Below are 288,358 nucleotides of genomic sequence, written 5' to 3'. Positions count from 1 at the left end.
CCCCATTCCAGAAAAATACAGCACTAATTTTTTGGATCAAAAAATATTATCAAGTTCTGCCAAATGAAACATAGCTTAATCCTAATCATTCGTTTAGTCCTAATTGGAGATAAAAGAAAAAGTTCACTATTTTACTAATTTCTTGAAAAAAGAGCCAAAAAATGCATTTTGGCATGTTTTCTGACAATCGAGTCACAAAAATCAAAGACTTGGAACAAGTCTAAGCAAGTCTAAACATTCAAAATCTTAATTATGTGCTGAAATTTTGCTCAAATTTTTACTTTTTTGTGTAACTTTAATTAAATGATTGCTTTTAAGAATGAAAAATGTCTTTTCCAAATATTAGAATGCATTAATTGAAATTAGTCTAAGTACAAGTCTTAGGGCTTGATTATCACAGCATATTCCAAAAAATTTCCAAAAATTGGCCAAATTTCAATTTTATTTCCAGTTAGGACTAACTAAAGGATTAGGATTTAGATATGTTTAATTTGGCAAAACAGGATAATATTTTTTTAATCCCCAAAAATTAGTTCTGTATTTTTCTGGAATAGGGAGTAGTGGTTGTGGGCTTAATTGTGGCACCCAGATGGCAGGAATACAGAAGAATGGCACCTCCACCCATTCCTGAAACAATTGTGCAAAGGTTTGCATGCCATTTTAGCAGTAAAACGGTTTTTCAAACAAATATTGAAATGTTTGAAATGCAAATTTTGACTTTCACCGCTTGGAGGGGGCCAAGAATCAATAAAGGTGGTGCTGAATTCAGTGCCCCCCCCCCATAAACAAATTTGCACCCAGGACACATGCCCTCTAGTCACACCACTGGATTTATTTGAAACTTTAAAATATGAATTTTGTATTGTTTTTTTTGTATTGAAAAATATCATAAAACAAAATCCACTTTTTGGAACTTTTTCCTAAAGATTGAGTATACCTGAAATTCAGTTTTTGCTGTAATTGTCATATCATTCATTACCTGACAGCCATTAGGCCTAGACATGCCCAGCATGTATTGACAAACTGTGATGTTTTACCAGTAATTGTCATATTATTCATTACCTGACAGCCATAAGGCCTAGACATGCCCAGCATGTATTGACAAGCTGTGATGTTTTACCAGTAATTGTCATATCATTCATTACCTGACAGCCATAAGGCCTAGACATGCCCAGCATGTATTGACAAACTGTGATGTTTTACCAGTAACTGTCATATCATTCATTACCTGACAGCCATAAGGCCTAGACATGCCCAGCATGTATTGACAAACTGTGATGTTTTACCAGTAATTATCATATCATTCATTACCTGACAGCCATAAGGCCTAGACATGCCCAGCATGTATTGACAAGCTGTGATGTTTTACCAGTAATTGTCATATCATTCATTACCTGACAGCCATAAGGCCTAGACATGCCCAGCATGTATTGACAAACTGTGATGTTTTACCAGTAACTGTCATATCATTCATTACCTGACAGCCATAAGGCCTAGACATGCCCAGCTTGTATTGACAAACTGTGATGTTTTACCAGTAATTGTCGTATCATTCATTACCTGACAGCCATAAGGCCTAGACATGCCCAGCATGTATTGACAAGCTGTCATGTTTTACCAGTAATTGTCATATCATTCATTACCTGACAGCCATAAGGCCTAGACATGCCCAGCATGTATTGACAAACTGTGATGTTTTACCAGTAACTGTCATATCATTCATTACCTGACAGCCATAAGGCCTAGACATGCCCAGCGTGTATTGACAAACTGTGATGTTTTACCAGTAATTGTCGTATCATTCATTACCTGACAGCCATAAGGCCTAGACATGCCCAGCATTATTGACAAACTGTGATGTTTTACCAGTAATTGTCATATCATTCATTACCTGACAGCCATAAGGCCTAGACATGCCCAGCTTGTATTGACAAACTGTGATGTTTTACCAGTAATTGTCGTATCATTCATTACCTGACAGCCATAAGGCCTAGACATGCCCAGCATTATTGACAAACTGTGATGTTTTACCAGTAATTGTCATATCATTCATTACCTGACAGCCATAAGGCCTAGACATGCCCAACATGTATTGACAAGCTGTGATGTTTTACCAGTAATTGTCATATCATTCATTACCTGACAGCCATAAGGCCTAGACATGCCCAACATGTATTGACAAGCTGTGATGTTTTACCAGTAATTGTCATATCATTCATTACCTGACAGCCATAAGGCCTAGACATGCCCAGCTTGTATTGACAAACTGTGATGTTTTACCAGTAATTGTCGTATCATTCATTACCTGACAGCCATAAGGCCTAGACATGCCCAACATGTATTGACAAGCTGTGATGTTTTACCAGTAATTGTCATATCATTCATTACCTGACAGCCATAAGGCCTAGACATGCCCAGCATGTATTGACAAACTGTGATGTTTTACCAGTAATTGTCATATCATTCATTACCAGACAGCCATAAGGCCTAGACATGCCCAGCATGTATTGACAAGCTGTGATGTTTTACTAGTAATTGTCATATCATTCCTTACCTGACAGCCATAAGGCCTAGACATGCCCAGCATGTATTGACAAGCTGTGATGTTTTACTAGTAACTGTCATATCATTCATTACCTGACAGCCATAAGGCCTAGACATGCCCAGCATGTATTGACAAGCTGTGATGTTTTACTAGTAATTATCATATCATTCATTACCTGACAGCCATAAGGCCTAGACATGCCCAGCATGTATTGACAAGCTGTGATGTTTTACCAGTAATTGTCATATTATTCATTACCTGACAGCCATAAGGCCTAGACATGCCCAGCTTGTATTGACAAGCTGTGATGTTTTACTAGTAATTGTCATATCATTCATTACCTGACAGCCATAAGGCCTAGACATGCCCAGCATGTATTGACAAACTGTGATGTTTTACCAGTAATTGTCGTATCATTCATTACCTGACAGCCATAAGGCCTAGACATGCCCAGCATGTATTGACAAGCTGTGATGTTTTACTAGCCACATAGGATCTCTCTTCACATGATTCGAAGTCTTCACCCCAGCCACCATCGTCATTCTGTACTGAACACAGGAACTCACATGCTGCTTTCACTTCACTTGTAGCAGTACTGAAAATTAAATTGTATTTTCTATTAACAAGTTCATATGAAATGGGCCATATACATGATATAGTCCAGTTAAAATCCTTACACCCTCTATGGAAGACATGACCTTAATCATACACACAGGGGTGTATGTTTCAATTAAATGGGTGACTCCATTTGAAATCTACACCCTTATAGTTTTATCAGCTCTTAATAGGCGGGAATGTTAGGCTTTTACCACTATGCCAAAAAAGTAGATCCATGTTAAGAGTGCCTTTAGTTGACATGTCTGGTCTAAATTTTTGTGTGTTAAAGAAAGTACACAAAGTATAGGACTTGAATCAATAATTTGTGATGCTTCTGGCGAGATGTCACAAAACAATGCTCATAGTAAAATATTTTGATATTAATCCGCGATGTTATAAGGCCTGTCGATTACAAGCTGATCAAAGTATAGAGTGGGAGATTAAGGACAGATCTTCTATAGGGGGTGTATGGATTTCAACTGGAATATCCCAATGTTGAAGAGCTCAACCATTTATATGCAGTTCCAAGAAAAAATATTGCCAGAGGTTCTCTGGTCATAAGCAGCATGACATGTATGCATAACCCTAAGCAAGTATAACAAATGTTACATCCATGTGAGCCTAAACAAGTACGATCTTTCCAAGAGAAAAATGGTAACAAAATTCCTCATACAAATTATTTGACAAAATCACTTGTGAACCCTTTATGATGTTAATCTAGTATGGCAAGTGGGGGTGTGTGTGGGGTGTACTTTTTTGCGAATTGTTATGTTTCTGATACTCTACAAAATGTACTCCTGATACATATATTGTGCTTGATCTGTAAAAGAACCTTCCTATTGGAAAGTTCCCTTTCCCTTCACCTCTCCAAACTCAATAATACCTTTGCTGAACTCATCATACCCTCCATGACAGTTACAGGTGGGGATAAAAGGACTAAAATAAATTACAATGGATTGCTAACCTCAAGAAATCACTACTCTAAAAGTATGTTATATTCTATTGTATTCAGTGTGCTGTATTAATCGGCTGTAAAATGTAACTTCTCACAAACTGACTGTCAAAACAGGTCACCACATGCAGTATATTGTGGCCAGAATAGTGCTCCAAAATTCAAGAAATGCCATTGAACACCATTAAACACATTTATCCACAATGATACTTACTCATTGTCATATCTATGCCCCATACAAGCAAATGCTTCCAGTCCAAACCAGGTGCCATATGTGAAACATACTCCCCATGATCTGTCCAATAGAAAAGTCACATCAATTCACATATTATATTCTTAGTATCACAAAAAAAAAAATTTTAATTTTAAACCTTAATTACCATCTTTCAAGAGCTTTGCTTGTGACAATTAATAGCAAGAAAAATCATAATTATGACATGAAATGTGGCATTCCATCAATTATTCAAATAAAGGAGATTTAGGCAACCTGTATTTTATTATTAACTTTTGCAAGCTGTAGATATGAGTAAATCTTTTTTAAAATAATTATTAATGGTATGTAAAGATGGTCCCAATAGAATGCATTCAACTTCAGGTTTACTATTTTTGCCAGCTGCTTGGCCTTTTAGACATTTCATATTTTTACCTATATTATATAATTTTAAAAAGAAAAGATAAATTTGAACTGAGAATATGATGGTTAAATTGTATTCCATGGATTTCCAAAATAAGATTTACAAACCCTACAACGCAAACACACAACCTTGGATACAATAATTAAAATGCCAACCAATCATGAGTTGGCATGGTTGGATTCACTTCCATGCTACCCACACATCGTGCTGTGTACACAAAAAATCATCACGCTATGTCGGGGTGTGTTCATTCAATTGAAATTTCTTGTATAATTACACAGGTACATGAGTAAAACAAATTCATGAGAAACCCAAATATTTCAAAATTTACATAAAATCAAAAATCAATATTAGGCAACAATTTCAGGTTTTATCAATTATCTTATGCTGTGTAATAGAAATGATAAGGCAGCGTATTTATATCTGAATGATCAAATAATACAAAGGTGTAATCACAACACAAATACTCCTGTTTTAGACAAGTGTTTGTTTTGCAAGTCTAAGAATATTATCAATCTATTTGATTCAATAGTTGGGTGATAAGATTTCTGTAATCTTTCTTAGGTTAAATTTGGATCCAAGTCTTAATTATAGACCATCTATGTACACATGCTTTATTCAACCTTGTACAAAGAGTGATACTGTGCATGAGCAAGCTGTATGGTTACTGCTTTATAAAGACACACATATCTGCTCTATAGTATCTGTAATGGTAAAATGTAAAGAACTTCTTTATAAAGTATAAAAAAATCTGTTTAACAATGATAAAATACAATTTAAAACCAATGCCATATAGCAAACTTTACTGTAACTACAATGAGCGGTCTACCCAATTGGTTAACATGGTCAATGGACAAAACTGTAATTGCTTTATTGAAAACTGCATTGTTATTTCAGCATGTCATGAAAGAAAAATATTTTTACATCCTATATGTAGGACCAAACATGTTTTTCCATTTTTTACAGAAACAAAAAAATCCTAAATGTCATTTCTATTCAATTACGCCCCCATTTTAGCTTGAGAAAAAGGTTAAAATGGGGTTAGGTGATCAGAGTTTACACAATTAAAACTCTAGTTTATAGAACACACATATAAATAAAGTAATTCTTACCCTTCCCAGGATCCATCTGACCTCTGTTTGCCCTTTACGAATGTAAGTCCATTATCCAAGGTTGACCTGCAAAGCACACAATATATCAAACATAGCAAATAGTAGGCCTATTAAGCTTATTATTATCTTTTTTACACATAAATTTTGATTCTGTAACTTCAGCAATTCATAAGGCTACAGAAATTAAAATATTTTCATGTTATCACATGTTTGCAAAAGTGAGGGAAGGAGGTGTTTCTTCATCTGAAAGTGATTCATGCTGACTAATAAACTTTTTAACAGCATCAATAAACTTTTTTAACAGTATCAAATTTTCTAAAGTATTAAAAAGTATTAAATTTAATATGAAAATGGAAAAATAACAACAAAAATCTGAAGTGATCGCAGCAAGTGAGGAGAGGCGGACATGAAACAGATTCATTTTTTATGCGACCAAATGATGAAAAAAAAGTTAATTAAGCAATACAAATCACTTTGAAGGTTTGTAGTACCCCTTGGAAATAGTTGTTTCCCATGAATACATAGAAAAAGGACTACAACTGCCATAGCTAGTGATGCTAATTTGAATCTGGATAGGAAAGGAAAATAATTAAGTGAAAAGTACAAGTAGACCTACGAGGAACATGTTTTATGTAGCAACAGTGTGAAACTCAACCTTATGCATAAAACTTATTAACATTGTCACTGGTGGTGTTCAAGGGATTAGTCTAAGTTTCTGTGGATGGATGTTCCCCCTAGTTCAACTATAACAGATTCAACCCATCATTGAATGTTTTTCCAATAAATCCAGGCTGCTGGTCAATCGCCTTTATCGTGATATGCATGATCGCCCGGTATCCTGAATTTGTTTGAAAATCACCCAATGATGGGTTGAATCTGGTATAGATACATTACTATCTCACCTGATATCAGCTTTCCTGTATTCTGGGTACTGGTCATGGAAGTGTTTCAATGCTTGCATAGTAGCTGATGTACATTCTACATATGTGTAATCAATCATTATATCACCTATAGATGAGACAAACGTAGATTCATAATACAAAATATTGAAACAAAAAATAAATTTATTATTGCAACAAGATGTGCTGTTTTGAAGAAATGTTTGCAAGTTATAAAAGTTGGTTTCAAAGTTAATTACTTGTCATGACACTGGATGTATATAATAATTTCATGCATGACTTTATAAAGTTCAGGAAGGGTAGCAATAAAAGTGAACAAATGATGTTAACTCTCTTCACGCGGGTGTCGACTGCAGACGACAAGTTTCTTTTTTTTAATTCAAAAAAATTTAAGAAATGTAAATTTTCATGGCCATATTTGGAATCAGCATGAAAAATGCATTAAAATGAGTACAAACAAGCCTAGTATTGATTCAGTAGTTCTTAAGATAGCTCTTGATATTTTGAGAAAATATTTCAAAACGTGAACTTTTTCCATTAACGCACATGGCTAGCATGCAGAGCATTAAGGTAGTGAAAGTCTCCAGATGGGACAACTATATGCTGCAGCTGATGCTTATCAAAAAAAACTCTTTCCAAATGTGTGAGATTGTTATTAAATTGGATTTAAAATAAAATACAATTTCTGAATTAAATCAGACAATAAATACTACTACTCAAGATATAATCTTACCAAATACTTCAGAAGGGTTGAGTAATTCCAGGATGATGCCCCCTCTAGTTGTCTCATATGAAGCAAAACCGCCATCTTCATTCCGCATATTGAGCAGCTGGTATAGGGGGAGGAGAACAAAATAGGTTTTTACAAATTGTTTCATAGACATAATATAATTTATCAACATCTTTAGATGAAGAATTTACTAACCAACACATGCTTATACTGACCTAGAGTACCAAACTTTGGTAATTTCATTTTGGTATTAAACCGGACTGCAATAGATCCCAGAAAAATACACACTGGTAAATGAGTATAATGTCATTCTGCTTGGTAAAATGGAACATGGCTCAATCCTTGTCCCTTAGTTTGATGTAAATGGGAATAAAAGTCGATATTCTATATCCAATTGGTGTTTGGGTAAAGGGCCAAAAACATGTATTTATATGTATTTACGCAAGGATAATGAAGCTCAAACTTACCACATCTACAGCCTGACTGTGTCTTTCTTTGCTGATGTGGTCTGTTATGAATGAACACTGTTCTTCTAGCATCATGGCTGACTTGAGACCTTCTGCTGTGCAATCTGACACTATCCAGCCACAGTCCCTTGTACTGAATGGATAACCACCCTGAAGACAGACAAACAGACAAACATTAATGGACACTATTCTTCTTGGTGACTTGTGATCTTCTTCGGTAGAATCTGACACTATCTAATATTAATCATTAATAATCACAATGAGAACATGATATTTGGATAGTCTATAATACATCAAATTCAGTGGTTAGTTGATGTATATTTGCCAATTAATTTGTCAGTGCTTTGTCATTTACTCATTTTGTACTTTAATAAACAAATGTATAAATAAATTTTAAGAACTTATAAACAACTAATGGAATGCTTTAACAATGAGTATATTTTGTACATTCAACACAGAAATTACCTAAAGTTAATCAATTGTGCCTCCTGGGTTCTGCCTGCATATCCCTGCTTCAAATTTCTATTCCAATAAAAATTTACAAACAATTAATATCTTTTTGTTATTCTTAAATTTATCACAAACTAATTCACAATATGAACTTACCTTATTCATGATCCTATAATACTTGAGGTAGTTAGGGGGATTGTCAGGAATTTGTGTGAGTTTGAGGAAGCTGTGTGCTTTTTGTAGACAATCATGGAAAAGTTTGTTGCTAGGGCCGCTAGCTTCTAGAAACGCCTGAACAGCAAATCCAGCATCCCATAGTTGGGATCCATTAGTTCCCTAATGCAAATGATAGAATAAATAGGCATATATTTCAAGGGTTTTGAAAACAAATGTAACCAGTCAAATAAAAACACAACATAAATATTGAAGATAAGAATCACTTGTATTACTAGTGTTATTAATGAATGAAATGCTGATAAGCAATCATATGAAGAGAATGGTTACAAATTCCATGTATTTACTCTGATATTGTTTTCATGCTGAAACCATTTGTAACATGTTATTTTAGTAGACCGCTATCCAATCCTTTACTTTATACCAAGTGAAGTACTAACATCTGAAATCTTATATTTCAAGTTCCTTGGAATTGTCCTTTTATAGTAATATAAAAAAAATATTTTTAATTACCTGCATTTTCATTCCATCTAGCCCAATCCTGGTATAGGGAAAAACATTGCAAAAATGAAAATTAACATACATTTAAGCAATTCTGTGTTGAAAATCACTTCCAGTAGCTTCAATAGGTAACAACATTACATCATTGGCCTGAATCTTAGAGCCATCATCCCTTTCATTAAAGTCAGCACATGTGTGTACACATGTCAGTCTTCCAATCTACTCTTTCAACTAGGTTTTACTTCTTTAAAGATACATCTTCAGTTGCTAATTAGAAGTATTTACCATAGGTAATCAGGAATCCTTTCCTGGTGCATTTTGAAGGCCTCTGACTCAGGTCCATCTACATGCCATCTGACTAACATCTGAATCACTTTGGATATCTGTATCAGTAAAGCAATTACACACAATTATTATATTTTATCAAATGGGCTATTCCAGTTGAAATGCATATACCTTATATGGAGGACATGACCTTAATTGCCAACACAGGGGGCTGGAGATTTCAAATGGAGTCAATTCAGGTAACCCCACTGAATTCACACTCCCTGTGTGGAAGATTAAAGTCATATGTCTTCCATGGGGGTGTATATATGGTTTTCAATAATTTTAGTATGCAAGTTCATAGCAAACTACAGATAAGTACAGATGAGTGATGCTGAGAACTAAATCATACCACCCTACTTTGCATATTGTAAACACATCCATGGCAAAATACTGTGTATTTATCTTATACCTTCAAATAAATTCATGACAAGAAGCCAGGTCAAAGTTTCCAGCAAATTATATTCACATACCTCCTTGAAACCCAGACTTAATATCAGTGGCTGTAAATTTAAATCATATACAATCAGCCTATTTGGGCCTATTTCAGCCATGTTCTTCTAGCTCCTGAAATGAAGGTTTCTATTATGTCCCTACATAGAGTTTGCATTCATTTTTAATTGTAACCAAGTATTGATGATAAAGTACAGACATTCAAATGACTATAATATAATACTTTGTACTCACTGGTCCAATACTGATGCCTTTAGTGATGGTATCATCTGCTCTGATGTGATCATAGCATTCTTGTAATGCCCAATCCCTCACCTTTGATGAATGGTAGTATTCATACACATCAAGCATACCTACAGATGGAAAAATTCGGAATTCATATGCTGACTCTATTGAAGACAAAGATTCATAGGGATATATGCTATGGTACATCATCTCTTATAGATGTCAGTAATATCATGACACACATGTGAGATCAAATATGCAATGCCCACTGGGTGTCTATCACTAGTGTTGCTTAAATGCATCATAATATTTTTCGCATAAATCCAGGGGTTTGTGACCCTATGTTACCTAATTTGTCAAACAAGTGCAGTAGAACATTGAGCATCATAAATACTAGACTTCTCCGTAGTCCACTTGCCAATTGTGCACTACTCTGGCTATTACATTTAAGCTTAAAACTCTGATTTAATTAATGAGTGCACAATTGATAGATTTTCACAACTGATCTTTTCAGTCACCCACGCCCTCTGTTTGTTAGCTTCCCAAGTGGACTACTGACTTTGCCTTGAGAGTTAGGCCAATTTCTGGCCTAACTTAAATTGGGTCATGATGTAATGCATCTTTAAAAATGAATCTGGCTTGTGATTGGTCGCCCAGATCTCGTTATTGTTTAAATCCTCCCGACGCGTACTGGTACCATTATAACTATACATGGTACACAACTATCTAGGGAATGCGGCGCTTTTGTGCTGGTGGATGAGCGTATGCATCTAGCGCGTATTGTACCACCATGCTTAGTCTTGTGGTTAGATTTTATTGATAAACAAGTATGATTGACAGTGTGCGAGTCCCGGGGTAAAGTTCTGCTTAAAAGTGAAAGTCCATAGTCGGTTTTTTCGGATAATAAACTGGCAGATTCTATAATTAGAATTGTTCAGTATTGAAGTGTCATTATAATTATGGCATTATGATATGTTGCATTCAATAATATAAGCCTACGTAGGGCCTATACTTTACTTTTACTGTCACAAATATAATTATATAGCCGCTTTTTCATAACCATTTTATACTAGTATTTTGATGTACTAAATATCAGTATAATTTCGAGTTCAACTGAATGCGTTCATCATGATTAATAACATTTTTATTTATCAAAAATCGACTATGGCATAGTCTACATAAATACATGTATGTGAAATGAGAGATAAGTAAAGGATGATTGCAATCTCAAACTTTATGCATCTACTATACATACTGAGGCCATTTTGAAACTGACATGAAGATTTTCACATCTTACATGAGAGAGAAAATCAGATTTAGTTTTCATCTCCACTTTCATATTCCCTCAATACCTTATCAAAGGCACAATGTATCACAACGTTTATTTCATTTACTGGATTAAAACATGTACTTCAATCCATTCAGCTTGAAATATGTACCACTCACAACCAAAGCTTGAAAACCTATCCTGGCTCAATACTATATCAGATTATACATAAATTCTTACATTTTGATTCACAATTGAAATTGTGGTTTAAAGTCATCTATCATTATACTACATCATATTCTTTGAGCTAACTTAATTAGTTTATTTTGCCTTACCAAATCCCAGCGTGAATAGCCAGCTATGTGGTGTATATAAATCTCCTTTTGCTATGTTATCTCTCTGCGCTGCCCAATATATGCTGTCATAATCCTCCACATACAATTCCTGAAAATAAAATGATGACAAATACAGGGTGAGTCAAAAAAAGTGCAATAGAGAAAACAATCCATTTTTATTTAAGAACCGAGTTGAACCTTTTAGGTTCTAAAACATTTTATATATGATATATCCATTAGTGACCTTGTGTGAAAAAAATCAAGGAAGTAGCATTTACCGTTTTGTTTTTATGACACATTTTATAGCGATACCCAATTTTAATGTTTGTCCAAGAGACATCTAAAATTTGAATGTCAGCCCACTTTGTGTAAGGAACAACTGCCATTTCCTTAACCTCATTGGCATTGAAATAAAATGGAGCACCCAAAGTGTTATTGCCCTTGGTCTTGTTTTAGAGAAGAAGCATTATTTAGTTGCTATTCTCATTTTACCTTTACTTTAAAGATGTTTATTCTCTATCAAAAACATACAAATTTGTAGGCGGGGTTTTCAAATGTCAAAATGAAATGCGGGCAAATTGAAGTGGAGTGCATTACAAAATATCCAGTAAATTGGACATATTGGGATTAATAAAAACCTGGAGTTGGACTCGAGTGAGTTATGAAGGACTTAAAATAATGTTAGAAAGTTTGAACAGAAAAAAAAAGAAATTAAAATAACACAAAAATCAACCATATTTAAGTTAAAGTCAGTTTGAGAGCTGATGCCTTTACCGTGCATCGTGTGTTCTCATTCAAAATACATGGTACCTCGTGGACAAATAGCGAAATTGGGTATCGCCGCAAAAAGACTTATAAAAATTAAACGGTAGTCGCGATTAACTTCACATTTTCACAGAAGGTGACTATTGAGTGTGGCATTTATAGAATATTTCAATAATGGGAAATTTCGACTTAGTTCTTGCATAAATATCGATTCTTTGCTCTATTGCACTTTTTTTGACTCACCCTGTATTTCTATGAGTATGATGCACTTTCTGGGTAAACATTCTCTTTTATTGGGTACTTCTTACCAGAAAATGTTCAACATATTGACAACTCAGATTAAATTTAACTCCAATTTAACTCCAGTATAATGGTTGCCATATGAGTGCAAACAAGGAGTTTTGATTAAGAGAGTTCAGACTCGGCCATGTTTGCAAGTCACTCATGGATGGGATGGATTATTTTATATACTTTAGCCCAACAATTTGGCCAAAAAAATTCTATAATTCCAGAGTTAAGACCATCCTTAATAGTACTTTAGTGTGTTTTGTATATATTTTAGTGTTTTGCATACCTTTCTTAAAGCTCTAATGAGGTCATCTGGTTTAGCACTGAGTTTGGCTCCATAACAATATCCCATTGGGAGATACACTTGCCTACAATGACACCATAATGTTGAAGGGTGGGCTGGGATCCATGTAGGAAAAAGCCTAGGAAAAAAGCAAATCAAGGCAGTGAATTATAGTGTGCTTCAGGCGGGCATATACAGTGTACAAACATGTATATAATACACCTACAAGCTTCAGCACACTTTATAGGAATTCACTGACCACTGTGGCCAACGACACACCATATAAACCAATGAGCAACAATCAGAGACTTGCAGAGAAGTGCACACCCTATACAAACCACAATAAACCATCACAGCCAGGATCAGCCGCTCTCCAAGTTATCGTATGGGTAACTGCAGTTACTTCCTTGTTCAGGGGAATTTCAAGTTATCTCAATAACGTCATGTGAACAAACATGGACCAGGCCTTGAAAACACAACTAAGGCACCACATCGAGTCATCGAATTTGGTCCTATATAGTGCTATTGGTGCCCAATTTGGTACCAATAACCACGGTTTTGTCATACCCTTGTGTTGTAATAAATTCTATCAAGTATAATAATTAACATTTGCATAGTATTAAATAAAAAATGAAAGCACTGTACAAATGTTCAGGGTAAAATATAGAAAGAACCATTGGTCCCTATCGGGACACCTGTAGCCATATAGGACTGAATTAAAAACAAACAATGACATAACTAATTATCACATCAATAAGGTGTGCGAAATCAAGACCAACATTTCAGGTCATTATTTTAGCCTTACAAAATTTCATAAACTATGCTCAAATTGGAAAATGTAGGTGATCTCAACAAACACATTATTCATCCATGTGGGACTGTACATCGCTCTTCATTTACACTTGCCATATCACAATAATGGGAGCATTGGGTATGTAGATAGGTCAAACTGAACGCTATAATATTTTCTGCCCACGTGAGCAAGAGATTCATCCTTCAAGGAGTGAATCTAGTCCTTGCAAATAGAGCAACACAGAGAATTAACAATGTGAAATTTCTAAATTTGAATAATGTATCTTACCATAATTCAGGAAATAATGTGTGCATTCCATCCCAGTTATATACATTCAGTACACACAGCCAAAATTTGCCCCAAGATGGTATACCGGTAGCACCCCCTGAAAGAATATAAGAAAACTATATAAATCAAACAAGCAACAGAAGCTGAACATCACTGTAATGATGACATATTTTTGAATTATAGTCATAAGGAGGGCTCAAATTTGTTCAAATCTAAATGTTTAGCCTCAAGTACAAGATACTAGAATTAAATTTTGAGGGACTTCAGCCAGGGGGATGGTGTATGGGTGGCAAATAACACCCCCTCCCCTATACAGCCCCGAAATTTTTCAGGGGTAAAATTGGAATGGCAAAGAGTAAAAATATCATTAAAATGACTAAAAACAGGATGAAAAATTTACAAATGGGGACAAAAATTTGGCTTTGCCCCCATACACTAAAAGGCTGGCCAGGTTTCTGCTTTCAGCAAAATTATTGTTGCTTATTACATGTACAATAAAGTGGCTAAGAATATTCATCGATGGCGAAAGCCAAGGTGGTGAGTACTTGTTCGATGAGTTTGTCAAGCAAAAATGTTCGAATCATCCATCTATATTAATGCATCTGTTTAATGCAAGTTATAGAAACTTGAATATATAGGCCTAAATGAATGAATTACACATGTTTACTGATAAAAACTCAATTAAGCCAATACCCAATAGTGCTTCTGAAATGAAAGTTTGTCACTCACCCAATGAATGTAGTAGATCTCTAGCTCTGACCAAGTCTTTATCCTCTGCCTTTACACCCAGTAACCTCATGGACACATAGTTGAGTGTTGTACCAAACACAGTAGATGGACCTGCAATATGACTGATGTATAACCAGTGAGTTACAACCAGAGATGTTGCGCACAGAATATTTAAATAAACAACAAAATTAGGGTGTTCTGCTTTTAGCAATCACAGATTGTCTTTTTTTAATGACTGAATAATTTACAGTTTATAGAAATTCGAATGTCAAACTATTTTGGCACCACCCTATCAGTGCTACCTTAAGTTAATTGCACGATCATAATTTAAATAATAAATCTGGTCCAGGTAGTTTTTATTTTCTATCCCTCATTCCCTCTTAGTGCATGGTCTAACATACCTGTTGACAGAGTTTGCTTCTTATCCATGATTGTAATCCACAGTAAAGGATAAAGTGCAACATTGGTGTAAGGGACATGCTTTAATTATCTTAAAATCTCAGCTTTTTAAAGGTATTAAAAATACCTTAAAATATGTGAACTGATATCACTTTCAATGTATGAAAATAAGGTATGGGCTATTTGTTAGTTTTTAAACCAGAGCATACATTTCACTTACAGTCCCCATCCGCCATCTGAATTCTGCACAGATCGTAGATATCGCACCATCTCCAATTGATTTGCTTTTGGTAGCTCAGTTCCAGTGATGTAACATACTATTAATAGCCCTGAAATTTAAACAAATTGGAATATTTTATCTGATCCATAACACAAAGCAAACAAAATGCAGTAACAATAATATCCTCTTCAAAGGGAACACTTAATATGGCATGCCACATTTAAAATATGTATGTTATGCCACATCTACGGCACAGTTTGTGGGTACCATAAAGTCTTATTCAGATTTCATTTGACAGCTTAACCATCGCGTGTGCATTGGACCTTGTGCAAATAATACGCGCTGGACGGCTAGCAGTATGCTTAATTTGTAAAAGGGAATCTGAATAAGACTTTACCTAAACATACACTATAAACTGCCTCTATTCACTCAAATTTCATCCTTATATGTTTGAGTCGGGGAGGAAATTAAAGTCTACTTTACTGTACCGTACTTAAAAGGGATATTGCTTTATCAAATTTTGCGTCCCACAAGGGGTCACCTGTACTCCCTGTGGATGGCTGTTCAACTGAGATGGAATGACATAAATCTTATTCTGTAAATGAACTTTATATTTACCTGGCATCAGAAATAATGGTCCTCCATAATCCCCTGCCCAGTGCCCATCTTCTGTTTGCAACTTAGAATAAAATGCCATGCCATTTGTAGCTGCTTCATTTGCTGTGGTTGGTCTGGGTAATGTTGGGGCTTCAGTGCTCTAGCATAATGCAAAAAAAATTGATTGATCATTTTTTCAATCAGTACATTGCTTGATCAGTGAATTTCCCACTGAATCAATAAATAAATCAAACAGTAAAACACAAAACAAATATAAACAAGCAAATAGTCTGTAAAATGTGAACACCCTGGGGTGAACATAAATTTATTCTTGAAGCAAAAACTTATAAGGAGCAGTTTTTTAATTTAGTGCTCATACACTATAATATAATGCGTCTGTTGCAGTTACATTATGAGTAACACTGAAAACAATGTGTAATAATATGCAAACAACTTACAATATCCAGTCCTAAACAAAACTTTTCTACAAAGTTCTGTTCCCGTTCAGGCTCCTCTCCTTCCTTGATGTAGCGCCATCTTTGCCTGCCATCTTCATTTGATAATCGCCATCGCCTTAAATCTGTTACAGGTTCAGTCTTGTAAGGACCTCCTCGATTTCTGTAAGATAATTGTAAGCAGAAAAGTTAGCTCATCTGCAAGCCCAGTTCTGCCACTCTTATCGGCTACACATACTCATGAAAGGAATTGAAAACATTCCCTTTCAATCTTTCTATGTGTACTAAAAACCTTTTTCTTGCAACATCACAAAACTTTTGGGGGATAAAACTCCCCCTCATTTTCAAGATCACAAAAGTTTTAAAATGATAGTGATGTTGATATCAGACTGCGGAACTCAATCTTCAATGATAGTACGCTGTCTTGTAACTGTTGGCCATTTGACTATAAATCGACTGAGTTTCAATCACATTTTCCACATAGCAATTTTATACATTGCTAAGACAGAGGCTATTTTTTGAGTTGAGTTGATTTTTTCATGACCACTGAAGCACAATTAGGGACAATCGCGCAAATTGAAAGACTTAATGTAGATTGTGACAATTGAATGTCAAATTTTATGTTACTTTGGCTACCCTATGTTTAATACTCAAGAAGTGTTCAAATTTGCTCACCGATAGCTTCGAAATCAAGGCATGGAGTCCCAAGTTATGGAGTCCCAACATTTTTGATGTGATCACCTGTGATCGGCTGTGTTTACTTCTGAACTTCCATTGCTTTACACGGTGTCATGCTTCAGCAAATCCGACAAGATTTGAAATGCAATGGTCTCTAGCCTCGAATGTGAAGCTATCGGTGAGCAAATTCTTGGCTAGACTTCTCCAGCAAGACACCATGTAAAACAATGATGGAAGTCCAGAAGTACATTATAAACGCATTGCAAACGACAGGCCATTGCATCAAAAATGTTGCTAAAATTGCAGTCAACTCAATTTTAGACTGTTCAAAATAGGCAACCTAAAAGAAACATTGACTATAAATAAAAATAAACTAAAAATGACCTACAAACTACATGTATCATCCAAAGTTGAACATCTCTGGTTCAGTGGTTCTGCTTACATACTCTAACTTTAGGGGATTCACATCACATGAGAGGAATCTTTAACAGACGGTACTTAACATACGTTATTGATCAAGAAGGCTATCCTCAATCCAGGCCACTGATAACTGACGATGGATATGAGGACAGAGCTTGGAGCTATCTCAAAACATGTCAGAAACAGTGAAACATGACACCACCATGTAAAGCAATGGAAATTCAGAAGTACACAACGCCAATCACGACGTGTAAAGCGCCCGTAAAAGATGTTCAAATGATACATCAGTGAATTGTTAACATGCTCTGAATAATTCATCAGATTTAAGTCATCAAAATAAATTTTGGTAACATGAAACTTCAAATTGTTTTAATATGTTTGAAAATTGGCGACAATTGAGTGACTGAAGTAGTTTTCATACACTCTTAGATAGCAATAACCAGTCAGAACAAATTAAGAAATATGTGAAACATACATTGATTGTGTAAATGCACGAAATAATGCCCAGTTTAACATCTCTGAAAAAATTGCTTGCCCTCTTTCAACCTGCCTAAAATTGCTTGTCCCCCCTTTCGACCTGCCAAAAAAATGCTTGCCCCCTTTTCGCATGCCAAAATCTTTGCTCCTCAAGAAAAAGATTATTTCCCCTGAGATACAACTGGCCCCAACAGACAACCAACTTGCTTGACAACAGGCACCAACAGACAACTTTCCCCAGCCTACATGTAGGTTTTACTACACTGCTATAAAGCTGAATTTATACTTGATCGCTTTTGCAGAAATATGATTCTCACGCATGCTCAGTGTTTAATAAATTTCGAGAGCGCCGAGCCGATCAATCAATTCAAATCGCTGAGTTTTGCAAGAAGAAATCTCAACTTCCCTGCGATATCGCTTGACACGTGAATGCGTCAACCAATCATATACAACCAACTGGATCTATTATTTTGCTAATTAATTTACCTTTCTCGATTATTAACTTTTGGTGATAAATTAATTCAAAGCAATAATTAGACAATAATAACTGCGCACCATCTATTTTGAGGTCATTGTGTGAAATCGGAGGGTTTTGTTTTGGGTTGAGGTATTTTTAGTGCGCGGTCAGGCAATCAATTTCTTTTGATTGGATCACAGCCATCACAGGTTTCGCGAATATTAATGAGGTTATGAATTATTGACAGCAACTGATGTTTTAAAAATGTATTTTGTGGCATTTAGAATATTTTAATTGTCGCCTGCAATCGCTATCGCCGTGATAAATATAAATGCAAAAGCGACGAGCGATGCATCGCAAAATTCGGCGATTGCCCATCGCTTTCCAAAAGCGTTTCATCGCAATCGCACAGCGATCGAGTAGGGCCTATAAATTCAGCTTATTATATAAAATGATTTGGCAGGTGGGCTGTATCGTAAATAATATACAACATCTCTGAATGCCCCTTTAATAGTATACTAGTACTATAGCCCGGGACTAGTAAGTAGTAACTATCATGACTATTATTATAAACATGATGTTGCTCGAGAACTCTAGCTTCGAATTTGCACACGATAGTTACGCATTCGATGCTAGAGTAGGGCCTACTTTACTATGGTTTTTCAGTCGGACAGCGGTTCAATTTTTTACACCGGAGGTTATTTATTCTGTTAATGTTGAAATTTGAATGAAAGTTATTTCGATGAGTCAACTGTATCTTTTGAACAAGATTTGCGTATTTTGGACAGTCTAAAATTTTGCTGAAGTGTAATTTTAGCAACATTTTTGATGCAATCGCCTGTCGTGATCGGCTGTGTTTACTTCTGACCTTCCATTGCTTTACACGGTGTCATGCTTCAGCGAATCCGACTACATTTTGAATGCAAAGGTCTCTAGCCTAGAATGTGAAGCTATCGGTGAGCAAATTCTTGGCTAGAGTTCTCGAGCAAACATGATGTCGAGGCAGGATTTTATAAATTCTAAAATAAAATAACATTCACTTACCTTGCTACATTCATCTTTTTAATGTTGAACCTCACTTGGAATCTCACTTATACCGTGTACCATATATGACTTTAATCAGTACATTGAGTCTACCGCAGCTCTGTAAACAGTAAGCTTAAAAATAATAAGACTTTATCACATTTGAAGTTGTTAATAATTGCCTACGTGCTCTGTCTAAACAGCTGATGATGAGCTGATCATCTTTTCCTCCAATCAAAACTCTGGATTTGAGGCAGTTTCTTGGAGACGGTCTTTCTTTAATCTGTACTGATGCATTCAAGAGATAGCCACACTCAAACGACGTGAATTTCTTCCTTTATATGCCGTTTGATAACTTATCAGACAAACTTTGTTTGAGCAGACTGATAAAGTAAACGTGCACCTTCTATTTTGAGAATCCACATGTCCTGTATTTAATTTATGAGGTGACAACCATTTGACCTATTTTAATTTTAAGCTTATCTCATTCTGCATTGAATTGTGGAATACACATTTCATGCAATGTGTTGCTCGGCACTTGTTGCATAGAACGGAGTGCTATCCATCCTTTTCACTGCAATTGCTCGTTTTTCACTAATATTGATCATTTTAGCCATGGGTGCTGGAAGCATATCATTGGAGTCTCTGACTGCTTGGGAGGAACTGAGCCGTACAAGCATAGTGCTGCTCATTTTGGCTGCATCGCTGCTGGTTGTTTTATTCAGAAAGCTGCAAGACATTGCAAGCAAACAAACAGTGAGTTTATTAATTTAGCTGAATTAATACTTTAATGATTTTGATGCATCATTCTTGAAAGAAACTTGTGAAAAGTGTTATCGTACCAGAGAACTGTAGTAAGTAGCTTCATATTTACACCAATAGTTACGTACTAGTTTCACCATGTGTCAAGCTGTGTACTTCCGAACTTCCAATTGAAAATGTATCATGCTTTGTGATTTCCACTAGATTAATTATGATGATAGCTCAAGACTCTAGCTCGAATGTGAAGCTATCAGTTAGCAAACTTGAAGCTAGATTTCTCTGCTCTCTCATGCATGTGTGTGTGTGTAGAACTGTACATTGTAGATGAAATTAGGGGCTGTGCAATAATTATGAGCCGGGGAGGGTAAAATTGGGGGGCAAGAAATTTTGGCGAGCGAGCGAAGGGGGGCAAGCAATTTTTGGCAAGCCGAGAGGGGGGGGGGCCAGCGATTTTTGGCACACATTCACGGGACGTCCTTTTTAATAAAACGCTCTAAAAAGGCTTAGGAAAACGGTACGGAAACGCTTAAATATGCAAATTTTCCTGCTCGCTGCACTTAGGCTCTGGATGACAACAAACTTTCTCAAGTTCAATTGGGACAAGACGGAATTCTTCATTGCCGAGTATAAATGGTTCACAACCTTAGTGTTATTTTTGATTCAGCTATATGTATGAAAGTTATGAAACCTCATATTACTTCTTTTAGATGTTCTGGTCTCAATCTGCAACTGCGCAACATTACTTGCATCCGTAACCTCGATCACAACACATGCCATCTTGTTGTGTAAGAGACAGACTGTGGAACTTAAAGAGGTGATAAACAAAACGTTCTGTAAAATGTTGTCCATCTTATTGTGAAAAACCAAGTAGCTGAGGTGTTGGCTCAATATGTTAGGAAAATATTTCTCGCGATGACCCCATGTTCACATTGGCTTAATGAGCTGTATTTTCGCGCAAAAGGGTGTCGTAGTTCATGACATTTCTTGTCTGCTAGTTTGGGTACAATTTGACCCCCTGGCTTACTGAATAAATAGCGCGGTTTTCTGAACTTTTCCGATCTTGATATAAAAAGGTCTATTCACCACCCAGGGCCGGAGCTACATGTATGTAGTACACATAATTATTGCAAAGCCCCTTAATTTCTTGAAATAAATGTCTAATATTTTACTATACTACAATGTATGTGATGTTTCTTTTACAGGATTTGAATTTACCACCAAGACTGCCATCCAAGATTCCTTTCCTGGGATTGGCTATTGATTTCAACCAGAATCCCATCACATTTCTAAAGAATGCTTATGATAAGGTAAGCCAAATCCACATACAGGACAGTTGATGCCCCTGAGAAGAAAGAATTGTTGGTCCTATAATATTTTGGAGAACCAGTAGTCACTTTTTTACCTGCCCATGCACTCATCATTAGCTAATTCTTAGTCAGGATACATCTCGGCGCAAACTGCATGTACATGTAGTATATAGAAATGCGATTTAACAATGTATAGTGCAAAGATTGAGCTTTGAAGAGAACTTCTAAAAGTTAAGGGGTGGGGTATGAACGTTTAGACAGTATTTATTGTGGGACATTAGAGCACATCAGACATATCGAATTGCATTCTGGATACGAAGAATGTCTTTCTGATATCAAATAATTTTCATTTTTTGAAAATCACAATATAATACACATTTTATGGCAAATGATTAAAAATTGATATTTTTGATATTTAACAGTACTCAAAGTAAACTTTATAAATCTGATGATTTATACTTAAGTGTATGTAGATGGGATGAAAAGCCGAAGATCAATTGGAAATTTTGACCTTTCGTATTGAAAATATGGATTTTGTTTCCCAAAACACAAAAAAAAATTAGGTTTTTTTTGGGGAAAAAAATCCATATCTTTAATATGAAAGGTTAAAATTTTCAATTGATCGTCAGTTTTTCCTCCCAGCTACATACACTTTAAAATATGTCATTAGATTTATAAAATTTACTTCGAGGACTGTTATATATCAAAATGTGAAAATATCAAATTTTTATAATTTGTCATAAAATTTGTATTATATCGTGAATTTCAAAAATTATAATTATTTGATATCAGAAAGACATTCTTCGTATTCAGAATGCAATTCGATATGTCTGAATGTGCTCTCATGTCCCACAAAAAATACTGTTGAAACGCTCAAAACGCTCATTCCAGATCCCTTAAGGGACTGAATTTAAAAATTACAATTTCTAAATGTCATAAAAATTTTACTTTTTAAATCAAGAAGTTAATTGTAATAGCATAAAATAGCACATGACTTATACTCATGCATATTAATGTAAGCTGGCAAATAGTTTTATTTATTTTCAATTTGTATAGTATTGCTTTGACAGAAGACATAAATTTGTTGTTTAATCTTGCAACAGAAACATTGGAACTGTAATTTGGGCTAATTTGACATCAACCATGACTTACAAGGCTTGGCTTTGTTTGCCCATTTATAAATATCTTTATGATCAAGTTCATTCATCAACTGCATGCCTTTCATTGCATTGTGGTAAAATAAAACTGGAGATAATAGTATTTTCTAAGTCAAATTTATGCAACAATACTATCGTGACTTAGGCAAACACTTCTCTCCAGATAAGATACAATATTAGACACTATTTGTTCTGCACCAGTATTTCAATCTTGTCTATTTAAGTACCGTAATAGGTTATTAGGCATGTTCAAAATAGAATGTTTGTCTTGATCAGCAAATATAGCAAAGTTATTTTAAAATGGAAGTTTTTATCCTTCCTGGCCTTCCATACATTCGCAGTACAGATAATAATGTACATGTGGCATTAAAAGTATCACATGTTGCAATTAATTACAAATTTACTCAATTGTTGACCAATTGATTTTGCTATTCATACTATAGCCTAGGGTGTTACAGATTTTGTGTGCCAGCGGGTGTTTTAGGGAACTTGTTGCCAAGTACAGTGTGATGATGCCTGTTTTGATATGATGCATCGCAAAAGAGGAGAGGTTATGCCCACAAACAGACATGATCATTCAGATATAGACTGGCCATAACTAGTACATCCCTATTTGAGAGTTGAAATAAATACTAATATCTACAAAACGTTACCAAGGTATATTGTGTGTATTATAAATTCCTTGTTATGTGGAATACACTGAGATCCATAAATGTATATTTGCAACTTGCCGGGGGGCACTCCTCCTATTTTTATATTTTGACCCAAAATTTTTCCCAGTTTCATGGAAAGACCCCCTTTTTGGGGCCTTCTCACTGAAAGACCCCCCTTTTTCGGTGTCTAGGCTCTCACCGAAAGACCCCTAGTTTCAAACTGCTGTCCGCACATCCCTGTCACTTCCAAAGTCAAGTGCCCTCACCCCCATGTTACCCTCGCGGTAATTATGTACCAGGTTTAAAATGTTGGGGTGGCATGAGAAAGATGAACCTGTAATGCAAGGACGAAATGTAATCAGTGATGCCATTCAGTAGAGTTTATTAACTTATCTAAAACTAACAAGTATCTGTTTACTAAGTATATTAGTAATAATAATATACATGTATACAGCATCAGCAACAAATCTTGATACTTTAACAAGACGTGGGCATCTGACTTCAGCTTAAGAATACTAATCATGATTTGTTGCCAATTAAGTCAATGTTTTAATTAATAGATAACTTTCTTTTGTTAATATTTTGATCATCCTAATTATTCACTTGGCCTACTTCCCTGTTAAACAAATCTCATAACTATAAATATAATGTTTAAGAATAATTAGGCCTTTTGTATACATTAATTAAGCATCTTTAAATTAGGAAAGACAGGTTTACATTTTGTTTCTTCATGTTCATTAACTTCTAAATAATATTTCTTTAGTTATAAATTTATCTTCACTTCCTTAAAATAGCCTAATATTATAGAGCACAAAATGTATCTGTGTATTAAGCGCTCCACAGACTCCGAGTATTGTACGTACAATATTGTATGCAACATAGCTACGTTATTTAATCTATTGCCATTCTATTTCCAGTAATGTTTAAGTTCTAACGAATGTTTGATGACGAAAAATCGATAATATGTTTCATACAATATCTAGTAGAAATATATTATCGATTTTACGTCATCAAACATTCGTTAGAATTTAAACATTACTGGAAATAGAATGGCAATAGATTAAATAACGTACATATTGTACATACAATATTTCACGTACAATAAAAAGTCTGAATAGGCCCTTAGAATGCATATAGAGTCATGGTAGGATAAAATGCAAATCTCTTATTTGACTAGAAAAACCTCTTTTCAAAATAGCCAGCCAATGTTTTGATACAATTATCTTGCCACAAAAGGAGATTTCTAACTTCTGAATCACTTACAATAGAAAGACCTTGGGCTACTCTTAATACTTTCTGGGTGGAACAATGCACCTTGGGTGTATTAAGTGGCAACACTATTCTGTTTTCCTGGTGCTTCATTATGCATGACTGCTTAAACTTAAGGACAATTCCTTAGATAATACACCTTAAGTTGGGTGCTTAATACTCCCAATTTACTCCTACTTACCTATGTGGCAGTAACCACACCTATCTATAAATAGCATCTTTTTCTGTTTCAAATTACTTTACTAAGTTTTGCTTTCACGATAATGGAAACTCACAAATTTGATATTGGCCCAAAATATCTATATCAACTGGTTGTTAAAATCCAATCTTATTAAGTAACTTTGCATAGTTATTAGTTTTCTTAATAGGCCTGTGTAATAATACTCTTATCGAGAGTCTAGTATGTTATAAGGCCTACATGTTCATGTTCATATTATTACCATGACTACTAGTCTTCTGACTAACATGAAATGACTTCCAGAAGTTAATAATATTAACATCATTTGAAGCATGTCCTAAATTTGTTAAGTACATCATGTACTGATATATTATTTCTTTTATACTTTTGGTCCTGAGACATAATCATGAGTGATCAACTTCCAACTTAAGTTATAATGTAGCAAACATAAACTTCTAAATACTTTGAAATAGATATATCAGTACTGATACACTTTGTTTCCAAATTTACCATATCAATAGTTCAAAATCATCTTTCAGAATATCCTTATCCATTTTGATGATAAGGATCACATTTAAACCACTTTAATTAAAATAATCAAATAATTTGCACATACCTGTAATGCAAGGACGAAATGTAATCAGTGATGCCATTCAGTAGAGTGATGACATCACACTTTCAGCATCTTCACAACTCACTGGACTGTACCAAAATTTGTGAGGGGTGGCTGATTTTCCACAAAACATTTGACAAACAGATTTTAGCCTGCATAAATTTCATGGGCCTTACACCCAGGTGTGCACTACTCATATCTTCAGACAACCTATCTGGGACCGCCGTTCCTATTTTTTATTTGTCATGCTTAGTATGGAGATGTGTTCAGCTTCACCATGGTGGGACAAACCTTCACCTATCTCATTGGTCCTGATTCAAGTGCTCTCATGTTTAACAGTAAGAATGACCAACTCAATGCAGAGGAAGTGTATGCCAACTTGACAGTGCCTGTTTTTGGTAAAGGAGTGGCTTATGATGTACCCAATCCTGTAAGTCTAAATAATCAGTACATATTTCCTCAGGTGTAAAGGGGAGTAAGGAGGGATTTTAATCAACCATTTGAAGCAAGTATAATTGTCAAAGAATCCAAAATATTGTTTAGAAAGATTTCATATTTTTGTATTCATGGATTTTGAAACATGCATCAATGGTACATACATACATATATACATAAAGGTATTTATAAAGCGCCTTTAAAATTTATCAAAGCGCTGAACAAGGAGAGAAAGGAAAAAAAAAAAAAAGAAACACAGCGGAACAAGAAAGAAGCTAACTGAAAAGGTGAGTTTTCAGTTTCTTCCTGAAAACTGGAATTGATGGAGACTCCCTGATGGCTTTAGGGAGTTTGTTCCATTCCCTCGGGCCAGAGACAGAGAAGGTATTTAAACCAGATCCTCTATGTGCCCTGGCTGACTAAGCAGAGTCTTATCGGAAGAAGATCTCAATTATCTTCCGGGAGCATAGGCTGAAAGAAGCTCACAAAGATAGTTGGGTAAGTATCAATATGCAGAAATTTGTTGAATTTAATGGAATACTGGAACTAAGCGTGATTTTGCAACTTGCTATGTTACATATATGTCTGTTGCAATTTTTTTTTAGAAAATTCCACTATTACATTAAATTTTGCAATGTAAAGCAAGGATGAAATGTAATCAGTGATGCCATTCAGTGGAATGATGACATCACAATTTCAGCATCTTCATAACTTACTGGACTGTACCAAATTTTGTGAGGGGTGGCTAATTTTCAACAAAACATTTGATAAACAGATTTTAGCCTGCATCAATTTCAAGAGCCTTACACCTTGCCTAGAGATCTGATTCTAGAAGTTCACATTCTATAAACTAAATGTATAATGAATGTAATACGTTTGTTCTCAATTATATTTGCTGGCAAGCCTTGGTTGAGGGCCTGTCAAAGATCTGTGTGTTAGGGCCAAATAGACCTTGTTTTGCTATGTTACTGAATCTTTCAGAGCTGCCCAAGGGCCAACCACAATTTGTCAGAGGGCTGGGTCTGGCCTGTGGGCTGCCTATTGAGAATCCCTGTTGTAATGCATTCATTCCACTTTGCTTCTTTCATTGACTGATTAAATTTGAATTTGTTTTGTTGATATCTAGGTGTTTTTAGAACAGAAGAAGATTTTGAAGATGGGACTAAACATCTCTCAATTTAGGAAGCATGTTCCAATTATCATAGAAGAAACCCAGGAGTATTTCAAGAGATGGGGGATAAGGGGGAGAGAGGTGAGAACTATACATGATCTGAATAAAGAGTTTGTCCTTAGTAAAATTTAAGTGGGAAGATCAGTGTCTGCTGATAACTGGTTTGTTGGAGTTTCAAAATAATTTTAAATTCTTTTCTGTAGTGTTAAACTGTATTCCTTTATGGGACATAAACATGTTTGCATAATAAATTGAACTTCCATTATCAAAGTTGGCGAGAATCAGTAAATTCATTTTTGCAAAAAGCATGAAATAGTTTTGGATAAATCTAGGTTGATTCTCCTAAAATCTCACACAACATCTAGATGAGAATCATGTGATTGTCATCGATTTACACAAATAACAGTGAATTTGAAAATCCCTATTTGCATCGCTAATAGATCGATAACTTAAAAATATGTGGTTGCTGCGGCTTCCCCCACCCCTTCACCATTTGTGTAGCTTTCAGCTTCAAGCGTTGCAGCCATTCTATACTGGGGATACTCAAGCTTGGTTTGGGTAGGGGTATACTGCAGAGAATTTGAAAGTGGACCCATCAATATACCAAGTTTTCAAGAAATTTGGACCCATCGATATGTTACCCCAGTTTAGTATTAACGGATGTGTATAGGGTATTATTGTAGTTGATGACCTGTGTGACAGTAAAACATTGACAGCAAGATTTAGTTGGTTGTACTCTTCATCAGTAGCTAGTATTTTTATGTTAACCTAATCATATAATAACATGTTCAAATGCTTACTTAAATACAATTATCAAAATATTTATGTTCTTTTAAGGTTTCCAAATATATCTCTAAATAATCGTGATCATGAAACTAAATTAATTAAGTCTAATTAATTCCAAATGATATCATTAAATATGACAATAGTATTAATTATCAACTAATTGTTCAAAACATAACATATGCAAGTCAAGTAATTTAGGATGTTATAGTTAATTATGCATTCCAATTTCTGAATCAAAACAATCACTTGAATATGAAATTTGTATTAATTACTCATATTAATGCTAAATCCAAACATATATAAGTCAAAAGAAATCTTAATCATGATTGATAATTTATCAAAGGAATTTGTAAATTTAAGTATCTTAATCTTTGAAATATAACTACTAAATATTTATGCTTCTTGTTTACTTAATAATACTTAGTTTCTTATTTCTAATTTTATATAAAGTTATATTCACTATCTAGATATAATAATTAATATAATAGCATGAACTACTACTTGTATCTAATTATGGTCTTTCTACATGTATCCTGTTACTATGACATCATCACTGAATTTCTTATTTACAACAACATCACTTCCTTATGAGTTATTACCCTGCCACACTTTACACTAATATGTAGAGAAGTTCCAAGCTAAAATCCAAATCTCTTATCATAAGATGACAATTTAACAAAGGACTAAATTCCACTTTTTAACCATCTTCAAATAAACTACCTAGCCTTTTATTTGCAAATCTTATTGAATTAAGCATGGCCAAATGAGTTTCAATAGAAAGTGAAGGTCTAATCACTATGCATAGTTGGGTGTTTTCCTATTGCTTAGATAACACTTATTAAGCCCAAATTGTGACTTTCTTACATAATCTGAACAAAAGTCCTAGATGGATCTCTGACTAGGAAGGACTTTTGGGTGCTAATTATTGCAATACTATGAACCTAATATTTCCTAACATGGCCTATATGCAATATAGGTAAGCTGTATATACAAAATACATTACACTTATATATTTTGTAAGTGTCTAACATCTAAACTAAACAATACTCTTATCTTATCAAATTAATGATAAATCTACATCTAAACGCAAAACTGATAATATCTTTAAACTGATAACATACCTCTTAGGTGAGCGCAAGATCATCTCAGAACATAATTATATTCCATGTAGGCGGTAACAGAAGATCTTTGTCTTTAAATTTCATCTTTCTTCATAATGCCAAAATACCTTATCTTAAATCTTACCAAGATATGTCATCTAAAAATATAAAATTACTGTTAACAAATATTAATAAAAGTTTAACAAATTAACATACCTGTGTGACAGTAAAACATTGACAGCAAGATTTAGTTGGTTGTACTCTTCATCAGTAGCTAGTATTTAATGATGTTAACCACTGATGCAGAGAACAACAAAAGAACTCTTGTGTCGAAGGTCACACAGGCTATACCAAAAAGTTTTATGGGGGTGGCTCTTTTCATGAGCAAATCAGGCTGTTACAGATATACCAAAATTGAAATCTTTTGGCCAAATTTAACACAAATTGTCTAAATGTGTACAACTTTCCCAAAAAATTTGTTGAAATTTCACAAATTTGGTTGCAGTAAGGCAAAATTGGGCTTTTTTCAAAAAAAAAATAGAAATTTTTGTGAAAAGGATGCATCCATATACCAAAATTGGCCTAGAAAAAGGGTCATTGATACACCAAAAGGCAGAAATGCTACCCATGTTTGCAGCACATCCTGGTATGATCATTTATACTGAGTACCAATCGCCCTCCCCACCCCTGGTCTATACTCTCTCTTACATATGTTTGCCTTTCCATCTATGATCTGGCTATGTTGCTGAGAGCGGCTGAATTAAATGGGTTTTCCCTCATTTTTCTACAGATCTGTTTGTTGCCCTGTCTGAGCTGATTATTTTGACTGCTAGCAGATGTTTGCATGGTAAGTAATAAATATATTGCCCTCATTCTTATTGCAATGCTCCTTAAGATATTTTAACTTGCTAGCAGTTTTATTGTACATTATAGAAAAAATATGTGTATTGTTTAATTGTGTTTTCTACATTAAATGATGAATGTCAGATTAGTACAAACCATTAGTATTATACAGACTGTTGAGGGCGAAGTTAAACATTTTGCAGGGTAAAGCCATTTTTACCGCTTCTGCCTGTGCTTGGCACCTCATATAATTGGGTCAAGATTATACATTAGAAACCCAGAAAAAACTTCCTGGCACCGCCACTGGAACCAGCAAATATTTGTTTATATTCCTGTTCATTTACCAGTACTTAAGCTATTTTTATGTGTGTTTTTTATTATTTTTAATTTTGTTGTTATATGTTTTTTTCAATGTGATGGAGACGTTGTCATGATTCACAAGTTGAAATTAAACTTGTATGTTAGCCATCTAAGAAATGTAGATACAATATTTAGCTTTGATTCACAAGATAGACTCCTGTTTTTTATGTGACATATAGGTAAAGAGATTCGTTCAATGTTGGATGAAAGAGTGGCGCAGCTGTATGCTGATCTAGATGGTGGATTCACCCCTCTGGCATGGCTCTTCCCATCTTGGATCCCTTTCCCCAGTTTCCTTAAGCGAGACAGAGCTCATCTTGAAGTAAAGAAAATATTTTATAAGGTGAGAGTTTTAAAGAATATTTAATCGCAGTATCAGCTTGATTTTAGATCATGATCTTGTGTGCTGTGGATGAACCTTTAAGCAAAAGCTTACATTGTGCCTTGCATCTAAAAACAATGATGATATGTTTTGCTTTTGTTTATAACATCTATCAAGGCTGGCTTAACCCATAAATGTGACATATCCCATTCACAGTTTGTATCCACTGGGGCACTAGGTAGGGACAGACACCTCTGCCCAAGTCACAAAGTAAGGTTGAAAAGATGTAATGTAATTAAGCCATTGGAATCCATTGATCTCTGTTATTTCGATCATCAATCGTATGCTGAGAGGGACTAATTGCCCTCCTATCAGCTAGAAATACTGGGACAAAATTCACCAATATCTGTCATAAGATAGTGTGGCCTAATACTTAGGGTACTCACCATGAGGCCCCGGGTTCAATGTTATTTTCTGGGGTAGTGACTTGGGGAAAAATCTAGAATCTAATTGGCAACATACATGTATGTAGATTAAATTCAGTCTTCTGCTCTCCTCCATAATCCAATTTGCATTGGGTAAATGAGAGTAATCTGTCCTTCAGAGGGGGACATTAAGCCAACAATCTCATGTACAGAGGGTCTTATACCTATACATGCATATCACAGTCAGTTTTGAAAAGAGTAGAGTGCTCATCCCTGGTTGTCCCAATCCATCCTGGCATGTTAATGGTGAGCACTTTTGCATTGCTATATCTGCACCCTTCTGTTGTTGCAGTAAAATATAAATAAAAGATGTGCATCTTCCCTTTGTTCTGTTTTAGACTAAAATTAACATTCATTAAAAGTGCAAATTAATGTTAACACGCTTCACATGCATTTGTTCTGACCTGGAAAAAGCATTCCGGGAGTGGGTCAGTGGGATGACTTTGTAATTTCCCCCTGGAAATTTTATCCAGTACAACACTAGTAGTCATTCTTTTTTCTTTTCTGTAGGTCATAAAACAAAGAAGAGAGTCTCAAGAAGAAGAGGATGATATGCTGCAAATTCTGATTGATTCTAAGTATAAGTAAGCATGTTGCTCATACTTAACCTATTGGATAAAATGTCATGCTACCAAAGCTAAATAAAACACAAATAGATCCATTCCAGAATCATGAAATGTGGTCAACCAAGGCAAAAAAACATTGTTTATTTTGTCCATCTAGAGCTTCTACAGGAATTATTGCTCGTGCCGGGAGGCGCGAGTATTAGTGTTTACTTCTGAGCAGAACGTGGAGAATTGAAGAAAAGCCTGTTTTACTTAAATTATATTTACCTTCATTTAAATATTTATGACACTTTCATCAAAACAAATATTCAAACGATGATAATGTGTAATATAATAAACGTGAAATTTTAGTATTTTAAGAGTTTTTGTATATTTTTTTCGTTCTATGACTTTTTGTTTGCTGTGTAGAGGCTGAATTGCACATGCGTACTCTGACCATTGAGGCCAGTGACCCGTTAGTGATAGTCATGGGCAAATTGATATCGACATTTTTCTTACTGCTGATTGGTTATACACATTTTGGACTCTTCGATTAATTTAGGTAAAAGGGGTGTTTGAGGTTAATACGGTGTACCATTAGGGACATGCACACTTAAGCATTAACCAATGATCCTAGAGAGCCGTGTGTAGTTGTGCGATATGTCAAACTTTTCCTCTGATCATCAGGAACAAACGGACAGTTGTCGCATTTCTGTAGGATCATTGGTTAAAGAGATATAGACACTTTTTGTACTTTTGTGAACTTTGCTCTCTTTTTAACCAATCATCATAGAGAGTCGTGTGATATGTCAAACTTTTCTCTGGTTTTAGGAACAAAAAAGTCAGCGGGCGATATCTGTAGGATCATTGGTTAATGAGATGTAGTCACTTTTTTGCACTTTACAACCTCTATCTTTTTAATCAAATACCCTAGAGAGTTGTGCGATGTCGAACTTTTCCTCTGGTCATAAAGAACAAAAAAGTCAGCGGCCACGTACGATCATTGGTTAATGAGATATAGTCACTTATTGTACTTTGTGCACTTAACCCTCTATCTTTTTAGCCAAATATACCACAGAGTCATGTGATATGTCAAACTTTTCCTCTGGTCATAAGGAACAAAAAAGTCAGTGGTCGCATATCTGTAGGATCATTGGTTAATGAGATATAGTCATTTTTTTCTACTTTGTGCATTTAACCCTCTATCTTGTTAACCAAATATACCACAGAGTCGTGCGATATGTCAAACTGTTCCTCTGGTCATAAGGAGCAAAAAGTCAGTGGTCGCATATCTGTAGGATCATTGGTTAATGAGATATAGTCACTTTTTTCTGCTTCGTGCATTTAACCCTCTATTTTGTTAACCAAATATACCACAGAGTCGTGCGATATGTCAAACTTTTCCTCTGGTCATAAGGAACAAAAAAAAGTCAGTGGTCGCGCATCTGTACGACCATTGGTTAATGAGATATAGTCACTTTTTTCTACTTTGTGCATTTAACCCTCTATCTTTTTAACCAAATATACCACAGAGTCGTGCGATATGTCAAACTTTTCCTCTGGTCAGAAGGAACAAAAAAGTCAGTGGTCGCGCATCTGTACGATCATTGGTTAATGAGATATAGTCACTTTTTTTCTACTTTGTGCATTTAACCCTCTATCTTGTTAACCAAATATATCACAGAGTTGTGCGATATGTCAAACTTTTCCTCTGGTGATAAGGAACAAAAAAGTCAGTGGTCGCCCATCTGTACGATCATTGGTTAATGAGATATAGTTACTTTTTTGTACTTTGTGCACTTAACCCTCTATCTTTTAACCAAATATCCCAGAGTCGTGCGATATGTCAAACTTTACCTCCGGTACGTGAATACGGCCCGATTGGCGCGAGGTTCATATTGGTGCGTATGCACCAAGTATGTATCTTGTGCTTGTTACAATCCTTGCGCCCTTTATCCCATGCATTCAGGTATTCAAAGGCTGTTGTTTTCAGCGATGTTGATGGTAATTGTTCATTGATTGGTTCAAAGTGGAAAATACAAATTGGATCTTTGTCAAGCGACCGAATCAGCAAGAAAGGTTATGCACATTACCATTATGTAGTCCTACAATACTGGCCATAAGTGTTGGGACGGTTTGATAGGGTAATGTAAATAAGCCCCCACTCCCCGATCAATGTTGAATCCTACTTTTTGGTCACACGCACCTAGTGGCACCCAACATTGATTGGTGGGGAAGGGGGAGGGTTGGAGTGTTAGGAAAGGGTTTAAGCTTGACACCAAAGAAACCTCCACTTTATCATAAGTGTCCCAACACATTTTGGCCATGGGTGTAGGTTTCTGATGGTATACAAATGTTAACTTGTTTGGAGTAAGTGGAGGGATGAGGCTGTTGATCACAAAGCACTCCTATAACTGGGCATTATGTTATTCCAACATGAAAAGATAAAATAAAAAAAACGGAATGTTTGCTTAAATTTTATGATAATTTTGCATAAATTTCTCCTAGAAATGGGAAGCACCTTACTGATGAGGAGATAGCTGGTATGTGTATAGGACTACTACTAGCAGGACAACATACATCATCTACTACTAGTGCCTGGTTAGGATTCTTTCTAGCACAAAATAAACAATTACAGGTGAGAGTCGGTTATAAGTATTAAGAGGTCTGAATGAATTCTGATTTGTATTATTATTCTTCATTATAACTTAGTTATTCTTTCTTTTCTTTTGGGGGGGGGGTGGGTGTGGATTGATATATGTTGAGGTAAATTTAATCTGTTTTATAGTTTTGTAAGGTTCACATTTCACCAGAGACAGATTTACTACAAGGCACAGGCCCAAGGTGCCCCCCCCCAAAAAAAAACATTTTTAAAGGAAAGTGGGAAAATTTAGTGAAGCATTATTTTGAACTGAGAAATAAATTACAATTAAGTGTGTGCAGGTGGGGTGTAACACATGGGTACGGATAACAAGAGGGTCCTAAATATTAACCTGACGTAGGGCTCTGAAACAATAAACCCATCCCTGCTTTTCATCTCAAATTGAATGAAAGTCAAAATAATTGGAGGTTAGTGAGTGCATATCAGTTATTTGCAGGGTATAGGCCTATGAAGCAAAGTTATGAATCAATTAATAGCCATCACCTTTAACTCTAACATTGTATTTGCTTCAACTTGTAACATAAAAATTCCGAAATTGGAATTACTGCTTCTACATCAACACAAAATAACATTATATTCGCATATATGGTGGGTGTGCTTTCATAAATTACTCTATTCTCCACTATGTCACATACGGAGGTCATTGATGAATATTGACATCCTGCGCCTCTGTTTTAATCATCAATGAGCATTTTGATTTGGACACACATATACAGGGTTACGTTCAGATTTTTGACACATTCTTATTTCCTTTGGCAATTCTTCAAGTTTAGATGAAAATGTTGTGATTTCTGGTGTGTTTTATATTTTAACCACTTTGCTGTGTTTTATATTTCAGGAAAGCTGTTATGAAGAGCAACAGCGCATCTGTGGGGAAGACCCAGAGCACATTCTAGATTATGATGAGGTAACAATCTAATAATTATTGTGTGTACTTTCTTGTGATCTGTTATTTACCTATAATACGCCGTACTTAGGTAATATAATAGATCCCATAACAATGTTAACATGCATATATTGGAAATGCCCATTGAAAAGATGCTGCCCTGAAGCCCGCCCTGAAGTCCCCTGTCTATATCTTCAGGAGAGTTGGGTGCCTGAGCTAGCGGTGTTTGTGCTCAAAATTAATAATATTGAGAAAAATGAAGCCCACATTCATATACGTGAGATCCCAAGGCTCAATGTAATGGGTTTTATATTCCCCGTGCTTTTCACTGGGAGGGAGGAAATAGTGAAAACCTTTGTTTTGACCTATTATTTGTCATTACTCAATAACTGCAATACGTATGGAAATATAAATCTGACCAGTGGCTTCCTTGGTTCATTTCCTATAAGATCAGTGTATTGCTCTGCAGAAATAAATTGTATTATTTAATCAAAATAAGATAAACTGGACAAGTATGACCTGAAGGCTCCAACTTGTTTTTAAAAGAGGTCACATAATTAATATGTCGAAAGTATAGTGTTGTCATAGGCGTAGACCCCGGGGGATGGGGATTTTACTAGGAGGATGGTCCATACAATCATCCCTTCCAATGTTGATGCCTGTATGTGGGTTTCTGACCAAATTAACCTCATATTTTTCTATTTTAGCCCCAAAAGTGCCAATTTTTGTGCGCTTCACATGAATTTATTCCACTTTTGCACCATATTTAATCAGCTTAGCTTCAATATGGCAAAATTTTTCACACGCTTTGCGCGTATTTGTATCATAGACTTATTTTGTCGCCAAAAGGTATTGGATTCACTATACTTCAAGAAATTTTTTCCAACCCTATCTCCCCAATGTCATTTACAGAATCCTACATAATTGACCTGAAGCACAAACATTTAATGTTCATTACAGACTAAAGAGATGACTGTGTTAGACCGTTGTCTGAAGGAAACCCTACGCCTCCGTCCACCTATCATGACTATGATGAGAATGGCTAAAGTACCACTGGTAAGTATGCATTCAAACCAAACAATTTAGGGCTGCGGCATTCTTGTTAGTGCAGGCCATGCCGTTTGAGGCGAGCGATCGCTCTCGCTCGCCACCGCTCGCCCAAACTCAATTTCTAGCAAGCGATTTAAAACTCGCCAAAGACACTAAATATCGCTCGCTGCGAATCGCCCAAAATTGAATCAAATATCAATTTACATGCAAGTTTCAGCACTTCAGTGTATCCTGTATCCGATCTACCGTAATAAGCCTTAAACCCTGGATACGAAAGAAAGGTTGTGAAGCTTTGTGAACAGTGTGTAATATTGTTTCATATTAGTTTATGAATAATTGTTCAGACCTAGCGAGTGATTCGATTAAAATGTAGAGAGTGATTCAACCACTCGCCTAGCATCATGCTAGCGAGTGATTGACCACTCGCCTTTAAAATCTAGATGGCAAGGCCTGTAGTGGATGTAGAATATTTGATGTAACATGTCTTCATTATTTAATCTGCTACCCTAATAAAAGTTCCAATGAATGTTTGATGATGTAAAATGTTATCGATTTTAAGGGGTGGGGTATGAACGTTTGGACAGTATTTATTGTGGGACATTAGAGCAAATCAGACATATCGAATTGCATTCTGAATATGAAGAATGTCCTTCTGATATCAAATAGTTTTGATTTTTTGAAATTCGCAATGTAATACACATTTTATGGCAAATGATTAAAAATTGATATTTTTGATATTTAACAGTACTCGAAGTAAACTTTATAAATTTGATGATTTATACTTAAAGTGTATGTAGGTGGGATGAAAAGCTGACGATCAATTGAAAATTTTGACCTTTCGTATTGAAGATATGGATTTTTTCCCAAAAAAACAAAAAAAATTAGGTCTTTGGGGGAAAAATCCATATCTTCAATATGAAAGGTCACAATTTTCAATTGATCATCGACTTTTCATCCCACCTACATACACTTTAAGAATATATCATTAGATTTATAAAATTTACTCAGAGTTATATATCAAAAATGTGAAAAATATCAAATTTTAGTAATTTGTCATAAAATTTGTATTATATCGTGAATTTCAAAAATGAAAATTATTTGATATCAGAAAGACATTCTTCAGTATTCAGAATGCAATTTGATATGTCTGATGTGCTCTCATGTCCCACAAAAAATACTGTCAAAACGCTCATTCCAGATCCCTTAAGCATCAAATATTTGTTAGAAGTTAAACAAGAAGTTTTTACTACTGGAAATAGAATGGGAATAGATTAAATAACAAAGACATGATTGTTACATCAACCATTCTATGTCGAATACTCATAGTCTATAGCAGCCCTAATATAATATAGATTCACTAATAGTGACTCACTATATTATGTTGCCACTCATGGGGACCAAATGGTTCACCTCTGACATTTTTCAGAGCAGTATGATAGCACATATCTTGTTATCAGTAAAGTCCCATTTCACACAAACAGATGACCATGCAAGTATCCACTAAAAAACAAATGGAAACACTGTTGGTAACCCACGCTTTAGAAAGGGTGGGTTTGAGAGGTTCACAAAATGCTTAAAAGGGTGGGATTGAAAAGTTTCTTGTTAAATGTGTGTCTAAATATAAAGGGTGGTCACTGATAAAAAAAAAAAGGGGTGGGTTTAGAAGTCAACAATTGTAATTTCAAAGCTTACTTTAATTTCCGATTGAATGACACTAAATGAAACTCAAAAAAACATTGAAATCCCATTCTGTATAGTGTTTGGTCATCTAAAACTTCAATACATGTATGTAATTCTCTTTGGATGCAAATCTGCACCTCCTGGACCACCATAACCACTTATCTATGATTAGTAACCACGCTTAGAAAGGGTGGGTTTTGGAGTTTTGGTATAAAGGGTATAAAATAAAAAGGGTGGGTTTGAAATAAAAAAGGGTGGGTTTGTATCACCACTGCCAACTATGGGAAAGACTCAGGAGAATCAGGAGAGATAAATGATGCCCCAACACAATTCTGACTATCAATATTGCAGTACAATGTACATGAACAATCTCAATTTGGACCAATATATGACCAGCTACAACAAAACCTGAAACAAGTTGCCAGACATGTTTTTGAGTAAATAGGCCTTTAAAGATTACATTCCCATAAAACAATCAAATTTTGGAATTCTTAATTTCATAGTATTTGACTGTGGGACTAAGTGGACTTTCAAATCCTTGAAAGTACTTATTAAAAAGAGGTTTATTTAATCAATAAATAACACTTGAAGTATTATAATCTCTATTCAATCCTGTGTAAGGCAAGAAACTAACTGGCCCATTATTCAGAATAGCAATTTGGCAAAATATCTAGGTATCATTTACAAAATTATCCATATCTTGAAAAGTATTGATGCTATTTATACAATTTTGGTATCATTTCAAAGCTTATTGTCTAGTGCTCACATGTTTATTCAAATCACGAAATGTCAAAAGTACAACTTGTTCCCAGTTTCGTCGGAGCGGGTCACATATGCATGTTTGACCAGGAAGCACCACCCAACTTAGTATCTGTGTAAGGCTGAGGGGACAGTAGCTTGATTGACAGCATGGCCTGATCCAGTCGATACAAGTTTGACAATACACTCATCTTTGTCTTTTCCAGTTATTATAGGCATCTGATAGAGCTTGCTATAATCTTGATACCTCGACATGTAGCTGTCAGAAAAATTGTTAATCTTATGTATCGCAACACAGTGATTATTGTTATTAAGCATGCTAAGAATTTTGAGGTGTACATGTTCAATTACCTTTCTTTCATCTTTGTTTCAGAGCTACAAAGGCTATACCATTCCACCAGGACATCAAGTATGTGTGTCACCAACTGTTAACCAGTGTCTTGATGAGAAATGGTCCCCAGACCCAAAGGCCTTCAATCCAGATAGGTAAGTATGTGTGTCACCAACTGCTAACCAGTGTCTTGATGAGAAATGGTCCCCAGACCCAAAGGCCTTCAATCCAGATAGGTAATTGTCTTGGTGTGTTTGTGTGGGAAAGGCGGGTGCATGCACACATGTCTTCACTTCTAAATGAGGGCAACCCTTTGTTCTCTCCCCACCAATCAAAACAAGTTATGGCATGCAGTGTGGGCATTTCTTTTTGTGGGCACCTTAAATTCCTATATGAACTATAAGGCGCCCTACAAAAAGAAATACAATGCACTGCATGCTATGTCTTATCTGGTGACTACCATATCATAACTGCATAAGGTTCAATCAAGATGAATAAATGTGTGTAAAGAGTAGGGCAAGTAAAATATCAAGTTAGGCAAATGGATTTCTAAGTAGACTTGTCCTACAGGCAAGTGGAAATGTTGAAATTCTGCAAGGCCTGGGGGCATGAATGCAAGTAATAGTTCAGGGTACATCAATTTAAAATGATAAGCATTGATAAAATATAATAGAGTAATCTCAACAGGGTTGCAGCTTAATTCTAATTTATGTTTGTCTTCGTCATTTGCAGGTTTCTAGATGAAAATGCTCACAACAGTGAAAAGTTCTCCTACATTCCATTTGGTGCAGGGCGCCACCGCTGTATTGGTGAAAATTTTGCTTACGTTCAAATCAAGACCATCTGGTCAGTATTACTGAGGACATTTGAATTTGACCTTGTGGATGGTCATTTTCCACCGGTCAACTATGCAACCATGATCCACACACCAACCAATCCCATCATTAGGTATCGACTGCGCCAAAAATCACAGTAACTTTGGGACTCCATTCTCAGGGAATAGATCACCTGCAATATTGTGTGTGTTGTGCAAACTGAATGTGATATAAATTATACTACACAATCATCTGTTTGTGTAGGAAATTACCAAAGAAATGTTATAATAAGTGCTCTTTGAAATGCAGTATTATTATATGCTGGAAAGACAGTAATGCAAATTATATCTTGTGTTCATTACATTTGGTTGTCATGTATGACTTCAGTCCTCATCTATTGTGGAGTTTTGATGTGCTGTGCCTGAATTAAATGAGCCGTAAATTTGAAACACTAGTAAAGATTAAAGATATCTTGATTATTTGTTTGTGTTTCTTTGTATGTTTGTTGTAAATGTACAATGTTTTGTTTATAATTGCAGAATATAGTCCACCCCTAACCTGAAACACTCTGATCTAATCCTAACATGATTTTGGGTTGACTACATTCTGCCATATGTAGATACCCAAATTAGTCTTGTAAATATAAGGAAGAAAGTAAGAATTGTTATCACCAGTATTAATGTAATGTTCATTTGAAATGATTCTGTTATAAATTGTACTGATAATTGTAACAAATTAGTGAAAGAGAATTTATATGTGAATTGTAATGCATATAAATTAAAGTAGGAAGTCAACCTACATGTATATAGTGCTTTTAGCCAGGAGTAATCAGTGATGTCCATAAATGGGTCTGCTTCAAACTGAACATTCACTCAAAGTGCACATGTACACATATAAGGATTTAAGGATGTACATAACAGGGATACAGGCAAGAAACAGCTGCCTTGTAATGTCAAAAGCACTATTGTGTGCAGATACTTTAACGGGGTTATCATTTTCTTCGGGAGGGGGTCCCAAATATACTGGGGGTCATAAATTTTTGAAAAGAAAAATAGGGGGGGTGTCATAAAATGTTTGATGACCAAAATATAGGGAGTCACAAGATGACCACAGATAGTATGTTTATTTTATTCAAACAGACTGATTTCAATACAATTTCAGCCTGTTTAGAGGGTAAGATGAAATAGGGGGGGTCGCAATTTTATTGAAGCCAACTTTTTGTAAATTTGGGCCCCCCCCCCCTTCTGAAGAAAATGATCTTGATGTAGGCAATACTCACAGCACTGGTACACCTAAGACTAAGAGGCACACAAAGCAATTACGGGGTAAGTTACAGCGTGCATACTTTGCTTGTATTCATACTTCATGTAAAATGTTTTTGCCACAAATGAGAGTACATTCCAACTTATAATCAAACTTTCAAATATTTTGCCGAAAATATGCAAATTAATCAAATATTTTGCCTCAAATGATATTTCCGCTCTATATTGTACATAACATAGCCCCTTCTTTGCAATGTACAGAGTGTAGTATTAGCACCTCATAAGGTAATTTAAGCTACAGCCATCTATTTGCTAAATATTGAACTGCTAAATATTGAACTGTATTACAAATTTCAGGGATGCCACAATAATTATTATTTGTTTTCAGCCAAACGAGCAAATTACACATTTTCAAGGCTTTCATTCTTATGTAATGGCAACCAGTTGCAATAAAGTTAGCAAGTTGTAACCCGACTCTCTGTATCCTTATTCCTACCCTAATACTCTAAGCTGTAAAAACATACTATGAAAACTAGGACATCTTCCATTCATGCATGACACACACAGGCTGCTCAACAAAGTGTACCGAAGTAACCAAACACATGGCATGAAACATTCAGCATTAAAGGCGCTTTATAAATGTAACACGACCTGGTCCATGGGGGCCAAAGGAGGCATTTTTGAAAATTGAGTTACTGTAATTATAACATACATACAATAGGCTATCATTTACTGAAAACACCAAAGGTCTAGCATACTTGGTTCTAAAGTTATGAAGTTTTTTGATGCCTATTTTCTTATGTATTTTATTGTTTTTTTACTCCATATTTTTAACTTTATCTCGGTTTCAAATTTGCCGCATTTGGCCCCCACGGACCAGATCGTGTCACAAATGCGGTTAATAATAATAATACTATGCTTTGTTGATTGGGTAATCTTATTGCCTAGTTGAATAGGGGTTCCGTATTTACCGGTCACATGCCTGACTGAATTTGTCTAGCTGTCTGTTTATAAGGTGTTTTTAAACAAGATAATATTAATTAGCAAAAATTATAACAAAATTGCTTGGTGATAAGATTGTGTTTTTTTAGAGGCAAATTTGAGTCAGATCTATGGATTCTATCAAGCAGGTGCAAACTTCATTTTTGGAAAGTATCTTTAAATAAAAAAAGCTTCTGACTGGACAACAAAATAAAACACTGTACACATGTATTTGGGTACTATAATAATAATTTATAATACCAGGGACAAAAGATACAAAATTTATACAGTAAAACAATGGAATATGTCTATAAACCATTAAAGTTGAAAGATGTTTTACACAAAATATTTTGAATCATGATTTTACATAGCAGACTGGGAAGAAAAGCTTTGTTCTTTTTATCAAACAGTTCTTCAAATCAAACCTTAACAAAATGGCATAATCATCACTTGAATGGAAGGTTGTAAGTGTGTAGTAATAATCATTCAAGCTGTAACATTGTTTTGAACCGACCAATGTTTTGCAGAGATATCCTACATCTCCACATCTTGCAAAATATTAAGATATCAAAAGAGAGACTGATTATTGATTGTGATACTTGAAAATAAATTATCAGTGAAGAAAAAAAGTACCGTAATCGTCCGAGTATAGTCCCAACCCCCATTTTTCGAGAAATTCCAGAAATTGTTACAAAAATTTGGAAATATTTTGCCTAAAAAGGGATGGGACTATACTCAGACGTCACTGCCAGCAGTAGACAAATGAAAACTGTATGGTTAGCACAAAGACGTATTCTTTTTTGAATAATTCTTATAGAATTTTTCTTTGTAATGGCAGTTGAATTCAGTCTCCTCGGAGTGCAATCATCCACAACACTTGGACAAATTTAATTTCCAAACATACATTTCTACAAATAAAATCAAGATTTAAGTAACAACTAGAATTAAACAAAAGAACCTTAATACAATCCCATCAACATATTAATATACATGTGGATGGAATACCAATTGTGGTACTTTGTCCACACTATTGAAACCACACATCACCATTGTTGAAAACAGAATATATTATGACTAAGCTTAACATATTTTGTAACTCCTTTTCTGAAATTTAAGAATTGAAGTGACAGCTCACTATAATTAAAGACAGAGATAAAAACAATTTATCGCGTCTGATGTCACTTTCAATTACGATCCTTGATTGGTTTACACAGGTTAATCAACGCACAGAAAGGAAGACCGATCTATCTGGTGCTGATCGGAGAAAAGGAATAGCAGCAAATGGCTAAAAAGTTCGTACTTTTACAAGGCAAAAAGCAGCTTTTCTAGGCATTGTGGACATGGTGCCTTCACCAAAGAAAGTTTCCTACGATAAAGACCTAACTTTTGAGATGGTTTGCATGTCGAAAGGTGCAAAATTAACAATAAGACGCCCGGTTATAAATCGCGCTCAGCAAAGTCATCATCACGACACTTGTAAACAAACCGTGCTCGAGTTTGATTGACAGGTGACGTCAGACGCGATAAATTGTCTTTATCTTTGTCTTTCATTATAGTGTGGATTTGGAATTTACTTGATAGCCATTGCAAACCAACTAAAATGATGTAAAGCTTTGTATTTAATGTTGCAGCCCACCTGGATTTATAATGTGAAAATGGGGGGACTGTACTTCTTGGCCCCATAGTGTAACACAATGAGGGCCAAGTACACAATGAGGGCTGCTTTTTGTAGACCTTGTTGTAAATAGTTTTTGTAATCAAAGTATTTTGAGCCCATTAAACCTAGTTATACATTTTTGTATATTCTGTTTCCAACAATAGTGATGTTTCCCGCATCCAAGCACTTAAATAGGGGGTATCTCGCAAGTCTGGAACTAAGTCAGAGTTACAAAATTTGTTACATAAACCTCTGTTATGCAATACTAAAGATTTAAACCAAGCCCCCTGTATCCAGTAGAACTAGTCTATTTTAGTTATAAACATACATAAGAACTAGGAGATGAGTCATTTAGGCTGTATAAAATTAATGTTTTGGTCCTCGTCCAGAGAATTTTCATGAATTGATGAGGTGTTTTTTAATTTTGTTTTATCAATGTAAAATTAGCATTGTTAATAGTGTTCGGTCCTTTCCAATGTGCTTGAGGAAAAGGAGGCCTTGTTTCTTTTTTTGTGAGATTCTTAGGAATAAACCCCCTAAAGTACTAAAAAATGACTTAGAAGTGATCCTTGTTCTATAACATTAATCTTATTTATCTGTAATAAGTTTTTCTAAAAGCATTCAAAAGTCTTGAATTGAGGCAGGAGAGGATGAGAACTAAAACATTAATTTTATACGGCCTTATATCAAAAGTTCATATATTTCTAGTCATTCTATCTGAATCTGTACAAAGCATTGCATCCCATTTACCAGCCTCAATCCAATTAACACTACCATCTACTTTGGCACACATTGAAAGTTGTACAGTTGAAGTAAGAACTTGGCAGGAAACTACAAAATTACTACAGTATACAAAGAATGGGACGGTTAGTCTTTCCCCAAGTCTCATATCCTCTTTAATTACTCCAATTGTGACACAATCAAGGGAAATGAGTTGGATGTCGCTAATATTCATTTTGAGATATTGGCAAAGAAAGTATTAAAATTCTTTTGTTTTATATTGTTTTCAGCGATTGATAAATGTACCTAACTTCGCAAGGAAAAGTCGTATCAACATGGGGTTTTCAGTTCTGAAAGCTCCAAATGTCCTCTTGGACACATTTTCAAAACTCATATTCGACCAGGGTCGACATGTGACTCGTTCCCCTTGATCATGTCACAATTTAGAACACGGTCACAAAAATTGGAGCAAATTTGCACGTTCTACTGAATTGTTTAAAAAGTGTAAACTCCAAAACAAGTTTTGTATGAATTACATGCAAGGAGAAATATAAATAGGCGAGACCTTCAATATGATTCATTATTGTGGACATTGTGCACCAGTCTAATTACTACTTCTACTATATGCAAAATATCTAATTCTCTTTCATGAGAGCAAACTTGGGTATGCACAGATATTTGCGTCGAGCGTACTACTCAAAGACCACACGCTTACAGCGCAAGCACATCTTTTGAGAATTGACCAATCAGTCTTTGGTAGTGCAATCGCGTTGTTCCACAAAAAATACGCTGACTCAACAGTACGCAGAAGGTACATCTTCTCATGATCGAGAATTGGATATTTTGCATCTGAAATATCTACTAGAAAATCACTATTTGAAAAACTGCTGATGCTAGAATGCATTACCTAGTTGCAGCAGGAGGAAATAAAAATGCAGATTCAGCTTCTTATGAATATGGTAAAATGAATCCTTTTGGGATGCGAACAAAGACTTAACCAGTGACCTGTCCATCCATATTTTTGAATGCGCAATCACAAACTTGGATGGCCTAAAACATGCCTTCGGCACCAGAACCAAACTTGTTAAATTTTTGGCTCGACTGTCGATGCTGCTTCAATGCTTGTAATTAATGAAATATCAGCTGCTGGTAAATTTGTATCGGGCAATATTATTACATGCACAGATTCATATGTAATCACAATTAACGATAGTCAATTAATTGATTTTATAAATTATAAGGATCAAACAAGCCTCGATAGTCAATCAAAAGACCAAACTAATTTGGTTCTGCCTAAAGCCATTCATAACCCTGATGAGATCAATTCATAGAATTTCCTTTAAAAAGTTTATATTTTGGTAAAATATATACTTTTTTTTTATAAGTCTCTAAATGTCTTTAAGAAGGCAATTTATGATGCACAGTCACAACGTAATGAACAGTCACAATTTTCATTATTGCAAAATTTGCTACATAATTGTGCTTACTTAAATTTCAGATCGGAATGGTGATTGGGTCTGTGGACTGGCAGTTTTTGGATCCTGGCTTATACACTCTTGCATCACAATACTGATATATGTTGATGTCTTAGTATCAAAACTAAACTTTCACTGAAGCCCCTCTCAAGGGATATCAAACAGGATCTTAAAATCACAGTGAAAGTCACAGAAAGGGATAAAAACAAAAATTCTTCTTGTCATCCTAGGACACAATTTTGAAGTCCCACTGGTCATTTTGGGCACCCCTGTCACAAGCATGGGAACCCAACCATGACCCAAATGTACTTCCCCTGAGGTTGGGAGTACTTTATGCCACATTATTAACATCCCAGTTTTATTATTATTGTTTTCATGGTAGGCCTCAATCTTAGATACAAAACAGAACATGAAAAATCGGACCACACCTCTCTAATGTAAGTGTCAATTTGAAGCTTAAAAGTACCCACCTCAAACCTTGACATATTATCGACATCAATTTGATGTCGATGATTGAGGTCATGCTTTTGTTGACCTCAATCATTGGAATCGAATCGACCTCGGTAATATTCCGAGGCTTGAAGTGGTTAGTTTCAAACTTCAAATTGACGCTTGCATAAGAATTACATATTGTCAGATACTACCAATGTAAAACAATATACAACTCAATATGAAAGTAACAAATAAAACAGTGTGACTACATAAAGTTTGGCCCCAATAACAACTAGTGGATTAGTCTACATGTTCAAGAGGCACATATTTATTGAAAAGACTGTTGAGGGATTTACTCTGTGCTCCTTTGCCATGTCTGTCCATTCCTATAAGCTTCCTTGCTCATGTCTGTAAAACTGCAGAAATCGCAACTTTCTAAACTGGTATAATGACTGCCATGATTAAAATAAGACAACCCTGGTGATTTCAGCTGTGTACAATAAAAACTCACTAGTGCAGTCTTCATCAATACTGTCCTGTAATGCCAAATCTATTGGCTACACATGAGTTTACAACTATAAACCAAACCTCTCGGCTCTCTTCTGCTTCTTTGCCTGCAATGGAAAGGACAAAGAGAATCATTGTAAACCTTTGTAAAATAACACATAATGGTAATGCAAAGGAAGAAAAAGAAATGTCACAAAAGGAACACTATTGTGAACTGAGGTGAAAGACAGTATAATCATGTGTTTAATGCGTTTGAACAATAAAGGGAACTTATGCAAAAAAATAGCCAAGTGTTGATACAGATTTTACCGAGGGCGATTCCAGTTGGAAATTTTTTTCAAGTGTTATTTTAAAAGATCAAATCACAGTACAGAATAATAGAAATCAATTTTAACAAGTGTGATTAAGAGAAAGTCACTAAAGCTGTATGGTGAGTAAGAGAGAACCTCAGAGAAGGGGCCCCTATGGGGTAGTGATGCCTTTGAAAATTTCATCAAGTGAGGAGGTATATATGCTTCGTTCCATCAGGTATCACTAGCAAACACCTAGAGAAATTGTGTTCACAAGTTTGATTTATGCAAATGGGTTACCTAAATAAGCACCTCCACTAAGTCACATCACTACTATGCTTTTGTGAAATTCTGAGAAATCATGCGAATTAATAATTTTAAACCTGTTGGGAGTGAAATTGTACTAAATAATGCACACATACTGATGCATCTAATGTACAAGCCCCGCAGGGTAGAGTGCATTACATACACTAACATCTCATTACAAGTGCATTATTTTATGTAATATGCAGTTATTAACCTATTTCATACACACGAAAATGAACAAGTCCAAAAACACTACAGCTAGGATGTGGAGTGTGTGCCCGTGCATTATATATACAATCAATACACTCCTGGCATTTTTCTAACATTTGTTTAGATTCCCTATCTCACTCAGGTTTAATGCATTATTTTACTTACATCAGTATCCCCACCAGCTGTAACTGAGGTGGTTGTGGCAACTCCAAATCTTTCCTTTCTCTTTAGTAACCTGGCTTGTTGTTCACTCTGAAACATAATAAACAAGTAGATTAGCAAAATGTACCCAAAACAGACTGAAATTAAATAAAGTTGCAGAAAGAACTAAATTCAGTTTTAAAACTGAAAATTTTCAAATTTTCATGCCTACGGCATACACACACGGCAAACAGAGCCCATTTCATAGTCCCTGTTCTGACTTAAAATTTGTTGGCGGTGACAATAATCATCTGAGCGACTGCACAACAAATATTATTTCACAGATACAGGACTTACATGTAGTAACATGGGCTTGTTGTTCTTCCTGTAACAAATAATCATCTGAGTGATCGTACATCAAATATTGTAACAGATCCTTGTAAGGCACACACCAAAAAGATTTCTAACTGCTTTCAGATATAATAAAAGTATGTTTTGAGCAAATACAACACACTGGACCGGCACAACATGAAGTTTTACCTGATCATTGCACCGGTCCAATGTGTTGTATTTGCTTACAATTTTGATTGTTGTATCCAAGGGCCACATGGCAGATGTCAAATGTTTTGGAAAGCCACATAACATTTTAATCCCTTGTGTATCTTTTCCTTTCTTATTTGAGGTGGATTCTTGCTATTGCTAGTTTTACAATTATCATTTATTCACAAGCTCTACTCAAATAAATACCTTTTCAACTACTGGTGATACAGTAGCTCCAAATCTTTCAGCTCTCTTCTTTAGTTTATCTACATCACCTGCCTATAATTAATAACAAATACAATATGACCATCACATTTCACAACAAAATATTGACGACTCCCAGATGTAAAATCAATAAATTGTCAAACTTGGTTCCTATTCATAGGTGAAATTATCAAAACAACATTTCAAGTAAAACTTTAAGCTTTGTGCAGTGAACCATCAAGCTCTACCAGGTTTGTACTGAAACATTGGTCAGCATAATCATAATACTCCAGTTACAGTGACTTGAGTAAGGAACCTTAGGAATGGTCAGACATGACAAAGGAGCACAGAGTAAATCCCTCATCAGGGTAGAGTCGCATGTGACCTTCCGATCCATTGCAAAATTGAAAAAATCCAACAAAATTGCTGAAAAACGGCTTGTGCCCCCAAACACACCTGGTGGCCCACATCATGGTCGGTGCCCCCCACCCAATATGATGACCTACGCTATAGCCACTGTCCAGTTATGTTTATTCGAAGCCATTTGTCTGCGGGGTTTTTAGGTGCTGTTTATTTTTATGTGTGTAACTATTTGGCTCAGATTGTTACCAATTGTGTTTGTTTCTTTGCATACTTACTGAGGCTCCTTGTGGTATACTTGATACAATACCACCTGATTTGACTGCTGGTTTTGATGTCACTGTTGTGCCAAACCTAATTTATTAAAATAAATAAATAAAACAATAAAAAGTGAGAAAATAAGAGCATAAAAATGGCAACACAAACAATTCATTACTATCACAACATACATGCAGTCAAATTACTGACTTGTGTATTAAAGTATGTCTTGTCTCAAGTTGAGAGTAATGGCATGTTAGATTTTGCAGTGGCAGATTTGAATAATTGCATTTATGCAGTTGCATCACCACCGTATGGACAAATCGCCCTTCTACACATGGGTATACATCACACAGGATTAGGTTACTATGCATGATTCAAATCTGCCACTGCAAAATCCACCATGAGACGAGACACACAACACCCATCATTATTATTATAAAGTGTGTGAAAATATTGGATCCAACACATAATAATGATAAAATTGGACTTGACTACATCTCGTCCAATATTTCAAATCTCATAGCTCGACCAACAAACATGGGCTCAATCCATCCAATTTTATATCCAACTTGCACTCACTCACCTCTGTGCCCTGGCCGCTTTCTTTGCATCTTCTGTTAATGATGTTCCACTACTTGAAAACCTTTCTGCTCTTTGTTTCTTTCTCTGTCAAATATAATATCAATAAAACTTATGATCATCACAAGGTTGAAAACAACACAATTAGTAGAAATATACTCAAGACTCAAGTAGTACTAAATGATCTGCTCCATAGTATGGTTGATTTAAACTCCCCTCCCCCTCCCAAGTTGTGATCATTCGAATTTGATCAACTGTTTCTTGCCCAGCTCACCTCCTGTTCTGTAAGTGGTTGTGTTACTGGTACGATAGCAGGTTTCTCTGTCTCCTGAGATTGTATTACTGGGGTAAGTTCGGGTGGACCTAAATCTGTAGATGACATCTCTTCAACAGGTTCTTCCTCCTGTACATTGAGACAATACAATATATGTGAATGTAATACATTTAAAATGCAATGAAATTTAGTTCAATATTTACACAAGACATTGGAGTAACAACCACCACATAAAGAGATTATTATATAGTTAGGCCTGTTAGAGTTAGGATGAAGACATCAGATATTGAATTCAGGGTTAAGGTTACTGTTAGGAGGGTTAGGGAGCTTGAGAGAAGAGATTAGATCTAAAGAGTACCGACTAAAATTGTCCCATATATAATATGCTACTGTTAATCCGTATTGATTTGTCGCTCATGGAGGAAAATAGATTACCTGTAACGTTTATCAGCTAAAGCCCAAAGGAATGATAATTGGCATCTGTTAGCCTAAGCATTACAAAGGTTTATGTACATGTATGTAGCATTTAGTGTGTGTGTGTATTTTTTGGCACATGTCTGACTTTGAACATCAACAGCCAAACACTTTGAACCTGAACAGCAGCATACCAAGATAAACCGGAGGTACAATGTTTTGCCCTCCATAAGCAACACACAAACATGGAGGAATCTGTGCTGTTTGGACTTGTTGGATTCACCAAAAATGGTATCAGTCGTTTACCGATGTTGACTGATGAATTGGTGACACACACTCCTAACACACTACGGTTTTAATATTTCTCTGACCAGAGTAAATGTGACCAGGTTACTAACACTCCCATGCCTGGACATGTGCTGTACAAAAGTGTGTACACAGCACATGTACACAAAACTTTGTAATGTGTGCCTTGTGTGTTTTAGTGATGGCTTACATTATTGATATACTTTCTCTTCTTCTGGGTCCTTTGCACAGTCATCATAAAGTTAAGTTCTACCCACAGAGTGTGTACTGTTAGTGCATGGGTACACCTTTCAAACACATGCTTTAATCACCACACACACTTTGCAAAATTAAGCCTTCTGGTGCATTGATATAAATTAGGCACCGGAGTTTCGCGCGATTTAAAACGGCAAAATGCGCTGGCCACTTTTCAAAATGCGTGAAAATGCGCCAAAAAATGCGCTAAAATGCGTGATCCCATGTTATCAATGCAAAACACGAGAAAAACATCGGTAAAACCATGGCCTGTCAATCAATTACGAACGACTTCCGGTTCATTTCCAGTTTCTGGAAAAAATAAAAATAAAGATGGCGACCATCACAAATCGTCGATCGAAATGTCGAAAGCAAGGGCAAATTTCCCCACATTATGCTTGGTTTAATGATCGTTATTTGTATTTTGATGTACATAAGTGAAGTTAGAACCAATATTGCGTGAATTTTCTTGTAAATGCTGCTGATTTGGGGCATAAAATCGTAAGTTTTAACTTTAAGCTTATCGATGGGTCAAAATCGTGAACATTCTCGATGGAACCCAAAATGCGCTTTGGACACCCAAATGCGCGAAAATGTGCGCTTTTGCGCGAACCGCGCAAAACTCCGGTGCCTAATATAAATGCATGAAAAAATATTTGCAGGCAGAAACTAGCCTGATGGTGGATCCACACAAAGTGTCCAAAATGGAGCACTATTACATTTTCTCTGGGCTATATACAATCAGCCATCAGATAATGTCTGCATTATAAACAGAACACAAGTCCCCGTAAATCAATTTGAATCAAATCTACTGTCTCCGTGCAGCAAACGATACATTGGCATGCACTGGCATGAGTGTGTCTCACAAAATTATGAAATTTTCCTTCCAGAAAACTAGTACAGCCACCAACTACCACTGTCCTATGGACTATTGATACTGGTATTATGCGATATGATCTGATCCAATCAAACCAAAGTTGGCAATATTAAATTGATATGTGTAGGCAAAATAAGAAGCACAGAATAATAACAAAAAGTTCACAACTATGCAAGCAAGTACACCAGGGACCACAACATTAGTAAGCTTGGGTTACGGGTACTGTGCACGCAAATGATATTAATAGCTAGATTGTCAAAATTTCTGACTTTGGTCTGAGTAGACCAGATCTTGTAACATATACACTAAATTATTAATGTTTATAAGCTTTTCTCCCATGGATGCAAGATTGACCAAATTATGATGCAGGAATTCATGCAAGTTAGTCAAGTATGTCAAGCAATGGCATTCAATAAGTGTGACACATTTAATTATACATCATGTCAAAATGTACAGGTAAATGTATAATGATTTGACAGCAGATTAAGAGGCAATCATTTTTATCATAATTCCTGATTTAGGCACTTTTGGAACACTCATGTGTAATCCAAGATAGTAATAATAGAACGAAAAGTCAGGTTAGAATAAAAGTACATTTTTTTTTTATTTCCCCATTCGCTTGCTGTTATCAAGAACCAATTCAACATGTGAATGGAAGGAGTCTTTTTCAGTTTGGTTAAGCATGAGCTATTACTAACTGATCCGCTAATACATTTATATAACAGGTGGACAAAAATATTTTGTACATAAATACTGAATGCCACTTCAACTCATGCCATCTTCATTGAGCTGGTTGGCCCTATACTTTACCTTTAACTCTGGGCCTAGCAAGTCTGTGTCATCCTCAGCAGTAGTAACAATTGCCTCAAAGAATAAAATAACAACATCATCACCTATGGTATCTTCAATTTAATTAACAGAGGATTGGAATCAAGCCTTATATGGAAGCATAACATGGAGCAAATTAGCTGAGAAATCTAATCCATACATTCATTGTTTGCAATACCACCACTGACAAATTGATCAATTGTATTGGCACTGTGACACACCTAGTTCAATACGGTTGTGAGCATAGCAGTGGTGTAGATTTCTTTTTGACATTGGGGGGATGACGTTGGAAAAAATTCTTGAAGTATAGTGAATCAAGCACCTTTTGGCGACAGAATAAGTTAATGGTACAAATCGAAATTTTACCATATTGAAGCTAAATTGATGAAACAAGGTCAAAAATTTGCACTTTGGGGGCTAAAATGGCCAAATATGAGATTAATTTGGTCAGAAACCCACATACAAACCTGTGTCAACATGGGGGGATGATTATATGGACCATCCCCCATGGCAAAATATTGGGGGGAGGGATTTATTCCCCCGTGATCTACGCCTATGGAGCATAGTAACTGATTGCTTCTTATCTCATATACTTATCTCACTCTCTGGATAAGATCTTATTAGTTATTCCCTGTTCATTCATGCAATATGAAAAATATCACTGGTTTGAAGTTGTATCACACTCGGCCGTGACGGTGATACAACCTCAAAGGAAAGCAGTGATATTTTTCATATTGCATTAACAAACAGAGGGTACCAATGTATTATTCAGTAGACATGAATAATATCAATATACAATCTAAGCTACATGTAAATTGTAATCAAGTTGTACTCCAAATTCTGCTTCTTTTTTTCTTTCAATTTCTGCAATTGCAAATGAATACCGCCTAGGCCTCGTAATAAGGTGCGTCATTCCCAGTGCATGAAACACAGGACATAACTGTCAACTCTTCAGTACACAAGATCAGCACAGTTAACAATTATGCACAGCGAGTAATCAAGTATACAGACCCATTGATTGCTGGTGCTGATTAAGAGGCAATTATATAAAAGCTGAACAATATGAAATTATATTATTTGTCATTCATTCATTCATTCATTTATTATTTTTCACTCATCAAATTACAAAAAGCTAGAATACATACAAAATCATAATATAAGTGAGAGTGAAGGAATCACAGGAAAGGCCAAGGAGAGGCCTGAAAATCTGTGATCCCTTGATTGGTTAATTCATCATTTGACATGGCAGCAGACTGTCACTTCAATTAACTAATGAAATGTTGTTATTCATGTCTACTGAATAATTATACATCACACTACAATTTAAACAAAGGACTACGTACAATGTTAACTTTACATCAGTCTGTCACACGACTTTCAACTTTAACAATTGTTAATGGTTTATGATTTATGTACTGACAGCTTGTAGTGATGTTGAATGGGTTAGTAATGAGGGGAACATAATTCAAATTAAAAACTTTAACAATGATGAAATCAAACTATAGGTGGTTATCAAACCACAAATCTCACTTGCTTTTGTGATTTTAAAATGTGATTGGGTAACAATAAAAAGTAAAACAAGGGTGCTTCTCAAACCACAAAGCTGGACCCTGGAACTTTTTCAGTTTGTACTTTTTTTACTGACTGGAATCAGCTATGAAAGAGCCAGCTATATGAGAATTAGAGAGAGTTGTGCGTATATTAATGCAAATTACTAACATAATTAGCATATTTTGCCCTGAAATATAATCAGGTGTGCAACCAGTAGATAACCTTCCTTCCATCTGGTTTCACTACCATGTTATACTTCAATAAGATCTGGAGATTTGTCAACAAGGTTAAAATTATGAGAACTTAAGGGATCTAAAATGAGCGTTTATTGCGTTTCGACAGTATTTTTTGTGGGACATGAGAGCACCTCAGACCTATCGAATTGGATTCTGAATACGAAGCATGTCTTTCTGATGTCAAATAATTTTCATTTTTTGAAAATCACAATATTATACAAATTTTATGACAAATTATAAAAATTTGATATTTTTCAAATTTTTGATATATAACAGTCCTCGAAGTAAATTATATAAATCTAATGACATATTCTTAAAATGTATGTAGCAGGGAGGAAAAGCCGACGGTCAATTGAAAATTTTGACCTTTCATATTGAAGATATGGATTTTTTCCCCAAAAAGACCTAATTTTTTTGGTGTTTTGGGAAAAAAATCCATATCTTCAATACTGTAAAGGTCAAATTTTCAATTGATCGTCGGCTTTTCATCCCACCTACATACACTTTAAGTATAAATCATCAGATTTATAAAGTTTACTTCAAGTACTGTTAAATATCAAAAATATCAATTTTAATGATTTGCCATAAAATGTGTATTAAAAGGCTTAATTTCAAAAATCTAAATTATTTGATATCAGAATGACATTCTTCGTATTCAGAATGCAATTGATATGTCTGATGTGCTCTAATGTCCCACAATAAATACTGTCCAAACGCTCATACCCCAGCCCTTAAACTAGTGACAAATTTCTTTTTGATGAATTTACATTTACGTGGGCAAGCTATAGTCCGTCTTGTCTCAAGTTGAGAATAACGCCGTTGAATTTTGCAATGGCATATTCAAATCCTGTGTGCTACATATGTAGCCTAATCGCACAGGCATACACATTAAGTAGGATTATTTGTCCATACGTTGGCGACTCAACTGCGCACGAAAATACAATGATTTGAATCTGCCAGAGCAAAATCCAACATGGCGTTACTCTCAACTTGAGATGAGACACACATAGCATATTTACCTCTTCTTCTTGTTCTAGCAGACTATCCTCATCTTCTTTTGTTATTGGTACATTGGGTGCTCTGTTTTCTGATTCTGCTCCATCATCTCCTATTGATTACAAAATTAGAAAATACACTCATCCTTGTATCCTTGTCATGTAATACATTTATATATAAAAGTACCACCCAATAGACATCGCTCAGGAGTTGAATTTGTTAAAAGCTAGAGACATAGCTTATCAATCCATCGACTCTACACTCTGAAAATGGAAATAAAGAGCATGCTTGCTATTCGCTTTACTGCAATGTAAGCGCTTTACCGCTTTTAGTCTTTATTAACTAATTCATACAAAGGTTTTTCTTACCACTTTGCTCTATGTGCTCAGTGAGTCTATCTATCAACTCTTGTTTGTTGCCTTTGCTATTTAGTCCTCTTGTAGTCAACTCTTCTCTCAATTCAGTAACCTTCAAAAACAAATTGTTTATTTATATTAGATATTATATAATACCTCATTATAGATTCCTGTCATCTGATTGGTTAAATCACCGGTCATGGGGGGGTTGTGTGAATGGGCATTGTACATGATTCCTTGTGCCCCACCACTTCAGTATCTAAGGCCGACAATATCGTCCTCTCATCAGAAAGGGGGTAGTTTCGGGGGGTTTTGTGCCCAACTTATCAATAAATGGTTTTTGTTCTTTTTGCTCCATAGTTTTCGACATATGATGCACCAGCTGAAAGACAGTAACCAATCATCAGGGTTGTACTTACAGTGGGTGGCAGAGCCCACCACTCAGTTTTGGGAGCCCACGGCCACCACTCAGTGCCATTTTAGCACTGGGGCCCACTACTCAAAATCCAAAATTGCACAATTTTATTGAATTAGTCAAGAATTTAGCCAATTTGGCCAAATATGCCAGATTTTCATCAAATCAAATGCCACCCAGTACTAAAAATATCCTAGCTACATTAACTGCTACAACCTTGCCCGACACATCATGGCCCTAGTTGTTCCTTCCTCACAATAGGGCCATGACCTCCATACTATTGCACAAACCGGGGCACACGGAGGAAGCTGCACTGAACTCAAGTCGCAGTTTCAAAGTTCACCCTGCATTCATAAAAGTACTCACATGTTCAGTTTTGTGATATAATCCTTAAAAAATAACACTATGAAGACTTCCTGCATCTCTTTTCTTCATTAAATCTGCATTTCACATGGCCACTGTGTTATCAAGACATTAATTTTTGTTTCGGTGATGATCGCTATGGTCACAAATTTGGTCATTTTACAGTCTCAAAATTTACACACACGCACAAATATGTTTTGTTCAAGTCTTATCTTCACATAAGGAATGGTAGGAAGTGATATTTTGTTAATAAAATTCGATAGGCCCAGGTCCAGGAGCCTCATCTTCGTACCAAGAAAACCAGTGGAAATCGTATAGTGACAGAGGTGTGAGTACCTCGGGTTAGCTACAACCCTGCCCATCAGATACCTGGTAAAATAAGATGCTTATCTGATATTTTTATTTTTCTTATGGTCACATGTCATGAATTGGTCATCTTTTGTGTAACATAATGTTAAATGATAAAAATATCACCAATTTTGATTCACTTCAACACAACTTTTAATGAATACATTTTAGACCATTATAAGTATATATTTCTTGAAAGCTTATATTACAAGGATGCCAAATCAACAAAGTATAACATCATAATACAGGGTGGGTAAGAAATATACAGGGTGGAAGATCAACAAAATTAGCATCTTTCTTGTCATGGTAAACCCCATATTTTCTTTTTCTGAAAGTTATGTAGCTCAAAATAAATATGGATTCAGAAAGACATTGCATGGGCCCTTCAAACAAATTAGGAAGAAAAACTTTGGTATCTCTTGCGTTAAACATACAGGGTGGTCAAAAATTGTAAAATAATTTTAGAATTTGTATGACATTATCAATTAAAACTTTTTTCCCCCATGTCTGGCACTAAAACTAATAGCATAATTGAATTCCTCATCAAATTTCCTTAAAAATATGTGTACTTTTGAATAAGCAGGGTGTCTCAGGCAAGAGATAGGCCATTTAGAAATGTCGGAGGATTACGTGTACACTTTGTACAGTAACATATAGGGAAAACTGTCTTAATTAGCATTTAATTAAGCAATTAATTAGTTACATCTTTTGTTACAGTTGATCTACTATGAGGTAGATCTACAGTCCAGGATTATATATGTGCAATTTGTAGTCCATGCTAGTTGTACTTTTCAAGATACAAAGGTTTGAAGTTTGCCATATTTTCACAATTTTGTGTACAATCCTATGGGGCTCACCCGCCCCGGCCCCTCCATTGACACATGTTACAATATTGAAGTATAACTCTCAAAGTAGTTGTCCAATTGACTTGGGGTTTTTTGTATTTGATGAAGAACATAATTATCTACAAAATGACACCAAACTTTCTAAAATAGGTATTATACTTTTAGAATAAACCAAGCTTGAAGTGCGAAGAAAGCGTTTTCATGTTACGGCCCCTCCATTTTTGGGTGACCTATTTGTGACATGCGACCTTATCTGATATCAAGCCAGCCTAGGCTTGGGACATGGGCCAACATGTTATTTTTTGCTGTGCTCAAAAATTTCAATCATCACAACAAATTGTATACAATCTGAATTTAACAAACCGTTTCCGAGTTTGATTGACAGGCATGACAGGTAACGCAATCCACAAACTGTATTTTAATTCTGACTTTTAGGTCTGCGCTCCATCCTGAGATGTTGATCAGGCGCGTATCCAGGAATTCTTAGACCGGGGGAGCAAATCTAGATGTTTGTAAACGCAGGGGGGATTCTGAGGGGGGATGTGCCCAGTGTTCGATTTACCTGGATTCGCATCGCAAAATGCGAGTCATTTTTTACAAACTGCTACTCAACTTAAGCCAGTCCTTAATATACATAGTCATAGGTACGGCGTATATAGGACTGGCAAGCAAGTCTAGTCTCAGCTTCCATCATCCAAATCAAACTGAAGATACAATCAACATAATGCAACACAAGGCTGACATTAGTTATCAACACTGCACAGGTTTCCAGGCCATCATGCGCATGGACAGTGACAAAGCTTGCCTCAAAACGAATCAATTAAGTCCATATACATGCATGGGCCGATGGCTGACGCACCAGTAAAAAGGAAAAGAAGATTAAGTTGCCTGTTTACTGCTCTCTGTATTTGTGGCACAAATCTTCCAACATAAAAATTGCACGGAGCCCAATCAATCGGAATGTCAGCCTTGCGTTTAACCGTGTAATTCAATGGGAATCGCTCTTCGGTAAACTTAGTAGCTAATTTAATGCACAATTTCTTGCAAACGTTCAGCGTTGAAGTCGTCGATCTTTCTTGTGGTGTTAGAAAATATTCTCATATACCTAGACGTGCACCGGTAATGTCACCAACGTAGAGTACAAAATAAAATTTCATGCTTATTTCTACTTGCCTTCAATTTCTTCACTGCCGCTACATCCGCCATGTTTGCTTCACTTTTCTTGTAATGAGCATGCGCCGTGCAATCATTATAACATCATCCACCATAGCCTCATCTCTAGAGAGCGGAGAATATATTTTGTAGGCTGTAGGCCCTATACAATTTTGGGGGGAATGCCAAGTTAAACATAACCCCCTGAATTTAGTTGGAACTATGCTAGCAATAAAAGTCAACTTTTAATATTTTAATATCAATCAATCAATCAAGCAGTCAACATGGTCGATCAACAAATGGGAACCTGGGTGGGTGTTTTTGTTAAAGCAATATAATCCCTCCTTTATGAGGAGCACCATCCGAGTTAAGGATGTATAAAGTCTCTATATAATTGTGAGTTACAAGTTAGTCTCATAGTCATAGATAGGCGTTTTATTAGTCACAGATAAACACCAGGGAGGTAAATAAAGATAATTTACTGGGTGGGCAATTTAATTTATTTTTGCCCTCAAATAATTAGGGGTTCATTCCGATAGGATTGAGGGCAGGATCGCTGTTTATGCCCGAGGCGTGAGCCGAGGGCATAAATCAACGATCATGCCCGAAATCCTATGAATGAACCCCGTTCATACATACCCAACATTCTGAACATTGTTAGCAATTCAATACAAATGAAAATAATAAGGGTTTACACATTTAAATAACATTTCCATACCGTTTTCCTTCAAAAATTGGGAGAAAATGAGTAGTCCTACTTGCAGAAAGCAGCTCGGCTCATAAGGTCAACGGCCGGGAGTCAACGCGTTCATCTTTTGCGCTCCGCGTGAGATGAGCGCGGTGACATGCGCGTGTACGGAACACTAGCAAATCGTTGATCACGTTAATTGGGTTTCAAAATCAGTCAATGTAGTAACTATAGAATCTTTAAAACAAGTCTTCAATTTGAAAATTATATCAAGACTCTCGACCAGAATGATCGTATCAAACTTTGCAAATTTAGATGTGGTAACCACAAACTACCCATCACCACTGGAAGGTACCAAGGTATCCCCAAAGAAGATCGTTTGTGCCCTCTATGCACAAAACATCAAGTGGGTGACGAATTTCACTATCTTTTTGAGTGCCCATCGATGTCTAACGAAAGAGATAAATATTTGACAGAACAATTCAGGCATAGACCAAACGTGTTGACAATTGCATCAATTTTGAACTCTCAAAAAGACAGTGAAATGGTCAATCTGGCCAAATTCTGCAAATACATTATGAAAAAATTTGAGTAACCTATTATTATGCATTGTTATTATTTTGAAGTCGTAAAATTGAAATGGTATTATCTTATATGTATTTTATTTTATCTATTTGGATTTGGATTTGGATTATATATTTGGATTTGGTTGTATGTGTATGTATGTATATATAATGACTGTATGGTTGATTATATTCTCTCATACCTTTTTGAAGGTAGTTATAGAGTTTAATAAAACTTGTAAACTTGTAAACTTGTAAACGCTGCGTGACGCAGCTTGTTTATGCCCTGCGTACTGGTCATAAACGAAATTTATGACCAGCAAAAAAGGGCCCAAATCCAATCAGAAACGTCGTTATATCGTGAGTATGTATGAATGGAAAATAATTTACTGGGTGGGCAGCGATAATAGCTGATAATTAATGGCATCCAGGTATTTGGATTTTCGGAAATGTAGACCTGTTTTCCGTACAAATTGGCTTTGATGTAAAAAGTGGACATTACACTCCCCCTAAATGCATCTTCTGCCAATTTTTAGCATATTCATGTATCAACTTTCAAGAAAACAAGAAAAATTGTATACCATATTATATTTCACTTTGGGTATTTAGAAATCTTATACTAATTATCACTCACCATTACTCCTACGCAGGAAAAAAGCAGTAAAATTAGATGGTAATTATGGTATTGTGCCCAATGTTTTGTGGGCAAAATAATTTACTGGGTGGGCAATTTTGGGCAATGGAAGTTGAATTTACTGGGAGGGCAAATTAATTTACTGGGTGGGCAAATGCCCACCCAGTTAACATGTTATTTACCTCCCTGATAAACACAGATAGGTGATAAAGCCAAATTCACACACTGAAGAGTGCAGTCAGCCAGTCAGCAATAATAATTGCAATCTCACTGCAATTTGTGGCACCAGTTCCGAATTCCTGTTCCTGGTGATTGGTTCGATTGCGACAATGTTAAATGCAGAAACGCTTGTTATCTGCATTGAAGAATCGATTGTACAATTTGGGCGAGATGCGAAGAATTATCCTTCAGTTTTGCCCAATTCTCTATGATCTTCTGTGATGACTCTTTATGGTGCCCTTTGGCATCTAGTGCATGCACTGAGTACCGGTACACGTTGTGAGAAAGTGCTCCCTGATTTCGACACCATTCACACAGTCTGCCAGGCCTGCCCCCCCCCTCTAAAAAAAGAGGAAAGGAGAGAAGAAAGAGAAAGGGAAAAAAGAAGAAAAAGGGAAGAGAAAACGTAATTGACTAGACCCATGCCTAAATATAGGCCTGTGATTATTTTAGGCATTGTTGAATGCAGGTCCTCCTTTTTTCATGTTTGCAATTGGATTGAGCCATCACATGATTATAATAGGCTTTAATGATTGGTGAGTAAGGTCAATACAATACAATTGTAGTGATGAGGCTGACCATAATAGCAAAAAATACAATGGGTATTTTCAAAGAGCCAATTCACTGCCAACTGAAACTTGGATGTTCTTCTTGAGCATGATAAAGAAATCAGTAACCTCCATGCTTCATAGAATTTGAATTTGAATACATGATATAGTAATGCTTGCGTATCTTTTCTGTCAATAAGGGAAACCCTAATAATGGCATCTTATCCTGAGACGAATTCGTCTCAGATCTTATCAAGGCCTTATCTGCATCATCAGGAATAATTGATATGATAGTGATATTGATTTGAAACCTTGTTGGTGAGTTACATTTTAAGTTTCATTAAATACACCATGGGTGTGATAGGCCTAGACTTCTGCACACCTTTAATAAAGGTCCAGTATATAGATATCATTATTTTGTGCCTGAAATCACTTATTTATTGCAAGATCAGTTTAGACATGGCATAGTAGGTTAGATCAGGGTCTATGATATGGTTAGATATGAAAATTGAAAGTTAGAACAAATTCCTTGTTGGATAATATTTTTGCCTAAAGATCAACAGACAATAAGTCTGTTTGATGTTAAACACTAATGTTTATTATTATTTGATATAATACATAGTAAATAAGTTAAAGTTGATCCATTTGATTTGTCACCCAAAGACCCTTACAAGTTCAATTTGAACAGCAATTTTCATTTATCACTGATTTTGTTACTTACTTTGAAAAAAAAAACAAAGAAATTTGAAGCCATTTAGAACTAAAAATTCGATTTTCGAGGTTTATGTGGAGCTGTTTCGGCTCTCACCCAAAGATTCCATTTAAAAAAAAGGTCACGTTCTCACCCAATGACCCCATATTTGTTAAATTTTGCTCTCACCGAATGCCAAAAATCATGCTCTCACCCAATGATCCCATATTTTTTACATTTTGCTCTCACCGAATGCCCCTTAGTGCGGAGGGGCATACTATAGCTGTCACCCATTGGGTCATAACTTAAATATGAATATTGACCAGCTGCAGCGGCGTAGCGTGGCCGCTCCTACCCGCGGGGAGGGCCTACTGAAAGGGTAAATTTTGCCGCCCTTGCAGAAACAGCCCGAAAAGGTTGACGGTCCATATTTTTCCCAGCCAGGATGGCGCTCGAGAATCTAAAAAGTGGGTGGGTGGGGGATGGTCTCACACCACCCCCATATAACACCACCTCCTCAAGCGATGGCCCTGCATGCTGGCGACCAAAAGGTATAGTTTCACTCGTTGCACAACTTTTTAAACCTTGACAATAATTTTCCGCCCTTTTATAATTAATAATTCTTCTTGCCGCCCCTTCTGACAAGCCCTTTTTTCTTTAATAATTCTTCTTGCAAATCGGGGACAAAGCACCCCCCATACGTGCATGTTGACCTAGGTTGCCCCTGGTGGGGAATTTTTTTTATATATTCTTTACTTTGTTCATTGTTCTCTTTCATTTTCCAGCACTTGTGGGGGGGATACCTTCTTGGCTTTCCAAAATATTTCCAGCATGCCCAGGTCTTATGCGGATTGATTGTCACCCGGTAGAGAAATTATTTTTTTATTACATTCTTTGTATTACTTTTATCTTTTTCATTTGACACCTGCCTGGCATTTTGAGAGGACCCATATGAATTGACCTGGGTCTTTTGGTGAGCCTCCCTGGGTGGGGAAACATTTTTGTTATATTCTTTACTTTTTCCTCTTTCATTTGTAACCACTTGAGGGGTCATGGGTCATTCGTGGCATTGAGAAATATGGCCATTTCAGACTAAAAGGTTAGTAAGTAAGTAACTACTGTCTGTTCAATTAGCTTAGATTATCGTATTTTTAAGATATTTGAGAAAATAAAGAATTTTGGTCAAAGTCATCAAAGAAAAGTGTTAGCACAGCCTTAGACCCAATGTGATTTTAACTTTTCAAATCCCCATTTCTTTTCAATTTTGCCTCATTTTAGGCAGTTACTTGGGTCCACCAAAAGGGTTCGCGACCTTTTCACAAATCGAGTGGGACGGTCCATTCTCAACTTAGGGCATAGACCCTATCCAATTTAGTAAAACAATCTGTCTACCAATCTGTCCTGTCATTTCAATTGTAATACCGTTCCGGTTATTGGGTAGGATCTATAGGTGACAATGGTTCACCGGTTTTTGTTGCACGAAATTTTGTCGCGCGATTACGTTTTATGCATAACATTATGCTGATTATTTTTTTCCTAAATAATGACATTAAAATTATGGATTTCGTTCTTATTTCAACTGGTTTACAATGTAAATTGAGTTTTGTTTAACATGTTTAATACCATCATTCCTTTCCAAGAATATCAGCATTCGCTTGACATTTTCATATACAGTGACTTTACAAGAATTGTTTTCTGTAACCTCATTGTTTTAAATAATATTTTCTTGTACAACAGTTCTTTTGTTTCCAATGTCCTTCACATAGTTTGTATTCAACAAACAAAACGAAATAAAAAAATAAATTGTAGTTTTATAATAGGCCTAGGCCTACACCTTCACTGACCCATTCACACAATAAATAAATAAATAAATAAATAAATAAATAAATAAATAAATAAATAAATAAATAAATAAATAAATAAATAAATAAATAAATAAATAAATAAATAAATAAATAAATAAATAAATAAATAAATAAATAAATAAACAGTAAGGAATGTATTTATATAAGCTGGGCCTATTCCGGAAACCATTAGTTCATCTTCACATTTTTATAATAACGTAATGTTTCAACAGTGGGGATTCAACACAAATTAGGCCTACTGACAAATATAGCTATTTAGCTGGACAATACTTCCTGATGCGGATGTACTATCTCAGCGCATCTAATTATTATGACTTTCGCCCCCATTGCACTAAATGGATTGATTCAAAAAAGTTTATGGTACCCGATGTTCTACGGCTTTTTATAAAAATATCGCGGGAAAAGACCAAAATTGAAAAGAAATGGGGTTTCAAATTGAACTTTAGAATTTGAAAAGTATAAATCACGCTGGGTCTAAGGCTGTGCTAACACTTTTCTTTGATGACTTTGACCACAATGTTTTATTTTTTCAAATATCTTAAAAATACAAGAATCTAAGCTAATTGAACAGACAGTAGTACCATTTCATGGTTGATCAAACATTTGGTAAAGGCGGTTAATTTCAAGTTGATTTGACGTGTCGGATATCAAAGAGTAAATTATCATTACATAATGGTTAGACTCGACTACAAAATTGATTTTCTATCAGGCCTACTCTTTTACAAGTAGGCTACATGTCACTGATTTATTAATCGACACAAAAATTATCGAATTTTGACTTTGTCATACAGTAGCAATCAACCCCGCCCCAGAAAAACCCCAGAAAATTGGATAAAATAATGTTTTACCTGACCTTTGGCCTCAAAATAATTATGAAGGGGTCACTTGATATTGTTCCCCCTCCCTTTTGAAAAAGTGTCACTGGGTCATGAGCACGATGAATGCGTTTGTAACGGTTATGGAGGGGTCACTTGATATTGTTCCCCCTCCCCTCCCTTTGGAAAAGTGTCACTGGGTCATGAGCACGATGAATGCGTTTGTAACATGTGTGTAGAACTGGGATGCACGCGGACCATGGGGGGGTGAATTTCGGGGGGGGTCAACAAATTTGCTCAAAAGTGCTGCAAAAAATGGAAATTTTCATAATTTGGAGTTTTTACCAGGTGGGGGGGGGGGGACTCAGGGGGGCAAGAGTTCTGAGTTTTGAATAAAGCGCAGGAACCGTCATTTTGTTATTATGATGATGGAAATATTAGTCAAACGTCCGTGTACCTTATATTCACAATACGTACATGGCGTGCGGGACGGTCATACACATCGTTCCGTAGAAAAACTGAAGGAGGGACACACATAGGCCTACTAGGCAACATCAGCGCTGGCAGTATTAATTCAAATTTTTCTTTGTTTTACAGATTCAGATTCAACTTTATTTAGCCACGGTGGGCCCACTTCAACCCTAGGTTGTTCTTCCTTGGGGCCAAAAAAAACTACAGTACTAACAAATATTTAACAAAACATGTTTACAAGATAGATGTTATACAAAATATCAAAAGAATTGTTAAGAGATACAAAATATCATATAAACTTATATTAGGTTACCTTGTAAAACTGTTTACAAGCGATACTTCATAAAAATATCAAATGAATTGTTAAGAGATACAAAACATCATAAATAAAGTAATAAACTTATAATATACAAGGGGAAAAATGAAAGAATTTATAAACTTATAAACAAAACTGAAAAGAATTAAAATGAAACATCTTTCAGCATATTTTTGAAAGTAAATAAATTAGGTGAATTTGCACCTCTATATGATAAGCTACGTTTTTTGAAATCAGTTTTAGGCTGTGGGATGAAAACATTATTTTTACTTTGCCGAAAATTGTATTTATTATTAGAAAACGAGGAAACAGTTGAAAGGTAAGGAGGTGCTAAGTTATTCAAAATTGTATAAATCCAAATTGAGGTATTATACTGATGTCTGTGAGAAAGTGGCTTCCAATTGAGCTGATCTAGGACAATAGCACTGTCGGTATCCCATGGAGCTCCACAAATAATGCGAGCAGCTCTGTTTTGGATAATTTGTAATCTCTTTGCTATAGACATACCACAATTTCCCCAAACAACATTACAATATTCAAGGTGAGGAAGTACAATTGCATTATAAACCATATTCAAAATATCTGTCAGCAATAAAATTAGATTTACATTTCTTCAACATAAACATACCTTTAAGAGATTTCTTACGAACTTGATCAATTTGCTGATTCCATGTCAATGTGTAATCAATGATGACACCTAAATGTTTACATTCATTAACTTGTTTAATATTAGCACCATTTATAGTTACAGAAACATCGTGAATATCATCTTTAACAGATTGCAAACGTTGCCTAGATCCTATGAGCATGAATTCAGATTTATCAGTGTTAAGACTAAGTTTGTTGCTTTTCAGCCAATTACTTATTTATGTTAAGATCCTCATTTATACAATTCATGATTTCCTTAGTTGAGTTAGAGGCATAATATATTACAGTATCATCAGCATACATATTATTAACCTTACAGTGTGTGACATAATTTGGCAAATCATTAATATAAATAAGAAAAGCAAGTGAGCCATCGATTGACCCTTGTGGCATTCCACATGTTATTTCACACGTATCAGATAGAGTACCATTAACAGTAGTACATTGAGAACGTCCTGTAAGATAACTTTTAAACCACTGAATACAATGTTTACCAATTCCATATAATTTAAGTTTATCTAAGAAAATTTCATGGTTTACTGTATCAAAAGCCTTCTTTAGATCAAGTGAACAAAGGCCAATTAGATTTCCCTTATCTATTTCATTATACCAATCTTCAGTAATGTTAATTAGGGCAGAACTGGTGGAGTGAGATGGGCGGAAACCTGATTGATTAATGTTACCTCAGCTGTTAGCTGTTGTTCGGCTCAAAATTAAAAGCTAACATTTTATGGAAATACTACCGGTAATCTATTTTTCATGGAATTACAATAAGGCCAGTGGCGTACCGTGGCCGCCCCAACCCCGGGGGGCTGAAGTAAATTCAATTTTGCCGCCCCTTCCTCAACAGCCCGAAAAGGTTGACCCAATTTTTTTCTCGGTCGTTTGAAAAAGTTAAGAGCAAAAAAAACCCAAAAACAAAACAAAAAGGGTTTCAGGCGCTAGCGCCCTAAAAGCAGCACATTTTGATGTATATTACCATTTTTTTATGCTTTATCAAACCTTTTTTATTTACTAACTCTTTTTGCCGCCCCATTATTTTTTGCCGCCCCTGTTTTTGCCGCCCCTTCTTCTTCAGCCGCCCCTTCATTTTTGCCGCCCCCTGCTTTTACCCGGGGGGCTGGCGCCCCCAAAGCCCCCCCCAAATACGCGCATGAAGGCTTTAAGCCTTATGTTTCATTTCTAAAATACACAACTTCTTCTTCTTCTTCCTTATTAGTGCCCGGGGCCGGGGGCACTCAACTCTAGAAGTGATGGGTACTGTGCCCCGGGGTATGTGCCTACCGGGTGTCGCGAAGTAGGGGCCTATCGAGTACAAAACGTTATTTTAAAAAAAGGGGTCATTGTACAGGCAAAATAAAAAAGGGGGTAATTGGGTATAATATTTTGACAAAAAGGGGGTCATTGGGTATAAGATTTCAAAAAAGAGGTTATCGGATAGAATTTGAAAAAATGGAGCAAAATGCTTGTTCTTGTTCCGAATTTTCCAACTTGAAATAAGAGAATTATTCTGAAAGTTTCTGCATTATTTTGTGTCATTTTGATGATTCCAGAAAATAAAGGGGGTCACTGGGTAGCCGCAACTAGAGTCCCTATATATATATAGGGACCCTAGCCGCAACAAAAAAAGGGGTCATTGGGTAGCCGCAACCAAAAAATGAGGGTCATTGGGTAGCTGCACCTAAACAAAGTGGGGTCATCGGGTATGAATTTAAAAAAAAAGGGGGTCGGGTATCAGTGGCGTACCGTGGCCGCCCCAACCCCAGGGGGCTGAAGAAAATTCAATTTTGCTGCCCCTTCCCCAACAGCCCGAAAAGGTTGACCCAATTTTTTTTTCGGTGGTTTGAAAAAGTGAAGAGCAAAAAGTACAAATTTTTCACATTTTTTCCGCCCTTTTTTCTCTACTAATTCTTTTTGCAGCCCCTTCGTTTTTGCGCCCCTGTCCAAAGTATTTTTTACTCTGGAACTTACAATTTTAATATCTTTTTGACCAATTATTTAAAAATCAAATGAATTATTTCATGGAAGTAGTGTTTGTAGCCAAAAATTATGCAATGGATGGGGGATTTTAACAAACCTGTTTTTATGGAAATGATGAGCCAATTGGTAAATAAACTGGCAACCTAACTTAGGCAGACGACGTCCGATGATTCAAGGAGGACACCACGGTGCAGAGAAATCGAGGAAATTATTACCAATTTTGGACCTTTTTAATCGTAAGGAAAGTGCAGTGAAGAAAGCAGAAGAGACTCAAGATGTAAGTATTTTCATTAAAAGTGAATGACATATGTGTAAACCCCATAGATTGGTGACATGCTATGTAGAACTGATGGACCCATTCAGGATAATTCGGCTGCCGGATGGATGGTACGGTTGTTCTGCAGCTTCCTGTTTACATTTCAATAACATTTGCATTGCTCATACTCCACACATACATTGTACAATTTTATGAATTTACACACTCTTTCTATAGTGATGCACGTTTTCATAATACAATTGTTAGCCTATGTTTACGGTGTGCCTATGTTCAAAACCGGATAATCAGGTTTAAACTTTGCCTTTTTTTTTTGCATGTTCATTTCTGATTTCAGCGTGAGTTTTAAGCTTACCTAAATCATGATTTTAACATGCATTATCGTTCTAAAAATGACAAACGCCCCCCCCCCTTTGGAAAATGCAACGGCCCCGTGCCAGGAGGAGTGTCTATTCGGGGAAATACCATAGTGTGCAGTGCCATGTGGGGTCAGACCCCACCCTTTTTATTTTACCCCACCACTTTTTTAGGCACTCTTTTTATAGAAAATTCCTGACCCCACTACTTTTTGCTTTTTCCGCCATTTGTATACAGTCGCATGCAATTTGGTTCGAAGTAAACTGGACTAGTAGTACGCCAAAATCTGCACGTGTACAGTACCGGTATGTAAATAATTAGCCCGAGGTACTCACACCTCCGTCACTACGATTTCCACTGGCCTTCTCCGTACGAAGGTCTGAGACTCCTGAGCATCTGGTCCAGGGTACACATAAAATACCACTTTTTCTCATAAATACCACTTCCTACTATTCCTCACGTGAAGATGAGACTTAAACAAAACATATTTGGTGCATGTTCGTAAATTTTGAGCACATTTGAGGATGTAAAAGACCAGACTGTCCTGTTATCGTCATGCCGTGTTTTGAATTCTTCCTATAAATAGATGCCGTCAGTGTGACGTCATCACAGCGACGTAAATTCACAGTGCCCCGTATTAACGTACGTATGGCACTCATGGCCCTAGTGAGGAAGGAACAGGGCCATGATGTTTCGGGCTAGTAAATAATGTATATCCTGCAGAAGTCCGATGTTTTTCGCTCCATTGATTAAGATGATACATTACATTTGTATGTGAACAATGCAAATTATATGTGAAAAACTACTGTTGTTGTAGTGTGTAAAATTAATAAACAATTTAATTCCTAACAGTACTATTTTGGTGTACAAATGTTGTTTTTGTCATGAAACTGATTCTCATTTTGCTTGCTGTGTTCAGCAAAACACTAAGGGGCTGTGCAATAATTATGAGCCCCCAGGGGGTACAATTTCCAAATGGCTTGCCAAAAATTGCTTGACCCCCCCCCTCTCGGCTCACCAAAAATCACTTGCCCCCCTCTCAGTCTACCAAAAAATCTTTGCCCCCCCTTGAACATGCCAAATTTTTTGGATCCCAATTTGCAAACCTTAAATGGTCTAGATTAGGCCTGGCATTTTTTAAAATAATTTTTTCGGGTTTGTAGTGTCCCTGGACTCTAGACCTAAATGATAGGATCATTCATGGTTAAAAAAAAAAAAAAAATTAAAAAAATTCAAGATGTTTTGTATTTTTAATATGAAAATTGATACTTTGCATTCATGTCATACTCTATTAATGATTTCAAAATGCATTCAAATTCAATGCATTTTGAAATCATTAATAGACTATGACATGAATACAAATTATCAATTTTCATATTAAAAATACAAAACATCTTGAAATTTTTTAAAATTTTTTAGGTCAACCATGAATGATCCTAGCATTTAGGTCTAGGTCCAGGACACTACTAAACCGATTTTTTTTTTTTTTCCCCAATTTGGTACCCGGGCAGGGTATTTCCTGCCCGGTAATGTAATCTTATGGTACCCGCTAGCCCGCCCGAAAATGCCAGCCTTAGTCTAGATATGTGTGTTGTGAGTGCAGCGAGCAGGAAAATTTGCACAGCGTTTCCGTACTGTTTTCCTTGCCTTTTTAGAATGTTTTATTAAAAAGGTGTCCCATGAATGTGTGCCAAATATTGCTTGCCTCCCCTTTCGGCTCGCCAAAAATGTCTTGCCCCCCCAATTTTACCCTCCCCCAAGTCTCATAAATATTGCACAGCCCCTAAAGCCTACTCTTCTTTGCTCAATTATTATGCATGATTAATGACGTCACTCATTAATATGTGATCGATGTAAAGAATAAACTACCACACATCACAACATGTCATCAGCAGTGTTCGAAATATGCCTCAAAAAGTTACAGGCCAGCCGGGCTTGAAATTAAAAAGTTACCGGCCAGCCGTGCCGGCAACTAGATGCCAGTCAGAAAAGTTACCGGCCAGGCCAAAAAGTTACAGGCCAGTGGCCGGCTGACCGGCCCTATTTCGAACGCTGGTCATCAGACATTTGCATTATATCTATGAGTTTTGGCAGGGGTTTGGCGGGGATATTGTGTACATTGCGCTGGATCACGTAACATGCATCAAATGGAATTTTATCTTGCGATATGGTTTGCGGGTTTGGCGATTTTTCTTTGAAACTACAATTATTATTTCATCCAATAAAAATATAATGCAAGTTGAAATAAGCTTTTTATTTTTAAAATCCCACGCTTTATATCATTCCACGCTTTTTACCAACAAAGTTTAAACCCCCACGCTTTTATAGATTTTCCCAATTTCAAAGCAGCACGCTTTAAAAAGTGTGGACTGCACACTATGAATACGGTTTGCTATGTATCAGATGTATGTACTGTACTTCTTTTATTGTGGTACGAAATTAGATGAAAAAAGTTCCACACCTGGATCATAAAATTACAGATAAAACACATTTCTCTGTTTTGATTTTTGAGACAAGAACTAATTCTTTTGCTCATTTTAGGCTGAAAACTGTTTTCTTTTGAGTACCCGGTATTGATAATTCCTTGTAAATCATCAGTTTTATTGAGGTTTGTTGTAATTTTTTGTTTCCATGAAAGTGGTACCGGTAGTCGGTATCAGATATAAGGTAAAAAAAGTCACATTTTGGGCCAGTTATTAAAAGTTATTAAGGTCATCATTGCCAGTAAAAAAACGACCAATCAAAAATCCATCATGGAGGTCCAGGATTTCTCCCCCCCCCCCATAATTAAATTGGCTAAGCCAGTGCTGCTTAGATACATGTGCATGCATCACGCAGTAATATGCAAACCCGAATTTGTGTCCGTGCACTGAATCAATGCATGAAACTCAGATCAAAGTTGAAAATACGTTCTGTATTCCAGAACATGTCATTATTGATAAAGGGTGTACAATGTAACTCCAAAGAAAACGTCTTTAGATACCTGGTACTGCAGTTAGTGTAAGTTGTGTACACATTTTGGTATGTTTTGGCCCATCCGGCCGTGACAAAACAAAAGTGTAAATAAAGTTTTGTATTACAATTTGCTAACATAGAGTAGAAAAATAAAAACATACGTAATGAACTACTTTAATTTATACCTATTCCATGCAAAGTACCATTTTAGTAAGTTAAAATCTTTAAAGTGCATCACCATTCATTGGAAGGACACACATTTTGTCACAGACGGACTCTTTCATTTCGGGGGGGGAGGGGGTCTATTTTATGACAATCTCTTAATGCTCAATCTTTGCAAAGCAACAAACATTGAACTTATATACATAAAATAAAAGATGCCTTCAATTCTTTTTCATTGTTTGATCTTTATTCACTTCTGATAATGGTACTTTTTTGCAATATTGGTCCTCAGCCATTTTGGGACAATTTCAGGGGGGGGGTCTATTTTAAATGCTCAATCTTTGCAAAGCTACTACCTGCTACCGTGTCTCTAGCACTAGCAGTTCACTTTCATTGTTGCTTGATTCACATACGGTACTGAAAATGATAGGCTACTATTGTTGGGCATGTCTACCCCCCCTTTATCATGGGGGCAATGTTATCTACCATATTAATTCCATTTTAAACCACTTGCCCATAAGCACCCGCCCACCCAGCGACTTTATAAGCAAATGTGATAATTAAATGCTCATCTAATTCTGTCAAAAATACTTCTATTAAGCTTACATATCAAGTGACTATATCGATGTGCATGCATGTAGGAAATTGAGCCTTAAAAATATCGAAAGTATGCACACTAAAAGTTATATGAAGCTATAACCACCAGCAAATACCTTTGAAAGACCAAGTTTGATGTGATTCTGACTTAAAAATTGTATTTTATTTGCTGAGTGGTGGCTGCCATTGGTAAACAAACCTGTTAACCTGGACATATTTTGACACCATTTTTTGTGAGGGCACTAATTTTTAGTACCTACTATCAGATGGTGATGGATGAATTTAATAATGTAAAAAATAAGCACCCACCCAAAATGACTTCGTAGTGTCCATGGCAGTTTAATGCAACAAATACGGTCCATGCAATACAGGTACAGTGTAATTATGCAAAAGCATTTTTTTTTTACAAAAGGCTGCTAATATACATTTTGTGATCAGTAAAATGTTCATTAAATTTGTGACATGTTCACTTCAAATTTAACTTTAAATTTTTAAATACCTGAAGGGTGTCTGGTAATCAAAATTTATGAAGGGGCCCTTAAGTTGGTTCAGGTTCCACCTGTAAGATTCTCCACTTGCTCCCGCTTCACTGACGGTGACCTCCATCCCACCATTGTCATGATTGTCAGTAAGTGCCACTGGATATTAGTTTATTACATGTATGTATGATGTGCTGTGTACATTGCATTTTATAAGAGAATTGAAAAAAAAGTGCAACAATTTGCATAGTTGGGCAGGCAATTGAAATTGATGTATAGATTTAGCCTTTTCATCATCAGCTGGAAATCTGTTGTTTTCATTCTGAAATTGATTATCATTTTGACAGAGTAACTGAGGCATGCTTCAAAATGAAGGTTCTATTATAAGAGCATACTGTTTGAAATGGGGAAAAGGGTTGTCATTATTTACTTACATTCCACTTTTACATAACATTACTACATTGTAGAAGACATCAAGTAATTCAAGATAAATCATATTGACTGACATGACAACAAAATGGCTGGAACCACTGATGACTCCTTTTAAAAGCCACGTCAAGCCAAAGGCGTTTATTTATCTAACCATCTCTTTGACCCAAAGATCACTTGAACTGATGTGTCAAAAAAGGAAACAAATCAACAACAACAGACCCTGCTGCGCATTGGCTACTTGGGAAATGCAATTTAAGTCAGATACATGTATCCCTAAAAAAACCAAAATATAGCAGTCAGTTAGTCAGGCAGGCAGGCAGACACTTGAGCTGTTTGTAATAATTCAAGCCAAGATGAGCGATATCTGGCGAGAGAGATCTCATCTTACTCATTTAGCACTGTCAGGTAGGCTAAATAATTAGGGAGGTAGAGAATGGTGAGTTTCAGTGACAATATTATGAGTTTATTTTATATGTCATGTGTGGAACTGCATTTGGAAAAATCACTTACATTTGTTCACAATTTAGCAAAATCACTTACATATTTGTACACAATCACCAAATCGATCAATTTACATTTTAAATGATGTATGGGGGTGAGTGTGAAAGATGTGTGGTGTATGTGTGCTGTGTGGGGTTGGTATGAGGCATTGCAACCTATGGGCAAATTTAGCACATTGTTTCAAACTGCAGATCAAACCCATTTAGTATGAACAAGTCATTCATTTCTTCAAATACAAGTGTAGCCTACATGTACATGTATCACATTATCCCAGCATGAATAAATTTAATCATCTGTGTTGAACACCTTATATATATCCATCACCCGTTGCCAGAGACCCGTTGCTTTCCAAGCCCCAATTCTAATTACACTGGGTATGAATCACAACTCATTTCTTAACACAACCCATTTTTCCTTAAACCATTCCAATTCTTTACTCTATGCATCTTCCCCATCCATCCTGTGTGCTCCTCCTCAGCCCTATCTGGCCTGAAGAAGTAAGAGGACATGCTTGGCATATTGATCATGAACCAGCCATCCTTCACAACTATCTGCCCAAGGGAAACCAGCTCACAGTAACTCCAGATATGGTGACCTTTGCCTCCCCCTACAGCTAGGTGAATATACACACAGCATTTATTGTATTGAAGCTATGCATGGGGTAGCATCTGCTGATATTAATGCCAAAATATTCAGAAATATTTGATTTGCAAATATTGTCATCAAAATACGGCTCAGTAGAGCGGGACCTTTTGTGCATACATTTCTGATAGCTACTTGCATTGAGACATTATGTTGGCCAAATAGTTTTAATCCATAGATAAATGTAGGTAGATGGCAGATCATGCCCTTGAATTTCCATACAAATCCATTTGTTTGGCATTTTTAAATACAGAATTCCCGGACAGAATTGCACCTCTTTGCAAAAAATTAATGAAGAATTGAATGCATATTTCATAAAGCTACTTGGAATTGGAAAATGTCACCAATTGATGAAATAAATTTAGAAATAATTACAATTTTTGAATTTGATTAGCTATCAGAAATTCATCTGCTAAATCAAAACAAACAGGTCATATATTTCAGAAATCCAAATGTTGATATTTTTCATCAATATTTTATCCAATTACGCATCCTGACACCATACGCTTGTGAGCACAGTAATTAACTTCATCCAAGTTTTGTCTCTTCAATGATCACATTAGTCTTATTCAATTTTTGAATTAACCTGTGCATTGTTGTATGCTACAAGTACCTGATCAATTATTCAAGGTTCAAGGTACTGGTAAATTATTTAGCATGCCATGTTTTCATCTAAATTTAATGATATTTACTTGGAAAATAGCAAGTTTTTGCATATATTGTATTGTGAAAAGGGTTTGTCATTAAATTTGTGTAGAAGATTTTCATCCTTGTCTCTCCCTCTCTGTTTTGTTTGTTTTTTAAATGTGTTTGCTCTCCCTTTTCTTTCTCTCATCTTTCTCTTTTTCATATTATCATTGTAGCTTATATGTTTGTTATTGTGCAAGCTTTCCGAGTTACAATAAAGATGTGGGTTTAATAATAAATTGAAGATTAATTAAATTGAGTATTATTTCAAACATATTGAAGCCACTTGACAGTTGGTGCTGTATATAGCATCATGCCCAAGATTGCAGAGAGATGAGAGGATGATTTCAATGCATGAATAAGCATTCCAATAGTTCAATGTGATTCCATGCTTCACCACTGATGACAACATTGACTGATCAGTGCATGCCAGGATAAACCGGCAAAGCAAGACATAGCTTCCGGACATTGCGCCCTTTTGATAATTGCTATGCTTATGTCAAAGATATTGGAAGGGTTTACTGCATGATGGTAGGGCAAGACATCCATTGGTTCAACAATCATTGGTGATCAATTCTCATATGGTTGTAGGGAATTGGTGCGACCCAGACAATGTACATGCTATCGATTCTTAAAGCAGGCATCAAATTTTAAACAAAATTTCCAACATGATGTAGGATTCAAGCGATGTTATAAAAATATTGTTAGTTTTATAATGAAATGTGCAACCTGTATTTGTGAAACGGAAAACATCTTATATGAATTCGCCACAGTGGCCTAGCCAGGTTTTTGGAGCGGGTGGGGGGGCAGGGTTTTCTTTATGCTTAAAAGTGGGGTTTTTTTTTTATCCCTTTAGCTACCCACTTTACCCCTCAAATGCTCTTTACATGTACATGTACATGTATGATAAACATCATGAAAGATCATTTTGATAAAAAAATTTTAGAAATGGTGTTTTTTTACCCCTTCAGGAAAAAGCTTTAAAAAGAAAACTGTGGTGGGGGCACAAACTTGTTAATGTGTTGACAGAAATATTTTTGCCGACGTAAGTTGTGAAATTGCTAACCCAATTTTTTTTGGCTTGTACGCCTAAAGAATCTAAAAAGTGGGGGTGCAGACCAAAAATTTCAAAAAAATTTCAATGTACATTTTATACAATTTTATACATTTTATACAATTACTATACTTCTAACATATTCAGGTAGATTCAGGGGGGCAACATAATATATACTTTGTTTCTTCACATGCACATATGCAGTCCACATGCAATTATTGTATTGTCAATGTTAACCCAAATTTGTTTTCGCTTTGCCAACGCCGATCGTGTACCGATGGCCTATGTACTGATGGCTATGATGAGGGGGACACCGCCCCCTGGCTTTGCCACTGATTCACCATGGATATTATGAATCCTTGTTGTAAGGATTTATCATTTGTAATAAATACATGCCATTATATAAAAGTTATGCATCAGGATAATGGGACTGGGGTGGTGGTGTTTGTGTACGTGTTTGCCATCAGTCGCAGTATGAAAACACACCTCCCAAATAGACAGTCCTTGGTTCCAAACTCATGCAATATAATGTTCATTTGTCACCTTTTACAAGTGGGTCCATGGTTGCCACCATTGCATGTAATGAACGTTTGCTATAAAAGTGCAAAAAATGACCTAAAATATCCTTGATTCCTGGGTACAGCGATTGAAAACCGAGGCACTCAGTCGGGTCAGTCCTTATTTTATGCAATTCGAAGATATGAATTTATTATGACTGGCCTTGTTGTTTATTTTGTATCAGGTTCATTATCCTGAGTGATCCTGAGGAAGATAGCATTTCCATACATTGTACATGTAATATAGCTTGTTAGCTGACTTGAATACTTAATAGCTGTCATATTGTTTACATATGTGAGGATGACACCATGTATAAAGTACTATCACAAATAAAATGGTGGGGGGAACATGCATTTGTCTTTAAAATGGCATGTTTATACTGAACACTAGTGTTTACTCTGAGGTGTTGAGGCACTATGTTGCTAATCATGCTAATAGTGCAAGAGAATTTGCCATGCAATTGGGGGAAAATGACCTACAATGTATTTTTGGCAGACTTGTAGTATTGGGACCCGTCATGAGTACGGGTACGGGTACGGGTCCGAGCCATGAGTACGGGTACGGGTACGGGTCCCAGACCATGGGTGCGGGTACGGGTGCGGGTCCCAGGCCATGGGTGCACGGGGCACGGGTCCGAAGCCATGAGTACGGGTGCGGTACGGGTCCGAACCCAAAAGAGGGTACGGGTACGGGTCCGGAGCCATGAGTACGGTACGGGTAATGGAATGCGGTACGGAAATTGGGACTCGAAATGCGGTGCAGTGCAGGCCATGGGTGCGGGTACAGATATTGGGACTAGAATACTGATTATTGACATTAATTTATTGGCTATTATACCTTGCTATAAATACACACTTTGATGTCATTTATACCACAAAATATGAATTAAACTACATTTCGCACCAACAGAATTAGAGATATTAATTTTGTCATAACCATAATACAACATTTTAATTTGTTGTGTGTGCCATGAGTTGCTGAGACATTTCTATTTGCTAAGAAGTACTTCCATTTACAGAAAATTGTAGAACTGGTTTTGTGGAAGTACAAAAAGAGATTGGTGATGGTCTTGGTGAATCTAGCTGAAATATTTTGGGATGCAAAAATCATGTAAACTATGTCTGTGTATGGACACACAGACTGTACAATACTAATTTCAACATACATTTAGCAGTGGTATTATGCATTCACCTCAAAACATCAACTGGATTTCAAATTTAGTGAAGCCTTTCATGCACATCCACACATCCCAGCACACATCCACCAGATTATCCATTGGCTTAATATAATTATTGTCATTAATTATGCACATCTGGATAATTATTAATATTTTGCCTATAAGCTCCAATAAATCATAAATATCTGTAAACATGGTATGGCAAAGGAACTCTGTATCATTTGACTCAAATGCACACACTGCCCAAGTACATGTGGTGGGAAAATGTAGTTTTTATGTGTGCACTTGTGCTAGGGGAGTGTATTTGGATGGGGAATATTAAAATTATGAATAAAATAATGCTATAATAAATGATATCAAAACATGATAACTTGAAATTCACCACAAACAACAATTTCTTGAAATGTTTTAGTTCCAGTTTGCTATTTTTTCTGTATCAGTCAGAGTGTGAATGCTACATGTATATAGTATATAATATATATGTATGAGTGGCATGAGTGTGCATAGGCTGGAGGCTGTCACAATCATGACAATGTAGGTATCTACCCTGTGTGTAGCATACATGTACATTTTGTGTAGCCAGGACTAGATTTACCTCTTTCAGGGCCCTGGGCCAGGCTGCAATTTTAAATTAGGGCACTTGCTATCTGGATCCATGCATGTGTTACTCCCCACCCAACCCCATCCACGTAACCTATTATTTTGATTAGGCCCTATGTCTATGATCAGAGGACTCAGTGCATCAGTGGAGTTAACAGGCTTGTGAGAAGTGAGAGTAGATCTACTCTCACTTTCTTACATGCATGTAGGCAGGCACTGTACGGTATGGTACCCGTACCCATGGTACCCGTGTCCATGGGTAGTGGTGCGGGTCCCGGGCCATGAGTACGGGTACGGGTCCCAGGCCATGAGTACGGGTACGGGGTCCCGGGCCATGAGTACGGGTACGGGTACGGGTCCCAGGCCATGAGTGCGGGTGCGGGTGCGGGTCCCAGTCCATGAGTGCGGGTGCAGGTGCGGGTCCGAAGCCAAAATAAGGCATGAGTACGGGTGCGGGTATGGAGCCATGGGTACGGGTACGGAAATTGGGACTCGAGTACGGGTACGGGTACGAGTACGGGTACGGGTACTACAAGTCTGATTTTTGGGACATTTATAATTATTACACAGCCCCTGAGTGAATATGTCTATAAAGCTTATGTGAATTCTTTGCAACCTTTTTTTTGAATTGACAAAATATGCTTAGAAAAACAGGGAAAATCTGTTCCAACTGACCAGCGGGGAACCAAGAGGATGGATCCAAAAGGATACAGTGTCACACTAACAAGGGATAAAATTAAAAACAGGGAAATATGACACAATATCCAATGGGGGAGTAACACAAAACAAAGTTCAAAAACCTGACGATTCGAAATGACAATACGTTTCTTTTTCAAGGGATAAAATAAGAGACCTGCTCTCAATATAGTGGAGGCCAGTGAGAGCAGGTCTTTTTTCACCCCTTTGCAACAGTGGAGAGCTGGTCTCCACTATATTGAGAGCAGGTCTCTTATTTTATCTCTAAAAGTTTTGTCTTTTCGAAACATCAGGTTTTTAACTTTGTTTATGTTTTGTGTTACTCCCCCATTGGATGTTGTTTCATATTTTCCCTGTTTTTAAAAATATGGGAATAGTCATCACAATTGAAAATGAAGTAATAACAAAAATATGTGCACATCTTGTGTTTTTGGAAATATAAAAAGTAAACCTGCTAGTTGAGATATATGTGGAGTGAAGTTTATGAAAGTACCAGGTTTGATATTGTTCTGTACCAACCACATGCAGATTTTAGGAAAAGGAAAGAGGAAGGAAGTACAGGTTCCCATTGCTCTCTGTTTAATCTCTGCACTCGTATATCAATATTGGTCATCAGGTATCAAGAAGCTGACAAAATCTGTTCATTGGGCTACCAATATCACCTCCAAAATATTTGGCACTAACTTGGGAGTACATAATGTGTGAAAAAATGAATAAAATATCCATCCAAAATTAACATTAAGGCCTATATTTTGAATGAATGGCTCTGAAAGTCTAAAGCAAAACTTTGAGCGAAAAGTAACAAGTACTTGGCAGTTGGAATGTGGTACATGTCTTTTCAAAAAAGCATTCTTTGATTAGGATTTTTTTGCAGGTCTTCTATTTCAAATAGCACATGTGACATGATCAAGAGAAATGAGTCACATGTCGGCAATTTTCAATTAGAAGTTTTTTACATCATTTTCTTGTAGTTTTCGAATGTTATATATTTGGATGCAATTGCAAACCCCACCAAAACCAGACAACTGGTTACCGAGTATGAGCAATTTATCAATGGCTGAAAACAGCATAAAACAAAAGAATTTGAACACTGTTTTTGCCAATATCTCAAAAACAAAAAGCAACATCTAACTCATTCCCCTTGATCATGTCACACATCTTTTTGTATCTGAACAGAATTATGAAAATAGTGGATGGTACATTATTAGGGTAGAAGGCAAAGGTTTATAGAATTTATAGACAGTGCAAGTTTTTAGAGGCCTGTTCTGTAACACCATGTATACACGATGCTACATAGTTTCATACATGTATGTAATAATGTTGAACTACATTTGTACATATATGCTTCAGCACCCTCTAAACACAGACCCTAGAAACTAGGGTCTGTGCTCTAAATGTATGCAGGCAACAAATGAAAAAGTGATTCAGTTCAAAAATATACACTCTTGTTTGTATCTAGATACAATTTTGTAAATATTTCTGGATTTAACTTTAAGGTGGTACAACACCCCTGGCCAATTTTGTGCTTATTTTTTGCATTTTTCTCAAAAATCATAGAGTGTTGGTGACAAGTAAGATATGTATATTATAGGGGCAAGGACTACAACTACTGCACTGAAAATTCAGCAAGTCAAGGCAAATAGTTATTGATTTATTGATCAATTATTGGTTTTCCCTCATTTTTGACTGTAACTCCACAACTGTTGTCTGTGCTGAAATAAAATTTCCAGTGCAGTAGTTGTAGTCCTTGCCCCTCTTACTTGTCACCAATACGCTATAATTTTTGAGAAAATTGCAAAAATAAGCATAAAATTTGCCAGGGGTGTAGTACCACCTTGAGAATAACAATTTTAGACCCTTTTTATTCTATTACCACAAAATAGTGCAAGAGAAAAGATCACTTTTTTGCCCAAATAATTTAGTTTGTTTACTTCAAGGTGGAGCGTGTATCATGTGTAAGTGTATCGCGGAAATATTGTTTGCGTAACCAAGCGTATGCTATGCGTAGAATGTGTTACGACGCTTGACCCATTATTGCGACCCATCATTTTGAACAATGGGTCATGTGGGTAATAGAATAAAACATGAGACTCCTCGACTCTAAAACAACAAGAAACTGTAATAACTACACTTGCCCTTTTGGGAAACCCTGATGGAGGGAATTGAATGTAACAGGAATGTATTTGTTTTATGGTAAAACTGTCCATTATCGTGCTCAATTTCAGGCTTTGAATGTGTGCACGTATTCTGGGCTGATAATAGCTGTGAATGCAGTATAAATAGTACACCCGCAGGAGAGGCTTAGAAATGAGATGATTTGTGTGGGATTAAAGTACATGTGAGATGAATGGTTTAGTTTTATCTGTAGATGGTAGTGAATAGGGATTCCCACTGTTTTTCTTTCACAATTGTGGATAATAGGTACAATTGATTATGTTTCATGTTTACTCGAGAGGGGGAAAGGAAGAAAAAAAAAGTGTACCATTGTGGTGATGTATGTTGAGACGAAGATGAAATGTTGTAAAGCTGCCCATAAAAGGAACACATCTTCTACAATGCAGGTAATCCTGTTATATTTCATGTTATTTATCTGAGTGCACAAATGCTCTTTGTAAAACCTTCAAAATTTTCCATTTATTCTGTACATAATTTCCAAATACTGGATTTCTATCTGTAGATCTATAGATCCATGCCGAACAGGTCCCAAAAGGCATTAAATTGGAGATAGCACGTCACAGTGGTCAATGATTTGTGAAGAATTGCTTTCATTTCACACTTTACTGTTAGTCGGAAATATGGATGGTAAATTGTGGTATAACTATAAGTGGCTGTTTACACACATTTTGATGGATTTGAAGAAAGAAAACCTTGAAAAATCTAGCATTTCCTTCAGTTGCTGTAATGCATTGGATGAAATATATAGCAATGCTGTTTTCATGTATAAATTTGTCTGTATTTGAATGAAATAAAAATATGATCCATATGTTTACTTTTGTCTGTGTTAGAAGGTCAAAATGATGAGTTTTTTTTGGCCAACACTACATGTGATGCATCATGTTGCATAAATATTTTAGTATATAATTATAAATTTGTAAAAGAAATAATTTGTAGAGTAGATATTCCAGAGGTGTATGCACTTCCATGCATGTGTACATACATGTAGCTATCTTCAGTAGATAACAACTCTGACTTATTAAACTCCATCTTTCTGATTTCATGGTGCAGCTCTTCTTGTCATCTCATAATCCAATTTCATCTTCATCTTGTGATTCATTTTGAGGAGAGTTGAATCAATAGCAGGTTTAAGAACATGTTGATGTTATTATATTGTGCATGCACAATTTGTAAACTCCGAGATGTAAAGTTTGACTGTTACTCATTTGGCAAAACAGGGCATATTATTAAATCAGTCAATTTATTCTCATAGAAATATAAATAATGATACATGAATTAAATATGATGCAACAATAAAATACATACATACATATATATAAAGTAGATTTAGTAGAACAAACTGGCAGTATAAAATCTAGGACACAGAGCTACTCGAGATATCCGTCAAGATATAATAAAATATAATAAAAAAAAGGTTAAGTAATTATAGCAATTGTAATCATCTTATATTGACAGGGTCAGTCAGTATCACTCATCTCATTAAGGAAAAAAGAGATGATGTTGAATGACAAGTTATTGAATTGGTATTGGCATCTACCATGTTGTTTACATCAGCGCTTAGCTGAACTAAACTTGCCACCTTGTGATACACAAAATTCTAATATATAATTGTGGTAATTCATTGATAATTATGACATCTATTCTACTTTACATACATTCATAAGACCCAAAGTGACACTAAATAATATGGTTAATGTTGACTTCATTTTTTTATTCTGCAGTTTACTTGCGTAATTACCACACATTATAGAAAGAGAGCATTCATGTGCATGAGATGTAACCAATGGCTCCTCATCACCAGTCTGTAGTGCATGCTTGATTGGCTTTCTCTTGATCGTATTTCCATCTGTGATCTTTGAAAACCAAGCAAGCAAACCGTGAATTTATGTTGCAAGTCTTGTCTGGCTGGTGGTAATCTCAATTTAGCTATTGATAGTCATTGGATCTTTCTTAGCTTTTCTGATGAAAATTTAATTTATTTATCGCAAAGTTGAATTAGGATTTGGCTCAAGCTTATGAGTAATTGAGTATGCCACAAATTGTCAGGTTTGGCACATAGAGCATTAAATACAGACAATGCTGTAAGCCCATACATGCAATTAACTAGACTATGCCATAGTCTAATTTTATTAAAAATATGTTATTATTAGTCATGATGAACCCATTTCGTTGAACTCAAAATTATACTGATGTTTATTAAAATTAAAGTATTCAATAATAAAATGGTCATAAAGAATTAAGAATATCAGATGATTAGTGACAATAAAAGTAATTGAATGCAACATTATCTTGCATAATTATAATGGCTCACTTTAATACTGAACAATTCTGATTTTGGAATCTACCAGTTTATTGATAGCGAACCACGAAAATCTGACTATGGACTTTGAATTTTAAGCAGAACTTTGCCCCGGGACTTTGCTCTCTAAAAACACACTGTCAAGCATACTTGTTTATCAGTCCATTAACCACAAGTACTAAGCATGGTATAGTACAAGACGCAGCTAGATGTTTGATGAGAGATTAACTTTGGCGTCAACACAAAAGCGCCATAAATACCACAGATAGTTGTGTACGGTGTAGTTGATGGTAATGGCGCGGGCCCGGAAGATTTAAACCATAGCGAGATATGGGCGACCAATCACAAGGCAGATCCATTTAAAGATGCATTACATCATGTCCAATTTTAGTTAGGCCAGAAATTGGCCTAACTCTCCATAGAGTCCCGTGTTAAAAATCTTTATATAACCGCAAGGCGAAGTCAGTAGTCCACTTGGGAAGCTAACAAACAGAGGGAGTGCGGTAACTGAAAAGATCAGATACAGATGTGAAAATCTATCAGTTGCACACAAATCAATATAAATCAGAGTTTTATGCTTAAATGTAATAGCCAGAGTATGCAAAATGGGCAAGTGGACTACGGAGCAGTCTTCTAGCAATTAACCTGCTCAGTGACATTTTGACACACGTCACATGGAGCAAGAAAGTGGACGGCTACTAATTTTAAAAGAATAATTAAGTTTGGACTATGGGTGTAGTAACATGTTAACCCCAGCACATTAACAATTAACAACATTTGATCAAGTAACCCTAATGCCCTCGCTGCTTTTTGGCGAGGGGGAAGGAAAGAAGGAAGGAAGAAAAAAAGAAGAAGAAGAGAAAACTTTTTTCTCAGGTGCAGTTTTGAAACACCGACCCCTCGGGTGTGAGACACGTGCACAGGCCTACCATGCCACTGGGGTGTAGCTTGCCCGGCCAAGCTTTCCGCGACCATATGACTGTTCGGCGAGGGTTCGCATCATTACATAATCACATCACATGGGATACCTGTGGTTTTGTGTTGCTTAGTACGGTTAGGGTGGGATGAAAGGAAGGTTGTGAGGGGAGTATTAGAATAAGAATATATTTGTATGTAGCCTATGAGCTCTACTATTTGTCACAAAAATATCTGTTGCAGATTTGGAAGAAAGAAATGTTGAACAAACTTCCTTTCTATTTCACTGTTGTGTACTGTGATACATGTATGGTAATATCTCGGGGAATGTATTGAGTTTACTCGACTGCTTGACCATTCACCTCATGGAATTAATCTGACTTCACAAACATTTTCAAGGTAAAATCTTTCCATCAGTGTTTTCCCTGCACATTCAAATTAATTCCATCGATATAAAATCATTATAAAACCAGACAAAATTACTTTTGTATTCGGAACTGAATTGAATTGATAATATTTTTTATTGTCAATGTAACCTGCATTGCATAGTGATTACTGCTTGCATGAATTTAACAATGTTTTGTTCTTTCCATAATAACTAAAATAAGGCAATATTTTTGCAGTCTGTTTTCTTCTCTTATATTAAATGAAAGATGCTCATTTGTAATGTCTTTTTGCTGCAGGTCTTGTGACTGTATGCCCCGTAGTAATCTGCCAAATGTTTGATTTGAGTAGAAAATTAATTCCAGACAAATATTTTGCAGAAGAACTTTGTAGAAATTTTGAACAAATGTGAAAATATGCAACTAATGTGATAGCAAAATCACAGCAGTGTAAGCAGGTGCAATGTATTATTTAGTGCCAGGAAATTAACTAGAGTGCTTTGGCTAAACTTAGGTTTTAGATGCCTGGAGAATTCAAGACATTGCTAACATTTAAATAGAGCCATCATCAATAATTGATTCATCACAAATAGTGACACTTATGGTGTTCTCAACAGAGATGTGTGGCATATATATGGGTCTATCTATGATCAGAGTTGTTGAATTTTGGTAAACAGGTAAATGTGACTCGTCTATCCTTCAATCAGTGTGTTTCTACTAGTAGCAAATGGTTGCCGGTGAATTCTAATTAATTTGGGGGTAATGTGAGGAATATGTGGTAACAGCCTCAGTAGAAACAGACCGGGTGAAGGTGAATGCAGAGTGATGCGAGTGAATCTCACCATCAAACCATCAAGCAGTTTTTGAGGTGGTTAATAGTGGTGAATACGCGGTAACATTCTCAGCAAAAACAGTTCTGATGAAAATTTAGTGGGTGACACAGGCAGTTAGCTCACAATCACTAAAATACTGCTAAAATCCTGCTAAAATCCGACTTTGAAAGTCATGAAAAATATTTTCTGGCCTTCCGCATTCCCCACTAAATACACGAGTAGTGAATCTTTACCCTGCATTTACAGCCCAGTATAAACTACCTGATGAAGGTGAGAGGATTAAAATGCGGGTGAAGGTGAAAGCGTGGTAATGCGAGGTGCTCAGTATAAACACGCTCAATGTTTATGTTGTACACCTCGCATTGCCACACTTTTATTCCCCCATATTCTGGATGTGTGTCACTATCAACTGGTTGTTTCTACTGCTCTGCAAATGGCAGGTAACAATTTACTCCCTTCGCATTTAGTGGGGCCTAAAAGATGCGTTAGGTCAGGTTTGAGACACATCATGATTATACATGCACTGTATCGTAATAAGTGACTTTCAGTGTACCAATACCATACCCAGTTGTCGCCTTGTACTGTTGTACTACAAATGTTGCCCTGTATCTCCCAGTCACCCACTATTGGTGGTTGGTGGAAAGATTACCCCAGAGATTACCCAGCTCACCATCTTCATCTGTTTCTTTTGGGACCCTTTGGTGTATTTGTTTCTTTGTTTAAACACGGTTTGGACCTTAAGGACACGCCAGCTAAATAACTTGCTACACCTCAGCAATAGCATCACTAGTTAATCCCTTGATCAATAAGCATGGGCATCGCCAGTGTTTTCCATATCGCGCATCGTGGCCAAAAACATAACGATATCGGCTGTATCGCGATATTGTTTAAGCTTCCTTGGGTTTCAAACAACTTGAGCACGCAAAATTTGACCACAGATATTGGAATTGCTCAATATTGACACTACTGCAATGAAATTACTTACAGTAGGGCATGAAAGTATGCTTTTACACATACTATTTCAGATTCTAACAAATTTACTTAGATACAGTCAAATTAATTTATTTTTTGCTTCAAAACTTGCGATCACCAGGGATGTATAATATTGGTGTAAATTTTAACCGATTCATACAAGCAAATTGATTTTACACTTACGTGTAATTTTCGTGACTTATCCAAGCTCACTTCTTCAGCACTCTGATGGATTGCTGGTACTAGACGTGGTAGCGCAAATCGGATCATGTGACCTGGGTATTGATCCCAAGTCACTAGACCCGATCAGCTTCTTGTAGGCGGGGGGAGGGGGTGCAGACCCAAGTCTTTGTTGAGGTCTGGATTAGTGGCGGCGATATACACCAGGATGTAAGTTTTCAGACTTTTGCCTGAATTCAGGGTTTTTTGTTGTCCAGATTTAAAACGCAATTTTTTAAAATTTTCAGACCATTGTACATTTTCACAATGTTTTTCAGGCTTATTCATTCAGGCTTTTTGCCCAAAGTGGACTTGCATCCCTGAATCACACCGTATGTAAGTCGCCGTGTTGAATTTGTCGCGCAATTAAAATGCATTACTGGGATATATTTTCAGTCACCATGTCGAATGCTATACGTCGTAGTCATGTAGGCGATATTGAAAATTATATCCGATATCAAGTGCGATAATGACCCATTCTTAATTGGTCAATACAAACTACAAATACACAATCATATTTGCTTCTGCCTTCTGTCAGTGTCAAGGAAAAATTTAAGACATGTGGATAGGTTTCCAACTTTAATAGTGAATGCCAGCACAGACCCTGGGCACAGACCCTAGATGTGGATACAAGTTACAATTGATGTAAAGTCAAGGGACACCAGGCACAATTTCCTGAATTAAGTGGCAATGGCTTTACCAGCCCCCCAATATATTTGACCAGGACAAGAAATGTGCAAAATGTACAATGTCTGAGTCCTAAAAAAAGGTATTATGCAACTTAGGGATGAAAATATCCGAAATAATCCTGTACAAACAAGTATGTACAGCAAAATTACACAATAAATAAAAATATTGTGCACTACTAAAACTGACTTTATTATAAATCATAGACTCTGAATTCAGAGTCTATGCTTTAATACTGGTCATCTATTTTCGTAAAGATCTGCACTTCATCGTGTTTATTCTCAGGCCATGATAAATGACATATAATACTTGATTATAATGGAAGGCCCTGGCCAGCAGCTTTCCTTTCACATTATTAAATCTATAAGCAGAAGTGAACTTCACATTATCATCAAACTGTAACCGATAGATACCACACCAGAGTATGGAGTCATGTTTGAGAATGATAACATGAATTAGGAATATGCTCATAAAAGTAAAAACTGACAATCCAAAAGAACAGATAATAAAAAATAAAAAACCGAAAACAGAAATTCAATGTTTAATTTAAGTGCATTCCTAACTGTTTGTATCATCTTTAAATTATAACATCGCTTTTAAAATTTAAAACTTATTAAATTTGTTATTGCGGGTCTACTAATATCCAGAGTAGAGCAAAAGGATTTATAAATGATTGTACTGTGAAAATTTGACAATTATTAAAATTCATTTTGCATGGCACTCCCACAACATGTTTGACAATTTAGCATTAATTTGGTCTATTTCATAATCTTTTAATCAATCTAGTATAGTTTAATTGTGACTGATAAAAAAAAAAAAAATGGTAGGGCTTCCATAATATTACACTAAATTAACATTCCAAAATGATAGGCCCCTTTCATCAATTATTAGGAAACATATGTGCCAGAACAAATCTTTGACTTTCATCATTATATCCTGCTTGCTTCAGCTAAAAAAATTTGCCCCCTTCTTCGTTATAAATCATATTAAAATACAGGTGTTTTTTCCTGAATTGATTGAATATTGCAATTTAAAATTAATTTTGAATTAGGTATAAAACGTTGTCCTCAAACAAAGGCCTTTTTGAAATATTTTTTAGAATCAATTTGTGCCATAAGGTCTTAAAATCTTATAATCAAGAAAAATAGTTTGAATTATTATTGATAAATTCATCAAAAGATGGATCTTGCCAGCTTAAAATTTGAAGATAGGTCCCCGGGATAGGTCAGAAGTGTTGTCTTATATTGATGACCATAGAAAGAGGTTACTAGTTTGCTGATTGCTGATACATATCTCACTCTGTGTGTCATACAGACACGCTGTATGTGGGTTATATATTGAAAGATCTACAGAAGTAGAGCTAATCTTGCCATCACAGAAATTGAAAATCCTCAATTTGTGTGTATTTTTAGGGATTTATTATGTCATCACGGAGCACGATAAAACCTACTTGAGGTCCTTAAATTGATTGCAAGAGTGATATGCCGTGTAGAGTAGTTGTGTGACAGCAATAAAAGTGCTGAATTATGCATAATGTTTCCTCACTTGTTACGGTGTGACTTTACAAGGCGCTTATCCTGTTCAATGATACCTTGCGCACATTCATTATAAAAATTACGGAAGCTAAAGAAAGATACATAAAATTGTGTTACGAGTAGACTATTGAATTATTAGTGTTGGGTGGGTTTTTGATCAATGGGCATTTGTACAAGAGTGATAAAGGAGACTATAGCTGCAAGTTCAATGCTGGTCAAGTTTCCAAATCTACATAATACTAGTACCTTTCTACGTACATGTACATAGTCATTCAAAAGATAGGATGTGTAATAGAGTACCATATGATATTGAATTACTGTAGGTAATTTCACTAAGTGTAATTTTTTGCACCGTGCCACTGCCCCAGTGTTGAACTACTTCGCTTGTTTTTAAATTTTAAATTGAGTTTTCTTACATAGACCTAATCTTAAACAACAGAAATTTTCTTCATTTATTTTTATTTTCCCGGTACTTGCATTCAGTCCAAAAATCATTACAATAAAATGTTCTGTAAAAATTTACACTTTGACAACTCAGTGTTAGGTCAATTTCTGATCAATGAACAAAATATTTCAGAAGACTAAAAGGGGACAACATATTTATACAGTTTCAAGTTCATATCTGGTCAAGATCTATGCTAAATAGTAGGGGCTTGGGGGGAGTTGATCCATTCATGCTTATTGTGTTATTGGTATGTAGCACAGCATCTGCTAATGAAATGAAATTGTGTCAAATAAAATGGCATAAATTGACTGATTGTCCTCTAGCATGGATTCATCTACCAGATCTATTATTATTATATCATTTATATCAGCTCCAAAGGGGATTTCTCTATATACTAGCTCAGCATAATAAAATTACACAAGGTGCTATCTATTGTGATGATGTATGTAGATCTCAGTGTCAGTGTTTTATTTGGCAAGTGAAGTTGGCACAAGGTGAAAATTTGACCCTTATTTAAGAATGAATTCCCAACTATGCAGAAGGTCTAACATCATCTACATGGAGGAATGTCTTCTGTTTTCTCACAACTCAATTTCTCAAATATTTTGTGTCATTGAATATTCCTTGTATTTAATTTATAAAGATAGATCTTAATTTCATAGTTTAGAAGTGAAATAAAAAACAAAACTTTAAGCTTGACAGCCTTTTGATATGAACAGCTTACTAAAAGAAAGAACAATATTAATCCATGATCAGTATACATAATTTATTTGTTATCGATGAATATTTTTGTTTCAAATTCTTTTGAATCCAATCTATATATGACACACATTGCTACATTCATTTAAGATCAAATTTAAACTCCCTTTCTTTAATATTAAGTTCAGTCACCCTGTTCAATTCAATGCAAAGTAAATTTGCTTTGCTGATTAGTTTTAGAAATGTTTTAATATTTGAAAGTATTGAATTTATTTTAGATATTAGGTATGAGTAGTGAGTATTATAATGTCAAGGAAGTGTTTACACAAGAGTTGATAAATGAATCTCTCTCTTGAGTCTCTTTCACTTTTGATGTGATATAACGCAGTGATTTTTGACCCTCATATACATTATGTGTATGGTACATGGGGTGCCTATGGCAGCAAATGCAAAATGGTGATCCAACAAGTAAATATCAGTGCAATGAATTGAGTTTTTGAAATATTCTTGTGAATCAATACTGTACATTTAGACTGTAGGGCATGGATGGAAAATGTCTCTACTTTTTAAGTTCCGTGGTCCACATTTAGGGAGGAAGTTATACTTTGCCAGTATATAGCTTGAGGTGTGTACTTAACATATCAAGTTGTTGCCACGCGCAAAAGTTGCTCCTAACGAAGAAATAAGGCGAAAACAAAAAATTGCTTAAAAGTAACGTATACTTGGTGCACCCCCCTTGAAATGGTACTATTTAAAATTGGAATGGAATGAAACTGCTGATATATGTTATTCACCTTAATTTCTTTGTTAAACAAAAGTTTAACGGTCAAAATAACGGTTACTTCATGTAGTTGAGAAAGTACCGCGCAGTTGATGTTTTTCTTTCAAAATGCCCATTTTTCAAGAAATAATTGCATATTTTGCAATATTTTGCAAGTCTACATGTTTTCTGTGTTCTATTTACATCTCCTTAAAGTGTTTTCTGCATATATTTGATATGAATCAGGACTGTCAGCATCATTTTACCACTTGAATGTTTACAAACCATTCACATTAATCGCATCTCATGTTGAGTTATAAACCGTTTTCCTTAATAATACCAGATTTTTAATGTACATTGTGTTGTTCATGTTCTCATCTAATACTACTGCTTAGTCTGTAATATTAAAATCAATAATTGCATCTTTTAATTATGAATTCAAACATGAAAAACACAGTGTAAGAAAGTGTATACAAGAAGCATTCAAAACAGATGGACGAAGTCAATCAGATTTTTTTATTTACAAATTATTAAGTTTTATTTTCCCGTTTTTCTTTTCTATATACAGATATCAAGCTCAAGTTAAAAGTGCAAGCAAGAACAAGTCCCAAGTTCAATTTACAATTGTAAAAGTTAAATAGTTAATACTATAGATGTATTAAATATCATGATTATATTGAATCTAGATATAAATTTGTAAATAAATCAAAACTGGAAAAAAAATTCAACTCACTATGCTACATGTATGTTGTATCTGGAAACATCATACTTCAGTCAGATGCTGAAAGAAGTCTGTTGTTTCCAGATGCAACGTAACACACAAGTTGCAATTTTATTTCCAGTTTTTGATTTATTTACACATTAATCTACTGGATAAATATTGAATCTAGATGTTTCCATAGTATGTTTCAAATCTCATAACAGGTATTAGTTATCTTCCTAAATTCAGACATTATTTATTTCAGATTATGGGTTTAAAGCCAGAACCATCCATGTTCACAATAACAATTCTGTTACTCCTTTCAGCAACAAATGGAAGAGTAATTCTGTCCTCCATAATAAATGCAAGTGACTTGGGGGTATATGCATGGACCATGTATAACTCCAAAGTCACTTGCATTTATAATGGAGGACAAAATTAACCATCCATTTGTTGCCAAAATGATATGTAATTGTGGACATACACGTACATGCAGATGGTTCTGGCTCTAAGCCCTCGATAATATATAGTAGATGATGTACAATGCTCTTTCTTTTCCAGAAATAAATACAGCTTTTTGTACATAAAAACTGGAATCTTAGAATACCAATAGAAACATGTTCAATGCCATAAATACTTTATGAAATCTGATTGTTTGTTCAAAGTTGGTTAAGCTGCTTGCCATTTAGGCTTTCATTGATTATTACCAGTGAGCAAAATTACTATTTTGATACAAAAAAAAACATGCAATTTTCTTTTTCATATTTTGAAGAAACTGCACATTTCAAAGATCACTTGCTTGATAATTTGATTTCTTAGTTCAATTATTCAGTGAGCCAAACTGACATACAATTATTGTGAATAATAAAACACTTCTGGCTCAGATCTTAGTCTTACATATTTTTATATATATATATACATGTACATTATCAGCTGAAAACACATTATAAAATACTATCAATTATGTGCACTTGTTTGCTGTTGCAAATTAAAACACTTATTTCAGATCTTATAGATGTATCAACTTACAAAATAAAATCTTAAAATGTTCAAAGGAATGCAAGATGTGCAACAGAAGAACTCACTGTATTCTGAAATGTAATTTTAATTATTTTGTTGTGTACAAGATATGTATGTACATGCTGCAGTTTTAATATATAAAATATATGAGTAAATAAAGGCAAATTGGTGTCACAAACAAGCACATAATGTCAAAGATTAGTTTTGTATTGTCTGCAAAAAATGACCAGAGCAATGTCAAGAGTGTATGAGAGGAAAAAAACCCTTTTCATATTTACTACAACACAAATTAAAAAAATGCTGTCATATACAAAGCCAAGTCTGGAAGTCAAAACCGGTCCCAAAAATTAAATGTTGTGTTGAGGTTTGAACATTCCAAATTACACCAAGAAAAAATGGACTAGGTCATTGTGTACCAACTTCATCTGGCTTCAGACAGCAGACACTTCACTTGATAACTGAAAAGAAAGAGCAAGGTATACCAACTTGATGTGAGGAAACAATTAAAACAGATGCTATACGCAGAGGGGACAAGAAAAAACCAAGTGTAGGCACAGAAGTTGGCAAAGTTCGATAGCCAAAAGTTACCAGTTCCAATGCCTACACTAATGATTTACTTGTTTCCCCACATCAAGTTGGTGTACCTTGCACTTTCTTTTTAGTCATTTGCAAATTTGTGGTATCTTAGTGGACTAGGTCATTGTGTACCAACTTCATCTGGCTTCAGACAGCAGACACTTCACTTGGTCTAAACTTGATAACTGACCCAATTTGATTCATCATAGAAATCTATCATCCAAAGTCTTGAAAGTAAAAACAAATTTAAAAACATTAAACACAAAATGCCCTGTCTGTATAAAAAGGTGACCTAAATGTAATTTCAAATACAAAATAATACAGTGTACAGTAACATGACTTACAAGATTACATTTAATAACTGAAAAGAATGAGTGAGGTATACCAACTTGATGTGGGGAAACAATTCAAACAGAGATGCTATATGCAGAGGGGACAAGAAAAAACCAAGTGTAGGCACAGAAGTTGGTAAAGTTTGATAGCCAAAAGTTACCAGTTCCAATGCCTATACTAATGATTTACTTGTTTCCCCACATCAAGTTGGTGTACCTTGCCCTTTCTTTTTAGTCATTTGCAAATTCGTGGTATCTGCTTGGATCATTAATCCTTGAGGGGTTTGTGCCCTCTTCTGCTGGATTAACCATGGCCTACTTTTGTTTACATTAAGCAAAACATTTATACTACATGCATAAACCAAGGTGAATAGGAACAAAAGTTTGAAAGTGTTGTTGATTAGACACTTTATTTTTCCTTTATGTGAGTTTGAAAGCAAACCAATATTTGGAAGATAGTTCTGTAGATATCAAATGATCTCTAAAACTTTTGTCCCGATTCAACTTAAATTCTTGGTGCCATTGTTCTTCAATATTTTAACTGTCACAGATACCAAAACACTGATCATTAAGGAAATACATTTTCAACACAACTCTTCTCTGTAGATTATGTAAAGAACAATGACATTTGTACATTCAAGAAGCATATCATCACTTTGTACATGCACAAACATGTTAGTGCCTCTAATTTAAAGTAAGTGACACAATTTCCTAAACTATACACAAATTAATTTGTGTAAAAATTGTTGGGATCAAACAGAATTTTACTTCGCTGTGTGTGAGAATAACTATGCATGTAAGTTGCATAGTTTAATCTAAAGTGTCCCCATCACCATCAATGTCACCGTATCCATCATCCTCATCCTCATCTTCGTCATCAGAATCGCATGTCCCATGTGTTCCTCCTACATTGGTGCAGCTCCCTCTGTTGCATTTGCACAGATCTGTGCATGCCACTTTATTTTCAAGACAAGTACATTTTGACTCATCTGAGCAATTGGTACGATTGCACCTACCAGAGCAGTGAACAAACTCGAGCACACTCTCGGGAGCTGGGGGTAAGCTTGTCCAGTCAATTGCTAGCTCATCGTTTTCCAACTTCCAGCCATTGCCGACGGGGGATGGATTACTTGGCATCGGCTCCAAACTTCTTCTCCAAACTGCTGCTTGGTAATTTGCTCGTTGGGCATGTTTCTGTAGAGAATCTCTATTTGGAGGCATGGCTGATTCTGACTTAGAGTAGTAACAGAACATGTCATGTCTGGCTTTGTTTACTTCTTTAGTCTTTTTCTGGCCATAGAGTTGGCACACAAACTCCTCTACTCGATCCATTATTCCATCATCCAGCTCGAATGTCTCTCCAAATTCCTTGAAAAGGGAACAGAATTCAGCACTCTTCATCATTAACTTCAAAGCTTTCTTCTTCCCCTTTCCGTAAAACGCACTCACACTGTCACAACCTGTAAAGCAGTGTAACCCAATCAATGCCTCAGCTCCATCATGCTCAAAACATCCACATATCGCCTGTAAATTGAGAAAGCGCTGGTTAGCTCCTGTCCCTGTGTTGAAGAAGAGGCTTGCTGGTATAAGGTGTGCCAAGGCTACTCCAATTACAAACACATCAGTGTCGGGACTCTTCACAACAACTGAAGGACTATGCTGCGCAGCATATTGGGCATGCAGAAACAGACGTGTATCCACTTCTTCGTGGTTACTCTGAAGATCATACACCTCTTGTACGTCTACATAACCGTCTTCATCAGTGCTGCTTGGTTGGTACTCAAAGACATGGCACTGATCTCCATGAGCCAGATATACTCTTACCCCTTTCAGCACACTTCCTTTCATCTTCTTCCATGACTCATACAAGTACTCTGTTAACTCCTCCTTGTTGGCTCCATTACCAAGGAATTTCTTCCATTGCATGGGCAGTGTCTGTCCATATACACGGACACGCTGTGATCCTCCAGCTGCCCTCTTCTTTCTTTCTGCATTCTTTATTGAGACATCTGGATATCTGTCTGTGACAAAATGGATGCTTGTTGCAGATACTGCCCTTGCCATATTGATTAACTTCTGCAATATGTGAGTTGCCAAGTCTCCAAATGTCCGGACCCCTTGAAGTCTCTTTGGATCCAGCTGTTGTATCATCGCCATTCCATCAATAATATATATACTCCCTTTTGGAATCTCTTGGACACCAGGCTCTTCTGGCAGTTTTTCAACTGCGTGCATAAGATTTGCTTTATTTGTCTTCACAAGGCAACCTTCTCTGTTGGAAAATGGCACTGGTACAGGTCCCAAACAATACTTCATCATCTCTCTTAGGTCAATCTTCCTCACCTTGCCTATAACAACTAACCTGGCCAGTAGGTTTCTGTCAGACTTCAGCTCAATCTCTTTCCCTTTCACCTTTGTTTTCACTGACTTGCCCATGCTGCTGAAAGTCTTCAATTTCATCTTCTTCATGGTCTCAAATATGTCTTTGGTGTTCTCTTGAATTCGCTCTTTCACAAAGCATCGGAATGCTTCGTCTCCTGTGGCTTTGGCATTCAGTAAGTCAAAAGTCACTGCATCTGATGCGATGACCCCCGATGAAATCTGCACCAATTCTGGCGACTCGTATGCAAATGGATTAACCATGCTCTTGACCATACTCTTGATGTTGCTTATGTCTGTGTGGTCTCGTTGAACCCTTGATGGCTGGAGATCTGAATGCGAACCGCTTGTCTGGGTTTTCCCGGCCATTTCCTCACATTGGCGTGTGATTGCAGCCCTCTCATGATGGGTGACAATCCACCGGTTAACTGCTCCTTTCTTATTTGTGAACCCAATCATCCCTCCCTTAGTCTTTGAGTCTCTGTTGGCAGTTTGTTCTATAGTCAAATCACAAGCAACCTGGGCAAAGCGATTCTCACTACGTTGCACTGTGAAATTCCCTTCCTCATGTGCCTTGTGCACTTCTGGATGACTGCTTGAAAGGTCTAACATTTCCATCCAGTAGACGGGAAGATACCTTGCGTAGTTGATGTGGTCATACGCGAAGAGCCACGGGAGCATTGATCTCACAGTAGAGAGGTGGAGGTTCCAATTACCTTCTCGGATGCTTCGTTGGAATAGCAGAAGAGTCTCCACCATCTCAATGTATGAGCTCCAAAAGCTGAAAGTATTGCTGCTTGTGCTCTTCTCTGCAATAAATTCCATGTAAGAATCTGCCATCTTCTGAAAGTTGTCAGATGTTGCGACTTCTCGCCATGTCGATGTCTGGTATGCTGCTTTTAAGATGTCAGTCAGCTCTCTTGTATCCTTCTCTTCTTCCTCTGTGAGTGAAGCCAGGTATGACTCAAATCGAAGCTGCTCTAAGCTTTCACACATGAGTTTGTGGGCACGGATGCTTCTGTTGTAGTGGTGTCCATTCAGAACGCCGTTGATGGATGCTCCTGCGACCACTTCCGCTTCAATGAGAATGTCCTGGAGGCCTGCATCCTTGAATCGTTTGCCAATGGCATGCATAAACGTCATGGTTGTATGGAAGGCACCAAGACGCAGGACAATCCTTTTCTGGAAAACAGCATTCCTCCATCTTATTATCTGGGCTTTTGAATATATAGCCTGGTCCATGACTACAACAATCGATTCTAGTTGAAGCTTGTCTGCAATTTCAACGCTGCGGCTTAAAATGGTAAGCACAGTGCTCATATCAGTAGGACTTGCATCAATTATAGGCAAATACCCGATGGTTGACTTTGGTGGGACTTCCACTTGTGTCAGAAGTTGATTGAAGCCTGTCCATCCCGGCACTGTAGGCTGTGTGCATGCAAACTTTGTTACATTGTAGGCTAAGTCTAATCTTCTTGGCACCCGTTGCACTAAAATGTAGTCATTTTCTATCAAAGAAATGTTGCTGCCAAATGACTCTGGGCCTTTCTTCTGCCCACCATAATACACTGCAAGGTCTTGTGGAGGAGGCTTGATGGCACGTTCGCGTGATTTTTTAGTTGTCACACATACTTCTTGAGAATCTGGCACTGATTCTGCTGCATTTGGCTGCTGCTGTTGGACGATGATACCATTGGTATTATGTGTAGTCCCCTTTCCACTGAGCGTCTCCTCGCCAAAATCATTATTGTCCCAGACTAGTATGGTGTGACTGCGATCTTTAACACCACCCGGTAAGCGACCTTCTCCTTGTTGCATCTCCTGTTTGGCAATTGCCGTTTCATGTTCCAAAGTTGAAGTATGTGAAACACAATGCCCTAAACCATTGAGCAAGCCTATAAGTTGCGAAGAGCCAGATAGATGGCGGAGAGTCATAGCTAGTGAGAGATGCTTAGGAGTTTGAGTTCTTCCACCAGATCCAAGGTACACAATATCCTGTGCAATTGAAATAATTTTCTTGTAATGCGCTGGGCTAACTTGAACGAACTCATCTCCTTCTGGATCATCTGAGATACCAGTTGTCCACGCGATGAAGTTAAACAAAGATGGCGGGACAAATGCATCTGCTGCCTTTGCTGTTAGGTCTTCTGCTTTTGGTGGCCATGGAAGGCATGCATCACATTCTTCAATCTTCTCCTTCAATGCCAATGACGACATGTATAAGTCCCGAAGTGGAGCTGGATTTTGAAACCCCATTGATGCACGACTTGTGTTGGGAGCATCAGTATCTGAGGATGAGGTCGCAGAGTCTGTTGATGTGCTACATGTATCTTCCTGCAGAACTTGGCGTTGTTGTACAATCGACTCTACAGCGATGTCATCATTAACATATACGATGTCACTCTGGTTTCGCATATGGGGCCTAATAAAACAAAGTTGCGGAAAAGTCTGTTGCAGTCTTTTCTTAAGCAATGCTGTTTTATATGAAGAGATGTCAGTACCGTCTGTTTCCTTCACCTGTTGAATAAAACTTTTGTTAAGTTTTGTTAGTCTTTGAGGCTCTTTGTTCTTAATTATTACTTCTTCAACATACAAGCAAAATATACTATATGCTTCAAAATAAATATTGTCAGATTTGTCATACATATTGTTTGTTTGGTATCTTGTGAAGTCCCTGTAACATGTGAAGTGATACTTGACTTCAATAGCTACACAGTCAGCCCCGTCTAATTCCATAATTAGCCTGGTGTGTTGGTTGTCGTTTGCAGCCCGTTTCAACTTTTCTGCTTCTATTGAAGTACAGGACGTCAGCTTTTCTTTCCGGCGTGTGCGTCGTTGTGTTCTTACAAACTTCTCCTTACAACATATGATGCACTTATCTGGAAGAACGTGCTTGGATCGCTTCTGGGTAGATGTATCACCACTGGTACTGTTGCCAAAGCTTGAACGCAGCGTAGGTTTCTTTGCTGGTGGCTGGTCATCATCATCATCATCATCTGTACTAGTCCCCTTCTCAACACCTAGTCCACTTGCTGATGATGAAGCTGTATAAGGAAAAAATAAGGAAAAATACAGTAAACATAAATAATCTTTGTCAGAATTCATATTATTACAAACAAAAGCTGTTGACAAGTACTGTGTATTTTGTTTTGTTAGTTCTGAATAAGGCTCTCACCTAACAGGCAATTATTTTCTAGGGTACTTGATTGAATTTTTCTTTTAAAATTACAAAAAATGAAGGAGAAAATAAGAAGTTATAGACCCTAAATTACTTGTTAATGTTGGAAATTGGAAAAATAATGAAAAAAAAAAATTAATCATGGGGGGGAGTGGGTACATGTACCCCAGGGCAACCGTATTTGAAACATACCACTTTATCCAGCCTTTTTTTTTTGTAGTGCAGTATTTCTCCGGTTTCCTTGATTCTAACAACAATTAATTTAGGGTCTATACATACTTCTTTTTGTCTTCAATTTTTATGTAAAAAAATTAACAACAAAATTTTAGAAAGCAAGTTTGTTTGGGCATAAAATCGGGTACCGGTAACCCGTAACTATCCAAATTAAAAAAAATCAATTGATTTTGGAAATTTCATCAACATCTTAAATAGTTCACATATTATAATTTTTTTTATCCACAAATATTATGGAATATTGACAATTTATCATGTTAACTTATAACTTCACTAAGCACATGTACTAAACTGAAATAAAAAATTTGGACCAAATCACAGTTTTTGGCTACACAAATTTCACACTTTTTTGTAAGTGACAAAAGTTGCCGAAAATAAGTTTTGCCACCCTCACTTCATCAGTTTCTATGTTAAAAAAGTATGTGTGACCTAAATGCCATGTTGAAATCTATGCCCTTACCATGCTTACTAGAACAATGTGTATAAAGTCTTGCAATTTATTTGTGGCCACCGTGCCACATGCCATAGAACACTTGCATAGCTCTGCAACAAGCAAGCGACAACAATATGCTGGCAAATGGCTGCCCCATACATGTAATCATGTACAGTCAGTGTGCCGTGGGCATGTGGTGTACACAAGAAATTTGCTACATAGGCCGACATGTAAGATATCAAAATTACGAAAGTAAACAAAACGTATGCCGTAACCATGTTCAATTTAAAATTTATCTATTTCAAAAAATTGGGCATAGATTCCCCGCTCGGCGCTGGCCAGCAAGATTCGAATGCATGACAAGTACATCAGTGAATGTAATGTCATGATTTGAATAAATCTTTCGATGAATTTTTAAAACTATTTTAACATATTTTGATACTGAAATTTGCTACATAGGATGACATGTAAGATATCAAAATTATGAAAAAAACAACAACGTCACGGTAATTAAGCCGTAACCATGTTCAATAAAAAATTTATCTATTTAAAAAATGGAATAAATGTTTCGATGAATTTTTAAATATTTACATTTATACTGAAAAATTGGGCATAGGTTCCCCGCTTGGCGCTGGCCAGCAAGATTCGAATGCATGAATAATAAAAATAAATTAAAAAAATTATTTTTAAACAAAACTAATTACATGTTTAAAAAGTTTGGCATAGGTTCCCCGCTCGGCGCTAGCCAGAAGATTTGAATGCATGACAAGTAAATCAGTGAATGCAATGTCATGATTTGAAAACTTTCGACGATTTTTACAATTATTTTATTTTGATACTGAAAAATTGGGCATAGGTTCCCCGCTCGGCGCTGGCCAGCAAGATTCGAATGCATGACAAGTACATCAATCAATGAATGTAATGTCATGATTTGAATTGAAGTGTGTATATATTTTTTTTAAATATTTTTTTTAATCAAATTAATTTTTATGAAATAAAATACACATGAATTGGTAAATCCATGCATGCATTTATAAATAAATAAATAAAAATAAATAAATAAAAATAAAATAAAGAAATCATCCCATCAGCTGATCGATGTTTAATGAGCTAAAATATACAAAATCAGACCGTACCTTTACTCCGTGCAAGTCTGTGCTTTCTTTCTTCAGCTTTACAAGCCCTCTCAAGTTTGGATTTGTTGGCAAATTTAGCATAACAGGATCGATGGTAGCCTGCATTGCAAGGTTGAACGACTGCCAAATTCGGTAGACTGTCTTCATTCAGCTGTTCATTTTCGGCGAATGATCTTGCTATTTCACCTTGAATTGAGTCGATTTCTCTCCATTTCTCGGCAAACTCTAAAAATCTTCCCCAACTGTGTTCGGAAAATGGCGTGATTTTGCCTTTTGCGCTCAAATCACAGTGTATAAAGCAATAATTATCTTGCCTTTCTATTGACTCGGCGTCACTGCCATGACTGCTGTCCGCCATGATTTGGTTTCCATGGTTTGAACCGTCTCATACCCACTGGTTCTGTACGCTATAGTACGGTCCGATAAAAGCACGTGGGACGACCGTGTGATATTTGTAATGTTCATACAGTTCGTACACGCGACGCATCACTCCATTATCGTTTCTTTATGCCTCCACCGGAGGTATTATGTTTCCTGGTTGTCCGTCTGTCTGTCTCTCTGTCTCTCTGTCCGTCCGAGCTTGCGAGTGCAATTTCTCAGAACTGGTAAGACATACAGTGATGCAAGTTTGTGGAGGGATGGTCATTTGGGGTCTTCAAATTATAGAAGGTTTTCGTCGCAAAATATGGTAATTAAGTACCTAATTTGCATAATTTATGCATAATATGCGTACTAAGCAAAATACCTTGTGAACAGATTATCTGGAGATCCGTATGGGGTACAGTGACGTCACTTGGTGGGGAGTAGCGTGGCCAGATGTTCTCGACCTGATTAGATTTTCAGCGCAAAATATGCTAATTAAGTACCTAATTTGCATAATTTATGCGTATTTGATGCGTATCAAGCAAAAAACCTTGTGAACAGATTATCTGGAGATCCGTATGGGTTACAGTGGCGTAACTTGGTGGGGAGTAAGCGGGGCCAGATGTTCTTGACCTGATTAGATTTTCAGCACAAAATATGGTAATTAAGTACCTAATTTGCATAATTTATGCGTAACAAGCAAAATACCATTTTCTCGGAGACTAGGGGTCGCACGTGCCTCAAACTTGGTGGGTGGGTGCATCTTGACCCTAGACAGAACAAGTTTGTATTGGTCAGTGGGTCAAGGTCACCAGAGGTCATCCAGGGGTCATCTGAGGAAAAAATAGCAAAAACTGCCGTATGAGCATGAAACTGGGCGAGTACAGTCAACATTTAGAGCCAATTTTTTGAAGGTCATTTTGGGGTCAGCCAAGGTCACCCAGGGGTCATCTGAGGTCAAATTACTAAAAATTGTCATATGGGCATAAAACTTGGTGGGTACAGTCAACATTTAGAGCCAAAATTTTGGAAGGTCATTTTGGGGTCATCTGGGGTCATCTGAGGTCAAGTTACTAAAAACTGTTGTATGGGCTTGAAACTTGGTGGGTACAGTCAACATTTAGAGTCAAATTTTTGGAAGGTCATTCCAGGGTCAACCAAGGTCACCCAGGGGTCATCTAAGGTCAAGTTACTAAACTGTTATGGGCATGAAACTTGGTGGGTACAGTAAACCTACACTGTCATCTAGAGATAGCCAGTTCCTAGTGAAATTGCACGGTTAAAATGATCGCCTGAAGGTGGAGGCATTGACCCGGCGCTTTGCGTCGAGAACAGCGCAAGTCGAGAACCGCTCTAGTTTTATATCGAATATTCCACAAATTTGGAAGAAAATTGTTATTTTTCTTCAAAAGGAGCAACTTTAAGCAAGGGGCAACAACCTGTTTTATTCATTTCATAATATTTTATGATTTTTACGCTTATATTCATTTCCTCCCGCGATGGGGATCACGAAATAAGAAAAAAATTAGCATCGCCCTACAGTCTAATTTTAATACCAAATCCAAATGTCAATTAAAGTTTTGACATATTTAAATTCAAGGTACCCACTGATCATTGCTGGCCTACATTATTGAGGTTTGTTGCTATTGCCTGATTTACAGTAGGCCTAATTACTAAAAGTATCTGAAGCCTTTACTATGATTTCAACTAAGATAGCTGGGCAGCAATTTGCAGTGACCAATTTTGGTGTAACATTTCATTCTCAATCAGTTTTCACTTTCTTATTTTATTCCCTTGCTCTCTTTTACAACTTAAATTTATGTCCGGACGTACAATTGTTGACACCAAACACACAAGTGTGTGTGGTGTCAAATGCATGTGGGGGTGTGTGCAGGTGGGGGGTGTGTGTGCAGGTGTGGGGAGGGGGTGCAGTGTATGGGGTTGCATTTGTAAACACCGGCAAACAAGGACAGGACACACAAATGTGAAATCTCTTTAATTGTGGATGTAGGAAATGTGGACATGTGTAGTCTGAGGTTCTTTTCTGAGGTATAAAGTCAATATATGAGTTGTATGTTTGCCAATGTATAGAACTGTGTCTTGTGTGTACCGGGGGAGGGGGGACAAAGTATACTTACAGTAGTACATCACAGTTTGATTTATAATGCCAACAAGATTAAGCCCAAGTATTCTAAAAACGAATCAATGCAAATGCAGCTGCATTTATCTAAATTTGAATATGTTGGAGAAAATTATAATTCTGATTTTTGAAAGAATATAATAAATTATCTAGTATGAACTATTTGCATAAATATTCATGAGATTTTCAGCACAGTTGTATCCCTAGTGCTTCATAATATAATCATGATTATTTGATTGCTTTCAATAAAAAGTTTTATTTTCATAATTTCATAAAACACTTGATCAATATTTTATAAACATTAATGTGCATATTTAACAAAATAAATTAACCCCCTTCCTCCAAAAGTGGCATTTGAATGTATGAAATAGCTTGACAAACTTGATTAGATTTGTACAAATTATGCAAGCTTCCTGTGATTTATGCACATGTATGTTTTTATAAAATATAAAATCCTACTCATGTAAATATAAAACCAGGCTTAATGGCTTACAATATTGCATTAAGTGTTTCACTGAAATCATTGAGTTTCATGCCAGATATCTTTACCTTTCCTGTCTGTAATAAATTATCCAATGATCTCAGCATTGCTTGTTAACTGGGACATTTCAGTACAAATTAAGGAAATATAGTAATTGAATTTGCCAAGGAGCTATAAGCTTAATACCGGGATATATTTCAAGTGTCCCATTGCGCTAAAATTTCAGCTTCAAGTTCCCAATATTAAAGTATAGATGTACGTGCTATAACGTGCATCTGTGTTCACATTTTGTTCTGCTGAAGGAGATGAAAAATATTGAGTTGAGGAAAAGATTCCTGCAGGTATTCTTACTTGAATTTATGGCAAATTTCTCCAAAATCTTGTTTAAAGCATTTTAATTATTGTTCATAGGTAACAGATTTTTATGTTTGACTGTCTTAATTATTGTCAAACTATTAACTATTAAGTATTTTTGCCATATATTTATCTTTTTGTATAATTTGCTTTCAATATTTGTGCATGCATATCATTAATCATGTTGTGGTGCCACTTAGTTTGACCAAATGATGTGAATGAAAACATTGATCAACGTTTGGAGGCAATAATTGAAGAGCTTTGTTGCAAAACTCCTTACATCCACTTCAGCAATTTTGAGAACACATCAAAAAATCATCAAAAAAGCCACTGATAAAAGGGGGTTTTCAACAAAAGCAGTTTTGGTGGTATGCTCTTCCTACCCATTGAAAAGATGCTTGAAGCATCCCCAAAAAACTGCTTTTGTTGCAAACCCCCATATCAGTACTTTTTTGATGTGTTCTCAAAGTTGTTCAATTGGATGTATACACAGAGTATGTATGCTTATGAATTTCTCCATTTAAAAAAAAATGTTGGCCCCTCACATAATTATGTGGGGCTTATGTTATCAACCAAATAGATGCCTCTTTTTTGTTTGCCTGCCTGTTAGCCAGGTTGTTTGGCTGTCTGGGCACTAGCAAAACCATTAATACACTCTGCAGCTTAAACACATGGCTGAAGTAGAGAAATTACATATATTTATGTAAAATGTCTTATTTTGTCTTTAACCCTAACACCCATAAATACCACAAGGATAACCACTGCGCATGCATGCATGCATCGCACATGATGCCATGACGCTATCACCGCAAGTCCTATATGCCCACGGAATCGCTGGACAAGGGAAACCCCATGGCTATCGGTCGGTGATTGTGTGCAAGGCACACGTGGAGTCTAAGGTTCAAATCTCGGGGCACCAAGTGACTTTATAAATTATATTCTGTCCTTCTCTGTTACTTTAACTTCTGATAGCAAAGAACAGTGTTCAGTGTTACGGTCAGCTAACATGTATTTTCTTAGATTGAGGCCTATGTTAACCCTAACACCCATAAATACCACAAAATACTAGGAAACCACTGCACATGCATGCATCGCACTAGATGCCATGAAGCAACAATCACCATAAGTCCTATATGCCCATAGAATAGCTGGCCGGGTCAGCGAAACTCCCGTGGGCACCAAATGACTACTTTTAATCTTCTGTCCTTTTTTGTTGGCTCTGAGCGGAGCTATCAGTGCCTTTATCATGCAACTAACTAGCATTCATTTTCAGGCCACAATACGCTGTTGGTTTTTATGCTAAGGATCATTTAATGACTGATATGAAGACTTAAGTTTCGTTTCTAAGTTTGGCTAAGTTATTTTTGAATCGATTGCACTCCAGATTTTATTGAAATTCGAGGCGATAAAAGTATTATTTTTGGGTAAAAAGACCAAAATAGTCACGATAATCGAGTTATATCTTGGTTCCCTGTGTGTGCTAGAGATTATTCTGGTCTGTATAATTTAAGATGCGTGATACAGACGGAAACCAATGGAGGTACATTTCTTAAGGGGGCGCAGCACTAATTCAGCGTCCCATAGGATAACGTGTGAATTCGGCCTACTTCAAGCGCCATTTCTGGCGTCCTTGCAATACTTGGCAAAAAAAAATTGGTATCAAATTAAAGCTCTGTTTCTCTAGATTCCAAAACTTTTGTCGGCATATATCGATGACCATTGACTTTTTTCGCTATTTTGCGGTGCAAAAAAATAGCTAAAATATACTAAACTCACCACTCACATTTCAAAATCGGGTTTTCTCTTAATCCGCCACAGAGAATTGCTTTTGAGATCAATTGTCCAGTTTTTTTCGCATGTTATCATTAAAGACACTTGTCAAATTCATATGAGCCGATTTTGAGTGATTTAAAGTGAACATGTCGGTAGATATGGTCGCTACAATCTCATATTCACTATGGACTATATTAGCGAATTTCGTTGTTACATAAAATGCGGAGTGATTTAGTGTTGCGCCTCTTATAAGAGGCGCAGCACTAATTCAGCGTCCCATAGGATAACGTGTGAATTGCCTACTTCAAGCGCCATTTCTGGCGTCCTTGCAATACTTGGCAAAAAAATTTGGTATCAAATTAAAGCTCTGTTTCTCTAGATTCCAAAACTTTTGTCGGCATATATCGATGACCATTGACTTTTTTCGCTATTTTTGCGGTGCAAAAAAATAGCTAAAAATATACTAAACTCACCACTCACATTTCAAAATCGGGTTTTCTCTTAATCCGCCACAGAGAATTGCTTTTGAGATCAATTGTCCAGTTTTTTTCGCATGTTATCATTAAAGACACTTGTCAAATTCATATGAGCCGATTTTGAGTGATTTAAAGTGAACATGTCGGTAGATATGGTCGCTACAATCTCATATTCACTATGGACTATATTAGCGAATTTCGTTGTTACATAAAATGCGGAGTGATTTAGTGTTGCGCCCTCTTATAAGGTGTTAAAAGTTCAAAATCCACATTTATTACTCATTAAGTAAACTAGAGAAAATTTGAAGCTCAACACCGAAGATTTCATGTCTTTACGACATTCCGTTCAAGAGAAATGATATTTTAAAGATCAGTGCCGTAACGCCGAAAATCGAATATTTCGACTTTTCCTCCAATACTGTAAAGTTTGTACAAAACTCACTTAATTAGTGACAGGCGACAATTTGAGCACGTCTTTGAACCAAGTTTAATGTCTTTTCTAGATTATCAGTGTTGCCATTTTGTTTTGGAAATCATTTATTACTGAGTCTGAAGTATAACCACCCCCCTCGTTCCAGTGGTAACAATTGCGTTGATTTTGCGTAGGCCTACTGAATATTCAGCAAAACGGCTTGATGCAGATTAACAATGTCCATTAACCTTAAAATCCATTTTTGAGCCTTTTTGAGGATTTCTGGACGCATTTCTAGACTTTGCAGGCGCCTACTCGGCCAATAAAGTGTTTTTTTCAATAATATTTCATGAGGATGACTTTTGTAATCTTTGTTTATCATCATGATTGAAATAGAACACATTTTGTGAAGCGCATCTCTTATTTTTGTGAAGAATGTAAAAGGAAGCGCGTTCATAGCGACGGCCGTTACAAGGGGCGCAGCACTAATTCAGCGTCCCATAGGATAACGTGTGAATTGACCTACTTCAAGCGCCATTTCTGGCGTCCTTGCAATACTGGCAAAAAAAAAAATTGGTATCAAATTAAAGCTCTGTTTCTCTAGATTCCAAAACTTTTGTCGGCATATATCGATGACCATTGACTTTTTTCGCTATTTTGCGGTGCAAAAAAAATAGCTAAAAATATACTAAACTCACCACTCACATTTCAAAATCGGGTTTTCTCTTAATCCGCCACAGAGAATTGCTTTTGAGATCAATTGTCCAGTTTTTTTCGCATGTTATCATTAAAGACACTTGTCAAATTCATATGAGCCGATTTTGAGTGATTTAAAGTGAACATGTCGGTAGATATGGTCGCTACAATCTCATATTCACTATGGACTATATTAGCGAATTTCGTTGTTACATAAAATGCGGAGTGATTTAGTGTTGCGCCCTCTTATAAGGCGCAGCACTAATTCAGCGTCCCATAGGATAACGTGTGAATTGCCTACTTCAAGCGCCATTTCTGGCGTCCTTGCAATACTTGGCAAAAAAATTTGGTATCAAATTAAAGCTCTGTTTCTCTAGATTCCAAAACTTTTGTCGGCATATATCGATGACCATTGACTTTTTCGCTATTTTGCGGTGCAAAAAAATAGCTAAAAATATACTAAACTCACCACTCACATTTCAAAATCGGGTTTCTCTTAATCCATACAGAGAATTGCTTTTGAGATCAATTGTCCAGTTTTTTCGCATGTTATCATTAAAGACACTTGTCAAATTCATATGAGCCGATTTTGAGTGATTTAAAGTGAACATGTCGGTAGATATGGTCGCTACAATCTCATATTCACTATGGACTATATTAGCGAATTTCGTTGTTACATAAAATGCGGAGTGATTTAGTGTTGCGCCCTCTTATAAGGTGTTAAAAGTTTTCAAAATCCACATTTATTACTCATTAAGTAAACTAGAGAAAATTTGAAGCTCAACACCGAAGATTTCATGTCTTTACGACATTCCGTTCAAGAGAAATGATATTTTAAAGATCAGTGTCAGCTTGAAAATCGAATATTTCGACTTTTCCTCCAATACGAAAGTTTGTACAAAACTCACTTAATTAGTGACAGGCGACAATTTGAGCACGTCTTTGAACCAAGTTTAATGTCTTTTCTAGATTATCAGTGTTGCCATTTTGTTTTGGAAATCATTTATTACTGAGTCTGAAGTATAACCACCCCCTCGTTCCAGTGGTAACAATTGCGATCATTTTGTGTAGGCCTACTGAATATTCAGCAAAAGCGGCTTGATGCAGATTAACAATGTCCATTAACCTTAAAATCCATTTTGAGCCTTTTTGAGGATTTCTGGACGCATTTCTAGACTTTGCAGGCGCCTACTCGGCCAATAAAGTGTTGTTTTCAATAAAATTTCATGAGGATGACTTTTTGTAATCTTTGTTTATCATCATGATTGAAATAGAACACATTTTGTGAAGCGCATCTCTTATTTTTGTGAAGAATGTAAAAGGCAGCGTTCATAGCGACGGCCGTTACAAGGGGCGCAGCACTAATTCAGCGTCCCATAGGATAACGTGTGAACCGGCCTACTTCAAGCGCCATTTCTGGCGTCCTTGCAATACTTGGCTTAAAAAAAAAAAAAATTGGTATCAAATTAAAGCTCTGTTTCTCTAGATTCCAAAACTTTTGTCGGCATATATCGATGACCATTGACTTTTTTCGCTATTTTGCGGTGCAAAAAAAATAGCTAAAAATATACTAAACTCACCACTCACATTTCAAAATCGGGTTTTCTCTTAATCCGCCACAGAGAATTGCTTTTGAGATCAATTGTCCAGTTTTTTTCGCATTTTATCATTAAAGACACTTGTCAAATTCATATGAGCCGATTTTGAGTGATTTAAAGTGAACATGTCGGTAGATATGGTCGCTACAATCTCATATTCACTATGGACTATATTAGCCGAATTTCGTTGTTACATAAAATGCGGAGTGATTTAGTGTTGCGCCCTCTTATAAGGGGGCGCAGCACTAATTCAGCGTCCCATAGGATAACGTGTGAATTCGGCCTACTTCAAGCGCCATTTCTGGCGTCCTTGCAATACTTGGCAAAAAAAATTTGGTATCAAATTAAAGCTCTGTTTCTCTAGATTCCAAAACTTTTGTCGGCATATATCGATGACCATTGACTTTTTTCGCTATTTTGCGGTGCAAAAAAAATAGCTAAAAATATACTAAACTCACCACTCACATTTCAAAATCGGGTTTTCTCTTAATCCGCCACAGAGAATTGCTTTTGAGATCAATTGTCCAGTTTTTTTCGCATGTTATCATTAAAGACACTTGTCAAATTCATATGAGCCGATTTTGAGTGATTTAAAGTGAACATGTCGGTAGATATGGTCGCTACAATCTCATATTCACTATGGACTATAGGAGCCGAATTTCGTTGTTACATAAAATGCGGAGTGATTTAGTGTTGCGCCCTCTTATAAGGTGTTAAAAGTTTTCAAAATCCACATTTATTACTCATTAAGTAAACTAGAGAAAATTTGAAGCTCAACACCGAAGATTTCATGTCTTTCGACATTCCGTTCAAGAGAAATGATATTTTAAAGATCAGTGCCGTACGCTTGAAAATCGAATATTTCGACTTTTCCTCCAATACGAAAGTTTGTACAAAACTCACTTAATTAGTGACAGACGACAATTTGAGCACGTCTTTGAACCAAGTTTAATGTCTTTTCTAGATTATCAGTGTTGCCATTTTGTTTTGGAAATCATTTATTACTGAGTCTGAAGTATAACCACCCCCTCGTTCCAGTGGTAACAATTGCGATCATTTTGTGTAGGCCTACTGAATATTCAGCAAAACGGCTTGATGCAGATTAACAATGTCCATTAACCTTAAAATCCATTTTTGAGCCTTTTTGAGGATTTCTGGACGCATTTCTAGACTTTGCAGGCGCCTACTCGGCCAATAAAGTGTTTTTTTCAATAATATTTCATGAGGATGACTTTTTGTAATCTTTGTTTATCATCATGATTGAAATAGAACACATTTTGTGAAGCGCATCTCTTATTTTCTTGCGAAGAATGTAAAAGGAAGCGTTCATAGCGACGGCCGTTACAAGGGGGCGCAACACTAATTAAGCGTCCCATAGGATAACGTGTGATTTTGGCCTACTTCAAGCGCCATTTCTGGCGTCCTTGCAATACTTGGCAAAAAAATTTGGTATCAAATTAAAGCTCTGTTTCTCTAGATTCCAAAACTTTTGTCGGCATATATCGATGACCATTGACTTTTTCGCTATTTTGCGGTGCAAAAAAATAGCTAAAAATATACTAAACTCACCACTCACATTTCAAAATCGGGTTTTCTCTTAATCCGCCACAGAGAATTGCTTTTGAGATCAATTGTCCAGTTTTTTCGCATGTTATCATTAAAGACACTTGTCAAATTCATATGAGCCGATTTTGAGTGATTTAAAGTGAACATGTCGGTAGATATGGTCGCTACAATCTCATATTCACTATGGACTATATTAGCCGAATTTCGTTGTTACATAAAATGCGGAGTGATTTAGTGTTGCGCCCTCTTATAAGGTGTTAAAAGTTTTCAAAATCCACATTTATTACTCATTAAGTAAACTAGAGAAAATTTGAAGCTCAACACGAAGATTTCATGTCTTTCGACATTCCGTTCAAGAGAAATGATATTTTAAAGATCAGTGCCGTACTTGCGAAAATCGAATATTTCGACTTTTCCTCCAATACTGAAAAGTTTGTACAAAACTCACTTAATTAGTGACAGCGACAATTTGAGCAACGTCTTTGAACCAAGTTTAATGTCTTTTCTAGATTATCAGTGTTGCCATTTTGATTTGGAAATCATTTATTACTGAGTCTGAAGTATAACCACCCCCCCTCGTTCCAGTGGTAACAATTGCGATCATTTTGTGTAGGCCTACTGAATATTCAGCAAAACGCCTTGATGCAGATTAACAATGTCCATTAACCTTAATATCCATTTTTGAGCCTTTTGGAGGATTTCTGGACGCATTTCTAGGCTTTGCAGGCGCCTACTCGGCCAATAAAGTGTTTTTTCAATAATATTTCATGAGGATGACTTTTTGTAATCTTTGTTTATCATCATGATTGAAATAGAACACATTTTGTGAAGCGCATCTCTTATTTTCTTGCGAAGAATGTAAAAGGAACAGCGTTCATAGCGACGGCCGTTACAAAGGCGCAGCACTAATTCAGCGTCCCATAGGATAACGTGTGAATTGGCCTACTTCAAGCGCCATTTCTGGCGTCCTTGCAATACTTGGCAAAAAAAAATTGGTATCAAATTAAAGCTCTGTTTCTCTAGATTCCAAAACTTTTGTCGGCATATATCGATGACCATTGACGTTTTTCGCTATTTTTAGGTGAAAAAAAAATAGCTAAAAATATACTAAACTCACCACTCACATTTCAAAATCGGGTTTCTCTTAATCCGCCACAGAGAATTGCTTTTGAGATCAATTGTCCAGTTTTTTCGCATGTTATCATTAAAGACACTTGTCAAATTCATATGAGCCGATTTTGAGTGATTTAAAGTGAACATGTCGGTAGATATGGTCGCTACAATCTCATATTCACTATGGACTATATTAGCGAATTTCGTTGTTACATAAAATGCGGAGTGATTTAGTGTTGCGCCCTCTTATAAAGGGGCGCAGCACTAATTCAGCGTCCCATAGGATAACGTGTGAATTCGGCCTACTTCAAGCGCCATTTCTGGCGTCCTTGCAATACTTGGCAAAAAAAATTTGGTATCAAATTAAAGCTCTGTTTCTCTAGATTCCAAAACTTTTGTCGGCATATATCGATGACCATTGACTTTTTTCGCTATTTTGCGGTGCAAAAAAAATAGCTAAAAATATACTAAACTCACCACTCACATTTCAAAATCGGGTTTTCTCTTAATCCGCCACAGAGAATTGCTTTTGAGATCAATTGTCCAGTTTTTTTCGCATGTTATCATTAAAGACACTTGTCAAATTCATATGAGCCGATTTTGAGTGATTTAAAGTGAACATGTCGGTAGATATGGTCGCTACAATCTCATATTCACTATGGACTATATTAGCCGAATTTCGTTGTTACATAAAATGCGGAGTGATTTAGTGTTGCGCCCTCTTATAAGGTGTTAAAAGTTTTCAAAATCCACATTTATTACTCATTAAGTAAACTAGAGAAAATTTGAAGCTCAACACCGAAGATTTCATGTCTTTACGACATTCCGTTCAAGAGAAATGATATTTTAAAGATCAGTGCGAACGCTTGAAAATCGAATATTTCGACTTTTCCTCCAATACTGTGAAAGTTTGTACAAAACTCACTTAATTAGTGACAGGCGACAATTTGAGCACGTCTTTGAACCAAGTTTAATGTCTTTTCTAGATTATCAGTGTTGCCATTTTGTTTTGGAAATCATTTATTACTGAGTCTGAAGTATAACCACCCCCTCGTTCCAGTGGTAACAATTGCGATCATTTTGTGTAGGCCTACTGAATATTCAGCACAACGGCTTGATGCAGATTAACAATTTCCATTAACCTTAAAATCCATTTTTGAGCCTTTTGAGGATTTCTGGGACGCATTTCTAGACTTTGCAGGCGCCTACTCGGCCAATAAAGTGTTTTTTTCAATAATATTTCATGAGGATGACTTTTTGTAATCTTTGTTTATCATCATGATTGAAATAGAACACATTTTGTGAAGCGCATCTCTTATTTTCTTGTGAAGAATGTAAAAGGCAGCGTTCATAGCGACGGCCGTTACAAGGGGCGCAGCACTAATTCAGCGTCCCATAGGATAACGTGTGAATTGCCTACTTCAAGCGCCATTTCTGGCGTCCTTGCAATACTTGGCAAAAAAAAATTGGTATCAAATTAAAGCTCTGTTTCTCTAGATTCCAAAACTTTTGTCGGCATATATCGATGACCATTGACTTTTTTCGCTATTTTGCGGTGCAAAAAAATAGCTAAAAATATACTAAACTCACCACTCACATTTCAAAATCGGGTTTTCTCTTAATCCGCCACATAGAATTGCTTTTGAGATCAATTGTCCAGTTTTTTTCTGCATGTTATCATTAAAGACACTTGTCAAATTCATATGAGCCGATTTTGAGTGATTTAAAGTGAACATGTCGGTAGATATGGTCGCTACAATCTCATATTCACTATGGACTATATTAGCCGAATTTCGTTGTTACATAAAATGCGGAGTGATTTAGTGTTGCGCCCTCTTATAAGGGGGCGCAGCACTAATTCAGCGTCCCATAGGATAACGTGTGAATCCGGCCTACTTCAAGCGCCATTTCTGGCGTCCTTGCAATACTTGGCAAAAAAAATTTGGTATCAAATTAAAGCTCTGTTTCTCTAGATTCCAAAACTTTTGTCGGCATATATCGATGACCATTGACTTTTTTTGTTTTTTTGTGGTGGAAAAAAAATAGCTAAAAATATACTAAACTCACCACTCACATTTCAAAATCGGGTTTTCTCTTAATCCGCCACAGAGAATTGCTTTTGAGATCAATTGTCCAGTTTTTTTTCGCATGTTATCATTAAAGACACTTGTCAAATTCATATGAGCCGATTTTGAGTGATTTAAAGTGAACATGTCGGTAGATATGGTCGCTACAATCTCATATTCACTATGGACTATATTAGCCGAATTTCGTTGTTACATAAAATGCGGAGTGATTTAGTGTTGCGCCCTCTTATAAGGTGTTAAAAGTTTTCAAAATCCACATTTATTACTCATTAAGTAAACTAGAGAAAATTTGAAGCTCAACACCGAAGATTTCATGTCTTTACGACATTCCGTTCAAGAGAAATGATATTTTAAAGATCAGTGCCGAAATGGCAAAAATCGAATATTTCGACTTTTCCTCCAATACTGTGAAAAGTTTGTACAAAACTCACTTAATTAGTGACAGACGACAATTTGAGCACGTCTTTGAACCAAGTTTAATGTCTTTTCTAGATTATCAGTGTTGCCATTTTGTTTTGGAAATCATTTATTACTGAGTCTGAAGTATAACCACCCCCTCGTTCCAGTGGTAACAATTGCGATCATTTGTGTAGGCCTACTGAATATTCAGCAAAACGGCTTGATGCAGATTAACAATGTCCATTAACCTTAAAATCCATTTTGAGCCTTTTGAGGATTTCTGGACGCATTTCTAGACTTTGCAGGCGCCTACTCGGCCAATAAAGTGTTTTTTTCAATAATATTTCATGAGGATGACTTTTTGTAATCTTTGTTTATCATCATGATTGAAATAGAACACATTTTGTGAAGCGCATCTCTTATTTTACGCGAAGAATGTAAAAGGAACGCGTTCATAGCGACGGCCGTTACAAGGGGCGCAGCACTAATTCAGCGTCCCATAGGATAACGTGTGAATTCGGCCTACTTCAAGCGCCATTTCTGGCGTCCTTGCAATACTTGGCAAAAAAAATTTGGTATCAAATTAAAGCTCTGTTTCTCTAGATTCCAAAACTTTTTTCGGCATATATCGATGACCATTGACTTTTTCGCTATTTTGCGGTGCAAAAAAAATAGCTAAAAATATACTAAACTCACCACTCACATTTCAAAATCGGGTTTTCTCTTAATCCGCCACAGAGAATTGCTTTTGAGATCAATTGTCCAGTTTTTTTCGCATGTTATCATTAAAGACACTTGTCAAATTCATATGAGCCGATTTTGAGTGATTTAAAGTGAACATGTCGGTAGATATGGTCGCTACAATCTCATATTCACTATGGACTATATTAGCGAATTTCGTTGTTACATAAAATGCGGAGTGATTTAGTGTTGCGCCCTCTTATAAGGGGCGCAGCACTAATTCAGCGTCCCATAGGATAACGTGTGAATTGCCTACTTCAAGCGCCATTTCTGGCGTCCTTGCAATACTTGGCAAAAAAAAATTTGGTATCAAATTAAAGCACTGTTTCTCTAGATTCCAAAACTTTTGTCGGCATATATCGATGACCATTGACTTTTTTCGCTATTTTGCGGTGCAAAAAAAAATAGCTAAAAATATACTAAACTCACCACTCACATTTCAAAATCGGGTTTTCTCTTAATCCGCCACAGAGAATTGCTTTTGAGATCAATTGTCCAGTTTTTTTCGCATGTTTTCATTAAAGACACTTGTCAAATTCATATGAGCCGATTTTGAGTGATTTAAAGTGAACATGTCGGTAGATATGGTCGCTACAATCTCATATTCACTATGGACTATATTAGCAATTTCGTTGTTACATAAAATGCGGAGTGATTTAGTGTTGCGCCCTCTTATAAGGCGCAGCACTAATTCAGCGTCCCATAGGATAACGTGTGAATTCGGCCTACTTCAAGCGCCATTTCTGGCGTCCTTGCAATACTTGGCAAAAAAAATTTGGTATCAAATTAAAGCTCTGTTTCTCTAGATTCCAAAACTTTTGTCGGCATATATCGATGACCATTGACTTTTTTTTCGCTATTTTAAAAAAAAAAAAAAAAATAGCTAAAAATATACTAAACTCACCACTCACATTTCAAAATCGGGTTTTCTCTTAATCCGCCACAGAGAATTGCTTTTGAGATCAATTGTCCAGTTTTTTTCGCATGTTATCATTAAAGACACTTGTCAAATTCATATGAGCCGATTTTGAGTGATTTAAAGTGAACATGTCGGTAGATATGGTCGCTACAATCTCATATTCACTATGGACTATATTAGCCGAATTTCGTTGTTACATAAAATGCGGAGTGATTTAGTGTTGCGCCCTCTTATAAGGTGTTAAAAGTTTTCAAAATCCACATTTATTACTCATTAAGTAAACTAGAGAAAATTTGAAGCTCAACACCGAAGATTTCATGTCTTTCGACATTCCGTTCAAGAGAAATGATATTTTAAAGATCAGTGCCGTAACGCTTGAAAATCGAATATTTCGACTTTTCCTCCAATACGCTGAAAGTTTGTACAAAACTCACTTAATTAGTGACAGCGACAATTTGAGCAACGTCTTTGAACCAAGTTTAATGTCTTTTCTAGATTATCAGTGTTGCCATTTTGTTTTGGAAATCATTTATTACTGAGTCTGAAGTATAACCACCCCCCTCGTTCCAGTGGTAACAATTGCGATCATTTTGTGTAGGCCTACTGAATATTCAGCAAAACGGCTTGATGCAGATTAACAATGTCCATTAACCTTAAAATCCATTTTGAGCCTTTTTGAGGATTTCTGGACGCATTTCTAGACTTTGCAGGCGCCTACTCGCCAATAAAGTGTTTTTTTCAATAATATTTCATGAGGATGACTTTTTGTAATCTTTGTTTATCATCATGATTGAAATAGAACACATTTGTGAAGCGCATCTCTTATTTTTGCGAAGAATGTAAAAGGAACGCGTTCATAGCGACGGCCGTTACAAGGGGGCGCATCACTAATTCAGCGTCCCATAGGATCGCGCGTGAATTGGCCTACTTCAAGCGCCATTTCTAGCGTAATAAAAATAATTAAAAAAAAAAATTTGGTATCAAATTAAAGCTCTGTTTCTCTAGATTCCAAAACTTTTGTCGGCATATATCGATGACCATTGACTTTTTTCGCTATTTTATGTGCAAAAAAATAGCTAAAAATATACTAAACTCACCACTCACATTTCAAAATCGGGTTTTCTCTTAATCCGCCACAGAGAATTGCTTTTGAGATCAATTGTCCAGTTTTTTTCGCATGTTATCATTAAAGACACTTGTCAAATTCATATGAGCCGATTTTGAGTGATTTAAAGTGAACATGTCGGTAGATATGGTCGCTACAATCTCATATTCACTATGGACTATATTAGCCGAATTTCGTTGTTACATAAAATGCGGAGTGATTTAGTGTTGCGCCCTCTTATAAGGTGTTAAAAGTTTTCAAAATCCACATTTATTACTCATTAAGTAAACTAGAGAAAATTTGAAGCTCAACACCGAAGATTTCATGTCTTTACGACATTCCGTTCAAGAGAAATGATATTTTAAAGATCAGTGCCGTAACGCCGAAATCGAATATTTCGACTTTTCCTCCAATACTGCCGAAAGTTTGTACAAAACTCACTTAATTAGTGACAGGCGACAATTTGAGTAACGTCTTTGAACCAAGTTTAATGTCTTTTCTAGATTATCAGTGTTGCCATTTTGTTTTGGAAATCATTTATTACTGGGTGTGAGGGAGAACCACCCCCGTCGTTCCAGTGGTAACAATTGCGATCATTTTGTGTAGGCCTACTGAATATTCAGCAAAACGGCTTGATGCAGATTAACAATGTCCATTAACCTTAAAATCCATTTTTGACCCTTTTTGAGGATTTCTGGACGCATTTCTAGACTTTGCAGGCGCCTACTCGGCCAATAAAGTGTTTTTTCAATAATATTTCATGAGGATGACTTTTTGTAATCTTTGTTTATCATCATGATTGAAATAGAACACATTTTGTGAAGCGCATCTCTTATTTTTGCGAAGAATGTAAAAGGAACGCGTTCATAGCGACGGCCGTTACAGGGGGCGCAGCACTAATTCAGCGTCCCATAGGATAACGTGTGAATCGGCCTACTTCAAGCGCCATTTCTGGCGTCCTTGCAATACTTGGCAAAAAAAAAATTGGTATCAAATTAAAGCTCTGTTTCTCTAGATTCCAAAACTTTTGTCGGCATATATCGATGACCATTGACTTTTTTTTTTTTTTTTTGTTGCAAAAAAAAAGAGGAAAAAATATATTAAACTCACGACTCACATTTCAAAATCGGGTTTTCTCTTAATCCGCCACAGAGAATTGCTTTTGAGATCAATTGTCCAGTTTTTTTCTCATGTTATCATTAAAGACACTTGTCAAATTCATATGAGCCGATTTTGAGTGATTTAAAGTGAACATGTCGGTAGATATGGTCGCTACAATCTCATATTCACTATGGACTATATTGGCAATTTCGTTGTTACATAAAATGCGGAGTGATTTAGTGTTGCGCCCTCTTATAAGGGAGCGCAGCACTAATTCAGCGTCCCATAGGATAACGTGTGAATTCGGCCTACTTCAAGCGCCATTTCTGGCGTCCTTGCAATACTTGGCAAAAAAATTTGGTATCAAATTAAAGCTCTGTTTCTCTAGATTCCAAAACTTTTGTCGGCATATATCGATGACCATTGACTTTTTTCGCTATTTTTGTGCAAAAAAATAGCTAAAAATATACTAATCTCCACACTCACATTTCAAAATCGGGTTTTCTCTTAATCCGCCACAGAGAATTGCTTTTGAGATCAATTGTCCAGTTTTTTTCGCATGTTATCATTAAAGACACTTGTCAAATTCATATGAGCCGATTTTGAGTGATTTAAAGTGAACATGTCGGTAGATATGGTCGCTACAATCTCATATTCACTATGGACTATATTAGCGAATTTCGTTGTTACATAAAATGCGGAGTGATTTAGTGTTGCGCCCTCTTATAAGGTGTTAAAAGTTTTCAAAATCCACATTTATTACTCATTAAGTAAACTAGAGAAAATTTGAAGCTCAACACCGAAGATTTCATGTCTTTACGACATTCCGTTCAAGAGAAATGATATTTTAAAGATCAGTGCCGTAACGCTTGAAAATCGAATATTTCGACTTTTCCTCCAATACGCTGAAAGTTTGTACAAAACTCACTTAATTAGTGACAGACGACAATTTGAGCACGTCTTTGAACCAAGTTTAATGTCTTTTCTAGATTATCAGTGTTGCCATTTTGTTTTGGAAATCATTTATTACTGAGTCTGAAGTATAACCACCCACCTCGTTCCAGTGGTAACAATTGCGATCATTTTGTGTAGGCCTACTGAATATTCAGCAAAACGGCTTGATGCAGATTAACAATGTACATTAACCTTAAAATCCATTTTGAGCCTTTTTGAGGATTTTTGGACGCATTTCTAGACTTTGCAGGCGCCTACTCGGCCAATAAAGTGTTTTTTTCAATAATATTTCATGAGGATGACTTTTTGTAATCTTTGTTTATCATCATGATTGAAATAGAACACATTTTGTGAAGCGCATCTCTTATTTTTTGTGAAGAATGTAAAAGGAACGCGTTCATAGCGACGGCCGTTACAGGGGGCGCAGCACTAATTCAGCGTCCCATAGGATAACGTGTGAATTGCCTACTTCAAGCGCCATTTCTGGGCGTCCTTGCAATACTTGGCAAAAAAAAATTGGTATCAAATTAAAGCTCTGTTTCTCTAGATTCCAAAACTTTTGTCGGCATATATCGATGACCATTGACTTTTTTCGCTATTTTGATGTGCAAAAAAATAGCTAAAATATACTAAACTCACCACTCACATTTCAAAATCGGGTTTCTCTTAATCCGCCACAGAGAATTGCTTTTGAGATCAATTGTCCTGTTTTTTTCGCATGTTATCATTAAAGACACTGTCAAATTCATATGAGCCGATTTTGAGTGATTTAAAGTGAACATGTCGGTAGATATGGTCGCTACAATCTCATATTCACTATGGACTATATTAGCCGAATTTCGTTGTTACATAAAATGCGGAGTGATTTAGTGTTGCGCCCTCTTATAAGGGGGCGCAGCACTAATTCAGCGTCCCATAGGATAACGTGTGAATTGCCTACTTCAAGCGCCATTTCTGGCGTCCTTGCAATACTTGGCAAAAAAAATTTGGTATCAAATTAAAGCTCTGTTTCTCTAGATTCCAAAACTTTTGTCGGCATATATCGATGACCATTGACTTTTTTTCGCTATTTTTGCGGTGCAAAAAAAATAGCTAAAATATACTAAACTCACCACTCACATTTCAAAATCGGGTTTCTCTTAATCCGCCACAGAGAATTGCTTTTGAGATCAATTGTCCAGTTTTTTTCTCATGTTATCATTAAAGACACTTGTCAAATTCATATGAGCCGATTTTGAGTGATTTAAAGTGAACATGTCGGTAGATATGGTCGCTACAATCTCATATTCACTATGGACTATATTAGCCGAATTTCGTTGTTACATAAAATGCGGAGTGATTTAGTGTTGCGCCCTCTTATAAGGTGTTAAAAGTTTTCAAAATCCACATTTATTACTCATTAAGTAAACTAGAGAAAATTTGAAGCTCAACACCGAAGATTTCATGTCTTTACGACATTCCGTTCAAGAGAAATGATATTTTAAAGATCAGTGCCGTCTTTGAAAATCGAATATTTCGACTTTTTCCTCCAATACTGAAAGTTTGTACAAAACTCACTTAATTAGTGACATACGACAATTTGAGCACGTCTTTGAACCAAGTTTAATGTCTTTTCTAGATTATCAGTGTTGCCATTTTGTTTTTGAAATCATTTATTACTGAGTCTGAAGTATAACCACCCCCTCGCTCCAGTGGTAACAATTGCGATCATTTTGTGTAGGCCTACTGAATATTCAGCAAAACGGCTTGATGCAGATTAACAATGTCCATTAACCTTAAAATCCATTTTTGAGCCTTTTTGAGGATTTCTGGACGCATTTCTAGACTTTGCAGGCGCCTACTCGGCCAATAAAGTGTTTTTTTCAATAATATTTCATGAGGATGACTTTTTGTAATCTTTGTTTATCATCATGATTGAAATAGAACACATTTTGTGAAGCGCATCTCTTATTTTTGCGAAGAATGTAAAAGGAGCGTTCATAGCGACGGCCGTTACAAGGGGGCGCAGCACTAATTCAGCGTCCCATAGGATAACGTGTGAATTCGGCCTACTTCAAGCGCCATTTCTGGCGTCCTTGCAATACTTGGCAAAAAAAAAATTGGTATCAAATTAAAGCTCTGTTTCTCTAGATTCCAAAACTTTTGTCGGCATATATCGATGACCATTGACTTTTTTCGCTATAAAACAAAAAAAAAAAAAATAGCTAAAAATATACTAAACTCACCACTCACATTTCAAAATCGGGTTTTCTCTTAATCCGCCACAGAGAATTGCTTTTGAGATCAATTGTCCAGTTTTTTTCGCATGTTATCATTAAAGACACTTGTCAAATTCATATGAGCCGATTTTGAGTGATTTAAAGTGAACATGTCGGTAGATATGGTCGCTACAATCTCATATTCACTATGGACTATATTAGCGAATTTCGTTGTTACATAAAATGCGGAGTGATTTAGTGTTGCGCCCTCTTATAAGGGCGCAGCACTAATTCAGCGTCCCATAGGATAACGTGTGAATTCGGCCTACTTCAAGCGCCATTTCTGGCGTCCTTGCAATACTTGGCAAAAAAAAATTTGGTATCAAATTAAAGCTCTGTTTCTCTAGATTCCAAAACTTTTGTCGGCATATATCGATGACCATTGACTTTTTTCGCTATTTTTGTGCAAAAAAATAGCTAAAAATATACTAAACTCACCACTCACATTTCAAAATCGGGTTTCTCTTAATCCGCCACAGAGAATTGCTTTTGAGATCAATTGTCCAGTTTTTTTTTCATTTTATCATTAAAGACACTTGTCAAATTCATATGAGCCGATTTTGAGTGATTTAAAGTGAACATGTCGGTAGATATGGTCGCTACAATCTCATATTCACTATGGACTATATTAGCAATTTCGTTGTTACATAAAATGCGGAGTGATTTAGTGTTGCGCCCTCTTATAAGGTGTTAAAAGTTTTCAAAATCCACATTTATTACTCATTAAGTAAACTAGAGAAAATTTGAAGCTCAACACCGAAGATTTCATGTCTTTACGACATTCCGTTCAAGAGAAATGATATTTTAAAGATCAGTGCCGAAACGCCGAAATCGAATATTTCGACTTTTCCTCCAATTCGCGAAAGTTTGTACAAAACTCACTTAATTAGTGACAGACGACAATTTGAGCACGTCTTTGAACCAAGTTTAATGTCTTTTCTAGATTATCAGTGTTGCCATTTTGTTTTGGAAATCATTTATTACTGAGTCTGAAGTATAACCACCCCCCTCGTTCCAGTGGTAACAATTGCGATCATTTTGTGTAGGCCTACTGAATATTCAGCAAAACGGCTTGATGCAGATTAACAATGTCCATTAACCTTAAAATCCATTTTTGAGCCTTTTTGAGGATTTCTGGACGCATTTCTAGACTTTGCAGGCGCCTACTCGGCCAATAAAGTGTTTTTTTCAATAATATTTCATGAGGATGACTTTTTGTAATCTTTGTTTATCATCATGATTGAAATAGAACACATTTTGTGAAGCGCATCTCTTATTTTTGCGAAGAATGTAAAAGGAACGCGTTCATAGCGACGGCCGTTAAAGGGGCGCAGCACTAATTCAGCGTCCCATAGGATAACGTGTGAATTGCCTACTTCAAGCGCCATTTCTGGCGTCCTTGCAATACTTGGCAAAAAAATTTGGTATCAAATTAAAGCTCTGTTTCTCTAGATTCCAAAACTTTTGTCGGCATATATCGATGACCATTGACTTTTTTCGCTATTTTATGTGCAAAAAAAATAGCTAAAAATATACTAAACTCACCACTCACATTTCAAAATCGGGTTTTCTCTTAATCCGCCACAGAGAATTGCTTTTGAGATCAATTGTCCAGTTTTTTTCGCATGTTATCATTAAAGACACTTGTCAAATTCATATGAGCCGATTTTGAGTGATTTAAAGTGAACATGTCGGTAGATATGGTCGCTACAATCTCATATTCACTATGGACTATATTAGCGAATTTCGTTGTTACATAAAATGCGGAGTGATTTAGTGTTGCGCCCTCTTATAAGGGGCGCAGCACTAATTCAGCCCCATAGGATAACGTGTGAATTGCCTACTTCAAGCGCCATTTCTGGCGTCCTTGCAATACTTGGCAAAAAAATTTGGTATCAAATTAAAGCTCTGTTTCTCTAGATTCCAAAACTTTTGTCGGCATATATCGATGACCATTGACTTTTTTCGCTATTTTGCGGTGCAAAAAAATAGCTAAAATATACTAAACTCACCACTCACATTTCAAAATCGGGTTTTCTCTTAATCCGCCACAGAGAATTGCTTTTGAGATCAATTGTCCAGTTTTTTTTCGCATGTTATCATTAAAGACACTTGTCAAATTCATATGAGCCGATTTTGAGTGATTTAAAGTGAACATGTCGGTAGATATGGTCGCTACAATCTCATATTCACTATGGACTATATTAGCGAATTTCGTTGTTACATAAAATGCGGAGTGATTTAGTGTTGCGCCTCTTATAAGGTGTTAAAAGTTTTCAAAATCCACATTTATTACTCATTAAGTAAACTAGAGAAAATTTGAAGCTCAACATCGAAGATTTCATGTCTTTACGACATTCCGTTCAAGAGAAATGATATTTTAAAGATCAGTGCAGAACGCCGAAAATCGAATATTTCGACTTTTCCTCCAATACGTAAAGTTTGTACAAAACTCACTTAATTAGTGACAGACGACAATTTGAGCACGCCTTTAAACCAAGTTTAATTTCATTTCTAGATTATCAGTGTTGCCATTTTGTTTTGGAAATCATTTATTACTGAGTCTGAAGTATAACCACCCCCCCTCGTTCCAGTGGTAACAATTGCGATCATTTTGTGTAGGCCTACTGAATATTCAGCAAAACGGCTTGATGCAGATTAACAATGTCCATTAACCTTAAAATCCATTTTGAGCCTTTTGAGGATTTCTGGACGCATTTCTAGACTTTGCAGCGCCTACTCGCCAATAAAGTGTTTTTTTTCAATAATATTTCATGAGGATGACTTTTTGTAATCTTTGTTTATCATCATGATTGAAATAGAACACATTTTGTGAAGCGCATCTCTTATGTTGCGCGAAGAATGTAAAAGGAACGCGTTCATAGCGACGGCCGTTACAAGGGGGCGCAACACTAAATAAGCGTCCCATAGGATAACGTGTGAATTGCCTACTTCAAGCGCCATTTCTGGCGTCCTTGCAATACTTGGCAAAAAAATTTGGTATCAAATTAAAGCTCTGTTTCTCTAGATTCCAAAACTTTTGTCGGCATATATCGATGACCATTGACTTTTTTCGCTATTTTTATGTGCAAAAAAATAGCTAAAAATATACTAAACTCACCACTCACATTTCAAAATCGGGTTTTCTCTTAATCCGCCACAGAGAATTGCTTTTGAGATCAATTGTCCAGTTTTTTCGCATGTTATCATTAAAGACACTTGTCAAATTCATATGAGCCGATTTTGAGTGATTTAAAGTGAACATGTCGGTAGATATGGTCGCTACAATCTCATATTCACTATGGACTATATTAGCAATTTCGTTCTTACATAAAATGCGGAGTGATTTAGTGTTGCGCCCTCTTATAAGGGGCGCAGCACTAATTCAGCGTCCCATAGGATAACGTGTGAATTGCCTACTTCAAGCGCCATTTCTGGCGTCCTTGCAATACTTGGCAAAAAAATTTGGTATCAAATTAAAGCTCTGTTTCTCTAGATTCCAAAACTTTTGTCGGCATATATCGATGACCATTGACTTTTTTTCGCTATTTTGCGGTGCAAAAAAATAGCTAAAAATATACTAAACTCACCACTCACATTTCAAAATCGGGTTTTTTCTTAATCCGCCACAGAGAATTGCTTTTGAGATCAATTGTCCAGTTTTTTTCGCATGTTATCATTAAAGACACTTGTCAAATTCATATGAGCCGATTTTGAGTGATTTAAAGTGAACATGTCGGTAGATATGGTCGCTACAATCTCATATTCACTATGGACTATATTAGCCGAATTTCGTTGTTACATAAAATGCGGAGTGATTTAGTGTTGCGCCCTCTTATAAGGTGTTAAAAGTTTTCAAAATCCACATTTATTACTCATTAAGTAAACTAGAGAAAATTTGAAGCTCAACACCGAAGATTTCATGTCTTTACGACATTCCGTTCAAGAGAAATGATATTTTAAAGATCAGTGCCGAAATGCCGGAAATCGAATATTTCGACTTTTCCTCCAATACTGCCGAAAAGTTTGTACAAAACTCACTTAATTAGTGACAGACGACAATTTGAGCACGTCTTTGAACCAAGTTTAATGTCTTTTCTAGATTATCAGTGTTGCCATTTTGTTTTGGAAATCATTTATTACTGAGTCTGAAGTATAACCACCCCCTCGCTCCAGTGGTAACAATTGCGATCATTTTGTGTAGGCCTACTGAATATTCAGCAAAACGGCTTGATGCAGATTAACAATGTCCATTAACCTTAAAATCCATTTTTGAGCCTTTTTGAGGATTTCTGGACGCATTTCTAGACTTTGCAGGCGCCTACTCGGCCAATAAAGTGTTTTTTTCAATAATATTTCATGAGGATGACTTTTGTAATCTTTGTTTATCATCATGATTGAAATAGAACACATTTTGTGAAGCGCATCTCTTATTTTCTTGCGAAGAATGTAAAAGGAACGCGTTCATAGCGACGGCCGTTACAAGGGGCGCAGCACTAATTCAGCGTCCCATAGGATAACGTGTGAATTGCCTACTTCAAGCGCCATTTCTGGCGTCCTTGCAATACTTGGCAAAAAAATTTGGTATCAAATTAAAGCTCTGTTTCTCTAGATTCCAAAACTTTTGTCGGCATATATCGATGACCATTGACTTTTTTCGCTATTTTGCGGTGCAAAAAAAATAGCTAAAAATATACTAAACTCACCACTCACATTTCAAAATCGGGTTTTCTCTTAATCCGCCACAGAGAATTGCTTTTGAGATCAATTGTCCAGTTTTTTTCGCATGTTATCATTAAAGACACTTGTCAAATTCATATGAGCCGATTTTGAGTGATTTAAAGTGAACATGTCGGTAGATATGGTCGCTACAATCTCATATTCACTATGGACTATATTAGCAATTTCGTTGTTACATAAAATGCGGAGTGATTTAGTGTTGCGCCCTCTTATAAGGGGGCGCAGCACTAATTCAGCGTCCCATAGGATAACGTGTGAATTCGGCCTACTTCAAGCGCCATTTCTGGCGTCCTTGCAATACTTGGCAAAAAAAATTTGGTATCAAATTAAAGCTCTGTTTCTCTAGATTCCAAAACTTTTGTCGGCATATATCGATGACCATTGACTTTTTTCGCTATTTTGCGGTGCAAAAAAATAGCTAAAATATACTAAACTCACCACTCACATTTCAAAATCGGGTTTTCTCTTAATCCGCCACAGAGAATTGCTTTTGAGATCAATTGTCCAGTTTTTTTCGCATGTTATCATTAAAGACACTTGTCAAATTCATATGAGCCGATTTTGAGTGATTTAAAGTGAACATGTCGGTAGATATGGTCGCTACAATCTCATATTCACTATGGACTATATTAGCCGAATTTCGTTGTTACATAAAATGCGGAGTGATTTAGTGTTGCGCCCTCTTATAAGGTGTTAAAAGTTTTCAAAATCCACATTTATTACTCATTAAGTAAACTAGAGAAAATTTGAAGCTCAACACGAAGATTTCATGTCTTTACGACATTCCGTTCAAGAGAAATGATATTTTAAAGATCAGTGCCGAACTTGAAAATCGAATATTTCGACTTTTTTTCTTATATTCGAAAGTTTATACAAAACTCACTTAATTAGTGACAGACGACAATTTGAGCACGTCTTTGAACCAAGTTTAATGTCTTTTCTAGATTATCAGTGTTGCCATTTTGTTTTGGAAATCATTTATTACTGAGTCTGAAGTATAACCACCCCCCTCGTTCCAGTGGTAACAATTGCGATCATTTTGTGTAGGCCTACTGAATATTCAGCAAAACGGCTTGATGCAGATTAACAATGTCCATTAACCTTAAAATCCATTTTTGAGCCTTTTGAGGATTTCTGGGACGCATTTCTAGACTTTGCAGGCGCCTACTCGGCCAATAAAGTGTTTTTTTCAATAATATTTCATGAGGATGACTTTTTGTAATCTTTGTTTATCATCATGATTGAAATAGAACACATTTTGTGAAGCGCATCTCTTATTTTTGCGAAGAATGTAAAAGGAACGCGTTCATAGCGACGGCCGTTACAAGGGGCGCAGCACTAATTCAGCGTCCCATAGGATAACGTGTGAATTCGGCCTACTTCAAGCGCCATTTCTGGCGTCCTTGCAAAAAATAAAAAAAAAAATTTGGTATCAAATTAAAGCTCTGTTTCTCTAGATTCCAAAACTTTTGTCGGCATATATCGATGACCATTGACTTTTTTCGCTATTTTATGTGCAAAAAAATAGCTAAAAATATACTAAACTCACCACTCACATTTCAAAATCGGGTTTCTCTTAATCCGCCACAGAGAATTGCTTTTGAGATCAATTGTCCAGTTTTTTTCGCATGTTATCATTAAAGACACTTGTCAAATTCATATGAGCCGATTTTGAGTGATTTAAAGTGAACATGTCGGTAGATATGGTCGCTACAATCTCATATTCACTATGGACTATATTAGCCGAATTTCGTTCTTACATAAAATGCGGAGTGATTTAGTGTTGCGCCCTCTTATAAGGGGGCGCAGCACTAATTCAGCGTCCCATAGGATAACGTGTGAATTCGGCCTACTTCAAGCGCCATTTCTGGCGTCCTTGCAATACTTGGCAAAAAAATTTGGTATCAAATTAAAGCTCTGTTTCTCTAGATTCCAAAACTTTTGTCGGCATATATCGATGACCATTGACTTTTTTTCGCTATTTTATGTGCAAAAAAAGCTAAAAATATACTAAACTCACCACTCACATTTCAAAATCGGGTTTTCTCTTAATCCGCCACAGAGAATTGCTTTTGAGATCAATTGTCCAGTTTTTTTCGCATGTTATCATTAAAGACACTTGTCAAATTCATATGAGCCGATTTTGAGTGATTTAAAGTGAACATGTCGGTAGATATGGTCGCTACAATCTCATATTCACTATGGACTATATTAGCCGAATTTCGTTGTTACATAAAATGCGGAGTGATTTAGTGTTGCGCCCTCTTATAAGGTGTTAAAAGTTTTCAAAATCCACATTTATTACTCATTAAGTAAACTAGAGAAAATTTGAAGCTCAACACCGAAGATTTCATGTCTTTACGACATTCCGTTCAAGAGAAATGATATTTTAAAGATCAGTGCCGAAACCCCGAAAATCGAATATTTCGACTTTTCCCCCAATACGCCAAAGTTTGTACAAAACTCACTTAATTAGTGACAGACGACAATTTGAGCACGTCTTTGAACCAAGTTTAATGTCTTTTCTAGATTATCAGTGTTGCCATTTTGTTTTGGAAATCATTTATTACTGAGTCTGAAGTATAACCACCCCCCTCGTTCCAGTGGTAACAATTGCGATCATTTTGTGTAGGCCTACTGAATATTCAGCAAAACGGCTTGATGCAGATTAACAATGTCCATTAACCTTAAAATCCATTTTTGAGCCTTTTTGAGGATTTCTGGACGCATTTCTAGACTTTGCAGGCGCCTACTCGGCCAATAAAGTGTTTTTTTCAATAATATTTCATGAGGATGACTTTTTGTAATCTTTTTTTATCATCATAATTGAAATAGAACACATTTTGTGAATCGCATCTCTTATTTTGCGCGAACAATGTAAAAGGAACGCGTTCATAGCGACGGCCGTTACAAGGGGCGCAGCACTAATTCAGCGTCCCATAGGATAACGTGTGAATTGCCTACTTCAAGCGCCATTTCTGGCGTCCTTGCAATACTTGGCAAAAAAAATTTGGTATCAAATTAAAGCTCTGTTTCTCTAGATTCCAAAACTTTTGTCGGCATATATCGATGACCATTGACTTTTTTTCGCTATTTTGAAAAAAAAAAAAAAATAGCTAAAAATATACTAAACTCACCACTCACATTTCAAAATCGGGTTTCTCTTAATCCGCCACAGAGAATTGCTTTTGAGATCAATTGTCCAGTTTTTTTTCGCATGTTATCATTAAAGACACTTGTCAAATTCATATGAGCCGATTTTGAGTGATTTAAAGTGAACATGTCGGTAGATATGGTCGCTACAATCTCATATTCACTATGGACTATATTAGCCGAATTTCGTTGTTACATAAAATGCGGAGTGATTTAGTGTTGCGCCCTCTTAAGAGCTCTTAAGATTTAGTTCAGATCAGAAATTATTTGACTACTTCTTATCTTTTCTTCACTATTTCTTTAATAATTTAAATAAAGAGATAGTTAAGGAATGTCAAAAAATAGTCAAGAACATGTCTGAATCTTGAATAAATCCCCGAATAAATCTGAACAAATGACTTTTCTGGGGGACTATTTTGCTTGCGCAAGTGCAGTACGAAAGCACTGTGACGATTTTTTGGTTAAACAACAACCAGGGTTGCCAACAAATTTCAGCTTGAATGGCAGGTCCAATAACCGAAATGTCGCCCAATTTTTCTCTTTACCATCAATTGGGTTTATATGGGCAGGGAAAAGTCGCGGTGCCAAAAGTCGCCCAATGGGCTACAAAATCGCGGGTTTAGCAACCCTGAATCCATGGTTATTTTCTATACATCGGGTCAAGGTCGTGGTTTTCTACATTCGGACTTTGAATACGCCAGCTGGGCTGGTGCAGCATGGCTACTTTTGATAAAATAATTATCATGAAAATAGTTAACCAAGATGATTAGGAAGAAAATAATGTTCGAATGATACCATTGACATTTTCAATTTCACAAGGGGAGGTGGAAGGAGATCTAGCTATGTCACTAGTTGCTTGTAAATCTTGATGATGATCACTGGAATATAATAAAATGCATACCTGCCACACGGCAATCATACCAGGATCATGCTTGTACCTGCCAGGGACATGTCCGGCGGGCAGTCATCGCTGCAGTAGCGCACATCGCAACCTAGCAAATATTCATTCCATAGGCCTACCGGTATCCCATAGCTGCCGGTATCCCGACCGGTACCCAGATACCAACCCCAAGGCAGCAGTCTATCTATGACTGAGAGCCAAAGCATCGGGGGAAAAATACTGAATTTTCACCAAATAAAAAAGGAGAAAGAGAAGAAGATAAGTGGAGAAATCTTCAAATATATTATTGAAAACAAATTACAATTTAATAGGGCCGGCTACATCAAAGAAAATGAAACCATGTCGAAGCTATCGTTATTCTTAGCTTGGTTTACATCAATATTCACAAATATGCTAGATTTTACAGCAGATTAAGAATCAATAATGATGACTTTATGGCTGAATTTGCGGAAATCACCAAGTTTCGTGGAGTAAATTGACGAAGAATCACATAGCAATTTACATAGACGAAAGCAAAATTGTCGCCAGGAAATGATGAATGTTCTCCGATCTTTCAAAAATAATGGTCGCCGGGAATCCATCAATTTCATAACTTTCACCAAAGCAACCTTTTTCATGTTTCGTATGAACATAGGATATAGTATATTTTACATAAAACTGTTAAAATAAGGACATTTTGTTGTTTCAAATAGTCGAATCCGAGCATAGGAACGCCAAAAAAGAATATATTTCACCAGATGGAAAATGTTACGATACTTGCTATATCAAGCCCGTATGACAAAAGCTCAACCGGCAGTGATTGGTTCATTATGCTATTAATGAATATTCATAATGCTATTGGGAGCGCTGAAGTAAATAAATAGAATAAAATAATATTTAAATAGTGATATTTACTTATGAAAATAAAAACACAATAAATAAAATAAGAAAAAGCAAAATTAATATGATAAAATAATAAACAAAAAATAAAAGTGAAAGAAATACATTTTATTGAAATGAATTTTATTGAAATAGATGAAATAAAAAAATTATGAAAAATCTAAATGAAATACCTTGAGGGGGTCCAGGGGTTGGGTTGGGGGCATAAGCATATAGTAATGACGTAAGAATTGTTCACCTGACCTTTAAAAAAAATTTGACCCCAAGGTGTTTTTTTTAAATATTTTTTAAAAGTAAGTTAAGTTTTAACCTGTCATTCGAGGTAAAATTACTAAAAACTGTTGTATGGGCATGAAACTTGGTGGGTACAGTCAACATATAGAGTCAAATTTTTGGAAGGTCATTTCAGGGTCTTCCGAGGTCACCCGGGGTCATGTGAGGTCAAATTACTAAAAACTCATATGGGCATGAAACTTTGTGAGTACAGTCAATATTTGGAGTCAAATTTTTGGAAGCGCATTTCAGGGTCATCCAAGGTCACCCAGGGGTCATCTGAGATCAAATTACTAAAAACTGTCGCATTGGCATGAAACTTGGTGGGTACAGTCAACATTTATAGTCAAATTTTTGGAAGGTCCTTTAGGGGCCATCTGAGGTCAAATTTTTGGAAGGTCATTTTGGGGTCATTCGAGGTCACCTAGGGGTCATCTGAGGTCAAATTACTAAAAACTGTTGCATGGGCATAAAACTTGGTGGGTACAGTCAACATTTAGAGTCAGGTTTTGAAAGGTCATTTCTGGGGTCATTTAAGGTCACCCAGCAGGGGTCATCTGAGGTCAAATTACTAAAAACTGTCGTATGGGCATGGAACTTGGTGGGTACAGTCAACATTTAGAGTCAATTTTTTGGAAGGTCCTTTCGGGGCCATCCGAGGTCACTCAGGGATCATCTGAGGTCATATTTTTGGAAGGTCATTTTGGGGTCATCCGAGGTCACCTAGGGGTCATCTTAGGTCAAATTACTAAAAACTGTCGCATGGGCATAAAACTTTTGGTGGGTACAGTCAACTTTTAGAGCCAGGTTTTTGGAAGGTCATTTCGGGGTCATTTAAGGTCACCCAGGGGTCATCTGAGGTCAAATTACTAAAAACTGTCATATGGGCATGGAACTTGGTGGGTACAGTCAACATTTAGAGTCAAGTTTTTGGAAGGTCATTTCAGTGTTACCCGAGGTCACCCAGGGGTCATCTGAGGTCAAATTACTAAAAACTATCATATGGGCATGGAACTTGGTGGGTACAGTCAACATTTAGAGTCAAGTTTTTGGAAGGTCATTTCAGGGGCATCCAAGGTCACCCAGGGTCATTTGAGGTCAACTTACTAAAAACTGTTGCATTGGCATGAAACTTGGTGGGTACAGTCAACATTTATAGTCAAATTTTTGAAAGGTCCTTTCGGGGCCATCCAAGGTCACTCAGGGATCATCTGAGGTCAAATTTTTGGAAGGTCATTTTGGGGTCATCCGAGGTCACCTAGGGGTCATCTGAGGTCAAATTACTAAAAACTGTTGCATGGGCATAAAACTTGGTGGGTACAGTCAACATATAGAGTCAGGGTTTTTGGAAGGTCATTACGGGGTCATTTGAGGTCACCCAGGGGTCATCTGAGGTCAAATGACTAAAAACTGTCGTATGGGCATGGAACTTGGTGGGTACAGTCAACATTTAGAGTCAAGTTTTTGGAAGGTCATTACGGGGTCATTTGAGGTCACCCAGGGGTCATCTGAGGTCAAATGACTAAAAACTGTCGCATGGGCATAAAACTTGGTGGGTACAGTCAACATTTAGAGTCAGGTTTTTGGAAGGTCATTATGGGGTCATTTGAGGTCACCCAAGGGTCATCTGAGGTCAAATTACTAAAAACTATCATATGGGGATGGAACTTGGTGGGTACAGTCAACATTTAGAGTCAAGTATTTGGAAGGTCATTTCAGGGTTATCTGAGGTCACCCAGGGGTCATCTGAGGTCAAATTACTAAAAACTTGTATGGGCATGAAACTTGGTCAACATTTAGAGTCAGGTTTTTGGAAGGTCATTACGGGGTCATTTGAGGTCACCCAAGGGTCATCTGAGGTCAAATTACTAAAAACTATCATATGGGGATGGAACTTGGTGGGTACAGTCAACATTTAGAGTCAAGTATTTGGAAGGTCATTTCAGGGTTATCTGAGGTCACCCAGGGGTCATCTGAGGTCAAATTACTAAAAACTTGTATGGGCATGAAACTTGGTCAACATTTAGAGTCAGGTTTTTGGAAGGTCATTACGGGGTCATTTGAGGTCACCCAAGGGTCATCTGAGGTCAAATTACTAAAACTATCATATGGGGATGGAACTTGGTGGGTACAGTCAACATTTAGAGTCAAGTATTTGGAAGGTCATTTCAGGGTTATCTGAGGTCACCCAGGGGTCATCTGAGGTCAAATTACTAAAAACTTGTATGGGCATGAAACTTGGTAAGTACAGTCAACTTTTGGAGTCAAATTTTTGGAAGGGCATTTCGGAGTCATCCAAGGTCACCCAGGGGTCATCTGAGTTCAAATGTGTCCTAAATTGGTTAATGTATGCTCTGCAAATGAGATAGCTACATGTACCAACCAACATGTGACCTCTCACATAATCAAATGATGTCACCTGTTGCGCATTTGACTCCCAAGAAAAATTACTTTCACTGTCCCCAAAAAGCAAAGAGCCACAGCGCCATTGGTGCTCTTGTTTTTTTTAGCGTCTGATAGCATAAAATGGTGTACAGTGTTAGGGTTAATACACGTCTTTCGGCTTAACCACTAGCAGGCTTTATGACACCAACGAAGGGACCAACAATGAATTTTAATGGTTTTTACCTTTACCCTCAGCTGAATGAGTAAATCCAGATACATAGACAAGAAGAAATTTAATAATGAGCAAAACAATAACCTCTACAAGATTTTGATTTGAATTTTATTTAAAAAACACAAAATCTTCATCCCTATAATTGCAAGTTAGGTTTTGAAGGGGTTGAGTCATCTAACATGAAGTGCATGGGCAGCATGTTTAAGTACAAATTCAGATTGTCCATACAGTTGTGGAATGCGTGAGGTGCAAGAAATTACACCAATTGTTCACTTCAGTTGCAACATTCATTAAATCGCTAACTGTAATTTTTTCTGGATGATCCACTTGAACTTTTCAAGGTCTCTTCAACACTTCCTCCAAGGCATATTGTAGGTAAGTCATCAAGAGCATGGAATCCTTACTCAAGAGTATGTTTTGCCACTCACTACATTTAATTTTCTCTCATCGTTGGTTTTCACCCCAAAGGATTCTCACTATATATAGGGCCCCATGTGTACCATGTATTCAGGTTAAGACAATATTAGTGTATGGTTAGTTTTGAAATTGTGTTTGACATATTTTATTGTGATGTTATTTTCATGATAAATGGCAATTGTAAATGGTGTTTCATGTGCACTGTGCAGGACATGGTTTGTTTGTTTTTGTCAATTTAGAAGGAAATGAGGATAATGTATCCTGATCAAGATGATCTGCCTCATTACGATATAAAACAGTAATGTAAGGAGTAAACATGCCAATTAGAGTTGAAATTTTATGAAATTAACCAGATCAGTGCTGGGAAATAACAAGTAATGTCAAATAAACAAACAAACATGCCAAAAACACCTTACAGTGAACATTATGCATTTGTGAAATGTATGTTTAATGTTTTGGGAAAGATGGATCATTTTCCATTTTTGTGTGGAATTCTTTAAATGGCTCAAATTGTGATCCTTATTCCAGGTCAGTATCAATCATGGATTATTTATAGTATGACACATTTGATGCATTCTTGCAAATAATATACAATATAAAGGTATGAAGTCACACTTTTGTGACAATTCTCTGTTTTGACATACAATGTGGTAGAATTTTGTTTCCCTTAACAAAAATGTCCCTTTCCAGCATTGTTTAAGAATCTATAGATTCTCTCCCATTAACTTCAAAATTAAAAAAACAATATTATAAAGGAAAACATAATTAATTAAAGGTCCAATGATTGGCTGGAACAAACAGGTGCACCTCTAAGACTTCCCAACCAGCAAAAGGGAATGGGAAATTAATTTGGAAAAAAAAATATATCTAGAGAGTAGAATGTTGTATGATTTCCTCAAATTTATTGAGCAAATTTCTTCATTTTTTGACAAACCACCTGTTCTGGCAATTCTTTACATTGCAAAAATATCTCCCACATTGGATTTGTGACTTCCCCACACTACACAAAACGTGTAGCACAATATTCAGTATTGATCAGTTTTAGTAAATTGTTTTCTCATGAGTACCGACTGTTGCATAGTGGCAGCAGCGGCAAACAACAAAATGTTTTTTTATGAAGTTTGACATTTGAGATGCAATCAAGCAAAATGGGCCATTTTTTCAAGCAAAATTAATTTTCATTTTTCTTGCCCATTAATAACAGGCTACAATACAATATGTTCAAAATAAGAGATGTGACTTATCGCTGGTTTACAAGATGAGATACAGGTTTAATTAATTTCAATGAAATAGGAAAACAATAAAATCTTACAGCCATATCTCAAAGTCAATTTTAGCAGCAAACTACTCGCATCCCATTTTGTCTCAGCCTAAATCCATCTCATTAGTTATTCATAGATTCTGCAATGCATGGAGGGATCTTATGCAAGTCTGCATTTATTCAAGATTTAGTGCAGCAATAGCCAAGAAGCTAGCAAGGCTGTCTGCAAGTGATGATACAGTGGCGGGCGGGAGGCAAGTGTGAGAGATAGATTCATCTAATTACCATCAGCGCTTGCTGCTCAAGCTACTGCATAGACGGTTCTGCGCTGTGATGAGTCAATGAGTGAGCCCTCAAGCTAACATTCAGCTTGCAGATACACATAGAGATGAATGAGGGTGGTAGTGGTAAGGGAGGAACTTCTGCCTTAATTAATTGATATTTTTCCTGATAAAAATTACCCATAATTCTTTTCATTTTGCTATCATTTGTATGGTACATTGTCAATTATGGTACACAATTGTTACAATTTGGGAATCTGATGGGCAAGTAACTATCTGTGTTTCCCAATCACATAGGCTATTTATTTTGTTTTTTGAATACAATAATTTGGAAATAAATTGTCAAAATGATTTTTTTTTAATGGTTCTTATAAGGTGCAAAATCTTCAGAGGAACTCAGAGCGGGCAAAACATGAAAACGATGAACAAGCAAAAAAGCAATTAATTCTGTGAATCTGGAAAAGCTTGGCAAAAGAGATAGGCTTTAACCTGGTGTTTAAGTTGAGAAAGTGTTGGGATATTATGAAGGTTGTTTGGAAGTGAGTTCCAAACAGTGGAGCAGCAAAATGAAATGAGCGTTCACCGGCAGATTTGAGGTTAACCCAAGGATTTTATAGAGTAATTTTTCAGAGGATGATCGAAGGGAAGGGATCAGGATGGTTGATACGTTAGAACAAAGCATAGATGACAGGTATGGGGATAATTTACATTTTTTTGCCAGATTCAGTCCACACCAAATTTCACTTCTGAAAAAGTTCTTTTGATGTGTATGGTATAACATTTGAAGGAGATGGATTACCACTGAGCTGTATACGTATAGCCTACATGTACTCCTACTTCAGTAATTGGCAGAGTCCATAAGTCTGGATGTGATGCCAATGGATGCGGATGCCCATCTGCAGTGCCAGACATGTTGGTGCATATTTACAGAGTGCAAGTAAAAACAAGGACCACCAATTTCGGGCCAGATGTAACAGCTCCCTTGAAAGCCTCAAAGGTAGATGAGGCTATCACATTCACATCCACTGGTAGGGCGTTCCACCAGATGACTGTCCGGGGAAAGTATGAGTTCTTGTAGAGAAGGATGCGAGCTGGAATAATCTGGTATCTTCCTGGGTGCTAGGTGGCATCTAGGTCAGGTAGTGCTATGCATTGATGGCAATTTGCTGGTTTTGAATCTTGTACATCAGAAGCAGGCTGGAGATTTGTCTTCTTCTCTCAAGGGAGTCCCATTTCAGGTCACAAGTCATTGATGTTACACTGTCCCTTTGCTGGTAGTTGCTCAATACAAATCTCTCTGCACGGCGCTGGATGTTTTCAATTGAGGTGGTTTCTTTCTTGATGTAAGGATTCCAAACGTTGCAGCAATACTCCAAGTGAGGGCGTAGGGTGTAAGCTTGTTGTTTTAGCTTCTGGAAGCTGCCTCTTAGGTTCCGCTGGATATTGCATAACAAAGGAGATTAATTACCCCCTCCAAACTATATCTATTGTTATGCAATAGTGCCAATACGCCTATTACCTCATGGAAAGGAATTGCGGTCAAACTGACTTACGGTAGAGAAACCCAGGATGCACATATTATCATGTGACTGGTATTAAATGATCTTTACCCAGAGCAGCCAGCGCACATAAACGTTGAAAAAAGTGCATCTGGCCAGATCGAACCGGCGACCTTCGTATTACAAGCACAATGCTCTACCAATTGAACCACAGAGGCACCTTTGAGAAGAGCGGAAGATTGTTAAATCTATTAGGTCCAAATGGTGTTCATCGCATTCCTAGCGGACTGCGGAAGCCATCAGAACTGCATATTTTAAAGAAATATACAAAGGTATATGCGACTGGTATTGTAAATAAAACAATTTATTTTGTATGATACCCACCTTACAGATGTATTTTTCTGCATTTTGTTTTGGAGTGAGCCATCTATTGACAAGCATGAAACTAACATTGTGATATGCTGTGAGCCATCTTGTGGCCAACATTCACACATCAGTGGTAGTTAAGTGAGAGACAGGAGAGGGTGTTTCCCATTTGCATCAATGTGTTTGTCATTTAGGTGTGTCCCACCTGGTTATTGTTTTAGAATGATTTTGTTAAATACCATTTTGAGAATGCTTCTAACATTCTTTAGGATATGAGAAACATCATACTCAATAATGCAAAAAGTGTAATTTTGAATTGGATATAATATCACATTATCAGTAGACTACTAGACTTCTAGTATGTTTTAATGATATTTAGTCACAATTTGTGAATAAACTTCTGCAATCTATACAGGCCGTCAGCGTGACGTCATATGCCGCCATCTTGTGGGTTCACACTGTGATGGTCGTTCGATCTCTATGCGTGAACAGCAAAATCACTGCGTTGATGCGCGATAACAGCTGCGTGGCAAGCTGCGCCCTGCGCGTAGTGTCCGACGCATGAACACACAGATCATCTGTACCCACAAGATGGCGAAAGGCTGACGGCCTCTATTGGGTGAAGTCATAAAAACAGCTCCCCTGATTGCATTTGCATTTAAGAGGAGTGATGGCCCTAAATGAGCAAATGGCCCGAAAAAAAAAAACAAATCTGTAAAAATGTTTTTAAAAAATAGTTTCCCAAAATGCTAAATCTGTAAAAAAATGTGCAAAAGAAAATCTGTATCACTGTATGATGAATTTATCTCACAAAACTCGCTGCTCACTCCACTCGCTATTCGGAGGGGCATCATGGTTTATGAAAGGTGCTAAGTTCTATCATGGATAAACTTTTGATCTTTTCATTTTGCCAGTGCTGAGACAGAAATTTTTATTGAACACACTGTATTCAGATGTCTCATTAGTTGTGATTTCCACCAAAACCATCTAGTTCAAAATATGCAACTTCCTTGGAACCAGCCAGTTGGATGCACAATAACAAGTATACAAATGTGACTTTGCATTGACGAGATACTAAAACAAAATGATGACCCACTTTTTCAACACCTTAGCTCTATGGACACCAAAAGTCTTCCGGGTGAAAGCTTCTGGAATACCAACATAGTGATATTTCTATGAAATGAAGGATTTAATCAGGTAGTTGGGTATTCATGTGGTTAATCTAATGGTTGAGATTGTCAGTTAATTGCAGGACTATCATCACTAACAAGTATTTACCTAAAGGTGCTCTTGCTATAAATAGGGTTGTTTGGCTGTAATTTGTCTGGGTCATTGGGCCATATGTTGGGTCTCATGTCAAAATCAATACATGATGAGGACCCACATTTAAAGGTAGGTGATCAGATTTGTTCATATTGTGTTTTGTACCTCACATTGAGACCTATACCAAAATAATCAAATTCCCAGGTTGTGCGCGTATATGTGAGGAACTTTGCAACAGATTATAGTTTGACATATTTTTACTTTCTATGAATTCAAAAATAAAATAATAACTGAAGGGTCAGCGTCAGTGTTTGAAATAGGGCCGGTCAGCCAGCCATTGGCCTGTAACTTTTTGGCCTGGCCGGTAACTTTTCTGACTGGCATCTAGTCTGGCTTCTGACATCTGGCCTGTAACTTTTTGAGGCATATTTCGAACACTGGTCAGCGTGTCTTTCTTGTTAAACCTGTGGACAATTGTCACATTGCAGATTTCCGAGGGAGGAACATTGAACAGTATTATACTTCACATTTGAGGTGTAGAGAAGTGATCAAATAAAATGCACCCCATTGAAACATCTTGACCACATCATGCAAACATGTTTGAAATGCACAATGTAAAATGTGCTCCATGAACATTGAGTTGTCAGTTCCTGTACAATATTAAATGTCAATAGGTAAAAGATCATAATGATAGTACAAGTTCATAATAATTAATGTACATCAGTTACCTGTGACATGTATGTTATGAGGAGGATGTATTGTGCTCATGGACAGGTATAAGCGTATATGTGCACTGTCTGTCAATTAGCATTTTACTTAATAGTTCAATTAATCAGACTCAACACAGAGATGGATTTATGAAATTGTACTATCTGATTTCTGTGCATTTAAACTGCTTTGTTGGTGTGGGTGTTGATGTGTGAAGTGAAGTGATAGGAAACACTTATTTGTCATTAGACAGTCTAATTATTTTGTTAATGTTTTAAATATCACTGTATGGGTACTATGATATATGACTCTTCGAAGATATTGTTTAAAATAACAATCAATTATTTTTTCATAATATAATAAGCTTGAGGAAATTAATTTGAAATGATATAAATCCTGCAAATTATCATTTCCTAATATATATCATATCCAACATCTGTAGCAACAGATTTCATATTATTTACCAGACAAGAAACTCATTCTGTACACACACATAATTATTCTGTAAATATTGCATTATGTAAGGGTCTTGCTTGATGTAGAACCGGTAATTGACCAGACAGAGAGTACACATTTCAAATCCGATGTGATATTCATGATATTCGTTTGTAAATTATTCTGTCACATTTAATTCATGTACTCTCACATCTGCTCATCCAAATGCAATAGTTATAAAGTATTGTAAGTCATATTGATAATGAAATCAATCATAGGGGATCCATAGGGAAGGGTGGGTGTTGTAGTGCTCAGTGTTACAGTGAAGGGGCCTACAGAGATAGATGTGGGTAATGGCACGTGAGTTGAAGGGGCCTACAGAGATAGATGTGGGTAATGGCACGTGAGTGGATTAAAAGAGAAATATTTTGTTCTTTGAAATAAAGAAGGGGAGTAAAGAAATTTGGCTGAAGCAGGGCTTGAACCGGCGACCTGGATTCCGAGTCCAGTGCTCAACCGTCAGCTCTCCAGCCCTACAACGTATGATTATGGTGATCTCATTTACCAAAATCTTTGCTTGGCAGCTTTAGAATCAATTTAACCAGGGATATGAGACATATCCCTAGTTCAACTTCATGTTTATTATATTTTTTTATGTAATGGTTTCTATTTTAAAATAGGGAAATGTTCACCAGTATTAAATGTTAACAACATTGGTTTTGAGTATTTTTAGATACAAGTTCATGTTTAGAACAGGAAGTGAGAGTTGTTTGAAAGAGTTGTGATACATGAAGTATGAAATAGTATTTGTCAAATCGAGGGGTGAGCGAGGAAATCGCGGGTGGAGCATCGAAGGCACAACATTAAGTTTCGAAGTGGTGTAAAAAAGCAGAAAGAATGCCTTGTTGCATAATGTACTTGTAAGACTCCTGAAGAGTATCAAACAAAGAAGAAGAAAGTTAACTATTTAATGCATAATTATTTTCCTTGGTTGCAACATCCTTCCTTGTTTGACTTTCCATTGCAATTTTGAGTTGTTACTAACATCAGAATCAGCTTTTATATGGAATGTTTGTAATTAAAAATAGTTAAGATTTTTAAGTTGGAATTCACATAGCAATGCGTGCAGGTGTCTGAGACAGACTTTCTTTTTTGGCCATACGAAAAAATATTTTACTGGTTTGCAGTCGTATCATATGAGGCTGTATGCTTTTTCAGTTTTCACAGTCATGCGACTACTACGAAGGCCATGTAATAGCATGCCATTGCCAATGCCCTACGTACAGTTAGCGCATGACACAATTAGTAATTACTGTCTCTTTCGCGATCAACACAATTTACAACAATGCGAGTATGCAGACCAGCTGATTGCTGATGCTGATAATGAGCTGAATAAAATTAATGATATCATAAAATTATATTATATATAAAACCAATGAAATGTTGATATTCATATCTACTGAAAGATAAGGATCCATGTTTTGGGTTTGAATCACATGATATTGAAATGATATCAAATTGACAAGTTTAGGCGTTTCCGTAAAGTGTGTCCTATTTGTGCAGCAAGCATAGGTAATGCAATATCATTTTGGTAACCAAAACTATGGAATAAATTGTGTCATATAATAAATATCATTGTATAGGAATTTGGACTCTACTCTGACTAGCTCCGTAATCATATCATTGGTATGCATTGCATGAAATAAGTTGAATAGAGGTGAGGTACTAATATTAAATAGTAAGTTGAAACTGGTGTGAAATAATCACTAGTTTGTAATCCATAACTTCAAACATATTTCCATATTTACTCACAGGCACAGGCATAAAACAGGAAGGTCTTGCTGAAAATATATGTATATATTTTAAAGAATAGGACATTCATAATTGTTTTCATTTCAAACATTGATTTAAATTGATTAGGTATGTTATTATTATTATCATTAAATGCTTAATAGGAGCACTTTGCATAAAATTGATTTCGAAGTAGAACATACAATTATGAATAAGTGCACTTGTCGCAAATTATTCAGTCAACAATTATTGTGGTCAGTGGCTCAGTTACACATGAGTACTGATGACCTTATTTTCCTGTGGTTTAGCCACTTTACAAGAGGACAATACATGTCTGATTCAAGTCAGTGATTCCCTTTACATTATTTGTACTAGAAATGAATACAACTGAAATATGGAATGCCTGGAATTTATGTGATTTTTGTATTGATAAGTATGCACCCATGCATATAGACACAACTGCCATGATTTTAGATGGATCTGTAATGTTCAGGAATATCTTTCCTGAATTTTATTTAAGCCCCACTTTCATTCATATTGATGGAGGATTGGACCATGGAAATTTATTTCTACAGTCCATGATTGGACATGTCTAATTTTATTTTAATTTTCATATTTTTAGCCAATATAACAGGATCCAACTGGGGGTTTCCTTGCTACAGTGATTTATGATTCCATTTTAATTTTCACTCTACCAAACATTTCACAAGGATAACATATCTTTTTATATGGCTTGAGGCAGGATGTTATATAGTACAATGGTTCATTTAAAACAATTGCTTTTGTTTTAAATTGGTGAATTGGCTTTTCAAATAACAATGTTTTTATGTACAAATGTGATTATGTACATTAATATTTCACATGATACTGGGCATGACACCAATTGTTCTTAAGTTCATTTTAAAGACATTTTATTAGTCTAACCTATATTTATTAAAGGTCATTAGCATGGTTTCCTATGTTTAAATAGGTGATCCGTGCGAGTAGGTGAATACATTATTACATAAATAAATTGTATTCAAGAGGAAAAAAGTTTAGATCAATATAAACAAAAAGATCCATTTAAAAATAAGTGACATGATAGCAATTTTTGTGGCACAGTGAAGGATGCATACCAGTACATAATTTGTTTTTTAAATTTTATTACAATTTTATCTATGCCTCCTCCTATTACAAAATTGATTAATGATACTAACCATGTTCAATGATTAGGGATTCAGTTTATCATGTGTATTTGTGATGATTTCTTGTGCAGGTATTTGTGTACCCACACAAAAAATAAACACAGTAAAATATGTTTCCCCAAGCCAGCATTAGTCACCAATACAGATCCTGTAATCACCCCCAACTAGCATACAGCAGGACACAGATGACCAAGCATGCGAAAAGACTAGTCTTAGCCATAGTATCACATGTAATAACAAACCATTCAGCCTTTATTGTAGCCAAGTATGCATGGAGACTAAGCAGAAAGCATTTGCCAGCTGAGAGTGAAAGCCTGTCATGATGATTGGCGAACCAAAACTGTGGGTCATTTGCTGTTATTACTAGTGAGCTACCGCCACCATTCAGGAGTAGTAGCACACTCAACGAACACACAAACACAAGCAGCGTGCATGGAATATTACTAAGGCATGATGCTAGCTGATGCTGCTATGATCCTACACAGATATTCATCTTCTTACTAATCTGAAGCAACCATCAGTACATGGATTTGTAACTATACACTAGTCAGGAAGATAATATTAATCTTGGAATTATCATATTGTGGACATTATCATTGCATTAATTCATCTGTATAATCAGCATTGTTTGTACACCACCTGGGGTTGTGTCTTGCCGCATCCATCTACCCATCTATTGGCTGATGCTGGTACTCATATGACAAGCTACTGAAGCGGGAATTATATTTATGAAGCAGATTATTATGTAATTATAGACCATTTTACTGAGCTGACAATACTGGATTTATAATATTACTGTTATACTTGCAAGCTGGAGCATTTGTGATATTCATTATAAACGTGACATTGGTGAGTGATTACTATACCTTTCTCCTGTTTTATTATTTATATGAACAAATTATATTCATTATAGAGTGGTAAATTAATAACGTTATAATTATGTTCTCTGTATAGGCTGATACTGTGGTCTGGTAGACTGTTGTTGACTTAACATGAAAGACAGTCATTCATCGCATCTCACTATGGAACCTTATTACAATAGCATTGTGTATTTAAGCAGCCTTTTACACTACAGATGTTAGATTGAGGTGGTAAACCACAAAAAACACCCTGGCATTTTGCTTTTGAACAAAACATGCATTCAGTCAGTCTACCATCTACAAGAGCTGCTGCTATTGCTAATTTGTGAAATCATCAAAACAGAAAATCACTTCATGTTATCCAAATAAGCATGATATTTAATTGGCAAGATTCTAATGATTGAAGAGTCATAATTAATCAGCACTTTCTGTCGCAGCCCCTTTTTTAGGGTCAGGATATCTGAAACTGAAGAGCTGTAAGTTTCTGTAAATTTTAAATATGTATCGGGGGGAGGGGAGGGAGGTACCTCTGAACAGTGGAGGATGTATCAAAATTTACAAACTGCTTGATGAATTTTAAATCTTTTAAAAGGCTATTCCCATTCATTCATGATGAAATGCTGTATATTCTGTGGAAGATTGTGATTTTGCATACAAGACTACCTTTATATGAATTGTTCCAAAAGAGTCATAATTAATCAGCACTTTCTGTCGCAGCCCCTTTTTTAGGGTCAGGATATCTGAAACTGAAGAGCTGTAAGTTTCTGTAAATTTTAAATATGTATCGGGGGGAGGGGAGGGAGGTACCTCTGAACAGTGGAGGATGTATCAAAATTTACAAACTGCTTGATGAATTTTAAATCTTTTAAAAGGCTATTCCCATTCATTCATGATGAAATGCTGTATATTCTGTGGAAGATTGTGATTTTGCATACAAGACTACCTTTATATGAATTGTTCCAAAACATTAAATAGAATTATAATTTATACCAATTTACAAAGCATATCAGGGACTTTTAAATCAGCCTGTTCTGTTGACATATCATTATTTGAGGGGCAAAGCTTAGTTAAGGAAATTTTGTCTGTAAAACTCGCATCCCAATAAATATTTTGCATGATACAATGGTAATAATATATGCCCCTTTTCTGCTTTTCTGACTTAGTGTGAATCCATAATTTGATCTCAGCAGAAACTTAATTTGAGCATCCACTCAGGCTAGTTGTCTACCTTAGATAGCCACCATGCATTCAAGGCAAAGCAATGTCCATTAGTTGTCCTGGACAGAGGAAGCACTATAGGTTTATTAAATATAGGCTAGGTGAATGCTTGTCAATATCATGGCACATGAGCTCACATGTTAGACATTTGTGTTCATTTATTTCAGTTATAGGCAACTTGGTTAGGTTATCAGGGTTAAATAGATTGAGGAAACTGTAACACTTTCAGGCAGTCTAATGATATAGAAAACAATAAGGTGATTAAAAACCTTAACACATTGCTAAACGCAAATTATTGATATTGAACATTGATACAAATATTATGAGTAGACCCAGGTACATACATGCGCTGATTGCTCACAATAAGTGGATACAATAAAAAAAGTAGTTTGCCATTCAATGACAATCAGGTCGTATATTGTTCCTTTATTTGCAGTCTTGTAAATGAATAAATTTGGTTTATTTTTATGTTAATGTTTTACGTAGGAGGTTTGCAGCTAGAAGAAAAAATAGCCTAGTGCACTCAGTAATTACACAAAGGCCTTACAATTACATGCAGTAATTTTAGAAAGGTTTTTTTAATATTTTAATTAAAGCTCAGTTCATAACTTTGCCATGATAGAATGTATCACAAGCAACTCTGGTTTTACCCTTTGTGTGTATGAAAGTGTTCAGCAAGGTACATAGGATCAAAAGAACAAGTTAGTAATGCAAAGTGGCAAGTCTTACTATTTTGCAATTTGCAAAGTTGATATTTTGAATCAAAACTTGGACAGACAGATTGTTGCAGACATGCACGCTGACTTTAGAAACTAGTTGGAAGAAAAGTTAAATTTGTTGTACAAATTGTTCTTGCTTACAACATCCATCACTGTATGGATAAATTATGCACTCCTGACTCTAGACAAGAAGCAAATAATTGACAGTTTTGTTGTTGATGGATCTTAGTGTTGTAAGCAACTAAGAATCATTGGTAAAAGTTCTAAATTTGACTGTGACTGAATGTAATGAAATGAAAACTTTTAAATCACATTGGAGTGAATATACTTTTAATAGCATGAACCATTTTGTCACAGTTGATTGACAGATTGCAAAAAAGTTGTGAACATTTCATTCAAAAACTGTTATTAAAGTGCCCTTGTTTAATTTCAAGATCGGCATCTCCGGACAATGGTATCAAAACCTCTGGACTTTGTAATATTTTGATAACCTAAGCAGGAAAACCTTCCACCCCTTTAAATAATGACATACAGTAAGACATAGTTTTGTTTCTTTTACAACCTTTCAGACCAGGATTTACTGCAACCCAAACACTTCAAACAACAGCATAATTTGGTTGAATGCCTTTTCTCCCTGGATATATTCATAAGCTTACAGGCATTTAGCTGACTTTCTTTTATTGGTTTGAGTATCAAAAGCAGGAATGTAAAACAGGAGAAAAGGTAGCCAAAGTGGTAAAATCCTATGAAATAATAAAATTGCATTATGTATCAGAGTGTGTATGGATGAAAGCACACAAACAGCAATTATAATGATATGAAAGCAGTGCAGAATCAAGAGTGATAAAGTAAAGAAATTTATATGCATAATGCCAGTTGTGTCACAAAATGGAACTGTATGAATTGGCATTTGTTACAATACAATTGAAGAAAATGATTATTTGCATATTGATATTCAGAGCTAGTCCGATGGCCAATGTTTCATAATGTGAGATATTTTAATGATTTTGAACAGAACGGAGGACGGAGGTGCACTTCAATATGAATTAATATATGTAAAGCTGAAATTTAAAAGGGCTTTTATTAATATTAATATTAAAGTGAGATAAATATGAAGGCTTTGGGTGAGAGTGAGACATGGACCTTTGGACCTGATTTATGGGAATATCAGGCACACAAGTCAATAACAGCACCACAGAAGCCCAGAGTGTATGCTTTGTGTTATCTGCATTGAAGTACCACCCTTGAAAATGATAATACTTTTGCAGTTAACATTTAAATTTACAACTTTATCCTATTTTAAATAACCAGCATTTTGATGTTTTTGTACTTTTAAAGTTAAAAACATACAGTACAAAACACAAGTATCATATACCAGAAAGCAATGGAATAGATGGGGAGTTATTTTTATATCATAGTAGTAGTAGTATTTTGACATAGCCCAGGTGTGGAGTTGTCTGCAAACATTGCAGCTGTGAAATTGCTGCAGGAACACAGACATACTATAGCAGGCAGGAAAATGCCTAGTCTCAGCTAGTCATGATTGTAAGATATGTCAGGATGCGGCCTGCTAGCGGAGTAGCTTCATGCTAGGGCCTGCTGCATGGTTTACTATGGTTTCACTTCTGCAATAAATCTGATCTGAACTAGTATTATAATTCAAACCTATTTAAAATTGATCATTATAAAGTCAACATTTGCCGATTTAAAAAAAAAAAAAATTATGTTGAGGGGAGCACTCTGTTGACCAAACGTGATGATAGGGTTTACCATTTGGTTTAAATGTATATCATTTGATTCAGATTGTCAAAATCAAATCCACTATGATCTGAATTGGCAGCATTCTGTGGATAGGCTGTAGTTATCATATTATTCCATGTCCATGTTTGTTTGCCTTGTATGTATGTATGTATTGTAGCAGATACAGTATAGAGTAGTACAAAAAACAACAAATCTTTTCCTAATATAGCCTTATCATTCAAGACCAGACTAAATATTGTCAAGCATAGTACTTATTTTAATGCCATTTAATGAGACTTCATACCAATGAAATGTTAAATTTTACATAATTTATTAAACATTGGACATATCGTAACGTGTAACAGCATGGATGAGGTTAAGTAAGTTCCATCAACTGACAGCTTTTACTTTTAAAAATTGAATGGCATGTTCTGCCTCTGGTTGATGGAAATTAATGGCTCAGTCAATGTTCAGAAGAAAACAAATTAAGCATACGCATATCAAATCATGGATGAAAGGGAGGAGTGGTGGAAACAAGCCCGTCCAAGCTCTCGAGTGTCAACATTGTGAATTTTGATACTTACAATGTTGTGTGAATGAATATTCAGTATAAAATTATCTGAATTATGTAAATGTACACAAAAATTGAAAATTAAATCATATGCAATAAAAATTGCATCTTCTTGAATGTCACAATATCTACTAATATCAAAAATGGTAAATAAGCAGTACTTAAAGTAAGTTGAATGTAGCTAAATTTAATTTCAAGACCAAAATAATGTGATCTTGGAGCTCCATTTTGAACAATACCGTACTAATTTACAAGATACTTTTACATTTCAAATATAAGGGCATTGTGTTCTTCTTAATTAATTTAAGCTTAATAATGACTTTCAAAAGATGGATATATATTATCTAATGTTGGTTAGAGGGCTTGTCATAATTAACAAAAATTCAATTAACCCCAAAACATTCACTAGAATAATGAGATTGCTAAACAATCTTTTTGTTATATAGATCAGAGGGCAATATATGTAAGGTCATGCTTAAGCTTACATTGATTGAGATTCAGTTTTGAATGAAGACACATAATACTGTTGAGGCAGTACTTCATCTTCAGGATGAATCTGATCTTATATAGCTTGTCAAAACATGTCAAATTTGTTTTAGCTCCAGGAAGAATAGATACACAGAACAAAATAGCATCATAATGACTTGCTTTGACTGAAGTCAATGCCGTGATCGCATTTGATTAAAAATCCCAAATTTATTGATTGATGTATTGTGGCGTTCAATACGACAGCCAGTAATGTTAGCGCACAAAGTCGGGTACTGTAACACATGTAGGTAGGTACCACAGAGAGCGTGATCGCTGAATGTTAACTTTCTTAGGGATAATGTGCCCGTGATAATGTGTAACATGATTAATGACATTACATGTACTTGTTAACCTATTTACATATGACAAAAACATGAACAATTTATTAATTTTCTATTTTCAGTTATATATACCTTGCAGCATCGCACTTTAATTCATTAATCAGCATGTTGTTAATATTCTACATTTAAATGCGAAAAGTGCCAGTACTTTGCTGTTTGAACCTTTCTCAGATTTGAGGCTGTAGAGCGCAGATTTAAAGTCAAAAGTTAATCTGATTAGTAGCAAAATAACTCAAAATTATATAAAAATCATGTTTGTGGTTAGCCCTAAGGCGCAGGTAGATGAAAGTTTGTGATAACCTGTGTTATGAATAGATATTTGTACCTCAGTCACCGTGAAAGAATGCGCATAGTTGTGATTATAGCAACCAGTTTATGCAGAATTAAAAGGCAGATTTTTATGTTTTTTGTTTATTTGGGATATTTATGCTTGAATGCATATGATATGTATTGCGGCAACATGCACAGCAAAACATTTTCATGACACCTCATAACGAGGATCACCCTACCAGCAAAAATATGGAAATACCAAGCAAACAAGAACATTTTTACATGAAAAAATACCAGAAAAAAGCATGATCTGTGTTTTGAAACCCTTTTTCATCTTTCGATCTACTGTCAGACATTGATGAATTTTCATGTGAATTATCTTTCAGTGCATTATTGATATTTAAATTGATGCATTACTTATGTTAGTGCATAGTATTTACATGTATTTTCCATTATTAATTTTTTATTTGATCATCTTTATCAAAAATGAGAAGATTTGTCAAGAATAAAAGTAGATTTGTTTTTGTTCTAGAGTGAAGAAACATGTTGAAACTTTTGCAATTGAAATGCAAAATTTCTCTTCAGCATCAGTGAAAGTTTTATGTTGATATTTCTCCGGAATAAGATATTTGCAAATCTGCAGTGACCCAGTTTTTATCCACTGCTTGTAAATTTGTGAATTCTATCCAAATTGATTATCAAATTTAAATATAGAGGTCAAAATCCCCATGTTTGAAAAGAATTGATATCAGCCCATGCAGCCCAGGTAGGAATTGCATCAATATCAAATTCTTTTCCATTACCCTAAAATATCTATTACAAGGATGTGTTTGATTGGTATACATAGCACCGCCTGTGTAGTATCAGGTATTCCACAACAAATAAAACCTAGAGTAGAATAAATTCATTTTTACATAACCAGGGAAATAACTGGTATTGTAATTTGTAGGCGGCAATATTTCTGAGTAGCTCAGGAGGCTTATAGTATGGTCGTTGGACATTTTGACCCGGAAAAAATTGGTAAAAAGCTGATTTTTGCACCAGACAAGCAGAATATATCATAGAACATCATATCCAAAATCCCCAGAAATCCCCCTTGGGGAATTTGTTTTATCCAAGATGGCCGCCAAAATGGCCGCCACAACATATAATTAGCTGTATCTTAGCTTCTAAAGCAGATATGATGATGATTTTAGTGTCTTTGAATAGGTTTAAGAGGTCAGAGAATTCAAATTTGTACAAATCTAACACACTGGTGTCTTCAATTACACTGAAATCCAAGATGGCCACCAAAATGGCCACCACCACAATATGATTAGATATATCTCCGCTTCTGAAGCAGATATGATGATGATTTTAGTGTCCTTGAATATATTTCAGAGGTCAAAGAATTCCAATTTTGTAATGTATCTAAAACACTGAATTCTTCATTCACACTGGAATCCAAGATGGCCGCCAAAATGGCCGCCACCACTACGTGTTATGTTTAGGTATATTTTGGCTTATGAAGCAGATATGATAATGATTTTAGTGTCTTTGAATGTGTTTTAGGTGACGAGAAGTCAATTTTGTATTTATCTAAAGTACTAAGTCAATTCTTCACTCACACTGTAATCCAAGATGATCCTCAATATGGCTAAAATCAAACATGCTTAACTGTATATCTCAGCTTCTGAAACCAATATAATGATGATTTTAATCTTTGAATTGGCTTTTAAGAGAATGTAGGTTTTAGATTTCAATGTTGCAATTACTTAAAACACGGACGTAAGTGCTCAGTAACAATAGAATTCAAAACAGCTACATGTACCACCACATGATTTTCTATATATATCTCAGTTTCTGAAGCAAAAGTAGCTATCTTCGACTTCATCTGCTAGTATAATCGCCTCAGCGTTTTGGCAATTTTCTCCTCTGCAATCTCCACAAGCTGTGACACATTTAAATTCCTTTTTGTGACAGGAACATCCGTTATTTCCACAAGGACTCCTGGAGGATAGTTTACATTTGTATCGTACAAACTTAAGCAAGCCTTTTGGTGCTGTATCTACATCCGTAAGGACCGGTGCTAATACGGTGTCAGAGAGTTTCCAACCCCATTGATTTGGATCCAAGTTATTGTTTGTGAGCTTTCTCCAAAGTATGACCTGCAAAAGAACACTCAGACTGTGAAAATATGCTGCTCTTTTTAAGTAGGTGGAAGCTTCTGTGGATCAAGTGATGCTTTATTTGATGATACCATCGCCATGAATTAAGCGAACCACAGACCGTTTAAAGAATCTTCTCTGCCACCACATAAGACAACAAATACTCTGATGCCATTTGTACCAATCCGTTCTAATGTCACCTCAGGATCGCTCATCTAGGATGATATCTGCTGCAATTCTTCTTATCTTCTGCAACAAACTTGTTGTCGAAATGTTGCAGAAGTGGAGTCACAACCACTCCATGCATGGTATGGATAAACAGGACCTGAGATGGAATGTCAATACTTCACCAACGTTGTTAATAAGGTCTTGAACTTTCCAACCCACCAATATCAGCTATATTCTGTTCCCCATTGGCGCTTCTCTTCCTTGTCTTGAACATTGAAGGAGTCTTGAAGGGTACATTCCACTATCAATGTGTCAGCATCTCCTGAACTATTGTGCACCATCCATCGACTCAGCAGCGAGATAAACTGGCATTTGTTCTTATCATATTCGGCTCACAGAATCTATGAAGGTTCTCACCATGACCAGCAGACCTTCCTCTCGAATGAGAAGAACAACAGTCAGTTTATCTCGCTGCTGAGTCGACATTGAAACCAATGGTCAGATCGTGCACAATAGTACTGGAGATGCTGACACTTTGATAGTGGAATGGAATGTACCCTTCAATTTGCAAGACAAGGAAGAGAAGTACCTGTAGTAGCAGATGACACAGATATACTTGTCCTTTTGATGTACCACTGAGACCAGACTATGGCTGATATCTACTTCCATTTAGAGAAGAAAGGGTTGGTGGTTTCGAAAGTTCAAGACCTTGTTAACAAAGCTGGTGAAATAATGACATCCCATCTCTTGTTTATCCATGCATGGAGTGGTTGCAACTCAACTCTGCAACATTTGGACATGGAAAGACAAGTTTGTTGAAGAAGATAAAAGAATTGCAGCAGATATCATCCTAGATGAGCGATCGTGAGGCTACATTAGAACAGATTGGCACAGCTGGCATCAGATTATTTGTTGTCTTATATGGTGGCAGAGAAGAAGATTCTTTAAACGATCTACGGTTCGCTTAATCCATGGCGATGGTATCATCAAATAAAGCATCATTTGATCCACAGCTATCGACAAAAGCTTTCACCTACTGAAAGAGCAGCATATTTTCATAGTCTGCGGGTTGTTTAACAGGTCATACTTTGGAGAAAGCTAACAAACCGTGACTTGAATCCAATTTAAAGCAATGGGACTGGAAACACTCTGACATCGTACTAGCACCGGTCCTTACGAATTTAGATGCAGCACCACATAGCATGTTAAGCTTGTACAATACAATTGTAAACTTTCCTCCAGGAATTCTTGTGTAAATAACGGATGATCCTGTCGCAAAAATTGACTTAAATGTGTCACAGCTTGTGAAGATTACACAGGAGAACATTGCCAAAATGCTGAGGCGATACCTGTAGATGAGAACGAAGACAGCTACTTTTGCTTCAGAAGCTGAGATATATATTCACATGTGGTGGCAGCTATTTGGGATTCTATTGCGACTTGCACTTCAGTGTTATAAGCCGGGTTTTAAGTAATTGCAACAGTTCTCTGACCCTTAAAACCTACATTCTCTTAAAACCTATTCAAAGATTAAAATCACCATTATTGGCTTCAGAAGTTGAGATATTTAGCTAATCATGTTTGATTTTAGCAATATTGAGGGCCATGTTGGATTGCAGTGTCAGTAAAGACATATACTTATGAAGATAAATACAAAATTGACTTCAAGGCCACCTAAAACCTATTCAAAGACACTAAAATCATTATCATTATCTGCTTCATAAGCCAAAATATACCTAAACATAACATGTGGTGGTGGCGGCCATTTTGGCGGCCATCTTGGATTCCAGTGTGAATGAAGACTTCTGTGTTTTAGATACGTACAAATTTGAATTCTTTGACCTCTGAAATATATTCAAGGACACTAAAATCATCATCATATCTGCTTCAGAAGCGGAGATATATCTAATCATATGTGGTGGTGGGATTTTGGCGGCCATCTTGAATTTCAGCGATTGAAGACATCAGTGTGTTAGATTTGTACAAATTTGAATTATCTGACCTCTTAAACCTATTCAAAGACACTAAAATCATCATCATATCTGCTTTAGAAGCTAAGATACACCTAATTATATGTTGTGGCAGCCATTTTGGCGGCTATCTTGATAAAACGAATTCCCCAAGGAGGATTTCTGGGGATTTTGGATATGATGTTCTATGATATAATCTGCTTGTCTGGTGCAAAAATCAGCTTTTTACCAATTTTTTCCGGGTAGCCACTGTTTTTCCTCTTCAACGACCACACTATTAGGGGCATAACATAACCAAAAATGGGCTAATTTTGCAGAAATTTATGCAGATTTTGTTTTACCTGAGTAGGAAACAGACCTGTCTGATGATGATCATCATTTCTTGCACCAAAGTCATGGTTGCTATTTCCCGCTTTCAAGGATGGATTAAATATCCATGTAGGGATATCGAAATTCATTTTAATCTTTTGATCATAAGATAATGGTTGTTTAAAATAGATGTAAAGTAAGAGGTTTCCATAGACTTTGTTGATGGTCTGTGACCTAAGTGCATCATCCGATATCATCATTGTATACCTTGGAGTGGTCATTTTGTGGTCTCTGATGATATATATTGCTCACATGCAGAATATTATAAAATTATATCATGAGGAGACGCACTGGATGTTCTGTATTTATTTTGCGTTCTCAATGAGATTATAACATGAGTACAATTCATCTTCGCCAAAACTTGGAAATTTAAAGTAATCAGAGCAGATATTGTTTTTGTGGAATAATCTTGATAATTCTTGCTGTAGTTGATCTTAAACATAACTTAGAGCTAAGCTTGGTCCTTCACAAAAACAACCCACAACATGATTGTCTTCCACATGGAGGACATAACCGTGGAGGAAACACATATGAAACAGAGAAACAGAATTTGAAATTGTACAACATAAGTATAATTGATGTCATGTTTTGTATATCAAGTTGATGTTTGATTTTGAATCTGACAGCTCATATACTTGTTTGTATATTTCTCACTAGTATACTGTGCATAGATCTACATATACCTTGGAAAACAAAACGTTAATAGCAAATAATGTTGGCTCCATTTGATGATCAATGATTCCCAGTCAGTGTTTGCATTTTCAATAACGCATGCATAAAACACAGTGATATGAAGCCCTGGATATTTAAATTTCCCATTTATCTGTCCTGTCACGCTCAGGTACGTGTACAACTGACCATAAGGAAAATGGCCAAAGCTGTTTGATGCTGGTCTCGTGTGGGACCAAGCATAATTAAGCCATCTAATGTCCATTTTGTATTCAACGCTATTGTATAATCTTTTCAGGTTAATATTAGAAGTCAAGTGTAAGCTTAATTAATCATACAGTGACCATGTGGAAGGTGACTGTGGGGTTGACTCGTACTTTTCAGTATTAGCTCTGTGATGATTGTATTCTAAGTAAGTGATTTGTCAAAAGCTTTGCAATTTCCTCAGGATATGGATTTGTACTTGGCAAAATATTGTAACCCCCAATTGACTTCTTAATGGCAGAATACAAGTAGCTTGTGCCTAAAGTTAAATAGATGTTATTGAATGCAAATCATGGTCGTTTTTTACTTCCAAGTGATTGGCAGTGTAGTTTGTTATTCAGTAATTTTTGGAAATTATGTTTTCAAAGCATGGTAGTTAAGAAATTTATTGTGACTGATATTGAAAATATACAATATAAAATAAGTAAGTAAATAAACATATAAATAAAATCAATAAACGTATATGTTCAAAATTTAAAGAATTATATGGAACCTTTTTATCAGTAGTTGGTGAGTCCAGATTTAATTTGAAGATAAAAATTTCAATTATTGCAGAGGGGCTAAGGAGTCATTACTTGGTAATTAAATTCAAGTTTGCAGTCAAGATCGAATGATGTTCAGGTCTGGCTCATGTCTGAGAGGAGTGTCATTACCAGAGAATTTATTTACAAGCCATGGCATATAAACCACAGGGGAAACCCACAATATTGGTGAGTCACTCACAGGTGAATTAACCAATGATGCCTAGAGAAATGGTCTGATACACACCATTTAACTCAGACCACTCAATACAATCATGTGTTCCCTGATCAATCACTTACAAAAGAACTCAATCATAGACTGATAAAAGTTAAAAACTGATTTTTACAGTCTCTAATAATTATCAGAGACAAAAAGCTTAATAAATTTATACCCTACTAGTCAAGTAAGTAAATGTCTATATAATAACGATTCTGAATGTACCCATCATGAAGAATCCGATTTATCCTGCAGAGAAATGCTAGAAGGCCCAATGTTGACCTCGTGTTAAAGGTCGTAGCTCGTAGAGGTCATCACATTTGTTTTGATGGCTGGCATGTAGCAACCTTTGTTTGGATCACGTTTTTTCGGCCAATCAGAGCGGGCCATTTTGTTTGTTTCGTTGCTCAGGTCGCAAAAGAGGAATCACATCACTATCAGCCTTCATTGGCTTCGGTCAGAAGATTTTAAATACGTTCACGATTTAATTTTCGCGGGGTTTTTTCCCCGAGAAAGAACAGCTATCTTTGATTGATATACATGCAGATTTCATCGTTTGATTTCATCATTTGATTTCATCGTTATTTTCCAAGTCGTCGTGATAAATAGACAAGTTATTCTAGACCTGAAAAATTGTGGTCGTGAATTTTATTATCAACATTGGAAATTGGTATTTCGCGGGGTTTTTCTCTGCGATTCATGTGAGTAGAAAGTAACTTTTCTTTCATCCGAACTACAACAGGATTAAAATCTTTGACTGATATATATATGCAGATTTCTTCAATTGATTTCATCGTGACATTTCGGGGTCTTTCTGCGATTCTTGTGTGAGTAGGAAGTAACTTTCTTTCATCCGATCTACAACGGGACTAAAATATTCAAATATTTATTGTCAGCGGCCTGCGGAAAATTGGACTTTACAATTATAATATTTCGTCGTGATTTTGCTAGAACAGAGCAAGATGGGGAAACGTAGTAATAATAAGAAGAACCAGAAACAAACTCCAAAGTCAGTGCAAGTTGGTCGAGCGTCAGACAATTTATCTACGGACCGGCAGACTAGAGCTCAATCAAGAGCGATTAATCAGTTGCTGAATGTAAATAATAACAGTGCGCTGAATGTCAATAATGGAGCTAGTACCAGTAGTGGCAGTGCAGAGGTCACACATGCACAGAACAGTGTACGGCAAGTAAACCAACTTGACCAAGGACAGGTACATGTACCACAACAAAGTGATCAGCGTGATCGTGTGATTCATGAGAGACAGGATAATGTTCAACAGTTACAGCCGCCAGTGGCGCAAGCGGATGCACAAGAACAGTTACCAGTATTGCATCAACAACAACAACATGATGACGGAGTGCTTTGGGTACAACAAGACCAGGTACAACCACAACGGGTACAAGCTTACGAGCAGCAAGGCCAAGGTCAACATCAACAGATACCGTGATACAGCCCGCTAGACAACAACAGGGTGTAGCAGATCAATTGCTTACAGGTAATTTTCGGGTACCCGTGTTGTGAATCAATTAAATGGGTCAATGATTGAGATTAGTCGTGCAAATCCTATTGATTCGATCAATATTTCTCATGCTCATCAAGGCCCTCGTGGAAGTGTTGGTAGTGCTAATCAGGCAATGGCAGTAGCCTCTAATCCTAGCAATACGTTCGCTAATAATTTGGTTACTGCTAGTGCTAGTAATGGAAATGCAAATAATGTTGTTTATGATGCAAATGTCAATAGACCTATTGTAGCAAATAGTACTTTGGCTAGTAATTTTTCAACTGGAGCTAGCATTGCTAATGGTATTTCAAATAGTAATAGTAGTAATAATAGCATTCAAAATTTAAGTTCTAGCAATGTACATGTAGATATGAACATGACTTTAAATGATCAGATGCAATCTGGGTTCAACCCATTGGTGTCGGCTTGCAGTCCCTTAGGCACCGGCATTCCCCAATCAATGCGGTCAAAAATAATTAATGGGGAATATGTGAATTTGGCACTGCTTTTGGAAAAAAGCGACCCCAACAGACAAGTTGAAGAAGATCACGCACTATCCTTGTCTATTAAGGATGGGGGGAAAATAGTTTGGAAGAATGATAAACCAAAGAAATTTATCACGTCAATTCATGGATGGACAAACGCCTTCCTCATTTTTAGTGCTATTTATTTGGAGGCCCATCCGAACCGTGTGCAAGAAATTCTGAAATATACACACTTAATTAGGACAGCTGCTTCTCGGTTTGGGGGGTGGGGGAGGCGAAGCTATGACCAGCAATTCAGAATGAGACAACAAGGTCAGCCTCAAAGGTCATGGGCGGCCATAGACGCAGAGTTATGGGCAATCTATGTCGCTGTACCTGCAGGTAATACCTATGATAGCTTTCATTCTGGCTCTTATTCTGGGTCATACACCAGCCCCAGAGGCTTCAATAATCGTCCTTTTCGTGGGAGGGGACATTTCGGTATTACCCGACAACAATTTCAAGGCAGAAATTTATCCGGTACAAGTTCAAAACAAAGTTCAGGTCAAAGGGGCGGGAGAGGAACAAATCGGTCAGTGTGTTTTGACTTCAATGGGCGAGGATGTTTTCGACCGTTCTGCTCCTATCCCCACAAATGCTCGCAATGTGGAAACCAAGGCCATACTGGCACTCAGTTGTAGAAATGGGGGAAAACAAAGTGTTGAACACAAATAAAGTCAGTAACAGAGTTTCAAAATGTGTAGCAGGTGCTGCTAGTTGCATTTGTTGTAAATACCCATCCCCAATTAAAGTGGAAAATCTTATTCCGTTGCTAAGCGAATATCCAGATTCAGGGTCAGCAAAAATTCTTAAAGAAGGGTTTTTAGTTGGGTTTAAATTGCATTATGTAGGCAACCGGGTAGCAAGGAAGCATAAAACTTACCGTCAGTTAGACAGTTTCAAGTAGGGCGGTTGAAAAATTAAATAAAGAAATTAGCGCTAGCCGAATTGCAGGCCCATTTGCTGTTAAACCCATTAAAGATTTGATAGTTTCTCCGATTGGGCTAGTGCCCAAGTCAGAGCCCGGAAGTTTTAGACTTATCCAGCATTTATCATTTCCAGAAGGTGGGTCTATTAACGATGGAATTGAACCTGAATTCTGTAAAGTGAAATACGCATCTTTCGATGATGCAGTCCGGTTAGTTGTTAGTGTAGGGAAAGGCGCCCTCATGGCAAAAGCAGATATCAAGTCAGCCTTCAGGCTTTTGCCAATACACCCAGATGATTTCCAATTATTAGGCATGAAGGTTTTAGGCAAATATTATGTAGATAAAGCTTTGCCAATGGGGGCGTCATGTTCACCGTCCCTCTTTGAAAGATTTTCAACCTTCATCGAATGGGTTGTAAAAAGGGCGGCCGGGACAGACAGAGTAACGCACTACATGGACGATTTCTTTTTTACGGGGGTCAAGGTCAAAGGTCATATGTCATGTAGTCGCCTCGTTAAGTGTTTTGAGGATATTTGTGAAAATCTGGGTGTGCCTTTGGCCCCAGAAAAATCTGTAGGCCGGAAACAAGAATGACTTATTTGGGTCTAGAAATTAATTCAGTGAAGCAAGTCATTTCAATTCCTCAGGACAAATTAGAGAGTATCTTAGTTAAAGTGCGCAAGACATTGAATTCATCAACAGTTTCCTTGAAAGAATTGCAATCCGTAAGCGGATCACTTTCATTTGTGTGTAAAGCGGTAGCCCCGGAAGGGCCTTTTTTGCATGAGATTAATAGACCTTACTTGTGGGAAGAAAAAGTCTCAAAAAATTCTGTTATCTGAAGGAGCGAAAAAAGACCTACAAATGTGGATTCTATTTTTAGAACACTTCAATGGAACCACTATAATCCCTGATCAGATGTGGTCAAGTGAAGAAGCATTGCAGCTTTTCACAGATGCAAGCGCACAATTAGGATTTGGAGGATTTTTTAAAGGCCAGTGGTTTCAAGGCAAGTGGCCTGTGCAAGTTCAGAATCATTCTATTGCTTGGTTTGAGTTCTTCCCGATTGTGGTAGCGATAGTTTTATGGGGTGACCAGTTAATAGGGAAGAGAATTTTGCTCAGGTGTGATAATCAATCAGTTGTTGCAATTATCAACAAACAAACTTCGAAATGCTCGAAAATAATGAATCTAATGCGTTTTTTCATTCTGCAGTGTCTTAAGTTGAATATTGCATTTTAGCTAATCATATACCAGGTAGTGAAAATGAAATTGCTGATGCCCTTTCCCGATTCCAGGTCGATCGGTTTCGGAAATTGGCACCGGAAGCAGAAACAGAAGGCAGAGTAGTGCCCCAATTTCTCTGGAAGATCTAGCTAACGAAAGTCAGAGATTGTTGAAAGCGTCAATGGCAGCAACAACGTGGTCATCATATAGCGCAAGTGTAGAGATGTTTTTAAAATTTAGGGATCAGTATGGGTTGTGTCAAAATTGGCCAGCTCCCCAAAATCACATAGTCAAATTCATTGCATTTTTATCTTTAGAAGGAAAAGCTCCGTCATCAATTAATGCACAAATTTCAGCCTTGGCTTTTGTCCACAAAATTAATGGTTGGCCAGACCCAACAAATAGCTTCATTATAAAAAAGTTGAAAGAGGGGTGTAGGAGATTGGACCCTCGGTGCGATTCAAGGCTTCCAATTACTCCAGTTTTACTGGAAGATTTGATCAGAAAGTTACCGTGCATTTGCAAATCGCAATATGAAGTTCTTTTGTTCAGGTCGGCATTTCTTGTAGCCTTCTTTGGGCTCTTAAGAATTGGGGAATTTACAGCCATAAAGAAAACTGGCGACACATCAAGAATTTTAGCTGCAGAGGATGTTTCTATTTCAAAGTCACAGGAAATTCTAGAATTAAGAATTAGAGTGTCAAAGACAGACCAAAGGGAGCGTCATCAAGAGTGAAAATTGAAAGTTCATCCTTAAGTCAAATGTGCCCAGTAAAAGCGGTGAAAGAATTTTTAAGGATAAGGCCTAACCGCCAAGGCCCCCTTTTTATGCATTGGGCAGGTGATCCCTTGACGTCATATCAGTTTGTGAGTATACTAAAAAAGGCCATTAAACTCGTAGGACTGTCACCTAGTCATTTTACTGCCCATAGCTTTAGAATTGGGGCAGCTACGGCAGCATCATTGGGCGGGGCTTCAGATGAACAGATAAAAGAAATGGGTAGATGGAAATCAGGAGCTTTTCAATCATATATTAGACCACAAGCCTTAGTGAATGCAACTAGGATCTTCCTTTGAAAATCAATAACAATTGCAAATTAAGTACTTCACCTGATCGTGATGAGAAAAATTCTCAAGCTTTTGTTTTAATTTTATCAATTTCATTTCAGGTATATCACTTGTTTGAACGAGAAAATCTCTCAATAGAAAGGAGCAGCATATGTCGTCAATCATCTAAGATTCGATTGAAATTATACATGTAGAGTAAATGTATTTAAGGACCTAACGTTGAAACAAAATTGTTTATTTCAGGTAATTCACTTGCGGATAATGGAAGAGAAGCTCTCTCAACGATTGGAAGCAGTATTAATGTATTTTAACTTTAAGGAGTAGGGGCGCTAGCCTCATTGCCAGTTCAATTTACTAAAATTTTGTTCTCTCCCATTACAGACCGGCGTGCATGTACTTGGATAGTCGGGGATAGCATTGTGAACAGGGCGGGGAGAACAAAAGCTCAGTTGCATGGTGGAGGCTTGTGTATTTGGCGTGGTAAACCTGGTGGAAAGTTTTTTTGATCTCAAAGAGAGAATTTGTGTTCTTATTAACAAGCTAGCCTTCCCATCAACGATCATTATACACATAGGGACCAATGATATTTTTTCGCTTCCATCGGGAAATCAGGGCCATGATTGAAGAAAATTTGTTGGCCATTAGGGAGCTCCTTCCTTACACTAGGATTATATGGTCCGATATTTTGTTTCGTTTGGGTTACTCAATGGAAAGATCAAAAGGGGCAGGGGGTCGTTGCACGAAAAACTTGAATAAATGGGCACACAAGATGTGCAGGGAAGTTGGTGCAATGCACACATCATTCGTTACAACAACGTTCTCCACCCAAGTTTGAACATGGCCTACGAGCACGGGCCCATTTTCGAGGTTGACTGCACCCATCCCAACCCAAGGGGACTGTTGATCATGCGGCAGCAGATGGCTAATGCCTTAGGCTATTTCAACAGTCACCCACAAAATTTTGCATAGCCACCGGGTTCAGAATGGGAATAATTAAAGAATAATATGAAAAGAAAAAGGGGGGGGGGGTTTAGCATGTTCCCGGCATGTTCATACCAAGAACATGATGGGAGTGATAAATTTGACTTATATATTGAATTATGTCAAAATAATTATATATGTACATGTAATATTATGTTATTTACAGTACGAAAATGAAAGAATAATATAATAATTAAAAATATCCTTTCAATTTTAAAAATTTTTTCTAGGAACTTCTCCTGCAAGCTCGAGAATCTCTCACGGGCTCCAGCCAATTGCATCAAATATTAAATCTTCTAATTAATAATGCTGAAGGCTTCAGCTAATAAATTTTGCTTTTGCTTTTGCTTCCAAAGTATCTCACTTTTAGCTATTTGAGGTAATTTCACAATCCGCTTTTGCTTATGCTTATATAATTTCCGCTTTCAGCGATTGGCGTAATTCACACCAGCTTGTTTACATTGGCTACAAAGTACTTCACTTCCAGCTTTTTGGGTAATTCACAATCCAGCTTTTCTGTTTTTGCATAAATATTATGATTGCTTTGCTGAAGCCTTTAGTTTGCTATAATTGATAATACATTACATTTTATTAAAATCAATGTGTATTTCATCATAGATGATCAAAATTATGATTATCTATGATTTCATTAATGCTTGCAAATAAATCTCGACCGTATCCAATGGCTGAGAGTGTGGCAAAAAATTGTTTGGTTGATGTGCTTCCTTGTGTTTCTCTGTCTTGGGGTAATAACGATTCTGAATGTACCCATCATGAAGAATCCGATTTATCCCTGCAGAGAAATGCTAGCGTCCAATGTTGACCTCGTGTTAAAGGTCGTAGCTCGTAGAGGTCATCACATTTGTTTTGATGGCTGGCATGTAGCAACCTTTGTTTGGATCACGTTTTTTCGGCCAATCAGAGCGGGCCATTTTGTTTGTTTCGTTGCTCAGGTCGCAAAAGAGGAATCACATCACTATCAGCCTTCATTGGCTTCGGTCAGAAGATTTTAACCCACCCACCATCCCCAATAAAGGGGTGCATGTTTGCGTGTTTGCTCAATACTCATCGTGGCACGGGCATTGAAAATCTGCGGTTCAGATGGTGGAGTGATAAATTTGACTTATATATTGAATTATGTCAAAATAATTATATATGTACATGTAATATTATGTTATTTACAGTACGAAAATGAAAGAATAATATAATAATTAAAAATATCCTTTCAATTTTAAAAATTTTTCTAGGAACTTCTCCTGCAAGCTCGAGAATCTCTCACGGGCTCCAGCCAATTGCATCAAATATTAAATCTTCTAATTAATAATGCTGAAGGCTTCAGCTAATAAATTTTGCTTTTGCTTTTGCTTCCAAAGTATCTCACTTTTAGCTATTTGAGGTAATTTCACAATCCGCTTTTTGCTTATGCTTATATAATTTCCGCTTTCAGCGATTGGCGTAATTCACACCAGCTTGTTTACATTGGCTACAAAGTACTTCACTTCCAGCTTTTTGGGGTAATTCACAATCCAGCTTTTCTGTTTTTGCATAAATATTATGATTGCTTTGCTGAAGCCTTTAGTTTGCTATAATTGATAATACATTACATTTTATTAAAATCAATGTGTATTTCATCATAGATGATCAAAATTATGATTATCTATGATTTCATTAATGCTTGCAAATAAATCTCGACCGTATCCAATGGCTGAGAGTGTGGCAAAAAATTGTTTGGTTGATGTGCTTCCTTGTGTTTCTCTGTCTTGGGGTAATTGATCATAGTGGTTGATGACATGATTTTCACAATTTGCATAATGTTTGGTGTGACTTCATTATTTGACACACAGCTGATGCAAATGTGCATCATGTGTGTGAGTAATATTTTGTCTGAATTGAATGTATCTCAATAAAATGCTAACTAAATTTGCATGAATGCTACTTATGCTAGCTAATGTATTAGCATAGCTGGGCAAAACAGACTTGGAAAAAAGCTTTGAAAGCTCAAAAATCATTTTTAAAAAACATGAACTATTTTTGTGCAATTTATATTTTAGTTCAATTAAATTTATTTTTAGAATAACAGTTTTATGCCTGTAGTTAAAAAAATATGCGTACAAAGGAAGAAAACATAGCACACTCTCAGAGCGTACCAGGCCCGTGACGCAGGATTTTTTTTGGGGGGTGCTGAATTTGAAAAAGTGGACCTTTTTTTCCAGGGGGGGGTGATTTTGTAAAAAGTGGACTTTTCCTCAAAATTTTGGACCTTTTTTGGCCAAAAAAGCGTAAAAAACCCTATTTTTTTGCTCGCTACGATCATAAATTGTCATATTTTGGGACTTTTGTATACTTTTACACATTTGGGGGTGCGGTTCCAAGACTTCCCCCCGCTTATCTGAGCCTGACAGTGTACGCTTCATTCTATATGTTCTATACACCCACAAAATCCGTGGTTTTATGATAATAGTCAGTTAAAAATACTAATAAGGTAAAAAATGGTTAAAAGTGTGGCTTGTGAACTTGTATCATAGAAACTAAAGGTTCTGGGTGTCAATAGTTATACATACCAAAGTATTGTTGCACCAGTTATTGAAAGGTAAACAACTATGACAGCATATCGTTTGCTGAACACTGTGGTTTAGTTTTTCACTTTCTCAAGTTCAATCATCATGATTTGATAGATCCCGAAATGCTAAAATAAACTTACTCTGAGTCTTTCTTGTGTTAATTAATATTAAATTAGTAGTGAAGTGAGGTACATGGCGGCAAAGTCACCATTGGTTGATAAATGACATAATGCAAGTATAAAATTTTGTCAATTAATTCATGTGTAGTATGCTACCAAACAATATTTTCTCATTCTAAATCCATTAGAGTGTGAGAATAAACTCTCCAGTGCAAGAACTGTTTTTATACCCGCATGCAATAGCATGCAGGGTATCTTCCCATCCTGTGGTTTCTTCTCCATCTCCTTCTCCTTCTCCATCTCCTTCTCCATCTCCTTCTCCTCCTATCAAACACATATCATTCTGTCAAGGCTAGCGCTAAAACTACAAGGGCCCCAGGACCCATATGTGGTACACTTATGGGCCCTACCCCGTAGAAGTGCCTTTTGCCCATCTTGGCCCTAGAGGTCAAAGGTCACGGGCCCCAGGGGCCCAAATGTGAAAATACAAAGCACGCCATTTCTCATCGAATGAAGCAGCCTCAGAGCCCTGAGTTGGTACACTGATAGCCCTAGGGGTGCTCTATATTTACAAATATACAAGCGCCCCATATGTTATATATTATGGGCCCCAGGGGCCCAAATGTTAAAATATGGTGCAACAGATTGACAAGCCTAGCTCTAAGAGTACAAGATCACTAGGGCTCATATGTGGCATATGTATGGGCCCTAAGTTGTAGATGTGCCTTTTGCCCATTTTGGCCCCAGATGTACAATGCTGGGGGCCCCAGGGGCCAAATGTTAAAACAAAGGGCCGGCCGTTTCTCAGCAAATAAAGTAGCTACAGGGTTCAGATTTGGTACACAGATATGTCTTTAGTATTATATTGTCATATGTATATATGACCTCCATATGTCACATAATATGGGCCCCAGGGCCCCAAACGCTAAAACATAGGGCGGCAGTTACTCAGTAAATAAAGCAGCTACAATGTCCAGCTTGAGTCTACTGATAGCACTTGAGAATCATACTTTAACATATGTACATGAGCCACATAAGTCATATATATTGGGCCCCAGGGCCCCAAATGTTAAAACAAAAGGCCCGGCCGTTTCTCATCATATAAACCAGCTTTATGGCTCAGAGTTTATACACAGATTGCACCTGAGAATTACATTGTTATGTGTACATATGAGCCCCATATATCACAAAATATTGACCCCAGGGCCCCAAACGCTAAAACATAGGGCCGGTCGTTACTCAGTAAATAAAGTAGCTACAATGGCCAGCTTGGGTCTACTGATAGCACTAAAGAATTATACTTCAACATAATTATGTACATGGGCCTCATAAGTCAAATATTATGGGCCCCAGGGCCCGAAATGTTAAAACAAAGGGCGGGCCGTTCTCATCAAAGAAAGCGGCTTCCGGGCTCAGAATTTGTACACAGATAGCACATGAGAATTATATTGTTACTAACACCCACACCCATCCACCCACACCCGTAGGACTAAACAGACAGATCGTATTATATTATCATAATTGGAAATACCAGCGTGAAGCGTTAAGGCTGTTCAGTTAAATTACATACCCATTGGCTGTTCCATTTAATTTACATACTCCCTCTGAAATGGCCCAAAAAAGGCTGTTCCGTTTAATTTACATACTCCCTCTGAAATGGCTGTTCCATTTAATTTACATACTCCCTCTGGAATAGTTTCCCCGTAATCATATTGCATAGCCTCACTGTGAGTAAGAGAGACTCCCCTGGGAGGGGACTTTTTACAATGTCTTTATTTCAAGTGCTACGACAGTGCAACCTACATTCAATTAAAGCTTGTGACTTGGACTTTCACCTTTTTTTTAAGTCCTCAGCAAAGAAGGACTGTAAGTTTGGGTACACCGATAACATGCGGGTATAGCCGTATTTGTGTACAAATATATAGCCTTCTAGTTGATTTTATGATTAACATTTAAAATACATCATACAGTGTAGTGTGCACGATCTGGGCTGTAGCCACATTGACTAATATTGCAATGATGGCCTATGTTGTCTGTGAAATATTACAATTTAAGTGTTTTTTGGGCCAACTGATCAGCCATTGGATTGCGTTATTTTCAGCATGTATCACCAATACTTGATGTTATCATTTCTTACCCTGATATCACTGCCAGACTTACACGTTCTTGTGTACTCAAACTCTGACATTGCACTTTTCAAATGCTCTAAAAACAACATCCCTCCTATGCCATATTGCTATATTTGCTCCAACATGCTCTTCACCAGTTTAAAATAACATGACATTTATAAGCTCAATTATTAGGTGGTTAAATATGGGCTGGTGTGGGAGGATGCTAATCTTACAATTGGTGAAATTGACACCAATTATAGCAAAAATCACTGCAATCTATCATTCATTGTGGTTCGTTACACCTGCCCCCTATGGGTGACTCATATTTTTAGAGTAATTATTTCGGTAAATTTAACCCATTTTTTGAAGTGTTTACAGACAGATATAGAACAGGAAAGTGTCTGGGTGAATATTGGATGAATATTTTAACCAATGGGAAAAAATGTGGTGTTTACGTAAAAAGAATGGCGTGTATGTGACAGGCGACTTGTGATTTTCATCTTAATCTGATTGAAGAAATGCCCTATGTGAATATAAAACTAGTGACTTCAGTGAGATAATGTTAGAATTCAATTCAAATATCCATAAATCATAGCTATATCTTTTTAACTCTAGGTGTGGTTTAACCTTTTGATAAAAGAAAGCTTCACCCATGCAGGATAAAAGCTTTCTATATCAGGAAGCAAAGTTTGCACACAATCTGCATGGCAAAGATTGAGTCAATTTCAGGAAATGTAGTTTTTGTCCTCATTGTTTAGTGAATAACACAAATTGAATTAAATTTTAAAATGTTTTTCCCATATGGGTTTATAACCATGTGGTATTAAATATAAAAGCAAGGAAAGTTTTGCTTGGGGCTGTAACTGCCAGATTGCTATGTTACTCATACAAAAAGCTGGGAGAGTAGAAAATTGTCTGAATATCAAAATGTGATATTTATGTTGAAATTATTTTTCTTACGATCAATGTAAAAACTGCAGTTTTTGTTCATGCATAATGTACTGGATATTTTCTATTTATCCTGTGCATGTAGGAAGCAAAGATAATTTTATTTGAATTTTTGCTATGCTGTGTATGTGCTTTATGTGTAGGCAAGATCACATTATGACTGTGGCAGCATTGAATGAGCTGAAAATGGCATTTATTTATGGTTTTATTTGGTTTATTTGTATTTTTATATGATAATACAATAAAAGTAAGCATAAAACCGTTACTCTAATCTGCAATATGATCTACATGCAAGCAAGAGCAAATGCACACAAACCTAATCGGGTGTAATGTAGCAGAAATAATGCCCATAAATGTGCCATAAATTGCAAATGGGATGCAGCACCATATCAGATGCTCATGTATGGTATATTCCAATTATCAAAAGCAGCAATTTTTAATTTTTGGTCATTCATGTATGAAAAGGAGGGCAAATCTTGATCATGACCTGGGAACTTTAGCTAGCATACAGGCCTCGGGAGACTTTGAGGGGATGGGAGTCATCCAAATATCCTATGACTTAGTATTGATTTTTGGAGCTTCATATTATATGAATTTTCATCAATGTTAGCATTCAAGAAGTAATTTAGTTCTATCATTCTGGTGTAAACTACCGTATTGTTTGTAATAAACGCCGGGGGCGTTGCATTTTTCCAAAAGGGGGGCGTTTTTTGGAAGTGAATTGTCAGTGAAAAAAGCTTAAAAATCATGTTAAATTTCCCGGTGGTGCTCCTATTAAAAGGAGGGATTCACACTATACATGATGGCGGCGCCCACGGAAAATGATATTTTCGTGGGGAATACAACAAAATTACACCTGTAAGTGCATGGAATTAGTGAAATTCTACCATAATTAGGCAGTGAAATGGATGGGAATTGAGTCATAATAGGTTTTGTCCATTCAATTTAGCGATCGTGACTGACATGACTGATGCAAGTTTTAAGCTTACCTACACGATATGTCATGGAAATGTTCACATTTTTGTCAATTTTTCACAGAAAAATTGGAGGGGGGCGTTTATTAGAGGGGGAGCGTTTATTACAAACAATACGGTATTTATAATAAAAAAAACACCCAAATGCAGATATCGGTAATCATCAAATATTGGTTGTCAGCTCAGTCAGAATTGTCATAAAAATGGTTAAACCTTGATGTGTATTTGATGTGCACCTGTACGTGTGCTGAGGCTTGTGGATCAACGTCTAGGTGTTGTGCCTGTGCGTAGCACACTTATACATCACTGTGCTTTTTTTTTTTACATTTCTGATACAAATATTTCCTCAACAGTAGGTTTTTTGAATATTTGTGAACCACAAAATTTGGTTTCATGTAACATTATGTTCATACAAACAGTGTTGTACAATAGACAAGATGTTAAATAGTGTTCTACTACTCCAGTTCTATGGATGACATTTATCTAAAGATTGTAAATGAAATGGCATTTACGTACACTGGCTTGCCAAGGATACTTCAATCAGAGAATTGTGGCAAATTGATCTCAAATCACATGCAACATGTTTTCTTTCAGTGTCATAGAATACTTTTGTATACATATTCAAAACATGTAGACACAATTGAAATTGTGCTACAGGCAGCTGCCAATAATATACACTGCACATATAAATTAATATCATACACATCATATAATCTGGATGGCATATTTATGTTTAAATTTGTGAAGAGAACGTATGTTTACTTTGCAAGTGTATGGGCCTGATAATACTAGTGTTTTAAATGTCAAATTGGAGTGTTTGACAATGAGTGACAATGGGACTAGTTCTCCATGCAGACAATCACTCATAAAGCTAGTAAATCTTGTTTTCATACGACACTCTTCTTTTTTTCTAAAAATGTGAGAAAGCTAACAGAGAAAAGCGAGCAAAGCACACATTTCATTAAGATTCCTATGTGGACGTTATTTTCATTTGAAATCTACTTTAGTTATTCTATTTGAAGGAAATTATTAGTGCCTGCAACCCAAAAGAGAGCTTTAAATAATAGTTCATATTCTTCAATTCTTCCCTGTGCCTCAAGGAAGAATTTAACTGATTGAGTGTCCCAGATTAAAGGCGAAATAAACAAACAAACAAAATGAAAATGTTGCATATTGTCATCATGTAAGTAGGATTCTATTTGGTATTTCATCTCATTGCTGATGAAATTTTGTTATTTGAGGTCAATATCACTTCAAAATGAAACAGTTAACCCTTGTATGATTTGCAAAACCACATTTGGTCAAATTGCAATAATGATACTTTATTTGAAATAATCATCTGTTGAGTTTTGCATTAATGCTATCTTCAGTAGACAGCAATATATCAAAAAGGTTATATATTTAATCATATGTAGTTGATCAGGCTATGAATTAAGAAAGAAATCCCAAATGTGTGCTATTAGTTGAACCTAATACCTGCTTACTTGTAAATGAATCTAAATGGATAATATTCAAGGTGTACTGTCTTGATGATTGATATCCCAGATAGAGAAGATTGCAATAAAACATGTTAGAGGGTATTATTTCAAGCGGTGGTCAATTCTCTTTATGTCAGTCCGCTTTTTCAAATGTAGACAATCGGACAGCAAGCATGTATAATAGGGCTTAAATTTCAAACATAAACATATTTAAAGGTATATAAGAGTTATTTTTAAATTTATCTTATCATTGGCCTATATATAATTTTATGTTAACTACCGACTTATCGGTCTATAGCAGAAAGAATAAACAAGATTACTTGAAATCTTTTATTTTTACAACTTTTCCTTCAAGTTAACACCTTATTTTTGCTTTCTAGGTTATCATGATGAGTAGTTGAATGAGGCAAATACTTTATTCTCACATGCCTGTATCTACTTCCAAGTCATGTTGGAAGTGAGAGGAGTGTTTAAACATTGGTGACATTTACAAAGCCACATCAGAATTGGAAATAATTTATTCTTGAGGAAAAGACATGATGGCTTTTATCGAGTTACCTTTCAAATATTTGAAAGCACCTGCTAGATATGTGAGCAATAAGGAATAATTCCTCCCCAAATTTCAAACAAAAGAGCCCCTCCCCCAGTGAAAAATATTTTGCTAATGGCAAACTACACAAGAGGGCTGCAAACTACACAAGAGGGCTACTTTGGTAGAATCTGTTCATAGTCTTCTAAATCAAAAAGTATTTTTAGCCCTGTTTGACAGTACATACCAAGGAGGAGCCACATCTTCCTTTTTTTTTTACTGTGGGTGGATAGCATTGTAATTTGGTATCCTCAGACCTGCCTATCAAAGGTATAGTTAGCAACAGGCCTCGAAATAAGGCGGGCCCTCGGGCCCTCGGCCCCCGAAAATCAGCGAGGGCCCGCAAAAGATACATCCGGCGGGCCCAAAGGGCCCGCAAAATTTGTGGCAATTTTTATCACTTACGGACTCGAGCTTACTGCAGAATTCAACAGTCATGCAACACCAACAAATCGCCGACTATATTGCATTCTAAATTCACATTTCGGGAGAATTGAAGTAAATTCAAGGCCAAAAACATTGTTATTTACTTAGATCTTTAATAATATTAGATAGTTATGATGTTAAAGTAGGTGTAATAACTCTGTTTTTTCACATAAAATCGTGTTTTTTGGTACTTCCGGGATAACACAATACACCACTATAATACAGCAGGTCATGAATATTAATGAGGTTCTGTCACTGTGGCGGGTTTATAATAGCACTGCATGACTTTTGCATATTAAATCACTTTTGATTTTGATAAAATTGGAGATATAAAGGAAATGAAAAAAGACTGATTAACCGGGACTGATACTAATGACAAAAAACAAATCAATTCAAAATAAAATAAAAACTTTTTTTGAAAACAAAACAAAAAACCAGCATCATCTAAAAAGGTTGCTTGCCCTATTTCTTTTTTTCTTTGGGCTTCTCTCTTTCTATTCTTTCTAGTACTTCTTTATGTATATTAATTAATTCCTAATTACTTAATTACTCCTACTTATTAAATAATCTATTCATTTGAATGTTAACATATGGGTTATTTGTTTCTTTATTTTCCTTAGGCTCCTGCACAGTTACTCACTTTTTTGTGGGGTCACATAGGTTAAAATCAATGGCCCAAATTTGGGCCCCCAAAAATTTGTGAGGGCCCTCAAACATTTAAGATCAAGGGCCCAAATGGCCCTCAGAAATTCTGGCTTATTTCGAGGCCTGGTTAGCAAAGATGGTCAAAGTGATGGTACTACACTGATGGATGGTCAAGTGTCACTGACCGCTCTGCTGCTTGACCTCATCAGACCTTGCCAGAGGTTTGATGTCCAATTTGTCTCAGGACAAATTGGATTTGAAATCTGCCTTGTAACTACAATGAAATATTGCTGAAGTTATCTACAAACCTGTCATGATGGTAGTTTGTTTAGCTAAATAAAACTTGGCTTTGAAAAGGGCAGGTCATTTGGTTCTTCAAGTGAATTCCTCTGTTGTTTACATTAACAAAATATTTCATGAATTTTGTGGAATTTATTCAGATTTTTAGCAGTAGGTCACAAAATGTCTTATATAAGTGCTTTTGGAAGCAATTACATTGATGCCTTTTGTATTTTATATTTATATTTCTTTTCATTCCATCAGTACAAGCTGGTGGAAAGGGCATCCAGGCTGCTGACTGACTCTTCATGTTCAATATGATGGGGAGATGATACCCTAGGATTATAAATCTTACCAACTTTGTGTCACTTATATTTGTCTATAAATTACTTTGTCATATCTGGGAAGGCATCTCCAGAATGCCATACTTGTACCAAAAATTTGTTGGCTCACAATTCCCTTTTTCCAATGGTGCCAACAAGCCAAATACCATGACATGATTCAATTATAAAATTTTAGGAAAACTTAACTTTCCAAGACTTTGTAGTAAAATGTTTTCAGCAATTTTTATGGTATTTGATGTACAGTATATGTGTGATGCTTCCAAGAAGCTTACTTAATAGCTAACCTTTGCAACTTTTGTTTATTTTTGTGTACCTTTATAGGAGTGACCAAGGAGATAACAGCAGCGAGCACTCAGGAGATATGGATGCTGAATTAGACAGTGATCAAGAGCAAGATTTGGACAAGATACTGGGATCATGGCTGGGAGAATTAGAAAATATGACACAGGTAAATATATGCAATTCAAAAAGAGGGAAAATTAGATTAAAAAATGATTCAAACCCAGGACCAGGAGATCTCTAGACCTGCACTCTAACAAACCGAGCTTTCAAGTAATCTAGAGAAGCCTCATACTAAGGCCCATGGTTCGAAATTCAGGCACATGAGTGTTCCTCCTTTTGGCAGATTGTTTCTTTTTCACCTTAATTTGCTCCTGTTTTTTGCACTTTATCGCTACAAACGATTTATGAGCTTTTGAAATTTAAGCCTTGTTTAGCTTTTTGTGGGCAGAAATCTTGGATTTTTTTATTATGCGTGGGCATTCATCCCTGGAAATTATATTTTTTCTACTTCTTTATTGACAAGGAGAAATGAGTGGTTCAAGTTTCAAGTCTCACAAGAAAGCTTCCTATTGTCAATAACTCCTGTGTGATTGACTGACCATAGATGTTTTATTGCATGCAAATTTTTCCTATCTCATCTTGCTGTTTTAAAAGCAGTCAGTCAAAGTGTTCTGTATAAAGCATGAAAAGTTCCCAGTCACATTTGGAATGACGTAGTCCAATGTTGTTGTTGGTTATTATGAAAGAGAACATAAGGACCGTAAATTGGAAGTTGTTGAATGACTTGGATTGGTAATTCTTTGACACCAAGATCGAAAGATGCAATGATGATAAACGTAGCAGGAAACTTGGTTTCACCTGATGAGTGAAATAAAGAAAATGCACTGATATATATACATGTTTTGGTTTGACAGCAAGATATACTACTGCACTCACATCATTTGAAGTTAAATGTGTCAATACTGAACAAGTAAAGTGCCTAAAACGACAGATGCAGGTGAATTTTTCGAGTCATTTAATCCGGAAAGGGGAAACCAAGATTGATCTGGGTGCTTATTGTTTGACACCTTTTCAATAGAGTTTGTCAAATTTTGATTTTGATGAAGTGTGTGAGTATGACTTCCACCTCCGTGCCTCCATGTTGCTATGTCAGTGACTATACCTGAGAATATGCTTCCTTTTAGATGAAAAACGATTTTGATAACCGTTAAAGACAACTCTTAGCTCTTAGTTAGTTCATGTTAATTGTTGACTATGTTTCTGTTTATAAGCAATATAAAGCACTCTTTAATAGGCTCTGCTTAAGTTGCTATCTATAAAGTGTTAAACGATCGAGCAATATAATGCGCACTTACAGAGAAGTGTACAAGAGTCGTGGGCGTGTGTTGAATTAATAATATTGTCAAATAACGTAGCTTTTCTAGTGGGTTGTCATGGGATAGTCAGAGTGCTTCATGGTCATCACAAATCAGCAAATCCACTTGACCCCTTATTACAAGTGATGCGAGCAAAGTATGTTACTTGCTGTCATCTAAAGTTGGTCAACCAGTTACCTTGTTGATAGGACTTCCTTCCTTTACTCTAGTTTACATATTTGTAACATGGATATTTATGTTGCGCTAATGTATCAAACAAAGCAACAGGGGCTAGTACAGCTTTCATTAGCGATGTAACCTTTGCTTTCTGGCGAAAGTTCTCTGTGACAGTTGCACTGTATTTTTAATTGAAAGAGTGGTATCTAGTGTCACTTCGTAATCAGGAGCCAACATTTTTTACCTGGTACGTGTAGGAATGACATCTGCACAACTTGATTAGCTTACAATTGGTCTAACATTCATTCTGATACTCATTAAGCATGTTATTATTGTAATTCATCCATCACATATTCAGAGTGGTAGCATACAGAATGTTTTCATGCAGATTATTTGAGGTTTTAGTTTGAGACAGAAGATGATGTGCTGTGTGCCAGTCATAACATTACCAATAGTGAGTGACAAATTATTGGTAAGTTCATTATCCAGAATGGTTTCAAAGTTAAAAACATATTTCAAGTTGTGATGTATTATTATTAACTTCAATTTATCCATTGTTTTTGTTTTTATATAGAATTTAGACAGTGGAAGTGGCATGGAGGGTTTGTCGGTAACATCACCCCCACCGATGCCATCATATAACAACCTTGACAACTTCAGGTTTACACTCAATACTTTAGAAGGTAAGATAGCATGCCAATGAGTGCTAAATGTCCTGTAATTCCCAAGTCAAGTGCATGTCACATTATACATTGTAAAGTTCTATGAACACCAATGGCAGTGACTGAGAGGCATCAGTGAGACATCAAGGGAATAGAAGTAGCCGGTGAGATTCTTTCTGGAAGATGGTTTTGTGATCAGGTTTGTAGAAAGTTTTGGATTGTGCACACAACACCTCTGAATCTATGTATATATACTGCACTTTCAAGGCCAAGAACAACCAAAACATGATGTCTTTTGCCACAGGAAAAGGCCAAGGAAAGATATTGGACTTTATACTGGACTTATCTTCTTATAGAAGTCTGCTGCTGTGATTGCAATATACAATGTGCAAGAGAAGGTGATGAGCATTCTGTAATCAAAAAATTTAAAAAAAATCCTAAGTAAATGGTTCACAAAATTTGAAGAGCGAAATTTGTGGATGCTTAAATAGAAACATGCTGAATTTGAGTAGTTTAGGATGCTCACAGCATCCAGATCTGACTGAGCCTACTAGGTTGATCTTGATGCAGAGGTGTTGTGTGGAATAGTCTACGTCATCTAAATATTTTAAGTGAAAGATTTCAGGACACATCCAAGAGTGAACCAGTAACTAAGGAATATATGGTATTTACTTGGGCAGCGAAGATATCCAGAGATCATTTACTTCCAGGTATAAGTCATGCTACTTTGTATAAGCTGAATCAGCTCATCCATATGTCAGCTATACTTTTGTTTCTTCTTGAGTTTGGTAATGACATAGGTGCATATTTGGCTGGTTGCTAACCTTGTTTCGCAGAATGTACATACACGTGCATACAAGGTTTCTTGTTGACACTTGCAGCGCAACCGTCTAAAAGCACTGATGTCACTACCACACTCAAGGTGAAGCACAAAGTGTAGGTTTGTGGCTTCAGCAAAGCTTAAAAGAATTAAGAAAGGTGCCAGCTTTTCATCAAAGAAACTTCCTCAACTGTGGTTTATTTCTTCAAATTGCCTGTAAGCACCTCTTGGCATTAGGTGCATGCAGAATCTTGCCCATCATAAGAAGGAACTTTTCAGGTTATGTGTGCATTTTACCATGTATATGGAATGGGAAATGCTGATAGCAGGTGAGCTTGGTGTTCAAGTATATATAGGTGCCTTAATCAAATTGATCCGTTTCTTCTGAAATAGGAAGTTGGTTTCCATCATCCTGCCAAAACCACCACTCCAAATACCCCAAGTATTATGCAAATTTCATATGAAAACAAAATGAAAATCATTTGTTTCACAGCAATATGTAATACAATATGATCCAACCAGGCCAAAGTCGGCAAGTTTGAAATTATAGATATTGTCATCATCAAATTAAAATCCTCCTGTCTGTAGTACACTTGGTTGAAAAGTTATGGGTAAATGCCAAGTTTCAAATGGCAAATGCTTTATGGCACATTATATTTGTCTGTATAGCAATTTCACATTTGCCACTTTTGTATTGATTGGATCAGTTTGCATCCATTTTAAAAGTTAGATGCAATTGTTGAGATGGCAAATATTATTGCACCCCTAATCCGCATTTACATTACACATACCATGTGGAGCACACTCTACATTTCATGACAAAAGTTGCTCATACTACTTACCTGAGTTAATTTCTTGTCAGTTTGTTGAAATGAAAACTGACTAGTAGCTTTTACCATCACAAGTATGTATACTCAGAGGAAACAACTCCCAAACTACCTGCTACTAAAACATCTTATCTCTTTAACAAAATCTGTAGATTTCTTGTCCCTCAAGAAATGAACACTTGTAAACTATTGTATTCATGACAAGGACACAGGAATAGAGCTATAGATGCTGGTGGGTTTCCAGGTTTTGTGATATTGTGAAAATCAATTTTCAAATGAAAAAAAACATTTGTAACAGGGGATTTGTGTCCCGTTTGCTTGCAGCATTGTAACAATATTGGTGGATATTGAAATGTAACAATATTGTTTGATATTGAGAGGTAAAAATGTGTATCAATCTTCCATCACATTCCCAAACACATATCGTCAGCCTGCTACGCTAAATGCCTAAGTCATTCTTACATGTTTCTCATTTGCAATTTTGATTTTCGGAGTAATAAACCCATAATTCATCAAATTTCCCGCCGCATTTTTCATTAACTTGTGGAATTTATCTCTTTTGATGTGATACAACCATTTGATACAAACATTTGTGAAACATGATTTATTTGCTGGGAATTCCGTGTGAAATTTTCAAGAATATTGACTACTTATAAGCTGTTTGAAGCTGCCATTTAAGTCAACAAAATTGAAGCCATTACAAAAATAAATTGATATAGACAAGATAATAGCAGATAGATGAATGAAGTATCAGTGAGGATTTGTGCATTAACAGGAGATTCCTTCGTGCAAGGACAGAATGTCATGTAATGTAGCTCCTTAGATGAATCAGTAAAAATGGGTACAATTTGCATTTTTAGATTATTCCTTTAGCACTGTAAAGATGTCAAGATTGGAGATAGTGGTCATTGAGATGGGCTATTCCAATTGAAATCCATACACCCCATATGGAAGATATGATGTTAATCTCCTACACAGGGAGTGTAAATTTCAAATGAAGTTATTAAAGGGGTGACTCCATTTGAAACCTGCACCCCTGTGTGGGAAATTAAGGTCATGTCTTCCATAAGGGGTTATGGATTTAAATTGGAATAGCCCAATGATATAGATCACCTAACAAATTATTTCAGAAGTCTAAGCATGATGATTTGAGATTCTATATCTCAAAAATCGTTCAGTGCAGTCATAGCACATACAGCTTTGTTGAACTAGCATGTCAATATGTTATGTAGGTGACCCAAAGTGTGACTCCCCAGCAATCTTCAGCTAAGATTACCCTCTTGAGAATCGGTTCCGCCGCATCTTTTGTCACTAAAGGAAGGATTTGCGTCGGGTTTTCGATTACAAAATCTGATTCGCGAGAAGCACAAGCCATAATCAAGTGTTTGCTGCAATGTTCAGGAGGCCTGTGTGTTTGTATAAAAGGAAATACAAAGTCAGTGAAAGCTGTATGTTTCTATATATTTTCATTGAAAAAGTATTATTATTTGATTGAAGAGATTTTGTAAATGGTATCGAAAGAAATTTAGCTTCATATGCATTTTTTTAAAAGCTTGAGTCCCTGAAAAATATTGCTAAAGAATTTATGTGAAAGTAATGTTTAATGTACAATGTAAGAGATTTGTTGTAAATTATTACTTGGAATCAAATAAATCCATATCTAGTTTTACGACAAATTATGTCAGTTTCATCAGCCATATTTGATACAAGTAGGAATAGCAGCATACATATTGCAAGTAGGGCTGCAAGGATACCAATTACAGCATATGAAATAGTTTATCAAGTACCCTATAGATGACAGGCATTAGCCAGCATTAGCCATACATAACTACAGGCTATGCATTGCCATACATTTATTAGTAATCTAGACATATTCAAGTATTACTATATAGGCTGTACTAAATATAGTATGAGATTTTTAAGTTTCCCACTCAGTCAGCTAACTATAAACATAAAACCACTTCTTGACAGAGAAGACAGTGTTCCTCATTACTTAAAAATCAATGAGACTTTGAAATCAGATGTGTAGGGTGTACTTTAAAATCATAGTGTATTTCCTTAACTTCCTTTTCAATTAAGAACTTCTATATGTGGATTGCATAAATCCTTCAAATGTAAATAACTAGGCTTTGCTATTGGGGCATGTTTGCCAAGTTAGGTATTCAACCAATTTATTCTTTAAAAATATGTCGATAAAAATAGCCAAATGATCAAATCTATCTATTGAACTAGTCTGCAGTCATTTTAATTATGATATTGTGTGTTATTTGTGTCTATATTTATCACTTTGGATTCAGATGTGTGTGTGTCCATATTTGTAGGTCAACGGTATGTTTCATACACTTTTCTCTCAGTTTGGGAAAATTGTATACTGTGATATAGAACTCAAATTTATGAATAAAGTGTCGGTCCCCAACCAAGTAGCCAGGCTGTACTAGAGTTTTAGAATACTCACAAAATCACAACAAAAGTGTCCTCGTTTCAGGGTATTTTTTAATGTCTGAATTAATGAGCAGCAAATATCACAAAGTTTAGACGTTTTTATGGAAAAACGCTTCAGTAACAATATCTGAAAGGACTCACCAAAGTCTAGATTTAAGAGGTACCAATCCACTTCTTACTTGAAAGCTGTGTTTTCCTACACGGAGACCCAAGACTTATTTACATAGATGAATCCAAAACTAGGACATCCATTGACCATACTGCATGAATACTGATGCTCAATGTTGTTGATGCATTGTCTAGGATGTCATAGGATTGACCAAAGGCCACATTACTATATGATTAAATCAATGCTGTGGGCAGGTAGGCCGGCAGGCCAGGCTGATTCAATCTAAACTAGGTCACTCCATCCCTCATACTATTTACAAGTGTTTCACATTAATGTCGTCTTTTAAGGGATGCTTACATTGCAACTGAGCCATGTAAGCTTTCCTTGCAAGTTTTGCATCAGGAATGTAGATTGTGTATTTATTTAGCAAAGCAAGATGTCTTTTTTCTTTCAATGATAGAAACTAGAACGTATTCTTGTTTTATTGCCCATTGACAAGTGTACATGTCTATTTCTGTGTATCAAGGAGATTCTGTTTTGCATTATTCAGCAATACAGATTACAAAGTTCACATTGAATGTCACATGGCATCACTCAGAGAAAGAATAAATGCCAGCCAGTAATGCATTATGGGAAATCTGGTGACATCATCAACATATCAATTCCTTCAATCTGGACCAAGGCAGTGGATACTTTTAATAATTCAACCAATCATCTTGATTGTCAATTTTGGTTGTCTATAATATACTGAACATAAAGCCAGTAATCTCTTGTACATGGACACGTGGTATTGTAATATTAGCAGTAGAAGGCATTAACGGTTGCTATGTGAATGCTATATTACTTAAGCTGCCTGGTTTCTTTGCTAATTAAAGTGAATTAAATTGGATTTGATTGGAAACAGTTGAGGTGTTCTATAAATTGCAAATTAGGTCAGGACTAAATATAATGACTTGAAGCTTATATGAAGTGGTTTCATGATATAAGTAAGAGTACTAGACAGTACCTTGTGTTGCTTTGATTTTGGTAGTAACATCAAAATGTGTCTAGTGTGAGAGAGCATTCCAATTATGGCACCTCTACACACGTTCAAGCGTATTATGCGGTAATTCTGAGAACGGTGTGTCCATTTTGAGGCTACTCTAACCTAAAACACACAGTGACATAACTTCCAAACTCGAAGCTACTTGAGGTGTTCATATATCTAGAGTTGCAGTACTTGATACAGAAATCTGCTTAAGATTACTTATAGTTAACATTTATTTGAAATGGAGGTTAGTTCATTAATCATTCTTGTTATTTGAAAATGGATTATCTTCTGAATATGGGTTAATCCGAAAGATGTATGGGTAAACGGCATGTGCATGCATTTTTTAAAGCAATCAGAGCCTTTGTTGAAGCATTCCGATCAGTGTTTGCACAAATTGTTTTGAAAATTAAGGCTACAGTAAGACCTGCATTTATAGTTGTTCCTGATAAACTCCGGTTCATACTACTTTCTAACAAATGAAAACAACTTTCCATAACATATGAAGTGGGTAATGGTGAATCCAATGGATGAGGACACAAAACATGTCATATATCAATAAATGATACAAGAGGATACCTTGAATATACGAACATCTGGAAAGAAAAAGAGCAAGGTATACCAACCTGATGTGGGGAAACAAGTTAAATACAATTTCCAAAAGTTTAAACTGACTTTCAGCACAAAAATTCACTAACCTTGAATTTTCGATGTGTGACACACATCTTCATCAGAAGAAGTCCTAAGATGTTGTGATGGACTTGCCCTTTTGTTGATCATTGGCAACTTTTGGTCGAATGAGGGCGTTGTATAAGGTTGGCAATTCCAGTCCTTGATCGTTAAATACAGTATTTAACAGTATGCAGAGGGAACAAAAAACAACAAATGAAGGCACAGAAGTAGGTAAAGTTTGATAGCCAAAAATTATCAATTTCAAGGCCAACCATAAAATATAAAATCAAACAGCGAAAACTACATACTGTAGTTAAAAAACTGAAAGCAAGTTTTTTTGATATCAAACCTTTTATCAGAAAGCAATTACTGAATTATATTACATTCTCCTTCAACATACTCATTGTTTATCAAGTGACTTGTGAAAGAAAATTCCATATTCTTTCCAAAGTTGGTTTGGTTTATGTTTTTCTGCATGCATGCCATCAACAGTGTTAGTGCCACTCAACTTGCGCTTTGTAATCAGCCATAGCTCAAACATTCATGTGGAAGAAGATATAAATGGAAAGAAGAAAAACAAGAAATGGGCTTATGTTGGGATAGCAGCAAAAATCTCATCTTGGGAAATTAGACCAGGAATGGATCAATGGCAGACAGGTGATGGATAAGACTGGAGACTTGACTTTCTTATGGGTTCACAGGCAATTTGTTGTCGGTTAAATGAGGTATGGATGGTGCACATCTTTAGGGAAATTATTGGTCTGTATTGGAATGATGAGGCTAACAAGATGCATGTGTTGCAGCTAGGGAATCATGTAGAATGTAACAGGTTCTTCCCAAGTGCCTTGTAAGAAATGTTACATCGTCACCCATTTATGCAGTGCAGTATAAGGAGTAGCTGTGAAAAATGTAAAGCTTATGAAAAGTAGGAGTCTATGTAAAAAATGTTAAAAGGTCAGACAAGCAGAAGTACATGTATGTTACTTCAATGTGGTGTAGATTTCCCTTTTATTAAACCAAATAGGATTGAATAGGAGAGCATGTACTCATCATCTTAGCGTGTCTTTTATGGAGGTGAAAAAATGATACCTCTAGATTATTTGGTTTATGCATCCATAAAACTTCCATTTTAAGTTAATGCTGTATAACCTCTTTGCTCAATGTTTTCATGAAAAAGTCATGTTAATACCATAGCCATATGCTCAACTGTTTTGCTGTTAATAGGCGTATTCAGCTGGTCACAGAATTCTTGAGGATCGGCGTACTCGAGAATCCAGATTCCTAAGTCAATCCCCAATCCCTGCGTGTCCACAGAACTCTATTGAAGAATATGATTAAACCAAGTGAAAGGTTAAGCTCAGCATTCAAGAATGCAAAATGGCTTGTTCACATGGCAGTTGCACTCGAGGACCACTTGAGGATCATTCAGGAAAATTGTGAAATCCCCTAAATTTCTTGGGAATAAATGTGGGGACAAATTTAGGGATTGGAATCCTCGTGACAGGTCACACAGTTGATTTTCAATTTTTACTTGAGAAGTGCATTGCTTTAATAAGCAAAAAGGCCTTTGTGTAGATGTGTTTTATATGCTAAAAATCAAGGGGAAAATCTGTCTGCAAACATTAGGTTTGCTTAGAATCACAACAATCTGAACATTTTTAAATGTTGGATCCATTAAATCGCTTTCTCAGGATTTACTATATGAACAGCATCTACCAACATGTCATACATAGCGATAAATGATGCCCAGGTAGCGTGTTAAAACCATACTCTCCTACATATTCCTATATGGGTCACTGACATGAGTGTTGAGATATGAGAGTGTGTATTATATGCGTCTGGTGCATCTCATATGGTTCACTTACTCCCAACATCTGTCTGATGTAGTCTGATGTAGCTAACATGACAATGTTACATGCAGTGGTTGATGTGTGGGATGAAAAGTAGATTGAGGTTCTTTGAGGTTTTTTGGGTTAAGCACATCAAGATGGACTTGTTCCATATGATTTCTAGAACAGTGTTATATTTTACATTTGAAACAAACTCGCATCCTACATGCATGGAAAAATGTTCAACATATTATAAAATAATAAGCGATTCATTATTTAAACAGAAATCAGAAATGCATATGCTTTAATGTGGCTAATGTTTTGACATTTGTATTATGATGCACATGGCATTAAGTTGCCAAATAACCTTTTTGCAGAACCTCTATGCAAGGATTTAAAATGTAAAAGTGAGCTACATTGTAATGACACTCCTCGTATTTATGAAAGAAAGAAATGGAACAATTTGAAGAGCTACCAAAAGTCAAGACTTCTGGATTTGGGTGCTACACTATGTGAAAAAAGAGATGAATTTTCTGGATATTTCTGAAGTAATTTTATTTTATTTAGAGTATGGTAGCATTGGCCACATAAAAAGGTTTGCCATGAATTCAATTTTCAAATGGAAGTCGCCTCTTACACAAACAATAACTTGAATTTTGAAAGGTTTTCAGTTATCTCACTGGTTATATAGACTTGTTTCGCAGGAAAAATGTGTTTGTCAGTTAAATTGATACATTAGCTATTACAGGAAAGAAACAATGCGTCCTTGAACAAGAACTCATTACGCCTTGTACGTGAGTGAAGTTATTTTTGGTAAAACAGGTAGATTTGATCAAATGTCTGCATTGATGCATGGACAAATTACGAAAGGGTGGTTGAACATGTCCACAGATTTGATTGCGATTGCACTTATTGCAGTTAATTTGTAAGTCTGTGAAATGCAGATATGTAAGGAAATTTTGTGTGATATTGTGTTTCAGTCGTGAAATTATTATATTCATTAGAGTCACTTATGTCAGAGCAAAATATGTTTAAATTTAAATTCAAGATCTTATGATTTATCTTTGTATTAACTCTGGCAGAAAGACAACTTGACTAAATTGATCATGCCGAATGAGTAGTGTGTTGCTAAAATTAATTTTTGAGATCATTAATTGCCCCAAAAAGTGTTCCAATTTCTTTGTGTATATATGTAATTCATATTGTGTAATTCATATGATTGTTTCTACACCACACTTATTCTTTCAGAACCAGAAATTATTTTCAATGGAATTTTTAGCATCATGTCACTATAGGGCAATAATATTAAAAACATGAAAAATTATTTTGTTTGACAAATGGTTCGCTTTGCTTACCCATGTCACTTTTTACTGTTCATGAGTATAGTGTAATTACAATTATCACAACCCATGCAAGTAATTTGTAAACTAGGTCCTTGTTCATCTATGCAGCTAATGAAAACTTGAAAGGGCTAAAAGAAGAGGCTCAATCTTTGATTTTTTTTTGCGATTTGAAAATTCACATTCACCCAGAATTATATTTAAATGCTGAATATATAGTAAAATGCTAAATTTGATATCATTTAAATCTTACAAACTATTGAAGCAAAGCAGTGATCAAAATTAATGCCCACATAAGATAGATGGTGTGAATATTATATAAATATAAATTATTGCAGTGTTCATATCTTCTAATTACAGAGCGTAATAATTTTGCTTGTGTTGGATAAGGGGCCCTTGAGGAATAACTTCAAATGGACCATCTAGTCAAGTTGTGCCTGATTATAATTTTGTATTGACAAAACAAACAAGGTGTGCAGTTTTCGTTTTATATTATATCGCAAAACTTGTTTATGATTTTATAACTATTATTATTGCAGGCTAAAACTGACACTCTCTGGTGGAGGTGTGAATTGGAAGAAATTGTTAAATTTGGTTCTTATGTAAAAAAAGGTTTTTAAAAATGGCCACATTGCGATTAAGAAATGTAAACATTTTTTAGTTTAGTTTTTGAGAACTCTTACAAGAGGCATATAAAGCATGAAATTGTCATGTGAATGAAGAAAATAAGAAGGCATATAGATTTTGCGAAAATTTCATGCTGCAAAACGGGACCCACTCCAACAAAACCTGGAACAAGTCACCAGATTTACTGGGAACTAGGATAATCCATATTCAATCTTGTAGGTATCATTTACAAAATTATCCATATCTTGAAACAATCATGAAACACTCATGAAATATCAAAAATCCAACTTGTTCAGTTGTTCATGGTTTTTTCAGAGTGGATCACAAATGTGCTTCCCATTGAAATTGCAAACATAATACTGAGACAATAATTATTGTGTTTTATAGTGTGCCATATGATGCGACAATTTACAACAATCATTTTCAAATTGATGTATTTGATGCAAACTGACATTTACATTTACATGCATTTATCTTTTTCATCTATGACTGAGAAGCATCAATTCTTTTCTGTGATTGCAGTTTTATCATTTAATTTCTGTGATCTGTCATCCAGTGAATTCTGAATTACATTTAATCTTTTCTTGACAGATTCCATCTTTTAAAAAATAAGTGCTCTTTCATTTTATTTTGATGACAATTTTTGCACAAAATGAGTAAAATGCTGGTGATCAATCAATTTCAATTTCTCAAAAAAGCAATTTGAAGTCTTATTTTGATATCCAAATTAATGTACGATATTACACTGAAGAGAATTAAATCTGTGCTTAAATATCGCATCATGGGGATGTTATCTGATAGTAATGCAATCCTAAATTAAATAGATGAATGTGATGTGTAAAAATACATCACGATATTGTGAAACGTATTGCTCAATACTATCTTTTTGATTTGAAATCACAAGGGTTTTGATTATGATGGAGTGTAAACAATTCATATAAGCTAGATTGAGAAGAGAACCTAGGGAAAGACATCAAGCTATACTCCTGCTCCTCCTCATCAAGTTTATGTACTATTGTCTTCAGGGACAGCATCCCCAACGTAGGGATTTCAAGAACCTGTCTTTGCATGAACAGAGGAGTTGAATTAAGAAGAAAGCTTAAATGTCCCTAGGTATATGGATGGGAGCTATACAACATATGGTGAAGTCTTTGGCGGAGTGTTTCTTTGTTGTTGACAAGGTAGACGTAATGAGATTGTGTGTGCATCAAGAAATAGTTTCTTGGTCAGAGATGTTACAATATTAGCTTAGTCAAAACAACATCATAATTTGGGGTCGATCTTGAAGTAAGGTAGAATAAACAGTGTCTATACTACTCAAAACAGGTTTTCTTTAACTTTAATGCCCAAATTGTTTTTAACAAATTGTCCTGACAGCATGGATTACATCATTTCATTTAACCAGTGTGTTTTCTTTGAATTCTTGCAAGGGCATAATTGTAAATTGAGCCAAAATATATTTCCATATGGAGACAGCTTTTGACAAATTCAGGGACTTTGGTGTGGAAGGATTTATTCTGGTGGTACCTTCATTGTAAATGTATCAAAAATTCATTTGTCTATTAAACACCAGAGAAAATGATTAATTATCAACTACTACAAAGATATATACCACATCAATTTCTGAACAGACATGTTTGCATTCTAAACACCAGGAGAGAACTAAGTCCAGAAGACCGATGAGAGTTATTTTGGGGAACACATCGAGGAGAACATATGGAATATTGTGGTAGACAGAGGCTAATAATCTCCTCCCTCAGATAAAACATACAGTGACTTTGATTTGTTCATGTCTTCTTCTTTCATGTTTTCTTGTTTCTTTGGGACATAACTGTAGGTATTCAGTGGAAACTTTATCCACCTGCCAGTTTGCTTTTGGCTGTGACTTCTTGTATGTTTGAAGGGATTTCCTATATCAACTGCACTGTATAATGTTGTCAATTTTGTTGTCATTGCCTATGGTGGTATCAGTGCATGAACACTGTGAAAACAGTGCAGGTGATTCTAAACAAACCGAATCTGTTGTGAACCATCAAGCACCTCACAGCCAAGTTTGGAAGCATTGCCTTATAGCATAGGAAGCTATCTTTCAGATATCAATTACTGAGTAGTGTTGCTAGGTATACAACCTCATTATGCTGACTAACATCACATTACCTATAGAAACAACATTGTACAAATTATTATAAAAATGAAAGATATTTATTGTATCTGTTCTAAATGCCTGATTGAACAGAATCATCTGATCATAATTTATCCTGATCATAATTTTCTCATAAAAGCAAAATTTCTGCATGTTCCTATAAAAATTAATATGGTTTCTGGCACTGACTGCAACTTACGTATAACATGCTACTTTAATGTTAGATGCAGTTTATTCCTTAATGTAGTTCACACCTTTTAACATTCGAGACATGGCAATTCATTTATTCATTAGAATATATCATTAGAATCATCTTATCATGTTTATCCTGATAATAAATTTTCTCATAAAAGCAAAATTTCTGCATGTTCCTATAAAAAATTAATATGGTTTCTGGCACTGACTGCAACTTAGTAAAACATGCTACTTTAATGTTAGATGCAGTTTATTCCTTAATGTAGTTCACACCTTTTAACATTCGAGACATGGCAATTCATTTATTCATTTTAGAATATAGAGTACTATCTGGCACTGCAATCTTATAACACTGTTAACAGATCTGAGGTACATTCAGCAGCATATTGCAGCTACTTTTTCAATGCATGTGTTCAATTAATACACAGCCAATTACATTGAATTTGAACATGACAATCAAACCTGTAACAGCTGGATCATATCAGTTAATGCAGGCATTCTGTATCATTAATATTAGATAACTTGTAATGGATTTAACTAATCAAAATTTCTTTCCATTGCTCATCCAGACAGTGATTTTATGCCCGGATTCATGTAGCTTTTGTTCATTGTTTTATAGTTGATAGTGTATCCATTTGTAATTTCTGACACAATGCATGAATACCAACTATGTAGTATTACTTAATTAAATTGATATCTAACATTAATTACTGTACAATATTCAGGCAAAAGGGATATTATATAAGTATGAGCTTCTTTTATGCCAGGGCTATATGAGCAACTCATGGTTTTCAAGATATCAGTGCAAATAGTGGTATATTTTAAATAGCGTTATTTCATATTTTAGTTTCATTTTGGAATGGAAGTTGCTTTTTTCTTGACGTTACTCATCCTAATTAGTATTACACCCTGATGAGCAATTATGAAGATAATGCCCAAAAAATAAAATAAAAAGTACAACATAAGGCCAGCCAGCCAGCCTTTGGATATTGCATTTTGTATCTGAAGTCTTCATTGTTAAAAGCTCAATTGAGCAAAATGAAATGGGGTCAAGAGGAATACCTGAGGGCTCTTGAGTGGATTCCAGTACATCTATGGGTATGAGAATGATCCCAACACAATGCAGAGATGCTAACCCTCAACCCTCCCTGATTCTCAGGGAGGCTCCCTGAAATAAATGATTTTTTGTGCATTCCTACAAACAAATTCAATAACTTCTCTGATTCCCTGATTGCTGAATGTAAATGTTGGCATCTCTGACAAGATAGATTTCAATTACACATAATAATTTTAGGATATCAGGGCCAGGATAATGGTTCTGGTTTATACAATCCTGAAAGTGAAAGTAGAAAATTAATGAAATGGCAATTTTAATTTCATCCATTTTATTATCTTAAAATTTACCTATAGGTAGAGATTTTGAATGCTAACACTTGATATTTATTAAAGACAAAATGACTCAAGACTAAGACGTGCTCATCAGCCCATAGAAGATGTCCATGCCAGCACAACACTGACCGTTCGTGATTGTTCATTTTGTTTTATAATCGCTGAATGGCTCAAGTTCCTTGATGTTCCTTGCCAGTTCTTGCTTATTATTCATGGGTTTTAGGCTGGCTACTGGTTTTACACTTCAAAGACCACAGAGGCAATTGCCCTCTAGCTTTAAAGATATGACTTAATTCTAAGAATATAATGCTTCCAAAGTCTACTTGTTATTGATGCTATGAAAAACTATTAAAAATTAAATGTTCATTACCTGACAGTGTGAAAATGTGTGCTATTTTTGGTACAAAATTACAATATTGGTTATCGGGGATATAGTAAGCTATGCTCCAGTATTAAAATCTGCATGAAAAAAGTGTTAGGTAAACACAAAATTTGATTAAAATGCAATCATGTGAATCAAATATGTGGCGTCACTTTTGAAAGGGTATGTTTAAAAATGTGAGTAATCAATTAGTCCGACAATAATGTCTGTTTCTGAAAAAAAACTTGCTCTAAATTTTTAAGTGGATTTCAAAGTCACAAGCCTGCAGTTACGTGTATTCACAGTGGAAATATATATTGAATGTATTGAAGATGGTGTTTTTACAGGCATTCATTAAAAATGTTAGAGAGGGGTTGGCCATGCCTGTGGTCAAGGTAAAGTACAGCTGGTTTGCAGGAATCTAATTTGAAGCTTAGCCAGAGTGAACAAATTGCATAATTTTGTGCCTCAATTTTGACTCAGATCGAGCGAGTCTTCAAGCAAAATTACTTTATTTTTTGAATTTTTCTCATGAATTTTAGCACACCTAGCAGGTTTTAGTATGCTGAAATTGACTCATTTAGAACATATACTAGCGACCCTCATGAATCCTCCATTTCTTATGACTCACCTCTTGTACCAATTGACCCACCTTGCTATACCTCTTCGGGGTGGATGCCATTGAGTGGTATCTTCTCTCGAAGGAGATACCACCAGAGCCAGGTCACATGTTGAGATTGAGAATCAATAGCCATATAGGATATAGGTATGGTCTACAACATAGAGGTGGAAATCAAAAAGTCTCATATGACAAGATATATAAGACACAAATCAATATGTGGAAGGAATCAGTGTGGTTGTGTAAATGAAGATGATGAGATGGTAGCACAGGTAAATATCAGAGATCAGGGGTTTCAATTACGAGTGATGTTATGTAATAATCAAAGGTAGACAGGTGTAGCATGCATCTTTCTTTCAAATACCTTTGGGGCTAGTCTCCTTATATTTGGTATGGTTTGTGCTTTTTGTATAGCAAATCTGTTATCATCGCAGTGTAAACTGCTACACCAGGTAGAGAGAGAGAGAGACAAATCAGAGCATCCATCCCACATTTTTTTGGAGAAACATCCATTCTAGTGATATTTAGTATACCCTGTGTAACCCACTACATCCCTACACAGTAAGCCTGTTATCATCCCACTGATCCAAGTAGTACCTATTCAGGGATGTAAATCTTCAGGAAATTTTGTCTCAATCTTCCCTGTACAAAGTATAGGGAAATACACATTTTCAGAAAATGTTAAAGCAGTTTCAGGAAATTACATCAGTGCTTATGTTCATCCCTGCCTATTGAAAGAGACAAATTTTATTGATACCATCAAAATATGCACGACAAAGTGGTATACATTTACAGTAATAAAAATAGGAACGTCATCAGGAACGTCACACTATCCTTTTAATAGCGAAATGGCAGAAACCAGGTGCAGCGTAGGATCTTAATGATCTTACTTAACTCTATATTTAGCTAATAGATGGTCACTTATTCATTATTGATAATATGTTATAGCTGTCTCTCCTACACATACAATACATCAGTGTGTGGGAGTATGGGGATCAGGTGTAGTGTATCTCTCTGCTAGTTTACTTATACATTATATTAATGCAAGAAACATGAGCCATAATCATTGATATTTCATTAACTGGAAACTGATATGTTTTCATCATACATTGAAGAAGTTTCAATTTGATAAACAAAAATAGTTTACTCTTCCTTTTTAATAATCTAACCTCGATACCATATTTTCCATCCCAATTCCCATATAATAAATGCTCCACCATTTTTCCAACCAAAATGTTTCATAAATGCTGTCCTAACACCACAGAGTACCATGCAGTATTTTCAAGCATGCGACCGCTGATTTTACGATATGCAACTGGGCATTAATTAGAGAGAATACAGTATACATAGATATGTCTAAATGTGGTAAAATAGTCTTATAATGTGATCTGTGTGAGTAAAAACTAGACCAATGTCAGACATTGGAAAATGTTTGGGCATTAACAGCAATATCCATAGCAAAAGGAGTAAAATTACTTGTTAGTTAGATAGATATTGTTAACATTTACAACATGTTAACATGTTACATAGGCTACATACATGTAGTATGGAAAAACATGCAAGTTAAATAATGTGGGAGCACACATTACCAGAACTCAATTCAAAACACCATATTAAATGTAGGCCTACACTGTATATGTATCTACATGTGATGTACTCTTCCAGACACTGTACCGCTCTTATCAAAATAAGTAAACTATTGCATATTGGTATAAACTAGAATAGTTATATTTGTCACAAAATTGAAAATTCACCAAAACATTCTGTTGTCAGGCAAATTTATAGCACATGAAAGAAGATACCAAGAATGTGTTCTCAAAAAAATCTGTATTTCACACCCATATTGTGGCCTCTACAATTTCCCGGAATAATGACAAGTGGAGTGCTGTATATTTATTTATATCAAGTAATTAGTTTTTCTATCGGCAGGTTTTGCAATTATTAAACTTATCAAGTAATTTGTAAATTGAAAACAGATATCATGCATACGGTCGTAGATAGCCACTGATGCATACATATCCCTAACGACAACCATCTATACAGGAAGTATATCTGCTTGCATGCCCAGAGTAGGTTTTGCCATCTCTATCGTACAAGGGATGGTCTTTTCTATGTACATGTTGATGATGGTCTATCATACATGTTTTAGAGGGGGTTCAAATACATGGCATTGCTATACATATTTTTCACATCAATTTTGTCCATGCCAAGAAGTAATTTTTAAGTCCAGCGTAAATCCTCATCATCAATCCAAACAAACCCAATCTTCTGAGTCAATATATTATTTATCCCTCTTGAATACAGTGTATTTGTATTAAAGGTCATCTCATATGATGCATCACTATGGTAGCATACCTTCACACTCTAGGTGGTATTAAACCAGTAAATAAAATGACTTGGTTATTATCAATCAACATTAAATCACGCCACTTTTCATCTGTTTTTAGAAATGTTTGTAATATTTTGCTTATGAATAATATATTTTGTTTGCTTGTTTTTGATGGCAATAAAGGCAGTTTGTACAGATCTTGATTTCTGGATGCAGCAAACAATTAACGCCCACAAAAATTGTGGCATTGGTTGTTACCGTCTAGAAGGCATTGGTTGTTACCAGCGTGGAAGCGACAGTTTCCGCAGCTGGACGAGAAATTATGATGGTTAGATTAAGTTGATTGATGTCATTTATATCGATGTGTTTTGTGTCGGGTCAATGCGCGTCCTATACCGTCAACTCATTTGCAACAGTGTTACATACTGCATACCAGTCTAACAACTTTGTCACTTTTCATTTTACAGAAATACACACACACCCACTCTACATACCCGCATGAACACCCCCACATGCAACCCCACATTTGCACTTGAACATACACGTTTGTATAGCTTTTAAGTGATGACTATTAGCAAACAGTAATGCCTTACATTGTCTTTGGCTATAACACAATACGTTCTTGATATTGAATTTCTGTAAACACTTCGCCATCTGCAGGGAATATCACTGGGAGCAAATTAAGCCCAAATTCTCTGAAGCAAGTTCTCTGAAGAGTTTATTGTTATTATTTTGATTGGAAAGCCAACCCATTCCCTTTCTTAGCTTTGCAAATTATGTGGACAAATTCAATTTACACAGACTTTGATTGGCCTGTTGAGAAATGGTAGTGGAGGTAGCCTTGTGCCATGTTGTAACAATTCAACTAATATTATCCTAAAGAAATTAGAGCAGATGAATACTGATGCCATGTGGGTTTAGTTATCCATACAGTGCTGAACTTTGACATTTTATAAGTATTGAAAGTCAAGACTATAGGTTCAAAGTTTAGATGTCATGTAAATGTTCATAATACTCATCTTATATAAGAGTTGTATCTTGTGCAAATGTGTAGAGTATTGTGTGTTTCCTTAAGAAAATGAAATACCTAATTACATAACAAAAAACAGACACTAATTACTGGAAATATTCATTTGATATGAATGGCCTGGAATGTGATGCAAAAATGTTTATCGAGAGCAATAGGCCTATATTCTAAGCTAAGCCATACGTATTTTGTTTTTATCATACAGACGTAGTAAAATCATAGATTTTTTGATAATCTATGGTAAAATTTAGTAAAATGAATTAAACTAAACCGATTATGTGAGTATGAAGCTGATGAGCACAAAATACGCACTGGCACATCATGCCAATCTGTTATTTTTTACCACTCAGCAGGCTTATAAATTAATTATGAATAATAATAAAGGAGATATAGATCAAGTAAATAAAACAAACAAAAAGCAAACCAGAAGTTTTTGAAGCACAATCTAAGAAGAAAGAAGTTTTATGCTCCATTATAATGAAGTATAATAAGTAAGCAGCTATCATTTGTATTATGCAAGAACAACACCACTTTTGTCTGTCGGCTTTGTCGCACCAATTGAAGTCAAAGGCAACAAAGATGCTATGGTAATATGATACACTGTAGCATTAGAATCAATACCAAGCATTGATAACTGCAAGCCGATATTGCATGCCATGTAGCGATTATCTATAAACTCATTGCCTATATGGCTAAAATGTTGAACAGAATAATTTAGTTTGGGTTATGTCATTCCTTCATCCTGATTTCATGACATATTATTTCATCATAAAGACAAATGCTATCAAAAAAGTAGCAGTGTTTTTATTTTTTTTAAAAAGAACAAATTAAATTTCAAGAAATGTAGCTTGGTTCACAACATTTGCACTTTGGGTGAGCTATTATAATAAGTCCACAGGAGACTGTTTCAAAGGGAATGCATTTGTTCCCCCTTCTTGCCCCCCATCATTGACACTGTTCAAATTTGTGTGTCTCAGCACACATTCCTGGAAAATGAATCTGTGATGAACACTTGTGGACAGCTAGATGCTACAACTTATTACTCCACATGTAGATAGCTAGATTGTATACCTGCATTAAAGGTCTGTAGATTGTTAGTATGTAACATGGGGGAAGTGTATCAATTTGGCTTACAGATTTACTTACTTGTCAGATTATTCTAGTTTCGTTGAATAGATTTATTAAGGTTTGCTGCTTACAGTATACATATTTCCATTTTGCTTGACAAAACCAAGTGAATTTTTACTCACTACAATATTTTGTCATTTACATCGGAGGACTTCATCAGGTATGACTGATAGTCATCTGATAAACTTTCCTGGGAAACTGGTTTCCGTTACTGTTTAGTCTCTTTTCCAGTCTTTAAAAGAGGATTGTAAATGTGGCTTAGAAAATATTTTCCCTCTTCTCTTTTCATGGACTTGATCCCTCTTCATATTTCCTAAAAAAGGGACTAAAAGTACTGGAAACTAGTTTCCTAGGAAAGTGGATCAGATGACCATATCAGTCATACATGTACCTGATGAAGTCCTCCGATGTGAAGGACGAAATATTGCACCAAATAAAATTCACTTGTCAAGCAAAATGGAAATATATTATTATTCTAGTTTGTTTGTACATGCAGTTTGAGTTGCTTTAAAAAACATAAAAGATGAAGAGTGACAGACTATAAACGTGATTTTCTTTCAAATTTGTCTTCTTCCTGAGTTGATTCAAGTGTTGATCAGCCTTGTTAGTGTATTCACTCTAACATAATATAAACCTTAACTACAAACTGTTCCAACTTAATCATAGAACGTCAAATTTTGTTGTACGGTAATTGTGCCGCAGTTATCACATGGATACTTTACGCAAAAGGATGAGAAGCATGCTTGTCTGTACTGTTTAGTAAGATATTCTGAGACTACACCCACTTACTTTATGTGAGCATAAACAAGACTAGTGATGTCGTCGTCGTCGGTAAAGTGAAGCATTAACTAAAGTAGGTTTATGTGTTTGACAACTTTAAGCTTTTATGGATCAGAGACACATTTTGAAGATACTATGTTCTAATTCTGGGGATTTATCTATCATGAACACTGCATTTCATAAAATATTTAACATGGAGCAATAAGTTTTATTTTGAGATGTATATTCATGGCAGACATAGTGTGAAGTGTAGTCTAAAATGTGAAAGTTGCATCAATTTTTTATACAATGTTCACTTCTTCAGATACAACTCATTATATAAAAATGAACAAGATATGGAAAGTATCATTGAGATAGGTTTGACATTTGTGTAGAGTGTTCAAGTCCTAAGTTTAAAAGAAAATTTAGATTTTTCCAACTTGTAGCCTAATCATGTGTGATGCTTACAAGGAAGTAGCTAGCAGTGAGCATTTGCCGCTGGGCACAGATGGCACATTTAATAGTCTACTTGTGTTTAGACTATATTGACTGAGGGAGCGACTGCGATGGGATATTTCAAATTGGAATGATTTTAGATGCCTACCTGTCTTCCTCTGTATAGTATGATACCTCTCACATGTACAAGGGAACAAGAACATATTATGCCAAACTGCTCAATGAGGACACACATGTATACAAAGGTGTGTGCATTCCATGAAGCATGAAGGTGTGTGGGTGAACACATCCACCCAACACACCCACCCCACACACAAAATACACACAAACTGATGACAGTGAGGGAAGTCATACAAGAAGAAAGGAATGTCAGAAATAAGTGATCTACAAACTAAATCATTTGATATTTCACATATTTAATTGTCAAAATCACTGCAAAATATCAACAATTTTTATAAAAAAAATTCAAGAAGTAAACTGCTTGTTCCTGTGAATTACCTATGGCTGCAATTTTTGTGGTAATTTAATTTTGGCGAATCTAAAAATGTATCTTAAATTCTAAATTTACTAGCAATGTACAATGCAAACCAAGATCCAATATTTTTAGGTTTTCCAGTAATTCAAGCCTAATTTTTCCAGTTACTCAAAAACCTTATGTTATTTTGCTATGTATTTTTCATTTGAGTTGAAATGTGTAAAATGATGATCTTATTATTACACTACAGCCGATTGCCTTACATTGCTGCAGGTCTAAGTGCAGGACCAATATCATCTTTCTGTCTTCCAGTCACTGAACGAACATCAATTACAGCCCCAAGAAAATTTCCAACAGAAAATTGCAATTTATTTTTAAACCAAGCAAGCCACACATTGTACACGGTAAACAAAATTGTCCAATGCAATTGCAGAGTAATTGTCAGTCACTTCATTTGCAAATGTATTAGGAAGATAAATTAATTTGTTTGTTGTATTTCAAGATTTCTGAGGAACAGTGTTGCCACAAGGCATTTTCCCCACCCAATTGGGCCCCTTTCTTAAAATTAGGCCATTTTGCAGGTTTGTTGGATGTTGCACTTCTTTTGTGTCTTGTGGCAACCAGACTAAGGAAATGTTACTGAATGTTGTCATAGCTCACCTTAATTGACCGTATGAGGGATTTCTGGCAAGTTTGATTAGTTAGAAAACACAAATTTGCAAAACCAAGTTCATTAATGTGAATAATTTGTTGTTGCTGGCAGAGTTTTGTCCTATCTGCTGGTGTATTGAGCATTGCTTGTGGTTTACTTGCCTCAGCTCCAGTGCATGAAGTCCTGTGTTCAATCCCTGGTGGTGGTGTATTGCTTGATTTTTATGTATTTACCCCACAAAGCAAAGAATTTATCACAGGATTTTGTTCAAACCAAAGTATTCCATGAAGAAATCATTCTCTCCATCAAAAACTTACCTTGCCAGTGAATGATTGCTGTGGTGAATGTATGGAATGATGGATATATGTGTGTGTTTTATCTTGATCACAGAGGTCTTGCAGCAAGAGTGGATTGAGCATTATGATGCAGTTTGCACAGCAAATTTCCCAATTGAAAATACACAAAACTGTCAAAAATTGTGGATATCAATAATTAAAAGATGGTTGCACTGTATTCCAAAACCGGAGATGCACTAAATATAGAATGCAAATTTGCGGCATGTCTTTAATAATAAAATTTAGTCACGACATCCTTAGCCTTGACATCAATTTGTTGTTGAAAATTACCTGTTGTCCTTATTGATCTAAATAAGATTGCTCTCAATGCATTTTGTGTCCCTTTAATTTTGTAGGACAGTGTTGTTATAAAACTGAGGAGTATTAGCAACTTATTTTGGTTGTATTATGGGATGCATGTAGCAAATGAAAAGAGAAAATGTCAGGGTTCTCAAGTTCCATCAAATATCAGTTTTATTCTATATCTTTTGGCAACTGCTGTAGGGTCTGTTATACAAGAAAATAAAACAATATGAAATTGCTCGGCTAGGTGGAAAATGTGATATTGGCAGTGGATGGAGCTGCTGATGAGATTGATACACAATTTAAAACCTCTGAACATGAATTTTGTATTTCTTATGAAATGTGAAACTGTTTGCAGGGAAAAAACCTTGCATCTGAGGGAATATTGTATTCAGCTATAGATAATAGAATTGATTGAATGTCTGATAGGATTACGTCTGTATAATGCCAGATAAAGTTTTGTATGCGACATATTTTGCTTAGCAACCAGTCCTGTGCAGAAACGGTCTTGGGTCCTGTTGGCACTTGAAATATAAATATATTGTCCTAAATAGGCTTACAATCCATGGAAGCCTTTCAAAGAAAAGAAAGAAATGAAGATAATTAAGGGAAAATATCCACTTGCAAGAAAACAATCAAGAGAATAATTTAGTCTCATTCTTTTGGAGAGAGGACATTTGTATATTTATTGTTATCATCATTAACAAAAATTGCAAATTTCTTTCACAAATTTACCAATTCCAATTTTATTTAGCAAAGAACTAAAAGGTTCACAAACTGGGGCCCTTCTTTCACACATCAATTTAAAAATAAATGCATTTATAATTATAAATACATAACATTTGAAAGACAATTTAACAGTCCCAACAGAGAATATTTGCTAAAATTGACATAGCTTGTACATTTCCTTATGTATTATTTGAATCAATTTCCCAGAACCAAGCCTATCTTTTCACTGTCATTGTTTTTGTAAACTTATAAATTGTGTGGATGAACTGTGCACAAAGCAGGAGAATTTACTGTGATATAATAGCTGGTACTGAATTCATTAGTGGAAGCTTTTGTTTTGTAATTCATTTATAGTAAGACAGGTGAATTAATAGGTGCATTAAGTCAATTCCTTCTAGTCAAATTGGTTACATGAATGAATTTGTGGAGACAAATTATACCAACTGTAGCATTAAAATTGAAATGGAATTTGTTTTGAAGCCGTTACTTGCCAAAATTTATTTTGTTCTATCCTATTAGAGTGCATATTGATTATCAAACAGCTTATAATACTATAGTTTAGGCGTACTTTTTAAAAACAAAAAAAGATAAAGACAAAATGATCTATACAGAAAGTATAACCTCTAAGAGGAAACATAGCAACATTTGTAGGAAAAAGAGGAACATTAATGCTTCCATTTAGATTTAAATGTTGACATTCAAATCTAGATCCACAAATATTATTAACAAATTTGGTCTAAATTTGCCATATTAATAAAAAAACAAATTAAAGTTTTTGTCAAAGTCCGAGTATCTGATTTAAAAGCAGTAAAATATTATTAAATACTAGCGATTACCCGTCTTGCGCGGTCAGAGTCTTTCGCGGTTTGTAAATTTTGTTTTAATTATTTTTTAATTAATGTGATTAAGGGATCCAAAATGAGCGTTTATTGAGTTTCGACAGTATTTTTTTGTGGGACATGAGAGCACATCAGACATATCGAATTGCATTCTGAATACGAAGAATGTCTTTCTGATATCAATAATTTTCATTTTTAAAAATCACAATATAATACAAATTTTATGACAAATTATAAAAATTTGATATTTTTCAAATTTTTGATATATAACAGTCCTCAAGTAAATTATATAAATCTAATGATATATTCTTAAAGTGTATGTATCAGGAGGAGGAAAAGCCGACGGTCAATTGAAAATTTTGACCTTTCATATTGAAGATATGGATTTTTTCCCAAAAGACCTAATTTTTTTGGTGTTTTGGGAAAAAATCCATATCTTCAATATGAAAGGTCAAAATTTTCAATTGATCGTCGGCTTTTCATCCCACCTACATACACTTTAAGTATAAATCATCGGATTTATAAAGTTTACTTCAAGTACTGTTAAATATCAAAAATATCAATTTTTAATGATTTGCCATAAAATGTGTATTAAATTGTGAATTTCAAAAATCAAAATTATTTGATATCAGAATGACATTCTTCGTATTCAGAATGCAATTCGATATGTCTGATGTGCTCTAATGTCCCAAAATAAATACTGTCCAAACGCTCATACCCCAGCCCTTAATGGTATGAGAGGAGATTATCATTTAGAAATATAATATTTAGTATCCTTTCCATATAAATCAATGGCTTGAAATTGCAATTAGATCGTGATCGAAATAAGTCTTCTTGCCACCATATCATATCCACTGTGAGAAGTCTTGCCCCTGATGGCCGCTTCTGATATTTAAGATATTTAATGCATTTACAGTACTTTTTAGCCCATTTTGGACAAATTTGTTGTACCTTTCGCCATTTTTACCATTTTCGCCCAAGTTTGTCCCCACCTTGAAATGTACCTTCATGCACCCCCTGCAAGAGTCCTGGCTACATCACCGAGCAGATGAACACAATTTTATTCAATTCCCTCTTGGCCCCCTGTGGTATGCTAGTTGACCTGATATTTGAGATTTATATGCACATACCATTTTGGATAAATTTGTTGTACTTTTTTACGCTTTTAGCCCATTTGTGACAATGTCCCCCCCATGAAATTTGCCTTGTACCCCCCCCCCTCTCTCTCTCTCTGTCTGAAAAAGTCCTGGCTACACCACTGTGCAGATGAAACAATTTTATTCACATTTCCTTACACTCTGTTTCATATAAAGTTATGATCATGCAATGCTGATAACATAGCATGACCACAAAGAGCAGAGTAGGCCTATTCATGGTAAATACAATTCAGTGGTTTGAGAGGCAAATAGGCAATTGCACCATATCATAATTAGCACAATTAAACTATATACCCTCCTCACTTTGCTACACCAACAGCCCCTTACAGGTATGAGATGTTCATAATGGCAATCTTGACCTACAAAAAGGACATTATGAGATGCTGACAATCTTCCAAAAAAGACATTTCATCCTTTTGAGTTCATCCTTTTGAGTAAATGTTTACTTTATTGATGTGTGACTAATTAGGTGTTCATACAGTCCTATATACTATGTGATTGTATAATAGGTAATTCAATGACCATCCAGACTACAGGCATAGTATCTTCACAAAATGCCAGGACAGAAGGCCAATTTCGGGCTATTCCGGCTATGTCAACATTAGTCTATTGTGTTGGCGTGAAATTTTTAGCATGCAAGTGCCCTGCTAGTGCCTTTGAAACTAATTAACATAATTTGACACCCTTAACGTAAACAAAAACAAAATTGGACGCTTTTATTGGGGTGCGGACAACTTTACTTCACATAGAACGCAAAAATCCGTTTTCGAAATAATGTAAAACGAGAAGTTTTTAGCCTTACCAACTCGAAAAACTCAGTAATTTATTATAGATATGATAGATAATTTGGCAGCTGTACTATGGCTCGCTATTCCCCTCCAGAAATAAGCACATTATGTGATGAAGTTAGCAGGCATCACAGAGCAATGCTTCCTATAGAAGAAGAAAATTTGCACACTTAGTGTGAGCAAAGTGACCCCTAGTCAGGCTGCAACACAAAAGTGCTTTTTAGATGCAGATACATGGCATCCTTGAAGGTATCAGAACCATTAGGAGAATTTTCATTGCAACTTTAAATGCCAGTGAAATAAAGCTACCTTTGAAAGCATTGTAGGTTTGTGTCATTGGTAACAATAGATCCATAATAGAAATCTGTCCATGAAGATGAATTGTACCAATTTGACATTAAATTTGGATGATGATGAAGATGACAATGTCAGTGCTCCTCAGTAGCGTAGCCAGGATTTTAGTTTGAAGGGGAAAAGCCAAATTTTCGTCCCCGTTTGTCAACTTTTTGTCTCCTCTTTAGTCATTTTAAGGCCATTTTACTCTTCACCATCCCCATTTTATCCCTGAAAATTTTCTGTGGAGGGGGAGTTTGCCCCCTGGCTACGCCACTGGTGCTCTTCCTCCTCCTCCTCCTCCTCCTCCTCCTCCTCCTCTCCAATTTTAAAAATAATATTATGATACAGACAATTATGATGTCTTGTAGACAATTCTCCTCAGTATCCTGGACACATTTCTCCTTTTCCCGCCTCCTGAGATAAGATGTAAAGGCAAGATGTACACAGATACATAAAAACAAATCAGATAGGATCTAGTCATTCAGAAACAGGTAAGTACCACAAGTCAATTCTATTTAAGCTGAAATATACAACTTTATCCAGGTAAGTGAATTGAGCCAATACATCAGAGGGGGTAAGCAACATTCTTGCATGTTTGAAGAGAAACACTGTAAATCATCATGTTTGTAATGTTAACCTTTCTCTTTCAGCTTTTTGACATAATTGAATTGTTTTTGGTGAAAACCAATAAGATCAACATTTGCTTAATAAATGTTAATATTGACATGCAGCTGCCATTGACCTTCACACAGGATTTTGTTTTCACTGAGCAGTGCTTTTCATCTTTTTTGTTTAAATATTTAATTAACATTTCATTCTTTAAATTTAGTTTTAATTTAATTTAATTATTTGCCACATTTGTTTTACAGCAATATTGCTTGTACAGTTTATTTTGTTATACCTATTTTCATCTTTTACAAACCTTTTAATTGAAATTAATTATCACATTGAAAATGTTTTAGTTGAAATTAAGTTACAAACTATGTAAAATATCTTGCCTATCATGCATTACTAATTTGAAATCAACATTTTAACATTTATTGATTTCTGTATTTTTGTTTTTGTTTTAAATGCATTCATTCTAACACATCATATTTTTGTTTTCATCCTTTTGTTTTTTAGATCCATCCAATTCAAGCCTTGTTGACGGTACGGTAAACTATGTGTTGACATGTTGTGTTTATGTATCTTGTCTTGTTTTTGTCTTGTGCATAGTGCAGGGGGTGGATCCTGGATAGTCAGTTCGGGGCAACGAGACTATAATTGGCTAAAATGGGCTGATATTACATGATTTTAGGGGTGTCCTGTGTGCCCATTCTGGATCTGCTCCTGTAGTGTGTATTCTATCAAGGACACAAGCGGAGGGGTGGTGGGGGACCAGCTCTTTGATATAGAGGAAAGCATCCTAAATCAGCTCTTATTGGATCATGTCCCCCTTCAACAAGGGCTATTTTGTCCTGATGGGAAAAGGCCAATTCAAAGGACCACATGCCCCTTTCTACTTCATCTTTCAGGGACAAATACTCCTAGAGCATTTTGATCTTGACTTTTAAAGAGAGAAAAGAGAAACGAGGGCTTACTATTTACCATTTCCAAATGTTACCTGATCTATATGTCATATTTCTTTCAAAGATACATAATACTTTCTGTATCAGTGGAGGGGCCTTACTTTCTAAAAGATGTCTACAATTAAAGCTACTTCAAATGAAATTTAAAAAAAGCAAATCAGCTAACATCATTTCCCCAAAAGGATGAAGATGAGATATTAGAAGCATTTAATATATTAAATTTGGTTTACAAAATGTAAATGGATTTGCTTTTTGGCTGATTAAAAAGAGCAGAAAATGTCTTTATTCTGGCAAAAGACTTGAAAAGGTTATTGTATCTTTTTATATTGCCTTTGGTCAAGATGAGAGAAAGAGTTTGTGAAGAGGATATTCATAATGCCAGACAGGGTCAGATACTTAGCTAGGTATCCAGTTACTGTCTCATTGCAAAATTAAAGGTAACCAGTCTAGAGTCGGACACACTTTAAACATAAGGCAGGCAATTATTGTTGTGTGAAGGTAATCATATTAATTTAGGTACTCATTAGCACTTCACACTTCAGAATGATACAATGAATGAACTTTGCCTATTTAGTGAATAATGAAAAGCGACTGCCTCATGTGAGGTTTCACACTAATCAAAAGTCATTACAGATGAGGCCTTTGTATTCAATGTGTCCTCATTGTGCCGTTCATAATTATTGCTTTTCATGCTATCTTTGTGTAGATTATTATACAATTTTTTATGTCACTTTTCCTCTTACAATTTTAGGTTTCAATAATGTACTTTGTAATATCTATTTAAACATTGCACGGATAAATCCTCCATTTGCGTGGAAAGCCTCAATCTGGCAGCACATGAATGGAAATGAAACCAGTCATAAAACATTGTGTAAAGTTATAAAATTCTCCCTTTCATGATGTCTATTGCCAGTTGAGGCTCTTTTAGCATATGGCGGAAACATGCAATGGAACGATAGAGGAATTATTGCTTTGATACCAAAAATGGTCCGAAGTAGTTTCCGTCAAAGAATGTTACATAAACTGGATGTTGATGCAATTCCTATTTTAACACCTGGGAAAGAGTTACTGGGGACATATTTACAGAATCTCATTATTACTAATTAGTCATGAATCTCACTGCTGCATGTAGCTGTTGAATATCATGATGTGTTACTTATATACTTGCTGTACTTGTTGTGCTGTGTTTCAACTTAACCCAGAGAAAGTGCTCATAAATGTATTAATTGCAATGAAATGGGATGATTAATAACATCATATATGCAGAGAGCTGGCATCTGTACACTTTCTTCTTCAACATAACCGTGAAAATAGATTATATAACAGACATGTTGTTACTAATTTAAATGCAAATCCACACAAAACACATATTGTACAGCTTTCTTTCTTATTTCAAGTATATAGGGATATTGATATAGTAAGAATGCGAACAAAATTTGTTCCAAACCTAATATTTTAACCTTGATCTATTTTTTCCTTGAAAATATAATCAAGTGATCTTATTGATTTTCATTGCACTTTAATTTTACCCCAGCATTTTTTAATCATACAATGTAGACTACACTGTATACCAGAGAAGTTTCGCACTTACCAATGTGTGTGCCTTTTATCGCATAAAAAAAACCCAATTTCAAACCAGGGTTAAACAATCATAGTGGCTTCTTTATGAGTTGCCAATAGTTTATGACATGATTTGATCAGTCAATCAGAACCTTCGGTGTTAACTTGTATGCACTACAATAGGAAACAAAGTGTCGAAATTCTGTGATGTCCAAAGAGTCTCTGTAAAGGGCTTGAAACTGACTGAAAGCTTATAAAGCAAAAACTGAAGAAAAGAAGCTGTTTTAAAATACACACAAAACAAATTAGTACCCAAAAATAGAAAACATTATTATTCATTTGAATGCAAGCAAGTGAGAATGTTGTTGTGTTTACATTATTATAAAAGGAAGATCATTATATACCATTTGCTTGTTATAAAGGTAAAGCTTACCTTTATCATTGTTATGTCTTTATGTCTAATCATACCGCAGCATCATTTGATCCGTATGGTGGATCAGCCAGTGGCAGTGATCTTTGGTGTGATCCATTCATATTTGGTGGTGATCTGGTTTTACAAGGTATTTGATGATTGCCAAATGTATATGGGGTTGCCACATGGGACCGTTTTTCCTCAGAATTTGGGCTGCTTTAAAGTTATCCTTCCCATACTATGCTAAAATGGGCTACATATGATAATGCAAGTGCTCAGGTGAAACAGTTGAAGAGTTTCCCTCTTTCTTTTCCCTATTAAAGTCTGATCTACTTAAATAGAAAATGTTTTAGTGAGCTCACAATAATTAATTTGCTACTCTGTCCAACAGCATGAAGTGGAAATGTTTTCAATTCCATGCTCTTTCACCATTAGGTGATTTTGTTACTAGAATGAATTAAAGTGCCCAAGTTTTAGGACTTTAGCTATTCTATTTTTCCCTTCCTTTTTCTGGAAGATAGATACCCTTGATTTGGGGCTCCCTTTCAACTTTGGCATGAAAAATCTGTGGCAACCCTTAACGTACATAGCCAGGTCTGTGGAATGCTGATGTACTGTACTAGACATTTATAGTACTGATTATATAGATGCATTTAGTGCATTATGTTCTATCTTTTATGTTCTTTGTGCATGTAGCTTATAATTATTATAATAATGGGACTGCATGATAAGGAAATTTAAATAATGTCTTTTGTATGATAATGAATCGGTTATTGAATATCGGTATGTAGAATTCATGTTTAGGTGGTGGTATTGTGAAGGGTACTGTACAAATGCAAATTTTGTTCTTTGTTTAATTTTATGTCTTTCTACACTTTGTTTAGCTAATGCAGATATGAAAATATGCAAAGTTTAATTCCGTTCATGAAGCTTGAAATGAAATTCAAAATGAAGCCAGAAAATGAAATTCAGACACCATTTCAGCATCTCCTACTAATAGGCAATTATTTATCAACTTGTAGTTTTAGAATTACGAGAAACAGTGTAAATTGGGTTTTCTTCATGGAATTTAACTCATGAGACTCTTATAAGGTAAAACTGTTGGAATGATTGCCAAGTCAGTATGATAAATATATAGTGTCACATCAGATAGCAAGGATGATTCAGTGTGAGTAGTATGTGCTTTGTAAATCCTCCATGAGCTATTTGGATCCCTCTTGTTTTCTACTACAAGTTGCTAAGTAAATCAACCTCATATATATCCTACAATTTCTCATTTTTTTGACACATCTAAGTTAGTTCACAAAATGGAAACTATGAATCTATTGTTGATATGCAAGTCAGCATTGAACCATTGCTTCACTGAATTACATGCTGTAAACTTTTGATGTATTAATTGTCAGCCAATCATGCTGAATGCTTGAAAAAGTCAATATCCTTGCTTCAATGTCACCACAAAGAAAGCACATAATATTGGGAGGAAAGAAACCAACTAGAAAACATAACTACAAAACAAATTCAGTCGCCATTCGTCACTCAGAAACATTGTCATGTATGTTGTTGTGATTGCCAATGAAATACTTGTACCCCCTTCATTGCTCCCTTGATATCACATCATAGGTGAGGGGTAAGAGAGGGAGGTACCCTTATACAGGTGCAGGTGTGTAATGGATCACTTGGAAGGCCCAAATGTATTATACATTACCTCATCATGTACTTGTACATGATTATATATGATGCATGTCACTTTGCTGTGGGTCTGAAATACTGATGTAGTGAGTTAATCAGTGAGTTGATGTGAATTTGGGGATTGTTGTCAGATGTAGGCTGAAATGCTTGTCTTTCTCTGCAAAATGTCTGGTAAAGCTTCCCACTACGTAATAAATATACCACTAGAAAGATCTTTTTTTAAAGAAAGCCTTTTGTTTCCATTTCAACATCAAGCAATGACAATGACCGAATAACAAGCTATAACACACCATTTCTAAAGAAAGAACAATTCTGTTTTCACAATAAAACCCATTTAATTTCATGATACAGTATACTGAATAAGTGGACATTTTCACACACATAATTTATCGAGATTTGTTGATTTTTGAACCATTGTGTTTGTTTTAAATCATTATTATGAACTTCCACAAAATAAACATTTTTGCTAGCATAGAAGTGCACAAAAATTATTATAGCGCAGACATTTCCACTTCAACAGTATGTAAAGCTCAAATCAAAAAGTAATATCAAAGCAATGTATCTTTAACAACTTATCTCAAAAGCCTCTTAAATACAACTGACTTTAAATCAGGAACACATGGATTATTTAATTTATAATGCTGCTAGAATTTGGCAGCCTCAAATCTAGAAGTATGAAGGCTAAAATGAAATGAAATCATCTAATATGAAACCTAATTCCGATGCCAATCCAACTTGAAAACAATGCACATTCCTAGCTATGATTCACATCTCTCATGTTTACATGCTGCAACTTTTTACCTCCAGCAAGTACATTTCCTCAAATTGCAATAAATTGTGAAAGAGGACGGTTTTGGCTCGTCTCCAAGCCGGCCGCGAACATCTCGGATTAGACAGCAGGAAATTAACCATATGTATGGCTCTTGAATGCGTAATCCACGAGTAGAATCGTTGTCCCGGTTTTTATTTACAAGATTAATATGCACTCACCCCAGAGACAATGACCCCAATTAAGACATTTTTGATGTGTGATAGTAATGAGCAATTTGATTCGTGTTGGTAATCACAGGGTCTAGTGATGTGATAACATATGTGATATTTACTCTCTGAACCGCACCAATGTAATAAACCAAAAAACAAGTCTTGTCTCATGCTCCTATAAAATAACAAGTGATGCAAGCTTTTCTTGTTTACAACAATTTTGATCATGCTTGATTGTACTTTCCTTGCCCTGAAGGTAACTTGAATTATTTTTCTAGCTAATTTTTCATAAAACCAATTATACGAAAGATGTTTGCCCTGCATGAGTCTTTTCATAAACGTATAAGGCTATCCATGGAAGATGTTACGATGAAGCTGTGATCGATATCCTCATGTATAGAGGTCCAAGTTATAGCACATATGAACATGATGAACTTCCATTACCAAAAAATTGACTATAGAATACTTTGCCAATATTTTTTACACAATGTCCATATCGGGTATCAGTCAAATCAAAATCGTGAAAGTAAAGTTCAACATAATAGTTACAATCAAGTTGTTTTGATATTGAGTTCAGAGGGATATCGCTTGCCAATGCCATATTATAATCAATATCTTGCAATATTATATATTGATTGGTGCGTAGATGCAGATATGAAAACTTGTTTGGAAATTTCATTTTATAAGCATCACAAAGTCATATTATATTGATGGATTGGTAGTATAGGATGTGTGGATAGTTGATTTTATGAAGTGGCATTAGGGAAGGAGAGGAAATGAGTTAGGATTGGGGAGAGATATTCTGCCATATTGTGAGTCCTATTTGTGTGTTTATGTGAGCCTTTCTAGATTTAGTTGAGTTATTTGGTGTACTCGGAAGATTTGAAAGTTGCTGTTGGAAGAGAAATCACTTTGTGGCACATTTTCTTCTATTGTTCCTACAGCTCGACACACTCAGTTTTTATCAAGTTTACTCAATATAGGTATCTTTTGGTCATGGGTTCAAACCCTCGATTTGTGAATCATTACTTTTTTTTGTATATATGCACTACTTCTCAAACAAAATAAATTATTAATTATGTAATATGTAGCAAGCCTTTAAAAAAGGGGGATGCCCCCACTCAGAATTCTTGCCACCTAAGATGTTCCCAGTCAAGACCCCAAATCACGACTTTTAGCAGCAATTTTGTGCACAAATTTGTGTATTTTGCTCCCTCCCTTGAAATTTGATTTGCTCACCTGCTGCCCCTCTCCCCAAATTATTTCTGGTGCAGCTACTGTTTTCATGTAATTTTGATGATTTTGACCCTTGTATGTCTCATGTAGTCAAATGTTATATTTAGAATGTAAAATGAGGCGATGTGGATTTTTGTTAATTCTTGGTGGGACATAGTCGAGTGCAGCTGTGACTCAGCTGTTATATGGAAACAGGTTCCATGTAAGCTTTACACATTATAATACAATCATAACATTAATCTGCATACTTGATAGCTAGATATGCAGCCATGCATACATACAGACTCAGGCATTTATTCATATATGAATTACCCACTGGTTATCTAATTAATGATAGGCCATTATCTTACCCCTCCCCATAATTAAAGATGGTTGGAATGCTGCAATATCATTCGACTTTCTGCTATGTGTGTGCTGTGTATAAATACAGTATGTTGTCGTAAATGTTGAGCAGATGGAACTGTTGTAGCAGCCCAGTGTAGCAATATTTATACATGGGTTTAATTCAGGTTTAATTTGCATTTATAATGTAGAAATGGGGTTGATTTCAGGGGTTATCTCTGTCTACTTTAAATGATGAACATACATGCAATATAGGGCCTATGCATTATGTTCAAACTGTATTTATTTAGGGTTGTTCATGTAGAAGTGAATCAAAAGACCAAAATACAACATCCAAACCTTACAAATCATGATCATTTGGACTGGCTATAACCCTGAACACAAAGAAGTTGTTTGTTTTGGTCGGGATTCGAACCCGAAACTCCTCGCATGCCAAGCACTAGGTCGGTGACCGGTAGCCATGGGTGTTTCGCATGCCTGGCCAATAAAATTGCGCAGTGCATATATTTTGTAGTATTTTGTAGTACCTGGGAGTGTTAGGGTTAATGAGTAACAATCTCTGATTAATATGTACATTTGTGTAGATCGTTACATAAGAGAAAGTACATTAGACCTTTCAAAGATTAGTTACTAAGTGTATTTGTTTACTCCTTTTGTTTAAGACTAGAAAATGTTTCCTTTGAGAAATAACCCATTATTAACACAGAAAATGTTGAAATTGGGTATGATTCTCAAGAGGTACTTAATTGGGCAAATAGTCATATTGATTAAAATAGCATGCGAAAGCAGAAGACAATCAGAGAAATTAGAAAAAGGCAATTGAAACAAAGGAAGTTGGCTTGTGTTTCTGGTTTGGAGACCATGCTGTTAAGGGTGATTTCATTTTCAATTCCATGTTCTTGTGGGTGTAATTTCATGTGAATAGTTGTAAATAGTGTGGTGTTTTTTCCTGGCTTGTCAGTTTTTATTAGTGTTCAGGATATATGTAGTTTTCTACACTTCCCCTTTCATAATATATACACCATTCTCTCATTAGTCTTTGGAACACTTGTATAATAATTGTTGTCAAGCTCAAGTCTGCGGTGACACAAGCCTTTTGTATGTTTCATCTATCATTTGTGGTTTCAGAATGACAAATGAAAAAGGATGAAAGTAATTTGGGGATTTTTTTAATTTCTTGAATCACTCCTTGAGCCATACTGTCTTCTTTTACAACATACCAGAAATTTTTGATTTATTTTTTGTGAAGTTTATGAAGCTAAATATAGTTAAGAATAATAGATAAACAAAGCAGTATAGAGAGATATATGGAAATGAAGCATTACCTTTCTTAATTTTACAACGCCCCATATGGCTTTACTTATCAGTCTTCATTGCATGCTTACACTTCACAAGATGGGTGTGGTTGTCTTATAAAGAAAGAGTACGCCTCGCAGATGTTTTTTGTAACTGTTCGTGGTTATATAAATAGAATTGGTATGTTTGTTGTATTTAATGACTTTTATATTTTGCCGACATCAAGAATATCCTTTTCGGAAATATTCTTGTTTGGGCTAGAATATAAACCATCTTGATAGACTTGATAATGTGGTACAGATTGTGATGTGGCTAATAATATATGACAACTTACAGGCGCTTGCTAAATGAATTCCATCTTGCCTTCTCAAGATTTCTCAAGATGCAAGAGTAAGAAGGGGGGACAATTCAACAGGAAATCAGTAAGGGCAGTAAACTTTTAAAGGTATGAGGTTATTAGTCATACTGGGGAAGAAGTTTTTACAGAGGGAGGGAGGGTATAGCATAAGATGTCAAACACTGACACACAATGTTTAGGTGTGCTGTTAGGAGTGTTAGCATTACTTTCGGGCTCTGTTACTTTTACTATACTAAGAATACTAAGAAAACACCTGAATTTCCCATCCATTTTCACTTTGTTTGTGAGCCTAAATTTTTAATAGCATTTTAGTAACTTGCTTACATTTACAATTATTAGTCCTTAGTGTGAAAATCTGTCCCAATTATATATTTCTTGGGACTTTCTTGTCTCAAATGATACTATTGAACAATAAATAAGCAACATCAGTATATGGCACAATGAAGAATTTGAAGTTTCTAAATTAAAAAATGCTTGAGCAATTTGCAAGCTATCAACAATATATTTTGCATTACGTATTGCTCAAATCAAGTGTGACTGTATAGTGTATACAGGAACTGCAGAGGAGTAGGTGAAGAATTCAATTTAATAAATGACAACAACATAGATATATTGCATTCATTTGTCACACTGCTTGGCTGCATGAAGCAAATGGAATCCATTCCATAAGCAGATACAGGCTTATGTTGACCCAATTTTGATGTGCCTGACAACTTGGTAATAACTTAATGGACATACAATTTTCATGGTCACTCAGTCCAATTGCGACATCCCATATGAAGAAAGGCATTAAATAGACGAGAGCTGATGAGGTTGTTTGTGAAGATAAATGACAACACAAGTCAATAACAATTATTCATTTTGTGATGTTTTTGCTGCCGCCGTCATAGTCGTTCATCTTTTATGTGAGGCACTCAGAGAATTGTTTTATTGTCTATCAGTTTTGATTTTCAGAGCTGTTTCATTCTTCTTTGTCTTCATTAATACTTAAAATTAATATTTTGCATCACATTTTAAATTCTCTTTCTGGTTTGATTCAAAACTTATCAAAGATTTAAATACAGAAAACAAGTAGGGCCAAAGGGCTCATTTGTAGTACCCAGGATGCTACGAGTTTACCTTTGAATTTACCATTTTGATACATCCCAAAATTATTTTCAGACGAAACAGAAACATCCTTATTAATACCAGCGCTTTCAAAACATTAGAATGCATGTTTAAAACAATTCATAGTGGCATTGTGCATGCATTAATTATGTGACATAGTTTAGAGAATATGCAAACTTGAACATGAGCACCAGTGTTGATGACATAGCTTCATTTCATTTGCAAAGAATTAGGAGAATAAACCAAAATGTTGTATTGAAAAGATGGCAATGTCAGCTAGCCAATTTCTACCCAGCCAGCCAGGAGGCAATGTAGAATGACATGATAGACTGGATCCATGTATAATCACACCCTGGCACCTTCCTACCTCCATTTAGCAAATGAGTTGATCTACTCAAACATTTGGGCATGGGGAAAATTCTTGAGGTGTTGACATAGTTGAGATTTTATAACCAAAATTTCAATGAATATGTTACATATTATGTCCTGTTAAGTTAAAAGATACGATTTTGAAATTGAGCTACTTATAGATGGACTGAAAGGAACGGGGTTTTTAGAAAGCAGGATTTGAACTGGTGTCCTTGAACATTGAACATGAGTCTTATTTGTAACAATGATCTGTTTGACAAGCTTTTTAATGAAGTCAAAATTAAGACCAAAAAAGTCCATTCAAAAACGCACAAATATTTGTCAATCCTGTAGTATCTAACTAAATCACTAATACAAAAGTTGGATATTGATATGTAGACATTATGTTTGTCGTTCTAAATCATGATTATAGCAAAATATTGACTACAAGGTACAATAATCACATCGAGTCTCCTCCAGACATTCATACAAAATGCTTAATTGAAGTTTTGCCGAAGCGGGCACGCTATATCAATTTTGTGTCTTTATATTGAGGCACAATTTCCTCCAAGTTTTCCCTTTTCAACCCCTTGACTAATCAATGAATAAGAATAAGTAGTGAGAAATAGCATGGCCTTATGGTTAGCATTGATTGTGTGGAGGCAAAAATGGGGTTCACAGAGATGCAGTTTATAATTGTAAGAGGACTGAAACCAGGGGAAAATGTGTCTCATTAGTTTTTGATGAAAAAAATTACCACATGTATTTCACAAGATTGCAAATGCTAAAAACTATTTTAATCCAGGCAGGAAAGATTAAATTTCAATAATGAACAACAATATATTTTATTCTCTGTTAATACAATAAAGTTCATTTAACTGGATGATGTGATGCAGTAGGCAGTGTTTTATTCATCTTGGCGAGCATGGTAAAGACAATATTTATGTTTGCGCATGGCTCCAAACATGAATTTTGATTTTGATGATTAACCTAAGCGGTAAACTGTGTCAAATATGTAAAAGAATGTTTCAAAATTGATCAATCTCTGCCAAACTGCATTTAGTTCTTGATTAATATGTGTAAAAATAACTTTGTACTTCTGGGAAAAGATATGAATCCATGCTAATAATATGCGAAACCTGTATCACCCCACCCCCTTATTGGCTCCTGAAGCAATGCCGGGGCAGTACCCGTATACAGGGTTAATATATAGAGAAAAAGGAGATCAAGATTTTCAAGACAAATTGTTTCTACTAGCTATGTTGCAATTTGTTATGGTTCTTCCCTATTACAGCAAATGTAGTTTTAAACATTACCAGGGGATCAATAGGAGCAGGGATATTAGGCACTTTATTTGCTTGCTGCAATCCTATAATCGTAATGTTCTTGTGGTGAAGCTACTGGTTACTAGCTTGATACGAATATTTTTGGGGCCATGGGTTGGTGGTAATTGGATGGCACATTGTAGGTACAGTGGTTGATATTTGCTTGGGAATTGGATGAGATGAAAGGATGGCATGCGGCATGATGAAGTCAAATGAGTTGCTTGTTGAGCCAGATCTAATTTCAGTTTTTTACTTGACAATATTGAAAATCCAATCCAAATTGAAGTGATGGTTCACAAGATATGTATGACTATGGTCATATTGCTGCACACACAATAGAATATAACCGATTTGAACACTTCCATTAGCTTCAACTCTGAATTAATTTGAGCAACAAATGACTATTTGATTAATTTGATTAATAAAGGCTCATATTTCAAAGTTTCAACAGTGTGTGCTGGTCTTCTAAGTACTTGTTTTATAATTTACTTTATGAAATATGTGGAATTGTGAGGAAGAACATTTTCACATTAATCTACTTCCAAGTTTAATTGTGTCTTTAATTGTATGTTTAACAAAATGAGTAATTATACTGATAGAAGTAAGTTAGATATTTCACAAAGCAGAACATTTATTACATAAATTTTGTCTGGATGTCTGTGCCTCACTAATCTGAATGTTACAGAGTTACACTGTGAGGAAATGCTTTTATCTTGTCAATAAAGCATTGTATTGTACCTATGCTGTATGTTAAAAGATACTATGATTTGTTTTAGGGAGAGCTTTTGAGTTGACTTCTTGATGTCCTCATGTCTGACTTAAGCTTACAGGGTATACTTATCATTTTAAAGTGACAATATCTTTACCTGGTACTCTGTGCATGTTGCAGAATTGCTGCATGTACCCTTGAATTGTTAATAATACATGCAAGCAGAAAGCATGTTACAAGTACTTATACAAATTACCTTTGAAATTCAAAGCTTCTACGCTGGGCATCCAACCATCCTTAATTAGTATCTTTAGTTAGTACTGCAGCATTGCTGATGTCTTATAGCGTGTTTCTACTGAGCAAACGGTTGCAGGTGAATTTGGGGTACTGCGTGGAATACACAGTAACGGCCCCAGCAGAAACAGATTGGGTGAAGGTGAATACGCAGTGATGCAAGTGAATCTGTCAACCACCTTTTGAAGTGGTTAATACTGTTGAATACGCGGTAATGTTCACAGTAGAAACAGTTCGGGTGATGATTTTGCGGGTGACACCGGAAGGCAGCCTACTACAATACAGTGCGAGCATTCAAAATCTGACCTTAAAGATCACAAAAACTATTTTCTGGACATCCGCTTTCCCCACAAAATGCGTGGGTAGTGAATTGTTACCTTGTATTTACAGGGCAGTAGAAACGACCCGATGAAGGCGAGAGGATTAAAATGCGGGTGAAGGTGAAAGCGAGGTAATGCAAGGTGCTCAGTATAAACACGCTGTTAGTCTCATGAGGACTTGGGATGAGCTAGCTCTATTTGGAGAGTATATTAAAGGCATGGGATAATTGTATTACGGGTTTCATAGAACGATTCAATTAACAGAAGCGTCAATAGATCATAAAATATTAAATATGATATAAAATTAGGTCTCCAGGATTTGATAGATCTTTTCAATGTCATGTAACTTATATTAGGACTTAATTCTTGACTCAAAAAAACTTTGAGATTAATTGAATTTCTTGATATCGTTTTTTACCCCCAGAAATCTGTCATCATATCAATATGGATCAGATTACTGTGTGGAAATAAGAATTAAAGTTGATCAAGAAATCTTAATATGGTGTTCAGTGATGACCGCAACAAGGATATTGATCGCTAAGGCTTCCTGATGGTCAGCCATGGGATTGCCGCCAACACTTTCCTTTAGCCTAAAATGTCATTCAGGGTAATTGTCATGACAACTTATTACATATTCATAGTTGTCCCAAGTAATTGAAATACTGGAACTATATGGAAAGGAAATTTTACTTTTTAACTATGCAAGAAGTGAAACATAACTTTTCAAGGTGTGTGATGCATTGTGTTTTCTACCTTACACCGAGACCCATACCCAAACATTTTTAAGTTTTGAATTAAAGGGAGACTCCGGCAATCATAACACTATGCCTTATATGTTAGAAAAATAATTATCAAGCACGAATCACATGGTTTTATTTAAAACAAACTCATATTGACCATAAAAACGAATAAAAACAGCCGGCTCTCAACACGCGATATTCAAAATTCCCGCGCCGAAATAGTCTAAGTGCAATGACGTAATGGTTATTTGTGCTCAATTGTCATCAGCCTTCATTGTATTACTGGGACGTCATTGCACTTAGACAATTTCGGCGCGGGAATTTTGAATATCGCGTGTTGAGAGATGGATGTTGTTATTCGTTTTATGGTCACTATGACTTTGTTTTAAATAAAACCACGTGATTCGTGCTTGATAATTATTTTTCTTACATATAAGGCATAATGTTGTGATTGCCGGAGACTCCCTTTAAATTGTTTTTAGTGGTTTGGATTCTAGAATCAACAAAGTGTATCGAACTGGCCCATAGAACAGTGTACAACTTCTAATTATCAAAACTATCATGTGTTTATTTATTATGCCTTCAAGCCTAAAATTTCACTGGGGTTATGAGAAAATCTTGAGCTTTCACATGATACCAAAATATGCTATTTCAGCTCAGTGACAATTAGATTTGCTGCTCAAGAAGTTGCAGTTATTTATTTACAATTATTCAATTTGAGGAATAGTTTAGCCAAAATTGGGCCAATTTGGCATACCCAGTTTCCAGAGAGGGTAAGCACTTTTCAGAGGGGGGAGGAGGGAGGCTGCCAGTTTGGTCACATACCTGTAAGTGTTTGCAATCTTGATACGTGAAAGCTTTTATGTGGCCAATATGCCATCATATCATCTTCCCAAGGGCTATCCAGACAGAGTGAGCAAGCGAGCAAGTGAATTTTTGAATAATGGGAATCAAAAGGTGTTTTTATATTTACATTCACTTCTACTTTTTACTTCTTATACATTGATACTCGGCATATTCCTCCAATGGATGTAGAGCCAAGGGGTGATGGTGCAACATATTATTGGCACCTTAAGAAAATGATTACATCATCAGTGAAAATGAAATAATTATCAAAGTCTACAGATAGTCAACTGTCTGCCTATTTTGTAAAATATTTGCGATGATATTTCAATTTATTTTAAATATTATTGACTTATCACTGTGTCATTGTAGGTTTTTTTCAGGAGCTCAACAGAACAATTAAATAAACTGAAAATGTGGATGAACAGGTGATGAGTTAGGTTACAAAGAAATTGGAATAAGTCACAAAGTTAAAAAAGAAACTGCAGTAGTTTACCAAAATGTCCTCAAAATAGGCCATAAAGTCATGATAGTGCAAAAGTTTGCCAAATGACCTAATTGAAGGCAAATGAATTATGTGATAGGAAATGTACAAATTTGTGATGGTCATCTTGACTTGGCCGCAATTAGCATTGGGCAGCCTACCTGCTTCCTAGTAGTAGTATCAGCATTCTATCTGACCTCAATCTTGGCTATGATTGTAGTTTGCTGAATTGATTCATTTTGACAAATGATTGTTGTGCACTTATCAAGTCAACTAATTTGGACAATTAGTTTTCAAGGCAAAGGTTAGATAATTTGGTTAGCTAATTAAGATTCTTTAATGTTTGAGATGTAAATCTTGAAGGTTGCCTTACTAGGACTCTAGATGCTGAAAACTAGAGATTCTCAGTAAGCAGGCATAACCTTCCACGTTAAAAGAGAGGAATAGAGAGATTCTGAGATTCTCAACCAATATAAAGTGGTTAATTCTCTTTTATTTTGAAAAAAAAAATTGTTCAAATTTGGCCTTTTACATGCATGCTTGGAACTGAAACTATATATTATATCAACATTGCACATTCATGTACATCAGGTATGAGGATGTCTGAATGTGCGAATGTATACCACCACCCCCCCCCCCCCCTCCCCGCACACACACAAACTACAATGTCATCAAACTAATAAGAATTTGAAATTTCTTGGAGAAGAGTTCAAATTAAATACAATTACTGTATATCACTCATCAAGATTGCATCGCTGAAACACAGGAAGCATTCAATTAACAGCATAGCCATGGTTAGCTCAATTTTTTCCGGTTAGCTTTCAAAGGGACTGCTTTAAGGCATACTGATTACTCTTTCCGCATACTCAATTCTTTCTACGGATATCTTGCGTTTGTTTGTTTTTAAAAGCACCAAAGCATGTCTGTGCATCCCGCTTGTTTGTTATCATTGGGCAATTTTCTCTAAATTGTGAAATGCACAATGAAAGTACAAATTCAAAAATGTTGAGGCTATTTTTGAGGAATAAAATAATGAGTATTACAGTTTGTAGAATTTTTTAGCTAAAATAAGTGATATGTCGACACAGACATAATTTATAGCTGATGCAATCCCGGGATGCAATGAAAATAGAGTTAGTACTGCAACTTGCATGTATCCGTGTTTAATTACCATCCCGATACCAGTTTGACATTTTATCATATTCTCTCTGATTTCCTGTCTCTTCCTTACTCATCCATCACACATTCTAAATGCTCATAAAATTTTAATGTTGTTCTTTATGTGGTTTATATAACAAATATACAGTGTATCACATAAAATTACCTAATCTGAATCCATTCCATTTATGTTTGTGCACAGGTTATCAGTTAATGAATATGAGAATAGGTACAAGTTTTCAACTGTGGGCAAAATTTTACTGATTTACTAATATTTTGAGTGACAACATTTTTAATCAATCTTGTCAGGTAATTCAACCCCTCACCAAAACCTACTAAAATATGAAAACTAAATCTATTTAATATTGTGAAACTCAGCAATTAAGTATTGTTTTTAACTTCTCAATCATGGCCAGACTAATGTGAAAAGGTGTTTCTTGTCTGTTTCACTTCATTTTTGTTTTCACTAATATGCTTTGACTCACGCTATTGAAATCTTAATAGCAAAGAGAAGCCACGTCTCGCCAGAGTCATTGCTCAGTTTTGCTATTCATTAAGAGAACACGATACATGCAGATGAAACAGTAGCGGCCATCATCTGTAATCGTTGGTGCACCGATCACATTTCATAGAAGATAATTAATCTGGAGGTAGCTAGGTGTTGTGAGAGTCAAACCAAATCTAAATAGAGAGGAGAGTCTATGCCTGTAGCTAATGTGTATACGTACCTGCAGTGTTGTAATGCTCTGTCATTGTATACATACTTATGTTACGAAGTGTCTCATAGTAAATTGCAGCAAGTCGAAATTGATGCAGGAATTGAAAGCTTGGACTGCTATTGAAATCTTACATATTTTCTGTGTATAGACAGTTGTTGTTTTGGGAATCGCAACATCTCTTTTGAAGTTGAACAAACAAGAGGGGCCAAAAACAGCGATACATAGTAGTACTGGAAGTTTACTGAATAGGCTATGTTGGTCAAACCATCTATAAAAAGAAGATAAGACTGAACCCCTTTAAATGTGGATGCCTATTTATACTATAGATGTTAGTGTATATATTTGGTTACTTTCACATAGACTTCAAAAATTCATCTAAAAAAAATCACAGACTTTTGTTTAAAGTGCCCACAAGTATTGGACTGATAACAGATGTATATCCATCTCAACAGATGCTTAAAGTACTAATGTGGAGTCCATTTAAAGCAGCTACAATCCAAAGGAGTATGCAAAGAGTCAGAATCCCATATAGGTCTGTGAGAAATCTGCCATATGGGATTGTTGTGTTGGGGACAAAAATAGTGTATACCTGACAAGTGACATTTTCTGGGCTTGAGTGTCACTGTTTGTGCAGGTAGCATCTCACACAGTACATTGCACCAGAGACTGTGTAATATGGTTCCTGATTGCACACAGATCGCAAACAAGTACTCTTGAAATTAAAGTTTGCCAGGCACATAAGCAAATTAAACAGAAGTGCTATATTCCCCTCCATAAGCAACACTCAATATGGGGAAGTTCTGTTTTAACATCTGTGGTAATACCAGAACTTTGAGGACAGGGATACAGGGAAGTTAACATTTCAGTTATGAGGAGAAAACACTGTTTAGAATAGGGTGTGGACTGAGAGTGTGGGAAATCAAACCAGGCCACAGCAAGTATCAACCATACCATGTTCCATATATTGAGCAGTGATAACATTGAGATCTTGTCAGTACATCTCTGTCATTACAAAGCAATTCCTTTTCATGAGACAGCATAGTAAAATGGCTGGGAGTGTTTTCTTTCCTACATTGATTTGCACTCTCCTGTATGCTCCATTCATGACAGTTTCCTCGTGTAACTCTTGAGTAGGGAGGCAAGTACCATAGAGAAGGGTTTTTCATGGTAGTTTATTTACTATATGAAATAGGGATAGGCATTTCTGTGAGGTCCACTTTATATTTATGCTGTACAAAACACAATTCACAGCAACTTTCTTTCAAAAAAATTTAGTGACAAGAAAAATGCTTTTATATTATAGATCATAACACAATCTTTTTGCCATAGTTTAATTTTGCCAATCGTTATTTAAAATAAACAAAATATAAGCGCCAGAAAATAAATAGCTTACCTGTACATCTTGTTCATGTAAATGTCATTCTCGTGGTATACACTGTCCCATAGCTAAAAGGTAAAGCTTACTGAAAGGCAGTAAGTAGTACATGCACAAAGATATTATCCTATTCTTTTGAAATATGAAAAGGTTGACCTTTTGTTGGATTTTCTAGATAAAGAATGGCATAATGGGCCACATTTTGTGACATTTTACAAATGACTGAAACAGACTTATCAGTTGAGTTTGGTGACTGTTGACTCAAGTAAACAACTGCTAGTGGTGCTGTGTTATTTTCACTGTTAACATTGAGTTGTTCTCCAAACCATGCTCAGACATGAAAATTATGTCAAGAATTCACCCCGAGAACTAGAAATGTTTTCTACTGTGCATGATATCCTTATGGTTTAAAATAATTATTGGAAGTCTGGGACTTTTTTTGAAAGTCAATAATTAAGATGAAGAAAACACTGAACAGTCCTGTAAAACAGGAATCATGATGATGATGACCATATTATATCATCAATTTGTGGAATCAAAATCTGCAGTATTTTGAAGGATTTCTTTGAAACAGGCAATGCTCTGCATGGAAAAGACATCATTTGTTCTCTGTATTCTGGGAGATTTAGTCCTTCCCCATTAGCAGTTAGCCTATTCTTACCATAAATTTGCTAGATAAGTTTAGTCAGCAGAAAAGAGATCTGTGCCAGATGCCACATTCATTTCCTACAGAATTATTTTTTCTTAGGTTTTTTCTATCTAAATGCCAATTAATAAAATAAAAAACAAGATAGTATTAATATATATGTAGCTTGAATGACCCCAGTCGAAAGTAGTGCATAACATTTTGTTGTTGCAAACCAACCTAGTTCATCTCCATAGTTCATCTTCTGCCATCAGCAAACTAAAAATCCATATGATAAAAGTATGTAATGTAAATTGCCGCTAGGTTCACTAGCGACCTGCTTATTGCCACAAGGATTTCAATTTTGTCATGAAATGTTGCCCATATCCTATATCATGTATATTTAGATTCCTTAACTTGTAGTCCATCTAGCTTAGTATGATGTATCATATCCTGGATCAGTGGTTTAGGCATTAGGCTATCTAGGTTTCTTAAGAGAAGGATGATACAAGGAAACTGTTTTCACATAGAGTCAACATAACATGAACTGATCTACATAGATGCTGAAGAGTACTTCAAGTCATCAGTAGACAAGTAGGTCTAACCACTGGGATGTGATTTAGCAATACAATTTGTTTGCCTCCCAAATTAATGTATATTCTCTATTTCTTTATTTGAAAACCGTATGAAAATGAGGCTAATGGTCCTTGTGATATAGAGACTGACATAGTTAAAACATATTGTATTTGATTAAATATTTGAACATTTTTGCAGATGGATGAGAGTATACACAGTGTTACTTACATATTTATACATTGAATAGAATGAAATATAAATACTTCAAAAAAGAGTGGCCCACTTGTTTGATTGATAATAATTAAGCAATAAAATCATAAATGATATATAATATGAACGCGTGTATAATTTGTTAACCTGCGGTACAAATTTGTCCCAAATTAAAAAGACTGCTGACCGCCACTAATTTCAGGTGAATGGAATAGTTCGATTATCGCCATTTCAAATTACACCAAATATCATTCTGCAGCAACAAATATATCCACGGTCACACTTTCATACAAGTTGTGCTTAAAGTTGAAAGTTACGATCACTTAACAAGTGGGAACTTCTTTTTGAGGGATTTATGTAAATAACACATTTCGTATGCATGTATATCTTAAAATCAAATTTACCTGTAAGTGTCTCATTTGCTTTATTTCAAATACAAAATGGGCCACTAATAAATGTATGGCATGCTAGATAACATGAATTATGTGATATATATACCTGGAGAAGATCTTGAAAATCAATAGGTAAAGTAGAATTTGAAAAAAATATATGATAAAAGTTAGGCCCACTCATATTTGTGGATTATTTAGATTTAATTCATTTCTTACATGTCACAGGATATGGAATATTTTCAAAATTCAACAAGATATTCTTAATTATTGCTGCTTGCAAAAGTGTTGCCATGGTAATATTGACAATTTTGTGTGTGTTCAAATGTCAGATGGAAATGAAATATTACCTTCAAATGTGTTTCTTTATGTGGCAGATACAAGCTTATTGAACCTGTTTTATTCATTTTTAATTTCATTTTACTGTTTACGAAAAATATTATGATGATTTATTGACTGGGGATATTAAAGTGGGGAGTGAGTGGGCAAGGGAGAGAAATAAATTGTATGTACATAAGTGCTGCCCAGATTTCACAAATGTGGGCTTGGAACTGTGTTTTGAGGACATAAGATGGGATCTCCAGAGCTGTTGGGACTTTCTGTTTTCTTTCCTTTCCCTTTTTTTTTTTTTTTTTTTTTTTTTGCCTCTTTTTTACAAACAGTTCCAAACATGTCTTGAAAATGTTGTGCTTGGGGCTCAAATTTGAAGCTAATGTGGGGATAAATGTAGCCTAAAGTCTCTGTACGTCAAATGGTGGGTGTCCGGAACAGCGAAAAAGCTTAATGAAGGCCTCCAGAATGGAACAAGCGCTTGAAAAATGAGTCTTGAGGGCGGCTCTTACCTGTAGTACAAGTTATACAGAGTACACCTCCCCCCACCTGCGGGATAGGACAGAAGAAACGCAAGAGGTGGCATGATATTACATTTCAGTTCACTAGACTATCCACAAGAAAAGATGTCCTAGAAATGAATCTAACACGGTTATCAAATAATTCATGGGATTGTGCTGCAGAGTTATGTAAACCTTGTGGCTTACTCTTATATTCAGCTTTACTTTAACTATTGAAAAATTGTCATACAATGGTATCGTTCTAATTAAACTCTGCCTGGATTTGGATTGTCTGGTTTCAGTGTAATAAATGGTAAATGATGAATAGCAAGAGAGGAGATATAGAAATGATCCAGAAGGGTGTTTGCAGCACACCCGATTGTTACGATTGCCTATCTATGAGTAATGCAGTTTCTATGACAAATTTCATAGAAATAAGGATTCAGTTACACTTTCTTTGTATGTTAGTATTTTAATACGAAATGTGTAAAAATTTACCTGCAGTGAGCAACCCAACTTGAGAAAACAATTGGTACAAATAGGTTTGAAATTGTAGAATCAAATTTGTTTTTGTAACTTTTTGGTGTAAGTAAAGGAAGTGATAAAAATACATTTCAAGATATTCTATAGGGATAACATTTAAAAGCACTTTAAGCAAATAAAATTGTGGTCTGTTGAATTCATTTTTACTTTTCAACCATGACAACTGCTCTTAGTTTTCAAATTTAACCATACCATTACTATTTATACATTTATATGAATCGAACAAAGTCATAAATGCATAGTCACAATTCAATTTGGTGATCTTCAGAGAGAAAGTCACAGCCCACAGCACTATTTCATGAAACAAAAAGAGAATTGTCAAAAATGCCATATTATCTGTTAGCTAGTAATATCCTATATCTAAGACTTTTGAATGACACTAAGCAAGTAAAATGCTTTATTAAAGCTTAGCAATGCCAAGTGGGACATGTGTAATGTCAATGATAGGGCACTTTTCCATCCTAAATTAAATAGAGCGGATCAGAGATAGTGAATGGCACACAGCAGTCACAGAGGTGCATACATCACTTTCTCTCCTTTGATTTGTAATATTAATAGTTCATACACAAAATGTCACTGTAATATATGCTACTGATGAATGTCATATTCTCACTCCCTATCTGTCTGTCAAAAAGGTTCTGACAAGATGTTGCATAAGGGTTGCTATGTATTTCGGCTTCATTTGCTTGAATTTGTCCTGTTAACTTGGAGGAAATAATTATCAGGATTAGATGGAAGCAGCTTTAATTTCAAGGATGTGGGGTGGTAGAGTTATAGACTCAGAATGAGTGGAGTGGGGAGCAAGGAACAAACTTTTTGTAGAAAACAAATTTCCTTAAGGCCATAATTAAACAAATTGTGCTTCAAGACGTTTTGGAGTAATGTAGAAAGGCTTTTTCATGATGAGAATCCATGCAAAGTATTAAGCAACTGGCTGGGTTATAATACTTTCAGACATATAAAGTTGTCAGGATTTTGTTAGAAATGACTCTGACTTCATCAGCTTTACAACTACTTCCTTAATGATAAAAGTTTAACAACTTTATGGTGGTAAACAAGAAATAAGGATGGAATCATTTCATGTGGCATCCACTCACAAAAAAACTCTTGTTAAAGGTTAACCCTCTTGGCCTGATGTTGTTTACGGGTGGATGCCATCCATGCTATTAGATTTAATGTGCATAAAGCATTTTAGCTGTATGGCATTTTGATGTTCACTCATTTATGATGTATTTGTCAACCAAGGAAGTGTCCATTAGATACTCAGGTAATCTGTTATAATGGAACACCATAGATGCATTACAGAAAATGAAGAGTCAACAAACAGATGATGGTTCCTGCTTCATATGTTCAGTGTATTTATCAAATAACAGTGTCCCTGTTTGTATGATACGTATGTACATGTATGGTTAATTTGGACTGAATTTTTTAAGCTGAATCATTTCATTATAGTAAGAATATAATCATACATGTAGATATATTATACATTTTGAAAGAATATGTTAAAGTTTCTGTTTGAAATAAACAAATGTGTCTTTTTCAAAAATGCTAAACACTGACTATCGGCAAAACACAATGACAATGGCAGGCACAACAACAACCACTACTGCAGAGGATATCTGGAGCTTCTTAGAAGGCCATTTATTAGTGTTTCTTTATGTGAAATTGAAGCTAAATGCACTTCCAAGCCAGTGGCGTTTTGTATTCAATTCTATCCGTCTTTGCCTATTGAGCTTGGTTGTATAGAAAGGCTACTATTCAGGTAATATCAATGCATTCATGAATCTTGCCAACAAGATACATTATGTACGTACATGAATGAATGATATGTGCAATCACACACACCCATACATGAAGCCTTGGTTTTGTATTAGCCAGCCATAGCCAGTCAACTTGTCAGTATTCCTGACTACATCGCTTACTTATCAGTTAAAGGCACAAGAAACGTCGAAGTAAAATTGATAAAATCTATGGTCAAGGCTGTCCATTTGCAATAGGATAAAGTCAGGAACATCCGGAAAACAGCTTCCTTGATGATTATATGTCAAAGTGCTGTGAGTGGTATTCATTAGTCTGAAAGGCATTATTAAAATGGCAATGGCATGATATTTCATACATATATGCCTTACCTACCTACATATTTGCAAAGTGTATATATTCTCAGTACCAAGAGAAATAATTACATTTTCTTACCAAACATGAGGATAAAATGTCATGAAACTCTCTGCCTATAGGATATTTGCTACATATCAAATCTGTGTCTAATATTTCTTTCCACATGATAATAATATAATACACAAAATAATAAAATTTTAAAGATACACAATGTCCAGCAACTGACAACATCCAACAACTGCAACAAAAATAGAGATGTTTGACTTTGTAGAAATGTATGATTTACAACTGTTTAAAAGTTGCCTGGATGTTTCTATGACAAAACTGTTAACTTGTCTCAGACAGTATGATTTAATGGATTGATAGCATTCATGCCATGATTTCACCATCAATAATGTGCACTAGGTTTGTCGGCACTTTCACATTTTATCTTGCTTGAGTGAAATACTGTGACAGTTGGTTCATTCTAGATTCAATTTACTCATAAGTTCAATATGTGAGACGAATGTATGATGAATTTATTCTGTATCATATGAGTTATAAGTTGTGTTAGTGGTTGTGTTGTCCAAATGTGACAATTTGAACATTTTTACTGTCTACTGTAGATAGCACATAACTTGTTTAGTATGGTAGATTTAACAACCCATGCAAACTTTGTCATGAAATAAAGACAATATTGTTCAAATTCAAGCAAAGATGATTGATAGTGCTTTGAATCTCATAAAGGAGAAGTCAGCAAAATTTGAATATATTGCTATCTACTGTAGATAGTATATTTATAGTACATTCTTAAACACTTGAGAACATTCCTGCAATCTTATTGGTTCTTACCCGTGTGATATGACACGATATCACACGGGTCAGCGTGTGTGCATCAACGCGATACGCGTGCTCGCTATTTGAACCAATCGGAGACGCATAGCAACAACGGGACTGATCAATTTTAAGCCCTAGGTAAAATGTAGGATTTAATTTGATTAAAATTTGTAATACTTATGATATTTCTATTTGAATTGAAGTGTTTAAGAATGAGAAAAAAGGGTGACATCATTATTTTTGACGTAAAACAACTCGGCTTCGCCTCGTTGTTTTACTTAAAATAATGATGTCGCCCTTGTGATATGAGACGATAGATGCACTCCAGTGGCTAAAACCAATACCTTTATTCTCTAAGTATAGTGGTGTCTAAATTTTGTTAACAACTGATGCAAACCGATGTCATGAAATAAAGTCAAATTATTGTTCAACTTCAAGCAAAGATGATTGACAGTGATTTAAATCTCCTAGAGGAGAATTAAGCACAATCTTGTATATCAGTTGTATGCTATCTACTGTAGATAGCACATAATTTGTCTTGTAGCACGGTAGATTTAAAGTGATGTCTAATTTTGTTAACAACTGATGCAAACCTTGTCATGAAATAAGACAAATTATTGTTCAAATTCAAGTTAAGATGATTGACAGTGCTTTGAATCTTCTTGAGGAGAAGTCATCTACTGTAGACATGGTAGATAGCACATTACTTGTCTAGTATGGTTTATAGATTTCAAGTACTGTTTAATTTTGATAACAACGGATGCAACCTTTGTCATGAAATAAAATACAATTGTTCAAATTCAAGCAATCTCCAAGATCAGAAGTCAACACAATTTGAACAGATTGCTATCTACTGTAGATAGCACATAACTTGTCTAGTAATTTTGATAACAACCGATGCAACCGTTGTCATGAAATAAAGAATCTCCTAAGGAAACATAGGCACAATCTTGTATTTTAATTGTATGCTATCTACTGTAGATAGCAATTGTCAATTTCTGAAAGTACTTCTTTTTCTGCAATTATACATTTGACACTCACTGTCTACAGTAGATAGCAAATAGTATTTAACTTGCTGAGAAGGCATTGGTTCATATGTGACACTGTTTTGCCCGCATACAAACACATCTGATAGTAATAATGTGCTATTTATATCAACTGTAAATGGCATTTTATTTCATAACTTACCTGGCAGGAAGTTGTATGTCATAAAATGTCAGCAGTATAGAGGTGACAGTTCCATGGTCAACTTAATACACCTGTTGAAGTAATTACATGCTATCTTCTGTAGATAGCAATTTAGTGCCATAGCTAATGTGCATACAGGTAGAACAATGGTTCATCAATCTCAATGTACAGGTGGCATTGTTGATCACCTGCATCACTCCAGGGGGTTGCATCCTGGATGTTTAGGCTTTTATATACTTTTGTGTGAGGAATGGATATATTAATTGCTTCACAATACAAACCAAATTCATAAAACGAGAGAGATGTGGTGAATGCATATTATTGAAGGAAAGATGTGGTGATGCATTTCAGACAGTCTTTTTACTTGACAGATGGAGCAAGGCCTATAATAGCGACATGTTGATAAACACAAACACACCCCTACACACCATCACCCCATATGCTGACCCACACCATCTCAATTTTGTTTCTTATTGCATTATTGTATTTTTCATATTGTTGTATGCTGCGCTGTGGTCTAAATGAAATGGTGCATTATAAATGCCTAATGTATGTAATGCACATACACACCCAGTGAATCAAACATTAATAATGAGGCCGGTCGAGTGCAGATCCGTCGGAACACGCTTTTCAATATGGAATAAATGCTAAAAATTGCTAACCTCATCGTGACATCATCCAAGCAGCAAAGTTCATTTCCCATTGAAAAGGCATTATCCAACGGATCTGCAGTCGACTATTCTGTAATAATATATATTCTGATTTTGTTCTGCTAGGAATTAGATTTTGAAGAGTTATAAACATATATATATGACACCAAATATTTATGCTCTTGGACTCTTTTACTTATAAACATATATGTATACATCAGCATTAATATGTTCCTTGATCTACATCTAGGAGGCTTTCACTTTTTTCAAATAATTCCTTCAATTTGATTCCTATTTTAATTGTCCCACATGTTCAGAAGAATTGTTAATCATAGCAACTTGCCAAATATGAGACAAGACATAAAACCTCAGGATAAAACTACAGGGAATAAGCACCTTCAAATTTGGCCAGTGAGAATATGGGTTATTCCTTCAATATGGCCATTATGTATCATTTATTAACAGCCAAGGATCAACACAGTCCACTCAAATGTCTAAGGGTTATACTGAATTGTCTTAGCTGGTGACAAGTAATGTCTTGTTTCATCTAAACATGTCCTACTTGTGAAATTCAATACATATTTGACACATGTAATCCATATCAAATCACAGACTGGTACAATAATTACATTTCTACTTGCATGCTTGCCGGGACATGTGGCGTGTCAGCTCACTCACATTCTGCATGTTTTTGAGGTGTTTTTCTTATTTATTTATTTATTTTTAAGAAGCTGTTATCCAGGTTAGTTAGTTCTCTAAGCTAAATTCCTCAGGCTCTCCACAGCTGTCAAAATCTCACGTTTAGCCTGTGATTTGGCACAATAACCTAAATATCATAGAAAATGTAGCAACATGATGGGAAACAAGAGGTGAATGGAGTCTCAAAAGTAGACTATTTAATGATTGCAAAGCCTTAACCAGGCATTTAGGCTCGTTGTTTGAAAACCCCTCTTAGCTAAACTATTTGCTTGTAAACGACAAAACTGAAGAAAATAATCATTACTTGTAAAGGGAAAGCAGTATTTTATGGAGATTTTATTCTAACTTTGATAACATGAGCTGTAGCAAGATGGAAAAGAAGCATAAACAAATACATACTAGATATAGCATTTTGAGTTGCTCAATACATACTTGATTTGTGAGAAGCATGCATTGCCTGTACTTATACCATTTTCATATATCGATCACATATTTCAAACTAGTTTGAAGGCATGGCATATCTAGCATGGGATCACTGAGTACTAATGATCATGTGATGTTTGCATACTCATGAGACTTAAGATTTGACATAAGAGCATGAACTGGATTGATTTGAAAATCCAAATGTTTGCATAAAAGAAAACCATATTTTCGTAGCATAATTTGTTGATACTGAGCACGCATGCTGTGATGCAGTGCTGTACTATATCCAATCCATCCATATCCATACTGCTTGTTTTCATTTTGTCTCCTCAGATGACAGCTTTGCAACTCAGAATACTTGTGCTATTCCTAGTAGTAGTAAAGAAGAAGGTAAATAAAAAGCCATATGCATGCTACGGTTACTAGCAGCTTGCAGGGGATCAACCATAGCAGATTAGAAAGTCAACCAACGCTTGGCAAAAATAGATTTCATTGATTTTTGCAAATTTCTAGATGTTCAATGTCAATATAATATTAACTACTTACCTACCAGAGAAAAATACTTAACAAGTTACAAGTTTACCCAACCAGTTGTTAACGTAAGAACACAGAATGACTAAGAAAAGACACTTCAGCTTTAGGCATCAAAAATCTAGTGAATTGTTGACTTAGTATTGAAGGGATTTTGTCTGATTAATGATTGACAAAACTTGACATAGAATGAATCGCCCCCAGAAAACTGTACCGAACAAGCTTTGGATGTTCAGTTTAATTAAAGTCATTCAACAACTATGCGAAAGCTAGTTTGAAATAAGGGTAAACTTGTAGACTTACAATGATAGATCCCTACCAAGGCTCCTTAATCATTCATCAAATACCTCAAGATCATGTTCAATTTTGTTCCCATCCTACTCGTGTTCATTTAATACCTCCCCAATTTCTTTCCCCAATATATTTGATATCTTTTAACCTTTTACCATCTTTTTAAACCTCAACAGATGCATTTGTATTTCATATTTTTATGCTCATGCTCCATGCTGTGCATTCGTATTTATTTTCCTTTTTGATTAATTACTAATATTTCTTTACTTCACAGGTCTACATGTTAAATTTCATCCTGCAGAAAATATCCGAACCCATTGTTTCTAGAAATGTTAGGAAATCCCTGTCACCTTATGTGTGAAATATGATGTAAAAAAAACCCATAGATCCACATGTATTGTAGTGTGTGCAAATGTACAGTCATAATGATTATTGCACACATATCAAAGAATCATAGATAGAGCTCAACAACTGCAGGCCGCAACAAATGAATGACATCCTATTTCATGCTGGACTTTGGGCTGGTTTGGTGCCAATTAGACCATACTTGTTGTGTACACACTGCCAACTTTGTGGGCACCTGCACTTTGCTTTTTGGAACAACTAGGGAACTGTGCCAGTTCTAGAAAGATTCATTAAGCTCAGATCATGATTCATTTTTTGATGCAAACTGTCTGTATCACCCTTTTCACTATAATTATCCATACCATTGCAAGGGAACACATTTGAGATCAAGACATTCCATTTTGGACATGAAAAGCAAAGATTAAAGAATCTAGATTGGATTATCCTGTGCATGCCTAGCGTGCGTTGATGCCAGTACAGTGTTCGAACATTGCAATCTGGCTCACCTAGACCGTACAACTTGTTAGCATGTACATGCTTGCTTACTTTCAGTTTGCTAACGTATTACCACACTTACATTTGTATGCTTGAAACATATGGGCCAGGTATATGGGAAATGGAGCAAACCTATTCTATGCGACCTCAATAGACAGTAGGTGTAAAAGTGGTTAGATCTTTAAGACATTAACATCCAAGCCGTATGATCCAACAAACCAACATGGAACCCTGTACTTAAATTTTACAGATACATGAGAATATGTATACATGATATTCTAGTACGCACCTGTTGTCCAAAAGAGCTACGCATCATCAATGAACTTACTATTCTTGGAAATAAGGATACACAAATTGTGATAAATTGTTGTGGATAATATTGTTTTAAAGAAAACAGCATGAAGAAAGGATGTATACGAATTGAAAGACCCATAAAAACAATTTACTGTAGGCAATTTAGTCTTGAACATGGCTTATTGTCAGGAAGTATATCTTGCATACAATGGTCCAACATAATTTCATCACGCATGCCCAATTATATATTCCCAATTGTGTACACAGATAAGATGTGAAGATGGTAATATTACTGCTGCCACATAATGCATGACCTCACCTCTTTCCATGTTTAACATTAACTTACCACCACAAACCCAGGGTTTCAATGATCATTAACATAATGCATTTTAAATATTCTAATTAACCGTTACTTACACATTTTAAGTTTGATTTGTTTTATGTTAATTTGATGTTTATTGTTTTAATCAACCATTGGTTTACTCATGCAGTTATCAGGTTCGTAATTGTCAAAAGTTAACCAACGTATGCTTTCATCCAAGTTTTCAGAACTTGATTTTTAACGCAAAACACAATAGTTATTTTCCAAGAACAGATTCATACCTGTAAGCGCATGTCAATGTCCCATTTAAATATCTTATGAGTAATTTAGGATTAATTCGAGACATTCTAATTTTATATTCACATTCTCATCATATACTATATTCTAGTCAATATGGCTTTCTGTGGTTCAGTATAATCAAAACAATGCAATCTGTCTTAAGAAACATGGTCTTCTTTTGGTACACCCTACATTGTACCATGTCCATTTCTCAGTGAATTACATTCACTCATGTTGTATAAATCAAATGTTAGGGTAGGGCGCAAATGTATATGATGTTAAGTTTTATATTAGTTCTCAGTGGTAGTGTCAGGGATGGGTTTTGGGGAGGGAGAACTTTCTTTGTTGGGCTTATTTTGTTTAGGTAAAAAAATGCAAAATTTGACACAAATTTCTACATTTTTTTGCACATACAACAATTTTGTTCTGCCACTGCAATTTTGAAATAACAAAGTGTAATACATGTTTTTGTTTTCTACTGATTTCTATCACTCCCTTCAACATGTAGGATTAGGTTTTTTCTGCAAGTTTTGAAGCAACATGGTAATTATATCTTGGAGTGGAGCTTAGAGTTGCCCTACAAAAATCTAGGCCATGGCATGTGTGACGTTAGTTTAAGCAGTGTTAGCGCCTGGAACATTTCCACAATTCAAAGAACCATTTACCACTGGTAAACACAAGAGCTTATTACTTGATTAATTTGTTCATGTAATTAAGCTAATTACCAAGAAATTGGGGTGAATAAACAACGACTCAGAAATCTCAGTATAATCAATACGGGAAAAGCAATCACAGAAGTTTTAATCGGGGTCTTTCTTTTTGCACCTGCAATTTCATATTTGTCATCTTGACAACTGTCCTGTTCAGGTGGTGCAGCTATACATCCAGAAGAAATTATAACTTGTTTGGCGTATTGGCAAAAAAAAATGAGACTCAACATCGTGTGTACTGATATCGAATGGCATGTACGCAGTTGAGTGTAAGACTTCGGTAGTTCCTCGTTGAGTAATTCATGACATGAATTTACGCTCGGTTGGGACTTTATTGACGCATGCAGTAACAAAAAACAAATTATTATAAGCTGAACTAACTATAACATGAGCTCAACAAACATGGCATTTTGTATTTTTTTTTTAAGTTTCTTGTACTAGTACTCCTTAATTTCTACTGGTGTTTTTTTTTTCCTTTTTTTCAAAGCAGAAGGAGGCAATGCTAATAGGAACGTATTCAAAAAAAAAAAAAAAAGAAACAGACAATTTAAGTTTACTTGGCTTTATGACAGTTTGGTTTAAAAAATAAACTAGATATTGTTTACTGAGCAGACTTTTAGTTGAGAATGAAACTACAATATATACATATCACATAGAATTGTTCACAAAGAGATGGGTGACCTATCAAACATATTATGATACAAATACTCCATTGAGAAGTGCTGCAAGCCTTTGTGAATATTTAGTTATATTGTAGATATCTAGGCTCTGTGTATCACGACAAGTCTGTTTCCTCTAATTTGGAGATGTTCAAAATTTTGATCACGGTAGATTGCTCGTAGCATGCTGGGTAGAGCAATGCTGAAACTGTTCAAATGAAGAGTAAGTTTGCATTTATATGGTTGCTTTAGACAGTTTTGCAATTCTTACGTTTTGAAGTGTTGGTGATGTGTTAGTTTTAAAACAAGCTGGGAGCTCTATCAACTAAAAGAAAAACCTGTTTTCTCTCTTTCTCGCTATAGCAGGATTTAACATTCATTCTGTGATATAGCTTGTTTGTATACTGTAGTTTGAACATTTAAAAATAGCAGCATTGAACATACATTGAAAAAGACTTTTTAGGGAAAGTGTGAGAGCAACTGCACTCACTACAGAAGGAAAGTATTGCAAAGGACAAAATGGAAGGTAGTGGTAAAAGAGTCCAGTAGGATCAGATCCAGCCGTTTTATCTCAAAGATATGTATGATGTGTGGTTATTTACCTATGTATTATGTTAATTACATCAATAATAATAATATTTGCTTCAGCTTGCATCAACAACCTATATTCTTATAATATCAACCTTCGGAGTGGGACAAATAGATCTGCATATCCATGTGACTACAATATTTAAAATGCGCAGTGATTGACTATGCACTCACACTGAGTTGGGTCACACCAGTTAAATGTTATTTATTTTTACCAAGTCAGTGTGATTATATTAATATTGAATGGCTCATTTGCTTGTGATAGAGGAATATATTGCCCTCAATTTTGATTTTGAATTTGATTTTATCAATCCATTCAATATGGTTATTTTATCACATACTGGCTAGCTCTGGTTATTTATCATATAAACAAATTCTTTATTCTCATCAATTCTAAACATAGCTGACAACTCTACAAATGTTAGCGTGAATTATATTCTGTCTATGTGTGAAGTCCATGGAGCAAAATTCATTTAGAAGTTCACATGGTAAGTTGAATAGGAAAAACAGAATAGAACATTGGCAAAACAAATCTAACTAGAGGTAGAATCAAATTGGGGCAGGCAGTACGTGATTTGATAGATATCCGCTTCTCCTCATGAGCTCTCTCAAACTTAACTTCCAATAAATTCTAAGCTGGAATATGAAGACCAGGAAGCAGTTATGACCGTAATAATTCCTATAATATACATCTAAAAGCAAACTACACCGTAACCAAAATTGGTCGTATTGTACCATACATTGTTTTAGGAATATTAATGTTTTGCGGATAAAGTTAAACATTTTGCACCACAAAATTTTGTATGTTGTTAGCATTCCCATTTACACGAAATTACGACACTGCAGACATAATTTGTTTATATCGGCTCCCTATGGTCGCACCATGTTACACCATTGGAGGAAATTCCAATCATTAAAATTTTGACATATGACAGCATGCCAAGAAATTCAAGTAATATGTGCAGCATGCATATCTGATGTTTGGTATGCTGACCTAAATCCTAGAAAGCATTTTCTTTCTTTAAAAAAAATTTTCATTGAAAAAGAAAAAGTTCAGTCAAACCTCAAAATACAGGGGTCCTATCTGGTAGAAAATTGCTGGGCATGGCATCATGTGCAATCAAAAATGCCTGTCTATAATGTTTTTAATGTCCTATTTAAGCATTAGTCCTTGTGTTTACGTATCAAGCGTGTGCATAGGACCTTGTGCAAAATAATTCACGCTGGATGGTTAGTAGTATGCTTAATTTGTGAACGGAACTCTGCAAATTTGTTTAAATGTATGGGGTTATCCTGATCTGTCATTCTTAAGTTTGGGTTAGATTTATATGCAAGTCTGCGGATTTGGCGCTGTTTATTATAGCATAACAAGGAAGTGGGGTCTTGATTGACACATTCGCTCGATCGAGCTGCGTAGCATCGCATGACCCAGGCGTGATCTAGTTGAATACTACAGTGCTCCTTGGTAGTGGTACTCATTTCTAGGGGTGCTTATTAATTACTTGTATCATGTACATTTTGTGATTTCCATACAGAAACAATGTTGTTATTCAGGATATAGGAAGTGTGTGGAGCAAATGTCTCAGGCATTGTATTTCAGATAATTTCCCTGTAATTTAAGTCATTTTGTTTGCCCAATTTCATGCTAAAAGTGTAAGACAGAGCCCTTAGAAGTTGGAAAAATTCACAGTGGGTGCTATAACTAGGTTGAAATCGAATATGGTAATTATTTTCGATGTACACAAATTTCCACCAATGATATTGGATTAACAGTTCCTGAGATATGAGTATACCTTTGTTGCGGAAAACAATGAAATGCAAAAGATACCACAAATGCAATATAAATTTGAACAGTTTTATTTTGCCTTTTCTTCAAAAACTTACTTGTCCCCATTTTCCTGCATCAAAACTGAGATTTTGGTATCAGAAGAAAGCTCGCATTGTGTTATTTCTCCAGTAAAATTTAATGCCTGCGATATGTTTTGTTTAGATGATATGAACAAAAATGTGGTGAATTGTGGTAACCACACTGGAAGTGTATGTACTATCCTATGGGGTATTACTATACACATCTTTGCTTGTCATATCAAAATGGCAAACTAAATATTTGGAAACATTGTTTTATCGGTAGGGCTACAGAACATAAAAAGATTGGACCATGCCCCTTTAACAAGAATGTGAAGATTTTGAACATATGTTACATTTTTATTGTAAAACAACTGATCATACAGTAAACATGTGTTACTATGTTTAATTCCCTATACCCGACAAGATGATTTATTATTATTTTTGTATTATTTTGATTATTTTTCAACATTAGATTACATTCTTTAAACAAACAACATGCCACTCCAATGTAAAGCTTGTGTTATCATGACAGATTTGAATTGAATTGGAAGCAGCTAGGATATGATTGAGATATATGGCTGAGGTTTTAATTCATCACCCATGTGATTTGCTATGACAGTCTCAAAATATGGCAGGATTTCACTGGATTGTTAAAGATTTCTTATGAGGTGAATGGCCTGATGGACTTCCGTGGAGGGAGATGTGGTAATTCACACAGAGGAAGTAGATCTGCATTGGTGCACATCAATGTACTACATGTCTATTTGGAGTGGTTCGTTTGTGCATGGTGCATTTAGTAACAGCATAATTTAGTAGACAGTCTCAATGTGTATTCGCCAGTGAAGTGTTACATGAAATCCGATTATCACTATGTCAACTGGATCACGCTTTTGATTTCTGCACCACGATCGAAATGATCTCAACACAAAGTCTATGGCATGTACTATCAATTCCAAAAGGTGCGAGGTCCAGTAACCAAGGAGTTAAATACAACCACTTCACTGGCGAATTGCATTGATCTAGAATTAATATGTGAAGTACCATACTGATTCGGATTCAGTATCCTGTATAGCTTGCCTCATCCATGCAGTAGATGCTGAGCGTTTTCTAATGTATTTCATACTTTTCTCAACTTGCAAGTTGACATTTCAAATGTTTAATTTCAAGCATTTCATCCTCAAAGGGATAGTATCACAAACTCATGGGATATCTTGCAAATTATACAAATATTTCATTAAGCCAAAACAAACTAGTGAAGTAATATCAAATTAAATCATCTGATAATGTGCAAAGTTAGGATGGAGATTGTGGAAATTGAATTATTTCCCAAGGAAATTTAGAGACAATATTGAAAATGTTGTGAGACTAGATACTGAGACTGATGGTGTGTCGTGTGAATTTGTGGGGAAATTACATTTTGGAAGAAATAATTAAAATACATTGCTTTGCTGATGAGTGCACAGGGAAAGAAGTCTTTGGTGATAAATATTGGCAGGTAAGGTATGGTGACCAATATTAAGTTTCAGAAACATTTACACAAATTGAATAATGGCTGTGATATTTGGATTCAGGAGTTCAGTAATGAATTATTTTGTCATGATTAACTATTATGGGCATGTATAATTCCTACCCCTGATCAATGAAAATAACATAAAGATGTACACATTTTGGCCTTTTGTTAATATTAGTCTTGTAAGGAATGTGCGGCCACTTTAAATCCACTTTAAATATAGGGGTGTATCAGGTCTGAAAAATAGGTGTCTTACAGGTGAAAAATTGGGGGCCTGTTAGTGAAGAAAGTGGATATTTATATCATGATATCAAGTCACAAGTGAGAAATTTGGAAAAATGGATCTTTCTTTTGGAAATTTATATTAAAAAATAGTGTACAATTTTCGGGATGGGGTCTTTCGATGTGGATTTTGTTTTAAAAAGGTAGTCTTGGCTTTGAGGGGCAACTAGGACAAATTATGGAGTCTTTATGGCAACAGATAAAAAATAGGGGTCTTAATGACCTCACAGGATGCCAATCTCAATATTGACCCCACCCTGGTCTGAGAGTGTAACAAAAATGGGGAGTCATATGCAGTTTTGAAATTAATGGTAACAAATAGGTCTCTTTATACTGATTTGCCTATACAAAGCCAAAAATAAATATAGACAACATAAAAGTCCAAGATTTGATGCTACAAGTGTGGCATCATAACCAAAACAGTGCCCAATGATTATTTTCATAGGACGATCCTTACGGCTTATGAAAACAACAATGTTGTCAAGTGTTGAATCTGTTCAGTGGTTGAAATATTACAGCGCCATCGTGGTCAACACCAAGTCTTGTACATCTGTAACACAGATGTTGTAACAATTAATATCACTCTTTGTAAGTAAAACCCAAACAAAGCTTCCATCATTAGATATACTGAAGAAGTACTACATTAGTGATTAGACTTCTTCTGTCTACCAGGTTTTGGCATGAGATAAACATGGACGATGACGGCTGTCTTGTGAGTCTGACAGTAAGGGCTAATAGGTGGTGCTATAGGTAGAGTGTGGCGGGTGCCTGTTTGCAACTTGTGTTTGCAACCGCAACCATGAGCTTTTGTATGAATTTCAGCTCATAAAAGGGGGACACATAAACACTGTGCGGATGTCCACGGTTACAACACCTATTCCAGAGGATCCCCTAATCGAGGTATAATGTCAGGTCCACGGTTTAGGGATAAATCATCAGATTTGTGAATGAAAATCCACAGTTTCAGGGAGTAAATGCATGTCTGATTGGTCTACGGTTGCTGGTGAATATGTGTATTAGTTTGTTTATTTATTTATTTATTTTATTTATTTTATTTATTTTATTTATTACACTTTATCACTGGCACAGAATTACAAGAAATATATAATATTGCACATAAGTTACATCAAAAATTACACAATATTATGAAAGGAACATTTGTTTTAAAAAGTCCAGTGAATGGCTGGAGCGAACAGGTGCCAAGCACCTCTAAGACCGCCCCACCAAAACCAAAAAAGAAGGGAAGGGAAAAATAAATTAGAGGGGGAAAATGCAGGTAGGTTACATTTGCCTGCAATTTGGACAATTACAAAAAGAGGTCCAAGTGCAAACAGAAGTTGCATCAAAGGTGCGAGCAAATTTGGACTGGTAAAACTCCAAAACTTGGTGCTTAAATGAAGCAACAGAATTTGTAGATCTGATAATACTAGGAGCTGGTTCCAAATGGGCACCATACGCTGAAAAAAAGCCCATCTTGTGGCACTCAGTTTTAGAAAGCTGATTTACCAGCAACAAAGGATCAGAGGAAAATCTGGTGGTGGGACGGTCTTTGTTAATACCATTAAAAACTACATAATCATCTAGATTGATGTCATATAATCCCAGATTGCACTTGAAAAATATATTGAGATCAACATATTCTCTTCTAAAACTTAATGGGAGAAGAGTTAGCTCTGTTAACCTTTCTTTGTACTCAGCCTCGGGATAATCTAAAATGAATTTAGTTGCCCTTCTCTGGACCCCCTCAACTTTCTGGATGTTGCGCTTTGAGGTGCCACTCCAGAGGGTACTGCAATATTCCAAATCTCTACGAACCAAGGCTGAGTACAAAGTCCTGGATACATTACGAGGGGCATTGAAGCCAATGGTGCGTTTAATCATACCAAGTTTTTTGTTACACTTTGTAACAACCCTGTTAATGTGATCATCCCAAGTGAAAGACGAGGAAATATCTTGATCAAAAATAGCTCTCTCCATCACTTTTCCACATATACACAATAGTGACACAGGTCTATAATTTTCAGCACGTTGCCTGTCAGACTTTTTAAAAACAGGAACAACGTTGGCTTTTAACCAGGTCTCAGGCATAATACCAGAACTCAAAGATAAGTTAAAAATGTGGCACAAAGGAAAAACAATTTCATGAGCGCATTCTTTCAAGACCCTGGGAGATATCCCATCAGGACCAATAGCTTTGGAAACATTTAAATTGCACAAGATCTTGAGGACATCACATTCGTTGATCTGAATATTACCCAGTGAAGGATGTTGAAACCCATGTATCTTTGGCAACTGTGTGTTGGAAGTTGGCTGAGTAAAAACAGAATAAAAATAGTTGTTAAAAAGAGAAGCTTTTTTCTCTAGCTGTTGTAGCTGTGATGTTATCCCAGCTGATAACTTTTGGAAGAGATTTGGATTTTGTTTTTGATCTAAAAAATGACCAGAATCTCTTGGTGTTATCAACAACACTTTCACCAAGACTATCAATATACTCATTAAACTTGGCAGAGAGCAAATTTTTCAAACGATTACGTAACTTCCGAAAATTGTCCCAGTGGCTAGAGAGATTTGATTTTTTAGCACGCCTCCACGCAGTTTCCTTTTTGTTTTGGAGATGCCTAACTTCAAGCGTCAATCCACGCTGGGGCGAAGAGTCTTTGATCTTAATTTTTGGTATGTAATCGTCTAAAACCTTGGTGAATATTTCTGAAAATAAATTCCATGATGAATTAACATCTATTGCACAATATACTTGACTAAAATCAGTGTTTTGCAGCTCACAACGTATATCATTAAAATTAGCTGCTTTAAAATTGTATACAAATCGAGGTCTTTGTTTGAGACGCTCAACCCTTGTACTCACAGTAAATTGAAGCAGCTTGTGATCTGTTAAGAATGTTTCATGTGATATGGTAACACCATTGAGCCTGTCAGGGACAGTTGTGAAAATAAGATCTAAAATATTATCACAATTTTTTCTAGATGGGATATCATTCATTTGCTTCAGGAAAAAAGAATCCACAGAATCACAAAAAGCTTGTTCAGAATCTGTAACATTGTGATATATAGTATGTGGGTAGGGGATGTCTCTTTTTCTCCCTCCCTGTTCGGACATATATGTAACTTTGGATTTTTAACATTTTAATCCGTAGTGTTCTAATAAAGCCACAGAATTCAATGATTTTTGGCCACATAAGTCATCTAGTTAGCAGCTACCTTGGGTAGCATAATCAGCTTTGGGAGTTACTGCGTTCAGTTTTAGCAGGCTTAAATGTACTTAATATTGCCATTTTGAAAAACTATAAAAAACAGTAACATTTTATAAAAACCCTGTGTTTTCTTCAGCTAGTTCATGGATAATTTTTCTTATCCTGAAAGTACAGTCATATGTTCAGTAAACACTGCCACATTAGATTTAATTGTGAACGGCCCTGTATTTTTGAGAACCGGACTTCGATATGTGTCGTTTCGGAGGCTTCATTTTCCGTTAACAATTGTTAACAAACTTTGTGGGTGTAGCTTTGGTTCATAATTCTTGGTTATTTCTTCACTTCTTCTTGATTCATAACAGTTGTTATCTTAACTTGAAATGGGTAACAAAAATTAGCCGATTTGCAAGCTTTTAAAATTTTTATAAAATCTTGACTTCAAAGAGCCGTTTTTCCGTTAACTTTTTTGAAGCCTCCGAAACAAACTGTTCAGCAAGCTTGTGCAAATATAAATAAAAGAGCTCATCCAATCTATTTATCAAAATGTAGCAAAGTAGATCCTCAAGTCACATGTTTTTAAATCGTGGAGATATATATCACCGTTTGAAAATGGGACCCAATACAAACTTTCCGTTAACAATTGAAGCCTCCGAAACAAATGAAGCCTCCGAAACAACAATAAGATTAATTATCATCTATGCATATCCAAATTGGTGTGTTTCATACTGATATCTGCATTGTAATTATTACTTGATATGTGCAGAATGTCATAAATTAAAAAAAATTTGGACATTATGGTTAATGTTTGAAAAATATACCGATACCCAAAAAAGCCTGTTTCGGAGGCTTCACATGCAAAAAACACCATACTTAACAAATGGGTGAAAAAATTAACATGTGATAAATCTACAATATCTGCCGCATAGAATCATTGATTCAATACACACAAGAAAATAACAGCTTAGATGATCCCAACACTGTTGTTTTCAAAAAACTACTCCTGCAATGTTTAACAATTGTTAACATGAAGCCTCGAAACAAAAAAAAAATGACTTGCTGTGATAATTTAATTTTTGTCACAACTGAAATTCAATACTTAGAAGCAAAGCATGAAAATTAGTAATTGTGATATTTTTACCTATTTTTTTATGTCAACTTGTAGTAGTTAGCCAAATATTTTACTTTTATGATCACCTGTGTTGTTAACTGAAGCCTCCGAAACACAAATCGCTTGAATTGCCAATTCTAAAAATAACTCCAATTTCTGTGAAACTTGGCTGGGAGGTTCCTTTCATCAAGTAGTATTTGTACATGAAGTTAGACATTCACATTATTTTAGGAACCCAATTAAAACTTAAAAAATATGTTTAAGGTTTGGAAATTTCCATTGTAAATGACACTTGATGTTAAAAATTTTCAAAACTGCAATTACAAACATAGCAAAACATGGTATAAAATTTAGCTTATATCTGTTGACTTACTTTGGAATGGGATTTCACATGTATTCCAGCTTTCATGTCATAATTTTCTGAGGTTATGTAAAATACATTTTTTCTTAGATTTTAACCAAAATGTTATGCAAATGTCACATTTTTTATTAGAAATCAAAAGGTTTAAGCCTTGAAACATTATTTTACTGGAATTTAAGTTGCTTCTATGCATGATTTCAGTAAACAGAAACATATTTAAGTGGTTTGAAATTTTGACCCTAAAAATCAAAAGTTACACCCTTTACTGTGAAAATGACCGTATACAAGCATTTTCATTCACATGCACCTATGATACAGAAAACTTGTTTCACATTTAATAAAAAAATTAAATTGAGTGTAAATTAAACACCTTTCACTTATATTTGATTTAGAACACAAATGCACTTTATAAAGCAAACACTCTTGTATGCTAAAGGTTTGTACCAGATTTCTTCGCTCACGTTGTCATGTTTGTCTGTTTAATGTCATATAGAAAGCAGACACTCCCAGTTATTGTGAATTTGTCTGCCGCTGTGGATCACAAGGATTACTGCAAAATATCACTATTCCATAGATTCCTCATTGGTTTATAGATTGTATCCTGAGGAAATAGGTACAAGATATCCCACTAGATAAACTGTGTATAGAAACCAAAGGTTAACTACGTCCAAATCTCAACAGACTGGATAGCTGCTAGCTCATATTATGTCCAGGGTTGTCAACAATTTTTAGCCTGTAACACCGGTCAAGTCATCAAAAAGTCACCCCATTTTTTTCTTAAATGTTGGTTTCAATGAGATAGGAAACTACAGGAAGTCGCAGGAGCCAATATTTAAAAGACCCAATTTTTCTTTTAACAATTGGTTTTTATGAGACAGAAAATGTTCAAAAGTCTCAGGGAAAAACTTCAAAAGTCACCCAATTGGGCTACCAAATTGCAGCTTTGGCAACCTAAAGTATATCATGTCCTAAAATCAAAGTTAAGCTTTGATATCTGTAGGAACCATCTAAGATGAGACACACTGTTTATATCATGGATATGACTGGGACGGGACTGGGAACCATCCAAGACCAGACACGCTAGATCCAATCAATTACTCTTCATTTCACTTGAATCAATTGGATTAGAACACAACCTACACTTGTCTTAGGCTGTATTAGGTATCTAAACCTATTATTCAATTTAAGAGTTTGTTGCATGGCCACATGGTGCACAAGAGAAAACTTTGTTTTCACCTGACTCGGATTAAGTAAGGGTTATATTTAGCTGCGGGTAGAGTGGTATATTTCTAGTTATTTTTAGAAGTGATGCAAGGGTGTCATATGTTGTCAAGTACTGTGTTCTGTATGGTAATCCTCTGGTTTGTCAAGAAATGAGACAATATTTTGAAATATTACAGATTCTTTCAATTTAGTTTTGTCTGTACTACTAACTTCATAGTTTAAAGTTGTGTTTTGTTTTTACTCATTTATGTTATAGAGTTTACTTATTGCACCAATATAATTGTTATTGTACGATACAGTCATTAACATGTTTAACAAACTAGATACTAACATTAATCTTATCCCATCAAAGATATGGCTTAGAATACTCTGATTTCCAAGAGCGTTGCTGTTCAATACCCAAGCATGTTGAAATCAATTTATATTGAAGATTCCAACTTTTTACAAACAGTATGTGCTAAAAGTTGTGATGTTTAACGGCCGTTCAATGTATTGGATTGCTGATACTGACTCCTGTCTTATTTTTGATCTCTTTTTATCTTTCTGCTACAGAAACACAAGATGTCGACCTTGATGCATTATTGGGTGACCTATGCAAGATGGAGCAGAGTCTTAATGTCAAAACAGATTCAACAGACTATGATGCACAGAACTCAAACTCTGTCCCCATGTTTCCTAGCTATTCAGACTTGGGCAAACCAGCACCTCCAGCAGTTAAACCCAAACCAAAAGCAGCTTCACCCACATCACAGCAAATGTCACCTCCTCCTCCTCCTTATCCTCCACCAGCACGGTAGAGGGGAGGAGGATCAGGACTTGCCACACCACCACCTCCCCCAACTGATGCTGTAGATAGTAGCAGTGAACCTCTACCACCTCCACCTCCACCATCACAAGATGCTAGTATGGCTGATGATGGGCCATGGGTTCCAAATGTAGGACCACCTCCAAATTTTGAGCCACGGCCACCGCCACAAGAATCAAAGCAAGCACCACCCCCACCAGTGAAACCCAAACCAGCTGTATCTCCTCCGCCACCAGTGGCACCAAAGCCATCATCAGATGAGAAAGGTACACCGACAAGATCAGGACCACCTTTGGCGTTGACGATAAACCCTCCGTCAAGTCCTCCTCCAGCAGAAGCACCTGGCAAATTGGTATCATCACCGACTGGTACACATTTAGGGCAAGAAAGTGGTGGCGCCACATCACCTGTAAGTTAAAACATCAGGAAATTATTGAACAATGTGTTTATTTGAAAGTCTTTTCATAAATCATACCCAGTATACTGAACATGTCAATCCAGGGGTGTGATTCTTTAGGATTTTTCCCGATTTCAAAATGTACGTAACTGTAACGATTTTCAGCCCATTTTAGGGTATTTTGGCCCAATTTCACACAGTTTTTCAAGATTTTCTACTACTTTCAGGATATTTCACAAGCTTTGAATCACACCCAGCCAATCTTTATCTTCTGGACCTATACTAGATTGTGGGCTGCTATATGTGTAGAATATCATGAACTGTATTTTATTTATTTTAATTTTGGTACAGGTATCATTTTAAAAGCGAGTTTTTTTATTATTAAAGAATGGGTTCATATCAGAATCAGATCACTTGACCTAGCCTGTCTGGCACAGGTCATGTCTGCACTTATATTATGAACACTCAACCAGAACTGGCCTATTGATTGAATCAGTCACGGCCATCCACCTTACTCTTTTTTAGAAACTGACTTTAAGTTTCATATTGATGTGCTTTATACCTGCCAAGTATAAGGGTAGTAAATAATATCATTGTATGCCAAACCTTTTACATTAGCAGATAGGCGAGGTCTGCTTGTTCTCTGTTGACAAGGGGCAGTCTTCAGTCAGTAGTCTTGTCTCATTCTTAGGTACTTTTTCCTGAAGAAGTCAGAGCTACTCCTGACGAAAGATTGACAGTTCTAAACTTGTCTGACTGTGTACCCGCTAAAAACTTACCAATTGTTATGAACTGTTGTAAAAGCCTATACCACAACTTATTCAATTTGCTTTCTTTTACAGTTATCACAAAGTGTGAGGGTGAAACTAAAGGATTTTGAAACTCAATTGATGAACGACACAACATTAACAGAGGATGAGAAACAGGCCAAACTTAAAGCAGAGAAGATCAAGATTGCGTTAGAAAAACTTAAAAAAGCACGGGTACAAAAGGTAAGCAGAATGTGATCCTCTTTTAATGTGGATCATTTTCTATTAATGATCATGATCATATCAGCCACAGTGATTGAGAAGTAAATAGTTTTGATCAAATACTGGTCGATATTTTGCAAATGTTACCAGCAATTATGCATTCTTAAGTCATTGGCTATGGTTTACCTTGTTAGTGCTGAATGTCATTGGTTTCTGCATGACGTCTATCACACGGTAGATGGCAGCAACCATGCTGTTGCAGAAGACACTTGTTGAGGCGAAAGTATGCAGCGCGTTCTAAAGCATAATATGCTAACACAATCGAAGTATGCGCAACTAAAATGGTAAACAAGTTTCGTTCATTTCAGAAAAGGGAAGTTTTCATGATGGTAACTTAATTTTTGTTAAATAAAACTGTTTAGTTATAAATTAAAATAATATTTAACTGACTAAGAATGAGAATGAAGGATAGGCATTTTTGTTTTTACTATCCTCTACCTTGTGATAGACAACAGGCAGGTCCAATATATTTTACTTGACCTGCCTGTCGTCAAAAATTCCTATTGTGTATTCTCCAAGTCATTACTAGGGACTTCAACTGTTAGCAGTGCTGAGACTGGTGCATTTGTGACTGCTAATAAGTTATAAAAATGTTCCTTTGATAAAAATATTTTCAAATTATTAATAAAGTTAGCCTAACCTTTAATATGATATTTGATTCCATTCAGTTAATAGTGAAAGTGTTCACAGAAGACAACAGCGCCAAGACAATCTTTGTGGATGAGACGATGTCAACAAGGGCTGTAGTACACACATTGGTTGAGAAGAACCATTTTGATGAGAAGCCAGATTATTCTGTTGTAGAGCAAATACCAGATCTCTATATGGGTAGGATATATGGCACATAATAATATCATATCTATGTGATATCCACATACTGACAAATACTTGAGTACTATAAACCATCTCTATTTGCTGATTGTACGGTCATCTCAAAACGAGTTTCTACCTGTAAAGTGCGTATTGCGAGTGCGTACTCCTGTCAAACATATGATTCACTTGCTGTGTACGCTTTGCAAAAGCCTTCTGGCGCGTTGCTAGAAGAAACAAAAATACACTTTTTGCGCATGCATTTGCAGGGAGAACCTCGTTTTGGTAACAAGATGGCGGATCCGTACAAAGAGCGAATATAACCCAATGAAGTGCCCTATGAAATTCATCGAGTATGTGTAGTGACCATAGCAAAATGGTCTTTGCACTGCATATCATTTGATGACATCATCCTCTATAGTCATTGTATACAAAGGGATGGTCTGTAGTTATCTAAGGTTTGTCAATATGCAGGAATTGCAATGATATTAGTAGTTACAGCATTGGAGGGACAAATTACTAGACTGTGGTTCACCTCAACGTTTGGTAGTGATGTCAACGCTTTACGTTTTCACTGTAGTCAAGTGATTACTTTATGTGCGCAGCTAGATGCTGTAACCAACAAAATACTCATCTACATCACCACCAAACTTGAGGTAAACAAGAGTTTAGGCAATCAAATGTACTCTTATAGCAGCAGTGTTTAATTACTGCCAACAAATCTTTTAATCATGTAAATAAAAGTGAATGAATTCAGGCATGACCAAAATCAAGATGCTTATGCTGGTTTCATACTTTCTTGCCTTTTGCTGCTTTGCCGCTCTGAAGATGATTTTACTTCACTGCGCAGTCGCACCAGAAACGCTAGCGTAGCGGTGACCAGCGGAAAGCCAATATATCAATCACTCCACAGCTTTGCCGAGGTGGCAGCATGGCTGGAAGTTGAATTCAAATCAACTCGGAGCGGTGCCGCTCTGACGAACAAAATATGAATTTGGAGCGGTGCTTAGTGGCAAGAGTGGCTTTCAGACTCATGCCGCTGTCGCTCAGCGATGTGCCGCTCCGCTTGCCGACAAGGAGGCAATTTTTAAAATCAACTTACAAATCAAAACAAGACTCTGAAAAAGATTTTAATTATCATCAACAGACTCGGTAAAATCCTTACAATAAGCATACCGTAAACGTTCGCCTAATGGCGCTATGGGCTCCCTTGTCAGAAATGGAATTTTAGACACAAACTAAAGTGCCCTCCCATAAAAATCCCAGCAGCAAATAAGGGCACACGCCCTTAATTCTTGTTGCAATTTTTAGAGGAGGGAGCTCTCTATTTGTACATGAAATTTACCCCAAGGCCAAAGAGTCCAGGTGTGCCATTAAGCGAACGTTTACTGTATTTGATTGCAAAGTTATTTTGAACCTTTGTAATGCCCATTTTCTGATGCTTCCTATTTTTGCCTGTATCTCAATTTTATAATTGCTGCCTTTAGGGTGGTTAGATCTGATTGCATCACAAATAGTTTCAGGGAATTATAATATTTTGCAGATTACCTTTCACAAATTAAGCATAGTGTTAACTGTCCAGCACATATTATTTTCCACAAGGTCCTATGTACACGCTTGACTTTGCGCATATATGCGATGGTTAATGCATAATAGAAACCTTGCAACAGATTATAATAGTGTATGTTTAATTGTTGTATTTGTACTTACAGAGAGAGTAGTAGAAGACCATGAGCATCTTGTGACAGATGTGATGGCAAATTGGACCAGGGATACCAACAACAGGCTGCTATTTGCAGAAAGGAGGGAGAAATATGCACTATTTAAAAATCCACAGGTTAGTGAGATGTAGGGAATGTGCCTAATAGGTGGTAGGCCTTTCAAGGAATTAATCTGTTCCAACCTCCAAAGTATAATGCTAATACCTATTATTGACAAGGGACGGTCTTCAGTGAACGGCTCTTTTTAGTAGGCAAGGAGCGGTCATGTCTCATTCTTAGGTACTTTGTCCTGAAGAAGTCAGAGCTACTCCTGATGAAAGCTTGACAGCGAACCCGCTAAAACTTACTAATTGGAACCATTGCACTCAAGATTTATGGTGTCTGTCTTTGATATGATTAGTTAGATGTTAGCCTCATCACCTTACATCTCTTCCTACAATCAGGCTCAAGTGTTCTCAGACATCAGCAGGTTGTTCTTATACTGTGTACCTCAAGTTTGGTAGTGACAACAATTTTTTGTGGTTGCACCGCAAGCGTGTCAACCAACCGCTATTGTATGTGTGTGTACACTCTGCACGATTATATGATTCTACTACTCTGACCAGCAAATATGCACTTACGTCACTTCCGAAGTTGAGACAAAGCACAGTATATTTTAATGAGTCAACTTTATATCCCCTAATCAAATCAAAGAGAAGGAAAAAGTGGAAATATTAGCAAAACTAGAAGTTGGTAAAAGAAGTAAGATATTAATGTTCAAACCTGAGAAAAGGATGATGGGATTCAAAATAAGTGAAATTTATTAAAATTAAAAGTAGGCAATGTATTTTAAATTGATGCGCACGCTTATGGTACTGCAATTTTGTCTTGAAGCATACCTTGATGGGTAGTATATTATCAATGTCATTTCTAACCTAAGGATTAAGTTTAAAGCTTAATAGTAGCAACAGACAAATTAATGTTCTAATGTGATGATATATTCGCTTCATGATCTGACCGTACTTACTTATCCTTACCAATCATATAGTGCTTTATAGCATCCTCAACTGTAATAAAAAATGTTCACACAGCATATTCAATTAAAGCGAGACCCAGCGACATTCTGTTCAATGTTCATAGCTCTTGGGTGAGTGAAGGACACATATTGCCAATAGGAACTGAATGAGGCCCATGTTAACAACATGGCAATTTACAAGTCACTTGGTGTGTCATAGGTTTTATTGACACAAGAAACAATCAATGATTCACAATTGAATAGGTTTGTGAGGCCCATGCAGTAGACTCTGATTTCAGTTTCGTCTTCTGTAGCTATGGTTGTAAAGCAGAGAAGATGTCTTACCATTCCCAGAATCCTTTGCAACATGATACATCGCCGCGCCTCATTTCATGAAATGACACTCCCATTATTTTGTAAAGGTTCTCTTTGTTTTCATTTTGAGAATAGATTGGTCAAGCATGGGTCTATAATCAAGAAATGAACATAATTTTCAAGATCTGAATGTGCTCTGTTCATTGAGGTACATTTCATCACTATCGACCCATGCTGCACTAGATAGCAAATCAGTTCAACAAATTGAAATAGGAGCAATGCATTATGGGAAGTGTAAGATATCTCTAGTTGTAAAGCAAAGCAATCAAACTGTTTTCAACAGCATTGGTTAACAAGAATATAAATGTTGCACATGAAATAATCTATAAGCAAGCTCTACTCTTGGAAATTAGAAGACCTTACAACTGGGTAGTCGATCAGAAACGATGTTAAAAAACTAGGCAAAGTGTCTTGTTGCACTCTGTTCACTGCTGACAGTGTTCTCAAACATATGTACCTCATGTAAGATTAATTCATTTAGGGGGAGTGGGTGCATCAAACAGTTCCTAAAGTACAAGTTTGATATAAAATAGCAAAATTTATGTTCTTTGCATAAATTACTAAAAGCTGCATATTACTAATTCCTTAAAAAATGAAACCAAATCAATGCACTTGTGCTGGATAATAATGTTGTTTAATGCAGTTATCCCTGTGGGGGATCATGCATTAGACACATTGCCATCTCACCAGACATAAATTGATGCCTAATTTCTCGTAATATTCTGTTATTAACCGTAAATATGATATGTGTATTTGATTTTCAAGACAATTTAAAATGCAAACAGAAACCTTGAACTTCCAGGATGTATTTTTAACTGTAAATTAGGAGTAACAGGCTGTAACCCTTTGAAGTGAAACATGGTTCCAAGGATGTAAGATCATTATGTTTCACAGTGCTTTAAAACTTGTTGAGACTTGGTTTGATGGTTCCGATTTCATTTCAGACCTGGCAGAGCATAGGTAGAGAGGCTTTAGGGCAGATAGAGCATGTTCTCCATTCCTATTTACAAGAGCCTTACATGTTTATAAGTCATCAATCAGTTGTGGGATATAATTAAAACTAGTGTTTATACTAAGGAGAAAGAGTCAACACAATGTGTGTTTGAGTTGACACAGGCAGTATGTGACTACATACTGAGATTTGTCCTGGTTATGTTAGTAAATGTCATTGCAGGTGTACAGACCTTAAAGTGAGCTATTCCAGTTGACATCCATACACCCTCTATGGACGACATGATGTTAATCTCCCACACAGGGAGTGAAGATTCTAAATGGAGTCACCCATCCAGATATGTGTATGGATTTCAAATAGAATTGCCCAATAAGAGAACATGGAACAACTTTGTTTAAAAAATACAACTGCTGATGATTCAGTTGGCATCTTTCTTTGTTTTGGATTAGGACTAGATTGGATTATTTTTATATCAACTGAGCTAATGAATGGCGAAAATAATTTAATGTTGATACGGAATATTGGATGTTTTTCTTGTCAACAAACAAACAAAACCTAATTTGAACATATGTTGTATGAATCGGTCTTCAATCAATTAACATCATTTGGATTATGTTTTGCTTTATTGTCTTCATGATGCAAATGTTATGAAGCCTCCTTTGAAAAAAGTGGTGAAGATTTTAATTGCTGCAAGCTGAAACCAAGTTTAATCAGACTAAATCAGCTCCTTATTTAATTCGAGATCATGGGGAGGGCTGTATTTCAAGTTGTATATCACCCACGTCCAAAAACAATGAAAATGGTATTTTTCCATGGAAAGTCATGTATCTCGTTTAGGATATCAAAAACAGTAAAAAGGGTAGGCCTACCATAGTCGCACAGATGTCACTTGAAAAGGTAACTAACTCGGCACCCAGATGCCGAACGGGCAATTGAAATTAGCGTGAAATTCAACAAAAAACTAGTTTGCCTTCAGGTGTTTTGATGATTGATCGCTATCAGCCTCCATTCATTATGGATACCTAAAGAAAATAGCCGTGTAATACTTGTTTTGGGTCCATTTTACACGAATGAAAATACTTGCTTTGGGTACCTTTTGAAATTCCTTATACAATTGTGATATAAAACCTGAAATACAAGTCCTCCCTCCCCCTTGCCAAGTTCATCACAAGGTAGTCTTTAGATTTAGTCAAATCAGCCCATCATTTTACGTTTAACAATGTACCAATTATATTAGGATGAGAATGAGGCAAGCAATTACCTTGTCCATGACACACTAGACTAACTAAGTTAACCTAGACATTGGATCTTAGCCTTGTTTCCTTCATGTTCCTGATTGTAATTAAATGTTCCTGTACTTGACACCTTAAGAGATTGACATGAACAATTTAACACTTGACACCTGTCTTATAGTACACAGCTTTTAATAAGCCATTGTCAGTAATCAAGACTAAAGCTATGTATGACGCAAGCCATTTATGGAGTGAAAAAAGAAAGAATGAAGACTCTGATAAGCTGTTCTTCGTACCTAAAAATCTGATAATAGCCAGAGGTTAAAATGTGAATTTTGGAATTTATAGGGTCAGGCACTACTTCTGATATTACGCTTCAGATTAAAATTGCAACCATATTCGCAGTACAACTTCAGAGTAAAGTTTAGTTTATTCTATTTCATCCTAATTTCTCAGGTTTGACATAAGTATATCACTACTTTTACTTAAATCTAGTTTTGCTTATATTTTCACTTTTTCCTTTGAAAAGAATGAAGGGAAAGGGATAATGAAAGGGATAAAGTTGAAATCATAAATTATGATATATTCTACAATAGTGCAATAAGCATATTATCTGGTGATTTGTGACAGCTCTTAAAGAAAGTCAAAAGTAATTGGGGACATTATATATGACACATAATTCCCTAATTACAGTGTCAAGAAAATAGTTCAGTGGACGTTGGAAAAAGCAATTAGTACAAGGACAATTACTCAATCTGTTTAGTAACTTTCAAGGTTAATTCATTGCAATTTACAGAATTAGGGGCACGGTATGAATAGTCACCAAATGATAAATACTAATGCAATTATTGTCAAAGCTAATTGCTATTCATTATCTATTGCTAAAATCCTGGCATCTCTATAATTAAAGACAGAGATAAAAAGAATTTATCGCGTCTGACGTCATCTGTCATCAAACTCGAGCACGGTTTGTTTACAAGTGTCTTGATGATGACTTGCTGAACGCGGCGGTATAGCCGATCGCCTTATTGTTAATTTTGCACTTTCAAACATGCAAACCATCTCAAAAGTTAGGTCTTTATAGGAAACTTTCTTTGGCGAAGGCACCATGTCAACAATGCCTAGAAAAGCTGCTTTTTGCCTTGTAAAAGTACGTAATTTTTCGCCATTTGCTGCTGTTCCTTTTCTCCGATCAGCACCAGATAGATCGGTCTTCCTTTTACGCGCTATTAACCTATGTTTACCAATCAAGGATCGTAATTGACAGTGACATTTGTGAGGAGTTGCTCCCTATTTTTACATGTATTTAAATTTCATGTGTGCTGGATCAGATTGCACCTATGTGATGTCATAAAGAAATGAAACTCAGAAAAACAGCAATCAACCAATAGAAAGCAAAATAAAACATGATTATAGCAATCAACCAGTTTTATAAAATTACCTCAATATAAAATTACCTCAATATTGTTCATAGGCATATAGTGTCTAAACAAAAAAGGTCAATCTTTTAATAATGTGAAATTCTTGACTTTTAACAATAATGTGTCTTATTTGTTACTCTCTTTCCACAGCACTTTTTATTGTCAAGTAACACATCTCAGGCTGCTACAGAGTTTGCAGAGAAATCCAAGCAAGCTTTAATTGATGAATTCTTTTCCTCCTTCAATCATGTTCCCGAGTTAGAAGGGCCTCTTTTCTTGAAGACTGAAGGCAAGAAATCATGGAAGAAATATTATTGTTTGCTGAGAGCATCAGGGTTGTACTACTCACCGAAAGGAAAATCCAAGGTACAGTAGATTTATATCAATAGAACTGGCCTACTTCTTGGGAAAATAAATCATGTAATAGAAAGTCAGACATTAAAGACACTATCAATGATTCGCTAAATCTAAAAATCATCAAATACATGCATTTTTGTAAAAAGTATATATGTGCCAACATAACCTGAAAGTGATGAGACTTAAAATACCCTAATAAGGGTAAGATGTCATAATCTGTCAATGTGTGAAGGGTCTGTCCTTATGGACACTTATACCACACATAACTGTATGGCGCTTTATATTTATCAATACTGCCATTTCTTCCCTGTTGCCAATTTTTTCATATGAAAAAATATATCTAATGACAATTTTCTTGACAGAGCCTTCAAAAAACTAGCTATTCCTACCATTTTTACATTTTTTTTTCTTGCAAATCACTTTTTTATTGAGAATTTATGGCAGCTTAAATGCTTTGTATGTATTTAACCAGAAGTCCCATAAAAATAATTTTCTTTTGTTTTTAAAATTAAGGCTAAAATAAAAAGTTATGCATGTGATTAAACAAAGACGTAAATTTTGTTGAAATATTTGTCCATATCATCTCAATCCAATTATACACACAAGGTGGTGCATATTATTTTTGATATCAGTCACTCATCCAGCATCCCTTAAAAGTGCCATTTACATTTACTAGATTAGCCTCTCACATCAAATTTCCTACAGATGAAAATTAGCACATCAAAATTGACTTGCACCTTAAATATGTAGGGAAAATATCCATTGAGACCCTGCAGGATGATTTTGGCATTTATGCAGATGAATTTGTGCAAGCTCCTTTAGGCTAGCGTGAGCGAGTAAGGAGCTTATCAGACGTCTTAATTCACTATGATGTTTGCCACTATACCATGTAGTACAACTCTACTACCACTCCAACAAATTCCATAAGGATAAATATATTTGGTGTTATCGCTGTATTTTTGGTTTGCTGATATGTTGGTATGATCACTGATGTGTATGTTGTGTTAATTACAGTTATCCAAGGATCTGGTTTGTCTGGTACAATTTGAGCATTATAGTGTATACAATGGTGTAGGTTGGAAGAAGAAGTATAAATCACCCACGGATCACTGCTTTGCACTCAAGGTAAGTACCATATCACATTGGAATATTCATATATGTTATGCAGGTTGATGTGTCCTTTTCATTATTGTGTTGCTCGCTTGTATCTAACACTGTTCATCACACATGGAATAGGACAGTGTATGTCACAACTGAGTCTATAACAAACAGCCAGATTTACACTTACAAATAGATATGTGATGCAATCAAGGCAAATTACTTGTTTGTTACTCAAATGTGTTATGAGATGAGGCTAAATAATATCTTATAATGGTGTATTGTTTCTGTGACATGATAATAATCATGACTTTAGAACCATGTGTGATTTTATGATATTAAATTGATCAATTGAATCAGCCAAATTTCTTGTGTTTGTCAGGTCAACAGCAGTTTTGACATAATATCATATTTAGACTTTAAGTCTCTCATAGAATTCCCCATTTTAAAATGGTCAAAATAGCCAGTGGTCTTTGTTTCGCTTTTAATAATAATAATAATAATAATTCAATCTTATGTAGCATATTACATCAAAGACCACAAGGCGCTTCACAATTAAAAAACATAAGTACATAAAAACAAAATGCCAATTTATACATCATTAAGAAATATCAAAAAGATATAGGCATGCGATGGACATTGCACAAAAGGGATTGCACGGAAATGACATGCAAATTGAGCAAAGAACTACCAAGTGAAATGTTCAAAGTGTCAACCTGAGTAACAAAGCAAAATAATTTTAACCAGACTAACAAGTTTTGTTTATCTAGTTATTTTACTTTAGCTTAAAATGGACAAAAAACCTTTCTTGACGTTTACTATTTTAGCATTTTGAGTAAAGAATAAAAAAATCAAATTTGATGGAAATCATACATTATATAGCTTTGAGCATACTAAAAGGGAAAGGTTCATGCCTGGTTTCCCCGGCTGGTTTCACATTCCAGAGTGTCAATCTCTCTTTTTACATTACATTGTATAATTTCCAATAAATATAGAGGATACCCCTCATTTATTCACAAGATTACCTTCATTCCATCACATCAGACAACAAAGAGGGGCTTTATCTTATACATATATGCCAGAATATTGAAAAAAAATTAAACATAATATCAAGCACGTCAATCCATAGAATAGAAACCCATGTTAAAAATTGTGATCATTTAGTGAGGTGCTGTGGTTTAGTATAGGAATGGGCATGAAGCCACACCTTTAATGAAAGCAAGCATTGATGTCTGAATAATGTGATTTTATGTGCGACTGATAATGTCAAGGATTAACCAAGGTCATTCATAGTGTTAAATCTTTAGTGTATGGTATATACACATATTTGTGCATCAACATAAGCTGACCTGGGAATACTAATTGATGGTCATTTATTAGTGATTTCTGGACCATTATTATAAAGTGCTTTGTAATGTATACATAGATTATAGTATTATACATGCACTTGTAGTCATAGGGCTTGTGTCTCTTCAGTAACGGCGGTTAAAGTTACTCCTCCTTTAGAAAATATTTGATGAAATTTCTACAAAATGACCAAATGTGTTTGAAAATACACTTTATTGGCACCAGGCGTAAGATAGTCATATCAATAGAATACACACATATTGATCTGGAGGCTAATATGCCAATTACTTGTACGATGCCAGCAGCAATTTATTTTGAATTTAAATGAACATAGTATCAGTATGCATTAAAGGAAAGTACACTTTATGAAGGGTAAGGTCGTGTACACTGGGTCCAGCAAGTCACTAGTACACAATTAGGTGATGATGGAGACAAAGTTAATTAAGGCCATAAAATGCCAAGGTATGGTTTTTATATTTCAACACATTTTAAGAGGAGCCGTTCACATTCTACTTGACAATATGTGCTTCAAAATAAGAAGGTTCTACCCAAAGCAATTATCAATGTCAATATAGCTTGACACCTTGGCAGATCACGTAAAGTGCATTGCTGAGTTGAAAGGTCAATAAAAGTACAGAGCCACAAATTTGAGATGTTAATGAAGAGAGAGGGTTGTGATATTCTATGAATTGATTATCATTTCAGCAGCTTGCACTCATATATTGTGCATCTGTTTAGTTATGTACATAGATATTATTTGAATTCTATGTATTCAGCTTTTTTGCAGCTGGCTAATAAAAAAAATAATTTATCAAATTTATACCATCCTCTAGTGAATTTGATAATAATTATGGGAATAATAATTTGCATAATTCATACAAAATTGAAGAGTCCCGAACTACTGAGGAAAGAAAATCATACTCACTCACTCATACACATCTCCCCTACCTAGGTGTCCCTAACTATAGACATGTATATAACATGTTTTTGAGCTTTTTTTTTTTAATTGCATGTGTATGATGCTATAGTTATAGGTTAATAAATGTGTGTTGGAAGTGAAATTGTGCAAAATAATGCAAGCGTATTGAGTTGTTGATGCGTCTACTGCAGGAGCCCTGAAGGGGGAGTGCATTAGACGCATCAACATCTCAGTGCAAGAGCATTTTTGTACAATTTCTCAAGCAAGCAGGGATACGCATTTATTAACCTATTTCATACACGGGAAAAAGATTTAATGATTTTTGATATTTTTATAACAAAATTATCACTAAAGTGTTGGAAAATACAAGCAAATATAAATGCATCAACCCGTAAGAAAAATGAATGCGTCTGTGCATATACACAATCAGTGCACGGTTTGCATTTTTCTAACACTTGCTCTGATTGGTTCTCGTGATCTAAGAGTGAATAAATGTGTCTGAATTCGAGTAACGAAATGTCAGATTTTGCAATGGCAGATTCAAAACAGTGCGTTTATGCAGTTGCGTCACCAGGGTACGGAACAAATCGCCCTTCTACGCATGTGTATATGTGCCCATCCACGACAAGCTTCCAGATGTCAGATGAAGCTGGTTGAGGTGTCATTCTAAAGCTGAAAGTACATTGTTACAAAATCTGCAATAAACAGAAAATGGTCCAGAGCCGACTTTGTGGTGGATGGTCACATATGCTGTTCGGGATTAGATTAGAATGCACTGTTCAAATCTGCCACTGCAAATTACATGGCGTTATTCTCAACTTACAGATTATAGCCCTATACTAAACGCGCAGCAAAATAAATGACATACATGCTCTTTATAATAATAATAAGAGAGATTCTTTATTCAAGAGTACTATATTTTACTTAAAAGAATATCACAAAGAAGATGGTTTCAAGTTGAATTCAGCAACAGGGTCAGGGTTTTAATCACAGCTAAAATATGCAGTCAAAATAAGTTGGTATAATGTTTTGACGGTTTTGGGTGTTGACATTAAATGACTGTATCCGTTTCATTTTGTAAATAATGTAACTGTTTGAGAGTTGTTTTTAACTCTACATATATACTTTAATGTCCACAAATATACTCATGCACCTATTTACTTATTGTATTTGTCTGTATTTCTGCTACAGCATCCACAAATCCAGCAGAAATCTAAATATATCAAGTATATGTGTGCTGAGGACTACAGGTCGTGTCAGAGGTGGATCACAGGTATCAGAATCGCCAAGGTAAGGTCTAGGCAACCATTCAGTAGTTCATATTCATGTATATCATGTTGGTAATTATAGGACAAGATGTAAACATATAGGTTATAGTCTATATATATATCTACCTCGAGTCACCGGCACTAGCTTTGAAGTTCAGCGTATTCTGCGTTAGCTTAGCGTTACTTGGTGTGTGTACATACTTTTACGCGCGTGGTCAACATGCCGCATATGTACACGCAAGAAACTACGCTAAGCCAACGCAGCACACGATGAACTTCAAAGCTAGTGCCGGTGACTCAAGGTAGATATACAGACTATAGATGGTAAATAATTTTGATCAGTGTAGATTGCCGAGTCCAAATATTTTGTTGCTTGTAATGGATTACTTTACAGAAATAATTTCATGACCAACTGATGATGGCTATATAATAGATTAAATTGATTTTTAGTTTACATTTACAGATATTTGTGTAGTCTATTCTTTCCCTCCAGTAGGCCAAAGTATAATTTTAATTCTTGACCAGGATTTTAACCTGTGTCCTCTGGGTATTAAGACCAGTCAAGCTTTCAAGGGACGCCAATGGCATCAGGGCCATTATAGTATACTAGGCCCAGCTAAGGTTCCAAATCCTACCTGCTCTCTATCAACAAGCATTAAGGATAAATAAAGCTTTGATGCAATTGGCTTCCTGCATAGCTCGGTTGGTGACCTTATTGTGCTGTATAATTTTGTGTCAGGGTAATTGCATATTTATGAATATTAATTAGCTTATTTGCATATTATTTCAAACCTGTGTTGTGAGAGCCATCTTAGCTACAAACCGCATTTTTTTTTTTAATATACTTATTTTCAGTTTGCATTCTTGGCTCACTTATATTGTTGTAGTGCTGCCTTTGTTTGCCTAGAGAAACATTACTTTTAATGAGACAATGTCTGTGAACCATGTGAATTAATCATACACTGCATTATTATTTTGTTGACAGTATGGCAAGGCACTTCTTGACAACTACAATGATACCCAGCGTGAGATGAGTGAATATGCATCCAGTATTGAGAGCATGTCACAAAGCAGTCTGGGAGATTCTTCCTCGATATCTAGCATGCATTCCAGTGCTAGCACTCAGAGTACCCACAGTTCACAAGGTAAGCACCTCTTGACAACTACAATGATCCTTAGCATTAGATGAATAAATGCATCCGTAGAGATGTCAATTTTAGGAATTTTCAGATTTCAGGAATTTTCAGATTTCAGGAAACAGGATCTTGTTTCAGGAAATGTATAGATATGGGAAAGATGTGTAAATCTTTTTTCACACAATTTTTAGGATGCAATTGTTTTGTTACTTACGTCTTTGATCTGGTATAGATATCTAGCATGCATTCCAGTGCTAACAGTTGACAAGGTTAATACCTATTTATAGTATTTTCATGTCTTATTGCATTGCAAAGGTCATTTTAGACCTTTATACCTATAAATCCTGATCATTTGACCTGTTGTTGTTACCTATTAGCTTTCATGATTCCAACTTGTATAATACAGAATTTCTAATTTGTATTGATAAAAAAACTCTGCCTGCTCAATTTTCATCTCAGTTCACAGATGGAGGTTACTGACCCAATCACATTTTTGAGTTGGTATTTATGTGATGTCATCATATATAAGACTGCAACAATTTCTCAATTAAAAATAGCAATATAATGATACTAAACTTATGACAGATGATGTAGGAATTGATTACACAAGGCCAGTATTAAATTTGCTTTATAAGATATTACATACATAAACAACATTTGATAAGGTGCCTTTCCAACTTGATCAAAGCGTCGTAAAAACTAAGCAAAAAGAAAAAGAGTCAATAGGATGGATAAAAATGAGACTTCAAAACCTTCTTGAAACTAGGCAGTGTGCATGCCTCCTTGGTGGTTCTTGGGAGGCTGTTCCAGAGTGTGGGTGCTAACATAAAACGATTTATCTCCAATGCGATATTTTCCTGACATGAGCGGTGAGTAGTATCAGAAGATGAACGTGTCATGGGTCCTTTGGCAGGTTTGAGCTTATGAGTGAGATAAGTTTGTGAGATAATCTGGTGCATTAACCTTGAAGACATTTAAAAACATATTTGCATATCTTGAATTTGATGCGCTCCCGTATGGGCAGCCAGAGTAGAGTGTCCAGGAGAGGAGATGGGCTAGCACACAGAAAATAGGTTTAGCGGCTGTGTTTAGGATAGATTGTAAACAATTCAGGGCCTTTGATTTGGCTTTATACAGGAGAGCATTGCCGTATTCATATATTAAGTGGTTAATTCAGATTTTCTGAATTTTTTAATTCATTCTTCTAGTCGTCGTAACGTTTAGAGCATCTGTTTATGTTATGAAATATTGTTTTACTATTTTACTTAAAGCACTGAACAGTCATATATTAGTCCATTTCACCTGATTGTTAACCCTGAGAACCTAAAATATCACAAGATAGTATACTCATAGGTGCCTCCCTGGAAAGGGGCAGGCAATATAGAACACCCTTACCCAAAACACCCCTTAGGGTTAAGCCAAATCATATATCGGATTAGATCTAAATCAGCTATGTACCAGGTACAGTAACACATTATAGTATAGCAAAAATATATTTCTATAAAAGATTGGTGATCAACTTACTATTTTAGGTTGTAGAGAGGATTGCTGTAATTAGGGTTATAAATTAATATTATTTTATTTTTATAGAGTTGAGTTACAGTTTATGCAGTGGTTGAAAGGTTATTTCTTATTGAAACCAAACAAGTCTTGTTCCATTTCTGTATAGTTTGGTTTAATCTTTATTAAAGTCACACTAATTAATTAATAAATATTTGACAAATTAACACACACATAGTTACCAGAAATAGATATTACTAAAATGCCCACCTGACATATATATTATTGACCTGATATGGACCTTTAATTCCCCTGACGTATATATATAGATATATATGGATCATTGGCTACAAATATCATATTACTTATAATCCTGTGGTGATTACATAATTGAGCAGATGTAATCCTTATAAATCTGGGTTTATGAATGTTGCATGTATTCCAACACTAAATGATATACAGTATTCCACATTTGTCTGATAATTGTATTGTGTAACCTTCCATGTGAGAATCTTGAGTAAAGGACACTATTCACAAAATATTAGTGATAACCTAACAATTTTAAATTTCAATGACCATAATAGAAAATATTATCATTAAAACTTGAAATAAATAGGAACATGCCCAGTTTAGGGTCAGTAGTTCTTGATGATTATAAGCCATAGTATTTTAAACAGTCAATTTGTTAACATTTGTATTCCAAGCTTAATAGTACGATGGTATGCATAGGATAACATTGTCGCTGGAGGCAATTTGAACACAGGATAGAAAGAAAAACTAAAATCTGTAAAAGGATTGATTAATTACATTGAGCTAAAAAGGTATTCGGTTTGTCAGCCTGGATAAATGCTTTTGCACTTTTGGTTTTGTTAATGTGATTATTATTTATAAGTGCCTGTAGCTGTAAAACATTAGTAAGTGCTATTCTTTACATGATTGTATTATTGGAATTGACTGGAGCTCATAGGTCCATCCATAAGATGGGTGAATTGTCAGGAATATTCATTGATATATCCTGAGCATTCACCCTAGTGCTAGCAAGGTTTTATTATTTTGATATACATTTTTATTTGACGGGCTAAAATTTTTGTTCATTTTTTATTGAGTATTTCTTAAATAGTAACATGATGCAGCAGGAAGAAACAAAGTTTGTTTATTTCCTCCTCTATGAAAATGTTGCATTCAAGTTATGAAGAATATAATTAAGATAAATTCAGAAAAACATTCACCATTGCTTATGAAATAAAATCCTAATAATTTTTCTTAGGATATATATTTTATTTTTCCTGCGGACATTGCTCCCTATTACCAAATTTCCTTTCATGATTCTACCCAAACTTACAGCATGTTTTGTAACCTACTTGTTCCTTGTAATGCCCTTAAGATGATTCAGCAGATGCTCCTTCAGACCTTCACCTCAAGATAAATCTTCATTCAAAGAAGTTGAATTGAACAGTAGTTATGTTCCATTCAACCCTGAAGCCACAAGAGATATCCCAACTTGATACATCTAACCTTACCACACTGCGCTATTCAACAAAATGTCACCCAGTGTAACTTGACTGTACCGCGTAATGAATACTACCCAGTTAGCCAAAACTACCAGCGCCAAATGTATAGGAAATCTTTCTTTTTTACCTTCAAGCAACATCTGTGTGCTTTAATGTCATGGAGTAATTGAGTATATGTAGTCTATTGAGTGCAAGTGAAACTGTTAATAGCTGCTTTTGGAAAAGTGTTTTACACTTGTAGTGAAAATGGGCTGTGACTCTTGAAGGAACTTGATTGAAATCAATGGCATATCACAAATTTTGAGTGGTAGTTATGTTATTTTTCTCTGGAGCAATTTATATCCAAGTGAAGAGCATTCGGCATTAAACAGTTATTGACTGAAATATTAAGACCAGAGTCCTTCAATATAAATGCCCCAAGTTAGAGGTTAACCAAACTAGAAGACCAAATAGGTAAATAAAGATTTACTGTACTTATATTTCTTCTTCTTTGTAAATACAACGTTCCAGTGGAATCAAGCAGTCAGTGTGTATTTTGCAAATTGGTTGCTTTATTTAACGGATGGGATTCCAGGTCTGTTTTAAATAAGTTGGGTCTGTCATTGAAACAAAAGATTCTAGGAAGATGTTGCAGTCTTTTATGGTTTGGGTTAAAAACTGTCTTTGAAGTGGTTATTGGTGTAAAGCTCTGGGAAGTTCCATGAGGATCATTAGGAATTTCCCTGTTTTCGATAGAGAAGATGCCCATAATTCAAACAGATGTAAATGGATTTTCAAAATTGTCAAATTCTTCCCACATTTTGGTGTCTGGAAATAAATAACTATAAAATTAGAAGAATTGAACCTAATTTTTCAATTATATGAAGGATAATGATCGAATCTCCAAACATAGCAAATACACCCAAACAAGCAGATTCATACCTATAGCCTATATACCATCTCCTTACTATGGTCCCAGAAGGGGTTTATTTTGGATAAACTACATGTGGCAGCTATGTTGCATCTTTGGGTATACGCCTTTCTTGCTCTGTCCTTATGATATGTGTGTGTTATTGGTGTGATCCGATCAAAGCTAATGTTATGAGGATGCATTCAATGAGGGGATTGAAATAGCAAGGTTACTAATTACAATCATACAGGGCCCAATTGGGCTCTTTCTGTGCTAGTCATCATCACTTTCTGCCTGAAGCCACGTAGGATTAGAATATGGTGATGAAGTATATGATAATAGTGATCTCATTATGGAGCAAACACCACATGGGTTATACGGAGGGGAATTGGAAATGGAGTAATTGGCATATGTTGGTGACGAAGGTTGGGTAAAACGTAGGCAACACCGCAAAGGCTAGACGATATTAATCAGATGAAGTATTTATGTTGTGCATATGAGCAGGGTCTTATCAGTCTTGTGTGCAATTGGTGAGCAACATATTTCAGATTTATCTTCTGGTTTCATATTTGGAGATGTACCATATTTCGAGTGTTGGATAAATACATTGTGAACAGTTTTGTAGGATGAGCTAGTTTAGTGACAAGTTACTGTTACAGTTATGTCACAACTGTTACAGTTATGCCACTCTGCAAGTTAGTCAAGCTGAATTGAATAGGATGGATATTAACCTAGTGAAGGATTAACATACATATTTGCTGTGCTGAATGGATTGAACTAATGAACCGGTTTGAATGTATGGGAAAGGATCTGGAGTAAAGTTCAACTTTTGATAAAACAACACTCTGCATTTTAACACAGGTAGATAGTAACACAGGTTGAACAAGAGTAGCAGACAAATTATCAACGAGTCTATCAGTGTATCATGGGAACAAAGTTTTATGAAAATCGTGTTTGTAAACAAATTTGTTTCAGAACAATTTTGTCTAAGAAAAAAAATTGATATTATTAAACTGTAATTTGTTTTTGATCAGGAACTCAAATACTTCTGCACTTCCATATGTGATCCAGTAGTAACCATGGATTATGTATGAATGAGTCACATGTCGACCCTGGCCGAAAAATGCTGAAAACAATAATAAAAACAAAAGAATTTTAACACTTTCTTTACCAATATCTCAAAATCAATATTAGCGACATGCGACTCATTTCCCTTGATCATATCACATATACAGCATATTGTTTCTACCTCTCCATAGTTGAAGTTGCTATTTTATTGTATAACTTTTGTATAATCTTGCATAATGTGGCTGTAAATCTTCTTATATAGTTGACATAACAATACTAATTATCTATCAATTGTTTCTTCCTCCTCCTCTCCATACACTATAGGTTCTACAGGAATCAGTCCAAGCGGCAGTTCATTAGCTGTACCACAGTTACAACAGATGCAACAGTTATCAATCCAACGAAATGTTAGTAACAGAACCAGTAGTGTAGGCAATATGTTTGCTTCTGCATGGAAGAAAGGTGTAGAAGCAGAACAAACAAATACTAAGGTAAGTCCCTTTGAAATATCTCACATCTTTTGATCCAAGGGCCATTTTCATGAATCTAGCATCCTTTTTTTTTTTATGGTATCATTTGATAGATATGCTTGAAAAATTTTATTTCCAAAATATCAGTTTGATTTGGACATTGAATATGTAAGACCTGTATGTGTAATTGCATACATTACCATACACCATAGGCCACTGTGTTGTAATTTCTGTCCGTTGATATCTATAAATTGATTAGCTCGTAATTGGTGGGCTTTATAACATCACAGATTAATATCTACATATTTTATTTCTAGAATTGTTTTGTGACATCTTGCCAGAAGCATCTCAAATTATTCATTTAAGTCCAATACATTGTTTATTTTGTTTAACACACACAATAGAGTTCAGATAGGTCAACTATATCACTCTTTAACATGGGTGTACTTTTTGGCGTAGTGGTAAAAGCCTAACAATTCCCGCCGATTACGAGCTGATCAAACTGTCATGATCCTTATCATAAAAAGATGATGCCAGACACACAAAATGCCCCTTGAATCTTTATTTTCCATAGAATGCAACACCTGTTTTTGTAATTGTTGTTGTTAATTACAAAAAATAGGGAAAATTAGTTGTTGGCCTTTTTCGATAACAAAACCTTGAAAATGTGCCATACTTATTCACAATGTTGTTATTATGTAACCCCAAGTACAGAATATTTGTATTTTTGTGTCTTTATCAATGGGTTATTCACAACATTTCACCAGTTACATCTACATGCACAGTGTTGCACCTATTTACGCTTACGTGTTCGGTACTTTAGTCACCAAAATTTGCACTTTATTCATATTTCATCTTTTGCACTTACAAAGACAACAGTATTATGCCCAAAGTATTCTTTGCTGTGTGTATTTGTTTGTATTTTTTCCCTACAACAATTTTGATTACTTTACTTAACAACCATTACTTAACCTAGACTATGAATATGGCATCCCAGCAATCATAAGTCAAAAAGTATTTGGAAATACGATTTCTATCACAACAAATGTCATTTTCACAATAAAGTATTAAGTTTTCTTGAAATGTCACTATTATATCAGCCTAATTTGCCTCATGTTTCAAGTAGAATTTATGTTCAACACAATTCATCTATATCACATTTATCATAAAAGTTTTGTTCAAATTCACTACAGCCCTTATGATGATAATATACATCATAATCACCTAGTTGTTCATACTGCACTGCTACATGTAGTCACATTTGAAAGCCGTCACATTTTGTATGATTTCACCATTCTATATAAGTTGGTACATTGTATGTGTGTGCTTTTCTTTTGCTTTGCTAGGATAAAGTGTCATCACCAACAGGCTCAGACTCACAGGAAGAGGTATGTATGTGTGTGTGCTTACTGCTGCTGCTACTGATGGTGCAGGCTTTATCACTTGATTTCTTATCACATGCATTTTACCATATTGTCTGTAGTAAATGCCTTGGGGCATGCACTTGTTTCAGAGGGGTGTTTATTAGAGGCAATGTTTTCAGTGAAAAAATGGATGTGTAACCCATTGGGGTGAAATACGACTCACTTCCAGATTTTTTTTTCTTGATGGTTTCAAATTCAAAATTGTGGTAGATATAAACAGCATTCACATCGATTGTGATAACATCGTCACTACAAAAGTCATTTTCATTAAAAAATGTAATTAGTTTTGTAATTGAAAATTCTACTTCTCTAAATGAAAATTCTACTTGATATAGCGTTGAACTGAATGGAAGTTGAAATTTTACAATATTTTTTGTCCATGCAATTGTGTATTGTGACATTCAGTAGATAAAAAAACCCAATTTAAGCTTACGCACATGATTTTGCATGAATATCTGTGTTTTGGAAACTTTCAACCAAAATTAGGTGGGTGCATATAAATGTATTAGAGGGGGCGTTTGCTACTGACAATATGGTATGTTGGATATTTTCAAGTATTATAGTTTCATTGTGTGTGGGAAAATCTTGGACCTTGCTTACAAGCTCCTACAAGGTGTGCCAAAAGTGATCATAAATTGAACAACAATGGTTACAAAGAACCTCAAAACTGCAAAATACTTTTGCAAATTGTAGTAATTATGATTCTTGATAACCTTAATGGGACTTTCAACAATTGCGATGAACTTCCCAGTACTTTGGTAATTGTGATTTTGATACCCTATGCCATACATGTATGCTCTTTTGTATTTGTGAGCAATCACTTCCAATAAAATATGTATTGGAAGTTTGCTGTGGAATTTATCAAAGATTGAGTTGCAATTGTAAACTTGGTAGAGTGATAGAAAATTATGACCTCTTGTACTGAGTAGTTTTGTTTCATGTTAGTTGCACATTTGTAAATATTAATTAAGCCTTTGTTGTGGGAGCCACATTAATTATGAATCAAATAATTCTAGTTGGGTTATTAAGGTGGCATGCAGAATCACTCAAAGTGGGACATTCTAGACATTCTTTTATATTGTATCAAGAAATGATAAGTACTTAAAAGCACACATTTTTAGAAAGGAACTGATGCAAGGAATCCAACTAGCAAGGCAGATTTCTGCAAAAAATGAGCAGTTTTTGAGAAGAGAACCAAATTTGATTTTACATGCCAAATTTGTTCAGTCCACCATAACAACTTACCCTAAATATCCAAATTGACAAAAATTGCATATCTGTGTTACAGACACAAAACCAGTAACGGTTTTCTCTGCAAAGTCTGTTTTTAAGTAGTATATTTTGAACTCTCTTCACCCTTAAACCCCTCTCAATGTCAGATTCCTAGTACACTTTTAAGTGTGTATATCAATCGGATCCATGATCAGGACCAACAGCTTTTTCAATTTTACCATTTTTCAGTAAAATTCAAAATTATTGGTTTTTTTGTTTGGTTTTCGTAGCATTGTACCGTTATTTAATTCCTCTTCTTGTCATCATTTTTCTTGTCATCATTTCAGGGTACTTTCAAATCATCAGTAGTAACTCCAACAATGGCAAAAGGCAATAATCCACAGACATTTGACAACATTGACGTTCAACAGTCATTACTGGAACTTGAACTAGAGATGGACAGAGACCAGTCTGCAGCAGATAACCAGAGAAAGACATCAATCAACAATGCCAATAATCTCAACAATTCCAATGCGGTATGTGTCCATGTAACAGCTAATAATAAAGACCCAGTAGCGGTCACTGTAATCACTCAAAGTGGCCCTCAAGTTAAAGGGTTACCACCCACAAATTTGAATAAAAAATCATCTTCTAGCCCAACAGGTGGTACACAACTGGCAGGTGTTTCGAATAAGAAAACCACATCTATTATTAGCACAAGTAAACAAAGAGGAGTGAGTCCATCAAGAGGAGAGAATGGCAAACGTGTGCAATTTAAGGAGGATTTAGAGGAAAACATCCCAGTACATAGTTCTGATACGCCTCCTCCATCACCGCATACCCCAGCCAAACCTATATTGAGTAATAGCAATACATCACAGGGCTACCAGCCTTCCTATACACCACGTTATAGCTACTCCTATGCCCAGTCTCATCCCACTTCACGTCCGGTGTCTTTCCCTAATACAGAGCAAACGCATTATGCGTTACCGCAGCACACACGGTCCCACTCTATATCCGGTACACAGCCCATGTCACCACCAATTGCAAGATCAAGTCCTAGTCCACATAACATTCAGCTTATTGATGCACATCCTATCCCCCATGCTATTTCTCATCAGGTGGCATTAGGTCATAGTAAGCCTCATCATGGCAAACCACAAGGCCCTGGCAGTCCTGTTATGCGCATTAATGCTAATGCTATGAGTTCTAGCGCAATGTCGCGTAACCAGCAGCAGCAGCAACAACAACATAGTCCTGTTACCCTTATTAATGCAAATACAACAAGTCAGAGAGTGGGAAGTCCCAAAGCAACACATGACAACTCACCACCTGTGTATCATGTGTTGTCACCATCATTAATGCCAAAATCACATAAACCACAAGCTATTGTGCAACCCCAAACCCAAGCCTCATCACCGCATGGATACAGAGAAACGGGCTCAAATATATATGCACCAACCCCAAAGCAGCAGCAGCAGCAACAGCAGCAGCAGCAGCAATCTCCCAGCGCACACCAGCAACAATCCCATCACATATACTCGCCACCACAGCAGTCAAGTCCTCGCTCAAGCCCATACCCGTCACACCCATCCCGTAGCTCTCCCGTCGATATCATCAGTCCTCGTTCCCCACAGCAAATCCAGCAAATGCCCAATGGAAGTCCTATGTCACCCCCTACTCACTCCAGGCAAACAAGTTCATCTTTTCTGCATGAGCTTAACAGTGCTTTAAAACCAAGACCAGGCGTTACAATTAATAACAACAACTTGATTAGTAAACCGCCACCATCTCCTAGAAATCGAATGACACGTCAGGATATTCCTTTTAGCCAGGCAGGACAGAATCCATACAACCCATCAGGGTCACAATCACCTAGACAAGGACACCCTCCTAGAGTTATGTATCCTGTTGATGGTCCACCTGTCAAGCAAGGCATCCAAAGCCCTCCTCAATCTCCAGGGGGTGTCAATGCCATCCGTGTCCTACCTCAATCTCCAGGAGTAACACTCCGGTCAACAGGTCATCCCAATGCTCAGTTAACCAGACAAACCTCCAACAAAGGACCCAAACCTCCACCTCCTCCAAGGAGGACAGATTCGGGTCGTTAGGTGGGAAGAAGGTACCTCCTCCACCACCTCAGAGAACAACTTGAATATAACCTTTCCAATTGAAGCTATCTTTCTTATGCTCTTAAGCCTCAGTTAACCAGCCAAACCTCCAACAACAAAGGAGCCAAACCTCCCCCTCCTCCAAGGAGGACAGATTCTGGGTCGTTGACTGGGAAGAAGGCACCTCCTCCACCACCTCAGAGAACAACTTGAAAATCAACTGCATGGAACACAATAAGGTCATGTGCATTTTGTGGGATTTGTGGTATAATATCATTGTGGGAATTGGTCATTCATTGTCATGGTCATTGTGGGATTTATTTTGATTTTGTGGCATATTATTATAATTATAATAGTAACATTTTCTAGCAGGTGCACACATAACGTAATACTAATAGAGACTAATAAAATCATTTTTAATGGTAAATGACATGGATACTAACTGCTTAACTGACATTTAAAAACATTTGAGCACAAACCTGTTGAAGGCTTTTATATCATGCATTCAGATACAGATCCAGTATTATTTGGTGCACAAAAGTGTTAAGCACATATGTTAGTACATTTAAGTACATTTTGGCCAAAATGATGCATTTTGGTCAAATTACCGACGTTAATTATTTTTACTTGAATCCGCATCATTCTCACTAGTTACATGACGAAAAAAAAAATACACTTGATGCAAACCTGATTTTTCACATGTGATCAAAACTGAATCACATTGTTTTTTCAAAAGTAAAAAAATGCAGTGGATCTTTTTTGTGCTCAAAGAAGTCAATGTAACCTTTTCAATTGAAGCCAACTTCTTCTGTTCGATCTTGAGACTCAGTGCCGGTTGCTGAGTTATGTATGCGACTCATAGAAAACTGAATTCTACTTTATAAACTTCTCCAGTACTTATTAATGTGTTGATTCACACTAATTAATATTATAGTTCAAATGAGATCGCCAAGCTGAGAATATGAAAGGTTACATTCAAGTATTTCTGTACAGTTTTATGTTTTTTAGTGCAGATTGATTATTCTTTTAATCACTGCATTGAAATGTACATAATGTAAATAATATACAAACTATTATGCTGGAAAGCTGCAATATAATAACTGTAAGTAAGATTAACAACTAACATTTGTGACCCGAACAGGGCTTTCGACTATTATTGCAAACTGATGTTTTAAGTATATTGTATGTCAGCCCTCATTGACGATTGGCTAATGTACTCACATTGAATTAGGCTGAAAGATATATTGGTATTGATACATAACCTTGAGTGAAATTAATTTTATGCATTGCCTTGATCAAGGCATATTCCAAGTCAAGATGTCTCTTTATCTTGATCAATAAATCCATTTGATACAATATTGTGCAACATGTCAATCTATTCAAAATTTGCTCATTGTCATCAGAGCCTGATATTCATAGTATTCTTTTATTATATCACACAAACACAGGTAACAAGTTTGTGTTCCTTATACACTAATTAAATTGACCATTTGGGTATATGCAAATAAAACCTAAGCTATGTCATCATTGGTGCGCAAAGCATCACTGTACAAGCTCAACCAGTTCAACATGTGAAGTGATGATCTGAGCATTGATGATGTCATATTCTCAGTTTCTGTGCAAAGGATTCTGGGTATTACCATTGAGATGAATCTTGAATCAGCGAAGTTATTCATTGTACAGTCCAGACGAATCATTGCCAAAATAATGTGTTTGAATGCAGCTAATTTGTCATCAGGTTTAATCTAGTGTATCTGGTATCGTAGAGCAGCATCATTTGCAATCAAAAAGGTTAGGTTAGGAGAGCCTGGATTCCACCATGTTGCTGTGTGGCTCATGGAAGGAAAAATAGTAGATGTTTTTCGATTATTAATTATATATCTCTATTATGCTTTACATGCTTCTAATTGCACACATTTGTATATTTGCAACCCCAAGCATTTAAAGTGTTGTGCCAATTATGAACACCAAATACTACATGTTTAAATCTTTGTAACAATCATGCTTTGAGATGAAGATACTCATTTGAATCCATACATTATACTGGATATGCACCAGTTTGGTCCCTGTGCATGCCATTCCAATATGGTGGATTTTGTGTTAAGTGCAGGGCTATAGGGACATCAAACTTTCCTAGTCTAACCTCTTTGCTTGCAATAGGCTATTCCAGTTGAAATCCATACACCCATTGAAATCCATACACCACATGGAAGACATGACCTTAATCTTCCACACAGGGAGTGTGAATTTCAAATGGGTTACCTAAATGGGTGACTGTGTTTGAAATTAACACCTTGTGTTGGAGTTTAAGGTCATGTCTTCCATAGCAGTGTATGGGTTTTAAGTGGAATAGCCCAATACAGCTCTTTACTACATGCAAGTAAAATAAAAGAAAGATACTATCAACCTCAAGATATTTTATCAGCTATATAAAAGAAAGAATCACATATATGGATGGATTAGAGTAATTGTGTGCCAATATAAAGGTTAATGTCATCTGTCTCTATATCATACAGTGCACAGATTCTAGGAAAATGGTGGGTGGTTGATAAATGACTAAATTAGTTAGAAGAAACATCTGTCAGCCTGACTGACCTACATGTGATTTAATTTTCACACTACTCAGAAATTCGCAACATTGATGGATTAATTTATTATGGTTTACTCGAAATAGACAAATTTTAAAGAGATAATTTACATTTTAGCAGCAAGTAAATTTATGTGATATTTTACAACAAGAATCACTTCATATTAATTCCTCTGTTAGTTGTTGCCGGGATTAATTTAACTGTAAACCAATTTTAAACCATGAATTATTATGCAGAATATGATACAGTGACATTACTTAATATTGTGCACCACACTATAATATATTAATACTAACTTCACTTGTTGAAACTCAAATTATAAATGTATATCATACCAGTATTATCTTGCATTCTAAACTAACCAGCAATTGACTAACCAGTTTTTTGATACTATGTATTATAGACAAGAGATGTTTACTTAAGTAAGTCTACTCTCTATTTTGTCTCATCATTTGATTTCACTTAGAAAAAGAACATATTTTTGTATATTGAAATGGAAAACTATATAGGCTTATTGTACTAGCTTATTGCGACCTTAGTGTTTTGTCATATACATGGTTTTGATATAATGTATGATTTCAATTATATCCAGCAAGTAAAATGCTTATTTCATATCACTTGGGATTGCGGAGTACATAATATGAAATAATAATTTGTGAGAATAATGCAAGAATGTTGTTAGTGCCTAGCTTTGCTGCTATTTTATTGTCTCTGGCAACCGTCTTGCATTATACCACCAATATGATGTGATATATGATACGAGACAAGTATATGTTGAAAGGCCAGTCACTCATTTTTAAATTATACAGCTTGATCTCCATTTGCTTAACAGTATTATATGTTTAGGATTGAATTCCTTGAATCAAGACAACAAATAGATGCACATGCAACGAAAAAGGTTCCATACTTTATATTTTTATGTCAGCCATACTTGACCATTAATTACTTGGATGTTTTATAGTGCAATATTTTGTTTTTATTTTATAATTTTGCGCATGCCTGGTGCTATTTTTGTTCATAATTTGCCATATTGTTTTGATAGTTTGATTATTGTTTTATACTTCATTTTAAATCATTTGAGAATCTCTCAACCTAATTGGGATTGAACATTAGGTTATTCCATTTAAAATACTTACACCCTATGGAAGACATGACCTTAATCTACCACACAGGGGGTGTAGATTTCAAATGGAGTCATCCATTCAGGTAACCCCAAATGAAATTCACACTTCCTGTGTGTCAGATTAAGGGCATGTCTTCCATAGGGTGTATGGATTTTAACTGGAATAGCCCAATTATCCCATCATTATTTGACGGTGGACCTTATTGAAACCAATTTGAATCAAAAATTTACTTCTTGTACAAGACCACATGTTACAACTTATTAGTGATGTACAACTTCAATATTCCAAGACAAAGGAATAACCACTGCCTCTCTCAAAAAAGAATGGAAACAGTTTGAAAGCTGTGATTTTGGAAAGTGAATTTGACTTTTTTGTGGCTTGAGTAAGGTCTTCTTGTTATTGTATCCAACTTCCTCTTCTTATATATCTTCTATTCTTACATTTAGTTGTATGTATCCATCATAATCAATGCATTCAGCATTCTAACTTGTTATGTCTTGTTTTTGTTTTCTAAACAGGCTACTCAGTGATAGACGTGAATTCATATACCGTAGTTGTGTGCACTCACTGCATGCACTATTTCGCCTAGTGGCATGATTCCTGGTAGCACCGCTCTCTCGCTGTGATGATAGATATTGCCACCCTCAGCATTAGTCCTTCCCAAAGCATCCACTCATCCACTACCACCAGTTCAGTGTTACTGCTTGCTGTGTGTTGCCGTGTGGACACATAACAGATAAATTCCTTTCCATTTCTTATATTGCAATATCACAAAACCTGATTAAGGGTATGTTTGCTGGTATTGTTTTTATACATATTAATAGAGTATGTTTTCATATATTATTCTTCAGTTTGGAAATGTGTAGGGAGGCTCTTTCGAATAATTTTTCATATTCTTATTCATGCATGGTTTATTTTGACATGACTGATTTTGTTCATTTGTCTGGTTCATTTCATAATCTACTCACATTTTGGGTCATAGATCTTTTTAAAACTATAAATTTCATGTAATTTTGATGTAACAATGCATGCACCTTTGCACAGATAAGTGATTGACTAATTATTCAATAAATCATCATGGTTGGAGCTGGGGAGAATTTCAGAGCATAAATACAGACTTAGTCAACCCAAATATGCAACTCTTCTGTTGGAAAAGTGCATTGCATTTTTGAAACACTTTCTTCAAATATTTGAATAGAATTCAGTCAAAGTCTTTTTTTCAAAGTACAAAAGTTCTATCTTTAGCTGTTATCAAATATTAAAACCATGTACCAAAAAGTACAAGTGATTTCTTATAAAACCAAAGAATAATATCATGTCAATGAAGTATAATATTTTGAATCCTTGGTACTGAATTCTAATACCATAATACAGTGTATCATATCAATCAATCTTGCTTATTGTATGAATTGTAGTAGTTAGACAGCTTTATGAAAATGAAATGTTTAGCCATATATGATGTCCCGATGCACCTGTCTTTAAGCTACATTGTACACCATTGCAATTTTATCAGCAGGTTGAACGCACCAATGTTGAGCCGTTGCAAGAACGTCACTTTTCCACAAAATATGTTTTGTTGACTGTGTAGACTATTTCATTCATCTGTGAAAAGCTTAAACTAACTAATTAAACTTCTTTAAGTCAACCGGACATGCCTATTAATTGGAAAAAATATGAGTGAATGCTTCAGGGTTATGTTGAATTTGACCCTTGATTATACCAAAGATCTCACTGACAAAATCCAATTGGCAAGTATGTATGGTAGTGATACATATGCACATTTGGTCAATGGTCAAAGTAAATTAGATGCAATGAGGAGTATTCATTATAAGAAACATCTGACCTCAGTGAAAGCTTTTCAATTTTAAACACATGTTATAAATGAAAAAGGCAGACCATTATTTCATTTTTAGAATATAATTTGCATTATATAGTATTGACATTGCAGTGAATTAGTTTTTATATGAAATCAACGACTAGCTTGGTGACAGGTGCATTGGGTTCATGTGGTGGTTACTATCTCCTGTTAATGGTATTGTTGACATAATGCTGTATATTAACAGTTACATAGTATAGTATTGTATGCCCAGTATGCAGCAGTGTGTAGTTATTGTTCCCTGTGTGCTCCATAGTTGTGGAAAACTTACTCCTTTTGCTCTGTAACCCTTAAAATACCATCGTTCAATCCCTACGCAATTATGTGTAACATAAGCTGTGTATATGTTTGTGCATAGAACTATGTGCTAGTTACATGTCAGGAAACCTAGACAACAAAATGAAGTCTCTTTTATATGACTCTTCCATAGGAAGCACAGTAGTGGACGCTATTTGATCTTTGGAAATATGCAACCCATAGTAACATTTTCCATTAATCTTTCTTCCAAATTGATCAATATTCCACTTTTCTTAATCTATTTTCTTGGATTTTGAATACTATTCTTAATATTGTGCATATAATTTAGGGTATGTGGCACAATGCATGATTTCAATGTCCTCCATCCACTTGTTTTAAGTGTTCCTTCCACCTGTTTGAAATTGATTTGTTTCTTGTTTGTATATTTTTTGTTTTGCTATATATTATTAACTACAAAATTGCGATAACTTGCACTTTTTAATGATTAACTTAATTTGAAGTGGTTTTCATAAAACCTCTGCAAGTGTTTGGAGTCATAAAGTATGTATATTATTTCTTATGTTTTGTATATGGCTTACATAAATAATGTTAATAATCTTGGGCTTGTCAAGGAAAAATTCATTATTCCTCCTTGATAAACAGATGTGAGATTTTCAAGGTTTGTTTTAAGCAAATGGAGCAGGTAGTTTATGACAGAAATGGAAATATATAGTCTTTACACCAGGAAAAGTGACATTGCATCATTTGCTACTCTTGGCATCAAAAAGTGTATGTCAAATGGTGTCAGATACAGAATGACACCACAGACTCCATTTTAGCATCAATGATGCCTAAAGGTAGACTAAAACTCCCATATCACTTTGTCATATGAGCTTATCTATATGCATATGCAGACAGGGAATAGCTTGTTCAAAATATCACCTCAGGTGATATCAAGATTAGGGTTTGGGTTACAGTGTAGAGTTAATCTAACCATAAACCTAACCCAAACTCAGATATCACCTGAGCCTGAGGTGAATGGAATCAGCAATTCCCCAACTGCATCTACAGCTATGTCAATACAAGTCAGAACAGTCCCTAAACTCCATTTGACATCACACATTTCTTTTCAAGAACAAAAGTAGGAAATGATGCTCTGTCACTTTTCTTCATGTTGATAAGTAGCAGGGATGAGGGTATATAGTTCTTCGCGGACTTTTAGCCAGAAAACAAGCTGAGCATCAAAGCCCAAAGGTTCCTTCTTCAACCCTACCAGTACATGCATGGTCATGCACATACAAGTTGATAAGCTATCAAAATCTGATGAGGAAAATCATATTATTTTCTGATACTATGCATTCAGGAAAGTGTAAGGTGTTTTTAAGAGTTGTGAAATATTACAAATTTGAATACAATATAAAAATGGCTGAAAATGCCCTATGTTAAGATATCTATGAATTCTGTATATATATGTTCATAAATAGTTTACCTATCTCTTTAACTATGTTAACCACTTAACTCTGTATTTTTTTCTCTCTCAGATGTTTAAGGTTTTGTTTGCCTAATACCCTTTTTGGATAAATCAGGGTTTCCTATTTATAAGGCTGTTACTAAGAAAATATAGGTGTGATTGTCTAATACCAGAGTCACTTTTGACGTTGAGATTACCCCTTGGTGGGGTTTAGATCTTGTTCAAGATCAAGCTGTAACCATGTGTAGAAAGTGATTCAAAGCTTGGGTAGTCCATTACACTAGCTTCCAGAGAACAACAACACTCTTTTGCTCTGATCGATGCGAGCGCCCTGTTAATGAGAGACGGTTTTGTGTTCCCTTCATGAGCGCTACTCTGCGCCGAACGAAGCTTTGATGCCTAATCGGCCAATCAGATCATTGTCCTGTTGTAACAATTGCAGGATGATTGAATCAGCCAATCAGAACCACACTTCTTTATTTACGATGTGTAAGCCCACTACTACTAGAGAGTGCTGTACTTCTGTGGAAACTAGTGTAGCATTTCCACTAGGGACTTGTTGTTATGAAGTGTGTGCCAAAATGGGCTACTAAAATGTACTTGAATGATGATTGCATAAAATGATGAGCCTGTGGGATCATAATTGTGGAGAGTTCAGGCATGCATTGTTATCATGAATGAGTGCAAAACACAGCCGTACATGCAAAAAAGACATGCCAAAAGGCATGAGTGTCAGCCTCGACGTATGCAAATAATTCTGTATAGTTATGTTATTGGTTGTAGATAAAATGGCTTGTGACTTTGACATACTTGTGCTATATGCTGAGTTGGTAACACACAATCATCCCTATATGTCAATCTAAGAGGTTTCTGCTCATTGTTGAGTTCCATTTACTCGTATTTGATTTGGTTATTTATATAAATTAGTTCCTAATTCTTGATAGAATTACCACAGTCTTGAATAGGTTTTGACAAATAATGAACTTCCAAGATTTAACATTGGAAGGATTATCCAACAGAATTGTTTGATGTCCTTGGTGAGACGTTGGTTTATAGAAGAATTATATTTATCCATAATAAGTAGCTTTAAAATTATTTGAAAATATAATGGAATAAAAAAGTTTGTGGGAAGATAATGGTGCTAAACTTCTTGCCAGTAAAATATAATAGAAGTAGTGTTGTATATGTTACTGATATAACTACAGTCAATATTTGTATAGTTCAGGAAGCTGCAGTGGAGTAGCGCTACCAACTTTTCACCCAAATTGGCTAAAACATCAGGAAAACTAGAGTTTGGTAACAAATTGTATGAGTTGTATACAGTAAGCCTTCACAAGTGACAGGCAACAGCTTGCATTGGTGTCCCCTGCAGATTCCTCACCTAGGTTGAATTTCACTGAACTTATAACCCTTCGTAACTCAAGTAACCGTTCGCAAGTTATGAATGGAATGGATTAAATTGCTCAGGGATGCCAGAAAGATCCACATTATGACAGACCTGTCATGCAGAGTGTTTGTTACACAATCATATTCTTGGGATTCCTGCATCATAAGTCATGACAACAACACCTACAAAATTGCTAGTTAGTAACCAATACACATCTTATTATTGGCTGTATTTTGCATGTACGTGATGGTGAGCCACATGTCCTACAATAAATAGCCAATTTTGTAACATTGATGAGAAAGATTTGAGCCATGTATACCAACTTGATGTGGGGAACAAGACAAAGAAAGATAAAAACATAATTTAATATTGACTGTAATATGAACTTTATTCCTGTAAGAATGAACAAGTATCAGTAACATATGGGTCAGTCCATGTCAAAACAGACTGAGTGTACACCCACCCTCTTGGATTATGCTCTCCTTTGGCTCAGGGGTACCTTTCATGGACCCCTAGGTGAGGTCACAAGAAAAAATTCAAATTCAATTTCGTTTCGAATGGCGGGCCATCTAAGTTTGGCGACCTTGACCAAAATTGGGAATTTAAGGTGTCCAAATGACAAAGCGCTCTCTTTGAGAGGCATTTTCTTCTTAATTAAATCAGTTGTGACCCTCTTTTTGAATGTGGTCACTCACTGGCTGTGTCTGAAATGCCTAATGCCAAAAAAAGATTGATTTGAATTTCGTTGGGATTTCAGAGGGGTCAAAATCAGCACTTCATACTGTTCAATCAAATTATCTTTGATTTTGAAGGACCCATGATAATGCCACAGTGCACTTATAGGTCCTAATTATGTTCAGAATGGATTAACCATGTGCCAATGTCTATGAGCAATTCAAAAAAAGAGAAATTTCTAGACCCCCTACAGAATTTTAGGCCCCCCTAAAGTGGTTCAGCCACAAATGGCGCTTAAAATCGGCACATTTTGACACCTAATAACTTTAGGTGTACACCAGATATGAATTTCTAGTCTTTTGCATCTGAAAGAATGTAGTCTAATGTTACTAGGAACATAAGATTTGTTTTGTATTTTTTGTGTTTTGATACTTTCAAAAGGTCGTTGACCTATGAACATTTTTTCGTCATAGCGCCCTCCTGAAAGGTCTGACACATAACAAACTATACATTTTGGAATCCTCATGACCATACGAGTAATTTGATATATTACTTGACATAATTGGGAGCATTCTGAAAATTTGACCCCATAACCTGTACTTTGCATGTGCATCGTTGCCAGGAAGTGCATTTTTGACCCCTTAAAAATCCATACAGAGGATTAGAAAGTAGTTTTTCTTATTACTTGACTCAAGAGCAACTTGAAATATCAGGATAAATAATACAAATGGCTATAAAGTGATCAAAATATAAAAAAATATCATACTAAAATTGGCATTTTGTACCGTATCCTGTATGCATGGTATGTTAGGCAAAAATGACTATTTTTGAAAGCGCCAACTTAATACTAAAACACAAAAAATACAAAACAAATCTTATGTTCCTAGTAACATTAAACTACATTCTTTCAGATGCAAAAGACTAGAAATTCATATCTGGTGTACACCTAAAGTTATTAGGGGTCAAAATTTGCCGACTTTAAGTGCCATTTGTGGCTGAACCACTTTAGGGGTGGCCTAAAATTCTGTAGGGTCTAGAAATTCTCTTTTTTTAATTGCTCATAGACATTGGCATATGGTTAATCCATTATGAACATAATTAGGACCTATAAGTGCACTGTGACATTATCATGGGTCCTTCAAAATCAAGATAATTTGATTGAACAGTACTAAGTGCTGATTTTGACCCCTCTGAAATCCCAACGAAATTCAAATCTATCTTTTTTGGCATTAGGTATTTCAGACACAGCCAGTGAGTGACCACATTCAAAAAGAGGATCACAACTGATTCAATTAAGAAGAAAGTGCCCCTCAAAGAGAGCACTTTGTCATTTGGACCCTTAAATTCACAATTTTGGTCGAGGTCGCCAAACTTTGATTGCCCGCCATTCATAAACGAAATGGAATTTGAATTTTTTCTTGTGACCTCACCTAGGGATCCATGAAAGGTACCCCTGAGCCAAAGGAGAGCAAAATTCAAGAGGGTGGGTGTACACTCAATCTGTTTCGACATGGATTGACCCATATGCAACCTGTTTCTTCTATCAAAATTGTGATTCAAGTGACAGGTTAGTTTCTTGATCAATGAAGTATACATTAAGGTGGCTATATCCAGTAAATATAATTAGAAATAGTGGTTGGATTCCTTTTATTGTCCTTATAAAATACTAATTATTTTCTATACCAATTTTGTTTGATTTTGAAATTTTGATATGGTTTTATATAGTGACTGTTATTATTGTTTATAATTGTGTTGGTAATGAGATATTTATTATCATATTTGTTTCATGTACTTTTCTGTAAAAACACTTCTAATGAAAGTTGACGGCAGCTATTTAAAAATGAATTTATACTATAGGAGATGGCTGTATATAAGGAATTTAATGGCTATATGAAAATCAACAGTATTTATTTTCTCAAATTAATATCTTGAAGTCAATTTCTCCAATAGGGCAGTTCTGAATGATGGATCATTGTAATTGTCCTGTAACTGGCCTTAGAAAAGAAACAATAGAAACCCAAAACACAATCATCTAATTTTGGTGAATCAGTTCCATTGCATTAGACGTAAAAGTTGTTTCAAACTTTACTTCAAAATAAAACTTTTATTCTTTCAGCAACACCTTGTATGACTCAAAATGCATTTTATGAGGGTTGGTCTATTGACATACGCATGATCCAAAAACTGGATAGTTTTAGCCTGTTACTAGTTAACAAAATGTAATTAGAGTTGGCCTTCCCATTATGCCTCTGTGATTGACTACAGAATGGTATTGGGATATCAAAATCAGCACAAGCAAGATCATTGTATTGTCTTAATGCACAACCAAATTTCACTTTTCTTCAGTCAAATTTTATTCTATGATTGACTGATTTGTTATGTTGATTTAAATGGGTTATTCCATACACCTCCTATGGAAGACATGACCTTAATCTTTCATACATGGGGTATTGATATTAAAATGGAGTCGCCCGTTCATGTAACCCCATTTGAAATATTATTATCACTCCTTGTGTAGGTGTTTAAGATCATGTCTTCCATAGGGGTGTAAGGATTTCAATTGGAATAGACCAATGCAAGCTAGCAGGTATTTTTCAAGCCAGATAATTCTGCAATACCCATACATAATGAGTATATTCAAGAGATAATTTGATTGGTAATGCACAACTTGATTTCATCTTACTTTGGCAGTTCGTACTTTATCTGGGAATTAGAATTGGGAATTGAAAATATGTTTCTTATATCGTGTTTGTAGGATGGGGTTGGGTCAGAATCATGAAAATTTAAAAAAGGGTGAAAGGCATTTAAGTATAGTAAAGAGTTTGATCATTTTGAATTAAATGTAATATTGAACTTAGAAATATGGTGTTCTTGTTGTATCCTATTTGACCTCCAATTTGCCTTTAAATCTTAAAATATATCTGCTTTTTATCGGTATAGTTTTATATATGATACATAGCAAATGCTTGTCAAATAGCAATTTTTGATGTTCAAATTTAATGCTAATATTTTCATTTGATAAAAATTGTTCAAAAATATGGTCATTTTGTGTAACCTTAACCTTGTAAATGGTCCTTAATGAAGTCAGATGAATTATACCTCATTTTCATCATTATTCTTGAATTATCCAGCCTGGTTTGAGTTGGCTGATGATGTGGCTATTGTGTAATAATATGTTTCTAAGGTCATATGTACATTACTTGTCAGAATGCTTGTATTGTGATCAATTTGATTCATAGTTCCAAACCCAGTGCAAATGTAACCTTTAATGGGTTCCATTTTACATCCAGCTGATATTATTTATAGTTATAATGCTCAATTTCAGATTGAGCGCAGTGGTTATAGGTGTGTAGGTTATGTGAACCATTGCAATTACATTATGCTACGTACTTTTGTATCAACATTTTAAACATTTAGAAAATCATGAAATCAATCAATGTCAAAGGTCATGATAATCAATATCCTTGCTTTGTCTGTATTTTATATGCCCATTTTATTTTATTTACCAAACCCTATATAATTGTTATCATTATTATGATTATATATAAATAAACTGTGACCTTGACATGAGTATGTGATAATGTGTATGATAAGAATTTAAATGTTGTATTTTGATATGAACTATGCTATTTAAAAGATAACAATTAACCAGACACCATGGAATTAGGATATCAAACAATGATAAACACCTTTGTGTTACAAACCATTTTTATTTGTAAAGGTCGTAATTATGTTGTACAAAACATCAATATTTATGCATCATTCATCTGATATTGATATTATTCAATATTCCAAGTTAATAGAATCAATTGGAATATTTCAACTGCTGGTTCAGGAGGATGGAAAGTTGATTATGGTCCAACATTTTGTAGTAAAGAATATCAACCAGATTGTATAGTACAAGAAAGTAATGGGTTATATGGACCCAATTTTCTTGGTACTGCACAGTAACAGGTAAATGGGACTATTGTTGCAAAGTGAATTTTTGTTAGAACAAACTGGTTGATTTCAGGTTAGCTATTTTGCCAATTGCTAAGTGCAGGCTGACTGGTAATTCTTTATTGTTTGTAGTACAAGTTTTTTGTTAGTTTAATCACCAATATTCACCATATCTACATCTAATACATGGATTTAGGATTTCTCTACATGTACCGTAAGTCAATTTGTGCTGAAATTCCTTCCCACAATGCTATTGGCATATTACATAACAATACAATTTGGATGTTCATCCATCTGCTTTGTTTGCACATATTGCATTGTGGGAATGAATTTCAGCACTAATTGATTTGCGGTAGGGAAACCTAAAATGTGTGTATTAGCGTCTCCCACAACAGACTATTCCAGAAATCTATACACCCACTATGGAAGACATGACCTTAATCTTTTACACAGGGTGTGTGAATTTCAAATAGGGTTTGCCTACATGAGTGACTCCATTTGAAATCTACACCCTCTGTTGGAGAATAAAGTCATGTCTTCCATAGGGGGTAGATAGATAGATTTCAATTTGAATAGCTCAATATTTTCAAGATGTTTCTTCACATGCCAAATGCAAAGTTTTATATCCATTGCTTACCTTTTGTATCTCTGGTCTATTCAGTTGACTGGCAGGTCTTTAGCCCATTAATGTCAAACAATAGAGAAATCAATGGTCAGTTGGTACAGTAGCATATTACAATGAATACGTAACAAACCAGTTTGAAATATGGACCATTGTAAGCAATTTACATTGGTTAGATACAGTTGATAGAAAAAAAGATGAAATGTTATTGTAAGATGGTTGTGGAGTGCAAAATCGTCTGACAACACTTTACAATACAGAATAAAGCAGGGTGCAACATTGCACAATTCATGTCCTATTGAAAACCGTTGTCACATGATTTTGCAGTCCTTAAATGAAATGTGGACAGCTTTATATAAACATTTTAAGTGATGAAATGCAATTGAGAGGATTATAGATTAACTATGTACATTATGAAGAGAAATAAATAGTCTTACCTATTATTGTATTGGTAAGATTTACAATGTATAGAAATTAACAATTATGTTTTGTCTAATGTGCTTTTGTTGCTTCATGAATTTGTAGCCAATATAAAACTAAACTTGTTATGTTCAGTAGTCGAGTCCATGGCACTCTGTACGAACTGCCAATACCGATTTTTGAGGACAAGTTATGAAATAGGATGACCATGTTCTGTACCCCCGTACATCCCTGTTTACGTAACGAGCAGTGAACTGTATTATACAGGACACCATCAAGGTAATCATTCCTGGAAGTCACCTTTTTGTACAGGGTGATTTCTCATATAAAACCAAAGACTTGTTAGATTAAAACTGAGAAAGACAAAGATCATTGACATATACAAATAAGCAAAGTGACCCAGGACAGAGCCCTGGGGCACGCTAGAGAAAGAACCGGGACCTGGTCTGAAACTACACCACAATGGCGATTTTGTTCAAGAAAGGCCAATCGATTCGGGCTAAGCACTCCACCCGTTATGATAAAAAATATATGATTCTTCCTCATTACATGGTTTTTTGTTTTGTCAGTTTTTGTTTTCAAGACGCAGGTTGGGTTTTCAATATACACGGTGACACTTATACTCTTTCAACTGCAAGTCTTACAGAAGTTTTGTACAAATACCAAAAATAATAGGATATTTTCAAGGATTTGAGAATATAATCATCAAAAAAATCTGCACCATCAGATCACCACATGTGTCTATTTTCATTATAACTAGGAATAAAATCAATTCATCTCAATATGCAACAGGAATGTGATCTTATTGTTCTAGAGTTCACTATTCTATACAGACATTGAAATACTTGACCTTCAACAATACAGTAACAATAGGTTTAGCTTGGATATTTTGAAAGAAAACTCATAGCTGAATTAATTACATCGCTGAGCTATTAGCGATTGTTTTAGCCAATGATTGGCTCACAGAGCGTGGAGAATAAGTATAAGCTTCAGTATTTTGTAATAGAAGCAACTCTCAGCAGCCGGCAGACAGTTTATAAAGACACATGCTTTGATGCCTAAGTGATGTAATAATCGGATTAACTACCATAGCAATAGGTGAAAACAATTTTTGAATATACCGTGCTGCACTGGTACGTTCATGTGGTACCTCTGCATTGAACCATATGCTGATCACTCGCACCTATAAGATTAGTATCGATGATTGCAGACATACACAGGTGATGAGTGCAACCTGCTTGTAGTGCAGCAGGGTATATTCAAAATATGTTTTCACCTGTTGCTATGGTAGTTCACTCATGGATATGGATTTTGAGAACCTGCAAATCTCCACTAATGAATTGGAAAAAGTATGCAGCAGCTGGGGAATGAAAATTAACCCAACAAAATGCAAGATCAATGTCTGACGATCCAAGAGATATGCTGAACCAAATGCCCATTGACAAAGTAAATAACTTTGTCTTTCTGGGTAGTAGTGTGCTCTCAGTAGAAGAGGATATTAAGCGTCGCACAAAGTTGGCAGCCTGGGCATTTGGTAGATTAAAAAATACCATCTGGTCTAACCATGACATCACCAGATCGCTGAAAGTAAGGATCTACCAGTCGCTCATCCTCCCTATGGGTCAGAATCCTAAAATTGTTATGTTCAGTAGTCAAGTCCATGGCACTCTGTACGAACTGCCAATACCGATTTTTGAGGACAAGTTATGAAATAGAATGACCATGTTCTGTACCCCCGTACATCCCTGTTTACGTAACGAGCAGTGAACTGTATTATACAGGACACCATCAAGGTAATCATTCCTGGAAGTCACCTTTTTGTACAGGGTGATTTCTCATATAAAACCAAAGACTTGTTAGATTAAAACTGAGAAAGACAAAGATCATTGACATATACAAATAAGCAAAGTGACCCAGGACAGAGCCCTGGGGCACGCTAGAGAAAGAACCGGGACCTGGTCTGAAACTACACCACAATGGCGATTTTGTTCAAGAAAGGCCAATCGATTCGGGCTAAGCACTCCACCCGTTATGATAAAAAAATATATGATTCTTCCTCATTACATGGTTTTTTGTTTTGTCAGTTTTTGTTTTCAAGACGCAGGTTGGGTTTTCAATATACACGGTGACACTTATCATACTCTTTCAACTGCAAGTCTTACAGAAGTTTTGTACAAATACCAAAAATAATAGGATATTTTCAAGGATTTGAGAATATAATCATCAAAAAAATCTGCACCATCAGATCACCACATGTGTCTATTTTCATTATAACTAGGAATAAAATCAATTCATCTCAATATGCAACAGGAATGTGATCTTATTGTCCTAGAGTTCACTATTCTATACAGACATTGAAATACTTGACCTTCAACAATACAGTAACAATAGGTTTAGCTTGGATATTTTGAAAGAAAACTCATAGCTGAATTAATTACATCGCTGAGCTATTAGCGATTGTTTTTAGCCAATGATTGGCTCACAGAGCGTGGAGAATAAGTATAAGTTTCAGTATTTTGTAATAGAAGCAACTCTCAGCAGCCGGCAGACAGTTTATAAAGACACATGCTTTGATGCCTAAGTGATGTAATAATCGGATTAACTACCATAGCAATAGGTGAAAACAATTTTTGAATATACCGTGCTGCACTGGTACGTTCATGTGGTACCTCTGCATTGAACCATATGCTGATCACTCGCACCTATAAGATTAGTATCTATGATTGCAGACATACACAGGTGATGAGTGCAACCTGCTTGTAGTGCAGCAGGGTATATTCAAAATATGTTTTCACATGTTGCTATGGTAGTTCACTCATGGATATGGATTTTGAGAACCTGCAAATCTCCACTAATGAATTGGAAAAAGTATGCAGCAGCTGGGGAATGAAAATTAACCCAACAAAATGCAAGATCAATGTCTGACGATCCAAGAGATATGCTGAACCAAATGGGTAGTAGTGTGTAGTAGTGTGCTCTCAGTAGAAGAGGATATTAAGCGTCGCACAAAGTTGGCAGCCTGGGCATTTGGTAGATTAAAAAATACCATCTGGTCTAACCATGACATCACCAGATCGCTGAAAGTAAAGATCTACCAGTCGCTCATCCTCCCTATTGCCACCTATGGGTCAGAATCCTGGGCGTTAAGTGAATCCGATCGACACAGACTGGATGTTTTTGAAATGTGATGCCTTGGGGCAATGCTTGGAGTTTCACTACTTAACAAAATCTGCAACAATTCCATCAGACAGAGTCTCAACATCACTAGCTCCATCAATGATGTTATCTGCCGGAGACGTTTGAAATGGGCTGGGCATATCTTCAGGATGCCTCTACATCGGCTTCCCCACCAAGCCTACATTAATGACTTCAGCAAGAAAAGATCACCAGGTCGTCCACCAACCAGGTGGAAGGACCAAATTCAGAGGGACTTGGGAATGACCCCACATGAAGCAAAGACACAAGCAACAGACAGAACTGAATGGAGGAGGCTTACTCGGCAGAGGGCAATGGGCCACACCGGCCTGAGCAGTTAAGTCAAGTCAAGTCAAGCTATGGTAGTTAATCTGATTTATTACGTCACTTCGCCAGCGAATACAAATAATTCTTACCTGGTGTGGACGATGTGCACCATGGATGGAAACCAACTAAAATCTGTTGGCTAGGTAGGATCAGATCCAGGAGAACATTGGACCTGTTAACCCCACCACCCTAGTTTCTGAATGAGGGGGCTGTGGAGAACACAGTCAAAGGCCTCAGAAAGATCGAAAAGGGTCATAACAATGCTCTTTCTATGAGAAGCTGTTGGGAACACAGTCAAAGGCCTTAGAAAGATCGAAAAGGGTCATAACAATGCTCTTTCTATGAGAAGCTGTGGGGAACACAGTCAAAGGCCTTAGAAAGATCGAAAAGGGTCATAACAGGGTGGCGATGGATGTTGCTATACAGCATGCGTATTATAGTTTCGACATTATTTTATTGTCTATTAACGGTGTTGCGTTTCTGACTTCAAGACGCTTCATGCTCTCTTTAAAAAACAAATAGGGTCCTCAAATTGCTTGTATCCCTAAAAATGTACTTTGTTTATGTCTACTCCCCAAACGGCATTTGTAACAAATACGAGTCAGATTAGCAATCTGAATCTCAATCGCTAAGGTGTTTAAATCTCAACAGAAGTTTGCAAAGTTTTTTCCAGCATCTATATCGCAACTTATTTGTGACATGTTCATATCGTATTGCATATCATTGGAATTTATTCTCCTTTACAATGACACCAATCTGGAAAGAATCACATTTTGCACGACTGAGTCTTTTGAATGTAGTGGGGTCTCAAACAGAATACCAAATTGGCCATTATGCTGTGCTCGAACAACACTATAGTTGTTAACCTCAATAGTGGATTGAAAAACCATATCCAGCCACAACAGCTTCGTGCTGCTCACCAGCCTAGTCACACGTTGCTGTGGGATGGCATTCCATTCTTCAACCAGGATTCGTCGCAGGTCTTTCAATGTGGTTGCATTGGCTACTCTGGCATGCACAGCACGACCAAGCTGGTACCACAAGTGTTCAATCGGGTTGAGGTCTAGGCTGATGGCAGGCAATTCCATTCTCTCTACTCCCACATTCTGTAGGTAGTCGTTGCCTGGCTCTGTGGAGGCGAGCGTTGTCATCCTGAAGGATTCCATTACAGGTACCAGATTGCGAAGATATGGGATTGCAGCATGATGCGCAGACTAATGGTTAACCTTGACAAATTCTGTTTGAAACCCCACTACATTCACACGGCGTGCAATCAGCCGTGAAAAAGGTGATTGTTTCAAATAATTATGGTATCATTGTAAAGGAGAATAAATTAGCTGTCCATT

At 35.8% G+C, this 288,358-nt stretch overlaps 5 protein-coding genes across 6 annotated transcripts in view; 3 read left to right on the top strand and 2 right to left on the bottom strand.

Annotated features, from left to right (window-relative positions):
- LOC140144508 (lanosterol synthase-like) overlaps positions 1-16,642 on the bottom strand; it is a 20,063-nt gene extending 3,421 nt beyond the window's left edge. Inside the window, exons 1-17 of the mRNA XM_072166319.1 lie at positions 16,487-16,642; positions 16,050-16,188; positions 15,432-15,540; positions 14,813-14,934; positions 14,084-14,180; positions 13,006-13,141; positions 11,667-11,775; positions 10,074-10,192; positions 9,348-9,445; positions 9,075-9,102; positions 8,544-8,723; positions 7,938-8,087; positions 7,474-7,570; positions 6,744-6,849; positions 5,842-5,907; positions 4,309-4,389; positions 2,970-3,140 (exon numbers count right to left, since the gene is read on the bottom strand). Of these exons, the coding sequence (XP_072022420.1) occupies positions 2,970-3,140; positions 4,309-4,389; positions 5,842-5,907; positions 6,744-6,849; positions 7,474-7,570; positions 7,938-8,087; positions 8,544-8,723; positions 9,075-9,102; positions 9,348-9,445; positions 10,074-10,192; positions 11,667-11,775; positions 13,006-13,141; positions 14,084-14,180; positions 14,813-14,934; positions 15,432-15,540; positions 16,050-16,128 (1,748 nt within the window). The 5' untranslated portion in view covers positions 16,129-16,188; positions 16,487-16,642. The remainder of the gene's footprint in view (positions 1-2,969; positions 3,141-4,308; positions 4,390-5,841; positions 5,908-6,743; positions 6,850-7,473; positions 7,571-7,937; positions 8,088-8,543; positions 8,724-9,074; positions 9,103-9,347; positions 9,446-10,073; positions 10,193-11,666; positions 11,776-13,005; positions 13,142-14,083; positions 14,181-14,812; positions 14,935-15,431; positions 15,541-16,049; positions 16,189-16,486) is intronic.
- Positions 16,643-20,150: 3,508 nt separating this feature from the next.
- LOC140144500 (lanosterol 14-alpha demethylase-like) lies at positions 20,151-40,142 on the top strand. Its single transcript, XM_072166310.1, has 12 exons — positions 20,151-20,294; positions 21,503-21,607; positions 25,731-25,907; positions 27,039-27,204; positions 29,760-29,816; positions 30,352-30,515; positions 31,490-31,563; positions 34,033-34,162; positions 35,025-35,093; positions 36,033-36,128; positions 38,935-39,047; positions 39,625-40,142. The coding sequence occupies exons 1-12, from the start codon at positions 20,154-20,156 to the stop codon at positions 39,866-39,868; spliced, it is 1,536 nt and encodes a 511-aa protein (XP_072022411.1). The 5' UTR covers positions 20,151-20,153; the 3' UTR covers positions 39,869-40,142.
- A 2,029-nt stretch (positions 40,143-42,171) lies between these two features.
- On the bottom strand, positions 42,172-58,887 carry LOC140144494 (SAP domain-containing ribonucleoprotein-like). 2 transcript variants are annotated; one of them, XM_072166304.1, is made up of 10 exons: positions 58,849-58,887; positions 55,717-55,816; positions 55,372-55,460; positions 52,548-52,601; positions 49,907-50,035; positions 49,637-49,719; positions 49,071-49,146; positions 48,436-48,507; positions 47,713-47,799; positions 42,173-46,848 (listed from the first exon to the last, which is right to left on the bottom strand). In XM_072166304.1, the coding sequence occupies exons 1-10, from the start codon at positions 58,879-58,881 to the stop codon at positions 46,810-46,812; spliced, it is 762 nt and encodes a 253-aa protein (XP_072022405.1). In that variant the 5' UTR covers positions 58,882-58,887; the 3' UTR covers positions 42,173-46,809. The 2 variants fall into 2 exon arrangements, with proteins under 2 accessions (XP_072022406.1, XP_072022405.1); XM_072166305.1 differs by lacking the exon at positions 52,548-52,601 and having other exon boundaries at positions 42,172-46,848.
- A 9,558-nt stretch (positions 58,888-68,445) lies between these two features.
- Positions 68,446-243,900, top strand: LOC140144499 (uncharacterized). The gene is made up of 6 exons (XM_072166309.1): positions 68,446-68,542; positions 173,252-173,378; positions 175,319-175,427; positions 202,242-202,268; positions 229,381-229,437; positions 243,656-243,900. Coding segments are annotated over exons 1-6 (567 nt in total). The 5' UTR covers positions 68,446-68,540.
- A 39-nt stretch (positions 243,901-243,939) lies between these two features.
- On the top strand, positions 243,940-273,604 carry LOC140144493 (ras-associated and pleckstrin homology domains-containing protein 1-like). Its single transcript, XM_072166303.1, has 13 exons — positions 243,940-244,317; positions 245,148-245,297; positions 246,005-246,164; positions 247,859-247,983; positions 252,992-253,207; positions 254,213-254,323; positions 257,754-257,852; positions 258,816-258,975; positions 264,259-264,425; positions 265,751-265,792; positions 267,388-267,576; positions 269,239-269,390; positions 273,382-273,604. The coding sequence occupies exons 1-12, from the start codon at positions 244,009-244,011 to the stop codon at positions 269,362-269,364; spliced, it is 1,854 nt and encodes a 617-aa protein (XP_072022404.1). The 5' UTR covers positions 243,940-244,008; the 3' UTR covers positions 269,365-269,390; positions 273,382-273,604.
- Positions 273,605-288,358: the final 14,754 nt, after the last annotated feature.

This window comes from Amphiura filiformis, unplaced genomic scaffold (assembly GCF_039555335.1).
Source record: "Amphiura filiformis unplaced genomic scaffold, Afil_fr2py scaffold_59, whole genome shotgun sequence".
Taxonomy (NCBI): Eukaryota; Metazoa; Echinodermata; class Ophiuroidea; order Amphilepidida; family Amphiuridae; genus Amphiura; species Amphiura filiformis.
The sequence above is the reverse complement of the archived record's forward strand: the minus strand, read 5'-3'. Positions and strand labels throughout refer to the sequence as shown.

Excerpts from the sequence above, each read along its gene's own strand:
- LOC140144500 (XM_072166310.1), top strand. The coding sequence starts at position 20,154 with ATGGGTGCTGGAAGCATATCATTGGAGTCTCTGACTGCTTGGGAGGAA. Across the intron at positions 25,908-27,038 it reads CTTATGATGTACCCAATCCT|GTGTTTTTAGAACAGAAGAA; the intron begins GTAAGTCTAAAT and ends GTTGATATCTAG. Across the intron at positions 27,205-29,759 it reads GAATAAAGAGTTTGTCCTTA|ATCTGTTTGTTGCCCTGTCT; the intron begins GTAAAATTTAAG and ends ATTTTTCTACAG.
- LOC140144493 (XM_072166303.1), top strand. The coding sequence starts at position 244,009 with ATGGCTGATGATGGGCCATGGGTTCCAAATGTAGGACCACCTCCAAAT. Across the intron at positions 254,324-257,753 it reads ATCACTGCTTTGCACTCAAG|CATCCACAAATCCAGCAGAA; the intron begins GTAAGTACCATA and ends TTTCTGCTACAG. Across the intron at positions 257,853-258,815 it reads CAGGTATCAGAATCGCCAAG|TATGGCAAGGCACTTCTTGA; the intron begins GTAAGGTCTAGG and ends TTTTGTTGACAG.
- LOC140144494 (XM_072166304.1), bottom strand. The coding sequence starts at position 58,881 with ATGGCGGATGTAGCGGCAGTGAAGAAATTGAAG. Across the intron at positions 55,817-58,848 it reads CGGCAGTGAAGAAATTGAAG|GTTACTGAATTGAGAGAAGA; the intron begins GCAAGTAGAAAT and ends TTGTTTTTGAAG. Across the intron at positions 49,720-49,906 it reads AACCACTTACAGAACAGGAG|AGAAAGAAACAAAGAGCAGA; the intron begins GTGAGCTGGGCA and ends TATATTTGACAG.
- LOC140144499 (XM_072166309.1), top strand. Across the intron at positions 175,428-202,241 it reads TACACTCAATACTTTAGAAG|ATCCATCCAATTCAAGCCTT; the intron begins GTAAGATAGCAT and ends TTTGTTTTTTAG. Across the intron at positions 202,269-229,380 it reads CAATTCAAGCCTTGTTGACG|ATGACAGCTTTGCAACTCAG; the intron begins GTACGGTAAACT and ends TTGTCTCCTCAG.